The sequence below is a fragment of the Haliotis rufescens genome, unplaced genomic scaffold, assembly GCF_023055435.1.
Source record: "Haliotis rufescens isolate VD_foot unplaced genomic scaffold, xgHalRufe1.0.p SCAF_20, whole genome shotgun sequence".
NCBI lineage: Eukaryota > Metazoa > Mollusca > Gastropoda > Lepetellida > Haliotidae > Haliotis > Haliotis rufescens.
In genome coordinates, this window is record NW_025963891.1 from 12,971,124 (window position 1) to 13,187,250 (window position 216,127).

The following is a 216,127-nucleotide window of genomic DNA, read 5'->3' on the forward strand; positions in this document are numbered from 1 at the left end:
AACGTCGGTACTGGCCCTCTGTCTGTGCTACACCATTGACCCTATAGTACAGGGAACGTCGTGACTGCCCCTCTGTCTGTGCTACATCATTGACCCTATAGAACAGGGAACGTCGTTACTGCCCCTCTGTCTGTGCTACAGCATTGACCCTATAGAACAGGGAACGTCGTTACTGCCCCTCTGTCTGTGCTACATCATTGACCCTATAGAACAGGGAACGTCGTTACTGCCCCTCTGTCTGTGCTACGTCATTGACCCTATAGAACAGGGAACGTCGTTACTGCCCCTCTGTCTGTGCTACACCATTGACCCTATAGAACAGGGAACGTCGTTACTGCCCCTCTGTCTGTGCTACACCATTGACCCTATAGAACAGGGAACGTCGTTACTGCCCCTCTGTCTGTGCTACACCATTGACCCTATAGAACAGGGAACGTCGTTACTGCCCCTCTGTCTGTGCTACACCATTGACCCTATAGAACAGGGAACGTCGTTACTGCCCCTCTGTCTGTGCTACACCATTGACCCTATAGAACAGGGAACGTCGTTACTGCCCCTCTGTCTGTGCTACACCATTGACCCTATAGAACAGGGAACGTCGTTACTGCCCCTCTGTCTGTGCTACACCATTGACCCTATAGAACAGGGAACGTCGTGACTGCCCCTCTGTCTGTGCTACACCATTGACCCTATAGAACAGGGAACGTCGTTACTGCCCCTCTGTCTGTGCTACACCATTGACCCTATAGAACAGGGAACGTCGTGATTGCCCCTCTGTCTGTGCTACGTCATTGACCCTATAGAACAGGGAACGTCGTGACTGCCCCTCTGTCTGTGCTACACCATTGACCCTATAGAACAGGGAACGTCGTTACTGCCCCTCTGTCTGTGCTACACCATTGACCCTATAGAACAGGGAACGTCGTTACTGCCCCTCTGTCTGTGCTACACCATTGACCCTATAGAACAGGGAACGTCGTTACTGCCCCTCTGTCTGTGCTACACCATTGACCCTATAGAACAGGGAACGTCGTTACTGGCCCTCTGTCTGTGCTACACCATTGACTCTATAGAACAGGGAACGTCGTTACTGCCCCTCTGTCTGTGCTACACCATTGACCCTATAGAACAGGGAACGTCGTTACTGCCCCTCTGTCTGTGCTACACCATTGACCCTATAGAACAGGGAACGTCGTTACTGCCCCTCTGTCTGTGCTACACCATTGACCCTATAGAACAGGGAACGTCGTTACTGCCCCTCTGTCTGTGCTACACCATTGACCCTATAGAACAGGGAACGTCGTTACTGCCCCTCTGTCTGTGCTACACCATTGACCCTATAGAACAGGGAACGTCGTTACTGCCCCTCTGTCTGTGCTACACCATTGACCCTATAGAACAGGGAACGTCGTTACTGCCCCTCTGTCTGTGCTACACCATTGACCCTATAGAACAGGGAACGTCGTTACTGCCCCTCTGTCTGTGCTACACCATTGACCCTATAGAACAGGGAACGTCGTTACTGCCCCTCTGTCTGTGCTACACCATTGACCCTATAGAACAGGGAACGTCGTTACTGCCCCTCTGTCTGTGCTACACCATTGACCCTATAGAACAGGGAACGTCGTTACTGCCCCTCTGTCTGTGCTACACCATTGACCCTATAGAACAGGGAACGTCGTTACTGCCCCTCTGTCTGTGCTACACCATTGACCCTATAGAACAGGGAACGTCGTGACTGCCCCTCTGTCTGTGCTACGTCATTGACCCTATAGAACAGGGAACGTCGTTACTGCTTTCTGTCTGTGCTACACCATTGACCCTATAGAACAGGGAACGTCGTTACTGCCCCTCTGTCTGTGCTACACCATTGACCCTATAGAACAGGAAACGTCGTGACTGCCCCTCTGTCTGTGCTACACCGTTGACCCTATAGAACAGGGAACGTCGTTACTGCCCCTCTGTCTGTGCTACACCATTGACCCTATAGAACAGGGAACGTCGTTACTGCCCCTCTGTCTGTGCTACACCATTGACCCTATAGAACAGGAAACGTCGTTAGCTGCAATGATGAATATCCCGGGCAATGTTTGTTGTTCAACGCCGGCCTCAGTAATATTCAAGCTATATGACGGCGGTCTGTAAATAATCGAGTCTGGACCAGACAATCCAGTGATTGACATCATGAGCATCGATCCATCAACCAAGTCAGCACAAATTGAGATACGATGACATGTATCAACCCGATCCCGTTAGTTTCTATAAGTGTAGACGGAATGAAAATATACTACTCAAAAGAAGTTAAGAACACCAAATTATGTCATAATACTGTCATGGCATACTTTTGAGAAACATTCAACCTGATGATAGCATAGTGATAATGGTCTCTTACTACCCTAGAGCATATTCAATTTTTTTTTTTTTAAATCCCTTTACCATCCCAATCCATTCTCATCCTCTTCTCAACTTTATCCTTTTTCTACATCTACTCAGCTCTAAGAGTTAAGCTACAGTGGGGTATTATTTTTTAAACCTTATACATAACTTTATCGTTTAATTGATAGTGTTATCAATCCGATAAACTTTGTATCATGATCCGATAAATATGCAAATAAGGTCGCCCTGCAGGAACTACTTTCAAGCTCTATATATCAATGCGACGCCTTCATTCCCGATATGCTCAGATAGGAGCTCCCAATGTATCACTGACACAATGGCGGCAAACATGGCTGTCGCAATATATCATTAATTTGGCTTTTTACTCAGACATTATATTCATACGCGATTTATTTTGTTTGTTTTTTTTGTTGTTTAACACCGCACTCAGCAATATTTCAGCTATATGACGGCACTCTATAAATAATCGAGCCTGGACCTGACAATCCAGTGATCGGTATCATGAGCATCGATCCACACAATTGGGATACGATGACATGCATCAACCAAGTCAGCGAGCCTGACCACCTGATCCCGTTAGTCGCCTTTTACGACAAGCATAGTCACCTTTTACGGCAAGCATGGGTTGCTGAAGACCTATTCTACCCCGGATCTTCACGGGTCATACGCGATTTCTAAAGCTACTTCATTGAGAAAGAAAATCGGTATTAAACATTCATTATTTTAAGTATGACATTATATATAAGTGCTGACATAATATCAGAGACTATTACCATCGTGCGTTACTGTGTCATGCAACAATATATGTTCATATTCGACGTTAGATGTAGACAGTATCAGCATAGCATGCTGGCATGAGCCTAGTCCTGCACCATGACCGTGGAATATATTTATTTTATGAGAGAAAAAAATAATCTAGAAAAGCATACAAAAGCAAGTCTACCCAGCTCAAGCTAGCTGTATTCCACAATTAGCATAGGGAATGTTTTTTTTATATTTTTAGAGTCAAGAAGGATATTGTGTAATATAAGATTTCAGAGACTAAATGTTAGTCTAGCATGAGCCTTGCTCCAAGGCTGTACTGTACTGTCCATGTGTGTACAGTAATTCTATGCTTATAATAGGCAAGTCTAGATACGCAAACCGCTAGTCTCTTATAGAACCAAATTGTTCTTGTTATTTATATAATCTGGTCAGTATGATTTAAACTAATCATTTTTGCCTTAGAGACATGTGCAAAGCTAAGCTAGCAGCAGAAACGACAAGCGTGCACACCAATAGGAAATGTTTCTGAAAATGGCGTCTTTAAAGTTTACGCTGTTCTCTATTGCGCTGACAAATTTGGCTGGTACAATGTGTGTAGGCGTTGACTGAAGCCGCAATTAGTCTTGGCTGGAAAGTTGCAATCGACACTTAGATATGTCTGTTTGAAGGCAATGCGTCTGTCCTACACATTATCAGCAAACTGTGGCTCTCTGACAGATCACGAACCGTCTATAAACAATGCGGCTTGCTTGCCATGTTAGGATATGACCTCAGGCGCGTATATTGTATGGGTTTCTAAATCTATGTTTAGTTACGCAGGGACGTTGCAAGAGATCTTTGTTTACATATATCTGGTAATTGAATGTGCTCAATGTTAAAGGGTGCAACAAGATGTCCTGACCAAGTATAGCAGTTAAAATAAACAAACAAACAAACAAAACTGATCTTGTCAAACAACTGCTGATGTAGAACTTGTCCTCCTCCTCTGGCCAGTCCTCGGGTACCACGTATATGTCCTCAGAAATGGAAATGGTACTGACTAATTTGACGAAAATATCACTTAAAGTATCACATGCCAATACAGAGATTTCGTCTGGAATTCCAGACGTGCATGACAACATGACGAAGCCCCGCTCCACAAAATATTCTCAGCAGGTACCACCGTCTTACAGCTAAGATCGTTTGTGGAGCGGGGCCCAGGTCGCTTATATTTGTTCTTCACCAACCTATGCAAATTCTCTTTTGAAGATATTCTGTCCCACAGGTATCCGCCTCCGTGATCTAGTGGTAGAGCCGCGTCATACCAAAAGACGTTAAAAGATGGTACTTGTTGTTACCCTGCCTGGCGCTCGGCATAAGGGGCTAAAACAAGGACTGGTCGGCTCGGAGTCAGTATACTGTGTCTGAGTGGGGCATTCATGTTAAACTGCGGCATGGTATCTCAGTGGGCTAGCACTATAAATCGGCATCAGTCCGGACTAGTACAAGCAGCCACACACGCACACAAGTGCATGCACGTCGTTGTATACTCTTTGACGTGTCGTTAAACCCCATTTCACCTCACCTCACCTGTCCCACAGGTGAAACAAAAGTATCTGTCTGGCCTAGATAATACTATTTGAAACATCACATAACGGAATATTGCATTCTTCTGTTGACTATATATATATATATATATATATATATATATATATATATAGGTCTTTGTTTGACTACAGACAAACATGACAATATGTCCAAGACATTCGCGTATGTTAAACCTTACAAAAGACCACTATATGGATGGTGTTTGTTCAAAATCACCTATTTCAGAATTATACCATTTTCTGTGTCAAAACACACAAACATGACGGGGTCACTGGGGAAATACGTCTCTCGCATGACATGACAAGTTCCTACCGTCATACCAGCAAGACAAGAATAGAACAAGAATGCCCAAGCTGAAACCCGAGCCAGGAAAACACCAGGTTAAAAGAAGACTGACATTGCACAGGGGAATGATGCTGGTACATATATACAGCACCTCTAATGTAGCATGACATCGTCAGCAGCTGCACGGCGCTATAGATAGAAGCTGTCAGACGCAGAATGTAGCACCGTGCCTGGAATAGCAGCTAGACGTCACAACATCTGCACTCTACCGGGACGTTTGGCGACAAACACAGCTACTTGTGGTACTACTACTGAGTGTACACTTATCCATGATTGGCGTGGGAAAAACCTAATACATCAGTATGTCATCAGTCGCTTTGGTTGTCTCTGAAGACGGCGCAGAGTGATGAATAGCATGGTTGTCACCGGATCCGCCGATATGGGACTGCAATGTTAGCGCTACCCAAGTGACTTAAAGTTCATCCTACCAAAATATATGACACTTAGAAATCACAGGTTTCAGTCTGCGAAGATATTTTATAAACAAGTGGAGAACATGTTATTTTTTTATCTCCTATTATTGAAATCCTATACCTTCGACGAACAACCTTCTTCTGATATGTTAAGGCTTAACTTATAATTACAGAGAGGGAGAGGGAGAGAGAGGGGGAGGGAGAGAGAGAGAGACAGACAGACAGACAGACACACAGACACACACACACACACACACACACACACACACACACACACGCACGCACACACACACACACACACAGACCTTTGTAGATCGCCATCGTCACTATTGTCATATAACTTGTGATAATTTAATATATACTACTCAAAAGAAGTTAAGGATCACCTGATTCTTTCATAATACAATACTTAATCTCTCATGCCATGACAGATTAACATTACCAATATGCAAGAATCGGGTGATCCTTACCTTCTTTTGAGTAGTATACCCCTAAAGAAAAGGATGCCGGTACAATTATTTTCAGTAATTCTTACTCAGGGTTATAACTATTGTTTCATGCAGATTGGCTTGTTCACGCCAATTGATCCATAGCAACGTGTCATCATGTCAACACATGGTCGCAGTCAATGAAGATGCCGGCATCAATTCTTCATGACGTCACAACTATACACTGAGCTGATGTCACCACTTTTGATGTGAAACCCCACATCTGTCTCCGTTTTCACAGAAACAGACTATGGTTAATGTATAATAACTCGGAATAAACGGTTTTCTGTACTTCGTGAAATAATGTTTAATATCACTCAACAAGGCCTGGAACTTACAAAATTCATTCACTCGGGCCAGATAATCCGTCAGTGTGCGAGCTCAGGCTATGTTACCGCTTATAGATGAAAACCAAGCCTCGCTTTCACACAGGTTATAAATAGATTCAATGCTAAAGGCCCCATAGTGACGTCACAGCCCCTGTCACAGGAAGTGAAAAATCCTGGGCTCTACACCTACCTCATATAAACCTTTTATTACAAATCCTATATGTACATGTAATGTTTTCATATATTTCCCATTTCCACATATGTCAATTTACCAAAATAATACCTAAATATAACCCATCCATGCACTGTAGAGGCTGTGAGAACATGTTTATTGAAGTCACGTGACCTCAAAATATTCTCTCACAGGGTAGAAGTCATTCACAAAAATATGGGTTCCATCTATCTTAAAGGGAGGAGGGGCCAATTCCTATGTTTCCTGCAATCACTGATCACTAAGCTTACTATATCCAACTTAAAACAGGAGGAGCTACAAATGTAAACATGTTTTTAATTGGATAAAAGACAGTCCCCAGTTTCCCCCTCGAAGTGACCAAGAAGTCCCACACAGAGCGGCCAGAAACATAAATAAATCTGGCATCTTACTGATAGCATCACATTCTAGTGACAGATATGTTACTTTAGGGCAGTTTAACACCGTTTGTTTAAATTTGAGTTGACTGATATGTCATTGAGGGACTAATTTGTGTGTCAGGGGTCTAAACTGATGGTTTACAGGTTGTGGTGTTTGACATTTGGTTCTTTCTGTCTTAAGCTGTCTGGACATAGTTTGTCAGTGTTATCACACTGAACAGACATTTGCGCTTAAATAAATCAGAACTTAAATCTCAAATATGTATTGGTTTGTTAGTTTTAATTAGGGAAAGTAACCCTTCACACCACCGGAAGTTGTCAAGATTTTAGTCACGTGACCTCTATCAGTAAAATGATTGGCTCAAACCTATCGTCTGCTGTAGCAGTATACTTCTTTTACTGTTGTGGTGGACGATTACTTTTGGATTATACCTTGGCTATTGCATTTTTATGCTCGGTCATGGCTAAATTGTGTGTTTCAACTGTTATTTTCTTGGAACTCACTTGGAATACCAGTCTCTTACTAACTATTTATCATGATGCGACTTCCAAGTGACACCACTGGAGATTTGTCAAGAAAGGTATGAACATATTGGAATTCTGGCACCTCTATAACTAATGAATTTTCAAGTGGAAAATATCAAGATTACATTTATACCAATAAGGCTTGTGTATGCATTAATATTATATAGAAGTTTAAACGCTAGTAGAATTTTGCATCTTGTGAATATATGTGCATTTATGCCATCCAACAAGTCAGAAAAAATAGAAACAAAAGAAAAAATAATGGCATTCCTCCTGAGAAAAATGTAAGACATCGTAACATAATGGTAGCCAATGTCGTCCTTGTCAGGTATGCATACAGTTGGGACAATTTTAAAAAAGATGATCCTCATCATGAAATGAATAAACCTTATTATCCAGGTGAAAAGCATTAATACCCAGTGAATATATTTTGTAACATGGAAAGCTAATAAAAGTACAAAAAAGTTGTTTCAGTAGAAACCTCTGTTTAAAAACTCCAGTTGACAGAGACTATAGAGTGAATATGTCATCTGCTAGCAAATTGTATTTACTGTTTGTAGGTCGCACTTGAAAACGAGGCTTGGTTTTTACGGGAAAAGATATCAATTACAAAATTGAGGCTAAGCTCGCACACTGCGTAGTGTCTCGTAGCTCATAGGCTATTCTAATAAATGTGAAGTTGTTGGTTTTTTGTCAAAAAGACAACGTCAATTTTTCAGTGTATCTTTGTGTCGTGTGCAGTGGTTGGTTAACAATCGTCGCGGGTTAGTGGGCAAACGTTTGTAAGATGAATTCCAACTCATATATTATGTCAGACTGTCAGGAAGGGATGTAACTAGGGCTCCTGTAGTATACACAATTAAAAAAATGTGTGTCTGGATACATTGTTCAGATATCAGATACACTGTTTCGTGCAAACATGGATGCGGTCGGGTAGCCTAGTGGTTAAAGCGTTCGCTCGTCACGCCGAAGACCCGGGTTCGAATCCCGACATGGGTACAATGTGTGAAGCCCATTTCTGGTGACCCCCGCCGTGACATTGCTGGAATATTGCTAAAAGCGGCGTAAAACCAAACTCACTCACTCACTCGTACAAACATGCATATATACTCAATGTTCATGAGCTTTTACCTATACCGCCAATACGAACCATGATTGTCATATGAACAAAATGGAGCAGGACACGGTTACCCCAGTCGCGAACACCTTGTGTCATCGCTGTATTTTAGTGATCCATTCATATACTTTTCACTGCAATTTTGCCTTTCACGTCCAGTGGAATCTGTTTCGGTGGATAACCGTGATTGGCTATTCATTGACGTTTTTAGGGCTTGGACGAGTCCAGATTTACTACCCGGGTACCCACCCCCCTATTACCCGACACTACCCGGGTACCCACTCTAGATCTTAGGAGATGTCTCAAAATGTCCGATTGGGAACATTTTTAGCATAGCCCTGGAAAACTGTATTTAGATACACGTTTTAAACAATCTGGGTCACACATACACTGAAGTTGAATTAAGTTATATCTTTATTCAACTATATGAAAAATCAGAGTGAGTATGGTTTTACGCCGCTTTTAGCAATATTCCAGCAATATCACGGCGGGGGACACCAGAAATGGGCTTCACACATTGTACCCATGTCGGGAATCGAACCCGGGTCTTCGGCGTGACGAGCGAACGCTTAAACCACTAGGCTACCCGACCGCCCCTGAAAAAATCAGAAGGAATGGGTGCATAGTGAAAAAGAAGTTAGTGACTTGTAGTGTAACCATAGAGTTAAATGTTGTCATTAAACAATATATCACGTGACTAACAACGGGTCCGGGTAGTCCTGTGGGTACCCGGGTCCTACTCAGTACCCACCCGACCCGGGTACCCAAGTTACCCGTCCCAGCCCTAGACGTTTTATATAATATATTTATATAAAAGTTTGAAATGATATTCATCTATGTAGAATGAATTGTACAGTGTCGTTGAGTCTTCTATGGCGGTGCTTCGGTGAATCGTGTCATCCAAACTACGCGGTGCTGATGTAGGCTTCCTGAGGGATTAATGTAGAATGAATTGTACAGTGTCGTTGAGTCTTCTATGGTGGTGCTTCGGCGAATCGTGTCATCCAAACTACGCGGTGCTGATGTAGGCTTCCTGGGGGATTAATGTAGAATGAATTGTACAGTGTCGTTGAGTCTTCTATGGTGGTGCTTCGGTGAATCGTGTCATCCAAACTACGCGGTGCTGATATAGGTTTCCTGGGGGATAAATGTAGAATGAATTGTACAGTGTCGTTGAGTCTTCTATGGTGGTGCCTCGGCGAATCGTGTCATCCAAACTACGCGGTGCTGATGGAGGCTTCCTGAGGGATTAACGAAGGGAAGGATTAGTCTTCTGAGCGTCATTGACTCAGACTGCATGTGTTATGTCAACGTTCTAGCAAATGCGGAACAACACGCTCACATTCCAAGCTGTGCGGCTCTGCTGATATATCGCCAGGACAGTGCTCTGTGTATACAAACAAACATGTCGTCTGCTGTTGCAGATGTACACAAGTCTTGTTGTGTTATATTCCAGAGAGCATCGGCATCTGACTTTTTTAACACTAACTTCAATATAAATCTTTGGACGAATTTCGTTGTTAATGGTTCTTCACAAAATCTTAGGCTAATTTAACGGGCTGAGAATAAAATGCCAAGCCATTCCAATTTTGTAAGTTTATATTTAGTTGAATTACTATTATCTCAAAACAGAGCTAAACAGACAGTAACTTGATGACCTCCACGCGGCTATCTTGCCTCCCGGCTCACACGCTGAACATTCTCCAGACAAAATAAACAGCTGCAGCTGTACGTTACGTGATTTTAGCAAACATGCATGACGTCATTGCCCGTGCCCCCTGTGTAAAACTTCGACACTCTCATCGACTGTGAAGCTTTAAATGCATCCGCTAGTATATTTTATGTTCTGTTGTTATTATGCAATAACTATGTGAAATGTCTTTGATATAATGTGAACCAATTCCATGAATTTGCTGTGAAAAATGTCCTATAGTTACGAGATATACAGTGTGTGTGATAATTTGGTAATGTTTTATAAACAAGTACAAGTCATAAGTTATATTTCACCTCTTTCAAAGATCGCTGTACCAAACAGCAAAATTGCGTGTGTTTTTTTATTTACAATGCTACTTCTCAGATTACACGTTACTCAATGAACCAGGAAACTTCATCCCAAGAAAAGAATGGGCGTGACAAGCATGTGATTCACGCGTCAATCTCATCTTCTATACGCCTTCTGCACGGACCATCATCCTAGGTGCCTTATAAAGCTAGCATGTGACACCCAACTTCACACTCATAGCCAGACAGTGAGCAGGACCAATGCTCGTGGTTCCAGCGAGGTTCCATATATAGTCATCTCTTGAGCACTAACCTAACGCGCTCGCGCCAGCCTTGTACACTCCAGCGTGACATACGATCCCTCACTGCCGGGCTGCTTAGTCTACACTCAAATTTATCGTTACCATAGAAACCAAACTTCTATTGGTAGCGTTATGGAAATACCTGTAAACCAAAGCATTGGTAACCTTGTACAGAGAAGCGTTCACGTTTACGCATTGTATTGTCCAAACAACTGTATCAAGTTACGTCCTGATACCAGAATATGCAAACCGTGAGATAAATATTAAAACAGACTTAACGTTATATCAAACAAATTAACAAAAGACCAATGGAAGTTACAAGAATGATTTATATAGGTGGGTATTTGTTTTCCAGAGAGGTTCATTGCCCCGGACAATACGTATGTATCTCAAATGGCGTGATGTTTAACGTTATCCTGCGGTGGTCAACGTTATGTTACAGATCCCTATCTCGTCGAAAATGTAATGTTAAATACCCATTGTGATTGGATTGATGACCTATGTATAGAAACAGATGATACTACCAATGCCACGACGTTTGGTTATGGACTAACATATGATCAGCCATGGCGTCAAACCTGTGCACAGATGAGCGAGTATTTGCAATAGAAAAAAATGATGGCATTTGTAAAACATCGTGATGGAAGCACCTAGCTTGCTACTGACAACAACCCGTCTCCTGTTGGGTATTAATATTATTCATTCAAAGCAACGGCATGACATGAATGTCCCTATTTGTACCCGCATTATGTAATTATGTAAGAATGGTTTTGTGAATCAATGCGAAGTTCAAGTAGATATACATGCATACATATGTAAATGATGCTACGTGTATCAGGTATTCAACAGCAGGTCAAAAGGATATAGCATTTCAAAGGATGATAACGGAGTATCTGGAATTCTTGTGCGTACCTCTTCTGGCTAGGTTCTAACGATCTATGGAGACAAATATCTTAATTAGTTATATGATCGTAGTGGGCAGCTTGAAACGGCGAGTCTGATATCACTATCACGACTAATCTTTAAACCATTCCCCCTAACTTGACAACCCCCCGCGCAGATCAAGGTGCTAGTTTATCAATTGACGGTCAAACCATGTATTCCATATTCAGGTAGCGTCTTGTCTCTTGTCTCGTAAGTTTTCATTGGTTAATGATTCTCGCTCAACCAATAAGACCGACTTTAACGAAATAGCTCTACGCCCTTGGGCATATGGCCCGGAGTATAAATTAGCCGAGCTCGAGCTCGCGTTCAGAACAGCTTTTAAACGTAAGTATTTGAAGTGTGTGTGTCTCCCTCTTTCACAATTTAAAAGGTACCCTAGTGTTTTAAACCCAATCCAAACCTCATCCTTTATTTGAACCACACCCTTGTTACCCCAAAACACCCTTTGCACGATTTTAGAGTTTTCTTTTACTTTTGTTTTTTGTCGTTTTACTGATCCATACTCCATGCCGGCGTTTACCATTGCCACAACTCTCCTAACATTTTACTTCACCTCGCTTGTTATATTTGAACGGAGTTTAACGTGTGTGCCGGGTTAGGCGATTTACCTCGCCTATAGAGCCGGTGCGGAGTCCTGTGGATACTTGGAGCTCTCTGCTGATTCCTGGATAGTGCTTCCATACATTTCTCTGGATTGTGGACTATTTTCTGTTCTGTGTGGACGTTTTATAATCGGATGTTTAGTCTTCTAGTTAACCCCTGTTTACACGTTTACTTATATTAATAATTCGGCGTTTTTTAAAATGTATTTTATGCATTCTTAAAAGCTTTGTGTCCTTAATGGTGTATTTCAACTGTGGTCACAATTCACCACAATCCTTTATGTGCATCTGAGCTATATTATGGAACATATTTGTTTATTTGCTTTATGAATGACATGGCACAGCGGTGTTCCTTACATTCTGTCCCTGACTCGCTCCCACATAGTTTTCTGAGTGAGATTCCGCGAAGCATACCTGTGGAAGATAATGAATTAGGTAATACTGATATAGAATGTGACTTGAATTACAAACATCATTCGGAGATGCGAAACACTTTATAACCATACATGTAATTCATAAAATGCACTGGTAAAACATCGTTATTTGAGGCACACATATTCCTCATCTTCTGCAGACGCGCCTTGGGGGTGACAATTATCCTGTACGGTTAATACTATTGTAGGCGTGACTTTGTTAGTCAAATATAGGAGAAATAACGATAAGGCTTATATCACATTACATTTTCTGATCCCATAGAAATTTTTGAAAATGTTTTTTTTATATATCGTAACTTTATAGTTCTGAGGTGAAGCTATACAGTCCAATTGTACGAAGATGGCTGTGCTTGTTTTAAAATAGTAACATTGCCGGCCCCGACTATGTTAGCGAGCGCCAGTTTATAATGAGCAGCACTAATGTTATACGTAGGCGGGAACACGCCACGCCTCTAAGTTTTATGGGAGGGCCTAATTCCATATTAGGAAAAGAGATACAAACCGTCTGTGATCTATCGCGTCGCTAGGTACGGCTCTGCAAAGGAAATGAAACATAGAAAGTATTTGTTAATGTCAGCATTCTATAAATATGACTTGTGTAAAGTGAAACCCAGCATATTTGCATCAATTATTCAATATGTGACAGCTCGCTAAGGCAGTCTGATGTTTAACCTCTAAATGAGTGCTATCAAGGACAAACACATCAATGAGCTACATACGCTCTACTCGAGGCGATTTCCCTTAATCTTATGCTAATACCTGAAATGTATTAAAACGTGGTACCTGGCGTATGTGAAAATATGAATTCTTAACGTGAAGAGTTTATAACATAATATGTCAATCGCATCCCGCCTGTGAGTGAGTGAGTGAGTATATGGGGTTATCCAGGGATTAAGTTACATCATATATGAGTGGTATTGTTTCTTATGGATCACTAAATGCTGTCATCGTGTGTCATTATTCGAACACCAACATAAAATGATGTATAGGTAATATATACGAAGTAATATATACAAAGCAGTGTGTACACTTGAAAATTGGATTAGATCAAAACATTTCAAACGTTATCTAAACGTTACTAAGCTGCAAACAGTTGCCGAAAAACTGCAAATTTAAGGCCCAAAACACAACCATTATATCCGTATCAAATACATCACCATCGAATAACCATTTCTTGTTTGTTTCATTTTTTGCCACCATCAAAACATGGGCGTTTGCTTTTTTGTCCGGCAGTTTATATACCCTACTGAAACAACAATGCGTCTGTTACAATAACAGCAACGGTTCATCGATACTTCACAACAGGTGCTTGATAAATTTAGAATAAATGTTAAGTCTTCGAATGTAATTTCTTTTTTCTTATAAGGAAATTCAAGTATGAATGACGGCGTCCATCCATCACTAAACCCAAGTTAGAGTAGCTTTTTAAACTAGTAGTTGACATGTAGCATCTTTCCCATTAATGTGTACTCATCTCAACAGCTGTGTTCTTGAGCTAGTGAGCAGCGCAGTATTCTTTAAAGTTATTTGTGAAACATAAAGTGTAATTTGTTAAGGAAATAGTATATACATGAGCGTGCGTGCGCGTGCGTGCGTGCGTGCGTGCGTGCGTGCGTGCGTGCGTGCGTGCGTGCGTTCGTGCGTGTCTTCTCCCTGAAGATAAAGCTGAAACATGTAGGAGAACAATCCGTGTCGTGTAATTATTTTGTGAATAATATTTATGGAAATACGTAAAGTGGCATACTTTGGTATATAAATGCAATATAGACAATATGACTCTACATGAGTGAGTGAGTGAGTGAGTGAGTGAGTGAGTGAGTGAGTGAGAGAGATTTTACGCCTCGTTTTACCGCACATAATCAGCATCACGACAGATGACATCGGGAATGGGTTTCACACAGTATACACATATGGGGAGTCGAAGGATGATCCATTCTATCTATAAACAAAGCAACGCTTGTAGTGTTGCTCGTTGAACGCCGCAGTCAGTCGTGTCCCAGCTATATCTAGGTAAATAATCGAGCCAACAGACAAACCAGTGATTGCAATTATGATTAACAACCGCCGCCGTCGGGTACCACGTCACCGGCTCACTGAGTGTGACCACCCGATCCACTAAGTCGTCTCGTACGACAATCATGGTATCAGGGTATGAACATTAAAATTGGAGTAGTCTTCAAATGAGCGCAGTTTTTGAGAATCTGATGGGTTAAGTAAAATAGTCTATTAAATGCATTAATTTTTCAGTTTGTGATTCACATAATAAATGTCCCATTTCGTGCATGATTCGAATGTAATCCATGGAGAAGTAGTTTCCCATGTCGGATGCAGTCTACTTAGTTACACAGTAACAGTCTACATAGTTACACAGTAAGTCTACATAGTTACACAGTAACAGTCTACTCAGTTACACAGTTACAGTCTACATAGTTACACAGTAACAGCTTGCTTAGTTACACAGTAACAGTCTACTCAGTTACACAGTAACAGTCTACATAGTTACACAGCAACAGTCTACTTAGTTACACAGTAACAGTCTACTCAGTTACACAGTAACAGTCTACATAGTTACATGGTAACAGTCTACTCAGTTACACAGTAACAGTCTACACAGTTACACAGTAACAGTCTACTCAGTTATACAGTAACAGTCTACATAGTTACATGGTAACAGTCTACTTAGTTACACAGTAACAGTCTACATAGTTACATAGTAACAGTCTACATAGTTACACAGTAACAGTCTACATAGTTACACAGTAACAGTCTACTCAGTTACACAGTTACTGTCTACTCTGTTACACAGTAACAGTCTACATAGTTACACAGTAACAGTCTACATAGTTACACAGTAACAGTCTACATAGTTACACAGTAACAGTCTACTCAGTTACACCGTTACAGTCTACTTAGTTACACAGTAACAGTCTACATAGTTACACAATAACAGTCTACATAGTTACACAGTTACAGTCTACTCAGTTATACAGTAACAGTCTACTCAGTTACACAGTAACAGTCTCCTCGACATTAATGCATCTAAAGAGCGGTTCATCTTTTAGGGTCGACTTTTTATCAATAGTCTCGTACCATAAACAGGACCGCCTCCGTGGTCGAGTTGTAGAGCGTCCGCCCTGAGAGCGGAAGGTCCAGGGTTCGATCCCCGGCCGCGTCATACCAAAAGACGTTAACATATGGTACTTGTTGTTACCCTATCTAGCGCTCGGCATTAAAGGCCTAAAACAAGGACTGGTCGGCTCGGAGTCAGTAGACTGTGTCTGAGTGGGGTAGCCATGTTAAACTGCGGCATGGTATCTCAGTGAGCTAGCACTAAAAATCGGCATCAGTCCGGACTAGTACAAGCAGCCACACACACACACACACGTACATGCACGTCTTGCATAATCTTGGACGCGACGTTAAACCCAATTTCACCTCACCTCACCGTACCATAAACATCTATCTTCTGATTGTATAATAACTAAATTTTGATCTTATTAACCGTCGCAATTTTGTACGAACCGCACTGTAACGACCAGTATTTAGGAATGTGACGATTTAGGTGCGTGATTTCGGTTTGTTCAGTCCGTCCTTACAACCATGACAATATATGTGTACTCAGTTATGCTTTTAGAATCTATGAGTTCCGCCCCCATATCTAAGGTAGTCGACTTGAAAACTAAGGGCGCGGACGCCACAAAGGCGTGGCATTAAATGCCAAAACCTCTAATCCAGATGCAAATTGTATGCGATGTGTAAATTATTTAAGAGACATAAGAATATATGTACGTGTAGTTTGCCTAGGATTGTGACCATTTGTTTCACACGAAAATCCCAGATGTTTAATGCACATTAACGTCATCCGTTCTTTGGTGCGGTTGACTGTACATGCTTATAGAGAAGGGGGTGGGGGGTGGGGGGGTGGGGGGTTTGTTGTTTAACGCCGCATTCAGCAATATTCCAGCTATATGACGGCGGTTTTTTAATAATCGAGTCTGGACCAGAATATCCAGTGATTGACATCATGAGCATCGATCCACGCGATTGGGATACGACGTCATGCATCAACCAAGTCAGCGAGTCTGACCACCCGATCCCGTTAGTCGCCTCTTACGACAAGCGTGGTCGCCTTTAACAACAAGCATGGGTTCCTGAAGACCTACTCTACCCCGGATCTTCACGGGTCTTATAGAGAGTGCATACACAAAATATATGGTTTATTTTGTGAAATAACAAATATCATTCATCATCTACTTGTGATAATTACATTATTTGTATAAACAACACTTCATTTTTTCTTCCCCAGCTAGGCTATCTAGGGCTGTTCTGCTCGACTTCAGTTGGCCTGGTGAACACCTTGTGTTGTCCATCATCTTCAGGCAAACTCCCGATTTCGGGTTGCTGTAATTTTCGAGGAGCTTTGCCCCGAGTCCATCATCTAAAATGGCGTCCTACGACCCCAAAGACCCGGATATGTTGTATCTTGCCGTGGACCGCAAGAAAATGATGAAGGAAATGGTAACACCCTTTGACGGCAAGAAAGCTTGCTGGGTTCCTGATGAAAAGGAAGGATTCAGAGCTGCTGAAATCCAGAGCACCAAGGGAGAAGAGATCACCGTCAAGACAGACAAGCTGGATGTAAGCTCCCCAGTTTTTGCAAATATTTTACGTGCATTCCTTACAAGACAGGTGCCAAGTCCATAAACGACCTATTGACGTCAATGAACAACGTGAGCCAAAATAGTCATGAGCAAAAACCAGCTCAAACTCGCTGGCAGCCATGACACATAGTTTAGGCAAGGAAAGAAACTCCATATCTATTTCCCTCTTTCGGATTTCATAGAACTAACATTAAAACCGGACTTTTTACCCTACAAAACAAAAATTGCAAAAAACAATTCCTTCCCACGGCATTGAACACGTGGTGTATCACTGATTTTCAGTTATCCATTCATTTATTTTTACCCCAAAATTGCATTTTACGCCCAATGTAATCTGTTCGACAGATAATCTAGACTGGAGTTGACGGTTTATACTAAAGGGACCCCAACGATCATGAGAAAACATCTTTAAACGTTTAACGACCTGAATTTGACATATTTAATATATTGCTATTGCTATTATTTCTATGGTAAATAACTCAATGTTTACATGTTCTCAATGTTTCGTCCTCAGGTCAAAACCTTCAAGAAGGATGACATCCAGTCAATGAACCCTCCCAAGTTCGAGAAGATCGAGGACATGGCCAACTTGACATACCTAAATGAGGCTAGCGTTCTCCACAATTTGAGGGCCAGATACGAAGCCGCTATTATCTATGTACGTTTTCGTCCCTCTGTACTTCTTTTTAGGCAACATAATTCGATAAGCAGACCTCTACCGCTTTAGCCGCGAATTAATGTTTTAATGTTGAGGTCGATAACAGAAGACAGTTATATATATTTATATATTGGTGAATTAGAGAATGACCAACGAGCTACGAGGAATAATGGTTTCACGAGGGTTAGATAGGCCGTTATTATATTACTCATTGACATTTTAAGGAAGTAAATGAAAATAAAAAGTATTAAATGTCAACCCCACAGATAAATTCTTCAATAAGGACACCCTGTTGTTCAATCTGTCAGCAGAGGGAGCTGGCATAACCTGGCTATTTTGCAGGCTTGACGGAAATAGCTGAACGTGAAAATGCCTGTTGTTCATATCCATTAGTGACGTCATGAACAATGTGCGCCGCCATATTGTATTTTTCTCAACGATGAAGCATTGTGACGTCTAATGACTTCAAATAACCAATCAGCTAAAAGGTACCAATGCGGCCAGCATAGTCCGGACCCTAGTATTCTGGACGGACGATAACTATAGTGACTTGACAGAACATTACTATATGCCTATGGCTATTTGATTCGGACTATTTAAAATGGCTTCACAGGAAATAGAATATATAGAGAATCCACTCGACATCAAGTATATCAACACGAATCGAAAAACGTTGAAAACTCCGAGTCTTGTCTGTTTATCTATTTGTCATCCAAAATCATTTTTCCAACTTGTTCAGTTTGTAAACAGTAATAACCAGTCTTGAGAGTGAAAAGTACAGCTAACCAGCTTCAGTGGCAGAGAGATTAGTGATGTCATTTGATTGTGACGTCATGGTAACGATAACGTCACAATGGATTGCATTGTGATGCAGTTTCATTGTAGCGATATCTCCTAGGAGATATCGCTTGATCTTACCCAATATAAGCGATATCTCCTGTGCATACCAGTGATGAATGATATAACCATTGCCCCAGTATAGTTTATGTATTGACTTTTCTTTTATCAGACCGCCTCCGTGGTCTAATGGTAGAGCGTCCGCCCGGAGAGCGGAAGGTCCGGGGTTCGATCCCCAGCCGCGTCATACCAAAAGACGTTAAAAGATGGTACTTGTTGTTACCCTCTCTGGCGCTCGGCATTAAGGGGCTAAACCAAGGACTGGTCGGCTCGGAGTCAGTATACTGTGTCTGAGTGGGGTATTCAAGTTAAACTGCGGCATGGTATCTCAGTGGGCTAGCACTATAAATCGGCATCAGCCCGGACTAGTACAAGCAGCCACACACACACATACACGTGCATGCACGTCGCTATATAAATAAATGCAATAATCTTGGACGCGACGTTAAACCCCATTTCACCTCACCTCACCACATCTTTTATCAGACGTACTCCGGCCTCTTCTGTGTCGCCATCAACCCTTACCGCCGTCTCCCCATCTACACCCCGTCCGTCGTGGCCAAGTACAGAGGCAAGAGGAAGACCGAGATGCCTCCTCACTTGTTCTCCATCTCTGACAACGCCTACCAGTTCATGGTGCAGGGTGAGTCGTCATCATTTGAAGCCTTTGATACTTTTTCATTCTAAATCTATTCGGTTTAATTGTTTAAAGATTTAAGATGTTGGATACATACCAAAGAAGGTTTCATATGTTCTTGTTGTTAAAAGACTTTTATTCAACAAGTTTATGCTTGAGAAAGAAGAAAAACACCCGACCGAACACTGCGCAGTAGCTTACAAGTAACTTTTCTTTCTGCAGATCGCGAGAACCAGTCTATGTTGATCACGTAAGTTTTAACCTGTGACCTTGACCTCCATTAAAAGTATTTCTATATAAAAAAAATAATGTGACAATGCATAACTCAAGCAAGCAAGTGATTGATGGCATGAACAGCGATCGGGTTACGATGACATACGGTCATCCAAGTCAGACCAACATGTCCTGGTCCTTCGTTAGCATGGGACCTGGTGGTTCTCTGAGTCAGAATTCCCACAAGGAACACAGTCTTAGGCAGCGTTCATTTTGTTAAGAGAGCCATGTACCATTAGGAGAGGGCGAGTTCTAGGTGTCCAGCAACTGAGCATGGTATTCAGGATGATATCTGGATCATTACAGCGGCGAGTCTGGAGCCGGAAAGACTGAGAACACCAAGAAGGTCATCGCCTACTTTGCCCACGTCGCCGCTGCCGGTGGCAAGTCCGACGAAGATCAAAAGAAGGTTTGTAAAGCTAAAATAATATTCATATTTTAAATATATTATCATCGAGCATATATAATGTAAAACTTACGAAAATGAAAAACAACACCGAAAGAACCAGTCAAATAAACAGAATTGAATAAACTTACAAATTGTCTTGTGACATAACGCTATATTGTTATACTTCAATTGAAATACGTATCAACCTATGCTGCTTATTAATATTAAACCAATACCATATATGTATATTATCTGTATTAATTTCGAATATGTTTCTTTCACCCACCCCAATCACAAACCCTACACAAATCAATAACACGTGTACCTCAACTCCCGACCTAACCCACAATAGGGTTCCCTCGAGGACCAGATCGTGCAGTGTAACCCTGTGCTGGAGGCGTACGGTAACGCCAAGACAACTCGTAACAACAACTCCTCCCGATTCGTGAGTATATTAGGGTTCGGTAATGTCCGCCATACCAACCCGAGGAATGACCCCGGCTCGATTCTGTTCAATCCCCGTTTAAGTTATCACCTACCTGTATTCAATACTGAATATAAGAATTATTATTTAATCTAATTATTCTTTCTCTCACAATTTTCCCTTTACTCATTATTTTATGGTTAATTCGAAATGCCACCCTTAATAACAAGCCCCAATTGGTTTATCCCTAATCAGCTTAACAAGTTAATATACCTTAACATATAAGACTATAAGACTTAACAAATAAGTTGAATAATTCACCTTCTAACAACACTTTTCTACGACATTGTTTCTTATCTTCGTCTAACAAGTGTTCCACCTTATTAATAGTGTGATCCTACCTTTACTTCCAAACTCAGACCTCATGGAGATGGACTTTGAGTGAGTCAACACTAAGACCATGCTCAGTGATGTAATCATGGTGCTTTTTCTTAACAGGAGTAAGTAATGCATACCTTGAGATGTGGGTGTTACATGGTGTACTCTAGACGTATCACGCTTTAGTCAAATATGTACTCAAGTTCTATTCGTATTAGTGTCAAGCATGCATATAGCTAGACAATATAGTCGGCTTGATAGGCACAGGATCTACATAGAACAGATAGCATGATATGAATAGGTAGGTAATGTGTGTATACCAATATATGCATCCACAAGGGTAAGCGATGTATGCACACCGCAAGGATCGGGTAGATAGCATATTTAGAATTTAGAGTGTGTCGCTGAAAAAATACCACATATGTGTTTCATTAGAACCGTAGTCCTATGGTACCTTTTATAGATATATATTGAACAAAGGTCCTATACTGTATCTTAGCATGATGCACGTTACTCTCCTGACTCCTTGGCACTCTGTTCTGTATACCGTAGCATTAGGACAAAGTTACATCACCTGAAGGGTTTTGCCTCTCATATCATATCTGAATAGGACTGTTATAATGTATTCAAAACATGCTGCTTCTAATACTTACACCTAGTTGCATATGTCAAATGGCAATGGTATGTGTTCAACATATTTAATTGTTATCGATCAGTGAAATTGAAAGGTTGCTTTTCAGAACCATCTTGATCGGTAGGACATGTATTAGGTATTAAACGCTGAATATATTCCAACGTGTCTCCGTGAGCTCTACGGGACTATGGGTCATGTTTTACACATGCTTTAAATGACTTGCGCTTATTTGTTCTGAAACTGCCACTTGGTGTCACAGACGTGTCATATATCATCTTCAGGGAAAGTTCATCCGTATCCATTTTGGTACCTCTGGAAAGATCGCCGGAGCTGACATTGAGACCTGTAAGTACCACATGGATAGGGCTGAAATGTCATTGTTATGTCATTGTAATGTCATTGTAATGTCATTGTAATGTCATTGTTATGTCGTTATGGCATTGTAATGTCATTGTTATGTCGTTATGGCATTGTAATGTCATTGTTATTGCATTGTTATGGCATTGTTATGTCATTGTAATGTCATTGTTATGTCGTTATGGCATTGTAATGTCATTGTTATGGCATTGTTATGGCATTGTTATGTCATTGTAAAGTCATTGTAAAGTTATTGTTATGTCATTGTAATGTCATTGAAGTCACGCATTTTAAACGCTCTGCTTAAAATCAAACGTGTAAATACGTAAGGATATTCATATTCGAATCTCTATCACAAAAAATAGTTTTAAAAACCTGGACAAATTCATTATGACAAAGGGACAATGGTTATGGCACCATTGAAATACCCTCTCCTGCATGTGAAATGCTGATACAACACACTGGTATATGATGTGAACATCGTTTGTTGATGACCATCATCATTTGTATGTAGAAGTATGCTATACAGCCGACTCTCAATACCTCAAGTGGAAGGTCGAACACATTGTTCTAACCTTGGAGACGAATAGAGTGTGCAGTGTTTTATAGTGCACATCAATGTGAAGATGTACATGATGATTATTTTTTATTTTCTTGCCTACCAGACTTGCTGGAGAAGTCTCGCGTGACGTTCCAACAGTCCGCCGAGAGAAACTACCACATCTTCTACCAGATGTGTTCCAACGCCATCCCTTCAATCCCCGGTGGGTATTTACCCCCCTATTCACGTAGTATCTACCCTCCTATTCATTTCATATTTACCCTCCTATTCATATTGCATTTAGCATCCTATTCATGTAGTATTTACCCTCCTCTTCATGTAATATTTTGCCTCCTATTCACGTAGTATCTACCCTCCTATTCATTTAATATTTTGCCTCCTATTCATGTAGTATTTACCCCCCTATTCACGTAGTATCTACCCTCCTATTCATTTAATATTTACCCTCCTGTTCATATAATATTTTCCCTTCTATTCATGTAGTATTTGCGCTTCTATTCATGTAGTATTTACCCTGCTATTCATGTAGTATTTACCCTCCTATTCACGTAGTATCTACCCTCCTATTCATTTAATATTTACCCTCCTATTCATATTGCATTTAGCATCCTATTCATGTAGTATTTACCCTCCTCTTCATGTAATATTTTGCCTCCTATTCATGTAATATTTACCCTCCTCTTCATGTAGTATTTACCCTCCTGTTCATATAATATTTTCCCTTCTATTCATGTAGTATTTGCCCTTCTATTCATGTAGTATTTAACCTGCTATTCATGTAGTATGTACCCTGCTATTCATGTAGTATGTACCCTGCTATTCATATAGTATTAACCCTCCTATTCATGTAGTATTTACCCTGTTATTTATGTAGTATTCATGTATCACGAAACATTGACTGCATGCGGCATCATTATCAAAACTACCACGTGTTTATTTAACAACGTCTTCCTTCCCCAGAGAAGATCCTGTGCACGCCTGACCCCGGTCTCTACTCCTTCATCAACCAGGGCACCCTCACGGTCGACGGTATCGATGACGTCGAGGAAATGAAAATTACTGATGTGAGTTAAAACATAGTCCCTTAAATATAAAATCAATGTCCAACCCAGGTTATTTTCTGGCCAACATAGTACCTCTGCCAATTCGCAGTTCCACACATTTAGATATTAAAAGTCGAGAACATTAATGTAATCTCAAAATACTTGAAAACCTATTTTCATTTGCGTATTTATTCTTCTTTCAAAATTGTTGTTCGCTTCAACGTGCAGACAACTAGATCCAATAGGATGGCAGTAAAGATGCTGGGGTTTTTATGATCTTTGATATTAAGGATATCCTTTATCACTCCTCCTTAATTATGAGAAAAACAATGTGTAAATATTGAAAAAAAAAAGATTTTACTGGGACTTCCAAAACACATTTTTGTTTACAAACAAGAGTAAAGGCTGGTCGCTTGATGCGCAAATTAGCCCTGGCAATGATGTAATTCTAAGTCATCATTGCGCAAGAGCCGCAATTTGACCTCAGTCCTTTACAGAAAACCTTGTACATCCAATCATTATTGTACTATTGTGGTGACAGAGTTCCTACGATGTTCTGGGATTCACGGAGGTGGAAAAGAACAGCATGTACAAGTGTACTGGCACCATCCTCCATCTTGGTGAGATGAAGTTCAAGCAGAGAGGCGAACAGGCCGAGGCTGATGGAAGTGGAGGTATGACCTGTCATAGTTGTTATTGTACATTTGCTCTATGAATACACTGTTGTTTGTTTGTTTGTTGTTTAACACCGCACTAAGCATTATTCCAGCTGTATGACAGCGGTCTGTAAATGATCGAGTCTGGACCAGACAATCCAGTGATTGACATCATGAGCATCGATCCAAGCTATTGGGATACGATGACATGCGTCATTGAAAGGCATTGTCACCATTTACAGCAAGCATGGGTTGCTGAAGATCTATTCTACCCCGGATCTTCACGGGTCCTATGAGTACATTGAAACCCCTTTATTCTCGTGCGGTAACATTCCGTGTGAAATCGTCCGTATTAACAAATTTCCAGATGAACGAATCTTGACTAATGTAAACAGTAAGCGTCCAATTGACGGATTTTTCTTGCGTAATGGGTTTCAATGTACATTTAATAGTGTGGAATAGCTTTCCAAATACATGTATATCAAAATATTTGTAAGATGGTATTGTTTCGATATTATTTTTGTTTCGTTAAGCTGCGTGTGGATTCTGGGACATGAAAGGTCCTCAGTAATACATGGTTGTCGAAAGTCGGCTAAAATGAGGTGACACTGTGACACGCGGTTGTTTGTGTGTATTCGAAACCCAACGATGTGGGCAGCTGTTCACGATATCCACCACTAGTGTGCATGTCCGTGACGTAGCTGGACTATTGCTGACATGCTACTTTCGCTCTCTCACTGTTTCGTACCATTGGCCTTGACTAGTTTATACTCCTATCTTGCAGAGGCCGAAAAGGTATCCTTCCTCTTAGGCGTGAACGCCGGTGATCTTCTGAAGTCTTTGCTCAAGCCCAAAATTAAGGTCGGCGCCGATTACGTCACCCAGGGCCGTACCAAGGAGCAGGTTTGTCGTCACGCCCATTTCAATATTTCTTATAATGTAAAGACTTGATTCTCACTCTTTTTCTGATTTGATAATATTTTGGAGTGACTACGGTATTTATGTGGTCAAAAACCGTATTTATGAACGTAAATTCGATACTGCTATATTTCCAGGTGGTGAACTCGGTTAATGCCCTGGCTAAGTCTCTGTACGATCGTATGTTCAAATGGTTGGTCTTGCGAGTTAACATCACTCTCGACACAAAGAAGCCAAGGCAGTTCTTCATCGGCGTGCTGGATATCGCTGGGTTCGAGATCTTTGATGTAAGTTCGGCATAGCTGAAACTATTTACGTAAATATGCTATCAGAAACATTATCAATTCTGAGTTATCCAAGTAAGCAGAACCTAAATGAATCCCAAAACGTGTTCTGTAATAAATCCTTGTTTACAAAAAAATCCGATCGGTGTCCAATGTAATCTGCCCTTTTGTGAACAGTTCAACAGCTTCGAGCAGCTGTGCATCAACTACACCAACGAGCGTCTGCAGCAGTTCTTCAACCACCACATGTTTGTCCTGGAGCAGGAAGAATACAAGAAGGAGGGCATCCAATGGGAATTCATTGACTTCGGCATGGATTTGCAGGCCTGTATTGAGCTCATTGAAAAGGTAGGACCACACATCCATGTTACAATAAATGTGACCCATGCCTTCTCAGTTATGAACAAACACAAAAACAAGTATTTGATGACTAAAATAGCGTGACATTGATCTGTATCAATGTCTCTCGTTTCAGCCTATGGGTCTATTGTCCATCCTGGAAGAAGAGTGCATGTTCCCCAAGGCGTCTGACAAGACCTTCAAGGACAAGCTGTACACCAACCACATGGGCAAGTCTCCCAACTTCCTCAAGCCGGACAAGAAGCTCAAGGGAGGCGCCCACGGTGACTTCTGCCTGAAGCATTATGCTGGAACTGTGAGTTCTGTAACAAACTACTTTATGCGATACCCACTGTTGGGCGATCTTCTAAACATCTGCCATTTCGTATACCAACATAAGTACTAGTTGACTGATAGATATAACACAATCAATGTAAGCATGACATTATTCTGCTTTTGGCAGTTTTCTTGTGAAAATTGAAAGGGTTTTGTCGCTTCTATTTGAACTAGTTTACATGTTCTGATTTGGTTAGATGTATCATGATAATCCGTTTGGAAACAAACAAATCAATAGGCATCTCCAGTCACCATCGATTGTTGTGAAACAGAAAAACATGTTCTCACCTACTGGAAGCATCACAAGACCTAACAATTTGTTATAAATGTTCACTTCCGGTTACACATTGCTTGACTGTTATGAAGGGGAACCAAAAATTCGGGGTAATCGGAAGTTAATCTCCCCTTTTCCCTCTACAGGTGCCCTACAACATAACTGGCTGGCTGGAGAAGAACAAGGATCCCATCAATGAGACTGTAGTAGAACTGTTGTCTCACTCCAAGGAATCCCTGGTTCAGACCCTCTTCCCAGCGGCGGCTCCTGCAGGTGGGTAGTGAGTGAGTGAGTGAGTGAGTGAGTGAACGAGCGAGTACGCCCCAAATCTCAGCAATATCAATGCGGACTACACAAGAAATGAGTTGTACGCATTGTACCACTAAAGTATAGATGTTACAGTTTGTCAGTGTCGCTTTTTTTAATAAATATGAATTCATATTGATTACAGAGGGAGGCGGTGGCAAGAAGAAGAAGAGCTCAGCTTTCCAGACTATTTCTGCAACCCACAGGGTAAGTTATCATCATTTATTAGAACAAGGCTCTTAAATGCCCGATGTACGTACACCGCTGGTATTTGTATTCTACACATTTGTGTGTATATCGTCAGTTGCATTGCGAATCTTTAAAAGAACCAATGAACTATGGAATACCGTGCATTATGTTAACCTTCAGATAATTAGCAGTGCAAAGTTATATTATTCATTGACATCAACTTTTAACTTGTTTTTTTACAGGAGTCTCTGAACAAGCTGATGAAGAACTTGTACAGCACTCACCCCCACTTCGTGCGTTGTATCATCCCCAATGAACTTAAGCAGCCAGGTAAGAAAACATATTCCATTTTGCTACTGTGAGGCTATAGTGTTTAATATGTGTGTGTGTGTGAGAGAGAGAGAGAGAGAGAGAGAGAGAGAGAAAGAGAGAGTGAGTGAGAGAGAGAGAGAGGGGGGAGAGAGAGAGTGAGACAGAGAGACAGAGAGAGATCATATCGTTTAGTTTAAATCACTGCATGTATTTGCATCTATTGTTACAGGACTGATTGATGCTGCTCTTGTGCTCCACCAGCTTCAGTGTAACGGTGTACTAGAAGGTATCCGTATCTGCAGAAAGGGATTCCCCAGCAGAGTTATATACTCTGAGTTCAAACAGAGGTATGGAACCCTGATTTACATCAACTCCACTCAGTATGTAACAAACACTGATAAATATACGAAAACCGGATTTTGCAAATATAATTCCAATCCCCTGGGAGTGTTGATAAAATTAATGTGCATACCTAACTGATATTGAGTGTCTTCGTTATATATCAAGTGACTATATATACTAGATGATACGACATAGAAGTTAAATTCGCGCTAAGGACATTTTCAAGATTCCAATTTCTTCATCACTAGCTGTACAATTTCGCATCAATAGGACTGCTGGTAATGCTCTGTGAACAACATGATGGGAGACCATTTGTCTTGCAGATACTCCATCCTGGCTCCTAACGCCATCCCCCAGGGTTTCGTCGAGGGCAAGGTTGTATCGGAGAAGATTCTGCTGGCCCTTCAGATGGACACAGCCGAGTACCGTCTTGGCAATACCAAAGTCTTCTTCAAGGCTGGAGTCCTTGGTTACCTTGAGGATCTCCGTGACGAGCGTCTGTCCGCCATCATCTCTATGCTGCAGGCCCACATCAGGGGTTACCTGATGCGTAAATCGTACAAGAGGCTCCAAGACAAGAGGTTTGTTACGATCAGAGGGTAGAGGCTTTTTTGCATAGCCCTTGCTATTGTTAGAGTTTTGAGAGAAACCAATCTCACCACGTTCTCTCAAGTAAGATGTAACATTATTGATTTATGAAACTTCATGTCGCCTCTGTGCATCAGTCGAAGTGCATCTTTGTTCACACAAATGTGAATTGATATGGGGTAAGGTGAGATCGGAATATGAATCCAAACCTTCCAGTGTTGTTGTTATATACTTGAATGCTGACGCTGATCCACTAATGTCAGACAGACAGACTAATGTCTTCCTCTTCTTCTCCAATATCAGTTTACATCTATAATGACAATAAGTTTCCTTTCAGAACTGCCTTGTCAGTGATTCAAAAGAACATCCGCAAGTGGCTGGCCATGAGGAACTGGCTCTGGTGGAGATTCTACACCAAGGTCAAGCCCCTCCTGAACATTGCACGTGCCGAGGACGAGATGAAACTGAAGGAAGAAGAACTTGCCAAATGCAAGGACGAACTGTCCAAGGTCACTCAGAGAGGAAAGGAACTCGAGGAACAGAACGTTGACCTTCTCCGGCACAAGAATGACCTGTTCCTTCAAGTGCAGTCTCAGGGTGACACTCTTTCCGACCAGGAAGAGCGGATTGAACAACTTGTCACGCAAAAGGCTGACTTTGAACAGCAGCTGAAGGATTTGGAGGAACGTCTTTTGGATGAGGAGGATGCAAACGCAGATGCGTCAGAGCAAAGGAAGAAGTTTTTAGACCAAATTGAAGGTTACAAGAAAGATATAACAGACCTTGAGGGTAGCCTTGCAAAGGTAATTATGTGTTCTGATACGATATATTGTACTCAATAATGTATTAATGTTAAAACTGCCTACGTATGCTTTTAGAACCATTTTGAATAAATGATATTTGTATTAGGCTGAACAAGAAAAACAGACCAAAGACAACCAGATAAAGACACTCCAGGATGAGATGGCAGCTCAGGACGAACAAATCGCCAAGATGTCCAAGGGCAGAAAGGATCTCGAGGACACGCACAAGAGGACCCTGGACGATCTTCAGAAGGAGGAAGACAAGGTCAATCACCTCAACAAACTAAAGCAGAAACTTGAGGGGACACTTGATGAGGTGAGTCAATGATGTGGTTTATTCAATAACACCTACAGTCCCTTTGGCTCGAAATGAGAACGATGAATTGTAAAATAATTCAAAATCGGGAATAGTCTCTTAAATATCAATACAATACACGGCCATGTGTACCATGTATCCAACAATATCTGCTGTTTGTTATGCAAAATGCGAGAGTACCCTGCCCCATCGGTGGCACCTGCCTCAAATACATGCAAAGGCAAGTCAGTTGTTCACCTGAAAGATAGTACTTTTTGAGTGTCCCCTGTCGTGATATTGCTGGAACATTGCTTAGAGTGCTGGAAAACCATACTAACTCACTCTATCGGTCTGTTCTGGTTGAATATATATATATGCATATAAATGCATCATATGCATGCTAATTCCCTGTGTCTACATGCTATAGTTGGAGGATAATCTGGAGCGCGAGAAAAAGGTGAGAGGTGATGTTGAGAAAGCCAAGAGGAAGGTGGAGCAGGACCTAAAGGCATCGAATGAGACTGTAGAAGAACTTGACCGGGCAAAGAGGGAACTTGAAGAGGCAGGCAGAAAGTATGTCCTACAGAACTAAGCAAATAGTGTTAAACAACGTGACACAACTAAGATGTCAGTACCTGTCCAGTTTGGTTCTAACAACCATCTTAATCCTATCGACCTTGGTATTGACAGTGTCAGAAAAGGATATGTTACACGATTATTCTGGTTTTGCTCTATAAATGATGCTAAGGTAGACCCAATTTTATGGACAACAACTTATAATACTGTAATAAGCGACATTTCGGTAAAGATCCTTATACCGTCATCAAGCAAGTCCGAATAAGGGACATTGTACAGAATGTATATAGTAGGTGGAGGATTAACAGTAACAACAATTTCATACATGAGTAGGTTGGTTGGTTGGTTGGTTTGTTGCTTAACGCCGCACTCAGCAACAGTCCAGCTATATGACAGCGGTCTGTAAAATAATTGAGTCTGGACCAGACAATCCAGTGATTAATATCATGAGCATCGATCCACGCAATTGGGATCGATGACATGCATCAACCAAGTCAGCGAGCCTGACCACTCGATCCCGTTAGTCGCCTTGTGCGACAAGCAGAGTCGCCTTGTACGACAAGCAGAGTCGCCTTTTACGGCAAGCATGGGTTGTTGAAGACCTATTCTACTCCGGAATCTTCACGGGTCTACAAGATTAGTTATAACAAGAGTAAGTGTTGACAACAGAAGGATAATACTGTCACGACACGATGGACAGAGAACACATAGTTGGAGGCCAATGGGACATGAAGCCAATTAAACAGGTTAAGTGATGCTTGACAGCCTTGCTTGAGGCTTGGTATAAGGATCTATACCGAAATGTCGCTTATGACAGCATTAAAGAAGTTGTTATCCATAAAATTGTGTCAACCTTGTCATCTGTCAACTTCTAAGTAATGCCTATCAAACAATTTATAAATGATAATGTTAACATTTACGGACCTTGGTAATCTTTGTTCAGTAAAATAGTTTAAGACAATGCTGAATGATTCGTGTTAAAGGAAGGACCAGCAGATCAACAGCCTCAACTCCAGATTGGAAGAAGAACAATCCTTAGTTGCTCAACTCCAGAGGAAGATCAAAGAGCTTCAGGTAGAAACCGCCATTAAATCTTACAACATTAAACTTGTCATGTAAAGAAATATTATTGCATTAAACTTTAATTTGTTCATTCATGTTTTGGTTACAGTTCACCTAACATTTTTTTTATTTCTGTAACAGTAAAAAAGAATATACACTGATTCTTACCATGTAAAACGGAGAACACAATTGATTTCAGACGATGAATCGGTTATATATACGTAAGTTTGGGACCATTGAAGCGTGACCATACCCTTGTTTTGCCCATCCAATCAATGTTTATCCTTCTAGATATTATCTGTTCAAAACATCCTTCCCAAATTAATGACTCCAAAACAATTAAACAATTTGCCCATATTAATTACGTCTTGCATCCCCCAAGTATTCCCTCAGAACACAAAATCCCACACTTGACTATATGTTCTTGTTGAAACGTTGCCTTCATTGTATATTCCTCCAAACCACCACAATAATAATTCTCAATCCTCCAGGTGAGACACACATTTCCACTATTTTCCATCCCGATTGAAGTTATCCAATTGTCCTATCTGAATACCTTATTACCCTCTCCTTGTACTAAGTCCAGCACTCTTCAAAGAAAGCCTTCTCCCACGAGGAAGAACCACTGTCCTGGTATAAATAATTAAGCATTCATTATTGTGATAACTCATTTCAACATATATTCATATTCATATTCAACGTATACATTACAGGAACCCTGGCCATTTCTTTATATCTATGTTTGCTTATCTGCTGCCAATATCCATCTAAATCCAAAGTGCCAATTGTCATGGTAACGTAATATCACTCTTGAGCAAAGGACATGTTCATATTCTGATATAGTGGGCGGTGATTAAGAGATTGATCCATGTGTCGTGAATGAACAATAATTCACCATAAATTGATGCTTGACAGGCCCGTATCGAGGAGCTTGAGGAGGAATTGGAGGCTGAGCGATCTTCCAGAGCAAAGGTCAGTAGCAGCCAGATAGTACAAATTGCTAAAATCACGCTAATCCTATACCTGGACAATTTGTCAGAAATAGTGTTTATTATTCATATAATTGAATAGATACAACATGTAATACCGTTGACAACAACCGTACCGGTCAGTCTGTTTCAATCTAATCGCATGTATTAGATATTTGATTGTCTGATTTGTCTCTTTCCAACAGTCTGAGAAACAGAGAAATGATTTGTCTCGAGAACTCGAGGAGATTGGAGAACGTTTGGACGAAGCTGGTGGAGCCACTTCCGCTCAGGTTGAACTAAACAAGAAGCGTGAACAGGAGCTCCTGAAGCTCCGTCGTGACCTTGAGGAGTCCACCATGCAACACGAGGCTCAGGTATCTACACTCCGCAAGAAGCAAACTGACGCTACCAACGAGCTCAGTGAGCAGGTCGATCAACTGCAGAAGGTCAAGAGCCGGTAATTAATTACAATGATTGGTTCCTTACATTGATCCTTAAAATCAGTAACTGATTTTATTTTGTTCATGAATTAATGATGTAGCGATAGTGGAGTGCTTGTGTTGTGTGTTAAGCATTACAATAATGTCTAAAAAGAACGAGCATTGTTCACTGCAGTCATACAGGAACTCTGCAATAGCCTAATAGTAAAAATGATGGCTCCTCAAGTCGAAAGCCCGGGTTCAATTCTCAACAAGGTGTCACTGTGCAAAGCACATTATAGCATCACATGCTACGATACGCCTGCAATATGGCTGACAGTGGCATGAAACGATTTTCGATCATCAACAAACTCATGATGTTATATCGATGTTAGGGTTGGATACATTCTGACACTGTAATTTCAGTCTGGAGAAGGAGAAAAACCAGATGAAGGGAGAGATCGACGACTTACAAAATCAGGTCGAATATGTCAAGAAAAACACTGTAAGTTCTTTTCTTTCTAATATGTTGGTCAATGCAGCGACAGCTTCTCTAACCCAAATATGTACCCTAGTAATGTATTAAGACTTCCAAACTATTCTAATCACCAGGGCATGTCCACCAAGCTTTCGAAACAGATGGATAACCAGCTGTCAGAACTAAACTCCAAGATCGAGGATGGTCAACGACAGATCAGTGACCTCCAAAGCCAGAAGAACCGACTCCAGAACGAGGCTGTTGAGACAACTCGTCAGCTGGAGGAGGCGGAACACAAAGTCGGCCAACTCACCAAGGACAAGAATGGACTGCAGAATGCACTCGATGATACCAAGAGAAGCCTGGAGGATGAGACTAGAGTAATACATCATTTACAAATTCCTTTGATTATAATCATTCATAGTGTTCTAGACCCGGTTGTATCAAACTTTAATGATGCCATTAACTAATGGTGCATTAAGCATTTAATGTTTCATTAGGATTTAATGTAGCCATTAGTTAATGAGGCTTTGATACAACCGGGTCCTGGATACCTACACTGGTTTCAGGGGCGCTTTAATGGCAATAATACTTATGAGAACTAACAGAACAGTGCTAAAGTAGATGTCAGTGCGATTTCAATACAGTAAACTATGGTTATAACAAACACGCTTATAACGAACTGACGGATATAACGAACTTACTTTTTTGGTCCCGACTATTTGCTGTAGTTATGCTGTATATATGCTTATAACGAACTACGGTTATAACGAACTAAAATTAGTAGTCCCTTTGAGTTCGTTATAACCGTAGTTTACTGTATGTCTGAAAGTCGATAAAAAAGGGTTCCATTGCATCAGATTGGCATCGTCCCAAAGTTGTACATGCAGTAAACTACGTTTATAACGAACACGCTTATAACGAGCTGACCGATATAACAAACTTACTTTTTAGTCCGGGCCTTTTGTTGTATATATGCTGTATATATGCTTATAACGAACTACGGTTATTATGAACTAAAATAAGTGGTCCCTTTGAGTTCGTTATAACCGTAGTTTAGTGTAGATCCATCGTTACATCGTATTGTTTTGTTAATTTGAAGATAGCTTATTGTCAAAAGGGAAAATGGATCCCATGTTCTGAAAGGAAGGTAGTGTTATGTGACAACAGTAGTTAAACAGAAGTATCCTCTACCTTCACCTCGTCTGTGCAGGCTCGCCAGAAGCTCCAGAGTGAGGTCCGCAACCTGAAAACCGACTTGGACGCATCTCGTGAGCAGCTTGAGGAGGAGCAGGAATCCCGCTCTGACCTTCAGAGGCAGCTGTCCAAGGCAAATGCCGAGGCTCAAAACTGGAGGTCAAAGTTCGAGAGCGAAGGACAAGCCCGCACAGAGGAGCTGGAGGAAGCTAAGTGAGCACATTTCACAATAACATTAATGTCTTTATGAAACTACTTCTTGTAATTCGGGTGCAATCCAAGGAAGATCTTGGTGGTATGGCGTGGTGAAACGGTGTTGTTTTCTCAGTTGTTGTGACATAGCGGCGCTATGAAACGCTTCTACAGTTTCAGGACATGTTTGTAGACACATGTTTGATGCTTCAAAAGTCAAAAGGCTTAAAAGATGTTTTCGGAAACCGAAAAAAATAAAATTTTGTGTGTTACAGACGTCGTCTGCAGTCTAAACTCAGCGAGGCTGAGCAGAACCTTGAAACTGCTAACGGCAAGATCAACGGCCTTGAGAAGTCGAAGTCACGTCTTCAGGGAGAACTTGAGGATCTCATGGTCGATGTCGAGAGAGTGAGTCTGAGAAGGCGTTAACTGATTTCATTTTAACCGAGCTAAACTGATACCAGTGATTCACGGTTCATACGCATTATTCATGTTATTATATTAATAGTTTATACCTACATATGTGGCATGGTCATTGTAAAGTTGGTCCTTTAACACACTGGTATTTTACATACCTACATTTCAGACCATAAATAAAGTTAAATTTTAATATGTATTAAAAGCCCTAACTCAATCTCTACTCCACAGTCGAACGCTAACGCCAACTCGCTGGAGAAGAGGCAGCGTTCCTTTGACAAGACTCTTGCCGAGTGGCAGTCCAAGGTGAAGGACCTCCAGTCGGAGCTCGAGGAGTCACAGAAGGAGTCCCGCGGTTACTCTGCTGATCTGTTCAGAGTCCGCGCGTCCGTGGACGAAGCCAACGATTCCATCGAGGCACTCAGAAGGGAGAACAAGAACCTCAGTGGTGCGTAGTAGTGAATATAGTGGCAACTATTGGGTGAAATGATGTAAAATGCAAACATGATAAAAACGGAAAGCAGCTACACATATAGTCTTTATTCATTATGTATTGTAGGCCACAGGCCCATAATACATTACAGAGTATACAGTGAGAGAGAAACATTATAATACCAAATTTTAGGTGATTTACACAAGACGTAGTTTCATTGCTTTATAAATGAATACGGATAGATTTTGAATGATTATTACATTATTTGATGCCATTAAAATATTAAACGTATGTATGGAGGGGTACAGGTAAAACTTTTTGGGTATACATTTTCGTCTTAAATGTACATATCGATCACAAATTATTAAAAAATGAAATTCGTCTTCAATTTGATTTTGATTGCAAGCCAGACACAACATTTCCGATTTTAACTCTTGTTTATACCCCCCAGTCTCAATTCGGAGCTGGTGGGAACAGCATCTAAATTGCGCAGCTGATATATTTCAATTCTAAATACCTGGCACCTGGGCTCTGTTACAATACGACTGTCATAAGACGTTAGGCCTACGGTCGCTTTATAGAACTTGGCTCTGACACATCCGATTTCGAGACAATGGGGTTCGACTGCATATGATATTTCAAACAGATGCTGCATGTGTGCAGTTTGGGAATAGCATTATGAAAGTGATTACGAGGATCAGTTACAGCGTGTTCTGTCTGTGCAGACGAGATCCATGACCTGACGGACCAGTTGTCTGACGGAGGCCGCAGTGTGCACGACCTGGACAAGGCCCGCAAACGTCTCCAGATGGAGAAGGAGGAGCTCCAGGCAGCCCTGGAGGAGGCGGAGTCCGCACTGGAACAGGAAGAGGCAAAGGTCGTCCGTGCGACGCTCGAGGTGGCCCAGGCGCGTGCTGATACTGACAGAAGACTTCATGAGAAGGATGATGAATTTGAAAACACACGGTTTGTATTTACGTTTTTCGGTATTAAGGGCGCTTGGATAAAAATAAAACGTCAACGCCAGAAAAAAATTAGTTTCGGTTTCCGAAACAGATTCGATTGGGCGTAAAAGACAAAACAATGGTGAACATTATATGAATGGATCATTGATAATCCGTGATGACACCAGGTGTTCGCGAAAGGGGTAAGCGTGCCCTGCTGTACCGGAAGCTCGTCATCTGCATAAGAAAAGTTAACATGATGGCTGAAATAATCGCTCATCGCACCCAAGGCATGGGTACAGTGTGCTTATCCAATATCGGTGTTGTCCCCAGCTTGCTTGAAATACCCTACTCTCGAATTCAACCTCTCATCTTTTGTTGGGGTTATAAACTGAATAAGGGGTTGTCTCTACTAATTGCCCTTTGTCCAGAAGCATTAGCATTTTCATTTTCAAGTCAATCGACAGCCTTCACTAAATAGAAACTTTTTATGAAGTAGTGTTTTGAAACGCCATGTAGTGTTCATACCTAGCTTCCTACTAAAAAGGGGCGGTCGGGTGGCCTCGTTGTTAAAGCATTCGCGCGACACGCTGGACCCGGGTTCGATTCCCGAATTGGGTACAATGTGTGAAGCCCATTTCTTGGGTCCCCCGCCGTGATATTGCTGGAATATTGCTAAAAGCGGCGTAAAACCACACACACTCACTCACTCCTACAAAAAAACAACCACCACCAGAAAAACTACTGTAAACAGGGCCCTGTAATTTGGAGGCCAGATCCTAGGTGGTAGTGCTGGTCAGTAGATGGTTGTCTTCTTACATCTGTTCCTGCGAACATTTAGAACTGTGCCTTGTGTGTTTTGGACAGCCGCAACCACCAGCGCGCCCTCGACTCCATGCAAGCCAGTATGGATGCCGAGGTGAAGGGCAGGGCCGAGGCCATGAGGATCAAGAAGAAACTGGAAGGCGACATCAACGAGTTGGAGGTGGCTGTTGATGGCGCCAACAGAGGCAAAGCTGATGCTGAGAAGAACGCCAAGAAATACCAGCAATTTGTTAAGGTAAGGCACGGAACAGGCACCACTGTCTTTGATTATATCCGGTCTGCATATGTTCTTGTTGCATAGAACGTTTAGACACGTGTGAGATACACGATATTATAAACGAATATACAGTAAACTACGTTCATAACGAACACGCTTATAACGAACTGAGCGATATGACGTCCTGGACATTTGTATATATATATATATAGAGAGAGAGAGAGAGAGAGAGAGAGAGAGAGAGAGAGAGAGAGAGAGAGAGAAAGAGAGAGAGAGAGAGCTAGAGAGTGAGAGAGAGAGAGTGAGAGAGAGAGAGCTAGAGAGAGAGAGAGAGCTAGAGAGAGCGAGAGAGAGAGAGATAACGAACTACGGTTATTACGAACTAGGATTAGTGGTCCTTTAAGCTCGTTATTGCCGTAGTTTACTGTTTGTTCTCTTGTCCGAGATAAGTAATGTCACGATGCCTAACCAATTGACATCTCTTCAGGAACTGGAGGTAGCAGTTGAGGAGGAGAAGCGTAAGGTTGATGAAGCCCGTGATAATGTCAACATGACCGAACGCCGCTTCAACAGCCTCAACGGAGAGCTCGAGGAACTTCGTTCAGCACTCGATTCTGCTGATCGGGCCCGCAAGGGAGCTGAGAACGAGCTCATGGACGCAAATGACCGCGTCAACGAACTCGCTGCACAGGTGCAATCTGTGTCGGGCCAGAAGAGGAAACTGGAAGCTGACATTACTGCCATGCAGGTGCGTCAATACATGCATGTGGTCTCACGTGGGCGTGTATCGTGGTTGATCATTCATATTTGCCAGATTGTTTAGCGCATGCCTTGTCACGTGATTTATCAGTTTTTGAGACTATATGAGCGGAAGTACATGGAAAAAAGGGGGAACTCGTCGATTGTTACGAGGATATGTTAACAAACATATTCTTAAAGACATTTCCTTGTATTGAAGTACATGAAGTACGGGGGCACGGGTTGCCCAGACGTCTAAGGCGCCGTGATTCGCTGTGAAGACTTGCGTCCCTTGGGCACGCCAGAAACCTATGATTGTGGGTTCGAATCCCGGTTCGCCCCGATTATGTTTCTAGGTTTGTCAGCACCATACCCGTGCTCGTGGGTTTCACCGAAGTGGTAAACGTCTGAGACCTGCATCACTTGGGGCTTTCCTCCCACGTTAAGGTGACACGCCGTGATATAACTGGAATACTGTTAAAAGCGGCGTTAAACCCAACTCACTCACTCAGTACCGATCATTCCTATTAGTCAGCTGATTCATCATGGAAATAAATGACAGACCATACTCCGAATATGAAATAATAAAAGTGCAGCTTACCTGTACATAGCTTACCTGAAGTAACAATATAATGAAGAATTGTTTTCTTTAATCAACAACATTATTATTCAGTGTTGAAAAATATATATTTTAAAAACAAATATGGAAATTGGTCTTATTTGTATGATACTGTTATACTGGACCCGTGAAGATCCGGGGTAATACTGTAATACTGATTGGCTATTAATACGGCTTGGTCACCTTGCAGTCTGACATCGAAGAATTGAGTACCGAGGTCGCTAAGGCAAACGAGGCCGCGACCCGAGCTGCTGCTGACGCCACCCGCATGGTGGACGAGCTTCGCCAGGAACAGGATCATAGCATGCAGATTGAGAAGGTCAGGAAGGGCCTCGAGGCTCAGGTCAAGGAGCTACAGACTAACCTGGACGAGGCAGAATCGCAGGCCCTCAAGGGAGGCAAGAGGACTCTTGCTAAGCTGGAACAGAGGGTAAGTGATGAGTCTGCTTTAGGGTTGTTTGATAAGGGCTTCTTGTACAAAACTGTTTTGGAACTTCAATCAGTGTAAATTCGTGATTAAAACATAGCAATGGTTATCGAAACGTATCAGTGCGAATGAATAATTGTATCAAAGAGTGTTCTGTGCAAGTGGGCACGTCAGTAGAACGTCTACGAAAAGCAAGGAACAGAAGCGGCATCAGTGTATTCTTTGAAAACGTTCAAGATGAACCTTCATACGTGGTACATCCGAGGGTTGATGGGGTAGCCTAGTTGTTAAAGCGTTCGCTTGGCACGCCGAAGGCCCGTGTTCGATTCCTCAATGTGTGAAGACCATATCCGGTGTCCCCGGCCATGATATTGCTTGAATATTGCTAAAAGCGGCGTAAAACCATACTCGTTCGCTTGATACATCCGAAGGCATAAGCAAGGCTTTTTAGTGACGATGGTCATACATGTACCATGAGTTTTTTATGGCCGTAATTATAAACCAGTAGTTCATTAACTCGAATTACTCAACATCCTTGCTTAAACTGTACTTTCTGAATGATGCACAGGTCCAGGAGTTGGAGACTGAACTTGACAGCGAACAGCGCCGCCACGCGGACACCCAGAAGAACATGCGCAAGGCAGACAGACGTCTTAAGGAGATCGCGTTCCAGGCTGACGAGGACAGGAAGAACATTGAACGTCTTCAAGATGTCATCGAACAACTGAACGGCAAGATCAAGACATACAAGCGCCAGGTGGAAGAGGCCGTAAGTCTCGTTTTTCGTGTAAATGGTGTAGAGTTGCATTCCCTTGTCAAGCCAGGATCCGCTGATCACAGGATTCTCTGTGTTTATAATTTTGTGGATTGTCAGCCACCACTGTTCACAACTTGTATGTCAGTTAGCTGTCTCGCCGTCTACGACCTGTCAGTGAGTCTGATTATCTCACTGTTTACACCCTGTATGTGAGTCTGATTGTATCACTGTCTACTTCCTGAATGTGAGTCTGATTGTATCACTGTTTACTCCCTGTGAGTCTGATTGTATCACTGTTTACTTCCTGTATGTGAGTCTGATTGTATCACAGTCTACTTCCTGCATGTGAGTCTGATTGTATCACTGTTTACGTCCTGTGAGTCTGATTGTGTTTGTGAGTCTGATTGTATCACTGTTTACTTCCTGTATGTGAGTCTGATTGTATCACTGTCTATTTCCTGAATGTGAGTCTGATTGTATCACTGTCTATTTCCTGAATGTGAGTCTGATTGTATCACTGTTTACTCCCTGTGAGTCTGATTGTATCACTGTTTACTTCATGTATGTGAGTCTGATTGTATCACTGTTTACTTCCTGTATGTGAGTCTGATTGTATCACTGTTTACTTCCTGTATGTGAGTCTGATTGTATCACTGTTTACTTCCTGTATGTGAGTCTGATTGTATCACTGTCTATTTCCTGAATGTGAGTCTGGTTGTATCACTGTCTATTTCCTGAATGTGAGTCTGATTGTATCACTGTTTACTCCCTGTGAGTCTGATTGTATCACTGTTTACTTCCTGTATGTGAGTCTGATTGTATCACTGTTTACTTCCTGTATGTGAGTCTGATTGTATCACTGTTTACTTCCTGTTTACAGGAGGAGATCGCTGCAGTGAACCTGACCAAGTTCCGCAAGGTTCAGACAGAGCTGGAGGACGCCGAGGAACGGGCGGAGTCGGCCGAGACCACCATGAACAAACTGCGCGCCAAGTACCGCAGTTCGGTCTCCATGGCAGCCAATTCGTCCAGCGTGAGTACAGGCAACACAACTAGCGTTAGCTGACGAATACATAAAGTTAGAACAACAACAAAACTACGTCCATGAACCCTTATGTCCTGGAGTAACTATTTTCCATCAATCACATCGAAGAACCAAGTCTTGAAAGTGTGGTTTTGGGTTTATTGAAAATGTATCAAAGGGAAAGGGTTGGCAGATATGATATTAGGTTAAACAAGCGGCACAGCTAAACAGAGGTTTGACACACCTTTTGAATAACAACTTCACAAGATAGCAATTTTGTATTTAAACAACAAACAGCCATTGTGAACGTAGGTCTCCCGTGTGGAGTGTATCGTTGGATTATGGGGAGTAAGACTTAATGGACGAGGGTAAGAATACATGATTGATATTTTATTTACAGTAAATGATTCAACACATTTCGAGCGTAAGTGACCCCCCAACGTATCCGTTTCGTATAGTAGTACCACAGTAGAAACGCTGATAGATGTCATTTTGCGCAAATCGCCTAACCTGCTTCTTAGCCACCTTAACACAATAGGAACCTGTAGGTTTGTAGCAACATGGATTAATTAGGAGTAACAATGATCCGTATTCTACAATATATGCCTCGTGTTGTGACGAGTTTGTATTTGTCCATAGTGCACACTGCACATTTATGCTTGAAATCATCACATACGTATTAAAGTTGAAAAATATGTTTTTGTTCAGTTCGCATGGTAACATCATTTTTCACGTGACACTAACTGACGGGCAAAAGAAATTATACACTTGAAAAGTGAATTTCACCATTAAATTACAAACCTTACTCGGCTGAAAGCTGTCACCGAACCACTGCAAACTTGAGGTCCTTAGCACAGCTAAGATACCCGTATCAAATGAATAACCATCGAATAACCTTTTCTTGTTTGTTTCATTTTAGCCACCAGCAAACATGGTGTATACTTTCTTTTGCCCGGCAATTTATGACAGATAACTTTGGAATTTACATTTTCGTACCAAAGCTGTCAAGTATGATCACAATAAACGCATCGGCTTAAATACTGACCTTATGATACCAAAAACGCATTGGTTTGATTTGAAATTTTGCAGTAACGTTTCTAAAAGTAAATCGACTTTGTCATCGATCAAATATTATCCGAGAGTGACTCCGCTTCAAACTGGGTTGTCCATGTTTAGGTCATATATCTGTATGATGTCTCTGCGTTCATGGTACCCGTGAAGATCCGGGGTAGAATGGGCCTTCAGCAACCCATGCTTGCCGTAAAAGGCGACAATGCTTGTCGTAACGGGATCGGATGTTCAGGCTCGTTGACTTGGTTGATGCATGTCATCGATCCCAGTTGCGTGGATCGATGCTCATGATGTCAATCACTGGATTGTCTGGTCCAGACTCGATTATTTAAAGACCGCCGTCATATAGCTGGAATATTTCTGAGTGCGGCGTTAAACAACAAACCAACCAACCAACTGCGTGCAGGGTTATCATTAACTGTTATTTATCCACGATCATAAAACGTAAGCAGGTAGTATAGCGACCTGCTTCAAATTTAGCAAATTAAGCCTCTGTGGTCTGAAGCTGCTAGATGTGTGCTGTGTTAAGGATTGAATTTGATCAGTGTGAGTCACCACCATGCATATGCGTACCACCAGAGACCATATATCGGTACCAATGTACAGTGCGTTACCCTTTGTGCAATGCATTAAATTTGATCCGGTCTTTTCTCTTCTTTCAGAGAGGAAGTGTTGCTCGGGGACTAACATCTCACTCTTCTTACCTGTCCTCTACAATGTCCAATGAGAGTGAAGGCGATTATTAGATAATAATCTATGCATTTTCTGTCCCAACCCCAACGCTCCAGTTGGACGCAGGAGGGGCGTGGGGAAACGCCCTCTTGTGCGTTCTGTCTGTGACTTCCTTTGGTTTCAAGGTTATTACGTCAAAATATTTGAGAAAATTGAAAAATTGAGAATTTGACCTTGGCCAAACATGGAACTGCTCTGCACTGCTAGTGATATTATTGTATTTATTAATATTGTATTTATTGTTATTCTGGCTCGTGTTAGACGGGCATGTACATGATGTTCAGCCTGAGGCTGTGAATAATGACCTCTCATTGGACAGATTCAGCACAACGAACGCTCATTCTATTGCTCTGTGGTATACGTTACTATAGTTACCAGTATATTCGTAGAGTGATGTAACGTCTCGGCAGTAATATACTTAATAAATGCTATCAATATAACAGTGTCCTTGTTGTACACGAGTGTGTGTGTGTGTGTGTGTGTGTGCGTGTGTGTGTGTGCGTGCGTGCGTGCGTGCGTGCGTGCGTACGTGCGTGTGTGTGTGTGTGTGTGTGTGTGTGAGTTGGGGTCTTACGCTGCCTTGAGTAATATTGCAGTAAAGACTCGGGACACCAAGAATGGGTCTCAGATATTCTTGGTTTTCGGCGTGATGAGAAGGAGCTCTACCCAATACGCTAAACATAACGAACTGATTGATGACTTAATCATACTTCCATGTCAGAATGATGTGATCTGATTGGTCCACGTGATCTTGATAAAATACTGCGTAACCCGCCTTGGAAGGTAATAAATGTCTCAGCGGGGGTAAAATCCCTTATACCCCGCCACGACCAATACAGGCTGCATGTGAATTTCGCATCCTGCTCGTGGTATAAAACCTAACGCGGGACCCAATATACCCCTCGGGATAACAATTAAAAGCGACCATGGAATATGTCAAATAAGCAGCAGTAACTAAAAGGCCCTATAACATGTGTCAGTGCACTCATGAATGTCCAGAATTTATCTCGGTAAAATGTCTTGAAAGAGGTCCCTGCGTCATTCATTCAGGGTGTAATATGCCTCGCATCACGCTGGTATCGCTTAATATGGGTACAGCAAGCCTTCTCAAAACTGCTCCTTCCGAAACATCTCGAACGATCAAGTCTGTTTTGTTTGTAAACAGCCAACTTTAATCACATTTCCTGTTATAATGTGACCACTACATCACTCGACATTTTACAAGCGTTTCAGTCATTTGCTGCCACTTTCACTCACAACACAATCTCTAACAGTCTTTACTGCTACATAACAGATTTCAGGTCGCTGTCAATGGTGCCCAAGTTATTACTACTTTGGTCTTGGGGGGAGGCAAGTCTAAACACGGCCAAAATATACTTACAAAACGGGCATGGTGTTTGTTGCATATCATAATCCTTACTTAGACTATCACTATTACCAGTCATGGGGCACATAAGAATTTTGTTTGTTCATGTAGTAGTGAATATAAACTATAAAAAAGAGTCATTTAAAGCATTAGGAAGAAAGAGGCACTAGCTTCGCTTTATGTGATCAGAAAGATATATTAAATGTGAAAGGTCCTTTCTCTGGAAACATTTTTGGCACACATTCTCAAACTCAGTCTCGAACAGTATCTCTTAGATAAGCTAACTTCAGTAGTTTCTGAGGAAATCTGTCCCCACTGAAAACACTATGCACTTTGTAAAATAACATGGATGAAGCACGGTAACTGCCTATGCTCAAAATCTAAAAACATTTAGCATAATTTGTGGCACCAATTCCAAATCTGACAAGTATCTCTTAGATAGGCTTGCCAAGTTTCATTCATGCAACTTCAGTAGTTTTTGACTTGTCCCCACTGCACACACTGTGATGCACAAAGTAAAATAACATGGATCGAGGGCGGTAACTGCGTAACAAAATAATTTTCGGCACCAGTTTTTACACTGTTGTGACAAGTATCACTTACATAAGCATGCAAACTTTCATTCATGCCACTTCAGCAGTTTCTGACAAAACTTGTCCTCAGTTGAAAAGCACGGAGCAAGGGCCAAATTCTGTAGAAAAATAATTTAAGACACCAAATTTCGAACGCATTTAAGATCATGACCAGTAACATCAGTGTGTAAAATTTCTTTTTTCTAACTTAAATATTTTTTTAGAAAATTTGTCCCCTTTGAGAAATCCATTCATACAGCCCTGTCCAACATCATGGCAGGGATAATTAGAAATTTTCCTCTAAATTGCAACGTATATACTTATCATATCTCACACTATGCGCGTCATACCAAAAGACGTTAAAAGATGGTACTTGTTGTTACCCTGTCTGGCGCTCGGCATTATGGGGCTAAAACAAGGACTGGTCGGCAGCCACACAAACACACACACGTACATGCACGTCGCTATATAAGTGCAATAATCTTGGACGCGACGTTAAACCCAATTTCACCTCACCTCACCTCACACTATGCCTTTGAGCTTTCTTCTTCGAGCCTATGTCGAAACGTGCTTGAACAGAGTTTCCAGCTTCTGAAAAACAATTCACCAGAACATATCCCTGCATCACCATGGTTACCGTCCAACAACTTGGCCATGCACGTGATCTTGTGCACAGCGACCCTACACGACCTGATCACGTGTCTATCTGCCACACAATTGTCTTTCTCATGCATCTTATTGTCTTAAGTACCATAGCTGAACTCATTAGAGATCATGACCAGTGACATCAGTGTGTAAGATTTCATTTATTCGACTTAAAACAGTTTTTGAGAAAATTGTCCCCATTGAGAAGCGTACAGACTGACGGATAAACTCCGTTCTTTTATCCCCCGCCCCACTTAATAAAAGGGATAAAACTTAATTTATTTTATTCTTTGAAACAAAAAAGCAGTCCACGTGAAGAATACATGTGACAACCAGTCTACATGATGTTACATTTGATTTGTCTTGTTTGTTCGTTTGTTGTTTAACACCGCCCTCAGCAATAATCCAGTTATATGATGGCGGTCTGTTAATAATCGAGTCTGGACCACACAATCCAGTGATTGACATCATGAGCATCGATCTACGCTGACATGCATCAACCAAGTCAGCGAGCTGTAATGATCACTGTAATGATTGTCTGAACTTCCTTGAGAAATTGAAGTAAAATATTTGTTTCCATCTTTTCCAACTGGTTGACCATACTCTATGCACACTTTTTCAGAATATTATTTTTTTTATCCCTGTATCATTTTAACCTACCACCGTATTACCCCGTTTTGCATTAGGTTCCTGAAACCTCGGGTAAACCTACCAACCAGGTCATCTTCCAAACCTGAGTTTTGAAATTGATCAATTGTAAACAGCTTTGGGGTTTTACGTTTCAATTGTAAGACCTACAATACAATTAACGTTTTATGAATATGCATCTTGAAGTGAACACAATTCTGTTTGATGATTGGTTAAAAGTTACGCTTTCTATATATGAAAATTCCATGACATGAATCGAAGCTAGCTGCAACCTCACATATGTGTTGCGAGGACGTTCATGCAGTGTTTGGCTTCACTCTATGAAGGTTCATACTCCAATGAACTCACACAAAGTGAAAGTCATTCATGTTTACACTGACAGCCATACAACAACCAGCTGTAGCGGTGCCTCGAAGTAGTGCAGAGAGCTCCAGAGCTACAGGTAAGCAGCGTATTTGCATAAAATACCCCAAAAAAATATTTAAAACCCAATTACTTTCAATTAACTTGCGTACAGAAATGCATGAATTAAATGAAAAACTCAAATGTATAATAACAGCACGCGTAAATACCAAATGAAGATATTTCAGCATGCATACAAAGGAGCAATTTTCCGAGACACAATTAAGAGCTAATTTACTTTCCGAGACAAGCCTATATATTTAGAACAGTTACATACATCGAAAACATCATTTCATTTTTTTTAATTCTTAAAATGTTCACTTATTTTGGGAAAAACCCAATAGAGTGATGAACAGATGAGTGAAAAAATATTGGTTACCCAATGAAAAATGTAATAACCCAATTAAAATAGAAACCATAGAGTAAAAAACTCAAAAAGTTATCTGGAGCTCTCGAGCTTGAACTGGGCATAAGGACATTTTATCTTCATGGTCATCTAGGTTGAGGACCAGTTCTCTGCAAACAAACTGAGTCTTCCGCCTACCGGAGTACTGTAAAGGATGTAGGCATAGATCTATGCATAATTTTATTTAGTACGTGTGACTTTATGTTTACACTGACAGCCAAACAGTGACCAGCTGTACCGCGGAATAAAATAGTTCCACAGAGAGAGAGGTGACATGATCGTATGTATGCACAACTTTCTCTTCAGATACATCTGACAAACACATGTTATCTAATAATAAGAAATGAGGAAGAATGGTTAAGAACTACCTCAATAAGTCCGTCACAATGGAAGCGCGTCGTAATACATTTACATGAACAAGACGTCAAAATGTCCGACACGATAAACGCATCTCCCTGAGGCAAGAGAGTTAACTGACTATAAAAGTCCAGTTTCCACCCTTGCCGAACTAGGCTGGTATTATGGAGTTACATTTTTGCTGGGCTAACGAGTCTATGCATAGTCCAATCAAAATCGCGCACCGAAATCGAAATCCGGTTCGTTACCTGTTGTTCAGATTTCGGTCGATTGCAGGATTTGCAAAGCCTGTGCACAGCCAACACGTTGTCAGCAAATATTTTCCAAAATTTTTCATGTTTTTAATCAAGGTGCTCACGTGATTTGATGCATTTCGCGATGTAAGAGACGTTTTATCACAATATAGATATTGATTATCGATCAGATCGTCCTGACCGGGCGCCACCATTTTGTGTGAAGCAAACGCAAGTGATACGAGAGGTGGAATCTGATTGGTCCATAGGAGAGGCTTAAAAGGGGCATAGCTGGTAATAGCCACTGGTGGCGCTACGATCGAGCCCAGTAATTCCAGCCTAGTTCGGCAAGGGTGGAAACTGGAATTTTAAAGTCAGTTAACTCTCTTGCCTCGGGAAGATGCGATAAACGTGACTGAAAATATTTCGGAAGTTAATGACCATATTGATCAGTAAATTTCAATCAATTAACGTTTCCTGTGAAAAACATGGACAGTGAATTTTGGACAATGTTTAAAATACGTAACTTTTTAACGACAATTAGAACCAAACGAGCTTGTGAACCCTTTTGGTCTTTTCATTTTGGAATCGAAACATGTCATGCAGAAGTTCGAACAACTATAGAATTCGAATATTTTCATTTCTGCGTAAGATTATTTGAATACTAGTTAATAGCACTATTAACTGGAATAAATATATGCGGTTAATACAAAGAAAGAAATTGTTCAACAGACACGATGTATTCACTCATATTGTGTGTATTTCCTTGTCAAATGATTTAATTTATCTATTTAAAAATTCAATTGTTAAAACCGCTCATCCCACATGAATTAAGATGGAAATGTAGTGATAGTGATGAGAAACGCTTATGGTTTTGAAGGGGCGGTCGGGTAGCGTAGTGGTTAAAGCGTTCGCTCGTCACACCGAAGACCGGGTTCGATTCCCGACATGGGTACAATGTGTGAAGCCCATTTCTGGTAGATTATTTATTTTTTTTAAGCAAAAAAAAGCAGTGACACAAATGCACTGTACAAAATGTGTTTAGAAGGTTAACAACCAGATGTGGTTGATCCAAACATGCTTGGCAATGTGTTTAAATGTTAAACGCATTTGGAGTGTTCTACCTAAAAACATTTAGGGTCTAAACACATGAAATCAGCTATCGCTTCACAGCCTAAACATCACCAAAACACAACATCCTCATAATCTAATCAGATTCAGAATTTAAACATGTTTAAATAGAGAACACATAATCAGGCAGTAAGTCAAATATGGATACGGGTCTTTCCCTACATTTAGAACCTAAATACTTTCAGCTGTTAAACACACACTCCTAAACATGTGTGGACTCTAAACGCGTCTAAATTATGGCCCATGGAACGTGTCTGTGTTTGTGTTTAGGATCTAAACACATTTTGTACAGAGTGTGATCCAGAAGATATAACGGTGGGACTATGGGAATTATCTGTTACGTTGAGCAACGTACTCGGAGGGCGACGGCATATATACAAAGGGAGACCACTCCCAACTAGAGTATGAGCTAAGATTAGCTGCCGCTGGGTTGTCATAAAGGTCACGGTCATTACTTTAGCCTGCCAACACCTTCTGTTTTCATCTTTCCCAAATTATCGAAAGGACTTACTTAGGTATGTGGTTTCACACTTATTTCAGAGTTGACACTGATCATTAGATTTTAGGCTATCGGTTCCATAGTTACGTGGATCGCTATCGCGAGTGATAACAATTCTGATGTGAAATCTTTGTTGTGTTCTGTTTTCGAAGGGCCAATCGCATAATTAACAAACTGAAAATAATTACTTGTTTTAAAAAATACCGTTATCTTGGAAGATGAGAAAATCAACCTCCGAGCTATGTTAGATTAACGACATTCTTACGATGACTTTGTGCTACGATATGTTCCACCTATTCTGTAAAAGGCGACTAACGTGATCGGGTGCTCAGGCTCGCTGACTTGGTTGATGCATGTCATCGTATCCCAACGATGCGCATGGTGTCAATCACTGGATTGTCTGGTCCAGACTCGAATATCTAAAGACCACCGTCATTTAGCTGGAATACTGCTGAGTGCGGCGTTAAACAGAAAACAAGAAAAACGATATTTCCGAAAACAGGCTACGTCAGTTTACGATTTTCTTTATTTATGATAATCTTCGGGCTAATTGTGTCATTTATTCCTCTGCCATATCTGGTTCCCCCTTCGTTTTGCTGACTAAGACTTTATGTAAATAAAATGACAACAAAACACGAAAAACAGTTCAAAATTTTATACAGCCGTAAACCATCATTAAGGTTATAAAACAACAATAACGTATTTTTTGTACAGACAATAAAATACAAAGCAAAGTTCATGGGCGGCTTGACCGTCGGAAAAAGTTCCGCACACCTCTAATTACACGGGTTATCAATGGCGTCTTTCTCGATTTCCGACTTCTCTTCACCCAGTGAATGTCAAACACAATTTCACTTGACAAAGATGTGGATGAGGGAATTGAAATTACGCTCAATCTGGTCCAGGGGTCATCATCATCATCATCATCACCATCAGTCACTGTAGGATTGCTCCCATCATCATCATCATCATCATTTGTTACTGTAGGATTGCTCCCATCCTGGATGTATGTTTTAATTGCCATTTTCGGGTCAAGGTTACTGCTGAGGACATGGTCCCATAAGTCAATTAGCTCGTCCCACTCTGACCACTCTGCTGAGAACATTTCTTTCTTTGACGATCGTGTGACGATGACAATGACTTTACGCCTGACTGCAGCCGCCTTTATGCAAGCGACGCGGACGTTCGAGGAGACACCTAGAAATTGTTGCTAGGTCCATTGTCTCATGTCGGAATGGTCAACTCTCTCGGTTATTTCCGTGAATGTTTACTACTCAGCCGAAATGAATATACTTTTGACGATGGTAAATCGTTGTTGATTCCAAACTTCAGGTAAGCATGTCTCACAGAAAACCATTTTAGTTCCTATGACATATGCGGTTGGGAGTGTTGCCGTGGACATGAAACCATGAGTATATTGAAGTTACATTTTCACATAATTCAGAAAATAAAGGCCTTTGTGCATAAAACATGGAGAAGAAAATTCTAAATATCGGATATTTACTCGAGAAATTAATGTAGAAAAATAGCATATTAGTGATGTCGGGTATCAAATCAGTAATGATAATTTTGAAACGTCGCTGATAGCCTAGAATCGATTAGGGCCTACCTTTAGAATACAGTACCTCAAACATTTCAAACACGTGACAATACCCTTTGACGTAATTTGTAGTATTTTGTTGCCAGTCACATCGGGAAAACAATGCCCTGTGACGTCAGGGGTCATCAAGTGTGCATAAGCTCCTCTCAGTAATCTATCATCTCTACATGAAATGCCATTGAATACGCCAAGCAGGGTGGAGAGTTTTGGATATTTGTTTACTAAATATAGTCTGCGGCGGCGAATTTATAGCAAGCGCTAGTTTACGAAAGCACTTCTTTTTTTTCTTTTTTCTTTTATTTCGTTTTTCTCGTAATTCAAGTGGCTAAAATGGTTATAAATGGGAACTAATATACATGTATTATTCATAATATATTAGTTAAGTGTAATCGTTGAGATACTTTGTACACTGTTCATCTGTGAGGGATATTACGAATTATGATTTTGATTCGAGGATAAACTAGATTTAGACAAAGGGTATTTTTAATGTAACGTTGTAGGCTCAATGAAACCGAAGATGTATATACCTTAATGGATAAAGCGTTGGCAACAACTGGAATTGCAATATTCTTAATATATACGTTTACAGATTTTGTCGTGTTGAGTCAATGCAAGTTTGTATGCCAATGAATGAAAGCAGAAAGATCCAATTGAACCATTTGAGAAAAAAAAATTCATTTATTCATTCTCCTCAAGCGCGCTTTGTGACGTCACACAATCCCAGGGGAGGTCACTCCTTTTAGCTAGGAAGTGTTTGTCGTTTTTTCTAAGGTTGTCCGTATTGTTTCCTTTTCCCCATCTAAGCACGCACTGAAATAATAAAAGGTATTCTTACCTCAAGTTCTCCTTTCATTTACCTTCAAATTCTTGAATTATCTCAGAAAATGTCTCGTCGTCCCAGTCACTCAATGTTTCATCGAAATCTCGGATGTGGAAGTCAGGGAAAACTTCCATCCGTTCCTTCATGTTGATGATTTCAAAAATAGTTCCATTCATTAATGTATACATACACGCTGATGAGATAAAAATTCAGTGATGTTATGCTCATTCGACAATACTTTTTAACCAATCAGATCATTTGGTTATATTGCTTTAAGCGACTTCTTCTATGGTACTAAGAGATAGATATCAACCATATTTAGTTGGAAGCATTCTCCGGTGGTGAGGATTCAAAATTGTACAGATGGTGGGGCTGAGGGGCGGGGCGAAATAGGGGTAATTTGGCTCTATTGCTTTAAACGACTTCCTCATTGCTTTAAACGACTTCCTCTCTGGAACTAAGTGATAGTTATGGTGGGGATTCAAATTGGTGAAATGGAGGGATTAAGTGCGCGCGAGTCTAAAAAGAGTTTATAACTTGGACACAGTTAAGATCCCCACCGTATATCAATATGTACAATTGAGAGCATAATGAGAGGAATGCACACATGCTACCAGGACCGGCCCTTCTGTTCATCTGTCCAGCACTCTCAAAGGAGTAAAACATGCAAACCGATATTATCCCTACCCTATAATAAATAGATACATTGTATACATGTGTTTGTTGTGAAGAGAATAATACCTTTAATATGATTTATCCTGGATCATAACATGGACACGGTTAAGATCTTTATGCTACATTTGTATCAAGAGAAATACACGTCCATGCTGTCAGATTTGCCACCCACCCCTCTTCAATGCTGACACCGCCTCCGTGGTCTAGTGGTAGAGCGTCCGCCCGGAGAGCGGAAGGTCCGGGGTTCGCTCCCCGGCCGCGTCATACCAAAAGACGTTAAAAGGTGGTACTTGTCTGTCTGGCGCTCGACATTAACTGGTCGGCTCGGAGTCAGTATACTGTGTCTGAGTCTGGTATTCATATTAAACTGCGGCACGATATCTCAGTGAGCTAGCACTATAAATCGGCATCAGTCCGGACTCATACAAGCAGCCACACAAACACACATACGTACAAGCAGTCGCTATATAAGTGCAATAATCTTGGATGCGACGTTAAACCCCATTTCACCTCACCTCACCACCTTAAATGCTGACAGTCAAAATTACGAAATATTTGCAGTATTATATACATGTACAATACAAATGTTTATTTTGTCATGATTGCGTAAATATCAAGGTGAGCTATACAGGTCCTATGGGCCTCTTGTTAAATGATTAAATTTATACATTTAAAATCCAATTATTAAAACCGCTCGCCCACACGGATTTAGATTCAGGTGTAGAGACAGTGATGAGAAACGCTTACGGTTTTGCACTTCGTGTAGATAACATTTTTTTAAAATACAAAAAAAACATAGACAAAAGCGGTGATACAAATGCACTGTAAATAATGTGTTTAGAATTTTAACACATACAAGATGAGTTTGATGTAAAAAAAATCCTAAACGAATTTGGAGTGTTCTATCTAAAAACGTTTAGGGTTTAAACACATGGAGCGTGTTGTGTTGGTGTTTAGGATCTAAACACATTTTGAACAGTGTGTGATTCAGAAGATATAACGGTGGGACTATGGGAATTATCTGTTACGTTGAGCAACGTACTCGGAGGGCGACGGCATATATACAAAGGGAGACCACTCCCAACTAGAGTATGAGCTAAGATTAGCTGCCGCTAAGTTATCATAAAGGTCACGGTCATTCATTTAGCCTGCCGACACCTTCTGTTTTCATACTTCCCAAATTATCGAAAGGACTTACTTAGGTATGTGGTTTCCCACTTATTTGAGTTGACACTGATCATTAGATTTTAGGCTATCGGTTCCATAGTTACGTGGATCGCTATCGCGAGTGATAACAATTCTGATGTGAAATCTTTGTTGTGTTCTTCTGTTTTCGAAGGGCCAATCGCATAATTAACAAACTGAAAATAATTACTTGTTTTAAAAAATACCGTTATCTTGGAAGATGAGAAAATCAACCTCCGAGCTATGTTAGATTAACGACATTCTTACGATGACTTTGTGCTACGATATGTTCCACCTATGCTGTAAAAGGCGACTAACGTGATCGGGTGCTCAGGCTCGCGGACTTGGTTGATGCATGTCATCGTATCCCAACGATGCTCATAGTGTCAATCACTGGATTGTCTGGTCCAGACTCGAATATCTAAAGACCACCGTCACTTAGCTGGAATACTGCTGAGTGCGGCGTTAAACATAAAACAAACAAAACGATATTTCCGAAAACAGGCTACGTCTGTTTACGATTTTCTTTATTTATGAAAATCTTCGGGCTTATTGTGTCATATATTCCTTTGCCATATCTGGTTCCCCCTACGTTTTGCTGACTAAGACTTTATGTAAATAAAATGACAACAAAACACGAAAAACAGTTCAAAATTTTATACAGCCGTAAACCATCATTAAAGTTATAAAACAACAATAACGTATTTTTTGTACAGACAATAAAATACAAAGCAAAGTTCATGGGCGGCTTGACCGTCGGAAAAAGTTCCGCACACCTCTAATTACACGGGTTATCAATGGCGTCTTTCTCGATTTCCGACTTCTCTTCACCCAGTGAATGTCAAACACAATTTCACTTGACAAAGATGTGGATGAGGGAATTGAAATTACGCTCAATCTGGTCCAGGGGTCATCATCATCATCATCATCATCATCAGTCACTGTAGGATTGCTCCCATCATCATCATCATCATCATTTGTTACTGTAGGATTGCTTCCATCCTGGATGTATGTTTTAATTGCCATTTTCGGGTCAAGGTTACTGCTGAGGACATGGTCCCATAAGTCAATTAGCTCGTCCCACTCTGACCACTCTGCTGAGAACATTTCTTTCTTTGACGATCATGTGACGATGACAATGACTTTACGCCTGAATGCAGCCGCCTTTATGCAAGCGACGCGGACGTTCGAGGAGACACCTAGAAATTGTTGCTAGGTCCATTGTCTCATGTCGGAATGGTCAACTCTCTCGGTTATTTCCGTGAATGTTTACTACTCAGCCGAAATGAATATACTTTTGACGATGGTAAATCGTTGTTGATTCCAAACTTCAGGTAAGCATGTCTCACAGAAAACCATTTTAGTTCCTATGACATATGCGGTTGGGAGTGTTGCCGTGGACATGAAACCATGAGTATATTGAAGTTACATTTTCACATAATTCAGAAAATAAAGGCCTTTGTGCATAAAACATGGAGAAGAAAATTCTAAATATCGGATATTTACTCGAAAAATTAATGTAGAAAAATAGCATATTAGTGATGTCGGGTATCAAATCAGTAATGATAATTTTGAAACGTCGCTGATAGCCTAGAATCGATTAGGGCCTACCTTTAGAATACAGTACCTCAAACATTTCAAACACGTGACAATACCCTTTGACGTAATTTGTAGTATTTTGTTGCCAGTCACATCGGGAAAACAATGCCCTGTGACGTCAGGGGTCATCAAGTGTGCATAAGCTCCTCTCAGTACTCTATCATCTCTACATGAAATGCCATTGAATACGCCAAGCAGTGTGGAGAGTTTTGGATATTTGTTTACTAAATATAGTCTGCGGCGGCGATTTTATAGCAAGCGCTAGTTTACGAAAGCACTTCTTTTTTTTCTTTTTTCTTTTATTTCGTTTTTCTCGTAATTCAAGTGGCTAAAATGGTTATAAATGGGAACTAATATACATGTATTATTCATAATATATTAGTTAAGTGTAATCGTTGAGATACTTTGTACACTGTTCATCTGTGAGGGATATTACGAATTATGATTTTGATTCGAGGATAAACTAGATTTAGAAAAAGGGTATTTTTAATGTAACGTTGTAGGCTCAATGAAACCGAAGATGTATATACCTTAATGGATAAAGCGTTGGCAACAACTGGAATTGCAATATTCTTAATATATACGTTTACAGATTTTGTCGTGTTGAGTCAATGCAAGTTTGTATGCCAATGAATGAAAGCAGAAAGATCCAATTGAACCATTTGAGAAAAAAAAATTCATTTATTCATTCTCCTCAAGCGCGCTTTGTGACGTCACACAATCCCAGGGGAGGTCACTCCTTTTAGCTAGGAAGTGTTTGTCGTTTTTTCTAAGGTTGTCCGTATTGTTTCCTTTTCCCCATCTAAGCACGCACTGAAATAATAAAAGGTATTCTTACCTTAAGTTCTCCTTTCATTTACCTTCAAATTCTTGAATTATCTCAGAAAATGTCTCGTCGTCCAAGTCACTCAATGTTTCATCGAAATCTCGGATGTGGAAGTCAGGGAAAACTTTCATCCGTTCCTTCATGTTGATGATTTCAAAAATAGTTCCATTCATTAATGTATACATACACGCTGATGAGAAAAAAATTCAGTGATGTTATGCTCATTCGACAATACTTTTGAACCAATCAGATCATTTGATTATATTGCTTTAAGCGACTTCTTCTATGGTACTAAGAGATAGATATCAACCATATTTAGTTGGAAGCATTCTCCGGTGGTGAGGATTCAAAATTGTACAGATGGTGGGGCTGAGGGGCGGGGCGAAATAGGGGTAATTTGGCTCTATTGCTTTAAACGACTTCCTCATTGCTTTAAACGACTTCCTCTCTGGAACTAAGTGATAGTTATGGTGGGGATTCAAATTGGAGAAATGGAGGGACTAAGGGCGCGCGGGTCTAAAAAGAGTTTATAACTTGGACACAGTTAAGATCCCCACCGTATATCCATATGTACAATTGAGAGCATAATGAGAGGAATGCACACATGCTACCAGGACCGGCCCTTCTGTTCATCTGTCCAGCACTCTCAAAGGAGTAAAACATGCAAACCGATATTATCCCTACCCTATAATAAATAGATACATTGTATACATGTGTTTGTTGTGAAGAGAATAATACCTTTAATATGATTTATCCTGGATCATAACATGGACACGGTTAAGATCTTTATGCTACATTTGTATCAAGAGAAATACACGTCCATGCTGTCAGATTTGCCACCCACCCCTCTTCATTGCTGACACCACCTCCGTGGTCTAATGGTAGAGCGTCCGCCCGGAGAGCGGAAGGTCCGGGGTTCGATCCCCGGCCGCGTCATACCAAAAGACGTTAAAAGGTGGTACTTGTCTGTCTGGCGCTCGGCATTAAGGGGCTAAAACAAGGACTGGTCGGCTAGGAGTCAGTATACTGTGTCTGAGTCTGGTATTCATATTAAAATGCGGCACGATATCTCAGTGAGCTAGCACTATAAATCGGCATCAGTCCGGACTAGTACAAGCAGCCACACAAACACACATACGTACAAGCAGTCGCTATATAAGTGCAATAATCTTGGATGCGACGTTAAACCCCATTTCACCTCACCTCACCACCTTAAATGCTGACAGAGTCAAAATTACGAAATATTTGCAGTATTATATACATGTACAATACAAATGTTTATTTTGTCATGATTGCGTAAATATCAAGGTGAGCTATACAGGTCCTATGGGCCTCTTGTTAAATGATTAAATTTATACATTTAAAATCCAATTATTAAAACCGCTCGCCCACACGAATTTAGATTCAGGTGTAGAGACAGTGATGAGAAACGCTTACGGTTTTGCACTTCTGTAGATAACCTTTTTTTTAAATACAAAAAAACACATAGACAAAAGCGGTGACACAAACGCACTGTAAATAATGTGTTTAGAATTATAACACATACAAGATGAGTTTGATGTAAAAAAAATCCTAAACGAATTTGGAGTGTTCTATCTAAAAACGTTTAGGGTTTAAACACATGGAGCGTGTTTGTGTTGGTGTTTAGGATCTAAACACTTTTTGAACAGTGTGTGATTCAGAAGATATAACGGTGGAACTATTGGAATTATCTGTTACGTTGAGCAACGTACTCGGAGGGCGACGGCATATATACAAAGGGAGACCACTCCCAACTAGAGTATGAGCTAAGATTAGCTGCCGCTAAGTTATCATAAAGGTCACGGTCATTCATTTAGCCTGCCGACACCTTCTGTTTTCATACTTCCCAAATTATCGAAAGGACTTACTTAGGTATGTGGTTTCACACTTATTTCAGAGTTGACACTGATCATTAGATTTTAGGCTATCGGTTCCATAGTTCCGTGGATCGCTATCGCGAGTGATAACAATTCTGATGTGAAATCTTTGTTGTGTTCTTCTGTTTTCGAAGGACCAATCGCATAATTAACAAACTGAAAATAATTATTTGTTTAAAAAAACACCGTCATCTTGGAAGATGAGAAAATCAACCTCCGAGCTATGTTAGATTAACGACATTCTTACGATGACTTTGTGCTACGATATTTTCCACTCATGCTGTAAAAAGCGACTATGCTTGTCCCAAGAGGCGACTAACGTAATCGGGTGGTCAGGCTCGCTGACTTGGTTGATGCATGTCATCGTATCCCAACGATGCTCAATGCTCATGGTGTCAATCACTGAATTGTCTGGTCCAGACTCGAATATTTAAAAACCGCCGTCATTTAGCTGGAATACTGCTGAGTGCAGCGTTAAACATAAAACAAACAAAACGATATTTCCGAAAATATGCTACGGCAGTTTACGATTTCCTTTATTTATGATAATCTTCGGGCTAATTGTCACATATTCCTCTTCCATATCTGGTTTCCACTTCGTTTTGCTGACTAAGACCTTTATGTAAATAAAATGACAACAAAACACGAAAAACAGTTCAAAATTTTATACAACCGTAAACCATCAGTAAGGTTATAAAACAACAATAACGTATTTTTTGTACAGACAAATACAAAGCAAAGTTCATGGGCGGCTTGACCGTCGGAAGAAGTTCCGCACACCTCTGATCACTGGGTTATCAATGGCATCTTTTTCGATTTCCGACTTCGCTTCACCAAGTGAATGTCAAACACAATGTCACTTGACAAAGATGTGGATGAGGGAATTGAAATTACGCTGCATCTGGTCCAGGGGTCATCAGCATCATCATCATCATCATCATCATTTGTCACTGTAGGATTGCTTCCATCCTGGATGTATGTTTTAATTGCCATTTTCGGGTCAAGGTTACTGTTGAGGACATGGTCCCACAAGTCAATTAGATCGTCCCAGTCTGACGACTCTGCTGTGAACATTTCTTTCTTTGACGATCGTGTGACGTGACGTAGTCGATCAAATGACGATTACAATCACTTTACGTCCTGAAGGTGAAATGAAAACATTGTATGTATTCGACTCTTACAATAACTATTATCAAACAGTACAAACGAAAAGGAAATACACATGTTTCAATTCATTATGCAAGAAAAGATCATGGGAGACTGAAGAGGTTGAAGGGTCCACGCACACCTCTAAAGATTCGGCTGATAAATGACGCCATATCAATAAAATACATGCAGTGCTGGTCAAATTTGTTTTTCTTTTGATCATAAGTGGTGCTAATTCACACAGGCATGGTAATGTGGAAGTTTCTTAAATTGTTAGGGTAAAGACAAAACAAATCAGTCATATCTCAAACTTTACTTTTTTGTTGTTGTTATGGTTATCACATTCAAAGGAAATTTCAGTTCCAAGGTTTAATTCAACTCTAAAATCCATCTAAAATGATACACTGAAAACTATCGATATTTTATCACAATACGTGCTTGCAATAACAATAGTTATCGCAATAGTTTCTTTCAATATCAATAGTTATCCCAAAAGTGATTATCAGACCAATAGTCACCCCTAATTACAGTACAATTGAAGCGCCCTGCAAATCACTATTTAAACAAGACAATCAGAGTTGCCTCCCATATCCCTGGGACAGATTCCATTACGACGACTATGGAAAGTTAAATTGATATACCTAAAGATATAGAGGGGGTACCTAACAACATGTGTACAACAACCAGGGAGGAAGTTTATATTTTAATTCTATAAGCTCCAATGCCTACTAGATATATAGAGGTTATCACGCGAGTGTGTTTGGGGATGGTAAATATCCTGCATTAGGAATAAACATTGTATTTAGCGAGCCTTGGCGAGCTAAATACTGATGTTTATTCCTAATACAGGATATTTACCATCCCCAAAGACACAAGCGTGATAACCTCTTTATCACATAATCTCATTCTTTAAGTCTGTGCTTCAAAATCGCTTTCCCTCTCTTACAAACATTACCGAAACATTGCGAGTTTTCCTGGAATGCGCGCATTAATATTTATTACGTCAGACTGATGTGTCAGTAGCCAATATAGTTCCAACTGAAATCTATTTCTTATGCAGTGGCGAAGCAACATATACGCAAAACAACAATTGTTTTTAATTGCATTTCGCGGCAATCCATCGGTCTGTCCACTAGAGTAACTGCCCTTTGTCAAAGGGAAGCTACGCTAACCCTAGTCTATGAGACGTCACGGCCACGGTCAGACGTTGTTGACAGTCGGTCTGTCCTGTCATAACGTTAAGAAGTGTAGTCAGATGTACACACAGCGACAAAACGAAACAAGGTAACAATTCAAACATATTTCGGCCAAATCCAACTATTTTAATTTGTTGAGTAGGTTTCAAGCCGCAGAGGTCTACAAGCACAGATATGGCAACTGATCCCGCTTGGCTAGGCCTCGTGCGCTCGCAAAACTGTTTCGAAATTTATATCTCCAAAGGTGCCAAAACTTATAAAATGCCTTAGCTACGTTACAGTTAGACACTGATTTTCAGTATATTAGACTGTTCTTTTGATAATGACAGCAATTATCCCTGTAGTTTATCCAGATTCCCGATGGTTAATTCTGACTCGATCGCCGAATGACGAGGGCGACGCCATGATTGTTTATAAACAGTGAAAGTAGTCCTACTTGACCTTTGATATTTGCATTTCTATCCGCATATGACCCCAACGGATATCGTTTTTATCCGTTGGCTTTATCCTGCCGAGAAACCTACCCATTATATGATTAAGTATACTACGCCCAAAGTGTGTACGTGAAATGGTGGAAGGTTACGTGATCTCAGTAACCCACTAACAGCGGTGTTTGGACAAAATACTGTTTATCTCCAACACTAACTTAGAATACATTGCCTAACAGAAAGTATATACAGGTTAGGCAACGAATATCCTCATATATGCATATATGGAGTTCTAAAACTGGAGTCTTTACCAAGAACAACCTTCTCTACCATGTCGTCTGACAACACCGACATACCGTGCTGGTAGCGCGAACATGAAATATACAAATAACTCAATCTAACCATTTACCAGTGTTTACAAATATAGTAATTTTTCAAATCTTGGTTACCTTGTGTACATTATTACTTATATTGCGACCCTATTTCGACCATAAATTGTTATACAAACCCGAAAACAACGAAGGAATTTAGGTCAGTAAATTTGCATTCGTAAGAACATGGCTGACAAAGCTGCATCAGCCAATGAGGTAAAAGCATTTGGTCATGAGGTGACGCTTAGTTGCTTGAACCTGGAAGAATGACAGAGTTGTTCCCCTTAGCCCATTGCTGAGACAAATGATACACGCTTAAAGAATTACTCTCATCAAGATTTCCAGCAAATATGCGCCAGTATTATACTCCTCACAAAAAGTTAAGCAACAAGTATTATTTTCCGTGCAACATTCTCATCAGTGTTGAATGCCATCCATTGAGAACAAATTCAGGCAGGAGAATTACCTACGAATACTCGACTAAAAGCCTTTTCCATGTAGATTTTCCTGATAACACTGATAACATCGCCTGAACACAACCATCCTCAAAACACGCATGCAAAATGCACGTCATGCCTGATTTACACACTTCACCCATGCACCCTGATTGCTTAAAAACTGCCAGCAAGGGCAATTTGTCGACATTAACACTTTAGACATGGCTAGGCGTCACTTAACGCCAACTGAGGTTGCTCAGATTGTTGGAATGGTACAGGGGGGTCTCACCCAAACTGCTGCCAATCATTTTAATGTTCACCGCAGTGTCATCTCAAGAGCGATAACAGGTCGTCCAAGGGTGACAACTCCTCGTGAGGACCAGTATTTAGCCACCCTAGCCCGGAGAAACAGGTTTACTACGGCCAGATCTCTCCAGAATGACCTTCAGAGAGTTGCAGGAAACAGAGTTTCAACACAGACAGTAAGAGACAGACGCTCAGGATCTGAGGTCAAGACGACCAGTACGACATATCCCACTGCCTGCACACCATCGACAACAGAGACTTGCTTGGGCCAATCAACGCCGTAACTGGAGGGTCAATCGCTGACGTAACGTTCTCTCCACAGACGAGTCAAGATTCTGCCTTGACTTCAACGATGGTAGGGCACGTGTGTGGAGAAACCGTAATGAACGATACGCCAACTGTACAATTGCTGAACACGACCAGTACGGAGATGGAAGTTTGATGATCTGGGCTGGCATCAGGGTTGGACACAGAACTGATCTTGTGGTCATCAGACGTGGTACCATGACTGGAGTACGGTACAGGGACGAGATTGTCACACGTGTGATCATTCCCCTGGCACAACAAGCAGGTCCTAACTTCATCTTTATGGATGATAATGCTCGTCCACATCGAGCAAGAGTTGTCACTGATCTTCTTCAGACCAACAACATCACGCATATGGACTGGCCTGCAAGGTCTCCGGATCTTAATCCCATTGAACATTGATCAACTTGAACAGGCCTTAAGGAGAGAATGGCAGAACATTCCACAACAGACACTTGATAAGCTTATCTGGTCAATACCAAGACGTGTAGAAGCTTGCATTCAAGCCAATGGTGGACATACACGTTACTGAACATTGGATCATTGTTTCAAAATGACATAAACTCAAATTTGAAGATTTTCATCTTTCAGTGCAGCACATTTTGCACGACTGTTTTCATGATACTGTTTTTTATCATTTGTCAACCTGTTAGGCATAAACGCTTTTCAGTTCCCTTTGAGGACAATGTGTGTTTGTGCTCTTTCTTTGTATTGCTTTAGTCAGTTCTAGGTATTGGAATGTATGAACATGGACTGACACATAATAGATTTGTTACTTAACTTTTTGTGAGGAGTATAGTTTGGATGTGGGGTGGACCTTGAGCAAATACATTTCCAACAGAGCAAAAGTATATACAACGCAACCTTCAGGCAAGCAGGTCTTCAAGGAAACCGTTAAGTTTCTGTGTCATATGTGATTGGAAGTGTTACAGTGGCCATGGACCCATGAGTTTACATTTTCACACAATTCATAAAATAAACGCCCTTGTGCATAAAACTTCGTTTCAGATCGTAGTATTAAGCTTGTATTGCAGATCGATCATGATAGACAGTTTTCATTAGGGCCGCTTCACACACCCATAGCATCACCAAATATATCAATTTTGAAAATAACAATATAACTTTATACACGGACATATTCGAACTATATAGGCGCGTGACATTGATAAACGGTGGCATATATCTGAATCACTGCTTATGCATACCATATTTTTTTCTTGTGATCAAATGTCAAACGAATGCGCAATTCTGCTCAAATTACAAGATGTATCGCCATGATACCAGGTGGAGTTATCCCCCCTTCAATTGTCTTGGCGTCACAGCCTCGTAAGGTGGATGTCACAGCAAACAAGTTAAGCAGTCCATGGCAGAAAAATAAACAGTTCATAGCATCTTGAAATTGGCTAACTTGGAACTATTTTAAATAAAAAACACGTTATTTACAAGAATGAGTAAACGTCTTTTTAAAGAGAGGCATCTTTAATCATTTTGATTCATTTCATGTCTGTGAAACATTGGTAGTTACTTTCAGCAGTAATGATAACTTGGCTAACTGATAGTGATAACACTGCATTATTTACCAGGCCGATATCGAACAATTGTTGGACCAGATGGTGTGTTCTAAATCTAATCTTGAGCTTAATATATATTATACGAGTATTTGGTATATATAGTTTGTATTGTATCACAGAAAAAAGATTAAGTCGCTCTGGTGTCACAGGAAACAAAGCAAATACAATATGTAAAAAAGAAAGATTATCTTGGTCGCCATCGTGAACCAATTTTGTGTATTTGGATTTATAAGTTTACTGAAATAGGATTAATATACGACATAATAAAAGGGGAGTGGGACATACCTTTTGCTTTCATCTATTTGAGAATACTCTTTGAGATGCGTTGTATACTGTTCATTAGTGAGGATATGCTAAAATTCGTATTTTCAATATAACGTTGTAGGCTCAATGCAACAGAATATATCTCTATTAAAGGATAAAGCTGCGGCAACAATTGGAATTGCAATATTCTTAATATATACGTTTTCGTGTATTGTCGTGGTGAGTCAATGCAAGTTTGTATGTCACTGAATGAAAGTAGAAAGATCCAATTGAACGATGCGAGAACAAAATTCATTTATTCGTCCTCTTCAAGTACTGTTTTGTGACGTTGCACAATCGCAGGGGAGGTCACTCCTTTTTGCAAGAAAATCTTTGTCGTTTTTTAATAAAATGTTTTCTAATCTCAATTTCCCCTGCCGCTGTGGAAATTTATTGCCCGATGTGATAAAAAATATACCCCTACTGTTGCACTCTCACAGGTCAGCTTGATCTTTCTTCAGATGTATTTATTTAAGATTCGTTTCCGAAGCAAGGCGTCTGGATACATATATTTCACACGCCTGCATAGCATTGCGTGTATATTATGAAGATGCCGATCATAACACGGAAAGTTCCTGTCTGACGAAAACACATTCACTCACTCACTGATGTAAACATTTATATCTTATGTATGTTTGTTTACCTCCGCCCATCACTTTTGATGAAATATGGTAATACTATACATATTTAGATGCAGGTCTCGGACGTTTACCACTTTGGTGATACCCACGGGCACGGGTATGGTGCTGACAGACCTAGAAACATAATCGGGGCGATCCGGGGTTCGAGCTCACGATAATAGGTTTCTGGCGTGCCCACGGGACTTAACTCTCCACTGCGAATTGCGGCACCTAAGATGACTGTGCCACCCGTGCCCCTTAAATTAAAGAGTTCTTGTGAATGAATGAGTTTGGTTTTACGCCACTTTTAGCAATATTCCAGCAATATCACGGCAGGGGACACCAGAAATGGGCTTCACACATTGTACCCATGTCGGGAATCGAACCCGGGACTTCGGTCTCACGAGCGAACGTTTCAACCACTAGGCTACCCGACCTCCCCTTTAAAGAGTTCTATAACTACTCCATAAGGTAAAAGTGATGTTATAATGCCTTTGTTCACCTGGGTGACAAACGATTATAGAACTATGCTGAATATGTGGCTACTTATCTGAAGTAGGCAGAAGAAAGTCAGGATACTGCATACTGGTGAATAATATCGTACCCTATTTTCAGACATCTAGCCCAAACCAGTCCTACTATCGTGTTCTTGTAACATGTAACATGGTAGAGTGCATCGCGCCCACCCACTTGTCAAAATCCCGATTCCGCCTCTGGTACCGCCCCGTGTGAAATCGTCCAGATTAACGAATGACGAATTAGTGGTACGTCGTAATGTCCTTATATGATTATTCTTTCTAACGGTATCAGTCCGAACTCACGGAATCCGCACTCACTGTGTTAACCGATCTATATATATATGGAGCATCATGTTTGAGTCATATTTGCAAGGGGGATAACTCCCGTGTACCGTGAAATATATATAAGGTACGTTTAACTTACGATGATGTAAGCTGATAGGCCTATATTTTCATGCACTCGACTGCCGAATTATAACCAGTATATTTAGAGAAGATACAGTTTAGAAATATTGAGCTGTTGAAAAGAACTGTGTGGGTGTTACAGCTGGCAATCGTGAGTGAGTGTGTTGGGTTTACTGCCGCTTTGAACATAAACTGCATCACGGCGTGTCAGCTTGATGTTGAAGTGGTGCCCACGAACGCGGGTATGGTGCTGACAAACCTACCCCCGGTCAATGGATAAGTGTGCACTCAATAATCACTCTCAGCTCCCTGCGGAATATACAACCCAATTGCAAGCTAGAAGGTTAACAGCCATCTCATCCTACTGGGTACCCATTCACTGCAGAGTGAACATAGGCACATTTTGAACAAAGTCACTTGGCAAAGAAGACACCGCACGTGTTACATGTGCTTCAGTGTGGGGGAGGACGGAAGCTATAGAAACTCGCAGGAGCCAAGCTGCCAAACACTGTCATCCAACTTAACTTAACTTCACCTGATTTGTGACTTTTATGATTTCATATTGTTTTGTTTGCTGTGATATCAGGATAGCCTCGCCACCAACGTTATGTGACGTCATGACAAACCCAGGGCAGATAAAGAGTCTTAAAGGGGCACTGATCTAAAGCAATTCCCCGGGACTGGTTGTTGCCTTTGTTATTGTTTTATTTCCCCGTGAGTACCCGAATGATACACAACGCAACTGAGCGTGACAAGAGACTGGGCTACCGTCTGCAAGGACAGCTAAATAAACTTGGAGGCAATATTTGTTTTACTCATTTTTTAACACTGATTGGTTAACCGTGATCTATAAAGTTTTCGACAAAGGGTGCATGTTAATTAATTTTTTCAGCCTAAAGACAAAATGAATGGTGGAGCTCATCGGATGTCGTCATTTGGAAATACTCATGATTGTTATAGTTTAATAATAATAAAAAGTATCCATGCAGTGAAAGCATTTTCGGATTTCGGATTGGGTTGATAATATGATTAATACTCCCTTGTTGTCATCCACGTTTTCTGTTATAGCCCTGCACTTGTGTATTTGTCGTCATTCACTTGATGCTCAGTTAATGAATTTATTACAGGTATAATTAGTGGTAGCACCACTCAGAATACCTGACAAAGGCATTTATTGTGTCTGTGGTAATTATTCAATCTAAATTCAGGTTTGAAGTGAGGTGAAATGTGTGTTCTGTAATATGCACGTGGCAGCCCAGCAAGAGATGAATGATCAGTTGATTTACTTTTTTGTAAATCAACGGATCGTTCCTGGTCATCAAAAGATAAACAGAAAAAACACTGATATGTCAAAAGTGAGTGTCTTCATGTCTAGGTTTACTAAAACAAAGGGAATACACTCATATGATGGCAACTCTGCACACGGTACTGCGACATACGTCACGGCATTCTTGACTTATTCGTGACAAACTCGTCATTCCGGGACAAGACGTGCCCCTCTCGATGGTTTCCATTGGCATATGAACTCGAGAACTACTTCAAGCAAATATTATGTCTCTTATTCTTCCGCGTCTAACAGTTAAATTCGGGCGTTCAAGCAGCACTTGCATATTCCTGTTCAAAGTACTGAAAATCTGTGATGTAAATGTGGATTTTATCATTTTTTTTAAAATACTTGGCAATCAATAACACATTCATGCTTACCTGAAGTAATTTCATATCCACTATGTCTAGAGATGTGTAGTAGAGGGCGTTAACTAACTGTAAGTCCAGTGGAAACGACTTTTATAGTCAGTTAAAGCCCTTGCCATGTGAAGTTGAGTCGGGATAAGACTTCAGGAACATCCTGCTACAAACGTTGCAATAACAAATATTTTATTATGTATGCGGATGACATACACTATAACTATCAGAAATTACAGGATGAGGTAGTGAGTTGTTTGTAACGCTGCTTTAAACAGTATTCCAGTATATCACGGCATGTCAGCTTAATGTGGGAGAAAAGCCTCAAGTGTTGCAGGTCTCAGACATTTACCACTTCGCTTTGGTGAAACCCAAGAGCACGGGTATGGTGCTGACAAACCTAGAAACATAATCGGGGCAAACCGGGATTCGAACCCACAATCATAGGTTTCTGGATTGCCTAAGGGACGCAACTCTGCACAGCAAATCGCGGCGCTTTAGACTACTGGGCCACCCGTGCCCCCTCCAATCCACGATCTTTGGTTTCTGACACACCCCTGTCCCCTGGTTAAGGAAGTGGTTTCATATAATACCTCATCCCTCAGTTCGGTGTTCGCGGTTCACTGCTCAATGTTCACTGTTCACTTTTCACTGTCCTGCACATTTTACTTGAAGTTAAAACCTTGATTTATGTCCATCATACATTCCTATAAACCTCAGTGAGTTAGTGAGTGAGTGAGTGAGTGAGTTGGGTTTAACACTGCTTTTAACAGTATTCCAGTTATGCCACAGTGTGTCAGCTTAAGGTGGGAGGAAAGCCCCAAGTGCTGCAGGTCTCAGACGTTTATCACTTCGGTGAAACCCACAAGCACGGGTATGGTGCTGACAAAGATGTTTCTGAATACCTGTTTAAACCCAGAATCACAAGAGGGCTTCATTAAGAAATATTGGTTTATGTGCAATGCTCCGGAAACGAAAATACAACAAAGGACGGGACATCTTTCTTTGTTTTAGCAGGGGTTAAAAATCACATTGATGAAAAATATCATATCTACAGGGGTAAAGATGAAAACTGTTTAATGATTTCATGATTAGTCAGAAACACATATTACACAGAGCTCATGCATGCTCACAGTCGCTTAATCTTTACATGGTCTTCATACATACCATAAACATATATGGCACAAATATAATTTCATATAAAAGTCATCATAAACATGCTACAAAAAATTATACATAAATAACTAAAGAAGTGCAACACAATTGTTTCATATTGTCATTCTATATTATTAGATTTGCTGCTGAAATGATAAAAATACCTACGTTTAAATAAGAATGTCATTCCTATAAACCTCTTGGCAGTGCTCATGATGCACACAATGCATCTTTCAGGATACAATCCATCGAAAACAAAGACACTTGGACAACCTCTAGCAGCTGATTTACACAGTCTTATGTTATAGCACCGCACCAGCAGCTTGGGCTTAATACTTCTCAGGGAGTTGAGAACGCAGATGCAGAGTGGAGTCTTGCGGTTTCATACATGTGATAAATCGTCAGAGGGTGTCGGGAACATTAAGCCTTTAGTTTCAGAAGATATTTGCATCTATCAGGGAAAATTTAAAATAGCAACCATTAAATCCAAATGTTAAACAGTCATACAATCTCAATACACAAAGGCAAGTTTTCCTTATCAATACTTTATAAATATGCTTTCTGAGGCTTCATTTATGGAACAAACAATTTGAGAGAATAATCATTTAATTTTTCTCAATATTTAATTTTTATTTTTTTTCTAAAAAGAACAAAATAATTACGGAGTCTAGATGTAGCATGAGATTTTATTATTTAAGTTTTTAGATTTAAAATCACAATTGATCATTTGACCATTTGACAATGTGTTCAATCCAACTGATCATCAGGGTTGACGCAGTCTTGGCATGATTTTGGTTAAAACAGAGACCATATACCAATATAGCCTCTGGTTAAACTATGCCAAAGAAATATCAAGTGTGTTTATCCTGTGGTTAAACTATGCCAAAGAAATATCAAGCGTGTTTATCCTGTGGTTAAACTATGCCAAAGAAATATCAAGTGTGTTTATCCTGTGGTTAAACTATGCCAGAGAAATATCAAGCGTGTTTATCCTGTGGTTAAACTATGCCAAAGAAATATCAAGTGTGTTTATCCTGTGCTTAAACTATGCCAAAGAAATATCAACTGTGTTTATCCTGTGGTTAAACTATGCCAAAGAAATATCAAGTGTGTTTATTCTGATGCAACATCATTGCCCCTAATTTCATTAAAATATTTTTTTCAGTCTGTGGTCGATTGTTAACAGTTTGACTACTTCATTTCATAAATTTCCTGGAAAAGTTTGCATCATTCAATTTTTAAGAAATGTGTACCATATTTGGAAGTGCTATTACATTTTTAACTACGACTTATGTTGTCGTTGTCGTTGTTGTTGTTGACATTTCTGACCAAGATGTCTATTAATCTCATTGGTTGACTAATACTGCTGTATGCAAATTAGATTGCCGGTCATATTTTGTTTTCATTCCCAAGAATTTAATGGCATAACTTCAAGGTATAGTGAGATTTTAGCATAGTTTCTGATAAATCTGATAATGAATAAAGTCCTGTTTAACTGGGCCGGTCATATGTATCTGAGTTTATATAAAATTATGCAGGAATAAACGTGCCGAGAACAGGAAGTGATAAGTACTTGGGTGATTATTCATTTCAAGTTCAACCCTTCTGACACTTAGCTGTTACGACTATCCGAGTTTTCTTTACAGTTTACATTTCACACTGTTAGATTGTTCACCATATGGATTTAATCACCAGTTGATGCTAGACAAAGGCCCATCCGAGGTCAAACGGGCCCCCCAGCGGGTGACTGTGAAGAGTCGTTAATCGGGGCCTCCCACACAGATCAGGAGGTATCACATGTAAGCAGTTTCCAAGTGGCATGGTCACAGTATTATCATGATTATAGGGAACAAAACTCGGATACTGCGTGGCAGAACACAGGACTGTCCTATCGTGCCACTGAAACCATAACATAAGGAGGCTGTTAAAATGCAAACTGACAAATACAAATAACAGAACTTTTAAACATTAAATTTTGAGACTTCTCTACAACCCTGTTTTCTTTGTCTAACAACGCACACTGTTGGATTATTACATAAAACATGTTTACCACTTACAATAATAACATGTTTACAAGTTAATAATATTTTTCACATTATTCTTTCAATTATCACATAAAGCACTATATTATAATCTACACTGAAAGACTTCAGGTCATTATTTCTGAAAATAAGTAAGAAATAAATGGCTGATGATCTGATCTGCAACATTCTTTAAACACTAGTCTCTTTCACAGGTGTTCCCTTGACAGACGGCTCATCCTGACCTTGCGTGTCCATGTCTGCCTGTTTAGGATCAACCTCTGACAATTCTCTCACAGCCATCCCCACGGGGTTGTTCTGACTAACCTCATTTGTTTGGGCCAGATCATACAACTTCTCTGCATCCTGACCTTGCATGTCCATCTCGGCCTGTTCACCTGGCAGACTGCCATCTAGATGGTCTTTGACCTCATCGGTATTTGTTGGTTTACTGTCATCATCAGTTTCACCTGCTTTTACGCCTGATTCACCATCTTTTGTGGGGCCAGCATTTCTTTCTCTGTCATCATCTTTTTCCATGTCATCATCCGTTTCTGGAACATTATTTCTTACTTTGTCACCATCTTGACACTTATGTGTCATCTCCTGTTTTGGCAGAGCGTGATCACCAGCTTCTGTTTTGCCCTGCTCAGACAGGGAACCATGACCTTTCTCCTCTTCTTCCTCCGCGTTATTGGGTTCACCCTCAATCTCCATGGGTTCTTCCTTGTCTTCATTCTTTGAATCTTTCTGGATCTGTTTAGGATCAACCTCGGACGATTCTGTCACAGCCACGGGGTTGTTCTGACTAACCTCATTTGGTTTGGCCAGATTATACAACTTCTCTGCAAGTTTCTCCAGACGATCCTTGTACTCAAGTTTCTGGAAATATATGTTTGCTTTGAAGATCCTTATAATCTTTAACCACCTTGTCATACATGCTTAACAAGCAGAGTAACATCTCACTGAACAATCTGACTTGAATGATCCTCAACAAAAAGAAAATACAAAACTGAACATTTCGGACACATGTCGAAAACATTTTAACTACAACCACAGGTTGTGAGGAGAAATGGGTTTTATAATGTCGTGTCCAAGATTATTGCACTTATACATGTATAGCGACATGCATGCAAGTGTGTGTGTGGGGCGAGAGCTGCTTGTACTAGTCCAGACTGATGCCGTTTGTATAGCGCTTGCCCACTGAAATACTCTGCCGCAGTTTAACAGGAATACCCCACTCAGACACAGTATACTGATGCCGAGTCGACCAGTCCTTGTTTAAGCCCCTGAATGCCAAGTGCCAGGCAGGGTAACAAAAAGTACCATCTTTTAAAGTCTTGAGGTATGACGCGGCTGGGGATCAACCTTTCGCTCTCCGGGCGGACACTCATCACTAAACCACGAAGGTGGTCATAACCACAGGAACATTTAACATTATACTTTGTTGCCATGTTAAGACGTCACAAGCAGAATTACACACTTAGAAATTTTTCTACAAGTTTCAAAACAGTTAAATGAAATATGGGTAGAGGTAGAGCATACAATGTGCAACTAAATGCAATCAAAAGCAAATGTAGTTACCATGGTTACTACTTACTTTGTAGTTACCCTCTGGCACACCTTCCAATCCGTACATGGCGCCGTAGCAGCATGCGGCTATAGTTCCTGTACTGTCGCTGTCCCCGCCATGGAACATGCCCCTAGATAAAGAGGAGTGAGTGAGTGTTACACTACAAGCAGCAGCACCACAGTCATTCATGGTAGCATGTTTTGTTGGTTTGATTTTTGTATAACGCAGCACACAGCAATATTCCAGCTATACGACAGCGGTCTTTAAATAATCCAGTCTGGACCAGACAATCCAGTGATTGACATCATGAGCATCAATCCACGCCATTGTGATACGATGAAATGCATCAACCAAGTCACTGCGCCTGACCACCTGAGCCCATTAGTCCCCTCTTACGACAAGCATGGGTTGCTGAAGACCTATTGTACCCCGGATCTTCATGGGTCTGGTAGCATGTAAATATTGCAAGATTGTACAAGTAACTGCAGTGTTCCCATTCACCAGTAAATACCAGTTTTTTACCAGTAAAATTAGGCTTAGACCAGTAATTCATATGACTGCCAGTTCCTGTGGGCCAGCAAATAGAGTACCTTATAAATCTTTGTTGTTGAACAAAACATCGGCGATATTCATATAAGTATATTTTTCAAATGAGGTCAGCTTGTCTGTTACCTTCAGGGTTTCCCCTTGTCTATTTTTAGTGAAAGGAAATAACATTTTGCTTTGGTTCGAGTTTTTTTAATTAGTGAAAGTTGGGACTGACAAATTAGGAGGGTACTGGTAATTTTACCCTGCCTGGCGCTTGGCATTACTGGGCTCAAAAAAGGACTGGCTGGCTCAGAGTCAGAATACTGTGTCTGGGTGGGGTATTCATGTTAAACTATTGCATTGTATCCCAGTGGACTAGCACTATAAATCAGCATCAGTCTGGGCTAGTACGCACGCGCACAAGCACGCACGCGCGCAGGCACGCAATATAGGTGCAATAAACTTGGATGCGAAGTTGGATTTTCTGCTGCTACAGATTGAACTCTATCATGCAACTAGGTATTACTGGTCATACAACATGATACTCAACTGAAGGTTCCACAAAAACATTCAAGCCTTAACTGTGAGTATTTGTTTCTTATTTCTAATTCTGACCAATGAGAAGCCACCCTATACCAACCTCATGCACAGTTGTTTCCAGTCTCGACCGGCGCCAAGGATGGCATCATAGCTGAAGTTTACAAAATGGCTCTGTTTACAAACACAGTGAAACCTTGTTAAGAGTGAGTGAGTTTGATTTAACGACGCTTTGAATGTATTCCATGAAATATGACAAGAAGGCATGTACAATCACTAAAAGATTAAAACTTACAGTTAATCTTTGGTCTCTTGAACCAGTTTTAATAGTGTAAAAGTAAGTGAGGGAGTGAGTTGGGTTTATCGCCACTTTTGAACAGTATTCCAGTTACATCACAGCATGTCACCTTAATGTAGGAGGAAACCCAGAAGTGATGCAAGTCTCAGACTTTTACCACTTTGGTGAAACCCACGAGCATGGTATGGGGCTGACAAACCTAGAAACATAATTGTGTTGAACCGGAATTTCAAACGCACAATCATATGTTTCTGGCGTTCCCAAGGGCGGCAACTCTGCACAGTGAATTGTGGCGCCCTAGATGACAGGGCCACCTGTTCCCCTGCTACTCTAGATGGTGGATGATTACTGAATCATGGGTGCGTAGCAATGTCACTTTAAACATACTCAGTAGCACCCAGGTTACTGAAACTGAGTCGAGACTAGCAAGATTTCAGTGCATGGTGAAATGAATCACTCGAGTTCATACTTTAAGACAGTACTTCGATTTTCATGACCCTGCTCATTATGATGGAAATATTTTTCTGGATTTTTAAAAAAAATCGAAAACTCAAATTCCAAATAAGCTATGTATTTATCTGCCAAAGACACTGGCTGATAAACACATGGAAAATGCAACATGACTGTTGGTCAAAAATAGTTTCATCAGAATAGATAACCTGTCTCTATACATCGTGAAGGTGACGCAGTTCACACACATCCAGCAACCAGTCTACAAGAGAGGGGCTCGTTGTGTTTCACATTGTCCACCACTGTGCTGCCTCTGTGTGCACTCACGCAATGATTGTGGAGTCATGGCCACTAGCTCCTCCCCATCCACCAAAGCTGATGCTTTTATAGAAGTTGTCTCTCTCATCCGGATCATCATAGTTGCTGGGAAACTCTGGTTCGCCAGACTTTAGTTTCCGCGACTCTACATAATCCTCCCAATGTTCCTTGAAGTATGGCCTGAAACAGATCAGAGTATCATTGATATTAGTTTCTCTTACATTCTCATCCAGGCCTGTGACTACTCCTATTGATGTACAGCCACTAGCTTATGTAAGCGTCACATCCACTCATCCACCGCAGTCATAAGTGTCCCATTTTTGTTGTTGGTCTAACTTGATGAAGTTACAAGATTTTTTGTTGCCTTAGGTTTTCCTTGGGAAGAGAATGAAAAAAAACTTGATAGAAATTGAATGTGTTATAGTTTTCCCGCCCGTTTGTGTGTGTGTGTCTGTATGTGTGTCTGTATGTGTGTGTGTGTCTGTATGTGTCTCTGCAGTATGTATGTATGTGTTTGTGTGTGTGTGTTTGTGTGTGCAGGTGTTTGTGTGTGCATGCATTAGTGTGTGTGTGTGTGTGCGTGTGCGTTTGTGTGTGTTTGTGTGTGCACGCATTTGTGTGTGTGTGTGTGCATATGTTTGTGTTTGAGTGTGTCTGTGTGCATGTGTGTGTGTGCATGTATGCATGTTTCTTTAAATTGGTGTGCTAGAATTTATGCTCGATCCCCGGCCGCGTCATACCAAAAGACGTTAAAAGATGGTAATTGTTGTTACCCTGTCTGGCGCTCGGCATTAAGGGGCAAAAACAAGGACTGGTCGGCTCGGAGTCAGTCTCCATTTGTCTGTGTGTGTGCAGGCATTTGTGTGTGCCGAGTTTGTTTGTGTGTGCATGCGTTTGTGTTGAGTGTGCCTGTGCGCGCGTGCGTGTGTGCATGTATGCGTGTTTCCTTTAGCTGGTGTGCTAGAATTATGCAGTCAAACATGGGAACCAAATCTGTTAAAGAAGGGGAAAGGCTAGTTGCGTCTACATTACCAGGCCTTTTCATTCTCATTTGCGGAGTCGTTGCTGTCCTTGATATACTGCAAGGCTTGAGGTAGAACGTCCAGTAGTCCCTGTCCCCACTCTACCGGCGGCTTGCCTGAAGGTAACAGTAAACAGCCTTCATGGTTCATGCAGAGTTTATTATCTGTAGACCTTAGAAATTCAAAATGTTAATATCATTCTTAACATTGTGTGGCTAAGTCGAACTTCCAGAGAAACTAACAGCTGAATCTAATGGTAGTAACAGCATGAAGCTTCCAGAAAGAATTTATATATCTATAGTTTTATATTATATTTTGGATGTAACTGATACTTTGATGAAAGTTCAACAGTTATGATAAGATTGTGTCTATCATACAGTAGAGGCACCTCAAAAAGTTTTGCTTTGAAGCGGGGAATAAAGGATTTATTCTGCTTCTCAGAAACCACAAGCAGCCTGACTTGCTCATGGCGGGGCATAAGAGATTTATTCCCCACTGAGAAATGTATTCCCCTCCAAGGCGAGTTACACAGTATTTTATCAAGATCACGTGGACCAATCAGATCTCATCATTCTGACAAGGAGGTATGATGATGGTGTTTATGCTACCTTCTCACCCCAAATATACTTACAGACAGGACCTACAGTTCAGGGCCAATGGCACAAAGCTATCTTAGCACTATGACTATCTTATGTCTATGTTACAGTACGTGAGTTACGATAGGTGATCAGAGATAATAATTTAAGTTATAGTTACAACACACCAAGACGAGTTGTTTGGGCAGTAAGAGCACGGTTTGGCTTGGCATTTGATTGACAGACAAAAGGACCAAGGGGGGGAGCCCCGAGGTGATCCTTTTTGTCTGTCAAGCCAATCCGTGCTCTTACTGCCCAAACAACGAGTAGGTGGGTGTGTTGTAAGTGACTTGTAGCACGGGTTATGACAGTCATTCCAAAATTGCGCGAGTTTGTGTAAAATTTAAATATGACACATGCTTTCTGCCTTCGAACCGTTTTTAACTTTTAATCTAATTGTTAAATCAAGTGTAAACTTTGGAATTTTCAAAGGCACATTAGAAATTTCAACTATTATTTTTCCGAATTTAGCAAAATGCATTCTGTGTCCAGTTGTTTTTATGTTTGACAGTTACATTGTAATCTTTTAATAAAATTATAAACATTTCTATTGTTTTTTGTTGTTTATTTACGTTATTACTCTTGAACACTGTGTACAACACTAAAGAAACATTGTTGTAAGTTTGAAATTTCTCAAGCCAGTAGGCGGGGCTTGCTGATCTTGGCATCAGCCAATGGTAATAATCTTAAACAAACCGTGCTCTTACTACCATGATACAGCACGGGTAAGATCAAAGGTACCGCTCGCAACCCGTGCTACAAGCTATGTCATACAGTTCAGTGATAACACCTGGTGATAGAAAAATGGTCAGGTAGATACTGTAAATCTGGAAATTAATGTGTCTCCAAATTAATGCGTCTGCTGACCCCTAGAAAAAAATGTGACTCGATATCAATTAATTTCATGATTTACTGTATAAACCATATCTGCTATCCTGTCTGACATAATGGCTAAGGTTATGTGGATCATGATATATTTCTAAGTCCGCTATCAACACCTTATTTTAGTAAACTACAAATTTAACTGGTTGTGTACTATTAACATGCTTGGCTATACTTCAACTTAGAATGAAATAGATGAAGATGTTACCTTGGATACTGTAAGCTGTAAAGAGTGCTGAAGCCAGAGCTCCGAGGTAGCCTGTGGGATGATGGTGTGTCATTCTGCCACTCTCAATGCTGACAGCAATCAGGTCTTTCAGGTCGGCAGCTCTAGAACAATAACTATCTTGTGCCAACTGAATACTATTTCTCCTGATCCTTAAGATGGTAACAGGGCTCAGGTGTGTCCAAGGACACTGGACCCGTTTTTCAGAGGTACACCTAAATTGAAAATGACACCTGTTTTTCAGGTGTGCCATTTTCAATTTATCTGTGCCACTTTTTAACATGAAAATTCCATGACGTGATTCGAACCTGCAACCTTACATATCGTGTTAAGTTTTGTAACCCACTGTTTTCCCACTGGAATACCAAGGCAGGTGATGAGCAGTTGTTAAATATATCATGTCATGACTCCAGCTAGTCCATGCTGCACTTGGCTTTTCTCTAGCACGTTTTGAGCAAATTCCTTTTATACCGCTATACACTGTATTGTTTTGCTATAAGGTATGTCAATGTTTTCTTATTTTTTCTGGTATTTCTTGGACTTAGACGGTTGACAAGTTAGATAAAACACGCCTCCTCCGTTTTGGTTGAAAATGTAAAACCTTGAGCTCACTTTTTCCTCGCTTGGGGTTTTACATTTTCAACCCAAACCCCGTAGGCGTGTTTTAACCTATACATATTTACCATGATCTGTTCGGTCGTTCATTGTTTAACGCCACACTCAGCAATAGTCCAGCTATATGACGGTGGTCTGTAAATAATCTAGTCGGGACCAGACAATCCAGTGATTGACATCATGAGCATCGATCCACACAAATGGGATACGATGACATGCATCAACCAAGTCACAGAGTACCATGATCTATAATTTGAAGAGGCCATACACTGGGATTATCTCACTTGGATTTACTCTTGAATAATTGTGGATCACTTTCATCTGTACAGATGTACACATTTTCAAGAGGCCACCCTGATTTTTAAATTCATCCTCATCTTATTTGTAAAACGTTCATGTGTATGTGGGGTAGCCAAGTGGGTAAAATCTTCACTTGTAACCCTGAAGGCCCTGGTTTAATTCCCCCCCTCCCTCCATTTTCTTTTTTTTTATTACCTGAGCCCAACTCACAAAATTTTGAACTCCCATCCTTGGGTTGATGTGAAATGATGGTCCAGCATAAGATAAAGAAACAAGCTCAGTCGATCAAGTCTTGAAATGATGGTCGAGCATAAAAGACCATGACAATTCATGAAGGAGTGCTTACCTGGGGTACCTGAGACCGATACACATGGCCCTCATGGACGCACCACACCCGCCACCTCTACAACATCAACAACATCATCATAGGCATCTCTACAACATCCACATCGACATCAACATTTCTACAACATCAACATCTGGTCACATTATTGCTTGTCACCAATGCTAAATTATCCGAATGTGACCAGATGTGATGTCCCGAAGGATGGTCACATGACAGCCGCGATGTGTCCTTAGAAAAGTAAACTGAAAGTGAAAACAACCTTTTTTCTTCATCAAGGACCATGGCTAGGCACTGTCTCTGTCAAAGGTAAGCAGTAGATGCATTAAGTAGTAATGCAGGAAAAGTAAAAAATTGTACTTGATATGAATTATTAGACATCTCGATTTCAAACAAGGGAGCCTACTTTACTTCACTTTGCATGTTAAGGTGCTTCCATGTTTTGAGTGAGGTAGAAAAGAATCAAAGTTAGCAGTAGAATTGTGTTTTTTAAAACAGATGTCTCCCCTCCCCCTTTTTTGATAGATCAGTTCAAGCTGTTACTGTTAGTGTGTTTGCAACTCCAAAAAACAATAATAGCAAATTATAACCTGGAAAGATAATGGTCTGCTGCAGGAATATTTATTAGCTGTAGAGTTTTGGAAGGAAACAAATGTTAGTTGTATGAGAGTTTTAGAAGGAAACAAATGTGAGTTGTGTGAGACTAAGTCCAAATTGTTTCCATGGAAACACAAGAAATTGAAAAGGAAATTGTGGAGCATGTGGTCATTGCACATGCACAGTTTCATACAAAAATATTCATAAGTTTGCAAGTTATGGCTCAGAAACGAGGCCTGGAGATCTTTGAGACTTAGCTGAAATTGTTTCCATGGGAACATAACAACATATAGTTTTGAAAAATATTAAAACAGCAAAAGGTAGGCTATTAAATGAGCAATGCATATGCCTAGGCAGTGCCTATCTTGTTTAGATTTGAAGAATGTAGACAGTGTAGTAAAGGCAATCAACTCAACTTGAATGTAGTACAAAAAAGACACACTGTGTGAATAAATAAGAAAGTTGTAACACATTTATACAGTGTACACATTTTTGAAACGGTGATGTCATCACGGTGGAGCACTGAGGGTATAGATGACTGACGGCCAGGCACCATGAGGGTTAAGAAAACCAATGGGAGCTCTCCATTCACCTTGCTTACCTGCTATTGAAAGGAATCTTGTATCCATCATCTAAATTTGGTTTCAGACTATGCACCATTGTCATGCAAGTTGCTCCTGCAATCAAACAGAACCTTATCACAAGCAGTACTGACTATCTGCAATGTCCATAGCAAAAAAACAACCAAAACATCACTTGTAACAAGGCCACTATTCCTCAGCTTCATCAGTAAATACTGATTAATGCAGGATATGCCCACTTGATATTTTAGGTCACCATGTTAATGGTTTACTTGAAACATAAACAAGTGGGAGTTGTTTATCTTACAATAACAGGGTTCACTCTAGGAATTATCTGACATGGGACCTTTGTGTGAAAATTTCATATATTCCAGAGGTAGACCCACACTTGCCCAAACAGCAGAATGTTAAAATGCCCCATTGTATTTGAAAATGTGGGCCTTTTTTCAAATTTAGGGGCTAAAGGCACAAGGCTCCACCCTAGAATTATCCCTGAAGTATTTTATTGTACGATAAACAACGACCACGAGTCGTATATTTCTTATATGAGATATCATTTAGTACAGCCTTTTTATGGATGTCAATAAATTGCACAAGCTTTAAAAACATTAACCTGTATTTAAATAATGATGACTCCTCGACTACAATCTGCCCTTGGCAAAAACACAACACTATTTTATGTACAGAAGGGTTAAGTCAGGTATTCTCACAATTTTCCTGTTGATTGTCTGCACCTTTTCCCCCAATACCGATTGTCATATCTCTCCCACTTTTGGGTGTGATTGTTGGCCATTGTGTTCATCTGCACTGTCTAGCTACTTCCCATCTTCCCGAGGCAAGAGAGTTAACTGACTTTAAACTAGTTTGACAAGGGTGGAAACTGGACTTTTATAATCAGTTAACTCACTAGCCTTAGGAAGATGGCTACATCCATGAGTAACAACTCAATACACTTACCTCTAAAAAATAACGTCATGATAGAACGATGTTTTATCGTGAAATAAACAACACTTTTTTCTTCATTGTTCTTTCAATCTATCGCGTATCTCTCTTATATACAGTAATAGGTAGTACAGAGAGTGGTAGGCCCTGCAATACACAACATCACAGTGACGGGTCACTATACAAGGGGAGAGTGTTGATCCTTGCCTTTATAAAAAGTGGCCCCATGGCCCACCTGTCTTCAGTTATGTGGGCCATTTAGAAAATATTGTGGGTCATGTCAAATTGCTGTGGTTTGTTAGTCATACAGTTCTTAGTATTTGAGAGTAAGAGTTTACTGAACTCACTGTTTTATCTACCAATACAAAGCAAATAAAACTGAGCATCAATCTCACCTGGAGCCCTACCAGACATATCTCTCATGCATACTTTGTACTGTTGTGCCATCTCATGATAAGTCTCCACCAGGCTTACACCACCCGCTTCAGACACAAGAGCTGTAATAGAATATTATTGTCCTCAGAAAACACAATAAACATACCATATACATGAAAACCTACTATGAATCAAGCTGGGCGTGTTTTGTGTTCAGTACATGTTAAAAAGAAGAACATTTTCACCAACCTTTTCTTATTATATTTACCTTTTCTCCAAAGATTGAGCTTGTAGATGCAACACCTCTCATAAATATCATACATTTATCTTTGGACAATACTGGGACAGTGACAAAAACTATGGTGCAACTCAAGAAAAACAAGCGTATAGTTGACAAAGTCATCTATATCCCCCGCCCATTTTAACACGTTATGGTCCCAAACCAGGTAACTGACACAACATTTCTCTTAGCCCATGTCAAAATAGTTGCAATGGAAATTCTAAAATAAACATTTCTAAAACTCCTTAATATCAAATAGCACTAGTTCAGTATGCGCTTGTATGCAATGTTTGGCAAGGAAATATTTAACAGTTTATTTGTTATACTCCTTAACTAAACCAATCCTATATTAAAACTTAAATCCAACTTGTCATCATGGACACATTAACAAAAACAATTTCTAAACGTGCTATATATCAAAAGGCACCAGTTCAGTATGTGCCTGGTAGACATGCAATTTTTGTAAGAAAGTATTTAACGTTTTTTGAGTTACACTCTGGAAACGAACACCACCCCTGTAGAACCTAAGTCCAACCTATTGCATTGGAAACGTGAAAAATAAAAATTTCTAAAATTCCTAAATAGCAAGAGGCGCCCGTCCAGTATGTGTCTGGTAAACATGCAAAGTTTTTGTTGGAAAGTATTTAACGTTTTTTTTAGTTACGCTCTGGAAATGAACACCACCCCTGTAGAACCTAAGTCAAACTTATTGCCATGTAAACGTAAAAAAATAAACATTTATAAAACTCCTAAATAGCAAAAGGTACCAGTTCAGTATGTGTCTGGTAAACATGCAAAGTTTTGTAAGAAATTATTTAACGGTTTTTGAGTTACGCTCCGGAAACGAACAGCACCCCCCCCTATCACTGCTTATAGAACCTAAGTCCAACTTGTTGCCATGGAAACGTAAAAAATAAAAATTTATAAAATTCCTAAACAGCAAAAGGCACCAGTTCAGCATGAGTCTGATAGACATGCAAAGTTTCGTAGAGAAATATTTAACGGTTTCTGAGTTATGCTCAGGAAATGATTTCGGGACGCACATGGAACCCATTTCTATATCCCCCGCCAACTTCGTTGGGGCGGGGGATAAACAGAAATGAGTTTACGGTCCGGGCTTCCACATTAGTTGGTCGGGAAGACAGAAACACACTTCATTTCTTTTTCATACCCAGAGCATGCAAAACAACTCTAAGGCGATAGATATTCAAGAAAACAATGGCAAATCCGAGCCTGGCACATTAAAGCATTTGTTACATTAAAAGGACAAAAAGTCATTCTGATTGAAAACGAAAATAATTCCATCCACAACGGTTCAATCTCATTAAAATCAGATCTAAGTTCTCGCAGCTGCTAAACAAAAATCTGAGGACATCCCATTACAGATCACGTCAGAACAACCTTTCGCAAACTTTGACCAACCACTGAAATGACTAACAATAAGTCAGCCAATTAGAAACCATCTTTCTCTAGCTTTACTGTACTCGTTTCAATCTGGCAACTTCCATTTTGACAATGCTCGAAAAATATGTTGACACAGTTCTCGATTAAAATTTTGAAAACTGAACATTCCAGAATGTCTAACATATGGCGACGCTTTGATTGGTAGGATTAAAGTTGTTCTGACGTGACCCGTAATGGGATGTCCCCAGATCTTTGTTTAGGGACAGCGAGAACTAAGATCTTATTTTGATAAGATTGCCAATTGTTTTACTTGGCATTGATAATGTAAGATAAGTTTACATACATTAAAATATTGCAAATGAAAAACCAAACCAATATACCTTCGCCAGTAGCCAGGTGCATGACTGTGTCATCGCTCACCATCCAGTCATGTTCTGGAATCACATCATATAGTATAGATCAGGGGTCCGGAAAATTTAAAATCCCAATAGGACATTTGCATTTATGCCACGCCCCCTTCAAATAGCGTATTTTAGTACAACTTTTCACACACATTACAAGTTGTTACGTATTCGTAATATGATGAATTATGAATTGTTTAAATTTAAATAGTTTAATTCACCGGACAATTAATAACAAATAACATCATTTTAGAATTACATGGAAAACATACGTTTATTTCTGTTATAATAATGATAATAACGATCTGTTAACGAAGTGAACGGTCTAATTAATATTCATGAGTTGTATCTGCTCAAGTGTATGCGTTGAACATTAATAGATACACGGTGAACATTAAATACACAGCAAAGTGCCAGTTATTTTAGGTGTCTTTTTCATGTACAACCAACAAGATTCATGAGTCACGTTTGAGATTCACAATTTAAGAATTTGAAGTAAGGGCTTTTCTCTGAGACAATACTAACTGTTCACTTTGATCTTCTCTAATCCACCCATCTTTTTCAGGTCTTTTAGAATGAGTTTTCCACTGTGACAGAACTCCCATTCTCCATTCTTGTACCCAAGGGCATCCCCGACGCCTGCGAGGACCATGGCAGCCTTGTACCGTTCCAGCATTGAGACCGGAGCATGCTTAGTCGCGGCCATTCCTGCAAACAAATTTCAATTACTGATGTACACTGTAAACATAGCAAGTAAACATGATAAACAGCTCTACCTGGGCCTGAGTCAGTAGCATGTCCATTCAAGAGAGGAAAAAAGACCTTGATTTGTACATACAAGTGGGTTTACTTGGGCGATGTGGACTATTTTTAGAGACTGAGTGGTAGAAACTTAGTTTCACCAATGAAACTAAAAATTTATCGATAACAGTCACTTGTCAATAGTGAGTGAGTGAGTGAGTGAGTTAGCGAGAGTGAGTGAGTGAGCGAGTGAGTGAGATTGGGTGAGCGAGTGAGAGAGAGTGGGTGGGTGGGTGGGTGAGTGAGTGAGAGTGGGTGGGTGAGTGAGTGAGTGAGAGTGGGTGGGTGAGTGAGTGAGAGTGGGTGAGTGAGAGTGGGTAAGTGAGAGAGAGTGGGTGAGTGAGTGAGTGAGTGAAGTCTTCCACTGTTTTTAGCAATATTCCAGCAATAACACGACAGCAACACAAGAAATGGGCTTCACACATTATACCCATCTGGGGAATCGAACCCAAGTAATCAGCGTTATGAGTGAACGCTTGAACCACAAGGCTACAGAATCAAATCGTCTTTAACCACTGATAACTCCACTGGTACAGAATCCTATTGACAGTGTCACTAACATCCTTGAAACCCAGAGCTCATGTTCCACTCTGCAACTGAGACATTTTACCCATGCATCTGGACCAACCAATTTTACCGGCGAAAACGGACAACTCTTAATCAATAGCAGACAAGGGAAATATCAGTTTGAAAACAAAGACTAGAGCTTATTAATATCACTATTATTATTATTACATATCTGAATGAACAACTGTTTCTTGTGAAAGCATCTCAACAACAAAATTAACAAAATATGGCTGCGGGCAGCAATATCAGGCTCCATTAATCTCACTAAGTCCCATAGTTCTAGCTCAGTTCATAACAAATTTATTAGTACCTTCTGTTTTTGTGCGGTTTCGGAAAACAAATTCTTATTATCAACATGCATGTGCCAAGGTTGTAGCTCGTTTTGCAACAAAAGCTATTTGTATTTGAATTATCAACCTTCCGATTTCTGAAAATACTTTCTTATTGCATTAAAGCCTTAAATCTGAAAGTCACCTGTTTGTATCTCAGTTCATAAAACTACAGTCATATGCAGTATGGATTTAATTGTCACTCTGTCTTGAACCAAGAAACACATACGTTTACAATAATGGACTTTCAAAAATAAATACAAAAACTGCCCTGGTTATTGTTTTATTTTACACGAGATCATCTGTCGATGTAAAGTCAGTTAGTGGGAGGAATTTCCATTTTTTATTGAAGCTTGTCCAAACAACTGTCAATAAAATGCATAAAATACACCATTCACTGCCTTCCCATTGGTTGGTTGGTTTGTTGTTTAACGCCCAACTCAGCAATATTCCAGCTATATGACAGCAGTCTTTAAATAATCGAGTCACAGACAATCCAGTGATTAATATCATGAGCATCGATCCACACAGATTTTACCTGGATTTGTGACTGAAAAATTGCGATTGTTTTACTCTCAATAGTAACACATTTGCACATTACACATAGCAATACATTACCTATTGATACATGTACCTGACCTGTCTACCCGTGAAGATGCGGGTTTGAATAGGTCTTCAGCAACCCATGCTTGCCATAAAATGTGACTATGCTTGTCGTAAGAGGCGACTAACAGGATCAGGTGGACTGGCTCAGTGACTTGGTTGATGCATGTCATCACATCCCGATTGCGTGGATCGACACTTATGATGTCAATCACTGGATTGTCAGGACCAGACTCAATTTTTTCCAGACCACCGTCATATAGCTGGAATATTGCCGAGTGCAGCATTAATCACCAAACAAACAAACCTGACCTGCCATGATCCCCATTTAAACTGTCGGTAGAAACTGTTATAATCCATTTCTGCAGACGTCTTCTACTAGCAATAAGCATATCCTGTCTCTCTCACTCCGTCTGAACTGAACTTGTTCGTCCATAGCAGGAAAACACCCCAAAGTTCACCTGAAACCTGGACACAAAGGTCACCTTCTAGTTTTAGAAAACCATACACCTATTGCAGAGGGTATACCAAATAACACTATTCATAGCTCTAGCATTTATGGAAAGGCAGTGAATGGGCTTATTCATATATTTGGGGGCCGATTCTTTCAGGATCTTGACTGCATGACAGTTTAAGACATAAAAAGAAATAAAAAATAACCGCCAGGTTGCCTTACTTTTAACATGCAACAAAGAACACATTAAGAAAATGTGCAAAATGTGACTGTGTTCTATGAGGAACTCCTGAAAATATGAGCAATACTGAGGAATATGAGATGTTGCTTTACATGAAGAACGTTTTATTTGTTTCCCCTTAGTTCTGAGATCAACTGGTCTGCAATTTCCAAATTATCTCTTCAGTCGTTGTCTACATACCCATACAATCTTTGGACAAAATCGGACCACTGGTTTCTGAGTTACAGTTGGTTGAACACGTTTTTGCTGTCGCTGAAACACAGCAGAGATGTCACGGGTCATTTCCTATATCATAAATCCATACTGTTCACTGACAAGTTATCGCCATTTTTTCATGCTGTTTCTGACATATTCCGTGTACAAAGTTGACTGTACCAATAACTTCAATTTTTGTGGAACTATGAGCAAATGCTCTTATTTCTGTCTGTCTGAATAAGATCCCGTTGATTTCTGTTATAACGCTACGACAGGGAATCAAAACAGTCTAAACAGAACTTTCCCATCCACTTACTGTACCAGTTATCGTCATCGTCTTAACAACAAATGCAAACTGACAAAAACCAATATTCCCCAAATTCGATCTACACATGATTATTCTTAACACTATGTACTATATGTATTTAGCAACATATCCAAGTTATGCATATTTGGAAATATAGCTCAAATAGGTTTCAGAATTATATTTTGGGGAAGAAATGACGGACAGATAGCAAGCTATGACAGAGCTGAAAGTGCATCATCTTGTTGTTTGATTTATATTTTCGTGGGAAGTGGTCACATGACACCCCTCACGTGTCTTTTCTAAAGTTATATTTGAGCAGGGTGACTATGGTGGGTTTTTAAATATTTCCTTACAAGAGTCTGTTTTGTTCATAATTTTCGGATAAATATTTCTCTCTTCTAATGTAAACGAGCAAAAGTAACATGTGCGCGCAATAACGGGGAGGTAGCGATAATTGGTCCTCGCGATAACTGGTCGCTAGCCAGTATACATACTGCCGACGACATTTTGCAACAAGACTGTGTATTGCTCTTGGGTCTATGGACATGATGGAAAGGGAGTGAATGGGGGTTAATCGTAAATTTGCGGGGCGCTTCCTTCAGCATATTCAGTATCTTCACTGTATGAGAGATTGATATGCAACAAACAATCAAATATAACCACCAAGCGGTGTTACTTTTAACATACAAAAAGACCAAAAATGTGCAATATCCAATGTGGATACATACTGCCAACTTTCAATGTGTTCCATGGAGAACGGTTGAAGATTAGAGCTAAAGTGAGGAATGAAAGGTACACAGTATTTTGTTCACTCACAGTTTACATAAAGCTGTCAAATAAAACATTTTGTCGCACTGTACTTTATCATGTTTATCTATGTACGATCAAATGTGACTGCATATTTACAGGTTTTTTGGTTAGCAAAACAGAAACTTCAGACAACATTTAGCACTTTTGCTTTTCAAACCAGTTCTTAATTTTTCACTATGGGGTTGAAAATTCAATTATATACAACTCTGTAAAATTGCAAAGTCACAGGCTGGTCGAGTACTATGCGCTTTTTCGAAACTGTGGGTCTGAAAATTAACTCAGTAAAGAGGATTCCAGCGGTAATGTAGTGAATCACGAGTTTTTGGTCATAGATCTCGAGAGATCCAAGTTGAATGCAACTCGCCGCCATGTGAATGCCAAGTAGTATTCAATGGGTTATAGCTAAAACAGCACCTCAGCAAAACGTCACCGAGCAAAAAACATCACCTCCCCTAAAGCGAAAACAGCTACTAATTCCCTGCGAAAACGGCACCTATTCTTTTTTTAACCTTTGTACTGAAATGCATGAAATAAAACTCACTAACTTGCAAACACAAATAATTGTGAAATGTTAAAACACATTTACATTAGAAACTGGCCTCTACTCCCAATTTACTCACCGACTCTGACTGGAAGGCGAAACTAAACTTTTTGTGAACGTTTTATGCTTTGAAGTAAAATAAATGAAATTAAACTCACATGGTCACTTGCAAACACAAAAAATGATAAAATGTTAATAACCTTAATACAAGTTTACATTAGAAACTAGCCTCTACTCCAATTGATTGGGAGGCGCAACTAAACTTATTGTGAAAACATCACATGCTTTGATCACCCTTACTCAAATTAACTCAATGTCAAGCTTAAACTGAGTCTCATGGATTTGTCAAGAAATTGGACTACAGGTATACTATATATTTAATATTTACTTTAGTAAGTAGGAAATAAACAGTAATTTAATAGATATTTCACATATTTCTCTCCTTTCAGCCATCATCACAAGAATATTTCTTGATAACAGACCATGTCCCCGCCCAGTGAAAACATATACACTACAACATAACATAATAAATCATGTAAATAAAAAATATATACTTCTACATAAACAAGATAAAGCGTTCTTATTAAAAATAGAGGTGCCGTTTTCGCCCGAGAAATCGGTGACACCAATTTGGCTGAGATGACGTTTTAGCCTGCTCCCGTATACAACTTCAGTTCGTACAACTACGAACATGTAATTGCATAAAAGTTGGGCAACTTGTACCAACTAGCCTAGTTTTAGTACCGTGTGAATGCCGCTTAACGTGTTGTACCGTTGTGGGGTGTCATATACTCATACCCAGAAACAGATTCAGTCTAGGCCAGGTTCCCCTTCCAGTAGAAGACAGTAACGTATTTTTGAGATGTCATGCAATCTAGAATAATAATTGAGAGAAAATATACAAACCCCAAATAGTTCCAAATGAAAGTATCGCAAAATTCCTCTTAACCAAAGATGACAACATAAACGAAACACGTTACCAATGGTAAATCCAAGATAAACTGAAAGTGAACATTTCCTACTTGTGCCCACATCATAAATATATGCGTACTTAGGGAGCATTCTTAAAGACTTGATTATTTTTTTTTTATTATGACATAAAACATTTGAGGTATTATTTACATTTTATAAGTGTTGTAATGTAAATAATTTTATACGATTATTGCTTGAAGTAGATAGAATGAATGAGGCAGCTAAACTAAACAACACCCCGTTCTTTATTGTTAATGAGAGATCCCTGCCTGCCATTTTGAAGTGCCCGCTTGTGTACACACGAATTGATGACGCGGCAGGGATCTCTCATTAACAATAAAGGGGAGTAGTGCACTTTACCGGGCGCACTTTTTCAGATCCAATTAGCGCTGTGGGGGCTCGAACGCGCTTCGCCGGCTCAGCTAATTAATGCGTTAATTAGCCTACGATCTACCACTGGACCACAGGCGCTATCACATGTAATCAGTGCTCGTTTAACAGGTCATTAGAATCCCCATTGACATGCATGCGTAATTCAGTAAACAATGAATTGCGCATGCGTGTGACGTCACTGCCCGCTCTCCAATAGGGCCCGTAACACACTCCGTCGCAGTGGTGACTCAGCATAACACCACTGCCACAGGCTAATTTGCATATCACGTGACCGGACTTTTCTCTTGTTTGTAAACAAACGCGCTTTTTCAGAAATCAGTATAGAACCGACTAATGCAAGTATTTGGGGGCGCTTTACATATTGTTTTGCATAACTATATAGATATGCTACTACAACTGCGACAGTGAGTTGTATGACAATATATATTTATGCATCAAAGTGACCGTGTCGCTAGCTCTCCGTTGGGCTTTGATGACAGCACGTGGAGCCGTACAACCAATGCAAACATAGGATAACTACGCAAAAACAAGTAGATTTTTAAGTATTTGCATACTTTCTCAATGAAAGTTAACCATTCTTTGACATTTGTTTATGAAAATGTGTAGACTTGTCAAACATGAAACGGATGAAAAGCATATGCAATATCTTGAATGGGCTGTGAAAGATGTGACGAATCGTCACATGGCGCTGGCCTGTGGCAGAGGTACTATGCTAGCTGGCTACCGGCCGCATGGAACTCTGGGTAGGAGAGTGGGCCCGTAAGTCTCGCGAAGCGCTACTTCCGGTGCGAGCATTTCCGGTGACATGCCTATACTCGTGAACTAGTTCTGCTTTCGAAATGCGCGACCGCAAAAGCTAACTCTGTAGACGGTACCAAGTAAACTACCACGCTTGGTTGTCACCGCTGTTGACAGTCGTAAAAGTTTACTTATTTCAGAATAATATGATCGGTTATTTGTCATTCCTGTTAGGTTTATCGGTTCCTGACTGACATCTGACAACCATGGGACCGTTCGTAAAGGTATGTGTTCTTTTCTTTACCTTTAAAATAATTTTTACAACCAGTGCGGTACTATCGTTCAGACTTGTATTTATAGTCTCAGCGGACAGTGTTTTATGATTACTGAGGATGTGTTACATGTTTCTGTGATGTAATATTATTTATGAAGATGTAACTACTAATAGGTAGGCCACTTTACCCAACTTACAACGGTATTCTGATATCTGACAGCATGAGCAGTGTCAAGGAAGCCGTGTCTTGACAGTTTGAATAGGCATTAAATTAGGCAAGATTTGGAGGATGAAATTTGGAAAATCTATGCTATGAATATATTTGTAAACGTGAAATTTATTTTAGTATATTGTATTAATTTATTTTGTTATTAATAATAGTACTCAATAACCCAGTCATGTGTTTGGAACTTAAAATTTAATATGCACTATATTTGGTCATATTAATATAGTAAATAATTTTCCATTAAGAAATTTGTTACTTTTGAGAAGAAACTTATTTTTAAATATTTTTTTATGAAGGAGACAAGAGGGTTTTTATGCAATGTAGAAAGCCTGTGCATAAATTAGTTTGTATATTAAATGTGAATAGATATAATAATGCAGATGTACTACTACTTGCTCTTTGGTAGTTTGCACTATAAGTTAACTCTCATCTACATGTACTGGATGACTGTATGGAAGTGCGGATGTCAGAAATTAACAAGAAAGACTCAAAAGACCCCCAAAAAGAAAAGAAAAGAAAAGATAATAATTAAAAAAATGTGGTTTTTTTAAATAATTAAAAGTTGAGAGAAAATGAATGATCTCCTCTACTTTGGATGAATGACAGTCATTACTGCATGCCAAATAGATTTTCTTAGCCCTGCCTGTAAATATATTGATCCCAAAAATAATTATCCAAGTTAAATTAAATAAAGTTATTCTCATCAACATGCACCAAAAAAAGAATGTATGGGAAAATAAACATAAAAACTAATAGTGTCACAAATCACTCAACAGTTAATCAAATAACCATGAAGGCAAGTCAATACATTATATTGATTACTATAATCTAGTATTTGAAATAAATATATCAAACCCTAACCTGTAAAACACACATGCCCCTTAATTTTGAATTACATTTGAATATGCATTATCATGGTTATAATAAAAGTACGTAAGTCAAATTGTTTTATTTTACTCACATATTTCAATGAAAGACCTCTTAGTCTCAGGTGGTTTCAGGTTTGTGCAACAAGTACAAGTAAATACTGTTAGTATTCCATATGAATATTCATAGTGATATACCTATTTTTCAAATTGTGTAAACATTATTTGTTAAGTCCGGTGATGAATAGAACTGGTGTTGGACAATGGTAATTTTACACTGTGTATGTACTTGATGTCTAGCTCTATGTTGTTGCAGAACATGAATGGGTTTTTTCTTGGTCATACAGGAGTGAATTTCTGCTGTACAGCAACCAAAAGATGAAGCAGCATCCAGCACACAGCAACTTCAAGTCAGAAGTGGCCAAAATGCAAGACAAATACACTGAATTATGGAGGCGATCACCAATGACATGTCCTACATTAAGAAAGATACTTACTAATATATGAAGTGTAATGTTATTCTGAGGGAAGAAATAAAAGTGTTACACCTTGTCAGCAATATAATTGTTTTGACACTGCAGACTTTGATTGATAGCAGGGGCAAGATAAAAAGATTAAATGTGATGAACGGTAGGGTTTTTTAAATTAATATTTCTGGTTGTGAGGCTCAATTGAACCAAGTAAAAAAATTGCTACAAGTCCAAAACATTAATTCATTCACCTTATCACTCAATCAACACTGTCGAACACAAATTTAGTGCAACCATATTGACTTGATGCAGAGATAGAAACAATTGCACCTATTTTTCATATATTTGTGTATTTCAAATATTCTGCCAAAAAATCCAAGTCAAACAAATGAGGTAACTGACATTACACATTTTCCGCTATCCATTTGGACCAATCTGTTTTAAGATCTGGTCAAGAAATGTCAATGTTTATTGGCTATTGTTCTATGAATCAGTGTAATTTGTATGCTGGACCCTAAAACAGCGATGCAAAAACAAGACATGTTGATATTTCAACGAAGAATTCATTTCACAAAGCAACAACTGCTATGCCATTGGTTAAGTTAAATTTTCATTGGTAAGCATCTGTTGTATTCTTTTGGAAACTTTTGACCCATAAACTGGAAATCTATTATCACACATTCCATGTGCATTGTTATGATATTATATTCAATACCAATTCAGTATCATGGCTGATACCAGAAATATTAAAAAACCTTTTTTTGTATGGCATTTTCCCAGACAAAAAACAATAAATAAGCTTCAGATCTATTCAGTAATTTTATTCCAAGGTCATGAGTATTAAACATTCATGGCAAATATTCCAAAATGCCAAGCCTGAACAAATAAATGTGCCAGCATGCACTGTTACTGGTGTCAGTATCTAGATTCACACTGGACTTTATGAGAGAGTCCCAAGATGTTCTGCAACACCATGTTGATGACAAGTAGGTCCTGTTCCAGCAAGTGTCCAGTGTATATGGTGTATTCTGATGGTCACAGACATCATTTACAGAACCAGTACTTCAGATAGAACTTTAATATGTTTACACCTGTATACACAACAAGAGTTGTTCTTTCATAGGCAATGCAATGCTTGACCACAAAATATTCCAAGAAATATGTTATAGTCCGAGATGCTCTTGAGGTGCAGTTATGTTTGGCATCAAGGTAATTCTGGTGATCCATATGCATCTACTCGTGAGTCAGATGAGGAAATCTTTCTCCCCTCAAACATGGAAATATGGCCCAACTGCAAAAGATAAATAACACTTATGAGATCATATAATATATACTTCTACAATACCAACCATTTCTTACAATGCCCACATCAAGATATAATTAATAAATTAAGCATGTACATAGTACCTTCAACTGAATATGATAAACAAATGCTAAATGGGGTTGTAATGATCAAGTCTATTCACATCATACAGAATACATTTAAGTGAGGTCACTTTTCAGAGATCTTAAAAACAAACAACGCAAGGATTTCATCATCATTACTTACAAATTAGATTAATATTTTTTGTGTGTGAATAAAACCTGATTTTACAGTGCACATAACATTATCATCGTGATGTTGGCACATATCCTTATTTATTAACACAGCAGGGGTTGAAAAATACCATTGCCCGACGCCCGTGTCAAGTAAGGTTTAGATGTCGGGCGTGTAATATACGTTTTCTAGCATGCCCGTGGACAAGTAGAGCACCCAAAATGAACTGGGTCAAGTTTCACGCGAATGTAATCATGTGATCATGTTACGGTATTTGATTGGCTAATATTTTGTTTGCAGACTGACAATGTAATTTGCATACAGCTACGCCAGTCAACCAATGGGATTAATACATTTCGATGTCAGGCAGGTCAACAACGAGAACCAGGCTTGTTTCATTGTTAAATCGTAGTAACACTTCCATATATGGCACATGTTTCTTGGAAATGGAATTTCTTGGAAATTGTAACGCGAGGTTGAAACATTTTCCGACTTTAGATGCTCCGTTAGGCCTAGCTTTGATGAAATATAATTTTGTCGAACTACAACAAACGGGACTTTTAACGAGTGAAAGTATGGCATTTATTTAATAGGTGTTTCTTTTCGTTGTCAACTAAAGTTCATTCGAGTCGTCAATAGCGATAACCTGACCGTGGTTGCTGTAAATAACGGCGAGTTGTGCGATCTATCGACCCCTTTACGCACGATTTCGGCAAAATTGATCTAAACTGTATTGAATAAAATTTAAAATAAAATTAATAAAATATGCTACAAACATATGTCAAGGTACAAACGTGTTTTTTTATAACCAGATAGTAATAATAGGATTTTATTGCGGAATTTGTTGATTGGTATTTCCTGTGTTGCGTGCAGGTGGTAATGTTTTTGCGATGGGGAAATGACATCGTGTCAGTGACTTGAGTTTACTAAAAGTGTATATAAGTTTTGGGAACCATGTGTTACCGCACACAATAACCGAGTTAGCGCTATATTGAAGAGTGCAATAGCGAGGGATCACTGTAAGTAAATCTGTTGTTTCAAATAAGTAAGCTAATAAAGGACAGAGTAGTCTCCCTTTGCCTCATTAGCACCCAGAGGGGTATCTGCAATAACAATTTATATTGCCAGTACCGCACATGGCCGATCATGTCTCAGCGGTCTATTTTAAGTTTCTTTGGCGGTGGGGACGAAGGCAGAGGGAAATTCCGAAAGTTGTATATCGGCAAAGAATAAGAAGTATGACGAATGTAAACGAAAACGAACATTCATCGCTGGGTGGAAAGACCAGTTTCCTTGGGTTGCGTATGATGACACAGCGAAAGTCATGAAGTGCACCATTTGTTTCAACAGAGACCATATAATAATCTATTATATGGTCTCTGGTTTCAAGGACCCAAACATACACGCTTGCAATCGTAAGAGAACGTTTATTGATGGATGTTCAAATTTATTAGCTTGATTTTGGGCTAGTACATTTTAAAATAGGGCAAGTGAGAATGTTGGTCATACTTGCCCTTGGTCAAGTAACATTTTTAATAATTTTTCAACCCGACACAGGCACCCCCATAAGTCTCCTTGCACAACATTAAGTATTGACAAAATTTGCATTGCCAACATGCACATGATAGGTCTTCTTAAAATATGAGTATAGTTTGTGTAATCTCCCCTGGACATGCTGGACCTACACATATAATTCTGTGACGTTCCTTATCAAAGCTGAACATTTATTATTGGAAAAGGCTCAGGATAGATGTAATGGAAATTTGCCATAACATTGTATGGTGCACAAACCGAGAGCATATTGCAAATACCTTCAGAACGAATGTTTTATGCTCATTTTTCAACGCCATCACCATTGTACGTGTGATGATGAACCATGAACCGATCAGTATTGCCTTATCAACACTGACAATTAAACTTATCAGAAGTGTGCAAAAAACTTACCTCAATATTTATGAATGGGTAGCGGCCAGTTTGACATCGACCATAGGACGTCTTGACAACACTGCAACTGCTTTGACAAGCCAACACTTGCTATTCATGTTCCCCATCTCGAGTGTTTTAATGACTGTGACAGTGTCATGTTTTTCTAAGTTACACCTGCGTGTTCCAAATATGATTCGCCGGGCCCTGTCCGACGTGACACTGCTGTCGCCATTGCCGCGAGACGTTGTTTGTCACCGGATGTACTAAATAACGTTAGGTCTCGCGTAGTCCCGTGACCTACTTACACCCCCTATTCATCTTTTCTTGAAACCACACCCGCAATTGTTTATGTCAACATGACCGACCAATGGGATTAACTGGATTAACGCTTGAAAAGGTAAGAATTTATGGCTAACCCTTGCCCAAACCCACTGACCCTAATGACCGAAAAGGGGTTTTGGATCGTAAAGACGTGTAAGTTTCCCTAAGACCGAAAACGGGTGTTGGATCGTAAAGACGTGTAAGTTTCCCTAAGACCGAAAAACGGGTGTTGGATCGTAAAGTTGTGTAAGTTTCCCTAAGACCTAGAACGGGTGTTTGATCGTAAAGATGTGTAAGTTTCCCTAAGACCGAGAACGGGTGTTTGATTGTAAAGATGTGTAAGTTTCCCTAAGACCGAAAACGGGTGTTGGATCGTGAAGCGAGAGTCACCAGAGCGTGAGGCACGGTAACGGTATAACGAGACAGCGGTGGCACTATAGCGCGGTAATTGAGCGGATGGTAGAGCTCGGGCTGCGCCCGGTAAACTGCATTGTTGCCACAAACACAAACCGAATGTTGTTAATACATCGTTTTGATGGTGTATTTAAGCTATAGGATAAAACAGAATGATGTTTGCGTGCTAATACCTAAGTTGAAGAGGTCTATGCCTGTGCATGTCTGTACCTGTCATGTCTGTGGACACAAAAACTCCAATTGAAGTTTCAAGATATCTGAGATGTGATAGCATGATTCTTTTGTATCGCAAGAATAGGGAAGACCAGGCCACGAAGCCAACAGCTCTTACGTAATGATAACAATCTGCTCAGTTCAAATGCACAGACACCGGTCGACTATGTTATTAGATGATGATTGTTAGTAAACCACCTAATCATAATAATTTTGAAATCCATTTGTGGCATGAAATCTAATACTTCACCATAAATAGATCTTACTTTCTGCCAGTCAGTAGCCTGCAACCTCGGGGTATCACGGTACTTGTTATGTACGGAACAAAACACACTAACGGGGAATCGAACCCAGGTCTTCTGCGTCTTCTGTAAGTGTAGCCACTAGGCTGTCCCACGGCCTATGATTATTCATATTCTATGATCCAAGTGTGATGATGACAGACTTCAGTGATTTTATCCAGACAAGTGCAAAGACAGCATGAGTAAAATTCAGTATGTGTAAAATTAATAGGTATTCAATGCATATTTACCGAAAAGTAAGAAGGTTTTTTTTAAATCAACAACAAAATATCAGAAAAGATATTTAAAGATTTTTAGTTTAAAAATTGGATGAAAATAATCTTTTAAAAAATATTTTTAAAAAGGGCGAAAAAATGTTAAAAGTTAACAATAAACATGATAAATAATTCAAGAGCACTCCTTTGATCACAACAGTATATATATTTAACATTTGGCCACTGCTGAAGAACATTGCTAAGTATGGCATTATGGCTCTTATTATCTCCTAAAACAATCTGGCAACATAGCGGGAAAATGTGTGGACTACGTCACTTTCATTACCTTATTTGTCACCATGAATATGCAGACAAGCTAGTTCAGGTTGATAGAGATAGTTTACTTGGGAAACTGTGGGTTATATTGTAGTCCATTGATATATGGGGGTAAGGCAATATAAAAGAGATGCCCGAAGTAAGTATCAAAGTGTTAATAAATCCTTACTTACAGTAGACCTAACATTCGCAGAAATTGAAATTGTTCATGAAGCGAGCCCTTCCTGGTTAATGATTTGCATTAGTGAACTTCCGGAAATCATAAATGCTGTAATTTGATGAATGCCGCTGTACCACAGGGTGTGAGTATACCACTAATAATCCCTAAAAGCTATAAACAAACTAGGCCACGCCTACTAGCCATGTGAGTGGATCGTTTCCTGATTAGCTGATAACTGAATGGGCGGGGCTTATGTTGCTAAATAGCACTCAGAGATGTCACTGATTTTGATCATTGTCTACAAATTGTTTGTGTTCATGATTTTGCATGAAATCTGTGAAGTTGTTATTGTTGACATATTTATAAGATTTGTCTTCAATATGTTTTGCGTTTATCATGTGTTTATGGAGGTATATATACTACCTCTATGGTCTGGTGGTAGAGCGTCCACTCGGAGAGCAGAAGGTCAGGGGTTCAATCCCTGGCGGCGTTATACCAAAAGAAGTGAAAAGATGGTATTTGTTGTTACCCTGCCAGGCACTCGGCAGGTGCTAAAACAAGGACTGGTCAGCTCGGAGTCAGTATGCTGTGTATGGGTGGGGTATTCATGTTGAACTCCAGCATGGTATCTCAGTGGGCTAGCCCTATATAAATGGCATCAGTCCGGACACGCACGCTCACACACATGCGCCATATAAGTGCAATAATCTTGAACGTGATGTTAAGACCAATTTCACCTCACCTTATAGAGGTATCAACTTAAAAACACTGCACACTGTGTAAATTTGCTGCGTCACAATGTAATTCCCTTTCTCAGTTTCTGCACATTAGTAGTACAACATCTTGATTAAACCCTTTTTGCAAAACAAACAATTAATTGAGCATTTGAGTAAATATTGTTTAATTTTCCTGTGTTGGCACCAAACCATATTGTTATCAAAGATAATTTTTTAACCTTTGGATCATCATCGTGGCATTTATTATGGTAATGATAAGGTCAAAAGACATTAGCAAAAGATGCAATGTTCATGATGTAGTGTTACCATGGTTACTATGATAGCAGTTCAAAAGTCTTTGTAGGGTAAACAAAAGATTAATTCCTTGAGACATAACCTCCACCCACTAACTTGAACTGTAGATCCACTGACAAGTGTATTTTGTTGGATGGAAAACATTTGAAATGCTCCCTAAATACTTGTATTCATCACAATACTTTTGTTTCCAGTGTTGAAAGAAAGCCTTGAAAACCGCGGCGTGCTGGGACAGATAAAAGCCAGGATTCGAGCTGAAGTGTTTAATGCTCTAGACGATCAATCCGAACATAAACCTCCTCTTAGTAATGAGAATGTTCTCATAAATGAGTTGATCAGGGAATATCTGGAGTACAACAAATACAGATATGCATCATCCGTCTTAGTAGCAGGTACACTGTTTATGTTGTTTTCACCATGTTAAAGATTAAAGCATTGTTGGGCGCATGGGTGACAGTCGTTTAAGTTGTGCACCCTTGCTGTGCCAGGATCTGCTGTTGTCAATCCCAGGTTTGGGATGGGTGCAGGCTAAAACGGCTCCACATTTGGCGACAAAGCTAATATGTGTCGGGCGAAAACAGCACCTCTATTTTTAATAACGATAAGAACGAGTTATGTAGTACTATATTTGATATATTTACATGTTATTTGATGTATTGTCATTTTCTGTTTTCCAGTTATTCACAGATAGCTACAGATATTCACATATATACAGTCCTTCTTAGTTTTTCATCAGCTTAGTCTTTTTCAGTCTGCCAAATGTCTCGATAACAGGCTACAGAAAGTCCGGTAACACATATATAATGAATAATTGGGATCTGACAGCACCATGTTAGACCTCTTAAATACAGTTTCAGCTTGAAATTGAGTTAAATTGAGTAAAGGTACTTAAAATTTCAAAGCATATAACATTTTCACATTGCGCCTCCCAATCAGAGTCGGCAAGTAAATTAGAGTAGATGCTAATTTTTAAACTTGTTTTAACATATCACAATTATTACGATGCGAGTTTAATTTCATTTATTTACCTTCAAAACAGGTTGTTTTCACAATAAGTTGAGTTGCGCATAGGCCATGTAGGCTAGGTTGGAATATAGTTGGAGTAGAGTCTAATTTCTAATGTAAAATTGTTTTAACATTTCACAATTATTGGTGTTTGCGAGTGACCATGTGAGTTTAATTTAATTTATTTTTTGCTTATCCTGCATTACTTGCGATGGTCCTGGGTGAAGAAATAAAGTTGTTGTTCTGATGTCCCACTTTTACTGACCACCATCGCTGTCCTGTGACCTTGATGACACCTAAGGTCATCTTCACATCAGTGCCATATTTTCCATGAACAGTGATGAAGCAATAAATTATGCTGATGTGTTGTATAACATAATGCATCGTCTTTCAGGCCTCTGTTGTACAGCATAGTGTCTCACTACGTCAACCGCCATCCTCGTAGTACTGCTGCTTCACAGGGCCGAGCACCTCACAGGGAGGGGAATCGAGGAACTTTTCAACAGCAGATGGAAGAACAGTTAGGTGAGTAACAACAGCATCCATTGTGAAGAAATATGGTACGGTTGCCATGGAAACTCAAAAAATTTTTTTTTAAATCCCAAACTATCAAAAGTCACCAGTTCACCACTAGATCTATCTATGTGCCAAGTTTGGTGAAGAAATATGGTACCGTTTTCAAGATCTACTCCGGAAACGAAATGTGCCGGCCGGCACCCATTCCTATATCCCCCTTCCACTTCGTGGCGGGGGATAATAAGTAAGAAAAAAATGGCTGATGATCTGATCTGCAACACTCTTTAAACACTAGGCCCTTTCCCAGGTGTTCCCTCGGCAGACGACTCATCCTGACCTTGCATGTCCATCTCTGCCTTTTCACCTGGCAGACTGCCATCTAGATTGTCTTTGACCTCACCGGTATTTGTTGGTTTACTGTCATCATCAGTTTCACCTGCTTTAACGTCTGATTCACCATCTTTTGTGGGGCCAGCATTTCTTTCTCTGTCATCATCTTTTTTCATGACATCATCTTTTTCCATGACATCATTTTTTTGCATGACATCATCTTTTTCAGTGACATCATCTTTTTCTTGAACATTATTTCTTACTTTGTCACCATCTTGACACTTATGTGTCATCTCCTGTTTTGGCGGAGCGTGATCACCAGCTTCTGTTTTGTCCTGCTCAGACAGGGAACCATGACCTTTCCCCTCTTCTGCCTCCGCATTATTGGGTTCACCCTCAATCTCCATGGGTTCTTCCTTGTCTTCATTCTTTGAATCTTTCTGGATCTGTTTAGGATCAACCTCGGACGATTCTGTCACAGCCATCCCCACGGGGTTGTTCTGACTAACCTCATTTGTTTGGGCCAGATCATACAACTTCTCTGCAAGTTTCTCCAGACGATCCTTGTACTCAAGTTTCTGGAAATATATGTTTGCTTTGAAGATCCTTTGAATCTTTAACCACCTTGTCATACATGCTTAACAAGCAGAGTAACATCTCACTGAACAATCTCACTTGAATGATCCTCCACAAAAAGAAAATACAAAACTGAACATTTCGGACACATGCCGAAAACATTTTAACTACAACCACAGGTGGTGAGGAGAAATGGGGTTTATAATGTCGCGTCCAAGATTATTGCACTTATACATGTGCGTTGTGCATGCAAGTGTGTGTGTGGGGCGAGAGCTGCTTGTACTAGTCCAGACTGATGCCGTTTGTATAGCGCTTGCCCACTGAAATACTCTGCCGCAGTTTAACAGGAATACCCCACTCAGACACAGTATACTGATGCCGAGCCGACCAGTCCTTGTTTAAGCCCCTGAATGCCAAGCGCCAGGCAGGGTAACAAAAAGTACCATATTATAAAGTCTTGTGGTATGACGCGGCTGGGGATCAAATCCCGGACCTTTCGCTCTCCGGGCGGACACTCTATCAATAGACCACAGGAACATTTAACTTTATACTTTGTTGCTATGTTAAGACGTCACAGGCAGAATTACACACTTAGAAATATAAATATTTCTACAAGTTTCAAAACAGTTAAATGAAACATGGGTAGAGGTAGAGCATACAATGTGCAACTAAATGCAATCCAAAGCCAATATAGTTACCATGGTTACTACTTACTTTGTAGTTACCCTCTGGCACACCTTCCAATCCGTACATGGCGCCGTAGCAGCATGCCGCTATAGTTCCTGTACTGGCGCTGTCCCCGCCATGGAACATGCCCCTAGATAAAGAGGAGTGAGTGAGAGTTACACTGCAAGCAGCAGCACCACAGTCATTCATGGTAGCATGTTTTGTTGGTTTGATTTTTGTTGAACGCCACACTCAGCAATATTCCAGCTATACAACGGCGGTCTTGACTAGACAATCCAGTGATCGACATCATGAGCATCAATCCAAGCCATTGGGATACGATGAAATGCATCAACCAAGTCACTGCGCCTGACCACCTGAGCCCATTAGTCGCCTCTTACAACAAGCATGGGTTCTAACCCATCTTCCCGAGGCAAGAGCGTTAACTGACTTTACAAGTCCAGTTTCCACCCTTGCCGAACTAGGCTGGGATTATGGAGTTACATTTTGGCTGGGCTAACGAGTTTATGCATAGTCCAATCAAAATTGCGCAACGAAATCGAAATCCAGTTCATAAACTGTCATGCAGAGTTCGGTCGATTGCAGGATTTGCACAGCATGTGCATCGCCAACTCATTGTCAACAGATATTTTCCAAATCGTTTCATGTTTTTAATCAAGGTGCTCACGTGATTTGATGTACTTCGCGAAGTAAGAACCATTTTGTTTGAAGCAAATGCATGTGATACGAGAGGTGGAATCTGATTGGTCCATATGGGAGAGGCATAGAATGGACATAACTTGTACTAGCCACTGGTGGCCCTCCGATCGAGCCTAGGAATTCCAGCCAAGTTCGGCAAGGGTGGAAACTGGACTTTTATAGTCAGTTAACTCTCTTGCCTCGGGAAGATGATTCTAACCCGGATCTTCATGGGTCTGGTAGCATGTAAATATTGCATGGTTGTACCAGTAAATACCATTTTTTTACCAGTAAAATTGGGCTTGGATCGGTAATTCATGTGACTGCCAGTCCCTGTGGACCAGCAAATAGAGTACCTTATAAATCTTTGTTGTTGAACAAAACATCGGCGATGTTCATATAAGTATATTTATAGAATGAAGTCAGCTTGTCTGTTACCTTCAGGGTTTCCCCTTGTCTATATTTAGTGGAGGAAATAACATTTTGCTTTGGTTCGAGGTTAAATATATATTTGAAGTGACTCAGTCTTGAAAAATAAAAAAAGAGAGAAAATTGTGACTGAATGGTTGATTCTACCTTAGTCTCGGACTCTGGACCACTCCATATCAGCCCCTGTTCTCCACCATTTTATAGATTTGTTCTTTCTAACTTGACCGCCTCCCTGGTCTAGTGGTAGAGCGTCTGCCCGGAGAGCAGAAGGGCCAGGGTTTGATCCTCATCCGCGTCATTGCAAAAGACGTTAAAAGATGGTACTTGTTGTTACCCTACCTGGCACTTGGCATTAAGGGGCTTAAAAAAAGACTGGCCGGCTCAGAGTCGGAATACTGTGTCTGAGTGGGGTATTCATGTTAAACTATGGCATTGTATCCCAGTGGACTAGCACTATAAATCGGCATCAGTCCGGACTAGCGTGCGCATGCACACACACGTCGCTATGTAGGTGCAATAATCTTGGATGCGACGTTGAATTTTCTGCTGCTACAGATTGGAACTGCATACAACTAGGTAGTCCTGGTGAGTTACTGCTCATACAACGTGATACTCAACTTAAAGTTCCACAAAAACATTCAAGCCTTAACTGTTTGTTTCTTATTTCTAATTCTGACCAATGAGAAGCCAGTCTATACCAACCTCATGCACAGTTGTTTCCAGTCTCGACCGGCGCCAAGGATGGCATCATAGCTGAAGTTTACAAAATGGCTCTGTTTACAAACACAGTGAAACCTTGTTAAGAGTGAGTGAGTTTGATTTAACGACGCTTTGAACGTATTCCATGAAATATGACAAGAAGGCATGTACAATCACTAAAAGATTAAAACATACTTTAAGACAGTTACATCACGGCATGTCACCTTAATGTAGGAGGAAAGCCCGAAGTGATGCAAGTCTCAGACTTTTACCACTTTGGTGAAACCCACGAGCATGGTATGGTGCTGACAAACCTAGAAACATAATTGTGTTGAACCGGAATTTCAAACGCACAATCATATGTTTCTGGCGTTCCCAAGGGCAGCAACTCTGCACAGTGAATTGTGGCGCCCTAGATGACAGAGCCACCTGTTCCCCTGCTAATCTAGATGGTGGATGATTACTGAATCATGGGTATGTAGCAATGTCACTTTAAACATACTCAGTAGCACCCAGGTTACTGAAACTGAGTCGAGACTAGCAAGATTTCAGTGCATTGTGAAATGAATCACTCGAGTTCATACTTTAAGACAGTACTTCGATTTTCATGACCCTGCTTATTATGTTGGAAATATTTTTCTGGATTTTGTTTTTAAATATGGAAAACTCAAATTCCAAATAAGCTATGTATTTACCTGTCAAAGACACTGGCTGATAAACACATGGAAAATGCAACATGACTGTTGGTCAAAAATAGATTCATCGGAATAGATATCCTGTCACTATACATCATGAAGGTGATGCAGTTCAAACACATCCAGCAACCAGTCTACAAGAGAGGGGCTCATTGTGTTTCATATTGTCCACCACTGTGCTGCCTGTGTGTGCACTCACGCAATGATTGTGGAGTCATGGCCACTAGCTCCTCCCCATCCACCAAAGCTGATGCTTTTATAGAAGTTGTCTCTCTCATCCGGATCATCATAGTTGCTGGGAAACACTGGTTCGCCAGACTTTAGTTTCCGCGACTCTACATATTCCTCCCAACGTTCCTTGAAGTATGGCCTGAAACAGATCAGAGAATCATTGATATTAGTTTCTCTTACATTCTCATCCAGGCCTGTGACTACTACTATTGATGTACAGCCACTAGCTTATGTAAGCGTCACATCCACTCATCCACCTCAGTCATAAGTGTCCCATTTTTGTTGTTGGTCAAAATTGATGAAGTTACAAGACTTTTTGTTGCCTTAAGTTTTCCTTGTGAGAGAATGCAAAAATCTTGATAGAAATTGAATTTATTACACATGGAATTTATTATAGGTTTCCTGCCCGTGTGTGTGTGTGTGTGTGTGTGTGTGTCTCTGCAGTATGTATATGTGTATTTATTTGTATGTGCAGGCATTTGTGTGTGTTTGTGTGCACATGTATTTGTCCCTGTGTGTGTTTGTGTGTGCGCGTGTTTGAGTGTGTATTTGTGTGTGCATGCGTTTGTGTTTGTGTGTGTGTATGTCTGTTTGTGCGCATGTATGTGTGTTTCCTCAACTTGGTGAGCTAGAATTATGCAGCCCAATGTGTATATGTGTGTATGTGTGTGTGTTCATGCGTTTGTGTGTGCAAGCATTTGTATCTGTGTCTGTGGGGGGGGTTGTCGGAGTGTGCATGCATGCCTGTGTGTGTGTGTGTTTATTTGTGTGTGCATGCGTTTGTGTTTGTGTTTGTGTGTGTGTGTGTATGCCTGTTTGTGTGCATGTATGTGTGTTTCCTCAACTTGGTGAGCTAGAATTATGCAGCCCAGTGTGTGTGTCTGTCTGTCTGTCTGTCTGTCTGTCTGTCTGTGTCTGTATGTACATACTAGGTCTGGACTGGCGCCGATTTATAGTGCTAGCACACTGAGATACCATGCCGCAGTTTAACATGAATACCCCACTCAGACATAGTATACTGACTCCGAGCCGACCAGTCCTTGTGCGCATGTTTGTGTATTTGTGTGTGTGTATGTCTGTCTGTGTGCATGTATGCGCAGCCGTTTTTGTGTGCATGCATTTGTGTGTGTGTGCGCGTGCGTGTGTTTGTGTCTGAGTTTCTGCCTGTGCGCGCGTGCGTGTCTGCATGTTTGCGTGTTTCCTTAAGCTGGTGTGCTAGAATTATGCAGTCAAACATGGGAACCAAATCTGTCAAAGAAGGGGAAAGGCTAGTTGCGTCTACATTACCAGGCCTTTTCATTCTCATTCGCGAAGTGGTTGCTGTCCTTGACATACTGCAAGGCTTGAGGTAGAACGTCCAGTAGTCCCTGTCCCCACTCTACCGGCGGCTTGCCTGACGGTAACAGTAAACAGCCTTCATGGTATAATACGGAAAGTTTATTATCTGACGACCTTACAAATTCAAAATGTTAATATTATTCTTAACCATGTTAACATTGTGTGGGTTAGTCGAACTTCCAGAGAAACTAAAAGCTGAATCTAATGGTAGTAACAGTATGAAGCTTACAGAAAGAATTTATATATCTATAGTTTTATATTATATTTTGGATGTAACTGATGCTTTGATGAATGTTCAACAGTTATGATAAGATTGTGTCTATCATACAGTAGAGGCACTTCAAAAAGCGTGCAGATTTTTGCTTTGAAGTTGGGTATAAAGGATTTATTCTGCTTCTCAGAAACCACATGCAGCCCGACTTGCTAATGGCGGGACATAAGAGATTTATTCCCCACTTAGAAATGTATTCCCCTCCAACATGTCCAAGGCGAGATACACAGTATTTTATCAAGTACACTTGGACCAATCAGATCTCATCATTCTGACAAGGAGGTATTGTCATTGTGTTTATGCTACCTTCTCACCCCAAATCTACTTACAGACAGGACCTACAGTTCAGGGCCAATGGCACAAAGCTATCTTAGCACTATGACTATCTTATGTCTATGTTACAGTACGTGAGTTACGATAGGTGATCAGAGATCATCTTTTAAGCTATGTCATACAGTTCAGTGATAACACCTGGTGATAGAAAAATGGTCCGGTAGATACTGTAAATCTGGAAATTAATGCTTCTCCAAATTAATGCCACTGCTGACCCCCAGCAAAAAATGCAACTCAATATCAATTAATTTCATGATTTACTGTATCAACCATATCTGGTATCCTGTCTGACATAAAGGTTAAGGTTATGTGGATCATGATATATATTGTACGCTATCAACACCTTATTTTAGTAAACTATAAATTTAACTGGTTGTGTACTATTAACATGCTTGGCTATACTTCAACTTAGAATGAAATAGATGAAGATGTTACCTTGGATACTGTAAGCTGTAAAGAGTGCTGAAGCCAGAGCTCCGAGGTAGCCTGTGGGATGATGGTGTGTCATTCTGCCACTCTCAATGCTGACAGCAATCAGGTCGTTCAGGTCGTCAGGTCTAGAACAATAACTATCTTGTGCCAACTGTATAATATTCCTCCTGATCCTAAGGAAGGTAACAGGGCTCAAAATTTTACAAAATCAGGAGTGCCCAAGGACACTGGACCTGTTTTTCAGGTGTGCCATTTTCAATTTAGGTGTGCCTCTTTTTAAAATGAAAATTCCACGTCGTGATACGAACCTGCAACCTTACATATCGTGTTAAGTTTTGTAACCCACTGTTTTCCCACTGAACTACCAAGGCAGGTGATGAGCAGTTGTTAAATATATCATGTCATGACTCCAGCTAGTCCATGCTGCACATGGTTTTTCTCTCGCACGTTTTGAGCAAATTCCTTTTATACCACTATACACTGTATTGTTTTGCTATGAGGTATGTCGATGTTTCCTTATTTTTTCTGGAATTTCTTGGACTTAGACGGATATAAGTTGGATAAAACATGCCTCCTCCGATTTGGTTGAAAATGTAAAACCTTGAGCCCGCTTTTCCCTCGCTGGGGGTTTTACATTTTCAACCCAAACCCCAGAGGTGTGTTTTAACATATACATATTTACCATGATCTGTTCGTTCGTTCGTTCGTTCGTTCATTCGTTTGTTGTTTAACGCCACACTCCGCAATATTCCAGCTATATGACGGCTGTCTGTAAATAATCTAGTCTGGACCAGACAATCCAGTGATTGACATCATGAGTATCGATCCACGCAAATGGGATACGATGACATGCATCAACCAAGTCAGCGAGTACCATGATCTATAATTTGAAGAGGCCATACACTGGGATTATCTCACTTGGATTTACTGTTGAATAATTGTGGATCACTTTCATCTGTACAATCACACGAGTCAGTCGTGTCTACATTACATTTTCGCTTTTCAGGGATTTATTCAATTTCAATGTTTGCATTAGCACTTGGCTATATAGGCTAGTTTCTTTGCTTGTTGTCTGTAGTAACTTTATTAGAAGTTACAGCGGTAGGCTTGAAGAAATGAAAAATAGTGCAGTTTTTCTTTTGGGTCTGTTCCATTCTGACAATTAGCGATTGTCTGCTAGGTTTTTGACTGGCAACATGAATAACTACTTCCGTTTGAAACGCACAACCTACGCAGTATTCATGATATTCCGTCTAAATATGGATAGAAGTGAGTATATTCAAATGTATTTCGTGCAAACTTGAGCATCCCCTTAAACGTCTGTAAGTTACAGTCAATGGAAATCACTGAATAATGTTGACTGAAGGAAGTCGTCTAGCGACCGTGGAACATGCAACTAAAGATGGAAATTGTTTCATTTCACAGTATGCTTTTGTCAAGACATGGAATATAAATTAATGTAAGTACCTTAAGTGTAAAATCCAAGAGTGCCATTTCCTACTTTATGTGAGCCTAAGCAAGGCCGGTAATGACTGTCATGAATCAATCGAGCGCTTACGGAGCAGTGATGCTTGCTTACTTCAGTTACTTTGCACAATAACATGAAAAGCAGAGTTCTGTATTTGGAATTGAAAATCCACATTTTCAAGAGGCCATCATGATTTTTAAATTCATCCTCATCTTATTTGTAAAACGTTCATGTTTATGTGGGGTAGCCAAGTTGGTAAAATCTTCACTTGTAACGCAGAAGGCCCTGGTTTAATTCCCCCCCCTCCCCCCATTTTATTTTATTTTATTACCTGAGCCCAGCTCACAAAATTTTGTACTCCCATCCTTGGGTTGATGTGAAACAGGCTCAGGCGATCAAATCTTGAAATGATGGTCGAGCATAAAAGACCATGACAATGCATGAAGGAGTGCTTACCTGGGGTACCTGAGACCGATACACATGGCCCTCATGGACGCTCCACACTCGCCACCTCTACAACATCAACATCATCAACATCGTCATCTCTACAACATCGACATCGACATTTCTACAACATCAACATCATCAACATCGACATTTCTACAACATCAACATCTGGTCACATTATTGCTTGTCACCCATGCTAAATTATCTGAATGTGACCAGATGGGACGTCACGTCAGATGGTCACATGACAGCAGTAACGTGTCCTTAGAAATGTAAACTGAAAGTGAAAACAACATTTTTTCTTCTTCAAGGACCATGGCTAGGCACTGTCTCTGTCAAAGGTAAGCAGTAGATGCATTAAGTAGTAATGCAGGATAAGTAAAATATTGTTCTTGATATGAACTATTAGACATCTTGATTTCAAACAAGTGAGCCTACTTTACTTCACTTTGCATGTTAAGGTGCATGCAAAAATATTCATAAGTTTGCAAGTTATGGCTCAGAAACAAGGCCTGGAGATGTTTGAGACTTAGCTGAAATTGTTTCCATGGAAACATAACAACATATACAGTGATATAGTTTTGAAAAATATTACAACAGCAAAAGTTAGGCTATTAAATGAGCAATGCATATGCCTAGGCAGTGCCTATCTTGTTTAGATTTGAAGAATGTAGACAGTGTCGTAAAGGCAATCAACTCAACTTGAATGTAGTACAATAAAGACACACTGTGTGAATAAATAAGAACGTTGTAACACATTTATACAGTGTACACATTTTTGAAACCGTGATGTCATCACGGTCATCACGGTGGAGCACTGAAGGTATAGCCCACTGACGGCCAGGCACCATGAGGGTAAAGAAAACCAATGGGAGCTCTCCATTCACCTTACTTACCTGCTATTGAAAGGAATCTTGTATCCATCATCTAAATTTGGTTTCAGACTATGCACCATTGTCATGCAAGTTGCTCCTGCAATCAAACAGAACCTTATCACAATCAGTACTGACTATCTGCAATGTCCATAGCCAAAAAACAACCAAAACATCACTTGTAACAAGGCCACTATTCCTCAGCTTCATCAGTAAATACTGATTAATGCAGGATATGCCCACTTGATATATTTTGGCCACCATGTTCTATTTAATGGTTTACTTGAAAAATAAACAACAAGTGGGAGTTGTTTATCTTACAATAACAGGGTTCACTCTAGGAATTTTCTGACATGGGACATTTTTGTGAAGATTTCATATATTCCAGAGGTAGACCCACACTTGCCCAAACAGCAGAATGTTAAAATGCCCCATTGTATTTGAAAATGTGGGCCTTTTTTTCAAATTTAGGGGCTAAATGCACAAGGCTCCACCCTAGAATTATCCCTGAAGTATTTTATTGTACGATAAACAATGACCACGAGTCGTATATTTCTTATATTTAGTACAGCCTTTTTATGGATGTCAATAAATTGCACAAGCTTTAAAAACATTAACCCGTATTTAACTAATGATGACTCCCCGATACAACCCGACCTTGGCAATGTCGGACAACTCCATTTTATGTACAGAGGGGTTAAGTCAGGTATTCTCACAATTTTCCTGTTGATTGTCTGCACCTTTTCCCCCAATACCGATTGTAATATCTCTCCCACTTTTGGGTGTGATTGTTGGCCATTGTGTTCATCTGCACTGTCTAGCTACATCCCATCTTCCCGAGGCAAGAGAGTTAACTGACTTTAAAAGTCCAGTTTCCAGCCTTGCCGAACTAGGCTGGAATTCTTGGGCTTGATTGTAACGCCACCAGTGGCTATTACGAGTTATGACCCTTCTATGCCTCTCCTATGAACCAATCAGATTCCACCTCTTGTATCACTTACATTTGCTTCAAACAAAATGGCAGCACCCAGCCAAAACGATCAGATCGACAATCAAGATCTACTAGTATATTGTGATGAAACGAGTCTTACATCGTGCAGTGCATCAAATCACATGAGCACATTGATTAAAAATATAAATAGATTTAGAAAATATCTGTTAACAACGAGTTAGCGGTGCACATGCTTTGCAAATCCGTCAATCAACCGAAATCTGTGTGACCGGATTTCGAGTTTGTTGCATGATTTTGATTGGACTATGCATAGACTCATTAGTCCAGCCAAAATGTAACTCCATATTACCAGCCTAGTTCGGCAGGTCGGAAAATGGACTTTTATAATCAGTTAACTCACTTGCCTTAGGAAGATGGCTACATCCATGAGGAACAACTCAATACACTTCCCTCTAAGAAATAATGTCGTGATAGAACATTGTTTTATCGTGAAATAAACGCTTTTTTCTTCATTGTTCTTTCAATCTATCGCGTATCTCTCTTATATATAGTAATAGGTAGTACAGAGAGTGGTAGGCCCTGCAATACACAACATCACAGTGACGGGTCACTATACAAGGGGAGAGTGTTGATCCTTGTCTTTATAAAAAGTGGCCCCACGGCCCACCTGTCTTCAGTTATGTTGGCCATTTAGAAAATATTGTGGGTCATGTCAAATTGCTGTGGTTTGTTAGTCATACAGTTCTTAGTATTTGTGAGTAAGAGTTTATTGAACTCACTGTTTTATCTACCAATACAAAGCAAATAAAACTGAGCATCAATCTCACCTGGAGCCCTTCCAGCCATATCTCTCATGCATACTTTGTACTGGTGTGCCATCTCATGATAAGTCTCCACCAGGTTCACACGACCTGCTTCAGACACAAGAGCTGTAACAGAATAAAATTGTCCTGAGAAAACACAATAAACATACCATATACATGAAAACCTACTATGAATCAAGCTGGGCGTGTTTTGTGTTCAGTACATGTTAAAAAGAAGAACATTTTCACCAACCTTTTCTTATTATATTTACCTTTTCTCCAAAGATTGAGCTTGTAGATGCAACACCTCTCATAAATATCATACATTTATCTTTGGACAATACTGGGACAGTGACAAAAACTATGGTGCAACTCAAGAAAAACAAGCGTATAGTTGACAAAGTCATCTATATCCCCCGCCCATTTTAACACGTTATGGTCCCAAACCAGGTAACTGACCCAACATTTCTCTTAGCCCATGTCAAAATAGTTGCAATGGAAATTCTAAAATAAACATTTCTAAAACTCCTTAATATCAAATAGCACTAGTTCAGTATGCGCTTGTAAATTATTTAACGGTTTTTGAGTTACGCTCCGGAAACGAACAGCACCCCTATCACTGCTTATAGAACCTAAGTCAAACCTGTTGCCATGGAAACGTAAAAAATAAAAATTTATAAAATTCCTAAATAGCAAAAGGCACCAGTTCAGCATGAGTCTGATAGACATGTAAAGTTTCGTAGAGAAATATTTAACGGTTTCTGAGTTATGCTCCGGAAATGATTTCGGGACGCACACACACACGGATGGAACCCATTTCTATATCCCCCGCCCCAACGAAGTTGGCGGGAAATAAACAGAAATGAGTTTACGGTCCGGGCTTCCACATTAGTTGGTCGGGAAGACAGAAACACACTTCATTTCTGTTTCATACCCAGAGCATGCAAAACAACTCTAAGGCGATAGGTATTCAAGAAAACAATGGCAAATCCGATCCTGGCACATTAAAGCATTTGTTACGTTAAAAGGACAAAAAGTCATTCTGATTGAAAACGAAAATAATTCCATCCACAATGGTTCAATCTCATTAAAATCAGATCTAAGTTCTCGCTGCTGCTAAACAAAAATCTGAGGACATCCCATTACAGATCACGTCAGAACGACCTTTTGCAAACTTTGACCGACCACTGAAATGACTAACAAGAAGTCAGCCAATTAGAAACCATCTTTCTCTAGCTTTACTGTACTCGTTTCAATCTGGCAACTTCCATTTTGACTACGCTCGAAAAATATGTTGACACAGTTCTCGATTAAAATTTTGAAAACTGAACATTCCAGAATGTCTAACATATGGCGACGCTTTGATTGGTAGGATTAAAGTTGTTCTGACGTGACCCGTAATGGGATGTCCTCAGATCTTTGTTTAGGGACAGCGAGAACTAAGATCTTATTTTGATAAGATTGCCAATTGTTTTACTTGGCATTGATAATGTAAGATAAGTTTACATACATTAAAATATTGCAAATGAAAAACCAAACCAATATACCTTCGCCAGTAGCCAGGTGCATGACTGTGTCATCGCTCACCATCCAGTCATGTTCTGGAATCACATCATATAGTATAGATCAGGGGTCCGGAAAATTTAAAATCCCAATAGGACATTTGCATTTATGCCACGCCCCCTTCAAATAGCGTATTTTAGTACAACTTTTCACACACATTACAAGTTGTTACGTATTCGTAATATGATGAATTATGAATTGTTTAAATTTAAATAGTTTAATTCACCGAACAATTAATAACAAATAACATCATTTTAGAATTACATGGAAAACACATTTATTTCTGTTATAATAATGATAATAACGATCTGTTAACGAAGTGAACGGTCTAATTAATATTCATGAGTTGTATCTGATCAAGTGTATGCGTTGAACATTAATAGATACACAGTGAACATTAAATACAGAGCAAAGTGAAAGTGATTTTAGGTGTCTTGTTCATGTACAACCAACAAGATTCATCATTCACGTTTGAGATTCACAATTTAAGAATTTGAAGTGAGAGCTTTTCTCTGAGACAATACTAACTGTTCACTTTGATCTTCTCTAATCCGCCCATCTTTTTCAGGTCTTTTAGAATGAGTTTTCCTCTGTTGCAGAACTCCCATTCTCCATTCTTGTACCCAAGAGCATCCCCAACGCCTGCAAGTACCATGGCAGCCTTGTACCTTTCCAGCATTGAGACCGGAGCATGCTGAGACGTGGCCATTCCTGCAAACAAATTTCAATTACTGATGTACACTGTAAACACAGCAAGTAAACATGATAAACAACTCTACCTGGGCCTGAGTCAGTATCATGTCCATTCAAGAGAGGAAAAAAGACCTTGATTTGTACATACAAGTGGGTTTACTTGGGCGATGTGGACTATTTTTAGAGATTGAGTGGTAGAACCTTAGTTTCACCAATGAAACTAAAAATTTATCAATAACAGTCACTTGTCAATAGTGAGTGGGTGAGTGAGTTAGCGAGAGTGAGTTAGCGAGTGAGTGAGTGAGAGTGGGTGGGTGAGTGAGAGTGGGTGAATGAGTGAGTGAGGTCTTCCACTGTTTTTAGCAATATTCCAGCAATAACACAGCAGCAACACAAGATATGGGCTTCACACATTATACCCATCTGGGGAATCGAACCCAAGTAATCAGCGTGATGAGTGAACGCTTGAACCACAAGGCTACAGAATCAAATCGTCTTTAACCACTGATAACTCCACTTGTACATAATCCTATTGACAGTGTCACTAACATCCTTGAAACCCAGAGCTCATGTTCCACTCTGTAACTGAGAAAATTTACCCATGCATCTGGAGTATCTTGCAAACTCTGGTCCAGATAAACAGTGAACATTTTTTTTATTACCAGATATTATATTGATAGGATTAAATTATGTTCTTCAATTCGGATTTGTTGACTTGTATTTCCGGTGATACGTGATCAGCTGATAATGTTTTCTGAGATGGGGGAAAACATCGTGTCATTGGAAAACTTGATGTTAGTAAATTTTGGGAGCCATGCTTTACCGCGCTATAACCGAAGCGCTTAATAACGAGGGAACACTGTACGTAACAACTTGTAATGTGTATGAAAAGTCATACGAAATTATGCAATTTGAAGGGGGCGTGGCCTAAATGCAAATTCCAGTTGGGATTTTAAATTTTCCGGACCCCTGATCTGGACCAACCAATTTTTCCGGTGAAAACGGACAACAGTTAATCAATAGCAGACAAGGGAAATATCAGTTTGAAAACAAAGACTAGAGCTTATTAATATGACTATTATTATTATTACATATCTGAATGAACAACTGTTTCTTATGAAAGCATCTCAACAACAATATCAGAGATATCAGGCTCCATTAATCTCATACCACTAAGTCCCATAGTTCTAGCTCAGTTCATAACAAAATTATTAGTACCTTCTGTTGTGCGGTTTCGGAAAATACATTCTTATTATAAACATGCAAGTGCTAAGATTGTGGCTCGTTTTGCAACAAAAGCTACTAGCAGTGATAAGTATTTGAATTATCAACCTTCCGATTTCCGAAAATACTTTCTTATTGCATTAAAGCCTTAAATCTGAAAGTCACCTGTTTATATCTCAGTTCATAAAACTACGGTCATATGCGGTATGGATTTAATTGTCACTCTGTCTCGAACCAAGAAACACACACGTTTACAATAATGGACTTTCAAAAATAAATACAAAAACTGCCCTGGTTATTGTTTTATTTTACATGAGATCATCTGTCGATGTAACGTCAGTTAGTGGGAGGAATTTCCATATTTTATTGAAGCTTGTCCAAACAACTGTCAATAAAATGCATAAAAAACACCATTCACTGCCTTCCCATTGGTTGGTTGGTTTGTTGTTTAACGCCCCACTCAGCAATATTCCAGCTATATGACAGCAGTCTTTAAATAATCGAGTCACAGACAATCCAGTGATTAATATCATGAGCATCGATCCACACAGATTTTACCTGGATTTGTGACTGAAAAATTGCGATTGTTTTACTCTCAATAGTAACACATTTGCACATAACACATAGCAATACATTACCTATTGATACATGTACCTGACCTGTCTACCCGTGAAGATGCGGGTTTGAATAGGTCTTCAGCAACCCATGCTTGCCATAAAATGTGACTATGCTTGTCGTAAGAGGCGACTAACATGATCGGGTGGACTGGCTCAGTGACTTGGTTGATGCATGTCATCACATCCCGATTGCGTGGATCGACGCTTATGATGTCAATCACTGGATTGTCAGGACAAGACTCAATTCTTTTTCCAGACCGCCCTCATATACCGTATTTTCTTGAGTATAGTGCGCATATTGAACCCGCTAGAGGGGGGTGCGCATTATACATGGGTGTGCACTATACTCAAGAAAATACAGTAGCTGGAATATTGCGGAGTGCAGCGTTTAACAACAACAACAAAAACCTGACCTGTCATGATCCCCATTTAAACTGTCGGTAGAAACTTTTATAATCCATTTCTGCAGACGTCTTCTACTAGCAATAAGCATATCCTTTCTCTCTCACTCCATCTGAACTGAACTTGTTCGTCCATAGCAGACAAACACCCCAAAGTTCACCTGAAACCTGGACACAACGGTCACCTTCAAGTTTTAGAAAACCATACACCTATTGCAGAAGGTATACCAAACAACACTATTCATAGCTCTAGCATTTATGGAAAGGCAGTGAATGTGCTTATTCATATATCTGGGGTTCTTTCAGGATCTTGACAGCATGACAGTTTACGACACAACTGAAATAAAAAATAACCGCCAGGTTGCCTTACTTTGAACATGCACCAAAGAACACATTAAGAAAATGTGCAAAATGTGACTGTGTTCTATGAGGAACTCCTGAAAATATGAGCAATACTGAGGAATATGAGATGTTGCTTTACATGAAGAACGTTTTATTTGTTTCCCCTTAGTTCTGAGATCAACTGGTCTGCAATTTCCAAATTATCTCCTCAGTCGTTGTCTACATACCCATACAATCTTTGGACAATATCGGACCACTGGTTTCTGAGTTACAGTTGGTTGAACACGTTTTTGCTGTCGCTGAAACACAGCAGAGATGTCACGGGTCATTTCCTATATCATAAATCCATACTGTTCACTGACAAGTTATCGCCATTTTTTCATGCTGTTTCTGACATATTCCGTGTACAAAGTTGACTGTACCAATAACTTCAATTTTTGTGGAACTATGAGCAAAAGCTCTTATTTCTGTCTGTGGAATAAGATCCCGTTGATTTCTGTTATAATGCTACGACAGGGAATCAAAACAGTCTAAACAGAACTTTCCCATCGACTTACTGTACCAGTTATCGCCATCGTCTTAACAACACATGCCACGTGATCACGCGCACCGCTTCAGTTATACTAATTACATTTTTTAAGGATATCGGTTATCACACTCAATTTTTTATTCATCAAATTGAAGAAGAAATGAAACTATCAATTTGTTGTCTGCAAACTGACAAAAACCAATATTCCCCAAATTCGATCTACACATGATTATTCTTAACACTAAGTTCTATATGTATTTAGCAACATATCCAAGTTATGCATATTTGGAAATATAGCTCAAATAGGTTTCAGAATTTTATTTTGGGGAAGAAATGACGGACAGATAGCAAGCTATGACAGAGCTGAAAGTGCATCATCTTGTTGTTTGATATATATTTTCGTGGGAAGTGATCACATGACACCCCTCACGTGTCTTTTCTAAAGTTATATTTGAGCAGGGTGATTATGGTGGTTTTTAAAAAATATTTCCTTACAAGAGTCTGTTTTGTTCATAATTTTCAGATAAATATTTCTCTCTTCTAATGTAAACGTGCAAAAGTAACATGTGGCTTGTGCGCGCAATAACGGGGAGGTCGCGATAATTGGTCCTCGCAATAACTGGTCGCTAGCCAGTATACATACTGCCGACGACATTTTGCAACAAGACTGTGTATTGCTCTTGGGTCTAAGGAAAGGGAGTGAATGGGGGTTAATTGTAGATTTGCGGGGCGCTTCCTTCAGCATATTCAGTATCTTCACTGTATGAGAGATTGAAATGCAACAAACAATCAAATATAACCACCAAGCGGCGTTTCTTTTAACATACAAAAAGACCTAAAATGTGCAATATCCAATGTGGATACATACTGCCAACTTTCAATGTGTTCCATGGAGAAAGGTTGAAGATTAGAGCTAAAGTGAGGAATGAAAGATTCGCTCAGAGTTTACATAAAGCTGTCAAATAAAACATTTTGTCGCACTGTACTTTGATCTATGTACGATCAAATGTGGCTGCATATTTTACAGGGTTTTTTGTCAGCAAAACAGAAACTTCAGACAACATTTAGCACTTTTTGCTTTTCAAACCAGTTCTTAAATTTTCACTATGGGGTTGAAAATTCAATTATATACAACTCTGTAAAATTGCAAAGTCACAGGTTGGTCAGGTACCGTGCGATTTTTTTAAACTGTGGGTCTGATAATTAACTCAGTAAAGAGTATTCCAGAGTTAATGTAGTGAATCACAAGTATTTGGTCATAGATCTCGAGAGATCCAAGTTGAATGCAACTCGCCGCCATGTGAATGCCAAGATATATACAATGGGTTATAGCTAAAACAGCACCTCAGCAAAACGTCACCGAGCAAAAAACATCACCTCCCCTAAAGCGAAAACAGCTACTAATTCCCTGCGAAAACGGCACCTATTCTTTTTTTAACCTTTGTACTGAAATGCATGAAATAAAACTCACAAACTTCCAAACACAAATAATTGTGAAATGTTAAAACACATTTACATTAGAAACTGGCCTCTACTCCAATTTACTCACCGACTCTGACTGGAAGGCGAAACTAAACTTTTTGTGAACGTTTTATGCATTGAAGTAAAATAAATGAAATTAAACTCACATGGTCACTTGCAAACACAAAAAATGATAAAATGTTAACAACCTTAAAACAAGTTTACATTAGAAACTAGCCTCTACTCCAATTGATTGGGAGGCGCAACTAAACTTATTGTGAAAACATCACATGCTTTGATTACCCTTACTCAAATTAACTCAATGTCAAGCTGAAACTGAGTCTCATGGATTTGTCAAGAAATTGGACTACAGGTATACCATATATTTAATATTTATTTTAGTCAGTAGGAAATAAACTGTAATTTAATAGATATTTCACATATTTTTCTCCCCTTCAGCCATCATCACAAGAATATTTCTTGATAACTGACCATGTCCCCGCCCAAGGAAAACATATACACTACAACATAACATAATAAATCATGTAAATAAAAAATATATACTTCTACATAAAGCGTTCTTATCGTCATTAAAAATAGAGGTGCAAACCCCAAATAGTTCCAAATGAAAGTATTGCAAAATACCTCTTAACCAAAGATGACAACATAAACGAAACACGTTACCAATGGTAAATCCAAGGTAAACTGAAAGTGAACATTTCCTACTTGTGCCTACATCATAAATGTATGCGTACTTAGGGAGCATTCTTAAAGACTTGATTTTTTTTTTTTATTATGACATAAAACATTTGGAGTATTATTTACATTTTATAAGTGTTGCAATGTAAATAATTGTATACAATTATTGCTTGAAGTAGATAGAATGAATGAGGCAGCTAAACTAAACAACACCCCGTTCTTTATTGTTAATGAGCGATCCCTGCCGCGTCATCAATTCGTGTGTACACAAGCGGGCACTTCGAAATGGCATCTTCAGAAGACCTGAAAGAAGGTTCGTCGTATTTGTTTTGCGGGACTAATTTTGCTTTCGCCAAACAAACACAAACCGAATGTTGTTAATACATCGTTTTGATGGTGTATTTAAGCTATATGATAAAACAGAATGATGTTTGTGTGCTAATACCTAAGTTGAAGAGGTCTATGTCTGTGCATGTCTGTACCTGTCATGTCTGTAGACACAAAAACTCCCAGTCAAGTTTCAAGATATGTGAGATGTGATAGCATAGGGAAGACCAGGCCACGAAGCCAACAGCTCTTACGTAATGATAACAATCTGCTCAGTTCAAATGCACAGACACCGGTCGACTATGTTATTAGATGATGATTGTTAGTAAACCACCTAATCATAATAATTTTGAAATCCATTTGTGGCATGAAATCTAATACTTCACCATAAATAGATCTTACTTTCTGCCAGTCAGTAGCCTGCAACCTCGGGGTATCACGGTACTTGTTATGTACGGAACAAAACACACTAACGGGGAATCGAACCCAGGTCTTCTGCGTCTTCTGTAAGTGTAGCCACTAGGCTGTCCCACGGCCTATGATTATTCATATTCTATGATCCAAGTGTGATGATGACAGACTTCAGTGATTTTATCCAGACAAGTGCAAAGACAGCATGAGTAAAATTCAGTATGTGTAAAATTAATAGGTATTCAATGCATATTTACCGAAAAGTAAGAAGGTTTTTTTTAAATCAACAACAAAATATCAGAAAAGATATTTAAAGATTTTTAGTTTAAAAATTGGATGAAAATAATCTTTTAAAAAATATTTTTAAAAAGGGCAAAAAAAATTTAAAAGTCAACAATAAATAATTCAAGAGCACTCCTTTGATTACAACAGTATATATATTTAACATTTGGCAACTGCTGAAGAACATTGCTAAGTATGGCATTATGGCTCTTATTATCTCCTGAAACAATCTGGCAACATAGCGGGAAAATGTGTGGACTACGTCACTTTCATTACCTTATTTGTCACCATGAATATGCAGACGAGCAAGTTCAGGTTGATAGAGATAGTTTACTTGGGAAGCTGTGGGTTATATTGTAGTCCATTGATATATGGGGGTAAGGCAATATAAAAGAGATGCCCGAAGTAAGTATCAAAGTGTTAATGAATCCTAACTTACAGTAGACGGAACATTCGCAGAAATTGAAATTGTTCATGAAGCGAGCCCTTCCTGGTTAATGATTTGCATTAGTGAACTTCCGGAAATCATAAATGCTGTAATTCGATGAATGCCGCTGTACCACATGGTGTGAGTATACCACAAATAATCCCTAAAAGCTATAAACAAATTAGGCCACGCCTACTAGCCATGTGAGTGGATCGTTTCCTGATTAGTTGATAACTGAATGGGCGGGGCTTATGTTGCAAAATAGCACTCAGAGATGACACTGATTCTGATCATTGTCTACAAATTGTTTGTGTTCATGATTTTGCATGAAATCTGTGAAGTTGTTATTGTTGACATATTTATTAGATTTGTCTTCAATATGTTTTGCGTTTATCATGTGTTTATGGAGGTATATATACTACCTCTATGGTCTTGTGGTAGAGCGTCCACTCAGAGAGCAGAAGGTCAGGGGTTCAATCCCTGGCGGCGTTATACCAAAAGAAGTGAAAAGATGGTACTTGTTGTTACCCTGCCTGGCACTCGGCAGGTGCTAAAATAAGGACTGGTCAGCTCGGAGTCAGTAAGCTGTGTATGGGTGGGGTATTCATGTTGAACTCCGGCATGGTATCTCAGTGGGCTAGCACTATATAAATGGCATCAGTCCGGACACGCACGCTCACACACATGTGCCATATAAGTGCAATAATCTTGAACGTGATGTTAAGACCCTTTTTGCAAAACAAACAATTAATTGAGCATTTGAGTAAATATTGTTTAATTTTCCTGTGTTGGCACCAAACCATATTGTTATCAAAGATTATTTTTTAACCTTTGGATCATCATCGTGGCATTTATTATGGTATTGATAAGGTCAAAAGACATTAGCAAAAGATGCAATGTTCATGATGTAGTGTTACCATGGTTACTATAATAGCAGTTCAAAAGTCTTTGTAGGGTAAACAAAAGATTAATTCCTTAATGTTTGAGACATAACCTCCAACCACTAACTTGAACTGTAGATCCACTGACAAGTGTATTTTGTTGGATGGAAAACATTTGAAATGCTCCCTAAATACTTGTATTCATCACAATACTTTTATTTCCAGTGTTAAAAGAAAGCCTTGAAAACCGCGGCGTGCTGGGACAGATTAAAGCCAGGATTCGAGCTGAAGTGTTTAATGCTCTAGACGATCAATCCGAACATAAACCTCCTCTTAGTAACGAGAATGTTCTCATAAATGAGTTGATCAGGGAATACCTGGAGTACAACAAATACAGATATGCATCATCGGTCTTAGTAGCAGGTACACTGTTTATGTTGTTTTCACCATGTTAAAGATTAAAGCATTGGTGGGCGCATGGGTGACACAGTGGTTTAAGTTGTGCACCCTTGCTGTGCCAGGATCTGCTGTTGTCAATCCCGGGTTTGGGATGGGTGCAGGCTAAAACGGCTCCACATTTGGCGATAACGGCTCATATGTGTCGGGCGAAAAAGCACCTCTATTTTTAATAACAACAAGAAAGAGTTATGTAGTACTATAGTTGATATATTTACATGTTATTTGATGTATTGTCATTTTCTGTTTTCCAGTTATTCACAGATAGCTACAGATATTCACATATATACAGTTCTTCATAGTTTTCATCATCTTAGTCTTTTTCAGTCCGGCAAATTTCTCAATAATGGGCTACAGAAAGTCTGGTAACACATATATAATGAATAATTGGGATCTAACAGCACCATGTTAGACCTCTTAAATACAGTTTCAGCTTGACATTGAGTTAAATTGAGTAAAGTTTCTTAAAATTTCAAAGCATATAATATTTTCACATTGCGCCTCCCAATCAGAGTCGGCAAGTAAATTAGAGTAGATGCTAATTTTTAATGTAAACTTGTTTTAACAATTAACATATAACAATTATTTTGTGTTTGTAAGTGACGATGTCAGTTAAATTTCATTTATTTACCTTCAAAACAGGTTGTTTTCACAATAAGTTGAGTTGCGCATAGGCTAGGTTGGAATATAGTTGGAGTAGACGCTAATTTCTAATGTAAAATTGTTTTAACATTTCACAATTATTGGTGTTTGCAAGTGACCATGTGAGTTTAATTTAATTTATATTTTGCTTATCCTGCATTACTCGCGATGGTCCTGGGTGAAGAAATAAAGTTGTTGTTCTGATGTCCCACTTTTACTGACCACCATCGCTGTCCTGTGACCTTGATGACACCTAAGGTCATCTTCACATCACTGCCCGTCGCCCGAGCTCTTATAAAAACATACTTTTGAGGTTTCTGAAGCCAAAGTCGGGAGGCAAGTTTGCGACGGGTGGGCCTTAAACGTAGTAATGCAGGATAAGTATACAAATGAAAAAAATATAAGAACAAACACGCTTATGATGAACTGACTGATATAACAAACATATTTTTCGGTCCCGACCATTTCCTATATATATGCTTATAACGAACTACGGTTATATCGAAATAATATCAGTGGTCTCTTTGAGTTCGTTATAACCATAGTGTACTGTATCTTTTCAAAGAATCTGGAATGCCAAAAGTAGCCTTGGAGAGGGAGTTTCTGAGGAATGAGTTGAATGTTGTTGAAGACGCACCAGCAAAGACAGTGTGAGTAAATATTCCCAGTCCCACCCTTGCAGACTTCACCTGTTCCATTGTATAGGGTTTGTCATTATAGTCTCAAGCTGGGGAGTGAGTGAGTGAGTTTGGTTTTATGCCGCTTTTAGCAATATTCCAGCAATATCACGGTGGGGACACCAGAAATGGGCTTCACACATGTTGGGAATCAAACCCGGGTCTTCGGCATGACAAGCGAACGCTTTAACCACTGGGCTACCCGACCTCCCACACACACTGGTGAAGTACATCAGGCCATAAGCAACGTGCTGATCTTTGTAGAATATTTACCATGAACATTGATGAAGCAATAAATTATGCTCATGTGTTGTATAACATAATGCATCGTCTTTCAGGCCTCTGTTGTACAGCATAGTGTCTCACTACGTCAACCGCCATCCTCGTAGTACTGCTGCTTCACAGGGCCGAGCACCTCACAGGGAGGGGAATCGAGGAACTTTTCAACAGCAGATGGAAGAACAGTTAGGTGAGTAACAACAGCATCCATGGAGAGTGATACATGTGTATCTTGATGGTATCCATGGTGACCATCCTCTGTATCTCCAGGCCTCGCATCTCGGTAAACCTACACCTACCCCTGGATCCATTCCCTTGGTTCTCGCGATCTCAAATTACCTGCCCTTGATTTCCATTTCTTGGATCAAACAGACATGTTGATTATAAATTGAAAATATTTTTTACTTTTTTTGCAAACTCTCATCATTTTTTATTGAAATATCTATCATTTTGTATTTGGTCAACAGTGCAACTAAATGAAAGTATTTGTAAAGACATAATGCTGATATTTATTAATATGGACAAAGAAATATGACATTATTACTGTGGTTACTCATTCACATGGCAATGTATATTGTGTACTTTGTAACGCTATGGTTAAGCTCTCTATGATATCAAAAATAATGTATCAATATTTTTCAGTTATTGAAATGTGATGATTTAGGAAAATGAAGATTTCTTGTGTTTCAGTGCTATTTACTTCTGCAATGCATGCATTACTACAATATAGAAGTCAAGCGTATATTTCCAATCATCACAGACCCCTTTGAAATCCGGGTTAGAATAGGTCTACAGCAACCCATGCTTGTCGTAAGAGGCGACTAGTGGGATCTGGCTCACTGATTTGGTTGATGCATGTCATCATATTCCATTTGTGCAGATCGATGCTCATATCAGTCACTGGATTGTCTGGTCCAGATTCAATCATTTACAGACCGCCGTCATATAGTTGGAATATTGCTGAGTGCAGCGTTAAACAACAAACAAACACCATCGACAGTATTTTATCGCCCATTGTATTTTCCCAGATGACGGAGAAGCGCATACTGCCCTAACTGTGAGAGGTGGGAAGAGGTGATACCACACACAGAAGATAGACCTGTATATTGTTAATCCTTTAGTTAGGTCTTTAGACCAAAATTCGCTGTTATCGGTAGTAGTAGTGTGTTATCGGGTGGACTCCCAGATTTTCCCAGGTTATACTGCGATGTCATGGTGTATAGATACAACTTGTCTACAGGTCAACACCTAGGAAGATCCGGGTCTTCAGCAACCCATGCTTGCCGTAAAAAGTAACAATGCTTGTTGTAAGAGGCGACTAACGGGATCGGGTGATCAGGCTCGCTGACTTGGTTGGTGCATGTCTTTGTATCCCAATCGGTAGATCGATGCTCATGATGTCAATCACTGGATTGTCTGGTCCAGACTCGATTATTTTCAGACTGCCATCATATAGCTGGAATATTGCTGAGTATGACGTTAAACAACAATTTCTGAACTCATTTCTGAAGGTGCAAATACTATGTTGCGTTTCTGTCTTCACAGACTCAATTGTGAATGTATAAAACTGTGATATGTATTGTTTTCATATGTGTACATTCTTAGCTCATTGTCCTTAATAAATATTTTCACATGAAAACATTTCTCCTTTGTTGAACTTCACAGACGAACTGGAATTATATGAAATCAATTATACATAGCAAGCACTCATATCTAATTTTGATGAGATTGATAATCATCTTGTGATTCTCTATGTAAATCCCATTGACACACTTTAAATTTGTAATATTTATTTACTGACACACTATGAACACGTGTGGTAGAATTTGAGAAATAATTTTCAGTGAACTGCCAGGAAACAGTCATTGCCATGTGGTGGTGAGGCCTGGAGCATGCAACATTGTCATCATGTTGTCTCAGTTTGAGTGAGTGAGTTGGGTTTAACGCCGCTTTTAACAGTATTCCAGTTATATCGCAGTGTGTAAGCTTAATGTGGGAGGAAAGCCCCAAGTGATGCAGGTCTCAGATGTTTACCACTTCGGTGAAACCCACGAGCATGGGTATGGTGCTGACAAACCCTAGAAACATGAACAGGTCGAACCGGGATTCAAACACACAATCATAGGTTTCTGGCGTGGCGAATCGCGGCGCCTTAGACGACTGGGCAACCCCTGCCCCCTCTCAGTTTGAAGTCTCATTCACGTTGTCATACCTGGACAAAAGTGTTACTAGTCCTGATTCATGGTTTCTGCTCTCTCTCTCACAACAGTGTCTCGTTCATGGTAATACTATAGCAACAGATGTGAAGTGGGAAAGGTGTGTGTGTTTTGCTCTTCACTCGGCAATATTCCAACTATATAACAGCAGCCTGTAAATAATCGAGTATGGACCACACAATCCAGTGATTGATATTGCGAGCCACAATCCACACTGTTGGGGTACGTTGACTCGCCATCAAACACGTCACCAAGCATGACCAACCAATCCATTGTGGCTTCTTACGGCCGGCATAGGTTGCTGGGGACCCAATAATATACAGTAGTGTGTTTGTCCCTCAAAAATAAGGAGAACATGTTTGACAGTCACGTATATCTCATTAAAATCCAATCTTTTGCTTTATATCACACGGGGCAGTCGGGTAGCCTAGTGGTTAAAGCGTTTGCTCGTCACGCCGAAGACCTGAGTTCGAATCCCGACATGGGTACATTGTATGAAGCCCATTTCTGGTGTCCCCCGCCGTGATATTGCTGGAATATTGCTAAAAGCAGCGTAAAACCAAACTCACTCACTCCCTTATTCACACAGACAGGCAAGGTGTTGGAGTGAAGATGAGGGCCTAGCTTGGGGCTATATGACTATTGTAAGTCTGTGATATATTATGGGACAGTCTTAAGGCTAGGATGGCTTTGTGCAAGTGGGTCCTGAGCTGAATCAGATTGTGCTGTTCCTTGTGCATTTACAATGTGACATATGTTATATTTTGGATAACACTTTCTAAAGTGAAGTACAGATTCTCGGACTCAACCTCAAAAAGTACGAGAATCTGTACTTTACTGAGAAAGTTATCCCAAATATAACGTTTGTTACATTTGAACACTTTCTCAATGGCATTGTGTGTTCATAGCTTTCGGCCATGGGAGCCGTGTCAGTTTACCCTTGTCAGAGGGGTACCCAAAGTACGTGATCAAGACTACCAGTTGTGGGACTTACATTTTGTGAAAGCCTCGGTGGCTGAGTGGGTTAGATCACTGACTGTGTGTGCTAGCAATTAGGTGCCTCACTTTGGCAGTGTGAGTTTGAATCCCTGATTGAACTCAATCCCAAAAAGTACGAGAATCTGTACTTTACTGAGAAAGTGTTATCCCAAATATAACATTTGCTACATTTGACCACTTACTAAATGACATTGTGTGTACACACTGATACAGTTCGTGTACTATATATTTGTTCATTCCAGACAAAGTCTCAAGGCTCACCCATAAATGAATAATGATATATATACACATCACTGACAGAAAAAGACATTAAAATACAATTGTATTACAATGCAGTATTATTTTATTTTCAATCTATCTGTGGAGGGAAAATTTGCGTCATGATTGTTATCTACTGCCGACAACAGTGTCCCACGAACATGGTCTTGTGAATACTGAGACAACGAAACGTCATATACAAGCTTCTCTACAACAACCATCCATTACTTGTTGCAAAAAGTGCATACAATAGTTATTGAACGTGTTTAAAATGTAGGCGTCCGTTGGTAATTGTCAATGTTATTTGCATGTAAATATGAGTCATAGAATCAGTGATACCAGGAACAATTTTTCCATAGAGAATCAGAGAAGCATAAAATATTATTTATTTCTTAAAAATGGTATGTTTTGCATTGGGTATTAAAAGTGTTCCAACATAATTGGTTTGAAAATCATTGGAAATAACCAGCATGATTATTCAGTTATTGTCATCTTGGCAAGACTTTGGTCGTATGATGCACGCCGCCTTTAACAGTATTCCATTTATATCATGACGTGTCAGTTTAATGAGGGAGGAAAGCCCGAAGTGATGTACCGGGATTCGTACCCACAATCATAGGTTTCTGGCGTGCCCAAGGGACGCAACTCTGCACAGTGAATCGCGGCACCTTAGACGACTGGGCCACCCGTGCCCCCATATTGCATTTCTAAATCGTAGATCTAATTGTGAAACAGAACCATATGACATATAATGAATGCATTATGAAATGGTTACATGTCGCTAGCTCCATGATTAGACTGTCACTTCTTGTGATACAGTAAGGCAAGTAGAAGTGTCAAATGAGTGCTGAACTTAAAATGCCATCTCTTGGGAATGCCATGGCGATCAGGGGGTGGCGTCCGTCGCGTCTGTCTCCTCGGGAGTGCCTTGGTCAGCAGTGTCTTTCATAGCCAGGTGATACAGCTTCTTCCCAAGTGTCTCCAGGCGGTCTCTGTACTCAAGGTTCTGGAAATTACATCTGACATGAGAAGGCAGCCTTCAAAGTAGAGCGGAGCTTCATTCAAATCCAACCAAATATGATGTCCTGCTATTACAATCACGAATGACTCATAAACTGTTGTGTACAATTTAAAAATGAAAATGATCGGGTCATTGTCACTATGATTGTCTTTGTGACCAGTGAAGGTCCGAGTAGAATAGGTCTTCAGCAACCCATGCTTGCCGTAAGAGGCGACTATGCTTGTCGTAAGAGGAGACTAACGGGATCGGGTGGTCAGGCTCCTGACTTGGTTGATGCGCATCGTATCCCAATTGCGTGGATCGATGCTCATGATATCAATCACTTGATTGTCTGGTCCAGACTCGATAATTTACAGACCGCCATCATATAGCTCGAATATTGCTGAGTGCGGCGTTAAACAAAAAAACAACAACACTATGGTGTGTCAGTCTAAAATAAGAGGAGGGCATAAGGTGACAGGTCAGTGAAACCGACGAGCATGGGCATGGTTCATTCATCACCACTCACGTGTTTCCATAGCCTACAACTACATTCGGCTTGTCCCGCAATAGGACGAATTGATCGCGTATGGGGAAAGTGCTGACACATTAAATAGGAACCCGTGAAGATCCGGGGTAGAATAGGTCTTCAGCAACCCATGCTTGCCGTAAGAGGCGACTGTGCTTGTCATAAGGGGTTGGGTGGTCGGGCTCGCTGACGTGGTTGATGCATCGCATCGTATCCCAATTGCCTAGATCGATGCTTATTATATAAATAACTGGATTGTCTGGTCCAGACACGATTATTTTACAGACCGCCGTTATATAGCTGGAGTATTGCAGAGTGTGGCATTAAACAACAAACAAACAAACACTAAATAGGATCATGCAGAGGGGGGATTTTGAATTCAATCAGCAGATCCTGTAACAGCTAAAGGACTCCCTCGTGAAATGAACAAATAATCTGGCTTCATATTTGTAAGATATCCTTGAAAGTTGTCCAATTTATGTGAATACAATGTAGTAATGTCTATTCTATACACAAATACACCTACTCTATAGTTTCCCTTTGGCACACCTTCCAATCCGTACATGGCGCCGTAGCAGCATGCCGCTATGGTCCCTGTGCTGTCACTGTCGCCGCCATGGAACACCCCCCTAGATGAACAAGCATCAGCCACAGTCAATATTGCATACAGTAACAGGGAGGGAGTATGGTTTTACGCCACTTTCAGCCAATATTCCAGCAATATCTCGACGGAATACGCCAGAAATGGGCTTCCATACATTCTACCCATGTGGGTAATCGAATTCGGAGTTTCGGCATCACGAGCAAACGCATAAACCACGAGGCTACCTCACATCATGTATCATAACGATCCCTACTGATACAAGCAGTAACTTCATTATCTATATTGATGCCGACAGTATCAACACAATCAATATTGATGACGACAGTATCAACACAATTTATATTGATACCAGCAGTATCAACACAATCAATATTAATACCAGCAATATCACCACAAGCAATATTGATACCAACAGTACCAAAATCAACATTTATACCAACAGTCACATCACAATCTATATTGAAAATTAGCCCTCATAGCAAACACAAACACCATGTTTCAAGGAGGCCTACAGACCTATTTGGTTCTGACCAGAGGGAAGCCTGTCTTTACCAACCTCATACACAGCTCTTTCCAGTCTTGCCCGGCCCCCAGGATGGCGTCATAGCTGAAGTGATTAGAAGAGTTCTGTTGGAACACGTTAGATTGGGTAATTAATAATATAATAAAGAATAATGTTTAGGGAAGAAATAATATCCTTGTGGAGTTCTATTAATTTAAAATGAATCCTGCAATCTGCATTGTTCAAAATGTTCCAGTTGACTTAAATCTTAATTTTCGTGTATAATATTCTGTCAACTTTAAATTGTAACAAATAACTTATAAATATATTAAACATATACATATGCCCAGTATGGTCCCATACATTCTTATGAATGTTAAACTAACATAGGACTATGTTCAATACATTAGTAAACTTAATACAGTATAAGACAAGGAAGATCGGGGGTAGAAAAGGTCATTCTTGCCGTAAATGGCGACTCACGGGATCGGGTGGTCAGGCTCGCTGACTTAGTTGATGCATGTCATCGTTTCCCAATTGCGCGGATCGATGCTTGTGATGTCAATCACCGGATTGTCTGGTCCAGACTCGATTATTTACAGACCGCCGTCATATAGCTGGAATATTGCTGAGTGCGGAGTTAATCAACAAACAAAAACTAGGTTTTGTCATTGTGATCATCATTTTCATTCATCGTTGTAAGTCAAGTGTTCACTGGTGATAACACTACACTCCTTACTGAAGGAATGTATTTGTAAACATAGTCAACTCACGCAATAATAGTGGAGTCATGCCCACAAGCCCCGCCCCACCCGCCAATACTGATGTGTTTGTAGTATGCGTCCCTCACGTCAGCCTCATGGTAATTGTCAGGGAAATGCGCTTTTCCAGATGCCAGTTTCCGCAACTCGACGTAATCTTTCCATTGCTTCTCAAAGAATGGCCTGAAACAGACATATTCATGATTTAGGAAACGTTCTGAAACACGTAACACTATCTACTTCAAGGTAATATACAAGAAACGAAACAGGAACAATGTCTTGAAAGAAAGTTAGTTGTGTCTACAATACCAGGCATTTTTATTTTCTTCGGGGTAGTGGTCGCTGTCCACGACGTACTGCAAGGCTTGGGGGAGAACGTCCAGTAGTCCCTGTCCCATCACTACCGGATGCAGACCCGTGAAGCTCCAAGGTAGAAGAGCTGGAATATTGCTGTGTGCGGCGTTCAACAACAAACCAACCAACCAGCCGGATGCTTGCCTTGAGGTTTTGTTTGTTTGTTTGTTGTTTAACGCCGCACTTAGCAATATTCCAGCTATATGACGGCGGCCTATAAATAATCGAGTCTGGACCAGATAATCCAGTGATTGACATCATGAGCATCGATCCACGCAATTGGCATACGATGGCATGTATCAACCAAGTCAGCGAGTCTCACCAGTCGACACCGTTAGTCGCCTCTTATTACAAGCATAGTCACCTTTTACGGCAAGCTGTTCTAACCGGTCTAACGTATTCAAAGAAAGTTAGTTGTGACTACAATACCAAGCATTTTTATTTTCTTCGGGGTAGTGGTCGCTGTCCACGACGTACTGCAAGGCTTGAGGGAGAACGTCCAGTAGTTCCTGTCCCCACTCTACCGGCGGCTTGCCTGGATGTAACAGTAAACAGCCCTCATGGTTTAATACGGAAAGTTTATTATCTGACTCACTACATTTAATACATTTAAGCATCATAATTTTAACATTGTGTTTGTTGGTTTGCGGAGAAATAAAAGCTGAATCTAATGTTCACCGTCTTAAAGTAGACATTATTATTCTTATTATGTATTGTTTGTTTGTTTGTTTAGACATTAGCAAAAGCAAAAGACTATATCATGCACCTAGTAATCTATGATTCAATAATGACATTATATTTTCTAATCAGTAATGATATGAGAATTAGTAAACATGGTAAAGAAACATATACATATACAGTAAACTACGGATATAACGAACTCAAAGGGACTACTAATTTTAGTTCGTTGTAGCCTTGGTTTGTTATGTGCATATATACAGCTTAACTACAGCAAATAGTCGGGACAAAAAAGTAAGTTCGTTATATCCGTCAGTTCGTTATAAGCGTGTTCGTTATAACCGTAGTTTACTGTAGTTTTGTTTATGTAAACTGAACGATAAAAGTAATGCCACGACGCTGTAGCTCATTAAACATAAGTATGTCATTTTACATAAGTATGTTCTGCATAATATACTGAGAACTAGTTAACATATATGAAATAAGTAACCAAGTTTCAGCCACGTTTCCTGATCCTCCACGAGTAAAAGATATGACCCTCTTTTGTTTCCGTTTGGTAAATATCCTATATTAGGAATAGAAATTGTATTATGCGAGGCTTTGGCGAGCATAATTCCTGTTTTGTATTCCACTATAGAATATTTACGATAAGAAAACCCATTGGGGTAATACTATCTTTATCACACAATGTCATTCTTAAAATAATGGATGCTTAAAATGCAATTTCACTCAATGAATTAACTTGAGAAACCGCGTATCTATTCAGCATTTGATTGGACCGCCCATTTGTCATATAGTGCCAATGACGTATATATATTTGTGTCAACAGAAACAATCCGACACGTTCATTCAAGTTAAGCCCCAGAAAATAATACGCATTTACCTTGGCTCTTGAAGAAATTGAAGTGTCACCATTGATGGGAAAAACATTGCTAAGTTTTAGCTTCATCGGCCCAGTGGTTTGAGGGGAGAAGATGCTTACACGGACTGACAAATAGGCCTTAGCGTAGTTCACTTGACTTGACAGGTGAGCAAAAAACATGTCGCCTTACCTTGTAGGACCATTGGTAGCAGACAATGACCCCGTCCCACAAGACGATACTTTAACATAGACTTGTGACAGTCGTAACTCTAAGGTGGTCGTATCTCCCATATTTTAACATAGACTTGTGACAGTCGTAACTCTAAGGTGGTCGTATCTCCCATATTTTAACATAGACTTGTGACAGTCGTAACTCTAAGGTGGTCGTATCTCCCATACTTTAACATAGACTTGTGACAGTCGTAACTCTAAGGTGGTCGTATCTCCCATATTTTAACATAGACTTGTGACAGTCGTAACTCTAAGGTGGTCGTATCTCCCATATTTTAACATAGACTTGTGACAGTCGTAACTCTAAGGTGGTCGTATCTCCCATATTTTAACATAGACTTGTGACAGTCGTAACTCTAAGGTGGTCGTATCTCCCATATTTTAACATAGACTTGTGACAGTCGTAACTCTAAGGTGGTCGTATCTCCCATACTTTAACATAGACTTGTGACAGTCGTAACTCTAAGGTGGTCGTATCTCCCATATTTTAACATAGACTTGTGACAGTCGTAATTCTAAGGTGGTCGTATCTCCCATACTTTAACATAGACTTGTGACGGTCGTAACTCTAAGGTGGTCGTATCTCCCATACTTTAACATAGACTTGTGACAGTCGTAACTCTAAGGTGGTCGTATCTCCCATACTCTAACATAGACTTGTGACAGTCGTAACTCTAAGGTGGTCGTATCTCCCATAATCTAACATAGACTTGTGACAGTCGTAACTCTAAGGTGGTCGTATCTCCTATACTTTAACATAGACTTGTGACAGTCGTAACTCTAAGGTGGTCGTATCTCCCATACTTTAACATAGACTTGTGACAGTCGTAACTCTAAGGTGGTCGTATCTCCCATACTTTAACATAGACTTGTGACAGTCGTAACTCTAAGGTGGTCGTATCTCCCATACTTTAACATAGACTTGTGACAGTCGTAACTCTAAGGTGGTCGTATCTCCCATACTTTAACATAGACTTGTGACAGTCGTAACTCTAAGGTGGTCGTATCTCCCATAATCTAACATAGACTTGTGACAGTCGTAACTCTAAGGTGGTCGTATCTCCTATACTTTAACATAGACTTGTGACAGTCGTAACTCTAAGGTGGTCGTATCTCCCATACTTTAACATAGACTTGTGACAGTCGTAACTCTAAGGTGGTCGTATCTCCCATACTTTAACATAGACTTGTGACAGTCGTAACTCTAAGGTGGTCGTATCTCCCATACTTTAACATAGACTTGTGACAGTCGTAACTCTAAGGTGGTCGTATCTCCCATACTTTAACATAGACTTGTGACAGTCGTAACTCTAAGGTGGTCGTGTCTCCCATACTTTAACATAGACTTGTGACAGTCGTAACTCTAAGGTGGTCGTATCTCCCATACTTTAATATAGACTTGTGACAGTCGTAACTCTAAGGTGGTCGTATCTCCCATACTTTAATATAGACTTGTGACAGTCGTAACTCTAGGGTGGTCGTATCTCCCATACTCTAACATAGACTTGTGACAGTCGTAACTCTAGGGTGGTCGTATCTCCCATACTCTAACATAGACTTGTGACAGTCGTAACTCTAAGGTGGTCGTATCTCCCATACTTTAACATAGACTTGTGACAGTCGTAACTCTAAGGTGGTCGTATCTCCCATACTTTAACATAGACTTGTGACAGTCGTAACTCTAAGGTGGTCGTATCTCCCATACTTTAACATAGACTTGTGACAGTCGTAACTCTAAGGTGGTCGTATCTCCCATACTTTAACATAGACTTGTGACAGTCGTAACTCTAAGGTGGTCGTATCTCCCATACTTTAACATAGACTTGTGACAGTCGTAACTCTAGGGTGGTCGTATCTCCCATACTTTAACATAGACTTATGACAGTCGTTTCGCTACAATCGTTGTTTGGGACGGGACCCAGGGGAGGTTGATTGTGATGAGAAATGTTTACCTTGAATACTGTAAGCTGCGAATAGGGCCGAAGTGAGGGCTCCCAGATAGCCCACAGGATGATGGTGTGTCATTCTGCCACTCTCAATGCTGACAGCAATCAGGTCGTTCAGGTCTTCAGGTCTAGAAGGATTTGAATATTTTGTAAAGTAGTTGCCATATACTGAAAATAAATTAAAATTCACACCAATCCAAGGTGAGGGTTCGATATAAATATTTGAAATAATACATGCCATTAACTCAGTCTGACTTTATCTGTCACCCAGTGACCGTACCAGCAGACTTTAGACGCACTGATAAATCATAATGCTGTTCTTTTTCAAGCCAGCAACAGATATTTCACGCCCGTTACCTAAGGTTCATGGAAAGTATGTTTTAAACATACACATGTTGTTTTAAGTTTCCCCTTTCGGTTTATAAGTTAGACAAAACTCTTATAACTGCACTTATAGCTGCTACATACGCAGGGACAAACGACGATTAGCGCTACGAATGTCGTAAGCCTATGTTAAAGTATGGGAGTTACGATCATCTTAGCGCTGCGATCGCTTTGTGGAACAGGGCCCAGATCAGGCGAAGCATGACCAACCGAACCACTGTCTTACGACCAGCGTCAGGTACAGGGGTCCTATTCTGTATCCCATCACTGTCTTACGACCAGCGTGAGGTACAGGGGTCCTATTCTGTATCCCACCACTGTCTTACGACCAGCATGAGATACAGGGGTCCTATTCTGTATCCCACCATTGTCTTACGACCAGCATGAGGTACAGGGGTCCTATTCTGTATCCCACCACTGTCTTACGACCAGCGTCAGGTACAGGGGTCTTATTCTGTAAACCACCACCGTCGTACGACCAGCATGAGGTACAGGGGTCCTATTCTGTATCCCACCACTGTCTTACGACCAGCGTGAGGTAATGGGGTCCTATTCTGTATCCCATCCCTGTCTTACGACCAGCGTGAGGTAATGGGGTCCTATTCTGTATCCCACCACTGTCTTACGACCAGCATGAGGTACAGGGGTCCTATTCTGTATCCCACCACTGTCTTACGACCAGCGTGAGGTAATGGGGTCCTATTCTGTATCCCATCCCTGTCTTACGACCAGCATGAGGTACAGGGGTCCTATTCTGTATCCCATCCCTGTCTTACGACCAGCATGAGGTACAGGGGTCCTATTCTGTATCCCACCACTGTCTTACGACCAGCGTGAGGTAATGGGGTCCTATTCTGTATCCCATCCCTGTCTTACGACCAGCGTGATATAATGGGGTCCTATTCTGTATCCCACAACTGTCGTACGACCAGCGTGAGGTACAGAGGTCCTATTCTGTATCCCATCACCGTCGTACGACCAGCGTGAGGTACAGGGGTCCTATTCTGTATCCCACCACTGTCTTACGACCAGCGTGAGGCAATGGGGTCCTATTCTGTATCCCATCCCTGTCTTACGACCAGCGTGAGGTAATGGGGTCCTATTCTGTATCCACCTCTGTCTTACGACCAGCGTTGGGTACATGGGTCCTATTCTGTATCCCACCACTGTCTTACGACCAGCGCGAGTTACAGGGGTCCTATTCTGTATCCCGGCAACCATCTTACGGCCAGCGCGAGTTACAGGGGTCCTGTTCTGTATCCCGGCAATCATCTTACGGCCAGCGCGAGTTACAGGGGTCCTATTCTGTATCCCGGCAACCGTCTTACGACAAGCGTGATACACAACGACCACATATAATTTGTCAGATAACGTTGATAAAGGAAAGTGTTCTTCTGAAAACGCATTCATTTCAATTATTTCCATTCTTGTGACAATATCACCAAATCCAGTATTTTCACCCTCTGATCAATATGGATATACATACGTTGTGCTACACTAGTCACTTACGGCGAAGATGAAGTCGATGAAGTCATTGGCATAAAAAGTCTGCTGGAATATAGGTGAGCCTACACCCCTCTTAGGACCCGTGAAGATCCGGGTTGGAATTGGTCTTCAGCAACCCATGCTTGTCGTAAGAGGCGACTAACGGGATCGGTGGTCAGGTTCGCTGACTTGGCTGATGCATGCCATCGTATCCCAGTTGCGTAGATCGATGTTCATGATGCCAATCACTGGATTGTCTGGTCAAGACTTGGTTATTTGCAGACCGCCATCATATAGATAGAATACTGCTAAGTGCGGCGTTAAACAACAAACAAACAAAAACGCAAACAGCCCTCTTACCTGGAGTATCTGAGGCCAATGCACATGGACCTCATGGCCGCTCCACATCCTCCGCTCCTGGGGACATAAGGCTATATACATCAGCATCTCCGTGGGGCGATGGGGTTTGATACCAACTGTTACAATGTGACCTAGTGTGTCCACGTCGTAATATCACTGGACTATTGCTTATGGTGGCGTACAACTTCACTCACTCACCCATTCCTCATTGCGACAACCACCAAGTGACATAAACGCAAACCAAAGACGAGATAATATTTCTTCAAAAACAAAAGTATTTTTTTGATGAATTTGTTTACACGGATTTCCTACAAACTCGTTGTGTGTTGTTGAAACTACATACGGGTATCTCCAAACTAGTATGACTGTAGTAAGTGGATATAATTCTGTACACTGATCTATATAAAACTAGATATACCGTATTAGACGTAATAAGCGCCCCGCTCTAATAAGCGCCCACGGCGATAATTGCTAACATATTGGCTAGTGAACAATCCCAATTAGCACCCCTTCCGATTGAAAAATGTACACAAGACTTATTAATTCGCGTATAATACGTATTCGTGTGTTATATGCATTCTTAATTATGGGCAATTACATTCTGGAAAAATATATCTGTCGTACATAAACATTTAAGGCTGTCAGCATAAACCACGAAATTTATCTTTCAACTCTGTTTTTTCCATCAAAATAATATTCTAATAAGAGCCCCCTATTTCTAATTTGGAGAGCGCCCTGGGCGCTTATTACGTCGAATACGGTATATCCTTCACTGCTTCATCACATTCAAGTCATCCAATATCAAACAAGAAACAAGGGTATCTTCTATGCGTGCTATGATCCGAGATCTACAGAAAACATGTAACAGTTTGGTGCCTTGAACTCCTTTTATATAAGAAGTGACAGCGGAACTGCGAGAGCGACCAGAGCAGGTGCTCTTGACATTGCTGAGAAATTATCAGCTGATACTGCCACTTCTGGCACGTATGATGCTTTCAGACCAAGGTTCATAATCAGAGCAAATCTGGGATTCGAACCACGACCAACTGAACCCGCATCAGCCTTCTCTGAACTGAAGTCAGAACTAAACAAAGGTGTTGAGGTGCTTTGGTCTGAAAAGCACTACACTAACTTAGACGCCTTCCAATTGCTTCACGAACCAAATACTTCATGAGCTTTCTTATCCCAACTTAGCATTGCTTTTAAACCATAGCAACACAGATAACATATATATATACATATATATAATATAATAAGACGTGTGATGATCTGACATATGGCATGTAGATCTCTCACTGGCATGGCCGGAGTTCACAACTCCTGACCCGCGAAAATCCGGGGTAGAATAGGTCTTCAGCAACCCAAGCTTGCCGTGAAAGGCGACTATGCTTGTCGTAAAAGGCGACTAACGGGATCGGGTGGGCAGGCTCGATAACCTGGTTGATGCATGTCCTCGTATCTCGGATCGCTGTTCATGATGTCAATCACTGGATTGGTCCAGACTCGATTATTTACAGCCCGCCGTCATATAGCTGGAATATTGCTGAGTACGGCGTAAAACAACAAACAAGCGTAACTCCTTTACCTATTGCTGAAAGGGACCTTGTAGCCATCTTTGATGCCTGGTTTCAGAATCCGGGTCGACGCCTTACAGGTCCCACCTGCAGTATAAGGACAGCTTAACACGCGCGTCCAGCCACAGAGAAGCGTTACAAACAACCAACCGTAGAGGACTTACATGATCAACATCGATCCTACACTACATTAATGCCCGATATTGGGCTGTCAGACATCTTTATATCATTAGTACTTAAACCTACATTCCCACAGATGAAAGCTAATTTGGCAAGGGTCCCGTTCCACAAAGCTAATTTAGCGCTAAGTCTGTGTTAAAGTGTGGGAGCTACGACCGTCTTAGCGCTAAGCCTGTGTGAATGTATGGGAGCTACGACCGTCTTAGCGCTAAGCCTGTGTGAATGTATGGGAGCTACGACCGTCTTAGCGCTAAGCCTGTGTTAAAGTATGGGTGATACGATCGTCTTAGTGCTACGTCTGTGTTGAAGTATGAGAGCTACGATCGTCTTAGCGCTAAGTCTATGTTCAAGTATCGGAGCTACGGTCGTCTTAGTGATAAGCCTATGTTCAAGTATGGGAGATTCGATCGTCTTAGCGCTAAGCCTATGTTCAAGTATGGGAGCTACGGTCGTCTTAGCGCTAAGCCTATGTTCAAGTATGGGAGCTACGGTCGTCTTAGCGCTAAGCCTATGTTCAAGTATGGGAGCTACGGTCGTCTTAGTGATAAGCCTGTGTTGAAGTATGGGAGCTACGGTCGTCTTAGTGATAAGCCTATGTTCAAGTATGGTAGCTACGGTCGTCTTAGTGATAAGCCTATGTTGAAGTATGGGAGCTACGGTCGTCTTAGTGATAAGCCTGTGTTGAAGTATGGGAGCTACGGTCGTCTTAGTGATAAGCCTGTGTTGAAGTATGGGAGCTACGGTCGTCTTAGCGCTAAGCCTATGTTCAAGTATGGGAGCTACGATCGTCTTAGCGCTAAGCCTATGTTCAAGTATGGGAGCTACGGTCGTCTTAGTGATAAGCCTGTGTTGAAATATGGTAGATTCGATCGTCTTAGCGCTAAGCCTATGTTCAAGTATGGGAGATTCGATCGTCTTAGTGATAAGCCTGTGTTGAAATATGGTAGATTCGATCGTCTTAGCGCTAAGCCTATGTTCAAGTATGGGAGCTACGGTCGTCTTAGTGATAAGCCTGTGTTGAAATATGGTAGATTCGATCGTCTTAGCGCTAAGCCTATGTTCAAGTATGGGAGATTCGATCGTCTTAGTGATAAGCCTGTGTTGAAATATGGTAGATTCGATCGTCTTAGCGCTAAGCCTATGTTCAAGTATGGGAGCTACGGTCGTCTTAGTGATAAGCCTGTGTTGAAATATGGGAGATTCGATCGTCTTAGCGCTAAGCCTATGTTGAAATATGGGAGCTACGGTCGTCTTAGTGATAAGCCTATGTTCAAGTATGGGAGATTCGATCGTCTTAGCGCTAAGCCTATGTTGAAATATGGGAGATTCGATCGTCTTAGTGATAAGCCTATGTTCAAGTATGGGAGATTCGATCGTCTTAGCGCTAAGCCTATGTTGAAATATGGGAGCTACGGTCGTCTTAGTGATAAGCCTATGTTCAAGTATGGGAGATTCGATCGTCTTAGCGCTAAGCTTATGTTCAAGTATGGGAGCTACGGTCGTCTTAGTGATAGGCCGTGTTGAAGTATGGGAGATACGATCGTCTTAGCGCTGAGATCGTTTTGTGGAATGGGACCTGGTTTATATAAGAATGACTCGTGACGTCATTCTTATATAGTCCCAAACCTATGAACTTGTGAAAAGACCCTGAATATAAAAAAGAACAAACATGTACATTAACACTAAATTCACGAAGAGATAATTTACGCTATAGTTAACGAGGGCCTTTGGTTAGTGAGATTCGTTCAGCCTAACGCACCTGGCGCCCTGCCGGTCATGTCCTTCATGCACTCTATGTACTGGCGGGCCATCTCGTGGTACAGCTCGATGCGGCCCTGCTCAGCTGCAGGGGACACCAGTGCTGCAATAAAACAGCATTACCTGTTTAGTTTCAAGTGTGGGAGTGAGCTTGGTTTTACTTGCTTTTAACAAATTTCAAACACAGAAGAATGGGTTTCACATATTGCTGCCCGCGTCAGGAATCTGGTCTGTTAACATGCTTGTAATAAATTAGCATAAGCTTGTTTTAATTATTGAAACGTTGATTATTTACCCTGGGCAGAAGCCAGGTGATTATAACTATTTATAACTCACCTACTGAAACTCAGGCCACAAAAATAACAACACTCACTCACTCACTCACTCACTCACTCACTCACTCACTCACCCACCCACCCACTCACTCACTCACTCACTCACTCACTCAAACAGTTTACCTTGGGCAGTAGCCAGGTGCATTACGGTGTCATCACTCACCGTCCAGCCGTGTCCTGAAAACACATGATAGATCCTATTGATATGACCTGATATCACAGTTACCCGGATGACTTCAGTGCACACTTATAAGTCTGTATGGTTGCACGTGTGCCTAAATTGAAGAAATCTTACTTTAAAATGTGTAAGAAAATATTTGTTTAAGAAAATATATTTGCACTTGACTATGTCAATGCTATAGTAAGTTGTACAAAATAACAAGTTATTATGACGTATGTACATTCTCATGATCATTTCTATTATGTAAATTTACATAATTAGGACAAACTTTATTAAAACCTCTACAACCAATTTTCCATTAGCTGATAATGTAATTAATTTGAATACGAGAGCAATGTGAAATACAACATAGAAATACCAACTGTTCACTTCGATCATTTCTAATCCTCCCAATCGTTCCAGTTCTTCGTGGATAAATCTTCCTTTTCGACAGAACTCCCATTCTGCATTCTTGTAGCCGAGAGCATCACCCGCGCCCGCCAGAAGCATGGCAGCCTTGTACCGCTTCAGCATGGCGGTGTCTGAAGTCGCCATTTCTAAAAGAACGTTTAAGGTCTGTTGGAGAGAGGGAGCATTTCAGCCTGAATATATCCTACGTTTGTTGGAGAGAGAGGGACCATTTTAGTTGTGAATATATCCTGGAGAGAGAGAGAGAGAGAGAGAGAGAGAGAGAGAGAGAGAGAGAGAGAGAGAGAGAACATTTCAGTTGTGAATATATCACAGAGAAAGAGAGAGCGAGAGAATTTCAGCCTGAATATATCCCATAACGTTTGATGGAGAGAGAGAGGGAGAGAGAGGGGCAGAGAGCATTTCAGCCTGAATATATCCAAAACGTTTGTTGGAGAGAGAGAGAGAGAGAGAGAGAGAGAGAGAGAGAAAGAGAGGGAGAGAAAGAGAGAGAGAGAGCATTTCAGCCGTGAATATATCACACACAGAGAGAGAGGAGAGAGAGGGGCAGAGAGCATTTCAGCCTGAATATATCCAAAACGTTTGTTGGAGAGAGAGAGAGAGAGAAAGAGAGAGAGAAAGCATTTCAGCCGTGAATATATCACACAGAGAGAGAGAGAGAGAGAGCGCGAGCATTACAGTTGTGAATATATCACACAGAGAGAGACAGAGAGAGAGAGAGAGAGAGAGGGAGAGAGAGAGCATTACAGTTGTGAATATATCACACACACAGAGAGAGAGAGAGAGAGAGAGAGAGAGAGAGAGAGGGAGAGAGAGAGAGAGAGAGAGAGCATTTCAGCCTATATAGAACAACTACTAAGTAACATCTTAAAGAAAACACTTTACCTTTGAAATCCCAACACTCCGCTAGTTTACGCTTCCTGGTTAGTCGACACCACACGCGATGCGTAGTCGGCTACAACAGTGGTTCGTCGAATGACTGAGCAATACAACCCGGCCATATAGGCCCATGGTCGAATATATTTACAAATTAGCCAGCAGTATTTTTAGTGGCTGATTCATGTGAATGAAGAGGTATTTCGACACAGAGACGAGTCATGTGCAGTTTTTGTACGTTAGTCAACACGACAGCGAGCTCTCCATTCAACGTTTCAAAACGCCGGCACTTGTCGGGGGCAGCATATTGTAATGTATTGACTATTTTATAATGGTCACACAAGCAGTGAATGAGAATTGACTGTATACAAGCTCAGCTTGAGATAAGCCGAGTTTTGTAAGGGGTGTAAATTACTTTTATATTCGTTTAAGCATAGCATACTGGTAGCTGCCGCTTCTACATCAGTATCGGTGGGCCTCGAAATGTCTTTATAACGATCGTCACGATATGGCTGAAATATTGCCGATGTGACGTAAAGCTTTAACTCACTCACTCACTCACTCACTCACTCACTCTTTATAACGAACCTCCCTACATCCCTACTTGTTCATACTTAAAACACTTCCTTACTGTTAGACTGTTTTAGATTATTTTGTGGAACTTTGCAAGAACTATTTAAAGCCTGCACTAACACTGTGTGAGTCGCCATGACGTGATGGAGGTGGAATATGTGCTCTGCTGGTCTGTGGCGAGTGGATCAATATAATGATGCACACTGCAAGGCTCTTTCCATATCGTGGGCGTCCTTTATCAGCCGACCGCTTCCTTGGTCTAGTGGTAGAGCGTCAGCCCGGAGAGCGGAAGGTCCGGGGTTCGATCCCCGACCGCATCATACCAAAAGACGTTAAAAGATGGTACTCGTTGTTACCCTGTCTGGCGCTCGGCATTAAGGGGATAAAACAAGGACTGCTCGGCTCGGACTCAGTATACTGTGTCTGAGTGGGGTATATATGTTAAACTGTGGCATGGTATCTCAGTGTGCTAAAAACATCGTCATCAGTCCGGACTAGTACAAGCAGCCACACACACACGTGAATGCACGTCGCTATATAAGTGCAATAATCTTGGACGCGACGTTAAACCCCATTTCACCTCACCTCACCTTTATCAGCCACTTGCACGTTTTGAGAACATGTTGATAGGGATTGTAGGAAATAGCGAGTCCTGAACTAGGTTTCTCCTGTATTTTATGTTTTCTCATCAAAGGTTATCTATTAAAAAATAATCTTCACGCGATCACTGTGACAGATAACATACCATTACACATTATGCTTCTGAAACTTAAAAGGATTACAAAATGTTTGAGAATACATTTTTTTTTAATTTCAAGCGATTCTGACAAGTGTCTGTCGAGGTGGACTATTACTCAAATCACACACGTTTTCCGACAAAATATGAAATTATTCACACCAGTGAGTGTTGAGTGAGTGAGTATGGTTTTACGCCGCCTTAAGCAATATTCCAGCAATATCACGGCGGGGGACACCAGAAATGGGCTTCACACATTGTACCTATGTGGGGAATCGAACCCGGGTCTTCGGCGTGACGAGCGAACGCTTTAACCACTTGGCTACCCCATCGCCCCACACGAGTGTTGAGACTTAAATAGTTACGCCAAGTTCAAGTGTATGTTAATTGAACTGTGGGCATGAATAATTGACAACCGTCATTTCGTTAAAACTAATGGACATCACAGATATGTTTTAACTCATGCCTTACTTTTTTTACCATAACCTGCAAGCAAAGTTATAATACTTGTGCAAGGAATCTCCACCTCATCAGTACTTAGATGGTTTATTACTGAATTACGTTTTCATCAATCTGAACACCAGCTTACATTCCAATCAGTCGTGGCGTCAGTGATCGGTTGCGGTTTTATGCAGTTGTCTCCAGCCTATACACGTCTGAAAGGTGGAGTTTGGGTTAACAGCCTGAGCAATGATCCTCGTTCATCTGTGCACGATCCATGACTCACAATCAACCAGGTCACAGTCTAACCACCGCATCCCCATTGTCCGCCTTACCCCGCTGGAAGACACTTATTGGGTACCCAGTACCTACACTGCCCTAGACTCTCTGTGGGAAGACACTTATTGGGTACCCAGAACCTACACTGCCCTAGAATCTCTGTGGGAAGACACTTATTGGGTACCCAGAACCTACACTGCCCTAGAATCTCTGTGGGAAGACACTTATTGGGTACCCAGAACCTACACTGCCCTAGACTCTCTGAGGGAAGACACTTATTGGGTACCCAGAACCTACTCTGCCCTAGAATCTCTGTGGGAAGACACTTATTGGGTACCCAGAACCTACTCTGCCCTAGAATCTCTGTGGGAAGATACTTATTGGGTACCCAGAACCTACCCCGCCCTAGAATCTCCGTGGTAAGACAAGCATTGGGTACCTAGAACCTACACTGCCCTAGACTCTCTGTGGGGAGACAAGCATTGAGTACCCAGGGCCTACACTGTCCTAGAGACTCCGTTGGAAGACAAGCATTGGGTACCAAGAGCCTACACTGCCCCTTGAATATCTGTGGGGAGACACTTATTGGGTACCCAGAACCTACTCTGCCCTAGAATCTCTGTGGGAAGACACTTATTGGGTACCCAGAACCTACCCCGCCCTAGAATCTCTGTGGGGAGACAAGCATTGAGTACCCAGGGCCTACACTGTCCTAGAGACTCCGTTGGAAAGTCAAGCATTGGGTACCAAGAGCCTACACTGCCCCTTGAATATCTGTGGGGAGACACTTATTGGGTACCCAGAACCTACTCTGCCCTAGAATCTCTGTGGGAAGACACTTATTGGGTACCCAGAACCTACTCTGCCCTAGAATCTCCGTGGTAAGACAAGCATTGGATACCCAGAACCTACTCTGCCCTAGAATCTCCGTGGTAAGACAAGCATTGGGTACTCAGAGCCTACACTGCCCTAGAATCTCTGTGGGAAGACAAGCATTGGGTACCCAGAGCCTACACTGCCCTAGAATCTCTGTGGGAAGACAAGCATTGGGTACCCAGAACCAACTCTGCCCTAGAATGTCTGTGGGGAGACGATCACTGGATACTGGGCACCTACTCTGCTCTTGAATACCCAAGGGGAGACAAGCTTTGGGTACCAGGTCAAATAAGAGGTTAAAGTGTACATTGTCACAAGCACAAATATGACATGATTATTAGGGCTGGGACGGGTAACTCGGGTACCTGGGTCGGGTGGGTACTGAGTAGGACCCGGGTACCAACAGGACTACCCGGACCCGTGGTTAGTCACGTGATTAATGTTTAATGACAAAATTTATCTAGAACTCTATGGCTACACTACAAGTCACTAATGTTCGCATTTCTTTCTATGCACCCATTCCTTCTGATTTTTCATATAGTTGAATAAAGATATAACTTAATTCAACTTCAGTGTATGAATGACAAGATTGTTTAATACATGTATCTTAATACGTTTTGCTGGGGCTATGCTAAAAATGTTCCCATTCGGACATTTTGAGACATCTCCTGAGACCTACAGTGGGTACCCGGGTAAGGTCGGGTAATAGGGGGGTGGGTACCTGGGTAGTAAATTCGTCCCAGCCCTAATGATTATGTATATTGACTCTCATTTCTATTCTTCCAAGGCTGTTTAGTAACCTCTACCTGAAAAGTCACTGGGTGAGGACTAACTTTTTGTCCCTATAGGTGTGTTTGATATGCACAAACTCAAACTCTCGGTACGGCTCTACGTTCTTTAGGTGCCAGAATCTGTTTAGTGGTCCGAATCCCGGATTTGTCCCCACAGTAATCCTAGGTCTTTCAGCATTATTGCATTTACCTTGTTTTCAAAACGGTGGTCAGGTGGGCAAGGTGGCCCAGTTGTATAGGGTGCCCCAATGGCTGTGGGGTGTTCATCATGATCCACTGCTTCTGTACTACAAAGCCAAGACTAATCCCAGCTCTGGTCCTCTACAAGCACTATAATACACCACAAATAATATAAGTTCAGATGTTGCTTGCCTGATCCAGAATTGATGTCACATCTTTCATCAACAATGAAAGGACAATAGATTTATTTACAAGGAGAAAGACATGTCAAAAACCATTTTATTTTTCTGCAGTGGCAATATTTCTTTGTAACAGAATGTATGAAAGTACTAAATGGAAAAAAATCAACTATAATATACTGGTATTATGGCATTTGGCATTATAATCTGATAAAATTTGAGAAATCTTGCACTTTGATATATTAAATGGACAATGGACAATGAAAACATACTGAAAAAATAAACAGTATAAACATACAGATTAAATGTCAACAATATAAATATAAATAAGTACATTGGATGATGAGTAAAGGACAAGAAAGAGTTTCCATACCAATACAAAATTGTTTGTTTCATATTGCCAGCAAACGTATTTCAATGAAAATGAATTTATTACTGAAAAGGAATATTGTTATTGTCTAATATTCAACACATTCATAAACTGATATGTAAGAAACCATATAAGACTTTGTTTAAAACATAATCCAAAACATCATATAAAAAAAAGCATGTGCTTAAATGTGCTTTTCTACACTAAAGGCATCATACAGACCGCCACTTGAAGGCTAGAGCTGCACAGTATTACTGGTATACTGCAACAAGCTTTTCAAACAATACCGATTACGACATTTACTTTGTTCCAGTATATTGTGTAAAAAAACATATTACAAGTTCATTATTATTTGTATGGTTTAACCAGAAATCTCCACAGAAATTCATTTCACAAATGATGTTTCCTTTTTAAAATGATAACAGTAGAAACAAAAGTGATATCTCTCTCACATTGTTATCTCCCCTGTATCCATGACTACAAAATGGCGGCCCCTGGCCATTCTGAGTGATATTTACTTCAGTATATAGGAAATAGGATCTGCATGTACAATCAGTGTCAAACACTTTCAAACACTTCAGCTCCCAAAAACTTAATACATATATCAATGTAGATATCTGTATCAAAATATATTGCAATTTACTTTTTTGCCAGTACACAGCCCTTATGAAGACAACTGATGAAACGTTCAGTAAACAAGAGGAGGTTAACAATGGTACTTTATTGTGTGAGGCTGGAGTCCTGTGCCCTCAATGTGAAAAATGGAGAAGCCCCTGTGCTAAATATGAATGGACTATCGCACATCGCATCAGAGAACGTTTCACAAAAACATCCATGACTGGTACATATTCGTATGAAAGTGATTTACCCCTGCCTGTCTTTGTTGACATGAATATGTCTTTTAAACCCCCCAATGAATGCCTGTGTTTTTGTGTCAGGGATGAAATCACAAACGTTTTCATTATCTGATCGACTAGGTCGTCGCCTATGGTAGTCGCCATCTTAGTGAAGCTATATGCGATAAGAACAGCGATCTGATTGGACAAGGGGCACAACTCGTGATCTACAGGAGATGGCGCCAAGGTAGAGCCAAGAAAAGTGGACTTTATGTGGCAAGGGCAGAAACTAGGCTTTGATATTGGCTAGTGGACACGCTTGCCTCAGGAGGATGATGGGGGCATGGATGACCCACTGGTCGAAGACTCGATGGCTGTTTAAATTAACATCCCCCCTTTCAGACAGCAGCAAATGTTTACTGCCATCATCCTTGTTGGTTTCTCTGCACATCCAACTGGCATACCAGTATGAAACCTACTCTGCAGTGTCCTGAAGTTACATCCAAGGGCTGAACACTTTGGAATAACCAAGATAGGAGGAATGATATGGAAGTTTTAAGTGCTTTTTGCACCTGGGTATGAGCAAAAGCTAGGGAAATTCTGGTTCAACCATATCTATGCATATATGAAACTTGATATCTTTTACATTACTAAAGTCTGACTGTGATAATGCACAAGTTTTCTGTGAAATGGGAATCTATTCACAGGACAATCATTGTCAATCATTACAAAATCAACTGAACATGCTCTTAGATTACCGAACCTTTTTTCATGAAAACAATATGGCTTCCATGGCTGCCATATTGAAAATATTTTATCTCCGATGTTTGCTTAGGAATACATTAAGTCTGGAATGTGCAAGTTCTACATCTACATACATGCATTTATGATAAGTGTATCCGTTCTCTGGCAACTAAAGTTCGTTTCAAGGCATCAATAGCGGTAATCTGACTGTGGTTGCTGTTAATAACGGTGAATTGTGCGATCTACCGATCACTTCGCATATGATTTCGCCGATATTATTGTAAACATTATTATAATTATCAAATGAAATTTTGAACATGATTAAAAAAATATATTGCAAACATTAGTCCAGATAAACAAGGAACATTACCAGATATTGTAATAATAGGATTAAATTGTGTACTTCAGTTCAGATTTGTTGGCTGGTATTTCCAGTGTTACGCGATCGCTTGTTTTTTTAGAAAACATTGTGACATTGGAAAACTTGAGTTTATTGAAAATGTTGGTAAATTTTGGGAGGCATGCTTTACCGCACGCTATATCAAAGTTAGCACTATAATGAAGGGCCCAATAACGAGGGAACACTGTATCACTGATTGATTCTGCAATCTTTCAGCAAATCACAGGGAGATACTGCAATAACCGGTGAGAAAAATTCCACCAAAATTAAACATTGACACAAAGACAGACACTGTACATGGTTGTGACAGGACCACATCTAATACCTTGGTCACCATATCTTAAATACCATTTTTCTATGCATCGGTTAACAGTTGTAGTGGCCCATAGCTTGTGAAAATGGAATGTAATGGCATTGAAACACACAGTTTCTCTACACCAGTGGGTGGTATTAAAAGTGGCTTCATCTCTGAAAATGCCATCAGTGAAGATACGGGTTAGAATAGGTCTTCAGCAACACATGACTGGCGAAAAAGGCGACCATGCTTGTCATAAAAGGTGACTAACAGGATCTGGTTGTCAGGCTCGCTGACTTGGTTGATGCATGTCATTGTATCCCGACTGCTTGGATCGATGCTCATGATGTCAATCACTGGATTGTCTAGGCCAGAATCAAATATTTACAGACCGCCGTCATATAGCTGAAATATTGTTGAGTGCGGCTTTAAACATCAAACAAACTGAGAAAGCAGACTATGAAATTTGGGCAAACAGGAAATTAACGAGGTTCAGTTGAAGGAATGGTTCTACACATTATTGATTAGATTTAGATAATTGTCCACATATTTAATAATAAACCACAAATAATTTGGTGAAAAGTGCTGCTGGGAGGCATGACATTGATGAAGATATTAAAATCGCATACAAAAAGTCATTGAGACCGTTCTGGATTAGGTGAGCTACATACAGTGTTTGTGGGGCTGAGGAGTCTTTAAGATTCGGTACTGTGGCGCCGTGACACAGCTCTTAACAATATTCAATAACACGAGTTTAACTTGGGATATACAATGAGCAAAAAACACAGTTCCACCAAGATGGATTGGAAGTGCCATTGTTTCAATTACCAGGAAATACCAACAGATGTCCTGTAACAACACATTTACACCTTGATTGTTGTAACAATGAGGTCATCACAAATATTCAGAGGTTGACAGTGGACAGTGCATCTTCCCCAGACAAGGGAGTTAACTGACATTAAAAGTCCAGTTTCCACCCTTGCCAAACTAGGCTGGAATTACTGGGCTCGATCGTAGCGCCACCAGTGGCTATTACCAGTTTTGTTCCTTCTAAGCCCCTCCTATGGACGAATCAGATTCCACCTCTCGTATCACTTGCGTTTGCTTCACACAAAATGGTGGCGCCCAGTCAGGATGATCTGATCAGTGATCAAGATCTATACTGTGATAAAAGGGGTCTTGCATCAAATCACATGAGCACCTTGATTAAAAACATGAAAAGATCTGCTGACAACGAGTTGGCGATGCACATGCTTTGTAAATCCTGCATCGACCGAAATCTTCATGTCAGTTTACGAACCGGATTTCTATTTCGGTGCGCGATTTTGATTGGACTCGTTAGTCCAACCAAAATGTAACTCCATAATACCAGCCTAGTTCGGCAAGGGTGGAAACTGGTCTTTTATAGTCAGTTAACTCTCTTGCCTCGGGAACATGTGGACAGTGTAATGCAAGCAAGATGTAGCAGAATATCGACTAGATGGGTATTGAGAAGGACCCGGGTACCCACAGGACTACCCGGACCAGTGGTGAGTAACATGATATATTGTTTAAAGACTAAAATGATCTAGAACTCCATGGTTACAGTACAAGTCACTAATGTTCACATTTCTTTCTGACAATGCACCCATTCCTTCTGACTTGTACATGTTTGAATAAAGATAAAACTTCAGTCAACTTCAGTGTATGCATGACCAGACCGGTTTATACGTGTATCCAAATACATTTTGACAGGAGTACGGTCAAACCTTAAGACCTACATCGGGTACCCAGGTAGGGTCTGGTCATAGGGAGGGTGGGTACGCGGGTAGTAAATTTGGACTCGTCCCAGCCTTATTAAGCGGGCATGGAATGTCAAATCTCATCATACCATCATATCCTCTCATGTACACAAACATGCATCCTTCATAATCCACTGTAGACTGTCTCCTTGACAACAGAAGAACCGTTCACCTCCTTAACTTTGGTTTGAATGTAAACTGATAATACATGTTGAAATTACATAATTGAAATATGCGTTCGTTTTTACCAATACTTAACTGGTCTTGTTAGGTATGTCTCAAATACAATTGAAAACATCTGGAAGCATGAAGACCCAATCCACCTTTATCAATTCTCAGGGAAAGATCTTTCAAACCAAAATTCATTCATAACTCTCATAAAATTAATTACGCTAAGAACTTGCGTGTACAAAGCAGCCATTTTGAATATGGATCTATGCTATACTTTCATTCAGAAGATGCAGTTTGATTGGTTGTCGACTTGGGTCCACGGTATTTGGAATGGATCTATGTACCGATACACTGGATCAACAATTTCAATAGTTATCTATTATGGTCCATATATACTGAAGGAAAGAAATAAAGGGACATGGGGGAGAGCATGTGTGTGATGTACCCACCCTAAGATCAACACAGATACTTTACCCATATCAACACGCCAAGTGCAGATATTTCACATGATGACATTTTCTACTTTTCAGCACAGACTGTTGACATATGAAGCAGACTGATTGAAAAGGAAGCAATATGCTGCATTAATGGTATTGGTCTCCTAATTTATTTCCATGAGTATATGTGTAAGATGACATAAGACACGTCAGTTCCTTGATATTGCACAGTTCGCAGCCACTGTAGTCCGGTTTCACAAGGGTTCCTTAATGGGAAGGTCTTCTGGTTCTTCCTCAGGCTCGTACTGCCCTCGTATAGATACATATTCCCAGCCACTCTGAAATGAAAGAAATACAATTATGGTGGTTCCTGGAAGTCTTCACATCAGTATGTAGTCTGTTTGTTGTCTAATGCTGAACTCAGCAGTATCCCAGCGATATGACAGCAGTCTGTAAATAATCAAATCCAGTCTACACAATCCAGTGATTGATATCATGAGCAATGATCTACACAAACTGGGATACAAAGACATGCATAAAAAAGGTCAGTGAGCCGGACTACTAACCAATCCCAGTAGTCGCCTCGTACGACAAGCATGGATTGCTGAAGACCGATTTAAACCCGCAATCTTCACGGGAAAGGCATCTAAGCAATGAGGTTTACATTCATTCTGTATGCAGGGCAGTGGGGTAGCCTAGTGGTTAAAGTGTTTGCTCGTCATGCTGAAGACCGGGTTCTATTCCCAAAATGGGTACAATATGTGAAGCCCATTTCTGGTGTCCCAGGCTGTGATATTGCTGGAATATTGCTAAAATCTGCGTAAAACAATACTCACTCACTCACTCACTCACTCAGTGTGCAGAAGCCACAAGTGCAAGTCCAACATGGTCACAACACACAATATGAAACGCACCCCAATCACTATCTCCCAGCTGGTTCCTGTGGGACAGACATCGCTGATACCCACACGTCGATAGATAACACCGGGGCCTCTCTTGTTCTTCATGAAGTTACTGTCAGTTACGATCCACACCTAGCAGCAGAGACGAACGTTATGTTATAAACTGACATATAATCCTAGAAATCACAGATCACTCAAACATGAACATGGTTTACCAGTAGAGCAGGATACACTCAACTTTTCCCACACACCTGGAATCATCACTACCGTATATGACCGCAGATAAGCCGACCCCGTAGATAAGCCGAGGTCTTAACTTGACCATTGAAATACGAAAGAAAATGATATGACCCGCAGATAAGCCAAACCAGGAAGTGAAAGGCAAAAAACACTGCGAAGTCGGACTGCAAGACAGGTGCCGGTACTCGCAGATATTCAAAAATATAAGATGAAAAACGTTGTAATTATATTGAAAAAGTCACTTTATTGATAATTTATAACAATAATGGCTCTAGTTGTGGCAAATTCCAAACTTTCAGGAAGTTGTAATCTATCGGACCGTAATTCCGGCGATGTTTCTGATAGATCACGCTCTGAAAAATACTATCATGAAAGTGTATCCCGTGGATAAGCCGACCCCTTTCTCTAGAATCTTTTTTCTGGTCCTCAAAATTCGGCTTATACGCGGTCAAATACAGTATATAATAGTGACAGTTATGCTTGTGATAGACTCAGGATCAAATAACAGACTCAGCTAGGTTTCTACATCTTCGCAAGGCAAAGGAGATAACTGACTATTAAATTCCAGTTTCCACCCTTGCCGAACTAGGCTGGAATTATGGAGTTATATTTTGGCTGGACTAACGAGTCTACACATATTGCAATCAAATAGCATAACGAAATCAACATCTGGTTCGTAAACTGTCGTGTAGATATCGGTTGAATACAGGATTTGCAGAACATGTATTCCGTCAACTCAGCATCAGCATATATTTTCCAAATGTATTCATGCTTTTAATCAAGATGCTCACGTGATTTGATGCACTTCGCGAAGTTTATCACAATATAGATTTTGATTATCGATCAGATCTTCTTGACTGTGTGCTGCCACTGTGTTTGAAGCAAATGCAAGTGATGTGAGGGAGGAATCTCATTGGTCAATAGGAGGGACATAACTCATAATAGCCACTGGTGGCACTACTATCGAGCCCAGAAAATCCAGCCATGTTCGGCAAGGGTGGAAACTGGACTTTTATAGTCTGCTAACTCCCTTACCTCAGGAAGATAAGGTTTCTAATGGTTATGGAAAGGATTTTGTCACTATTATTTACCTTTTACACTTATGAAGTAAATATTATCTTATTATTACATTACTTTCTTTAGGCAAAAGAGTTGCACTTACTGTTACCATACCACCACATCAGAATAATGAGATCTGATTGGTCCACATGATCTTGATAAAATACAATGTATCCCGCCTTGGAAGGAAATAAATTCCTCGGAAGGAGAATAAATCCCTTATACCCCACCATGAACAAGACAGGCTGAAAGTGGATTTCTGAGAGTGAGAATCAGACCCTTATACCCCACTTCAAAGCAAAAAAACATGCTTTTTTCGAGCCACGTGACATAGCACAAAGTTAACTTCAACTCAATTGAACAGCTGTTTTCTTTCAATTTTGAATTTGTTTTAATTCGTTTACAATGTCATTAAAAACATGTTGGTAAGATGAATTTTATTGTAGCAGTATTACGAGGGGTGGTTTGATAAAACCAGGTGTACCCCTTGTGATACTGCTAAAACTCATACTGTATCATTATGGTTTCCATATGGATGGTTTCCACTAATAAATGTGACAAAACTCTTTTCATATTTATATGAAACCTCTGCCAAACACACAGTCCATTGTACAATTCCGACTATATCATGAGCAAGTGTTTATGAATCACTATCAAATAGTAATGATACCAGGGGTTCGCGAAAATGTGATCGTACCCTGCCACACCGGTGGCAGTCATCACAAACACATGCAAAGGCAAGTCATTTGTTTACTGAAAAAACACAGGAACATATGGGAATTGCATCAGAACATAAGTTTTGTTACTAATGCATCAATTTTGGAAACATCCTCAACATGTTTACCATAAAACTTTTTGTAAGCTTTACTGAGACATTGGGGGGCACGGGTGGCCCAGTCGTCTAAGGCGCCACGATTCGCAGTGCAGAGTTGCATCCCTTGGACATGCCAGAAACCTATGATGGTAGGTTCAAAACCGGTTCGCCCCAATTATGTTTCTAGGTTTGTCAGCACCATTCCTGTGCTCGTGGGTTTCACCGAAATGATAAACGTCTGAGACCTGCATCACTTAGGGCTTTCCTCCCACATTAAGCTGACACGCCGTGATATAACTGTAATACTGTTAAAAACGGCGTTAATCCCAACTCACTCACTCACTCACTGAGGCATTGAACGGAAGTACATGTGGATGGTATCCACGTCATGTGCTGAAACATGCAGATTATCATAATATTTAAGGCTGAACAAAACTAAATTAAATACAGAGTTGAGGCTGAAGACATCAACACATGTAACTGATGCTGTTGTCTGTTGTATCTAGGAAACAAGACGGGGAGGCTGGTGAGAAGCCTGTACCTGGTCTTGGGGTCCCACTGACACGAACTTGACGCTGTTGGACACATACCCCCATCGCGTTCCCTCGGGGAATGTTTCTGTAATTTCCTGCCGGTACCACAGGTTACCTGAAAACACATGCCAAGTCAGATCTGTTACCTATATTTTTACATCAGTGCATTGTTATGTCTCAGTATCCTTTGGGAGAAAGTCTTGCTACTGTAGATAATAAATTAATGTAAAGCTAAAATATAAGGACAGTATTCTCGTGCATCAAATGTCACTTTAAATCCTGCACATGTCTTTTTATTGCCAATAAAACAAATATTTTTTAAATTTCCAGCTTCATATGAAATAGACAATGTTATCCATGCTTCACAACTGTCATTATTATACCTCCATGTCAAGAATGATGAGATCTGATTGGTCCACATGATCTTGATAAAATACAGTGCCCACTTTATACATTATAGGGAAATAAATTTCTTAGAGGGTGAATGCTTTTTCCAAATCAAAGAAAGTCACCTGACACAACATAAGTTAACCTCAGCTCAATCGAACAGCTTTTTTTTCAATTTTCAATTTGTTTTAATTCTTTTACAATGTCATATTAAAACATGTTGGTAAGATAAATTCGTTGTAGCAGAATCACTCGGGGTTCCTAGGGTTTTATGAGTCCCATGTTAGGTTTTATACCATGACGCAGAGGGAGGGAGTTGTATCCTTCAGTACAAGCTAGAGCCACACGGATGTGTAACAGTGGACCACATTTTGGGAAAACAAGACTTGACATCCTCTAAACCATTGCCTAAGTTTCATACTCTCTTCCACGTACCTCGCGTGTCGACGGCCCAGACAGCCGTTGTCCCCACCGAGATGTGTTTCAGCAGGCAGCCAGGAGGGGGAGGGGGCACCACTTGCAGCCAGCAGGTGCCTGAAGCAAGGGAAGTCTTATGTAGCATACAGTAGATCACGATATAACGAACACGGATATAGCGAACAAACGGATACAATGAACTGTTAAAAAATCCCCGATTTATCTCCTACATGATATCATATAAAATTTTCGTATATAACGAACTCTCTACAGCGAACTAACGAATACAGGAACTGATATCTGATCACCGACAAGCCCATCTATCACTAATTAGTGATGTGTATAGCGAACTGAGAAATCTTACTCAGTGTCAAGTGTCACTGACAATTGGCTGTACGCAATCAGCGGTGAATCAACACAATCGCGGCGAATCAACACAATCAGCGGTGACGGATCAACCTTGTTATACTTAAATGAATGTTATGAAATGTTATCAATTGAATGCTATGAAGTGATCACTGCTAATACAAGTCAATGCAATGTAATGCAATACAAGTTCGTTATATCCATGTTTTACTGTACATGGATATCAGGAGAGGTGATGTGAAATGAGGTTTAACGTCACGCCTAAGATTATTGTACTTATATAGCGACGTGCATGCACGCGTGTGTGGCTGCTTGTACTAGTCCGGACTGTTGCTGATTTATAATGCTAGCCCACTGAGATACCATGCCTCACTTTAACATGAATACCCCACTCAGACACAGTATACTGACTCCAAGCTGACCAGTCCTTGTTTGAGTCCAATAATGCCAAGCGCCAGGCAGGATTACAACAAGTACAATCTTTAATGTCTTTTGGTATGACGCGCCTGGAGATCGAACCCCTGACCTTCCACTCTCTGGGCAGACGCTCTACCACTAGAGGAGGCGGTCTACATGGATATCAGAGACATAGTACTAGACATTTACACGGTAACACCTTAAAGTGGATTGACATGGGCTCCTTAAAGTGGATTGGCATTTACTCCTTAAAGTGGATTGACATAGGCTCCTTAAAGTGGTTGACATGGGCTCCTTAAAGTGGACTGACATAGGCTCCTTCAAGTGGATTGACATGGGCTCCTTAAAGTGGACTGACATAGGCTCCTTAAAGTGGATTGCTATGTACAAACCTGCTATGTTGTACTTGGTGACCCCCGGCCTGTACCAAGCTGATCCATCCATTGCTAGGGCCCACACCCTGTATGTTCCTCCAACTGATACTGCTCTGAACGGCTGGTCTGTAGCTACAGGGATCCAGCTGTCTCCCTGAACACAAGTGAGCGAGTGAAGAGGTATACACAGTTTTTAACAATACACAAGGAAGGGGAAATGTGAAAAATCAAATCATGTCTGCTTGTACCATATGTCGCGTGTTTTTTCAGGTGAATAATTGACTTGCCTTTGCATGTGTTTTTGAAGTGCCACCGGCGGGGCAGGATACGCTCATCTTTTCGTGAACACCTGGTATCATCACTATTTGATAGTGATTTATAAACACATGCTCATGACATATTCGGAATCGTACAATGAACTCTGCTTTATGCAGAGATTTCTATTGGATATGGAAAGGGTAATGTCACTTTATTTGATGTGACGAGGCAAAGCTTCAAACCATTAGCCTACCTACTATCCCCTTTACGACAATGCCAGGTCGTAATTTGGAACAGATAATGTCACAATATGACCATTATTTTCAACAAAGGTCATGCATTAGTTCATTCTTAACAAACCTACTTACCTGAGGATTCTCCATGGTAACCCCTAGCCTGGTCAACACATTTCCATTCGTGCCAACTGCCCACAGAACCACAGGTTCACTTGACGACATCACTGGTTCCACCTGGACCGACACGTCAATCAGCGGCACAGAGACACACGGCTGCCATGGTCCTACAGTCTCCAGCTTACATTTTCTGGTGTCACAAGAACAGAGGGTTGGGTTTCAGTTGCTTTGAACAGTTCTGTAGTTGGAGGTTTGCAACTCAGCAATATTCCATCAATATGACGACATAGAGTGAGGGCCCAAGCTCTGATGTTCATACAATGTCTGGCCCTCACTCTATGGAGGTTCATACTCCAATGAACCCAACAAAGTGAAAGTCAATTCTTATATTTTTTTATCACAATTTTTTACCTCAAAGGATGTAGGCCTTGATCTTTACACAAGTTTATTTAGTATGTGTGACTTCATTTTTACACTGACAGCCATACAACAACCAGTTGTATCGCGGAATAAAATAGTTCATCCAAAAGGTGACATGAGCGTATGTATACACAGCTTACTCTTCAGAAACATCTGACACAACACATGTATTTAAATATCACCATTAGATGAGAAAGGAAGGTTAAGAGCTACCTCATTAGTCAGTCACAATGACAGCGTGTCGTAATACATTTACATCAAGTACAAGACGCCAAAATGGCTGACACGTAAATATGACGGGAGAGATTTCAGAAGTTGTTAATGAACCTGTGGCAGTTACATGTTTAATCCATCATTGATCATTTGGTCGATTATTGAAAGGGGATTAAAGATGTGTCAAATAGACACATTCATAGATTGCTGTAGACTGTCACTTTCAGCCTAGACACGGATTGATACTACGATAGTTTTGATACGCATTTCCTTATTTTTTACTGGGATGGGTCGTAGCGAGGTTATCCTAAACAATCATGCAGTCAAACTCTGTGACATTTCTCAATGTATACTAAAATGCTCAGTTCAAGATCAAAGGGTCGAAACGATGAAAAAGAATACTTCTGTATGTATTTACGTCCGTCACTCCGGCGTCAGTGTTTATGTCAATTCAAGAAACACGGTCTCGTGAAAAATGTATGAACGTCAAATTGTGTTGTTCATACACTTTATAAATGGCAATTTCGCAGTCATGTGACCGACCACTCGTCCAATGGAAAAATTGATATCGTATTAACTTCAAATTAAAAATTATATATATGTGTAAAGACCTCACCTTGTCCATTTCCTTCTTCGGACACCGTCCCTCATTCCCTGGCCTTGGTGAAACGGCCTGAAATGTTGATGATTATCATGAACTTATATATTCCACAGACTTGAACACAGAGTAACAGATACAAGGACAGTACTAAAAACCATATCTCCTACGCCTGTGAACTGGATCCAACAGGGGCCTTCATAAAATTAACAAGAGCAATAATCTCATAAGATTGGAAAGTAGGTTTGAGGAAGCATGGTCATATGCAGCTTTTAACACTATTCATTCTCGCAATCTCCCGGTGGAGACAAGGGTGGAGTGGGTTTATACATTGTACCCAGGTGGGGAATCAAACCTACACCACAAGTGTGACAATCAATGTTGTAACCACTAGGCCACCACCTCTGATTTGTTGTAAATATGATAGGTGTGCGCCCAGGGCATCTGTCAGTGACTCCGGCATCTTTTCAATATCCTGGAGTAATTGTTGGAATAACACAACAAAGTGGAAACACTCCGTGAACACACAATGTGGCAGGAAACAGTGAACATGACACATGACAGGAAACAGTCCGTGAACATGACATGTGGCAGGAAACAGTCCGTGAACATGACACGTGACAGGAAACAGTCCGTGAACATGACATGTGACAGGAAACAGTCTGTTAACATGACATGTGACAGGAAACAGTCTGTGAACATGACATGTGACAGGAAACAGTCCGTGAACATGACATGTGACAGGAAACAGTCCGTGAACATGACACGTGACAGGAAACAGTCTGTGAACATGACAGGTGACAGGAAACAGTCTGTGAACATGACATGTGACAGGAAACAGTCTGTTAATATGACACGTGACAGGAAACAGTTGGTGAACATGACATGTGACAGGAAACAGTCTGTGAACATGACACATGACAGGAAACAGTCAGTGAACATGATACGTGACAGGAAACAGTCTGTGAACATGACATTTGGCAGCAAACAGTGAGTGAACATGACATGTGACGTGACAGGAAACAGTGAACACGACATGTGACAGGAAACAGTGAACAAGACATGTGACAGGAAACAGTGAACACAACTTGGACAGGAAACAGTGAACACAGTGTGAAACAGGTAACAGGCAACAGGCAGCAGGCAGCAGGCAGCAGGTAACAGGTAACAGGTAACCTACCTCTGGAAGCTGGACGCATGCTGCCAGCCATTGTTGTCAGCTCCCCCCTCCACTTCGTAGTCAACCCGCCAGTCACTCACCTGCACAACAGCCAATGTATTGACATATAGGAACTCAAAGGGGCCACTAATTTTAGTTTGTAACATGCATATATACAGCATACATACAACATATGGATGGGACCAAAAAACAGTTCGTGATATCCGTCAGTTCGTTATAAAGTGTGTTTGTTATAAACATAGTTTACTGTATATGAAAACAATTAAGTTAGTAATTATGCTCCCTCTCCCCACAAATAACTTGACAGTAAATTGACATTACTTTGGAATAACTTATATCTGGGTCACTTGAAAATTCCTGATATGCTTCCATTCTCGACACTCAACTTAACTAATATATCATATTTACACTGTTGTCGCGGACAACTCACTCAATGCCAGAGCATCTACACTGCCACCATGGTAATGCACAACTCACCCACTGCCAGTGTCTATACTGTTGCCATGGTAATGGACAACTCACCCACTGCCAGTGTGTCAATACTGTTGCCATGGTAATGCACAACTCACCCACTGACGGTGTGTCTATACTGTATGGACAACTCACCCACTGACAGTGTCTATACTGTTGCCATGGTAATGGACAACTCACCCACTGCCAGTGTGTCTATACTGTTGTCATGGTAATGGACAACTCACCCACTGCCAGTGTGTCAATACTGTTGCCATGGTAATGCACAACTCACCCACTGACAGTGTGTCTATACTGTATGGACAACTCACCCACTGACAGTGTGTCTATACTGTTGCCATGGTAACGGACAACTCACCCACTTCCAGCGTGATGAGGGAAGCTGCACTTCCTCCTTGCTGTCGTGTCTCTGACTCATCTTATCACTCCAACTGTAGCCCTCCATCACCACCCCCCTGAAACAAGCACTCACTGCAATATGTCGGCCATCACCACCCCCCTGAAACAAACACTCACTGCAATATGTCGGCCATCACCACCCCCTGAAACAAACACTCACTGCAATATGTCGGCCATCACCACCCCCTGAAACAAACACTCACTGCAATATGTCGGCCATCACCACCCCCCTGAAACAAACACTCACTGCAATATGTCGGCACCACTTTTCATCCCACCCACCCCCTGAAACAAACACTCACTGCAATATGTCGGCACCACTTTTCATCCCACCCACCCCCTGAAACAAACACTCACTGCAATATGTCGGCACCACTTTCCATCCTACAATGTCATGCCGAGGGCGAATACCTTCAATAACTTCATTTCAGGGGAACACTCTCGACGGTATATCTTGGTCATTATAATTAAATCCCCGCTGACATGCCGGGGAAGGATAATAAAGCATGGCAAACATGAGGTCTGGTCATTACAATACATTCTCAGCTGAGGATTAGCACCAAACAGAACCTTCACTGTCTCATCATTTGTACTTGCTCTGTTGACATGATTTGTCTAAAAACCCCATTAATGTTGACATATTTAATAACTACATATTGAAAGCATTTATCCTCATTTACGTCTATCATCACCTTAAAAAATCTAAATAGCAATTATTGAATTTGCTAATGTCTAAACTTTTGTAAGTTTGTGAAAAATATTCTGGCAGGAATGTGTACACACTTACCTACTGGAGTAGCCAAACACAGGCAGCCATTTCTGGTTCTCGTAGACCAACACAGTCCTCATGTCAGTCTGCAGGAACACTTCCTTTGACAAGTGAGACGTTGCTGTACAACAGACAGATGCTAATTTACTTCACAACCTGGTTACAGTGTATTACTGGGAATGTCCAAATATCAATAAAAGGACAACGATAAAAAAAAAACGGATGCCGCTGTACAAAACAACCTTAGAGCTACAACTGTCAAAAGTCAATGTTATTGGAGTTACGATCACCTTAGCGCTAAGATCGTTCTGCACAAGGGCACCCTGGGAAGTTGTTTACACTGCTGATTTCACTGAGAGGTGGTATCATCGGAATTACTGGGATTCTTGTACACAGCAGCAACCTCAGGAAACAGGTAGGGGCGAACACCAAGCATGCATGTAGCACGCATGTAGCACGCATGTAGCACGGATGTAGCACACATGTAGCACACACGTTCATGAACTATCTTGCTGAAAATACCACCACTCAGATTATGTGATACCTAAATGTAACTAAACATAAAGGAAGAGTATTGGTAGTTTAAATTTCATGGCGAGATATTGCAATAAGTCATGTATGCAATGACTGTAATTCGAAATAAAATCCTCAGGAAAAGGAACCACAACAATGTTGAAATCATTGATTTCAAATGAAATTTAAGTGTTCAAATTAGGAGATAAACGTTCTATGTTTTGAAATCTGAAGCCATCTCACTGTAGAACTGATACCATCTTATTTTTAACTTAGAACCGAGTGCTTTAGTTCTATACTAGTTAAAAATCTATCAGTACAGGAATTGTTTGTTTGTTTTTTGTTTCATGCTGCACTCAGCAATATTCCAGTTAAATGACGGTGGTCATTAAATAATTGAGTCTGGAACAGACAATCCATTAATTGACATCTTGAGTATCGATCCACACAATAGGGATATGATGACATGCAGCAACCAAGTCTGTGAGCCTGATCACCCGATCCCATTAGTCGCCTCTTACAACAAGCATAGTTGCCTCTTACAACAAGCATAGTTGCCTCTTACAACAAGCATAGTTGCCTCTTACAACAAGCATAGTTGCCTCTTACAACAAGCATAGTTGCCTCTTACAACAAGCATAGTTGCCTCTTACAACAAGCATAGTTGCCTCTTACAACAAGCATAGTTGCCTCTTACGGCAATGTTGGTTGCAGGAGTCCTTGGATGGGCGGCTGTGTTCCACAGCTTGGTTCCGGAGAGTTTCTAAGGCTTCGATCCTACCCTCAAGCATATTTAGTGTATGTGGTGCATAGTCGCCTTTATGGCAAGCATGGGTTGCTGAAGACCTATTCCACCCCGGATCTTCACGGGTTGGTACAGGAATTGAACCAAGGTCTTCAGGATGACAAGAATACACTAAAACCACCAGGCCATAATCTACCTAAGATGAATAACAAACAAAGAACCATAAGTTTCAGTAACCATAAGACAGACGATTCAAACCTTTAAAGATCCCTCCACCATATCCACCAGTGTTGGTCCATACGGAGTGGTCGTATCCGATGCCCCAAGTTATCCCACACAGGGACGTCTCCAGGAGCTTCAAGTGCCCACCCTGCTGCATCCAGCGCATCTCATGACCTTTGACATGCACCTTGTCAGGAGGGTGGACAAAGATGTCTCCCCTCTTCGTAGTTGACCACACCGATCCTTGAGGAACCGGCTGATTGAGTTTCCACCTCATGGCATTCACTGTACACAGCAAGGACACCTGGAGGAATAGCACAACATGCTGGTACTCTTTTTAGTGCACAGCAAGGAATAGCACAACATGTTGGTACTCTTTTTAGTGCATTTGCTTGAATCAACTTACCGAATATCGCCATCTATTGAGCGACCCCCTGTAAAAGCCTTCAAAATTGATGCTAATTTACATACCCTGTCCACAAAGTGAATCGGAACGAAGCACGTCACCAGCGTATACACAATCCCTACATTTGCAATCAAACATGTTTGTCTTCCACAGAAAAAAAAGTTACATTGTATCCCTTCTGCGAATTCAGGTAAATGAACAGGTGAAAACAGTTAAACAGGGTCAATTAAGCACCAGACATGATGATTTATCGTTTAAATTGTATTTTCGCATTCTGCTAGGCATTGTTTTTTATCAGAGATTAAGATTACCATGTGTCTTGTCTCATAAACAGAAGCAGCAATCAGCTGTACAGACCTTACCAGTGACTCGGTTAAAAATTACCCAAAAACTAACTTAAAAAAACTTGTATTCAGTGATCAGAAAAATTGTATCTGAAACTATTATTTTATCAGGAATAACATATTCCAATATCATGTTATTTTAGTTGCAGCTTTACTGTATATATTTGAAATAGATCAGTAAGCATAAGTATAGCACTTTGGTACAGATGATCACTATTGACGGGTATTTTTTTCGTAGGGAACAATTTGACAAAAAAAGTCATGATCTTATTAGTCTTCATCTTTTTCTGTTTTTGTGACTGCATAATGTCTGAACCAGTGGTTCCAAGTCTCACAACTTGATGTGCAGAGTTATGTCCCTTATATTTCATAAATGTCATCACTAATTTGAAACCTCTAAATCATCCTTTTTAATGCAAACATGATTAATTTAAAAACAAATCAAGAGGTATCTAATCAATGACAGAAACCTCAAAATTAATAAAACATTGGATTAATATTATCATAATTTTATCATTATCATTATTTTGATCATTTTAGCCCTGCCCTAAGCATGCTAAGGTACCTACCCAGTCCTCGACCTCGGATTCTGATGTAAGTTTGAGGAGCCAGGGCTGAAGGGACTTGACTGTGTCCGTGGTGTGGAGGACGACGGTAGTCCGCTCCAGGTAGTCACTCACTTGCTTCACACACACAATGTCCTGGATGCAGATCTGGGAGTGCTGATGGAAACATGCAGGACAAGCGGATACACAATCAAGTCAGGAACACCACTGCTATTTAAGAAATAAGCAATGAGTCGGAGCTGTTTATCATACAAAAACACTGCAGGGAGAATAAACCATGAGGGGCACAACGACCATGAGTCATTTACTTCTCATGTGAGATATCACTATTATGCAGCCTCTTTAAGGATGATGATAAAATGTACAAGCTTTAAAAATATTTACCCGGACTTTAATAATGACCTCGGAAATGTCGGAAAAGTCCATATTACGAACAGGTGGGTTAAGTTTGGTATTTCACCCATATTCTAACAATCATCACATCGATCATCTATACGTTTTCTCCCAATACCGATTGTCATGTCTCTTCCACTTTTGGATGCAATCGTTCAGCCATCGCTTTTATATGTGTTAACCAGCTGCATCTATGGGGAACAACTCACAAGACACCCTCTCAAAACTAATGTTGTTCGATATATAACGTCATCAAGTTGCGAGCGCATTTTCGAATCTCCAGAAATGACGTCATGATAGAACAATGTTTTATTCTTCATTGTTCTCTGCGATTTATCGCGTAGCTATCTTATATATCGCAATAAAGTAGGCACTCTCAGTCAACCATAAACAGACCACAGAAAGCCTTAACTTCCAACATGGTGACCTATTTAGGTTTAGACCCAATCGATTAAGGTACGATTCTACTTACTGTTCCCATCTTTTCAGAATTCACACACAAAACAAACATGTTCAGTGAATACAGAGAACACTTCACCATCGTTTATATCGCTAAAGCTGAATAAAGGAAATATACAAAGGTCAGTTTTTTCCTTGCTGTTAACTTATTTCAGTTATGATGAAAACAGTGGGGCAACAGTAGACAGGGCTGAGACATGCTCCACAAATATCACTGCAGGGGGCACAAGAATGGGCTTCACATTGTTACAACGACTGCGATTGGACCCAGGTCTTTGGCATATCAAGTCCATGATTTACCTACAAGGAATGCTATCCATCAACTTGTCACTGCCCTAAAAAATGTTCTTTCATTAAATTTTGTCTATGAAGTGAAAGGGGATTTAAGAATGGGTGCTGTCTGTCCATCTTTTCGTCCCTCTGTCCATCACATTCTTTTCCAGTGCAGAACTCAAAAACCATGAGAGATATATCCAAACTTGGCACATAGATAGGTCTAGTGGTGAATTGGTGTCTTTGACATTTTGGGATTTCTGACAAATTTTATTTGGAGTTTCAAAGGCAACGACTTTGACTTCAGACTGAAAATGGTGGTAGTGCTCCGTTCTGGAGCAGATCTTGAAAACATTGAAATATTTCTTCACCAAACTTGACACATAGATAGGTCTAGTGGTAAACTGGTGCCCTTTGATAGTTTGGGAACTTTTATTTTTGAAACAAGTTTGACTTAGATTGAAAATGGCAGAAGTGTTCATTTCCAGAGCAGATCTTGAAAACCATTCAAAATTTCTTGCCTAGTACACAACCGGACATGTCATATTGGCGTATGTGTATTTCATGCTTGTTATATATATTATATTTATTATATCTGTTTTAAAACTTCCCAACTTCCCAACCACATGTACCTACCATGGGCTTTCCCTTGAAGGCGTAGTGTATAGTGAGGGAGCCTTCCTCAGTATCTCCGTGGCCCTGCTCCAGTTCAACAGAACAATCAAGCCACTGCGGCCGCTTCCCAAACATGTACCACTTCATGTTGCTCTTCTTCAGCCAAGATGTCTGCAAGCAAACACCAAACAGCTCATCTACTTGCTCATCATTTCATGGTGGTAATTACGATAACAGCAAGAAAGCTGCATTTGTTTAACAGGCTTAAGTCTAAGAGTATTCTGGTCATATCAGGCCATGTCAGGTTTATCTAATACTGTGGCAAGAAACGGCTAAGTCATAGAGTTTATTGCTCTATGGAAATGGTGCAAATCTGAGACTCAAGCCCAGAATCAGTTAGCCCTGGAAGCTAACAGAAGTCGTAGTACTGGGAATGGGGGTTCTGGACCACTGAGTCCTGGAATACACCTGGGTGGTCAGGAACTCCAGTGTTCCCGTTTACCGGTAATTAACTGTTTTTACCTGTAAAATAAGACTTAGACCGGTAATTCATGTGACTGTCAGTCACTGTGGACCAGCATACAAATTACAAAAAACATTGTTTATAGCGAACACGGTTAACTGTTTCTTTACCTGTAAAATTAGGCTTGGACCAGTAATTCATGTGCCTGTCAGTCCCTATGGACCGGCAATTAAAGTACAGTAAACATTGTTTATAACGAACACGCTTCTAACGAACTGACGGATATAACACACTTAATGTGGGGCATGTGATGAATGGATCTAAATGACTTCCCCTCACCCTTTGCACTGCACTTTCTATGAACTTGAAGTTCTCTACTTCTCTTGTATTTCTGATGTGAAGTTTCTTGAGAAAGTCATCCCTCAAAGCCAGTGATATCTTTACTTTTGTCTTGTTTCCCTGGGGCGTTGCATCGTCACTTTCTGAAACCATCAAACTCAAACTAAAAGATGTCCAACACTTCAAAATCGTAATGATTACAATAAGTACATTTTCAAAAAAATAATGTAGAATATACTGTAAATCATGAAATTAATGCGTCTCCAAAAGAATGTGACCGCTGGCCTCTAGCCAAAAATGTGACTCAATATGAATGTGACACCCCCCTCCTCTCAAGAATCAGTGGATTTATATCTAAAGAAAATGTCCTCTGTCAGGTTTATAGGAGAATCCTCACCTTAATCCAACCTTACATTAATCCAATCACACACCAAATAGCACCGCTTATTAGCGCTGAGTAGAGTACTTCCGCAAAAAAACAATACATGCGTGGTGGCTCGTGCCCATTTTGATGCAGTCTCAAAGAACAAAGACATCGTGTTGCGTGGGTGGCATCTGTCTGGACTTGCAGGTGTGATCAGTGATGACATAAGTGAGTAGAACTGTTGTCTTGATGACATGCCAATTCACAGGATGTAATTAGTGTTTGAATGACATTGTTTATATACTTGTTACAAGTGCTGCTCAATAAACAGTGATGTGGAATACATAGTTGTTTGTTTTCAGTGTATGTCTTAGTTGGTATTTCTCCTATCCAAAATGTCTTATTGTTGATATAAATGCGATGTTTAATAATGCGAGCAAAGACCACTCGCATTTTTCGCATTTAATTCATGTACGTGTTAATTTCAAGATTTACAGTATACTCACTGCCAAAAGAAACATGAACCATAGATACATATAGAGAAGTATGTACATTAAGAAGAGATGTTTCCAATGCATACAAATTAATGACAAAACATACAATCAGTAAAGTGTTACCACAGTGTGTCTTTATTCCTATCACAGTAAGCTGCACATGATTTCCAAACTTTACACACTAATCTTACATGAGAAAAATGCTGAGTCTCAAGTAATGGATCTATGGCGTCATGTGATGCGTTCATGAGCGTCGATTCACACAACATACTAGTATGTTCGTTTGTGCATGGAACCCATCTAATATCTCTTGAATATGTGTAATTCTTCATAAAATAACCAACATATATGGTATTCACTTTTCTTTTGTCAGTGGGTACATATTGGTCTGGCCTAAATAGACACAACTCATTGAACTCAGTAAAGGTGAGGTAAAATGGGGTTTAACATCGCGTCTAAAATTATTGCACTTATATTGCATGCACGTGCATGCATGTGTGTGTGTATGTGAGGCTGCTTGCACTAGTCCGGACTGATGCCGGTTTTATAGGACTGATGCTGGCCCACTGAGATACCATGCCGCAGTTTAACATGAATACCCCACTCAGACACAGTATACTGACTCCGAGCAGACCAGTCCTTGTTTTATCCCCTTAATCCCAAGTGCCAGGCAGGGTAATAACAAGTACAATCTTTAAACGTCTTTTGGTATGACACGGCCGGGGATCGAACCCCCAGATCTTCCGCTCTCCGGGCAGACGCTCTACCACTAGACCACGAAGGCGGTCTGAACTCTTTACAATCAGATCCTTTATTTGGATATAATATCTCTCTGCATGAAGATCAGACGATACCATCATAGAACATGTAGAAGGTCACGTCAGGTGAAATCAGCCAATCAGAAATGAAGCTTCTAAAAGGGAGCACAGATTACAGACCCGCTGTAGGTCTCAAGAGTCAGGTACAAAATGTCCGATTGGGAATAGTTTGACCGTAGCCCTGGACAAAATGTGTTTAGATATACGTATAAACCAGTCTGGTCAGACATAAACTAAAGTTGACTGAAGCTTTATCTTTATTCAAACATATAAAGTCAGAAAGAATGGGTGCATAGTCAGAAAGAAATGCAAACATTACTGACTTGTAGTGTAACCATAGAGTTCTAGATATTTTGGGTAATTAATAATTTATCACATTACTGACCACAGGTCCGGGTAGTCTTGTGGGTACCCATGGTACCCAGGTCCTACATGGTACCCACCCGACTTGAGATACCTGTCCCAGCCTTTCTATGGAGGTCTTCTCAAATCTTCACACAGAGAGATATTGTATTGGAACTAACAGATCTGATCATACAGAGACTGGCAAGTCACAAAATTGCAAAATTCACATATCAACTCTCACAACCAACCTTGGTAACTTTGCAGCCAAGTTATTTTTGAAGGATCGTCAAACACACAAGCCATTCCATTCAGCCAAGCCCAACAGTACCGCGGCATTGCGGGGGCCATCTCAAACATTGTGATAACATCCTGGTCAATTGATGGCGTGCTCCTCACTGAGATGGTCCCCGATATACCCGTGCTTGGCCCAATGGTTGTCCAAGGAGTACTCTCCTCTTGGTTAAATACAGGGCTCTCTGAATCATGAATCAGCAGGGATGAATTACCCACCACCTCCAGGGATGACGGCCTGTGAGGTGTGTGGGTTATCTCCCTTGTGTCCTGCAGGTCTGACATATTGTCTTGTTCCAACCTTTTGGAAACATCTTCACTGGAGACGTCCTTCGAATCCGCGTCATCTGATGTTTCAGTCACAGAAGAACCTGATAGTAAGTCTGTCACAAAATTGATTATTCCGTCATTTTCTTCCGACGTAACACTGGATCCCAAACTGTCAAAATTATCACAGGAACTTATCACAGATTTGGGCGACAGTTTACAACTCACAGAAGCTGGAGAAAGTGCCCCTGGTTGGTGATTGTCCAGATTTGATTCCGAGGTTTCCAGATCCGTGGAGGTAATACTTACCTGTACAGGTGAAATGGCACTACATACATCTACTTTATCACAGGGTGTTTCTTGATCACACTTGTTTCTTGCTATATCTTCAGTACTTGATGACTCTGTTTCCATGGTTACTCCATTGTTGGAACTGCAGTCCTGTATCACAGATTTGTTTTCACCTGCTGTGAGAAAAGAATACAACATTGATTTCTTAAAATAATGATGATGATGATGATGATGATGATGATGATTATTATTATAATAATAATTCCAATATCACAATCAATATATACATGTAATTTTACAAACTGAATGAAATATCAGGCTGAATATTTGACACATTGACTGTTACATATTATGCAGCATACAGCATAATTGACTTCGAATAACATGATGTTTTAAGGGATAAGAGGGATTAGGGCTTAAGGGTACATTTTATATTCTTATTACAAATAAAGACAAGAGTATAAATCTTCATACATCATTCCTAGATGAAGTCTCACAATCAAGTTTAGGTAGTGATGGCGGACACAATGGAAGATACCTTTAGCGAAGAGTTGTGTAATAAAGATTATCTAATCAGAAATATTCAAGCTGTATGATGGCGGTCTGTATATAATCAAGTCTTGACCAGACAATCCAGTGACTGACATCATGAAAATCGATCCACGCAATTTGGATACAATGACATGCATTAGTTGTATCTGAGTAGTAGCTAAGTAGTAGCTTAGTTGCAGCTAAGTAGTTGCTGAGTAGTAGCTAAGTAGCCAAGTTGTAGCTGAGTAGTAGCTGAGTTGTAGCAAAGCGGTAGCTAAGTAGTAGTTGAGTTGTAGCAAAGTAGTAGCTTAGTAGTAGCTAGTAGTGGCTGAGTTGTAGCAAAGTAGTAGCTATGTAGTAGCTTAGTAGTAGCTGAGTAGTAGCTAAGTAGTAGCTTAGTTGTAGCTAAGTAGTAGCTTAGTTGTAGCAAAGTAGCTAAGTAGTAGTAGCTAGGTAGTAGCCATAGCAAAGTAGTTGCTGAGTAGTAGCTAAGTAGCCAAGTTGTATCTGAGTAGTAGCTAAGTAGTAGCTTAGTTGTAGCTAAGTAGTAGTAGCTAGGTAGTAGCCATAGCAAAGTTGTAGCTGAGTAGTAGCTAGGTAGTAGCTAAGTAGTAGTCACATACAAACCTTTATTGGATATTTCGGCATCCATCCCCGATGCATGCGATGTGGGAAGCACAGCATAAACAGCCTGCTCGGATGAAGTCTTCTGTATGGGAGTAGCTAATGTCATACAGAGGCCACGACCTTCACCTGATGGTTCATCCCTGGCAGGCTGCTTGATGGGCGTAGCGAGGGTCAAGCTTCCTCTCACTGAGCTGCCCTCTGACCACCCTGACTCCGAGCCGGTCCGCATATATCTGGTCATGTGACTTGCTGCGGAGGAAGAGTATCGGTTGGAGCCCTCTAATCCTGATTCAGCGATTGAGTCGGACGTGACACTTGAGCAGCTGTCATGTTGAAGTACGGCTGTGTTCTCCTTCAGAGACAGCAACTGCCAGGTCTTGCCACCGAAGTCACTCGAGGTCACACCCGACCGGAAGTAGACCTCATATTCATTGAGACCAACAGCAAACACCTGTTTAAACCAGGAATATATCTGTAGATGACAGAAAGTCACTTTTATTTAATTAGTGGTATGTGGTTGAATGGCTTGGCTTGGACATGGGTGGTAATTGCAGGTGGATTGTGTGAGGGAAAAAGCATGCGATTTGGCGTGAAATTTGAAAGTGTGTACGCTGTGAGTGGTAATCACTATGATTCTGCCACGAAATTTGTAAGTAATACATTGCAACTGCATGCATGATCTATGTATTTATGAAAATGTAATTTCACATAATGTTGGTTGAAAGCCAGAATTGTTTTAGAGTTACCACTGTGTTGTTGTGATGTGTGCAGGTTATTACCTTATTGACCATATTTTGGGCTATTACCATGATTACGGAGTGAGTTTGTATTGTGATAAACTGACTGCGTTTCGTACATGATTTGTTTTATTATTGTTTTGTTTTTTTGTTTAACTACACACTCAGCAATATTCGAGCCATGACAGTGGTCTGTGAATAATCAAGTCTGGACCAGACGATCCAGTGATTGACATCAAGTCAGCAAGCCTGACCACCCAATCCTGTAAGTCGCCTCTTACGACATGCATAGTCGCCTTTTACGGCAAGCATGGGTTGCTGAAGACCTATTCTACCCTGTATATTCACAGATAGTATTTACCAACAGTACATAATCACTTATGCTGCTAGTGTTATACTGACACTCACTTGATTACTGGGCGTGACAGCAATGTGTGCCATTTCTCCCACCATCTCCACCCACGTGCTGCCCGTAGCTGCCGCCGTGCCAGTCAGGAGTTGTGTCCCTTGGATACCTTTACGGTACCATACCTGATACATACTCGGGTAATTCAGTATCAGTGTGATGTACATGCTGAAGCTATTACCACAAATTGTGTTGCTAAACCACAACACTATATAAATACACAATAGTTACAATTCTCATTTCATAAAACTATACTGTACATAAATTGAAGATTATTGTACTGTTTGATGTTTAAAGCCACACTCAGCAATATTCCAGCTTTATGACAGTGGTCTGTAAATAATCGAGTCTGGACCAGACAATTCAGTGGTTGACAACATGAGCATCGATCCGGGCAATTGTGGTATGACAACATGCATCAACCAAGTCAGCGAGTCTGACCACCAGATCCTGTTAGTCACCTCTTACAACAAGCATAGTCGCTAATTACGGCAAGCATGGGTGCTGAAGACCTATTCTACCCTGGGTCTTAACGGGTCTCATAAATTGAAGAAATAATGGACAATACTACATTACTAGTTTTATCACCACTTACAGGTGTGAACATCAATATTAATTTTGGGCTACCTTACACAACGTAAGTGAGGTCAATGATGTTTTGAACATTAGTTTATGGAAAGTCAAAAGTGATTTAAGTTTTAGATGTTTACAACTTGGGTAAAAGCCATGAGTACGGATTCTGTGCTGACAGACCAAGGATCATAATCAGGGTGAATTTTGGTCGAACTTACTAACAGTGGATCCCGGAACAGCGAAGCAATGCCACTCTGCACAGCCAACTTAGATCACAGTAACCAGTTCTCCATTTTACATCATACATCTGAAGCACAACATGTCCACTGAGTGTCCATTGGGATTTGGGAAGATAGATCACATACCCTGCCTGCTCTACTGAGAACCAACTTCTCATTGGGCATGTTGGGAGGTTGAGACAATATATCACATACCCTGCCTTCTCGACTGAGAACCAACTTCTCATTGGGAGGTTGAGACAATATATCACATACCTTGCCTTCTCGACTGAGTGCCCATAGAGTGTTGAGACAATATATCACATACCTTGCCTTCTCGACTGAGTGTCCATAGAGTGTTGAGACAATATATCACATACCTTGCCTTCTCGACTGAGAACCAACTTCTCATTGGGAGGTTGAGACAATATATCACATACCTTGCCTTCTCGACTGAGTGCCCATAGAGTGTTGAGACAATATATCACATACCTTGCCTTCTCGACTGAGAACCAACTTCTCATTGGGAGGTTGAGACAATATATCACATACCTTGCCTTCTCGACTGAGTGCCCATAGAGTGTTGAGACAATATATCACATACCTTGCCTTCTCGACTGAGAACCAACTTCTCATTGGGAGGTTGAGACAATATATCACATACCTTGCCTTCTCGACTGAGTGCCCATAGAGTGTTGAGACAATATATCACATACCTTGCCTTCTCGACTGAGTGCCCATAGAGTGTTGAGACAATATATCACATACCTTGCCTTCTCGACTGAGTGTCCATAGAGTGTTGAGACAATATATCACATACCTTGCCTTCTCGACTGAGAACCAACTTCTCATTGGGAGGTTGAGACAATATATCACATACCTTGCCTTCTCGACTCAGAACCAACTTGTCATTGGGAGGTTGAGACAATATATCACATACCTTGCCTTCTCGACTGAGAACCAACTTCTCATTGGGAGGTTGAGACAATATATCACATACCTTGCCTTCTCTACTGAGTGCCCATAGAGTGTTGAGACCAAGAGCGATCTGCATCACGCGTGTTGACTCATCTGGATATGTCACCAAGGTCCAGCAGGTGCCTGGCAACAAAAACCATCACATGTTATAATCACAGATTCTCTCTTATGGGATGAGGAACAACTGGAGTGATTTATCATTAGATTTTTTTGTGTTTTGTTTATTGTTTAACGCCACACACAGCAATATTCAAGCTATATAACGGCGGTCTGTTAATAACTAAGTCTGGAACAGACAATCCACTGATTGACATCATGAGCATCGATCCACGCAATTGGGATCAGATGACATGCATCAACCAAGTGCCAATCCCATAAGACGTCTCTTACAGCAAGCATCGCTTGCTGAAGACCTATTCTACCCCGGATCTTCAAGAGTCCTATATTAGAGGTGGTATGACTATGTTCCGTTACCATGGTTACCCAACAACCGATACCCACTGAGTGACATTACTTTTGTGTTATGTTTACTTGTTGTTGAGACAATCACATCTATAATACTCATACAGACAGCCTGTTTCATGAATGAGTAAACGAAGGTTTGAATACACAGTGCCATTTAGAAAGTGGTCAAATGTAACAAATGTTATATTTGGGATAATACTTTTTTAGTAAAGTACAGATTCTCATACCTTTTTGGGTTGAGTCCCGTTCAGGATTCGAACCCACACTTACCAGAGTGAGGCACCTAATAGCCAGCACACAAAGTCAGCGATCTAACCCACTCAGCCACCGAGGCTTCCACAAAAATGAAAGTCCGACAACTGGTAGTCTAGATCACATACTTTGAGTACCCCTCTGACAAGTGTAAATTGGCACGGCTACCATGGCCGAAAGCTATGAATACACAATGCCATGTAGAAAGTGGTCAAATGTAACAAGTGTTCTATTTGGAATAATATTTGGGATGTTATATTTCTCAACCCAACCCGGGGCGGCCGGGTAGCCTAGTGGTTAAAGCGTTCGCTCATCACGCCTAAGACCCGGTTTCGATTTTAGCAATATTCCAGCAATATCATGACGGGGGACACCAGAAAGGGGCTTCACACACTGTACCCATGTCAGCAATCGAACCCGGGTCTTCGGCGTGCCGCTTTAACCACTAGGCTACCTGACCGCCCTATGATACGTATGAACCGCCTCCGTGGTCTAGAGGTAGACCGTCCGCCCAGAGAGCAGAAGGTCCGGGGTTTGATCCCCAGCCGCGTCATACCAAAAGACGTTAAAAGATGGTACTTGTTGTTACCCTGTCTGGCGCTCGGCATTAAGGGGCTAAAACAAGGACTGGTCGGCTCAGAGTCAGTATACTGTGTCTGAGTGGGGTATTCAAGTTAAACTGCGGCATGGTATCTCAGTGGGCTAGCAATATAAATCGGCATCAGTCCGGACTAGTACAAGCAGCCACATACACACACACATGCATGCACGTCGCTATACAAGTGCAATAATTTTGGACGCGACGTTAAACCCAATTTCACCTCACCTATGATACGTATGAGGCTTAAAACATGTATCTCACCATAGACATGGTCTCGGTTAACACCGAGTCTCACGAGACACTGGCCATCCCAGGTTACCCCCCACACAAGTCCTGTTGGTCCAACTGAGATGTTTATAAGACCATGGTTGTCAGTAGAAATTGGACGCCACTCCTTCCCTTCTGGGCAGTCATTGGTGACCCCTTGTCGAACATACACCTGGAGACATGGAGGAGATAGAACTTATACACAAGCAACACTCATATCAAACATACACCTAGACCCGTACAGATCCGGGTTAGAATAGGTCTTCTGCAACCCATGCTTGCCATAAAAGGTGACTTTGCTTGTTGAAAGAGGCAACTAACAGGATCGGGTAGTCAGGCTTGATGACTTGGTTGAAACACGTCATCGCATCTGAATTACGTGGATTAATGCTCATGATGTCAATCACTAGATTGTCTGGTCCAGACTGGGTTGTTTACAGACCTCCGACATAAAGCTGGAATATTGCTGAATGCGGCGTTAAACAACAACAACAACAAGAGTTTGCCACTAACGTGGCTATATCCCCCGCCCCTGTTGCAGAATTTATGACATAATTAAATCTAAACAAACCCTAACCTTTTTTAACCGAGGTGAAACTTGTCATGGAAATTGTAAAAAAAAGAAGAGTTTGGAACCTAAGTCCATCTTGCTGCCATGGAAACTTAAAAAAATTCTAAAATTTCTAAATAGCAAAAGGTACCAGTTCAGCATGTACCTGACAAACCTGCAAAGTTTGATGAAAAAATATTGAACGGTTTATGAGTTATGCTCCGGAAACGAACCCTACCCTCACAGAACCTAGGTCCATCTTGTTGCCATGGAAACGTAAAAAATAAAAAATTCTAAAATTTCTAAATAGCAAAAGGCACCAGTTCAGCATGTACTTGACAGACCTGCAAAGTTTGATGAAAAAATATTGAACGGTTTATGAGTTATGCTCCGGAAACGAACCCTACCCTCACAGAACCTAGGTCCATCTTGTTGCCATGGAAACGTAAAAAATAAAAAATTCTAAAATTTCTAAATAGCAAAAGGCACCAGTTCAGCATGTACTTGACAGACCTGCAAAGTTTGATGAAAAAATATTGAACGGTTTATGAGTTATGCTCCGGAAACGAAACGTGACGGACAGACGGAGCCCGTTTCTATATCCCTGCCAACTTTGTTGGGTGGGGGATAAAAATCACATGCGGCATTGACAGAGAACCTTGAATTATGTTCCAGCCCTTGTCTAACAAATATCCTGCAATATGACCCCACATAAATAAGCATGTGTGTCCACTCACCTGGCCAGTATGTGTGACCCCCCAGACACAGAGGTGACCTTTGGCCTGAGTTGGAATGTCAAACCCACCAACAGCTATGTCAATGAAGCAATCTCCAGACTCCTTCATTTTCTCATCAAAAATCTGAAATAAAAAAACAGCTGATGAGACGGACTGCCTTCCTGTGGACAGCTCAACGTGAGGGACGTCAACAGTGGAGATGTACATGAGTATTACAGTGGAGCTAAACAACACAGATGCGGTGCTGACAAACCAACGATCATAATTTGGGCATATCATGGGTTCAAACCCACAGACTCAGTCTTACAGCAGCATATAATGTTTTGGACTAGTGAGTGAGGTTTTACACCGCTTTTGGCAATATTCCAGCAATATCACGGCGGGGGACACCAGAAATGGGCTTGACACATTGGACCTATGTCAGGAATCGAACCCGGGTTTTTGGCATGACAAGCGAACACTTTAACAACTAGGCTGCCCGACCACCCCTGTTTTGGACTAAGGGAAACTAGTGAAATTGTGTTATGTAAAAAGTGATCAAAGCATGAACTACCCAGCACTTGCACTGTAAGAAGTGGCAAAAAACATTACTGTCTAAATCTTAGTTTACATGAATCCTTATCATTATCATGAGTGATAATGGAGATACCAAGAGAATAATTGCTGTTTTATTTCTAGTCAGTTCCATATTAAGTTCAGACCTGGAAGCAGAAAGATACCTTTGCCCACACATCAGTTGCATTGAATCTGCGGAAACGAATCCACTTCCGTTTCCGAACACAAGACTTCCAGGTACTTTCTGGCGTCCATGGCCGAGGGAAGTTGGTGGCATATTGCCAACCCTGTTGCGAAACAAAGACAAAAGCAGTTGTATAACAGTTTATTAATTCTCTTCGATTCAATTGTGAAACAAGGAAAACCTGTTTTATTGAGTCGCCACTCATCAACATGTTTACCCACATAACCCTGCATGGAGATAGGGATGTCCTCTATTATTCATCCTACACATTCAGGGCTCCAGATACGTCCTTGAGCCATTCAGTATGTATTTATATGCTATCATTCACATTGGGTATTGATAGTTTTCTTCGGGTATTCAATACATTGTAACGAGGGCTGGGATGGGTAACTTGGGTACCCGGGTCAGGTGGGTACTGAGTAGGACTCGGGTACCCACAGGACTACCCGGACCCATGGTTAGTCAAGTGATACATTGTTTAATGACAAAAACTCACTATAGCTCAGTGGTTATACTACAAGTTGCTAATGTTCACATTTCTTTCTGATGATGCACACATTCCTTTTGACTTGGATATATTTGAGTAAAGATAAAGCTTTAGTAAATTCAGTGTAGGCATGATCTGATCGTTTGATACATGTATTGAAATAGTTTTGCCAGGGCTGCGGTAAAACAATTCCCATTCAGACATTTTGTTCCCAGCTCTTGAGACCTACAGTGGGTACCCGGATAGGGTCGGGTAATAGGGGGTCCGGTACCAGGGTAGGGTCAGGTAATAGGGGGTCCGGTACCCGGATAGGGTCGGGTAATAGGGGGTCCAGTACCCTGTTAGGGTCGGGTAATAGGGGGTCCGGTACCCGGATAGGGTCGGGTAATAGGGGGTCCGGTACCAGGGTAGGGTCAGGTAATAGGGGGTCCGGTACCCGGATAGGGTCGGGTAATAGGGGGTCCGGTACCCTGTTAGGGTCGGGTAATAGGGGGTCCGGTACCCGGATAGGGTCAGGTAATAAGGGGTCCGGTACCAGGGTAGGGTCAGGTAATAGGGGGTCCGGTACCCGGATAGGGTCGGGTAATAGGGGGTCCGGTACCAGGGTAGGGTCAGGTAATAGGGGTTCCGGTACCCGGATAGGGTCGGGTAATAGGGGGTCCGGTACCAGGGTAGGGTCAGGTAATAGGGGGTCCGGTACCCGGATAGGGTCGGGTAATAGGGGGTCCGGTACCCGGATAGGGTCGGGTAATAGGGGGTCCGGTACCAGGGTAGGGTCAGGTAATAGGGGATCCGGTACCCGGATAGGGTCGGGTAATAGGGGGTCCGGTACCAGGGTAGGGTCAGGTAATAGGGGGTCCGGTACCCGGATAGGGTCGGGTAATAGGGGGTCCGGTACCAGGGTAGGGTCGGGTAATAGGGGGTCCGGTACCCGGATAGGGTCGGGTAATAGGGGGTCCGGTACCCGGATAGGGTCGGGTAATAGGGGGTCCGGTACCAGGGTAGGGTCAGGTAATAGGGGGTCCGGTACCCGGATAGGGTCGGGTAATAGGGGGTCCGGTACCAGGGTAGGGTCGGGTAATAGGGGGTCCGGTACCCGGATAGGGTCGGGTAATAGGGGGTTCGGTACCCGGATAGGGTCGGGTAATAGGGGTTCCGGTACCCGGATAGGGTCGGGTAATATGGGGTCCAGTACCCTGGTAGGGTCGGGTAATTGGGGGTCCGGTACCCGGGTAGGGTCGGGTAATAGGGGGTCCGGTACCCGGATAGGGTCGGGTAATATGGGGTCCAGTACCCTGGTAGGTGATGCCTAGTTTGACACGGGTGGGTAGAACCCTTGACCCCAGCAGTGACAACTCACCGGATGCCTATTGTGTAATTCATATTCATTGAATGACAATGTTGTGTACTTGTTACAACTGCTGCTCAATAAACCGTGTTTGTGTTTATATTCAAGTTGGTATCCGCTATCCAAAGTGTGCAGTGAGGCCATCTTATTGTTGATAGTCATTTTGGAGACATAAATGCGAAGTTTCATTAATGCGAAGAAAGACCACTTGCATTTTTCGCATTTAATTCTTGCTTGCGTTAATTTGAAGATTTACAGTATTAGCACTCTCTACCGCTCATTTGGTGAGCACTAAGATCTGATTTTAATGAGATTGTCAACCCCTTATCTGGCCCAGACATGATATCTCCACGTTGCCATGACGCAGCTGGAATACTGCTGACTTTGGCACAACAGAAAACCCTGACTCACTCGCTCACTCACGCCTTACCCCTCTGGAAGCAATCTGTCCCTGGAAGTTATCATCAATCTCCCAGTCTCCATCCCACTCCCAGTGCTGGGACGGAAGACTGAAACTCTCCTTGGGGAGGAAGCCATTCCCGTGTTCATCGCTCCAGTTGGTTCTGTCTGTTGGGAGCAGGTTGGAGCCACTGAATCCACTTATAGGCGACCATCGCTGGGAAGAACATGGGCAAAACATGTAGCTCACCTGATTCACTAGGGCCACTGCAGTTCCATTATTGTTCAGCACTTCGGGTCAAGTTTCAATGTACATTGGGACACAGATGAACTCGAGGCAAACGTGTCCACTAGTCTATATCAAAGCCTAGTTTCTACCCTTGCTACTTCAAGGCCACTTTTCTTGGCTCGATATTGAGATGCAACTTACGAAAATAGATCTCCTACTTCATGTAGACAATAATAACAGCAAAAAAAACCTGATTGTCACTTTTAAAATTATTAATACACCCTGGAAGCCATCCATATTTTTAAATGCATACACCATTTACTGACTTTAAAGGGCAAGTTCACACGGAAATGAACCTATTTTTCTTGTACTTTTTTCCACATTAAAAGTGTTAACCTAGAAGTGTCATAGACAAAAATATAAAAACTACACAATTAATTAACATATTTTTCGCATTAAAACTATTTATATTTTTCACATTTACCAAGTGTTCTATTTCCAGAACAAAAACACCATGGCTTATGCCCCTTGCAATATGACGTCATTGGTGCCAATTGATAAACATTATGACGTCATCATGCTTTGTTTTTTCACGTGGTGTAGGTACAGGTGTGTGATTCTTGCGTCTCAGATGCCAGCCAGCATAGTGTTATGCTGAGTCACCACTGCGCCGGAGTGTGTCATAGGCGATGCTGTTTTACCGCAAACTGGTAGTTGATATCTTTTGCGTTGAGAATAGACAGGGACCCAGTTGAATTGGCACCAATTACGTCATAATCTAAGGGGGATTACTCAGGCCTGTTTAGCTCGAAAAACGAAGGCCTCATAACGGCATAGCATTTTCACACTATTGTGAGCTTCCTACTTTCACTGTGAAAAAATGAGTGTATATTTTCAAACACAGGTACTAACTAATTCTAAAATTGCGTTTTGTTTAGAAAAAGAAAGAAAGTAATTTTTGCGTGTACACTTCCCCTTTAATAAAAACATAAGCAGCATTCACAAGCAAACAGCAGAGAACGTCTCAGTCATCTCAACTATACCTGGTTTTCATAGGTTGTCTCTTGGACTCTTATAGGCACTTCAGTAGAGTGCACAAATATGTAGACGTGGTGGTCGTGCCCAATCCCCCATGCCCCACTCTGACATGCAGCTAGCCGTTTCAATTTCACCCCATCCAGGTAGGTTTTCACCAGTTGGCGCAGGCGCCGGTGCTTGGTGGACAGCGTGAAGACATTGCCGTTGGTGTTGACCAGCCACAGACGTGAGTCGCTCATGAAGATGCTGGGGGCATGCAGGCTGTGCAACTAGTCCTACCATCCGAGAGTGACTAAAACTGAGTCTTTATCAGCACCTGATAGATAGAATGCATATCTACAATATACTCAAACTATGATAGGCATATTATATATACAGGAAATAGACAAGGCAATAAAGTATCCTATCTTGACCATGTTGACAAGACCGTTCTTAAAGGGGCACTGATCTAACGCAATTCCCCGGACTGGTTGTTGCCTTTGTTATTGTTTTTTTCCCCGTGAGTACCCGGATGACACGCAACGCAACTGAGCGTGACCAGAGACTGGCTACTGTCTGCAAGGACAGCTAAATAAACTTGGAGGCTGGAGGCAATATTTGTTTTACGCATTTTTGCATAAACACTGATTGGTTAACCGTGATCTTAAAAGATTTCGACAAAGGGGCATGTTAATTAATTTCTTCAACCTAAACTAACAGACAAAAAGAACGGCGGAGCTCATCGGATGTCGTCATTTGGAAATACCCCAGATGGTTGTAGTTTAACACTAAAAAAAGTATCCATGCAGTGAAAGCATTTTCGGATTTCGGATTGCGTCGATAATCATGATAATACGATTACTACTCCCTTGTTGTCATTCACGTTTTCTGGTATAACCCTACACTTGTGTATTTGTCGTCATTCACTTGATGCTCAGTTAATGAATTTATTACAGGTACAATTAGTGGAAGCACCACTTAGATTACCTGACAAAGATTCCCATTTGGCATTTATTGTGTCTGGGGTAATTATTCAATCTAAATCCAGGTTTGAAGTGAGGTGAAATGTGTGTTATGTAATATGCACGTGGCAGACCAGCAAGAGGTGAATGATCAGTTGATTTCCTTTTTTTTTGTAAATCCACGGATCGTTCCTAGTCATCAAAGGATTAACAGAAAATACGTTGATTGATTAATCACTGTTATCTTGCACAGTGGATATGTCAAGAGTGAGTGTTTACATGTCTAGGTTTACTAAAACAAAGGGAATACACTCATACCATGGCGTGAAGTGCCGATGTAAAAACAACATACTTTGTTCAAAGGGTTAACTGATAATACGTTGATTGATTGATCACTCAATGGATTTTTTAGGAACCGTTGACGTTATGAAAATAGTTGTCACGTGGGCTTTCTCAGCTGACCCTTGAGACTTGACACCTATGTGAAACACCTGAAACAATCCAAGTGATCAATTGAGAAACGATATATATCTTTTAAAATATGTGATTGTTACAGAGACACGTGACATCGAATAAGTTTCTTTGTACAGCTGCAGATGAGTGGGCTATTGTTCCTTTGTGTGGATATTCACGGATACATTCCTCGAACAAGGAAGCTGCCTAAAATTTATACACATAAATTTGGTAGGTTGTACTTATGGTATTTGCATTTTGTTTTCCTTCATTTGCTGTAGCATTGAACCGATTTGTCCTTGTTTTTCTACGTCTTGGTTGGGAAATTCTTCAATGCGCGATAGACGTTGTTTTCACAGGCCTTTTCCCTTGTAAGCGTGTATATATTACCGTCAATTTGTAAAATGTAATTCTCTCAGGCAATTTATAAAATGTGTAAATATTTCAGTCATTTTGACTAAAAAAATCTGTCCAGATTGATTAAGACGATCAAAAGGGCCTACAAACATCACAACAGATTATTATGTAGGATTAGAAGCCAAACAACATAGAAATGTACTTTTCAACGTAACAGTTTCAGTCTCTTGGTGATGACATTAAACATCAAAATGTTTGGAATTCGTTATCATAATAATACATATGGAAATGTTTTTCAGTCACTTTGTTAAATAACTGAATATTTTGGCGTTTAATAAATTTTAAAATGTTACACATTTTGACAAAAATATACACACTATCAAAAAGCAATGCTCAGGTGAAACTTTGTGTTGCAAGTCAAAATAGTGTAAACGAAAATCGCAAAATTACCAAGCAAGTGACTTATCAAAACTACGTCACCATTACCGATGCTACCCACAAAGATACCTACATTTCCTTATTATCTCGAAAACTGTATTTCATTTTGTTGATCAATGTGACCATACGCCCTTATTACTACCCATACAAGTGACTAATGCGCTTATGAATTGCGCAGCAGAGGTCGCGAACTAGTATAGATTTCTGCTATACATCCGGGTACTCACTGGGAAAAAACAATAACAAAGGCAACAACCAGTCCCGGGGAATTGCGTTAGATCAGTGCCCCTTTAACATAATAATAAAATTTGTGAGTTTGAATGAGTGAGGTGGGGAACATGGTGAAAAGAATGTTGTGTTGTTGTGAACAACATCTGAAGAATAATCACAGCATATATATATGACCGATGTGCTTGCAAAACTTATAAAATGATTGCAGAATGAAAAAAGTAAAATGTAATGCATAATTTTCATACTGATAACATGATTAATAAGGGAAGTGCAATTTAAACAGGTTCCATTTATAGGGCATGGATGAAAATGAAGCTAAAAGGCACACTAACATGCTCCTGGTTATGAGAGAGTGAGTTGGGTTTAACAGTATTCCAGTTATATCTTGGCATGTCAGCTTAAAGGGCAAGTTCACAAGGAAATGAACCTATTTTTCGTGTACTTTTTGCACATTAAAAGTGTTAACCTAGTAGTGTCATAGACAAAAATATAAAAATATCACAATTAATTAACATATTTTTTGCATTAAAACGATTTATATTTTTCACATTTACCAAGTGTTCTATTTCCAGAACAAAAACACCATGGCTTATGCCCCTTGCAATATGACGTCATTGGTGCCAATTGATAAACATTATGACATCATCATGCTTTGTTAGAGCCGCTTCACGTGGTGTAGGTACAGGTGTGTGATTCTAGCGTCTCAGATGCCAGCCAGTCTAGTGTTATGCTGAGTCACCACTGCGCCGGAATGTGTTGTAGGCCATGTTGTTTTACCGCAAACTGGTAGTTGATATCTTTTGCGTTGAGAATAGACAGGGACCCAGTTGAATTGGCACCAATTACGTCATAATCTAAGGGGGATTACTCTGGCCTGTTTAGCTCGAAAAACGAAGGCCTCATAACGGCATAGCATTTTCACACTATTTTGAGCTTCCTACTTTCACTGTGAAAAAAATCAGTTTATATTTTCAAACACAGATACTAACTAATTCTAAAATTGCATTTTGTTTAGAAAAAGAAAGAAAGTGATTTTTGTGTGTACACTTCCCCTTTAACGTGGGAGGAAAGCCTGAGAAGATTCAGGTCTCAGACGTAATTCACTTCAGTGAAACCCACAAGCACGGGTATGGTGCTGACAAATCTAGAAACATAATCGGGGTGACCTGGGATTCGAACCCACAATCATAGGTTTCTGGCGTGCCCAAGGGACGCATAGCAAATTGCGGCGCCTTAGATGACTGGGCCCACTGTGCACCTTTCTGGTTATGATATGAATTTGAAATGATTTGAATATATGCCTTGATATACATACAAATGTGATAAATAAGTCTGTGTCTCTGAATTCACGACATTAAAGGGAAACAACACTCCATGTTTGATTACTGAAATAGAGATCAGATTTAAAATTTTAATATTATGGACTGTATATTCGACTGGTTTGACTTGTGTTTGGCATGAAGCGACACCTATCGGTGCATTGAAGAATGAGAAGCTGTATATCATAACAAAGGATATACATAATACAATAAAAAGATGCAGCCAAACTGACATGTGTTGTTTTTTTTATTAATACATCCACGACTTGAAAGGGTGAAGCTATCAGTCAACATCATATTATGTACAGTAAAGAAATACATAGTATCCCTTCAAAGAATTCAGGTAAATGAACAGGTGCTGACGGGGTTAACCTCTTTGGTCATGTAGACAAGGCATCCGACCTCGGATCAGAAGGTCTGTGGTTCAAATCCCATCACGGGACTCGGAAATTTCATGGCTGCTACATTGGCACCCAATGTGGGGCTGAGCATGTTCATATTAAATTTGAGCAAAACAAAAAACTCTCAGTACCCTACTATGTGGCCGGGGCATGTCTTCTGTCGACAGGGGAGTATGTAGCAGGGCGTGGAGTCATCCCACAGATGACATCCTTACCTTGTTAGCTTGCTGAGAGGGTTAACCTCTTTGGTCTTGTGGACAAGGCGTCCGACCTCGGATCAGAAGGTCCGTGGTTCAAATCCCATCAAGGACTTTGAAATTTATGGGCGTTACTCATAGATCATATTATTCTTGAATTTCTATTAAAATAGTACAATATATTTGGGTTTTTTCAAGAGCACAATGACCCATGTTGAATAACAATCACAACACATATCAATCACGTACATCATGATATTACTTTTTAAACACAAAAAATACAGACATCGGACATGATTCTAAACTTTTTACAAAACACTTGCTAAATCTCTCGGGCCCACCTGGTCAATGAATGTTAACTTAGAAAATAGCAGGAGTGGGGAAGAAAGAAGAGACAATATCACTACCAGGGAGACGTGTAATCTGATATATGTCATTCCAGCTCTCGACACTGAGACAGACTGATGTAAGCGTAGGTGAGGAGGACGACATGGTCAACACCCCTTGCACTCGTTGGAGTGACTTGCCAGGCCGTTTTACAAGTTATGCTTTTCACGTTTCAGAATTCAGGTTATCCTAGCAACTGGCAAATACTGAATAATAATCTTATTCAATCTTACTGTCACGTTTACTTCTTCCATCACATAGTTGCACAACGCAAAAAAAGACATGCATGGTTTCCTTTATAATTTCGCTTTACAGACGATCACTTCCGTGTTTTGAGTCACGTGTTCCGTTTGATTGTGGAAACCGGTTTCAGTTTAGTAACTGGTGAGCATTCGTGAGCACTCGTGTCATTCCGAGATAACCGGAGTAGCCCGGAATTCTACGAGTCCTCACGAAGATCGTATTGTCATGTGACGGTGAACTTTCAATCACGAGAGTTTCGTTTCCTTGTTGACGATCACGGACACCGTCTTAGTTAAAAGATAGCCAAAACAGTCTGTGACAGAAAGAGGTAAATATGGGTCCTAGATATGTAGCTGTGATACGAATATGGAACTTTGGGATTGCCTCTGTCCCTAGCATGGAAGAGTCTACACACTGCATGGCATGCACGCTGTCCATACTAATGTCTTGAACGAAGTCTCCTGTTTACGTTTTTCCGTCTATCATATTTTGACCAGACGAGATATTGTCATTAATAGTTTCTAGGGTAAAGTTTTTCTTTGTATCGTTATATCAATGAATTATTAGACTAGATCTATATCTCATTCTTATTGGGTGAAATAACTCGTGTTATCAGCATCATATGGTCATACTCGGAGAGAAACGACATGTTTGATATTTTCAGTCACATGATCTACTTCAGACTAGACTATGTCTACTCTTAGTTGAATTATCTATCATGTTAATGTCCTGATTGAAACTATTTCATAAGACTACATTGTCAACAATGTAAAAGGTAAATTTACACATGTCATATGGTGGGGAATTTGTATCTTTATCCCACATGACTTGAAGTAACCAAGACAAACACCTGTGAAGATCCGGGGTAGAATAGGTCTTCAGCAACCCATGCTTGCTGTAAAAGGCGACTATGCTTGTCGTAAAAGGCGACTAACAAGATCGGGTAGTCAGACTCGCTGACTTGGTTGATGCATGTCATCGATCCCAATTGGTTGGTGATGCTCATGATGTCAATCAATGGATTGTCTCGTCCAGACTTGATTATTTACAGAATGCCGTCATATAGCTGGAATACTGATGAGTGCATTAAACAACAAACAATCAAACAACTCACCATTCCTTGGGACAAACAGGAACACCATATCAGTGATGCAAAAGCCACAGCTGGTGCCAATTAACCCTATGTAACTGCATTCTCTAAGGAGGGTCCTGATCACCTGATGGGGGGTTCCCATAAGCAGTAAGCAGTAAAATTTAGGGTACTTTTTCATTAAGCAGTAATTTTTCTTCTTTTTCCATAATATTGTTGCAAAAATTCCTAAATCCACCATGGCGGGACATGGGACTTTTAATTCTGCTTTCGTTTCATCCTGACAATTCATATTTCTAATACTGGGTAAAATCTCAAATTGCTGAACATTCTAGACTGGTCCCCTGCGTCAGTTGCGCAGCCTGCTTTCTGTGGCGAAGCATTTGGGTCTTGAAGACAGACTGTTTTTGACCATTTTAATCATTCTACGATAAGCAGTAAATTATTTATTTACGTTAAGCAGTTATTTTTTGGTATTTTACGTTAAGCATTTGCGATAAAAAAAGATGAATTTTACTTTTACGATTGTGTTTGAAGGGTGTTTTACGTTAAGCATTAAAACCCATCAGGAACCTCTCTAAGGTGCGTCGATGTCAACTTAGTGTTTCATTTAAAGTACTATCGTTAACACTTCCTACAGTGTTCATGGACGGTATGGATACAAAGTAGACACGATGTATGGATAACAACTTCTTTAATTATTGTAAAGACCTTAACAGTAATCAAAGAAGTTGTTGTCCATAAATTGTGTCTATTTTGTTATCTGTCAACTTCTAAGTAATGCCTATCAATCAAACAATTCATTATGGACTCAGTTTCAGCAAACATTGTTTTTATAGTGTAGGGGTCTATCCTTTGATCTCTGCTTCAGTGGGGTAGGCTAGCTGGTGGTTAACCAATGTCATTAAAATCAGATCTAGTTCTTGCTACCGCTAAACAAAGATCTGAGGATCAGGCGCCGCGATTCACTGTGCAGAGTTGCATCCCTTGGGCACGCCAGAAACCTATGATTGTGGGTTCGAATCCCGGTTCGCCCCGATTATGTTTCTAGGTTTGTCAGCACCATACACATGCTCGTGGGTTTCACCGAAGTGGTAAACGTCTTAGACCTGCATCACTTCGGGCTTTCCTCCCACATTAAGCTGACACGCCGTGATATAACTGTAATACTGTTAAAAGCGGCGTTAAACCCAACTCACTCACTCACTCACTTAAACATGTGACATTTACTCATTTGGCTCAAGCAAAGTTGAACATGGCCAGTATATAATACTCCAGGCCTGCATTCTCTATGTGTTTCTACTGCTGACTGTGAAGGAGATTGCCCATTCATCACATCACTATTCTTGTTTTCAGCTACCACCCAGCGATGTCAGCACCACCGCCACCATATTCTGCTGCGGGGCCCCCTGCTGGAGGTAGGACAACGACAGTGTAGTCACAGTGTATGGTGTAGTCACAGTATATGGTGTAGACAATGACAGTGTAGTCACAGTATATGGTGTAGACACAGTATATGGTGTAGTCACAGTATATGGTGTAGTCACAGTATATGGTGTAGTCACAGTATATGGTGTAGACACAGTATATGGTGTAGACACAGTATATGGTGTAGACACAGTATATGGTGTAGACACAGTATATGGTGTAGTCACAGTATATGGTGTAGACAATGACAGTGTAGTCACAGTATATGGTGTAGACAATGACAGTGTAGTCACAGTATATGGTGTAGACACAGTATATGGTGTAGTCACAGTATATGGTGTAGACACAGTATATGGTGTAGACACAGTATATGGTGTAGACACAGTCTATGGTGTAGACACAGTATATGGTGTAGACACAGTATATGGTGTAGTCACAGTATATGGTGTAGACACAGTATATGGTGTAGACAACGACAGTGTAGTCACAGTATATGGTGTAGTCACAGTATATGGTGTAGTCACAGTGTATGGTGTAGTCACAGTATATGGTGTAGACAATGACAGTGTAGTCACAGTATATGGTGTAGACACAGTATATGGTGTAGTCACAGTATATGGTGTAGACAACGACAGTGTAGTCACAGTATATGGTGTAGTCACAGTATATGGTGTAGTCACAGTGTATGGTGTAGTCACAGTATATGGTGTAGACAATGACAGTGTAGTCACAGTATATGGTGTAGACACAGTATATGGTGTAGTCACAGTATATGGTGTAGACACAGTATATGGTGTAGACAATGACAGTGTAGTCACAGTATATGGTGTAGACACAGTATATGGTGTAGACAATGACAGTGTAGTCACAGTATATGGTGTAGTCACAGTATATGGTGTAGTCACAGTATATGGTGTAGTCACAGTATATGGTGTAGACACAGTATATGGTGTAGACACAGTATATGGTGTAGACACAGTATATGGTGTAGTCACAGTATATGGTGTAGACAATGACAGTGTAGTCACAGTATATGGTGTAGTCACAGTATATGGTGTAGTCAATGACAGTGTAGACACAGTATATGGTGTAGACACAGTATATGGTGTAGACACAGTATATGGTGTAGACACAGTATATGGTGTAGACACAGTATATGGTGTAGACACAGTATATGGTGTAGTCACAGTATATGGTGTAGTCACAGTATATGGTGTAGACACAGTATATGGTGTAGACACAGTATATGGTGTAGTCACAGTATATGGTGTAGACAATGACAGTGTAGTCACAGTATATGGTGTAGTCACAGTATATGGTGTAGTCACAGTATATGGTGTAGTCACAGTATATGGTGTAGTCACAGTATATGGTGTAGACAATGACAGTGTAGTCACAGTATATGGTGTAGTCACAGTATATGGTGTAGTCACAGTATATGGTGTAGTCACAGTATATGGTGTAGACAATGACAGTGTAGTCACAGTATATGGTGTAGTCACAGTATATGGTGTAGTCACAGTATATGGTGTAGACACAGTATATGGTGTAGTCACAGTATATGGTGTAGACAATGACAGTGTAGTCACAGTATATGGTGTAGTCACAGTATATGGTGTAGTCACAGTATATGGTGTAGACACAGTATATGGTGTAGTCACAGTATATGGTGTAGACAATGACAGTGTAGTCACAGTATATGGTGTAGTCACAGTATATGGTGTAGTCACAGTATATGGTGTAGTCACAGTATATGGTGTAGACACAGTATATGGTTTAGTCAACGACAGTGTAGTCACAGTATATGGTGTAGTCACAGTATATGGTGTAGTCACAGTATATGGTGTAGTCACAGTATATGGTGTAGTCACAGTATATGGTGTAGTCACAGTATATGGTGGTCACAGTATATGGTGTAGTCACAGTATATGGTGTAGTCACAGTATATGGTGTAGTCACAGTATATGGTGTAGTCACAGTATATGGTGTAGACAATGACAGTGTAGTCACAGTATATGGTGTAGACACAGTATATGGTGTAGTCACAGTATATGGTGTAGACACAGTATATGGTGTAGACACAGTATATGGTGTAGTCACAGTATATGGTGTAGTCACAGTATATGGTGTAGACACAGTATATGGTGTAGACACAGTATATGGTGTAGACACAGTATATGGTGTAGTCACAGTATATGGTGTAGACACAGTATATGGTGTAGACACAGTATATGGTGTAGTCACAGTATATGGTGTAGTCACAGTATATGGTGTAGTCACAGTATATGGTGTAGTCACAGTATATGGTGTAGTCACAGTATATGGTGTAGTCACAGTGTATGGTGTAGTCACAGTATATGGTGTAGACAATGACAGTGTAGTCACAGTATATGGTGTAGACACAGTATATGGTGTAGTCACAGTTTATGGTGTAGACAACGACAGTGTAGTCACAGTATATGGTGTAGTCACAGTATATGGTGTAGTCACAGTGTATGGTGTAGTCACAGTATATGGTGTAGACAATGACAGTGTAGTCACAGTATATGGTGTAGACACAGTATATGGTGTAGTCACAGTATATGGTGTAGACACAGTATATGGTGTAGACAATGACAGTGTAGTCACAGTATATGGTGTAGACACAGTATATGGTGTAGACAATGACAGTGTAGTCACAGTATATGGTGTAGTCACAGTATATGGTGTAGTCACAGTATATGGTGTAGTCACAGTATATGGTGTAGACACAGTATATGGTGTAGACACAGTATATGGTGTAGACACAGTATATGGTGTAGTCACAGTATATGGTGTAGACAATGACAGTGTAGTCACAGTATATGGTGTAGTCACAGTATATGGTGTAGTCAATGACAGTGTAGACACAGTATATGGTGTAGACAGAGTATATGGTGTAGACACAGTATATGGTGTAGACACAGTATATGGTGTAGACACAGTATATGGTGTAGTCACAGTATATGGTGTAGTCACAGTATATGGTGTAGTCACAGTATATGGTGTAGACACAGTATATGGTGTAGACACAGTATATGGTGTAGTCACAGTATATGGTGTAGACAATGACAGTGTAGTCACAGTATATGGTGTAGTCACAGTATATGGTGTAGTCACAGTATATGGTGTAGTCACAGTATATGGTGTAGTCACAGTATATGGTGTAGTCACAGTATATCGTGTAGACAATGACAGTGTAGTCACAGTATATGGTGTAGTCACAGTATATGGTGTAGTCACAGTATATGGTGTAGTCACAGTATATGGTGTAGACAATGACAGTGTAGTCACAGTATATGGTGTAGTCACAGTATATGGTGTAGTCACAGTATATGGTGTAGACACAGTATATGGTGTAGTCACAGTATATGGTGTAGACAATGACAGTGTAGTCACAGTATATGGTGTAGTCACAGTATATGGTGTAGTCACAGTATATGGTGTAGACACAGTATATGGTGTAGTCACAGTATATGGTGTAGACAATGACAGTGTAGTCACAGTATATGGTGTAGTCACAGTATATGGTGTAGTCACAGTATATGGTGTAGTCACAGTATATGGTGTAGACACAGTATATGGTTTAGTCAACGACAGTGTAGTCACAGTATATGGTGTAGTCACAGTATATGGTGTAGTCACAGTATATGGTGTAGTCACAGTATATGGTGTAGTCACAGTATATGGTGTAGTCACAGTATATGGTGTAGTCACAGTATATGGTGGTCACAGTATATGGTGTAGTCACAGTATATGGTGTAGTCACAGTATATGGTGTAGTCACAGTATATGGTGTAGTCACAGTATATGGTGTAGACAATGACAGTGTAGTCACAGTATATGGTGTAGACACAGTATATGGTGTAGTCACAGTATATGGTGTAGACACAGTATATGGTGTAGACACAGTATATGGTGTAGTCACAGTATATGGTGTAGTCACAGTATATGGTGTAGACACAGTATATGGTGTAGACACAGTATATGGTGTAGACACAGTATATGGTGTAGTCACAGTATATGGTGTAGACACAGTATATGGTGTAGACACAGTATATGGTGTAGTCACAGTATATGGTGTAGTCACAGTATATGGTGTAGTCACAGTATATGGTGTAGTCACAGTATATGGTGTAGTCACAGTATATGGTGTAGTCACAGTATATGGTGTAGTCACAGTATATGGTGTAGTCACAGTATATGGTGTAGTCACAGTATATGGTGTAGTCACAGTATATGGTGTAGACACAGTATATGGTGTAGTCACAGTATATGGTGTAGTCACAGTATATGGTGTAGTCAATGACAGTGTAGTCACAGTATATGGTGTAGTCACAGTATATGGTGTAGTCACAGTATATGGTGTAGTCACAGTATATGGTGTAGTCACAGTATATGGTGTAGACAATGACAGTGTAGTCACAGTATATGGTGTAGTCACAGTATATGGTGTAGACACAGTATATGGTGTAGTCACAGTATATGGTGTAGACAATGACAGTGTAGTCACAGTATATGGTGTAGACACAGTATATGGTGTAGTCACAGTATATGGTGTAGTCACAGTATATGGTGTAGACACAGTATATGGTGTAGTCACAGTATATGGTGTAGACACAGTATATGGTGTAGTCACAGTATATGGTGTAGTCACAGTATATGGTGTAGACACAGTATATGGTGTAGTCACAGTATATGGTGTAGACACAGTATATGGTGTAGTCACAGTATATGGTGTAGTCACAGTATATGGTGTAGACACAGTATATGGTGTAGACACAGTATATGGTGTAGACACAGTATATGGTGTAGTCACAGTATATGGTGTAGACAATGACAGGGTAGACACAGTATATGGTGTAGTCACAGTATATGGTGTAGACAATGACAGGGTAGACACAGTATATGGTGTAGTCACAGTATATGGTGTAGTCACAGTATATGGTGTAGACAATGACAGGGTAGACACAGTATATGGTGTAGTCACAGTATATGGTGTAGACACAGTATATGGTGTAGTCACAGTGTATGGTGTAGTCACAGTATATGGTGTATAAACGACAGTGTAGTCACAGTATATGGTGTAGACACAGTATATGGTGTATAAACGACAGTGTAGTCACAGTATATGGTGTAGACACAGTATATGGTGTAGTCACAGTATATGGTGTAGTCACAGTATATGGTGTAGACACAGTATATGGTGTAGTCACAGTATATGGTGTAGTCACAGTATATGGTGTAGACACAGTATATGGTGTAGTCACAGTATATGGTGTAGTCACAGTATATGGTGTAGACACAGTATATGGTGTAGACACAGTATATGGTGTAGTCACAGTGTATGGTGTAGTCACAGTATATGGTGTATAAACGACAGTGTAGTCACAGTATATGGTGTAGACACAGTATATGGTGTAGTCACAGTATATGGTGTAGTCACAGTATATGGTGTAGACACAGTATATGGTGTAGTCACAGTATATGGTGTAGTCACAGTATATGGTGTAGTCACAGTATATGGTGTAGACAATGACAGTGTAGTCACAGTATATGGTGTAGTCACAGTATATGGTGTAGTCACAGTATATGGTGTAGTCACAGTATATGGTGTAGTCACAGTATATGGTGTAGTCACAGTATATGGTGTAGTCACAGTGTATGGTGTAGTCACAGTATATGGTGTAGTCACAGTATATGGTGTAGTCACAGTATATGGTGTAGTCACAGTATATGGTGTAGTCACAGTATATGGTGTAGACACAGTATATGGTGTAGTCACAGTATATGGTGTAGTCACAGTATATGGTGTAGACACAGTATATGGTGTAGTCACAGTATATGGTGTAGTCACAGTATATGGTGTAGACACAGTATATGGTGTATAAACGACAGTGTAGTCACAGTATATGGTGTAGTCACAGTATATGGTGTAGTCACAGTATATGGTGTAGTCACAGTGTATGGTGTAGACACAGTATATGGTGTAGTCACAGTATATGGTGTAGTCACAGTATATGGTGTAGACAATGACAGTGTAGACACAGTATATGGTGTAGACACAGTATATGGTGTAGACACAGTATATGGTGTAGACACAGTATATGGTGTAGTCACTATATGGTGTAGTCACAGTATATGGTGTAGTCACAGTATATGGTGTAGTCACAGTGTATGGTGTAGTCACAGTATATGGTGTAGTCACAGTATATGGTGTAGACACAGTATATGGTGTAGTCACAGTATATGGTGTAGTCACAGTGTATGGTGTAGACACAGTATATGGTGTAGACACAGTATATGGTGTAGACACAGTATATGGTGTAGACACAGTATATGGTGTAGACACAGTATATGGTGTAGACACAGTATATGGTGTAGACACAGTATATGGTGTAGACACAGTATATGGTGTAGACACAGTATATGGTGTAGACACAGTATATGGTGTAGACACAGTATATGGTGTAGTCACAGTGTATGGTGTAGTCACAGTGTATGGTGTAGTCACAGTATATGGTGTAGTCACAGTATATGGTGTAGTCACAGTATATGGTGTAGTCACAGTATATGGTGTAGTCACAGTATATGGTGTAGTCACAGTGTATGGTGTAGACACAGTATATGGTGTAGTCACAGTATATGGTGTAGACACAGTATATGGTGTAGACACAGTATATGGTGTAGTCACAGTATATGGTGTAGACACAGTATATGGTGTAGTCACAGTATATGGTGTAGTCACAGTATATGGTGTAGACACAGTATATGGTGTAGTCACAGTATATGGTGTAGTCACAGTATATGGTGTAGACAATGACAGTGTAGACACAGTGTATGGTGTAGTCACAGTATATGGTGTAGTCACAGTATATGGTGTAGACAATGACAGTGTAGACACAGTATATGGTGTAGACACAGTATATGGTGTAGACACAGTATATGGTGTAGACACAGTATATGGTGTAGTCACAGTATATGGTGTAGTCACAGTATATGGTGTAGTCACAGTATATGGTGTAGTCACAGTGTATGGTGTAGTCACAGTGTATGGTGTAGACACAGTATATGGTGTATAAACGACAGTGTAGTCACAGTATATGGTGTAGTCACAGTATATGGTGTAGACACAGTATATGGTGTAGTCACAGTATATGGTGTAGTCACAGTATATGGTGTAGTCACAGTATATGGTGTAGTCACAGTGTATGGTGTAGTCACAGTGTATGGTGTAGTCACAGTATATGGTGTAGACACAGTATATGGTGTATAAACGACAGTGTAGTCACAGTATATGGTGTAGTCACAGTATATGGTGTAGTCACAGTATATGGTGTAGTCACAGTATATGGTGTAGTCACAGCATATGGTGTAGACACAGTATATGGTGTAGTCACAGTATATGGTGTAGACAACGACAGTGTAGTCACAGTATATGGTGTAGTCACAGTATATGGTGTAGTCACAGTATATGGTGTAGACACAGTATATGGTGTAGTCACAGTATATGGTGTAGTCACAGTATATGGTGTAGACACAGTATATGGTGTAGTCACAGTATATGGTGTAGTCACAGTATATGGTGTAGACACAGTATATGGTGTAGTCACAGTATATGGTGTAGTCACAGTATATGGTGTAGTCACAGTATATGGTGTAGTCACAGTATATGGTGTAGTCACAGTATATGGTGTAGTCACAGTATATGGTGTAGTCACAGTATGTGGTGTAGACACAGTATATGGTGTAGACACAGTATATGGTGTAGACACAGTATATGGTGTAGTCACAGTATATGGTGTAGACACAGTATATGGTGTAGACACAGTATATGGTGTAGTCACAGTATATGGTGTAGTCACAGTATATGGTGTAGACACAGTATATGGTGTAGTCACAGTATATGGTGTAGACACAGTATATGGTGTAGACACAGTATATGGTGTAGACAATGACAGTGTAGTCACAGTATATGGTGTAGTCACAGTATATGGTGTAGACACAGTATATGGTGTAGACAATGACAGTGTAGTCACAGTATATGGTGTAGACACAGTATATGGTGTAGACACAGTATATGGTGTAGACAATGACAGTGTAGTCACAGTATATGGTGTAGTCACAGTATATGGTGTAGACACAGTATATGGTGTAGTCACAGTATATGGTGTAGACACAGTATATGGTGTAGTCACAGTATATGGTGTAGTCACAGTATATGGTGTAGACACAGTATATGGTGTAGTCACAGTATATGGTGTAGTCACAGTATATGGTGTAGACACAGTATATGGTGTAGTCACAGTATATGGTGTAGACACAGTATATGGTGTAGACACAGTATATGGTGTAGTCACAGTATATGGTGTAGTCACAGTATATGGTGTAGACAATGACAGTGTAGTCACAGTATATGGTGTAGTCACAGTATATGGTGTAGTCACAGTATATGGTGTAGTCACAGTATATGGTGTAGACACAGTATATGGTGTAGTCACAGTATATGGTGTAGACACAGTATATGGTGTAGTCACAGTATATGGTGTAGACACAGTATATGGTGTAGACACAGTATATGGTGTAGACACAGTATATGGTGTAGTCACAGTATATGGTGTAGTCACAGTATATGGTGTAGACACAGTATATGGTGTAGTCACAGTATATGGTGTAGTCACAGTATATGGTGTAGACACAGTATATGGTGTAGTCACAGTATATGGTGTAGACACAGTATATGGTGTAGACACAGTATATGGTGTAGTCACAGTATATGGTGTAGTCACAGTATATGGTGTAGTCACAGTATATGGTGTAGACAATGACAGTGTAGACACAGTATATGGTGTAGTCACAGTATATGGTGTAGTCACAGTATATGGTGTAGTCACAGTATATGGTGTAGACACAGTATATGGTGTAGACACAGTATATGGTGTAGACACAGTATATGGTGTAGTCACAGTATATGGTGTAGTCACAGTGTATGGTGTAGACACAGTATATGGTGTAGACACAGTATATGGTGTAGACACAGTATATGGTGTAGACACAGTATATGGTGTAGTCACAGTGTATGGTGTAGTCACAGTATATGGTGTATAAACGACAGTGTAGTCACAGTATATGGTGTAGTCACAGTATATGGTGTAGTCACAGTATATGGTGTAGACACAGTATATGGTGTAGACACAGTATATGGTGTAGTCACAGTATATGGTGTAGACAATGACAGTGTAGTCACAGTATATGGTGTAGACACAGTATATGGTGTAGTCACAGTATATGGTGTAGTCACAGTATATGGTGTAGTCACAGTATATGGTGTAGACACAGTATATGGTGTAGTCACAGTATATGGTGTAGACACAGTATATGGTGTAGTCACAGTATATGGTGTAGACAATGACAGTGTAGACACAGTATATGGTGTAGTCACAGTATATGGTGTAGTCACAGTATATGGTGTAGACACAGTATATGGTGTAGTCACAGTATATGGTGTAGTCACAGTATATGGTGTAGACAATGACAGTGTAGTCACAGTATATGGTGTAGTCACAGTATATGGTGTAGTCACAGTATATGGTGTAGTCACAGTATATGGTGTAGTCACAGTATATGGTGTAGTCACAGTATATGGTGTAGACACAGTATATGGTGTAGACAATGACAGTGTAGACACAGTATATGGTGTAGACACAGTATATGGTGTAGTCACAGTATATGGTGTAGACACAGTAAATGGTGTAGACAATGACAGTGTAGACACAGTATATGGTGTAGTCACAGTATATGGTGTAGTCACAGTATATGGTGTAGACACAGTATATGGTGTAGACACAGTATATGGTGTAGACACAGTATATGGTGTAGACACAGTATATGGTGTAGTCACAGTATATGGTGTAGTCACAGTATATGGTGTAGACACAGTATATGGTGTAGACAATGACAGTGTAGACACAGTATATGGTGTAGACACAGTATATGGTGTAGTCACAGTATATGGTGTAGACAATGACAGTGTAGACACAGTATATGGTGTAGACACAGTATATTGTGTAGTCACAGTATATGGTGTAGACACAGTATATGGTGTAGACACAGTATATGGTGTAGACACAGTATATGGTGTAGACACAGTATATGGTGTAGACACAGTATATGGTGTAGTCACAGTATATGGTGTAGACACAGTATATGGTGTAGTCACAGTATATGGTGTAGACACAGTATATGGTGTAGACAATGACAGTGTAGACACAGTATATGGTGTAGACACAGTATATGGTGTAGTATATGGTGTAGTCACAGTATATGGTGTAGTCACAGTATATGGTGTAGACACAGTATATGGTGTAGACACAGTATATGGTGTAGACACAGTATATGGTGTAGTCACAGTATATGGTGTAGACAATGACAGTGTAGACACAGTATATGGTGTAGACACAGTGTATGGTGTAGTCACAGTATATTGTGTAGACACAGTATATGGTGTAGACACAGTATATGGTGTAGTCACAGTATATGGTGTAGTCACAGCATATGGTGTAGACACAGTGTATGGTGTAGTCACAGTATATGGTGTAGACACAGTATATGGTGTAGACACAGTATATGGTGTAGACACAGTATATGGTGTAGACACAGTATATGGTGTAGTCACAGTATATGGTGTAGACACAGTATATGGTGTAGTCACAGTATATGGTGTATTCACAGTATATGGTGTAGTCAATGACAGTGTAGACATAGTATATGGTGTAGACACAGTATATGGTGTAGTCACAGTATATGGTGTAGACACAGTATATGGTGTAGTCACAGTATATGATGTAGTCACAGTATATGGTGTAGACAATGACAGTGTAGACACAGTATATGGTGTAGACACAGTATATGGTGTAGACAATGACAGTGTAGACACAGTATATGGTGTAGTCACAGTATATGGTGTAGACACAGTATATGGTGTAGACACAGTATATGGTGTAGTCACAGTATATGGTGTAGTCACAGTATATGGTGTAGTCACAGTATATGGTGTAGTCACAGTGTATGGTGTAGACAATGACAGTGTAGTCACAGTATATGGTGTAGACACAGTATATGGTGTAGTCACAGTATATGATGTAGACACAGTATATGGTGTAGACACAGTATATGGTGTAGACACAGTATATGGTGTAGTCACAGTATATGGTGTAGACAATGACAGTGTAGACACAGTATATGGTGTAGACACAGTATATGGTGTAGACAATGACAGTGTAGACACAGTATATGGTGTAGTCACAGTATATGGTGTAGTCACAGTGTATGGTGTAGACAATGACAGTGTAGTCACAGTATATGGTGTAGACACAGTATATGGTGTAGTCACAGTATATGATGTAGACACAGTATATGGTGTAGACACAGTATATGGTGTAGACACAGTATATGGTGTAGTCACAGTATATGGTGTAGACAATGACAGTGTAGACACAGTATATGGTGTAGACACAGTATATGGTGTAGACACAGTATATGGTGTAGTCACAGTATATGGTGTAGACAATGACAGTGTAGACACGGTGTAAGGTGTAGACACAGTATATGGTGTAGACACAGTATATGGTGTAGACAATGACAGTGTAGACACAGTGTAAGGTGTAGTCACAGTATATGATGTAGACACAGTATATGGTGTAGTCACAGTATGTGGTGTAGACACAGTATATGGTGTAGTCACAGTATATGGTGTAGTCACAGTATATGGTGTAGACAACGACAGTGTAGTCACAGTATATGGTGTAGACAATGACAGTGTAGTCACAGTATATGGTGTAGACACAGTATATGGTGTAGTCACAGTATATGGTGTAGACAATGACAGTGTAGTCACAGTATATGGTGTAGACACAGTATATGGTGTAGTCACAGTATATGGTGTAGTCACAGTATATGGTGTAGACAATGACAGGGTAGACACAGTGTAAGGTGTAGACACAGTATATGGTGTAGACACAGTATATGGTGTAGACACAGTATATGGTGTAGACACAGTATACGGTGTAGTCACAGTATATGGTGTAGACACAGTATATGGTGTAGTCACAGTATATGGTGTAGTCACAGTATATGGTGTAGTCACAGTATGTGGTGTAGACACAGTATATGGTGTAGACACAGTATATGGTGTAGACACAGTATATGGTGTAGTCACAGTATATGGTGTAGACACAGTATATGGTGTAGACACAGTATATGGTGTAGTCACAGTATATGGTGTAGTCACAGTATATGGTGTAGACACAGTATATGGTGTAGTCACAGTATATGGTGTAGACACAGTATATGGTGTAGACACAGTATATGGTGTAGACAATGACAGTGTAGTCACAGTATATGGTGTAGTCACAGTATATGGTGTAGACACAGTATATGGTGTAGACAATGACAGTGTAGTCACAGTATATGGTGTAGACACAGTATATGGTGTAGACACAGTATATGGTGTAGACAATGACAGTGTAGTCACAGTATATGGTGTAGTCACAGTATATGGTGTAGACACAGTATATGGTGTAGTCACAGTATATGGTGTAGACACAGTATATGGTGTAGTCACAGTATATGGTGTAGTCACAGTATATGGTGTAGACACAGTATATGGTGTAGTCACAGTATATGGTGTAGTCACAGTATATGGTGTAGACACAGTATATGGTGTAGTCACAGTATATGGTGTAGACACAGTATATGGTGTAGACACAGTATATGGTGTAGTCACAGTATATGGTGTAGTCACAGTATATGGTGTAGTCACAGTATATGGTGTAGACAATGACAGTGTAGTCACAGTATATGGTGTAGTCACAGTATATGGTGTAGTCACAGTATATGGTGTAGTCACAGTATATGGTGTAGACACAGTATATGGTGTAGTCACAGTATATGGTGTAGACACAGTATATGGTGTAGTCACAGTATATGGTGTAGACACAGTATATGGTGTAGACACAGTATATGGTGTAGACACAGTATATGGTGTAGTCACAGTATATGGTGTAGTCACAGTATATGGTGTAGACACAGTATATGGTGTAGTCACAGTATATGGTGTAGTCACAGTATATGGTGTAGACACAGTATATGGTGTAGTCACAGTATATGGTGTAGACACAGTATATGGTGTAGACACAGTATATGGTGTAGTCACAGTATATGGTGTAGTCACAGTATATGGTGTAGTCACAGTATATGGTGTAGACAATGACAGTGTAGTCACAGTATATGGTGTAGTCACAGTATATGGTGTAGTCACAGTATATGGTGTAGTCACAGTATATGGTGTAGACACAGTATATGGTGTAGACACAGTATATGGTGTAGACACAGTATATGGTGTAGTCACAGTATATGGTGTAGTCACAGTGTATGGTGTAGACACAGTATATGGTGTAGACACAGTATATGGTGTAGACACAGTATATGGTGTAGACACAGTATATGGTGTAGTCACAGTGTATGGTGTAGTCACAGTATATGGTGTATAAACGACAGTGTAGTCACAGTATATGGTGTAGTCACAGTATATGGTGTAGTCACAGTATATGGTGTAGACACAGTATACTGTGTAGACACAGTATATGGTGTAGTCACAGTATATGGTGTAGACAATGACAGTGTAGTCACAGTATATGGTGTAGACACAGTATATGGTGTAGTCACAGTATATGGTGTAGTCACAGTATATGGTGTAGTCACAGTATATGGTGTAGACACAGTATATGGTGTAGTCACAGTATATGGTGTAGACACAGTATATGGTGTAGTCACAGTATATGGTGTAGACAATGACAGTGTAGACACAGTATATGGTGTAGTCACAGTATATGGTGTAGTCACAGTATATGGTGTAGTCACAGTATATGGTGTAGTCACAGTATATGGTGTAGACACAGTATATGGTGTAGACAATGACAGTGTAGACACAGTATATGGTGTAGACACAGTATATGGTGTAGTCACAGTATATGGTGTAGACACAGTAAATGGTGTAGACAATGACAGTGTAGACACAGTATATGGTGTAGTCACAGTATATGGTGTAGTCACAGTATATGGTGTAGACACAGTATATGGTGTAGACACAGTATATGGTGTAGACACAGTATATGGTGTAGACACAGTATATGGTGTAGTCACAGTATATGGTGTAGTCACAGTATATGGTGTAGACACAGTATATGGTGTAGACAATGACAGTGTAGACACAGTATATGGTGTAGACACAGTATATGGTGTAGTCACAGTATATGGTGTAGACAATGACAGTGTAGACACAGTATATGGTGTAGACACAGTATATGGTGTAGTCACAGTATATGGTGTAGACACAGTATATGGTGTAGACACAGTATATGGTGTAGACACAGTATATGGTGTAGACACAGTATATGGTGTAGACACAGTATATGGTGTAGTCACAGTATATGGTGTAGACACAGTATATGGTGTAGTCACAGTATATGGTGTAGACACAGTATATGGTGTAGACAATGACAGTGTAGACACAGTATATGGTGTAGACACAGTATATGGTGTAGTATATGGTGTAGTCACAGTATATGGTGTAGTCACAGTATATGGTGTAGACACAGTATATGGTGTAGACACAGTATATGGTGTAGACACAGTATATGGTGTAGTCACAGTATATGGTGTAGACAATGACAGTGTAGACACAGTATATGGTGTAGACACAGTGTATGGTGTAGTCACAGTATATTGTGTAGACACAGTATATGGTGTAGACACAGTATATGGTGTAGTCACAGTATATGGTGTAGTCACAGCATATGGTGTAGACACAGTGTATGGTGTAGTCACAGTATATGGTGTAGACACAGTATATGGTGTAGACACAGTATATGGTGTAGACACAGTATATGGTGTAGTCACAGTATATGGTGTAGACACAGTATATGGTGTAGTCACAGTATATGGTGTATTCACAGTATATGGTGTAGTCAATGACAGTGTAGACACAGTATATGGTGTAGACACAGTATATGGTGTAGTCACAGTATATGGTGTAGACACAGTATATGGTGTAGTCACAGTATATGATGTAGTCACAGTATATGGTGTAGACAATGACAGTGTAGACACAGTATATGGTGTAGACACAGTATATGGTGTAGACAATGACAGTGTAGACACAGTATATGGTGTAGTCACAGTATATGGTGTAGACACAGTATATGGTGTAGACACAGTATATGGTGTAGTCACAGTATATGGTGTAGTCACAGTATATGGTGTAGTCACAGTATATGGTGTAGTCACAGTGTATGGTGTAGACAATGACAGTGTAGTCACAGTATATGGTGTAGACACAGTATATGGTGTAGTCACAGTATATGATGTAGACACAGTATATGGTGTAGACACAGTATATGGTGTAGACACAGTATATGGTGTAGTCACAGTATATGGTGTAGACAATGACAGTGTAGACACAGTATATGGTGTAGACACAGTATATGGTGTAGACAATGACAGTGTAGACACAGTATATGGTGTAGTCACAGTATATGGTGTAGTCACAGTGTATGGTGTAGACAATGACAGTGTAGTCACAGTATATGGTGTAGACACAGTATATGGTGTAGTCACAGTATATGATGTAGACACAGTATATGGTGTAGACACAGTATATGGTGTAGACACAGTATATGGTGTAGTCACAGTATATGGTGTAGACAATGACAGTGTAGACACAGTATATGGTGTAGACACAGTATATGGTGTAGACACAGTATATGGTGTAGTCACAGTATATGGTGTAGACAATGACAGTGTAGACACGGTGTAAGGTGTAGACACAGTATATGGTGTAGACACAGTATATGGTGTAGACAATGACAGTGTAGACACAGTGTAAGGTGTAGTCACAGTATATGATGTAGACACAGTATATGGTGTAGTCACAGTATGTGGTGTAGACACAGTATATGGTGTAGTCACAGTATATGGTGTAGTCACAGTATATGGTGTAGACAACGACAGTGTAGTCACAGTATATGGTGTAGACAATGACAGTGTAGTCACAGTATATGGTGTAGACACAGTATATGGTGTAGTCACAGTATATGGTGTAGACAATGACAGTGTAGTCACAGTATATGGTGTAGACACAGTATATGGTGTAGTCACAGTATATGGTGTAGTCACAGTATATGGTGTAGACAATGACAGGGTAGACACAGTGTAAGGTGTAGACACAGTATATGGTGTAGACACAGTATATGGTGTAGACACAGTATATGGTGTAGACACAGTATACGGTGTAGTCACAGTATATGGTGTAGACACAGTATATGGTGTAGTCACAGTATATGGTGTAGTCACAGTATATGGTGTAGACACAGTATATGGTGTAGTCACAGTATATGGTGTAGATACGTTCAGGGTCTCTCTTTTAGGAAGGGACAGTGTAGACATGTTCAGGATCTGTCATTTAGGAAGGGACAGTGTAGATACGTTCAGGATCTGTCATTTAGGAAGGGACAGTAGATAGTTCAGGGTCTCTGTTATGTTAGAAGAGATGGTGTAGATTTGTTCAGGATCTGTCATTTAGGAAGGGACAGAGTAGCCGCGTTCAGGGTCACTGTCATTTAGGAAGGGACGGTGTAGATACGTTCAGGATCTGTTATTTAGGAAGGAACAGTGTAGACATGTTCAGGATCTGTCATTTAGGAAGGGACAGAGTAGATACGTTCAGGATCTGTCATTTAGGAAGGGACAGTAGACATGTTCAGGGTCTCTGTTATGTTAGAAGAGATGGTGTAGATTTGTTCAGGATCTGTCATTTAGGAAGGAACAGTGTAGATACGTTCAGGATCTGTCATTTAGGAAGGGACAGAGTAGCCGCGTTCAGGGTCACTGTCATTTAGGAAGGGACGGTGTAGATACGTTCAGGATCTGTCATTTAGGAAGGGACAGAGTAGACATGTTCAGGATCTCTGTCATTTAGGAAGGGACAGAGTAGATACGTTCAGGATCTGTCATTTAGGAAGGGACAGTAGACATGTTCAGGGTCTCTGTTATGTTAGAAGAGGTGGTGTAGATTTGTTCAGGATCTGTCATTTAGGAAGGGACAGTTGACACGTTCAGGGTCTCTGTTATGTTAGAAGAGGTGGTGTAGATTTGTTCAGGATCTGTCATTTAGGAAGGAACAGTGTAGATACGTTCAGGATCTGTCATTTAGGAAGGAACAGTGTAGACATGTTCAGGATCTGTCATTTAGGAAGGGACAGTGTAGATACGTTCAGGATCTGTCATTTAGGAAGGGACAGTATACACGTTCAGGGTCTCTGTTATGTTAGAAGAGATGGTGTAGATTTGTTCAGGATCTGTCATTTAGGAAGGAACAGTGTAGATACGTTCAGGATCTGTCATTTAGGAAGGAACAGTGTAGATTTGTTCAGGATTTGTCATTTAGGAAGGAACAGTGTAGATACGTTCAGGATCTGTCATTTAGGAAGGGACAGAGTAGCCGCGTTCAGGGTCACTGTCATTTAGGAAGGGACGGTGTAGATACGTTCAGGATCTGTCATTTAGGAAGGGACAGAGTAGACATGTTCAGGATCTCTGTCATTTAGGAAGGGACAGAGTAGATACGTTCAGGATCTGTCATTTAGGAAGGGACAGTGTAGATACGTTCAGGGTCTCTCATTTAGGAAGGGACAGTGTAGACATGTTCAGGATCTGTCATTTAGGAAGGAACAGTGTAGATACGTTCAGGATCTGTCATTTAGGAAGGGACAGAGTAGCCGCGTTCAGGTTCTCTCATTTAGGAAGGGACAGAGTAGACGCGTTCAGGGTCTCTTTTAGGAAGGAACAGTGTAGATACGTTCAGGGTCTCTCATTTAGGAAGGGACAGTGTAGACATGTTCAGGGTCTCTCATTTAGGAAGGGACGGTGTAGACATGTTCAGGGTCTCTCATTTAGGAAGGGACAGTGTAGACATGTTCAGGGTCTGTCATTTAGGACGGAACAGTGTAGACATGTTCAGGGTCTCTCATTTAGGAAGGGACAGAGTAGACGCGTTCAGGGTCTCTCATTTAGGAAGGAACAGTGTAAATACGTTCAGGGTCTCTCATTTAGGAAGGAACAGTGTAGATACGTTCAGGATCTGTCATTTAGGAAGGGACAGAGTAGCCGCGTTCAGGGTCTCTCATTTAGGAAGGAACAGTGTAGATACGTTCAGGGTCTCTCATTTAGGAAGGGACGGTGTAGACGCGTTCAGGGTCTCTCATTTAGGAAGGAACAGTGTAGATACGTTCAGGGTCTCTCATTTAGGAAGGGAAAGTGTAGACATGTTCAGGGTCTCTCATTTAGGAAGGAACAGTGTAGATACGTTCAGGGTCTCTCATTTAGGAAGGGACAGTGTAGACATGTTCAGGGTCTCTCATTTAGGAAGGGACGGTGTAGACATGTTCAGGATCTCTGTCATTTAGGAAGGGACAGTAGACGCGTTCAGGATCTCTGTTATGTTAGAAGAGATGGTGTAGATTTGTTCAGGATCTGTCATTTAGGAAGGGGCAGTGTAGATCAACAAGTCCCTACTGAAATACGCGTTTATTAGGAGATAAACATACTGTGATTTCAATGTAGAGCTAGGTTACCTGTTGTTTTAACCCCGCTTAATTGAATTGAGTTTAGTGTTTTGAGTGGGTTATTGATCTGAATTACGGAATCACCGAACAAAATACGGAGCTGTATATAATCAAGCAGTTTTTTTACACCGTTATACTTCACTCGAACATATGGCAGGCATTGAAGCCGTACAAGCACAGCAACTTGGTAAGCCAACATGGGGTGGGCATCCCTAAAGAAAACAAAGCAAGCTTTGCAAGGCTTTCGCTCTATATTGCACGTCCCCATTATGACGTCATATCGCTCATTGTGACGCAAAAGATGGGACGTCACAGTCGTACATAGAAAAGCGCCAAAATTCCAAGCTCTCTGTTGTCTCAAAATTGTAAATACATTCCCTTTGTAGATTTCTATCATGTTTTCTGCATGAAATGTATTGCCACACATCCTTTGAATGGTGTAGTAACCGCATCTATGCCTTTTGTAAACTGTAATTGTAGATATAATTATTTAAATATGCCACCCGACACTGACTGAAAATAATACTATTCTATGAATATTAGCTTCCGTGGTGATACGGCCGTCAAACCAGCTGTTTCAATCAGAGGGGGTTTATTGTGATTTAATAGCCTCTGATTGACCAATCAGAATCGAGTAAATTCCAAATTCATGTTAGAATTAATCATGTCGTTACCCCATCAGTAATAAATTACTGTTTAATTGTATATTTGGGCTCATGTTTGTAATCGACGTGATCTATTTTATAAATTTTAATCAAAATTTCATTCAATAATATTTACATTAATTTCGGTGTCGACCCAGTACTTTTTAACTTCTGTTTGACCGTTAGGTCACGGCTCACTGTTATTTACAGCAACCGTGATAATTTTACAGCTATTTACACCTTGAAACAAACCTTAGTTGACAGAAAATGGATACATACTGTATATCATTACTGCAATACTTTGACTCATTATACATGTTATAAGTAGTCATTGTTGTAGTTTGACTATTAAATGTCAACATATTGTTTCTGGGATTGACATAGCGAGATTGCGTGAAATGTTATCAGTGATTTGTCAAATTGTTCCATGCGAAAACAGTATCTGATAATACATAATAATGGCTATCATTATTTTGAAGATATAAAGTAAAGTCTGCAATTAAAATAACACGATATCAGAATATATTTTTTGTAGTATAAAAATAGTTATTTAAGAAAGTATTTTTTCCAATCTTTTCATCAAAATTCTTTTCCTTCATCTTTATTGGGTATGTTTTAACGTAATCACCGGTAGCTTGGGAGACTACATGTGTACAGCTGATTGCTATTTCTGGCTTAGTTTATGAGACAATACACATGGTAATCTTTGTCCCTGCATATAAAATTATGCCTAGCATAACAAGAAATACAATGGAAATGGTAAATCATCATGTCTAGTGATGTTTAATCGCAAATTTCACATTTTCATTGACAAAGTTTGTTAAGGCGTTGTTTATTCACCTGAAGCGATACAATGTACTTTTTTTACCAACAGAAAAAGAGTATGATGGAAGTGTAACCCATATATAAGCCGACCCCTTTCTACAGAATCTTTTTCCTGGTCCTCAAAATTTGGCTTATCTACAGTCATATACGGTACCACTATATTTTCAACGATTGTTTAGCTTGATCCAGTTTTGTCACATAATAATTTGTTCGGTTTTATCTTTCCCTAATTCTATAATACACCTTGCAGCCTACCAACCCCAACAAGGCTATGGAACCACAGCTGGGGGCTATGGAACCCCAGCTGGGGCCTACCAACCTCAACCAGGCTACGGCCCCCCTGTGGGACCATACGAACCGTCCAAGGGCATGGCTCCTCCCCCGGGGCCCCCAGCTGGGGCCTACCAACCTCAACCAGGCTACGCCCCCCCATACGATCCGTCCAAGGGCATGGCTCCTCCCCAGGGGCCCCCAGCTGGGGCCGTTCCCAGCTACCAGAACTACAGCGTGACCGTCTCCCAACCAACGTCCCAGGTTGTTGTAGTAGGCGGATGCCCAGCTTGTCGCGTGAGTTCATAGGAAATATGGCACAAGATACATGTGACCTTATAATATCAAGAATTGATCAGCAGTTGATAAATCTAATACATATGTTATTCCATAATTACTTGTTATGTAGGGCTCCATGTTGCTATGGAACTAATTGTTGGTATAGCTCTATTTGTGTTGAAATGAATTTTCATAAAAAATATTATGCAAATGCAACATCATTATTTTTACTTGGATTTGATACTTCTCTCCGTCAATATCTACAAAGTCACAAGCCCTCTAAGAGCACACGTCAGACAATGACAGGTGAACCAATGCGAACTTTGAATGGTTTTCAGCGACCCACCTGTAAGAGGCTTCTATGCTTGTTGAAAGATGCGACTAACGGCATCGGCTGGCCAGGCTCTCGGACTTGGTGGATGTCATCATATCCCAATTGGGTAGATCGATACTCACGATGTCAATCATTGGATTGTCCGGTCCAGACTCAATTATTTACAGACCGCCATCATATAACTGTAATGTAGTGTGGCATAAAACAGCAAACAAAATCATACTGAGAAATCGAACCCTCTTTGCTGATCATGCTGATTAGAAAACTCACTTGATGTTACCCCCGTATTCTATGTAGGTTGTGTTTTTGTTTTGTTTGTTTGTTGTTTAACGCTGCACTATTCCAGCTATATGAAGGCGGTCTGTAAGTAAATGAGTCTGGACCAGACAATCCAGTGATTGACAACATGAGCATCGATCCACTCAATTGGGATCAATGACATGCATCAACCAAGTCAGCGAGCCTGACCACCCGATCCGTTAGTCGCCTCTTACGACAAGCATAGTCGCCTTTAACAGCAAGCTTGGGTTACTGAAGACCTATTCTACCCAAGAGCTTCACTGGCCTATGGAGGTTGTGTCAGATCTTGACAGGGTGAGGTATCATAGCAGTGTAACGGACACTTAATTTCCCTTATTTTGATGTATATGAGTAGTGTTCCGGTGTTTATCGTGTCATGACAGTAGGCATAATTCTATGGTGTTAACTCGACATAGATCAGAAGTTGTTTCAAAATAATTTGTATTAGTTTTATCTTAATTTTGGCAAAACATATCATTAAGCCAACCTGTAATATTGCACAGCAATGATTCACTTGTTTTGGATGAAAACATCAGCTCCGTTACTGGAGCATCTTCCCGAGGCAAGGGAGTTAACTGACTTTAAAAGTCCAGTTTCCACCCTTGCCGAACTAGGCTGGAATTCCTTGGCTCGATCTCAGCGCCACCAGTGGCTATTACAAGTTATGTCCCTTCTATGCCTCTCCTATGGCATGATGGACCAATCAGATTCCACCTCTCGTATCACTTGCATTTGCTTCAAACAAAACGGTGGCATCCAGTCAAGACGATGAAAAGATTTAGAAAATATCTATTGACGAGCTAGCGGTGCACATGCTTTGCAAATCCTGCAGTCGACCGAAATCTGCATGACACTTTACGAACCGGATTTCAATTTCGGTGCACGATATTGATTGACTATGCATAGACTCATTAGTCCAGCCAAAATCTAACTCCATAATACCAGCCTAGTTCGGCAAGGGTGGAAACTGGACTTTTATAGTCAGTTAACTCACTTGCCTCGGGAAGATGTTTCTGGAGGTACCACATCCTTTGTTTATCTATCATGTTCTTCGTATGTTTTAGGTGGGGATCCTTGAAGATGACTTCACCTGCCTTGGCGTCTTGTGCGCCATCCTGTTTTTCCCACTCGGTATTTTGTGTTGTCTGGCAATGAGACAGAGACGCTGTGCAAATTGTGGAGCAATCTACGGCTAGAAATCCAATAATACCTGCCTTCAACATAGAGAACCGTCACAACAGCTCACCAACATATTTCACATATTAGATGCTTTGCTGCATATTTATCACCCGGCACAGGTGGCCCAGTCGCCTAAGGTTCCGCAATTCGCTGTGCAGAGTTGCTTCCCATGGGCAAGCCAGAAACCTATGATTGTGGGTTCAAATCCCGGTTTGCCCCGATTATGTTTCTAGGTTTGTCAGCACCATACCCATGCTCGTGGGTTTCACCGAAGTTGTAAATGTCTGAGACCTGCATCACTTAGGGCTTTCCTCCCACATCAAGCTGACACGCCGTGATATAACTGTAATACTGTTAAAAGCGGCGTTAAGCCCACCTCACTCACTGTTTGTCATCTTCTGATGATTGTTTCTATCTGGTCTGGTGGGGAGATGTGCCAGAACCTGCTGGTCCATGGTTTTGAATTCCAGATGTATCTGAGAATAATCTTTGGTTTGTCAGCACCATGCCCATGCGTGTGGTTGACATTTGTGGCCTGGGTTGTGTTGGTAGATATAACAAGCTGTGATTAATATCAGACTACTTTATGTAAAATTACTACATATATGAAGAAGACTGTTGTTCTTATATACACTTGGCGTGAGGCTGTGACCAATGTGTTTGTTGAACCCTGGGCTGGGGCTTTCCTCTTCCCCTAGCTGACACACTGTCATGTGACTGAAAGACTGTCCCAAACGGTGTGTGTACACCCACCCACTTTCACTTTCATTTCTTCTTTGGACCTTTTAGATCATTTCAAAAGCAGATACCGGTGTGTTGTTTGTCAAAGCAGATACCGGTGTGTTGTTTGTCAAAGCAGATACCGGTGTGTTGTTTGTCAAAGCAGATACCGGTGTGTTGTTTGTCAAAGCAGATACCGGTGTGTTGTTTGTCAAAGCAGATACCGGTGTGTTGTTTGTCAAAGCAGATACCGGTGTGTTGTTTGTCAAAGCAGATACCGGTGTGTTGTTTGTCAAAGCAGATACCGGTATGTTGTTTGTCAAAGCAGATTCATCAGGGATTCTTCTAGAATTCCAAACGAAGTGAAAAAACGTTTCTTTAAAGTTCTTGTTTTCTTAAATTGAGGGGTATGTTAATTTTTCATTCAATGTCAAAATGTAAAACTGAACATTAAAGAATCTCATTGTTTATTGGTCCTGGTATCCGTGACCTGCAAGTCCCCTCTGGTATCGCTAACATAGTGCTTACTCCATAATACTGACTGAGTATGGTTTTACGCCGCTTTTAGCAATATTCCAGCAATATCACGGCGGGGGACACCAGAAATGGGCTTCACACATTGTCCCCATGTCGGGAATCGAACCCGAGTCTTTGGCGTGACGAGCGAACGCTTTAACCACTAGGCTACCCGACCGCCCCTACTCCATAATAACAGTATTTGGCAAATGGTTAATTCCAGTTGTGTAATTTTGACTGATATTTGCTTCAGACTTGGGGACGAATATTGCCTTCTGAACAGGCCTAATTAATTCTCAAAGAATATATATTTCACAAATTTGTTTATACAAAATACCACATGAAATGTGGGCATCTAATATGTTGAAGACTGTTGTGTGATTAGTATTTGGACGATGTGACTTAATCAAAAAATGCTAGGAAGATATATTTTGATATATTGGGTGATTTGGGCTATCTTATTTGTTAAGGGTTATTTTGTATGAAGGTTTATTTGAAGATGAATCATGAGGTGATTAGTCATTGTTTTTTTCATTGCTTTCTTGTACAAAGTGAAATATATGTATTTGTAAGTGCTAGCAGACTTCATGAAACTATTGTCGAGAGATTTTTACAGCAAGTCTTAGACAAGCCAGAAATGTCTTTAGAACATATTTTTCCTGTGCTTTAAGCATGTTAACAATCGTTAAGCTTGGGCTTTGTTTATCATGTTTATTTTAGGTTGTTAAATATGTATTTTGTATTGTTTTGCATATCATTATCAAGGCATAGAGAATACTATTGATTTGCTGTACTCTTGTGTTTTTCTTGTAAATACTTCCATGTTAACAGGGTTAAATAGAACCATTATGTTAAAGTGTGAACGATCATCAGAAACAACCTTGAGACAACCCCTTGAAACTGATAATTGTCAATGAAATCTGTTGACTGTAAAGGCAGTCACTAGCCATGGCTATGCTGGTTGCCATGGATGTGCTGGTTGCCCTGGCTATGCTGGTTGCCATAGATGTGCTGGTTGCCCTGGCTATGCTGGTTGCCATGGATGTGCTGGTTGCCCTGGCTATGCTGGTTGCCATAGATGTGCTGGTTGCCCTGGCTATGCTGGTTGCCATTGCTGTTTCTGATTATTATGTATCTAATGTTATATACGTAGCCTGTTGTCTTTCGTGCCCATTGTATGTGCAATGCCTTTTGCTATAAAACTGTTTGCACCAGGCTATGGGAGCTATTGTGATAGACCTGCCGAAGTTCTATTGGTGGTGTTTGTGCTTGCGGCACAGTTGTAAGTAGAAGTAAGTCTCAAACGTTGCTTTCGTCATATGTAGCCATGGTCAGTGAGCCTATGGGAAAAAGATGTGATTACCCACCAACTGGAGGGTACCTTCACGACCTTGTGCCATCAGCCTCTTGGTGGTGTTATTTTTCTTTGTTTCGACTCCTTTGGCCTGTTCACTTGCCATGTACATTAATTGAAGATATTTGTCTTGTCTTTTGGAATCACTTGTTTATCTCATCGAATGACCTTCAAACTTGATATTTTTGTGAAAGTGTCAACATTACAGGTCACGAGACGGTCCACTTGACCGACAAAAGGATAACATGAGTATGTCAACAGTGTGAAGGTCTTTTGCTGGACCTTGTTGTTTTGGGTCCAAATTGTATTTGTATGGATGGGGAGAGGATCTGTGTCATTAGAGCCCATTTATACAAAGCATTACGACTATTGAAAGTCTATGTTGAGGTTATGGCTCTGTGATTGGTTTGTGCAAAGAACAGTGTATATTGCATGATATGCAGGTACTCCCACATAATTTGTCACACATTAATATAGTTAGCTACAAGGTACTTGCACGATCAGTTTGTCACTGATCACATGTGTTACATAGTAGTGTTGATTAATGCCATGGTTATTGGGATCTAGGGACCAGATGAATTTTGATTGGTAACAATAATTTTGATCTTTTTTTATGAAAAAAATATAATGCTTGGTGTTAGTTATCATTCTTAAATGTTTTATAGATGGCAAATTAATTGTCTGTTCCTCCTTGTGTGTAAAACTGTGTGTTAAAATTATTGTTATAAAACCACTTTTCTTAAAAACGTGGCAGGTTCCTTGCTCTTCTGCCTTACTGGATGGTAATGATATCTGGTATGGATATGTAGACTGAATCTGAATGAAACAAAAATAAGCCATGTACAACAGTTGGGGTCCAGTGGACCACCAATGATTAATCTTAAGGGTCCTTGCAGGCAGTATGAGGGTCCTGTAAAATAATGAAATGGTATAGTGTACTTTACATTGTGATGATTACTTTAGAGCCTGGAATGAATCAATGATCATGTGGACAGTGGTCATGATTGCTGGATCGAATAACATACACCCATAAGTGCTCTTGATTCGCTGTAGGTCCAATGAATATTACTGGCGTCCCTTGGGACACTGTATATATTTTTTCTGTGTTCCTTCTCTACATTTGTGCGTCGTGTAACACCCTGATGTACATTCCTACTGTATAAATGATTATGTTATGAATGAAAACATTGATTTTGTGTTTTGTTTTTGAGACTTGGAGTGTTGGTTTGAGGTTAAACACCTGGGTGTGCAACATTCCCCCTGTCATCATCCTTGGCCTGTCAGCAGCTTGTTCTTGTAGATAAGAGCAGTCTTATGACAACTCACTCATCACTCATTGTAGAAGAAGTGCTGATACAATTCGACCAGCAAACACTAAGACACATAGTCTGTACCTTTAAAGCGCAGTAAGGTTAAATTGTGTCTAATTCATTTTCGGGGATAACATAGAAAGGCAACAGATCTGGTCAAATAAGTGGCAGATCAATAAGTTTCATGCCCTATAATTAATGATAGGGCACTCACTAATTGCCAGACTTTGTGTCACTATCGAATGTCTTGAACCAGGCCCGTCTCCTCTTGTGAATCTGGAATTTTCAGACAGGAATCTAATCCACACTTAGAAAGTGAATAAGATGCAAGTCAGGTCGACGAAAAGCCTTGAATCAGCCATGTGTCGCTCATAGACTGGTACAGCCAGCCTCTTTAGAACTGCCTCGCTGTGCAGAGTCGCGTCCCTTGGGCACGCCAGAAACCTATGATTGTGGGTTTGAATCCCGGTTCGCCCCGATTATGTTTCTAGGTTTGTCAGCACCATACCCGTGCTCGTGGGTTTCACCGAAGTGGTAAACGTCTGAGACCTGCATCACTTCGGGCTTTCCTCCCACATTAAGCTGACACGCCCTGATATAACTGGAATACTGTTAAAAGCGGCATTAAACCAAACTCACTCACTCACTCACTCACTCACTCACTCACTTTAGGACTGCCCTATCCCGAAACTTCTCAAACAATCAATTCTGTCATGTTTGTCAACAACAAGGGCTGGTAACTCTAGTTTGCTCGCTGCTGATGTCAGTCGCTAAATCAGGCCACAACAGCAATCAGCATTTTGCTGGCAATTTAGTCATCTGCTGCACCTGACAATCACAACAAATATACTTACAACAGTCTCTCCTGCCACATAGCATTATTGAAGTGGTTTTGCTGCTGTTATTTGTCTCATGACAGGCGATGAAAATGTGTCTACCGCCTACGAGGAGAACGAACTTCACGTTGTACCGTTCAAGATGTCTAACCGTTTTGAGGTGGCGCCAATATGGTTTGGGGCGGCATCTGTGGCCATATCAAGATAGATCTGGGGATTTTGGAAGGAAAGATCAGTGGACAGTGTTATATACTGAGTCAAATTAAGAACTTCACATTTTTAAAAGTAATCCCATATATGATATACAACAGACAAATGTAACAGAGAGGGTAAATTTTAATCCTTAATGTCCAAAGAAGGATTTTAATTAACGGTGGTAACCATAATTTGTTCCAAGCACCTACGGTATTCGGTAATAACATCAACAGTTTAAATCATAAGTCCCAAGCACGGGAATCTGATGGCACGCAAGTTCAGTAGCGTGTATGGCCACCATGTGCGTTGACAACTGCCACACAGCGCCTCCGCATTGTTGCTGCAAAATGGTGCCAAGATCTTGCAAATTCTGTGGTTGGTTCTGGAGAGTGCTTCTGCCAAGAGCATCACAGACGTGTTCGATGGGATTGAGGTCGGGAGACCTTGACGGCCAGTCCATGACGTTGACTCCCGCATTCTGAAGGAAATTCCTTGTCAAAATTGCTGTGTGGGGTCTGGCATTGTCGTGTTGGAAGATCAAACCGGGTCCATGTGCTGGCATAAAAGGCAGAAGTTCTGGTGCCAGTACCTGTTCGCGGTAAGCAGCAGCGTTGAGGTTGCCACGGATGACAAGAAGCCTGGAACGTGCATTGCCACAGAAAGCACCCCACACCATGACACTTCCGCCTCGAAATCTGTCAACTTCCTGTACACAACACTAGGCGTAACGTTCATGACGGCGCCTCCACACCCTCGCCCTACCATCAGCAAATCGAAGATTAAATCGGGATTCATCACTGAAGACGACTTGATTCCAATTCCTCTGAGTCCATCGTAAGTGTCGCTGTGCCCACAATTGACGTTGACGTCTGTGTAAATGAGTCAGAATCGGCCCGCAGTATGACCGTCATGCTTGAAGGTGAGCAGTTCTCAGACGGTTTCGAACAGTTTGCGCACTCAGTCTACCCCTAAACAGTTCATTTCTGGTTGATGTAGCCGTCAAAAATCGGTTACGGAGGTGACGTAAGACAATTTGACGATCCTCTGCAGGTGACGTCACACGTGGTCGACCTGGCCGAGGGCGATCAGCGGTGGTACCCGTTTGCTGTAGACGCGTCTGTAAATCATAAACAGTCCGTCGACTACAACCCATCGTCCTTGCGACTTCAGCTACGGACGTTCCCGTCTGCAACATGCCGATGGCACGTTCACGTTGCACATTTGAAAGGCGTGGCATGACAAATGGCCGTAAAGACTTTTGTTTTCTTGTGTTTTTCTTTTTTTGTTAATGACTGCTAACAAGTATGGCTGAAAACACGTGCCGTATTATGGCCACGTGACCAGTTGCACGTGAAAAAACACTTTTGCCACCATAGTGCTGTGCACATGATTTTGATCGATTCACCTGCACAAAAACGGGTGTTATCTGAAGACAATACGTGGCAATAACTGTTTAAATACACAATAAGGGCCCACAATGATAACTGGTCAAAATGTTAAAATTTTAGGATTGTGAAGTTTTTAATTTGGTTCATTATATTTACTAACCCCCCAACCCTGTTGTATACTACTGTTCTAGCAACAGAGTCCCTGGACCCTATTTCGACAAGATAACACAAGGCAACACACAGAATAGGTCTTCAGCAACCCATGCTCGCTGTAACGGGCAGCTATGCTTGTCGTAAGAGGCGACTAAAGTTATCGGGTGGTAAGGCTCGCTGACTTAGTTGATGCATGTTATCGTATTCAAATTGCGTAGATCGTTGCTCATGATATCAATCACTGGATTGGCTGGCCCAGACTCGATTATTTACAGACCGCCGTCATATAGCTGGAATATTGCTGAGTGCGGCGTAAAACAACAAACAAACACATCTTGAAGTGGAAGAAATTATTATTTTTTTAAGCAAGTGTCACAGGCACACTGACTCCCATGTTCATGTTTCGATGTCCAGGATTATAGCCTACACACGAAATACTCTGTACTGGTAAGATTGGCTTTATTGCGGAATCTTGCTAGGCTGGGTAT

General features: G+C 40.6%; 6 protein-coding genes and 4 long non-coding RNA genes across 17 annotated transcripts; 5 read left to right on the forward strand and 5 right to left on the reverse strand.

Moving 5' to 3' along the window:
• The first annotated feature begins 17,147 nt into the window (after window positions 1–17,147).
• On the forward strand, window positions 17,148–42,934 carry LOC124131801 (myosin heavy chain, striated muscle-like). 3 transcript variants are annotated; one of them, XM_046495287.2, is made up of 38 exons: window positions 17,148–17,479; window positions 18,017–18,160; window positions 19,544–19,700; window positions 19,917–19,944; window positions 20,274–20,376; window positions 20,708–20,800; window positions 22,073–22,136; window positions 22,814–22,912; window positions 23,671–23,774; window positions 24,295–24,427; window positions 25,194–25,312; window positions 25,465–25,614; window positions 25,789–25,959; window positions 26,087–26,266; window positions 26,707–26,833; window positions 27,012–27,073; window positions 27,298–27,385; window positions 27,597–27,714; window positions 28,033–28,290; window positions 28,635–29,100; window positions 29,207–29,416; window positions 29,823–29,968; window positions 30,955–31,045; window positions 31,949–32,005; window positions 32,208–32,461; window positions 32,850–32,928; window positions 33,036–33,281; window positions 34,115–34,311; window positions 34,566–34,698; window positions 34,939–35,155; window positions 35,866–36,106; window positions 36,952–37,144; window positions 37,614–37,874; window positions 38,674–38,913; window positions 39,479–39,679; window positions 40,548–40,700; window positions 41,092–41,115; window positions 42,425–42,934. In XM_046495287.2, the coding sequence occupies exons 1-37, from the start codon at window positions 17,285–17,287 to the stop codon at window positions 41,092–41,094; spliced, it is 5,781 nt and encodes a 1,926-aa protein (XP_046351243.2). In that variant the 5' UTR covers window positions 17,148–17,284; the 3' UTR covers window positions 41,095–41,115; window positions 42,425–42,934. The 3 variants fall into 3 exon arrangements, with proteins under 3 accessions (XP_046351243.2, XP_046351235.2, XP_046351252.2); XM_046495279.2 differs by lacking the exon at window positions 41,092–41,115; XM_046495296.2 differs by lacking the exons at window positions 17,148–17,479; window positions 18,017–18,160; window positions 19,544–19,700; window positions 41,092–41,115 and adding an exon at window positions 21,199–21,279 and having other exon boundaries at window positions 19,911–19,944.
• A 15,072-nt stretch (window positions 42,935–58,006) lies between these two features.
• Window positions 58,007–61,420, reverse strand: LOC124131847. Its single transcript, XR_006860728.2, has 2 exons — window positions 60,635–61,420; window positions 58,007–58,496 (listed from the first exon to the last, which is right to left on the reverse strand). It is a non-coding gene; the product is annotated as an uncharacterized LOC124131847 (long non-coding RNA).
• A 6,286-nt stretch (window positions 61,421–67,706) lies between these two features.
• On the reverse strand, window positions 67,707–117,675 carry LOC124131820. The gene is made up of 26 exons (XM_048401018.1): window positions 117,588–117,675; window positions 115,180–115,251; window positions 112,204–112,386; window positions 111,660–111,713; window positions 110,137–110,238; window positions 108,382–108,457; window positions 107,495–107,551; window positions 105,574–105,695; window positions 104,484–104,589; window positions 103,165–103,335; window positions 102,274–102,324; window positions 100,492–100,594; window positions 99,162–99,779; window positions 87,884–87,953; window positions 85,305–85,376; window positions 82,655–82,837; window positions 82,109–82,162; window positions 80,065–80,166; window positions 78,748–78,823; window positions 77,553–77,609; window positions 76,274–76,395; window positions 74,559–74,664; window positions 73,536–73,706; window positions 72,564–72,614; window positions 71,423–71,525; window positions 67,707–70,704 (listed from the first exon to the last, which is right to left on the reverse strand). The coding sequence occupies exons 2-26, from the start codon at window positions 115,181–115,183 to the stop codon at window positions 70,015–70,017; spliced, it is 3,504 nt and encodes a 1,167-aa protein (XP_048256975.1). The 5' UTR covers window positions 115,184–115,251; window positions 117,588–117,675; the 3' UTR covers window positions 67,707–70,014.
• Window positions 89,158–91,001, forward strand: LOC125382680. Its single transcript, XR_007222537.1, has 2 exons — window positions 89,158–89,364; window positions 90,794–91,001. It is a non-coding gene; the product is annotated as an uncharacterized LOC125382680 (long non-coding RNA).
• On the reverse strand, window positions 91,723–94,957 carry LOC125382679. Its single transcript, XR_007222534.1, has 2 exons — window positions 94,398–94,957; window positions 91,723–92,207 (listed from the first exon to the last, which is right to left on the reverse strand). It is a non-coding gene; the product is annotated as an uncharacterized LOC125382679 (long non-coding RNA).
• LOC124131841 lies at window positions 95,211–98,954 on the forward strand. 2 transcript variants are annotated; one of them, XR_007222536.1, is made up of 3 exons: window positions 95,211–95,445; window positions 97,545–97,742; window positions 98,750–98,954. It is a non-coding gene; the product is annotated as an uncharacterized LOC124131841 (long non-coding RNA). The 2 variants fall into 2 exon arrangements; XR_007222535.1 differs by lacking the exon at window positions 95,211–95,445 and having other exon boundaries at window positions 96,987–97,742.
• Window positions 117,676–117,837: 162 nt separating the features above from the next.
• On the forward strand, window positions 117,838–123,662 carry LOC124131834 (centrosomal protein 20-like). Its single transcript, XM_046495327.2, has 5 exons — window positions 117,838–117,954; window positions 120,195–120,392; window positions 121,633–121,717; window positions 122,083–122,213; window positions 123,052–123,662. The coding sequence occupies exons 1-5, from the start codon at window positions 117,927–117,929 to the stop codon at window positions 123,099–123,101; spliced, it is 492 nt and encodes a 163-aa protein (XP_046351283.1). The 5' UTR covers window positions 117,838–117,926; the 3' UTR covers window positions 123,102–123,662.
• Window positions 123,663–125,563: 1,901 nt separating this feature from the next.
• Window positions 125,564–140,782, reverse strand: LOC124133379 (ADP-ribosylhydrolase ARH1-like). 3 transcript variants are annotated; one of them, XM_048400856.1, is made up of 12 exons: window positions 140,514–140,766; window positions 139,583–139,775; window positions 139,163–139,216; window positions 138,706–138,807; window positions 136,778–136,853; window positions 135,193–135,249; window positions 132,970–133,091; window positions 129,676–129,781; window positions 128,905–129,075; window positions 128,186–128,236; window positions 127,552–127,654; window positions 125,564–126,502 (listed from the first exon to the last, which is right to left on the reverse strand). In XM_048400856.1, the coding sequence occupies exons 2-12, from the start codon at window positions 139,752–139,754 to the stop codon at window positions 126,383–126,385; spliced, it is 1,134 nt and encodes a 377-aa protein (XP_048256813.1). In that variant the 5' UTR covers window positions 139,755–139,775; window positions 140,514–140,766; the 3' UTR covers window positions 125,564–126,382. The 3 variants fall into 3 exon arrangements, 2 of the variants coding, with proteins under 2 accessions (XP_048256813.1, XP_048256812.1); XM_048400855.1 differs by having other exon boundaries at window positions 139,583–139,756; window positions 140,514–140,764; XR_007222533.1 differs by having other exon boundaries at window positions 126,466–126,502; window positions 128,186–128,256; window positions 139,583–139,756; window positions 140,514–140,782.
• Window positions 140,783–148,866: 8,084 nt separating this feature from the next.
• On the reverse strand, window positions 148,867–184,223 carry LOC124131854 (tectonin beta-propeller repeat-containing protein 1-like). 2 transcript variants are annotated; one of them, XM_046495360.2, is made up of 24 exons: window positions 184,111–184,223; window positions 179,159–179,469; window positions 177,918–178,103; window positions 175,633–175,755; window positions 174,914–175,036; window positions 173,621–173,798; window positions 172,064–172,164; window positions 170,275–170,397; window positions 169,130–169,580; window positions 167,371–168,147; window positions 165,102–165,244; window positions 164,321–164,470; window positions 162,563–162,715; window positions 161,280–161,547; window positions 159,782–159,884; window positions 158,954–159,050; window positions 158,125–158,204; window positions 156,963–157,019; window positions 155,729–155,903; window positions 155,121–155,256; window positions 153,964–154,062; window positions 153,150–153,256; window positions 150,508–150,627; window positions 148,867–149,931 (listed from the first exon to the last, which is right to left on the reverse strand). In XM_046495360.2, exons 2-24 carry the CDS (start codon window positions 179,390–179,392, stop codon window positions 149,848–149,850), a joined length of 4,068 nt encoding a protein of 1,355 aa, XP_046351316.2. In that variant the 5' UTR covers window positions 179,393–179,469; window positions 184,111–184,223; the 3' UTR covers window positions 148,867–149,847. The 2 variants fall into 2 exon arrangements, with proteins under 2 accessions (XP_046351316.2, XP_046351309.2); XM_046495353.2 differs by lacking the exon at window positions 184,111–184,223 and adding an exon at window positions 183,898–184,091.
• A 92-nt stretch (window positions 184,224–184,315) lies between these two features.
• On the forward strand, window positions 184,316–212,942 carry LOC124132066 (brain protein I3-like). Of its 2 annotated transcripts, XM_046495706.2 has the most exons (5): window positions 184,316–184,448; window positions 186,567–186,628; window positions 207,056–207,133; window positions 207,224–207,372; window positions 209,053–212,942. In XM_046495706.2, the coding sequence occupies exons 2-5, from the start codon at window positions 186,580–186,582 to the stop codon at window positions 209,182–209,184; spliced, it is 408 nt and encodes a 135-aa protein (XP_046351662.1). In that variant the 5' UTR covers window positions 184,316–184,448; window positions 186,567–186,579; the 3' UTR covers window positions 209,185–212,942. The 2 variants fall into 2 exon arrangements, with proteins under 2 accessions (XP_046351662.1, XP_046351653.1); XM_046495697.2 differs by having other exon boundaries at window positions 207,056–207,372.
• The last annotated feature ends 3,185 nt before the right edge of the window (window positions 212,943–216,127 follow it).

What these genes read in the sequence shown, in the direction of transcription:
- LOC124131854 (XM_046495360.2), bottom strand. Translation starts at nt 179,392, where the DNA reads ATGAGCGACTCACGTCTGTGGCTGGTCAACACCAACGGCAATGTCTTC. An exon ending in AGACAACCTATGAAAACCAG is followed by an intron (nt 178,104 to 179,158) that starts GTATAGTTGAGA and finishes TGTTCTTCCCAG; the next exon opens with CGATGGTCGCCTATAAGTGG. An exon ending in GCTGGGAGATAGTGATTGGG is followed by an intron (nt 149,932 to 150,507) that starts GTGCGTTTCATA and finishes CTTTCATTTCAG; the next exon opens with AGTGGCTGGGAATATGTATC.
- LOC124131834 (XM_046495327.2), top strand. Translation starts at nt 117,927, where the DNA reads ATGGCATCTTCAGAAGACCTGAAAGAAG. An exon ending in ATCATCGGTCTTAGTAGCAG is followed by an intron (nt 120,393 to 121,632) that starts GTACACTGTTTA and finishes ATCTTTTCAAAG; the next exon opens with AATCTGGAATGCCAAAAGTA. An exon ending in GACGCACCAGCAAAGACAGT is followed by an intron (nt 121,718 to 122,082) that starts GTGAGTAAATAT and finishes ATCGTCTTTCAG; the next exon opens with GCCTCTGTTGTACAGCATAG.
- LOC124133379 (XM_048400856.1), bottom strand. Translation starts at nt 139,754, where the DNA reads ATGGCGACTTCAGACACCGCCATGCTGAAGCGGTACAAGGCTGCCATG. An exon ending in GAAGAAAATAAAAATGCTTG is followed by an intron (nt 129,076 to 129,675) that starts GTATTGTAGTCA and finishes TGTCTGTTTCAG; the next exon opens with GCCATTCTTTGAGAAGCAAT. An exon ending in CATGACTCCACTATTATTGC is followed by an intron (nt 128,237 to 128,904) that starts GTGAGTTGACTA and finishes TAATCACTTCAG; the next exon opens with CTATGACGCCATCCTGGGGG.
- LOC124131820 (XM_048401018.1), bottom strand. An exon ending in AAGATTCCTTTCAATAGCAG is followed by an intron (nt 107,552 to 108,381) that starts GTAAGTAAGGTG and finishes TTGATGTTGTAG; the next exon opens with AGGTGGCGAGTGTGGAGCGT. An exon ending in TGCCAGAGGGTAACTACAAA is followed by an intron (nt 99,780 to 100,491) that starts GTAAGTAGTAAC and finishes ATATATTTCCAG; the next exon opens with AAACTTGAGTACAAGGATCG.
- LOC124131801 (XM_046495279.2), top strand. Translation starts at nt 17,285, where the DNA reads ATGGCGTCCTACGACCCCAAAGACCCGGATATGTTGTATCTTGCCGTG. An exon ending in ACGAAGCCGCTATTATCTAT is followed by an intron (nt 18,161 to 19,543) that starts GTACGTTTTCGT and finishes ATCTTTTATCAG; the next exon opens with ACGTACTCCGGCCTCTTCTG. An exon ending in CTATTTCTGCAACCCACAGG is followed by an intron (nt 27,074 to 27,297) that starts GTAAGTTATCAT and finishes GTTTTTTTACAG; the next exon opens with GAGTCTCTGAACAAGCTGAT.
- LOC124132066 (XM_046495697.2), top strand. Translation starts at nt 186,580, where the DNA reads ATGTCAGCACCACCGCCACCATATTCTGCTGCGGGGCCCCCTGCTGGA. An exon ending in TGCGGGGCCCCCTGCTGGAG is followed by an intron (nt 186,629 to 207,055) that starts GTAGGACAACGA and finishes TACACCTTGCAG; the next exon opens with CCTACCAACCCCAACAAGGC. An exon ending in GCGGATGCCCAGCTTGTCGC is followed by an intron (nt 207,373 to 209,052) that starts GTGAGTTCATAG and finishes CGTATGTTTTAG; the next exon opens with GTGGGGATCCTTGAAGATGA.